The sequence below is a fragment of the Lissotriton helveticus genome, chromosome 7, assembly GCF_964261635.1.
Source record: "Lissotriton helveticus chromosome 7, aLisHel1.1, whole genome shotgun sequence".
Lineage (NCBI taxonomy): Eukaryota > Metazoa > Chordata > Amphibia > Caudata > Salamandridae > Lissotriton > Lissotriton helveticus.
The window spans coordinates 206155169-206443526 of record NC_136068.1 but is presented as its reverse complement, the minus strand read 5'-3'; the positions used below and the strand labels follow the sequence as shown (position 1 = coordinate 206443526).

The 288358-nt window shown below is 43.7% G+C and overlaps 1 protein-coding gene across 1 annotated transcript; it reads right to left on the bottom strand.

Annotated features, from left to right (window-relative positions):
• Positions 1-61192: 61192 nt before the first annotated feature.
• TGM5 (transglutaminase 5) lies at positions 61193-261042 on the bottom strand. Its single transcript, XM_078651955.1, has 13 exons — positions 260887-261042; positions 249832-250011; positions 126485-126727; positions 118150-118268; positions 106650-106778; positions 102731-102908; positions 96232-96367; positions 91401-91504; positions 91062-91301; positions 82061-82459; positions 71783-71943; positions 65409-65542; positions 61193-61790 (listed from the first exon to the last, which is right to left on the bottom strand). Exons 1-13 carry the CDS (start codon positions 260894-260896, stop codon positions 61631-61633), a joined length of 2193 nt encoding a protein of 730 aa, XP_078508081.1. The 5' UTR covers positions 260897-261042; the 3' UTR covers positions 61193-61630.
• Between the last annotated feature and the right edge of the window lie 27316 nt (positions 261043-288358).

Here is a 288358-nt window from a genome sequence, read left to right as displayed (position 1 = left end):
TCCTTTTTCTATGCGTGCTGCATTCCCCAGTACACATAGAAAGAGGAAGATGCCTCTCAGGATTGTATTTGTGCAGAAAGGTGACCCTTCCTGCACGAAACCAATCGTGCATGCAACAGAATCACCCTTGCACCATGGTGCAACGATGCCTGTGTTGGCACTAGGCTGCCAAAAGGGGAAAGGCAGGAATGTGCCCTACTGACTTAAATACGGCGCATGCCTGCCCTTTTCCTGTCATGCAGTGCAGCCCAGCAAGGTGACTTGCTGTGCTGCACTGCATGACAAGTTCAGTGGCGAGTCCTCAGCTAAGGCGGAGCAGTGTCGCCCCACTGCTTTTTGCAGTGTAACACATTACATGTTCTCCATGTAGGCATTACAGCCTACATGGAGAACATGTATTTTTTTTTTTGTAAGGTTTGATATAGCGCTGGATAGACCCAGAGGTATCAGAGCATTTAGCAGGAGCAGTCAAAATGCACAGGAAACAATAATTCAGAGCAAAAATCTACAATCAGCAACAAGCAAATCACTTCATTAAGTCAGGGGAATGTAGCATTCATTTTGAATAATTCACAGGTTATATACATTTAAGTAATAAAATGGAGGTAACGACTCAGAGCACACAAAAGAATATAAACAGGGAGCAACAATTCTAGAGATAGGAGGCACAGAGTAGCAGAGGAGGGGTCAAACACAAATGGACAAAGACAGGGGAGAATGCTAACAAGTAGCTTAACAGCACAGGAGTTAGAGCTGCTAGAATACATGAGAGACCAGGGATAGCGAAGGCCGGGGTACACAAAAAGAAGAGTAAAAAGGGGAGAGCGAAAGGTAAAACTGGTTAGCAGAAAGATAACCAATACATGAGATTAACAGATATCCGTGTCAGAGAGAATTATAGAATCCAATATTTGTTGAATAGGTGACATTTTAGGTCTCTTTTAAAGCTGAGGTAGGAGAGCCGTGGAGCTTCTCATCAATCTGGAGAAGCCAGCTTTTTTTAGTTTGTTTGTTAGGTATGACGGAGATTGAGAGTGAAGAGCTTTGTGAGTGATGACGGCAGTCTTATAAAAGCATCTTTCTTCAATGGGCAGCCAATTTATGAATTTGAGGGCAGGCGTGATGCGGTCATATCATTTGCAGATGGTAATGAGCCTGGCAGCCAAGTTGAGCACAGCTCTCAGGGGGGCCAGGTCGACATTAGGGGTTCCAGTGAGAATAGCATTGCCGTAGTCAACTTTGGAGAGAACCAGTGATTGGACGACCCATTTGAAGTCGTCTTGAGGGATGAAGGGTTTGATTTTCTTGTGGTGTCTGAGAGTGAAAAGTGCTCCTTTGGGCGTGTTATATATATGGTCCTTCAGTGCCAAATTTTTGTCAAGAATGAAACCTAGAGATTTTGTCGAGTTAGATGGGGCTAGCGGACAGTTGAGGACATTGAGGTCACAGATGCAGCCTTGGATGGGGAGATGGTTGCTTTTTTGGAGAGAAAAGAATAATTTCCGTTTTGTTAGTGTTCAGTTTAAGATGGTTGGAGTAAAACCAGGATTGAATCTTGCTTAGAGTGTTGTTTAAATGAAGTACATCAGTCTGTTACTTGATTTTATAGTAGAGTTGGGTGTCATCAGCATAAAGGTGATAGTTGATCCCAGCTTTTTATAAAAATGAGAGTAAGGGGTTCCATTGCGAGGTTGAAGAGAGAGGGGGAGAGAATTGAGCCCTGGGGGCACCCAGGAAGACAGGGGTAGGACTGGAGAGGCAGGAGTTGATTTTTATTTCTTGTGTTCGGTGCTGGAGGTAGTAAGTAAACAATTTAAGGACCATTCCATTAAGGCCAGAGTGAGCTTTAAAAGATTCCAGTAAGGAAGAATGATTTACTGTATCTTATGCTGCTGAGAGGTGAAGGAGGATAAGAAGGCAAGCCTCTCCATTGTCTAGGGAGCGGTGAATGTCATCAACAATGTTCAGCATGACGGTTTCTGTGCTACAGCCTTTCCTGAAACCAGATTGTAAGGAGTCAAGTAAGTTGAATTTGCCTATGTGGTAGTCAAGTTGAAGTAATGCACATTTATCCAAGGTTTTAGCTAGAGGTGGGAGGTTGGAGATGGGACGGAGGTTGTTAGGATCATTAGGGTCAACATTTAGGTTTTTAAGAATGGGAGTGATTTGCCCGAGTTGGAGGGGGGGGGGAGAAGCTTTGTGGCAGGGAAAGTGGGGTTGTGGAACTCACTCTCAATAGGACTGAAGACAGAAAAAACCTCCTGGCATTCCTTAAATCTCTGGAAACCCAGCTGTTTAACAAGTAGTTTTTTTTTTCTTGTCTCCTCCGCGCAGGCTCTCATTTCAGGCCGAACCGCTGCGCATTGACACCTCCGGGTATTAGCGTGTGCTATAAATCCTAATTTCATTTCAGGGAGTCGGGGACACATCCAGTGGCAAAAGAGGTGTAATGATTTTTGTCCAACATGGGGCAATGATGTAGTTAAGGTTTTGAACTAGGTTAGATGGGAGTGAGTCTTTGGTGTGCGAGGTCGGCTTTAATTTCGCAATGATATTAAAGACTTCGAGCTCAGTCATAGGATTGAAATTAGACCAGGAGGTGTTATTTTTTTAATTGTAAGTTGGACAGGATGTCACCAGAAATAGTTTGAGTAGATAGGTGAGTGGGAGTATTAGGAGGGAGGGATGGATGCGGAAAAACGAGGTATGTCTATAGAAATTTGGGGGCTAGGCAGGGCCGAAATTTGTAGGAAGGTTTGATCAATTTTAGCACGATCAAGTTGGGCACGAAATAAAGATGCTTTTTCATTGAAAATGTGCTTCTTATATGTTGATCGTGCAGATCTGAGGAGGGCAAGATGAGAGGGCAAGGGGTGTTGTCTCCATGTTCTTTCTGCTAGTCTTAGTTGTCTTCTTTCATTATTGAGTTCAGGATTGAACCAAGATTTGGATTGAATTGTTCTTTGTTGTTTTAGTTTGAGTGTTGCGACTTGATCCAGGTAATCACAAATGGCCTTATTGAAATGTTCAGTGAGCTCATTAGCATTTTGGGAGAGAGGGAGGAGTTGTAGTTGATCTTGAAATTTAGACTTGAGTTCACTAGGGGGGGACTTGTTTGAGGTTTCTGGTCCACATCTCAGGTTTGTTATTAACTGCTGGGGGGAGTAAGGAGCAGGTTGAGATGTTTAACAGAATGAGATGGTGGTCAGACCAGACATTGGGAATGATGTTGGTAAGGGAGACCAGTTCAGTGCTAGAGTGTGGCCCCTTTGATATGGGTTGGTTTCATGCATAGTTGCTTAAGGTTATTCATCTCAAGAAGGGTAAGGATGCACCTAACAGTGGGATCAACTGCATTATTCCAATGGGTGTTTAAATCTCCTAAAAACAGATTGTTTGAGGCAGAAAGGGAGAAGTGAGTGAGAAGTTTGGATAATTCGTCAGCAAAGAGGAGAGTCTCACCCGAAGGGTGGAAGCTGTTATGCAGTCTAATCGGAGGAGAGCCTTTGACAGTCAGTTCTACGCCAAGATATTCAAATGTCAAGTGATCAGTGTTCTTCAGAAGGGAGAGTTGTAACTCTGTTTTATGGATTATGGCTAGTCCACCCCCTTTTCTGTCGGGTCTGTCCTGTCTAATGATGGAGTAGCCGGGGGAGGGGGGTGATTAAGTGAAGGATGGCCGTCGAGTGGTCATTGAGCCAGGTTTCGGCGAGTAAGGCATTGTCAATAGCCTCACTTACAATGGTTTCTGAAATTTCAGTAGCATGTAATACTGCTGCTCCGCAGTTAACAAGTATGCAAGAATGGGGATTCTGGTTATCCTTGGCAGGTTTGAGGGAGTGGATGGTGGTGAGTTGTGCTGGAGGTCTAGGCGAGAGGAGAGTAGAAGGGACTCGGTTAACACCCACAATTACTGGGATGCTGTAGTATACCCAGGCCTCCAGTCAGCCTCTGAGCGCCGAAACATGGCCCTCAGAACAATCACAGCACTGCTAACGCAGCATTGTGATTGGCTGACTGGAAGCCTGGGAATGCTTCCTGTGACCGAGCGATGAAAGGACAATGGAAGAGAGGCACAGCGAGGAAGCAGCGAAAAGGTATGTTTTCATTTTTTTTTTATAGCCGCGTCCCTGCGTATCCCCTACCTCCCATGACCTACCTCCGCTCCCGCCCCCCTACCTCCGATCCATGCCCGCCACCGCTGGACAAGTTTGGCAAAAGGTCCCTTAGTCTCCCAAATGGTATCAGCTCCCAGGCTGTTTATACAAAAGTGTAGAGTCACTGACAGGGTGGTGACAGAAGAAAAGTAGAGAAGACTGCTGTTCAAGGACTAGACACTTTCTCCTTCCACAGAGTTGCTCACACCAAAGGCAGTAGGCGTGGTATCAGAATATCATTTTCAGAATATCACCTGGCACAGATATTGTATCGTAAATACTGGCTACAAAAATATTGCCAAAAGGGAAGTATTTTTAGCAGACCCACGAGGATACTGCAGCATAAATTAGCACATTTTGCAGCAACAAAAGTCAAAAATTTGTGGCACACAAGTGAGTTTTTCTGTTTAATTTTGCAGCTCTTTTTTTTGTACTGACCCCTTACCATCCCTCCAAAAAGGGTACATAGGCCAGGGAGATCATTCGTTATCGCTACCTTTTGTGGCCTTATTTACAAGAAAGTCCTGCAGCATGGCACAGCAAGCCCTTCAGCTGCGTCGCGCTGCAGCACTTACAAATCATCGGGATGTGTCATATTTACAACAATATGATGCATCCCTGTGCTTTCCCCTACACTGGGGCACAATTGGCTGCCATGCGCCAATGCCTGCACCCTGCACCATGGTGCCACGGAGGCTGCGTGGCAGGGAGATTGTTTTTGTGCAGAAAGGGACACCATCCTGCACAGAAACAATCACAATAGGTGTTTTCCTCTTCCTATGTCTGCTGCAGAATTCAGCACGCACAGAAAGAAGAAACAACTAGGAGAATGTCAACATTTTTCCTTGTTGCGCCTCGCTAGGCCTCCCCTAGGGTGGCGTAGCATTCTGATGCATTTCCAGGTTTACGATTTCTCGTAAATCTGGATATGCAGCTGAATACCTGGGCATTGCATGGGAACACCCACAGCAACAACACTGTCACGCCCCTTTCAGGCAAAGTGTTTTGTGAGAAGGGGCCATATTTATAAGGACACGAAAAGCCATGCAGGGTGGCTTTACGTGTGTTTGTTAATATGTGGCAGCAGGTTGCGCCCCCGGTGCCTCATAAAAAGTGATGTACCAGTGGCACAAGAGACATGTGAACATGGCCCACAATTTCTACATTCTAATTGGATCATCAGTTGTAAGGTGTGAAATGCCAGTATTAATTTATTTTATTGTTTTATAGAGCGCGAACTTGACCCGTAGGGTATCAGAGCACTTTACAGGGTAACATAGCAGTGTACAATAGGCAAGGAATCACAATAGGGTAGCGGACACGTATGAACAGTTTACATATAAGTAACTCCAGATAAGGCCCCAGATTTCTTGAAGAGGTAGGTCGGTATTCCGAAAGGAGGCGCTAGTCCGTATTTGATCAAGGTCTGTGTATTGGTCAAGGTCTGTGTATTGGTAGTAGGCAGCATTTAGGAGAGGAATTTACCCATAAGGAAGGTTTTGGCCTCCTTTTTGACACGTGCCAGAGAAGGTATTCTTCTGATGGCGGGAGAGAGTTCCATATTCTTGGATCCTGAGAAAGCCCGGGTATACGTTTTCTTTTTTCAGAAGCGTGCCGGTTGGAGTAAGAGGTCTCTGGCGGAATGGGAGTATCTGCTTCCGCCGGATACCACAAGTTTCTGTGCAAGGTAAGCAGGAGAGTTTGAGTATAAAGCTTTTTGTGTGATGCAAGCCAGTTTGAGTTGTATTCTGACCTCGAAATTAAGCCAGTTCAAAGCTTTCAGGTGTGGAGAGATATGATCAATTTTTTTTGAGCTTGTAAGAAGCCTGGCAGCGGCATTAAGGCAGGCTTTTAGGGGTGCAAGGGAGATCTTGGGTAAGCCTGAGAGAGTGGAACAGCCATATTCCAGTCTAGAGATTACTAGTGCTTGGACTGCGCTTTTTAGGTCGGTAGTGTCAAGGAAGGGTTTCAGTTTCCAGAGGTAGCTCAGGTAAAATCTGGCTGATTTGGCCATCGAGTTGATGTGGTCTCGCATGTTCAAATTGCAGTCAAGGGTTATTCCCAGAGATTTTGCTGAGTCCAGATGGTCGGTGGGCAATCTAAGGCTGTGATAGCCTTGATCCATATCTTTTTTTTGTCAAATCTGTTTTTATTGTTTTAATTTTACACATAGTCATGACAGGCATTGCATACATAAACAGTTGTGCATCAGGCTGCTCGCCAACGCATAAGAGTGCGGCAACCCAGGAGTCACATGCATTCTAACTTAACTTTAATTGGAACTAGGAGTGCTCACGCAGGAGCCAGCCTTATTTCAGTCCGAAATTCATGATGCCGTCTCTGAGGTTACAATATAGAAGCAGTGTGTTAACCTTGTGACAGCCTGCGCGGTCCTTTACTGACCATGAACCCCGATCACTGAAACAGATGGTTTACTTATAAAACAAAGGAACCATAACATTAGCAGCATCACCACATGTATACATATGTAACTCCTTCTCCCCTTCCCCACATCCCGCCCCTGGGCCCCTTAGGCACACCACAGCCATGACCACATTAGTGTGGTTGCACTCGTACCGGGACTAAAGCAAAAGTAAAGGAAAGTGCTACCGAAATATCACGTCAGAGTAGTGGCATAGGGCGTGTCTCCGCCTGTGTGGTCATTATCCATTCCCTCCAGGTGTCTCCCATGTCTCTTCTTTTCCATTCGCTGAAGCGCACAAAGCATCTTCTCCCAGCGAGCCGCTATAGGCTCCTTCCACAGCCTCAGCGTTTCCTCCCTTCGGATGGCAATCCCCTCTGCCCTAGCCCATGCCTGAAATGACTAACTCCACGCCCTTGTGTGTGGTGGGTTTTGTGCCTTCCATCTCTTTGTGAGGAGGCGTTTTGCAACCACTAGTCCCAGATCCAGGAACCGGGATGCTACCTTGTCCTTAGGGGTCCTCCTGAAGTGGTGTAATATGTACTCAGGCCAACCAAAGGGTATGGTGCGACCTGTGCAATCCTGCAGCAACCCACTAATTGTGCGCCAGTATGTACCCAGCCTAGGGCAACTCCATAGCATATGCAAAAATCCCGCCCCCAGCTACACCTGGGGCACAGCGCATCGTTACGATGAAAGTATCTGTTTATCAGTTTGGGTGTGAGGTAAGCCCTATGGACGATGAAGAGCTGGATTTGGCGGAACCGCATGTTTCTAGGGATACGCATGGGACTTTTTTTTGATAATCAACTTTATTGGTTTTAATGATAACAGATACATTTATTAGCAAATGATCAAGCACCTTAAGAAGAGGAAATACAATCACGGACAGCCGACAAAAAACATTGGATTTACAAATGGAGTGGGTGTGACAGTCCCATATTACTCTGCATACACAAGCTGTAGTCGAACCCTCACACTGGTAACAAATTAAAACCATTTACCCCACACTTTACCAAAGAGTTCGGGGCAACCCCAGGCCTCGAAGAGAGGCTCCTCCTGTGCTCCACACCAATCCACCCCTCTCTTCCATTTCCTCACAGTCGGCGCCTTGGACTGAGACCAGAGTGCAGCTACGTCTCTCTTCGCCACCGCCACTGCCGTCCCCAGGAAAAGCTTATCTGCCGTGGATCCATCAAGGCCGTCATGGGGAACCTCCCACCTTAGGGCCTGCGTAAGTTCGAGTTCCACCCCTCTCCAGAATGGCGCCAGAGCCGGACACTGCCATACCATAGGATAGAAATCTGCTGGAGCATACTCACAGCGCGCGCAGGCCGGGGAGGATCTCATGCGGGCCCGGAAAAGGCGCGCCGAAGTGAGATATGCCGCATGGAGGTAGTAAAGTTGGACCAGGTGTAACTTTAAGGACGTTGTCAAGGTTTTGGGGGCCATAAGGGCGTCTCTCCAATCCGCCTCATCCAGGGGACCCAACCTCCCCTCCCAGCGGGCCTGGATCTGGTCTAGGGATGCGGGCCATTGTTCACCAGTGACCGATATATTCGGGACACCCCAATCCCCAGGTTCCCCATCATCACCTGGGCCTCCAAGGGACTGAATTCCAGGAGAGAGGTGGGTGATGGAATGTGGGTGTGGAGGGCGTGGCTGTGTTGTAGATACTTATTGAATTGGGAGGGAAGGAGAGCATGGCGCTGCTGTAAGTCAGCGAATGATCTAATGTGGTCTCCCACCCACACGTCTCTGAGTAGCGAGATCCCGACGAGCAAAAATCACGTAAGGACGAGACCTCCCGCAACCATGCACCACTCCACAGTGGCATTTGCCTGGTGAGCCTCCGGTCCCATTGCACATGGTGAAGGGCTGTACGCCAGGCCATGAGCACTGTCCTGGTGATGGGGGGTAAAGCCTGCAGCACTGGCCTGCCATATAGAAACGCCTGGATCGGCGTGAAGACCATCACCCTGAGTTCCACCCGGTACGCTGGGTCGGACCAGCCGCCCGCGAACCAATCGTAGATCACAATGAGTTTTGTAGCCAGGTAGTAAAGGTGGAGATTAGTCACCCCCATGCCCCCATCGAAGGGGGGAATATGACAGTGTGCCAGGGACATCCACGGCCTCCCTCCTTCCCATAGAAACTGGGTGAGAATGCAGTCTAATTCCCGGAACCAGCTACCTGGGAGGTGAATGGTGATATTTTGTAAGATGTAGAGCAAGCGGGAGGGCACTTCTGCCCAGGTGGTTAAGGGGAAGGGTTTGCCATTTCTTGAGGTCCGCCTTCATCCTATTGACCAGGGGTGCAACATTCAGGGTCCATTCGAGCTCCGGCAGGAGGGTGACCCACACACCCAGGTACTTGAATGATTGTCTACGGAGGGGGATGTTCGCTTGCCAATCAAAGCGCGCCCGAGAGGGATGCAAAGGGACTAGGGTTGATTTTGTTGGGTTAAATCGAAGGCCAGAGGCCCGTTCAAAAGCGGAAAGTACCTCCAGGCATCAGGGGCCAGAGCGTTCTGGGTCCGCCAGAAAAAGCAGGACGACGTCCGCGTACAGGGCTATTTTGTCAATCTGGGTTTGGTCCCAGGCCCAACCCTGGATGAGAGGGTCTTGGCGGATGAGCGCCGCCAAGGGCTCCATTGCCAGCGCGAATAGGAGCGGCAAGAGCGGGCCCTCCTGGAGGGTGCCCCTCCGGATTGGGAAAGTTTAGGATAGCTCGCCGTTAATGAGGACACGAGCCCTAGGGTTACTATAAAGAACCCTGATCAGGCGGCGGAAGGGAAGGCCGAATCCCATCCATTCCAACACGTCCTCGAGGTAGCTCCAATCCACCGTATCAAAGTCTTTTTCAAAATCAAAGAAAAGCAGCGCCAGATACGAGGTCAGCCGATGGCGGTGGGCCATAGCCAGGTGAAGGAGGCGAATGCAATGTCGGGTACCCCTGGCAGGCATGAACCCGCACTGGTCGCGATGAACAAAGTCTTGCAGGAGTGGGCGGAGGCGCTGGGCTATCGCGGTGGCAAAGAGCTTAACCTCTGTGTTAATCAGTGAGATCGGGCGGTAGTCCACCCAATCTAGAGAGGGCGGCTGTGTCTTTGGGAGAACTACGATAGTGGCGACATCAGTTTCAGGCGGGAAGGATCCCTCTTCCACCACGTGGTTAAATAGCTCCACCAAATGGGGGACCAAATCCTCGCGGAAGGTCGCATAGTACTCCTGAGGGTAGCCATCAAGCCCGGGCAACTTGCCCGGGTGCAACATTGAGATTGCCCCGTGTATCTCCTCTGGGGTAAAGGGGTGATCAAGGTTTTCAGCGACCGTCGGGGGGAGACATGGCAGTTTGGTACTGGTCTCCGCCAGCAAGTCCACCAGGGAAGTGCAAGGAGGACGAGCATCATAAAGGGTCGCATAGTGGCCAGCGAAAGTCTGCGCAGTGGCGGTGGATGTTACATGGTGGGTCCGGTGCCCGTCCGAATCTCGGGGATAATGCAATTAGCTTTGGGATAGGACACTAGATTGTGAAGTAGCTTTCCGTTTTTATCGCCCCATCCATAGATACGTGCCACCGAAGAGCGCCAAAGCATTTTAGCGGATTCCAGCGAGATCCGGCGAATCTCTTCACGGACCATTGCAAGCTGCCTAGATAAGTCGTCGCCATCAGCGGTCAATTGGGCTCTTTCCAACCACGCTGCCTGACCCTCCAGCTGCACGAGCTGGGCGGCCTGCTCTACATGTTTCACGTGAACCAGACCTCTGGCCACACGCCGAATCACAGCCTTACCGGCCTCCCACAGCATCCCCGGTGAGGGGACCGAGCCAATATTAACTGAGAAGTAGTGTCGCAGCTCCTGCCCGAGGGATTCTACCAGTGCAGAGTCCTGCAGGAACCAGGCGTTCAGTCGCCAGGTCACCCATGGGCCACCAGGCGAGGTCCCAATAGGGAGGGAGATGGGGGAGTGATCAGAGATCCCCCTGGGCAATATAGCAGCCCCCGACATCAATTGACAATCCGTTGCGGGCATCAGGAGCAGGTCTATATGGGAGTGGGTGTGGTGAGCTGCCGAGGTGTGGGTGTATTGTTCCTTACGGGGGTTCCATACCCTCCAGACGTCACAAAGGCCCAAGGCCGATGACCAACCAGACAGGTTCCTCACAGAGGCAAGACAGTGAGCCGATGGAGTGCCCGTCGCATCACGAGAAGGCTGCAGGACTGCGTTGAAGTACCCCCCCAACAACGGTCAGGCCCTGTGGAAAGGAGGAGATCACCAATGTGAGGCGACGAAGAGTAGAGGTCATGAATGCGGGGGAATGTAGGTACACAGGAGGTTTAGAGGGTGTCCCTCAATCATCCCCGTCAGGGCCACATAGAGGCCCTGCGTATCAATCTCTGCTCTAGTCTGGGTAAAGGGAAGCCGTTTCCTAAGTAAAATGGCCACCCCTCGGGAACCACGCGCAAACCCAGAATGCCAGACCCTGTCAAACCCATAGCGAGCTAGGTAATTGCATTGTGAGCCCAAGAGGGGGACTTTTAAGTATCCTTTTCCACTCCTTATCCACCAGTGACCACCCCAGGTCCAATTCCCATTTGCGGCGGAGTGGATCTAAGCTGAGAGCCGCATGTGCCCGCAACGGTGCCGTAAACCAGCGGACCAGGTGCCTGCTCCTCCCCATGACGTGCAGATATTGCATGGTTAAATGTTGCCTGGGCTCCATGGTCACATCCCCCCATTTGGCAGTCAGCCTCGCTATCAGGGAGCGGTGCGCTAAAACCCCCCCGGGTGGAAGCCCCTCCTCCGCCACTTGTGTCTCGTATGGTATGAGCTCCCCATCACGGTATAAATCTCAGAGAGTGCGAATATCAGCCTCCCACCATTCCCCAAACATAAGAACCGTGAGCACCCCTCCTCCACTGGGTGAACCCTCCAGAGGTATCGCAGGTGCGGAAGGGATGACATCCTTGGTGAGATATAGGGCCCTCCGATAACATTTGTATGCCACCGCCAAGAGGAGCGGCGTTGGCCGCGCAATGGCAGCGGTAGAGTGAAAGAGTCTGGTTATTCGTTACAGTGAGTACGGTGGCAGTATTGTGGCCGTATCATCCCTACCCCTATCTGCCAGCCAGCGAGCGACCCATTGCAGCTGGGCAGCAAGGTAGTAGTATTCAAAACAAGGAGCAGCCAGGCCTCCCTGATCCGACGGTAGGTATAACTTCGCTAGTGCCAGTCTATGCCGAGTGGTGCCCCAGATAACGTCCTGCAACATCCTAGTGATCATGTTAAAAAAAGGCCGCCGGTATAAATAGGGGCAAATTAACAAAGTAGTACAGGAGAGATTTTTGACTATTTTGACGAGAGCCACCTGCCTGTGGTCGTCAGCGGAAGTGTGCTCCAGAAGCGCACTTGCGATTTTAGCGCCATGATTGCCCTCCCCAGGTTCCCATCGAACAAATCAGTTGGTTGGCGATAGATCTGTATCCCCAGATAGCGGAAGGTACCCTCCTTCCATTGGACCCGTGTACCACCCAGAAAGTGCCCGGGGTCGTTATTTCCCTCCCCAAAAGCGTAAAGACAGGATTTATCCGCATTCACTCGGAGCCCCGAGATGGCGGCGAAGTTCTGCAGCAGTTCGGCCAGTTGTCCAGGTATTTGCCCCATGTTTCTCACATACACTAACAGGTCATCAGCGTAGAGCGACACTTGATGGACCGCGTCCTCCAGCGGTATGCCATCCCCCAGAATCACACGTATAGCAATGGCTAGGGGCTCAATTGCCAGCGTGAACAGTAACAGGGATAGGGGGCATCAGAAACGTAGGGGCCTAGCCGTACTCGGACAGTGGGGTTTTTGTATAATAGGTCGACCATTTGGAGGAACCCCATGTCCAACCCATATTGTAACAGCACCGCCGACAAGTAGCCCCATTCTAAGCAATCAAATGCCTTCTCCAGGTCAAGGATGAGACATCCCGCCCTGGGCCACTCATGTGTGGCTTCGGCTGCCACCCTAAAGTACCTCCGTAGGTTCAGTGACGTGCTCCATGCGGGGACAAACCCATTCTGGTCAGCATGGACCAGGTGGGGGACCACCGGTGTCCACCGTTTCGCCAATACTTTTGTGAGGATTTTGTAATCTACATTAAGCATCGCCAGAGGTCTATATGATCCTAGAGCTTTGGGGTCTCTGTCTGGTTTAGGCAGGGAGACCAGGTATGCCTCCAGCATCAAAGAAGGGAAACGACCCCATCTGCACCGCCGTGCTATACAACGTGTGGAGTAATGGTGTCAGGGACTCACAGTATGCTTTGTAGTACTCAGCAGGTAAGCCGTCCGGTCCTGGCGTCTTCCCAGACGCCATGGATTTGATCGCCTCCCCAATTTCCTCTAAGGAGAGATGCTCATTAAGCGCCTCCTTATGTTCCTCCGAGGCTGTGGGCAGTTGGATAGAGTCCAAGAATCCCTCCAGAAGATGCCTGGGGCCATTTCCTCTGGCTCTGTATAATTGCGTGTAGTGATGGGTTAGGGCTCGGTGGATCTCGCGCTGCGTATTCACCAGCGTCCCCTCCGCTGTGCAAAGTGGTCCTATCGGGGCACGACTCCCCTCCTGTCGCAGCAGTCAAGCCAATAGGTGACCCGCTCTGTCTGCCCTGGCATATGTTCGGGCCTTGTGCGCCACGTAATTATGACATCCAAGACGTTCCAGAAGTTCCGCATGCTGGGCGCGGAGGTCCCCCAGTCGACCGGCCTGTCTGCCCCTCCTTCTCCTTCAAGCTCATATTGTAGTAGCTCGGCTTCTGATTGTGCAAGGAAGGTTGATAGCATTTTATGTATAATCCACGTGGCTCCTAGGCAATGCCCCCTGATAGCCACTTTGTGGGCGTCCCATTCAATTAATGCGTTGCTCGCCGTCCCTTCATTAATGTCGAAATATGCTAGAATAGCCGTTCCCAGGGAAGAGCGAAACTCTGAGTCCTCCAGTGCGCACGGCTGGAGTCGCCACGTAGGTACAGGCGGGTGGTCTGCCTCCCAGCTGATCTAGAAGCATGGGGGGTTGTGATCAGAGTGCGTCCACCCCAAGTATTCTGATTACGAAATAAGCGGGAGCAAAGACTGGGAACCCACCATCCTGTCTAACCGGACATGCAGATCATGGACTGCTGAATAATAGGAGTAGATTCTTTCAGTTGGGTGGAAAATGCGCCACAGGTCTTGTAACGCCCAGTTAAAGAGCCAGTCCCCAAGAGTCTGCGCGTTGGACACCGCTGTTGTTGCGCAAAGAGGTGGGAAAGATCTGTCCAAGTGAATGTCTAGCACCATGTTAAAATCCCCGCCAAGCAGCCAAGGGAGCCCTGCATAGGGTGTCAAGACCTGTGACAGCTGTGTTAGAAAGGACGGCTGGTCTACGCTAGGAGCATATACCGATCCCAGCAACATCACTTGACCATTCAATTTCCCCTGCACAAGAGTGTACCTGCCCTCCCGATCCACCACCACCTCATCACAGATGAAGGGAGTGCCTGCTCGTACCCAGACAAGTGTGCCCCACTGAAAAAGTGGTGCCATATATTTGTCCCCTCTAACGTCCACGAAGTTCTGTCTGGGTCATGTGCGTTTCCTGCAAAAGGCGATACCCACTGGAGCTAGAAGAAGATAGAGTAACGCGTCGATGGTGTGTGCATGCCGCGTATATTCCAGGTCGCAATATTAGTACGCGTCATCGTTAATCTGGTTAGTCAGTTGCAGCTTGAGGTGCAGGGCCGCACCAGGGAGTTGGTGCCATGGTCGGGGGAGAGCGTATCAATGTGCTGCAATGAAAACAACAACATAACAACTGCAAACAATATAACAGATGGGGCGTATCCCCGGAGAGGCATCCATCCAAACCTCAGAAACAACAGCTAAGTGTGAGCTAGTCCAATGTAGTGCCTGGCGGGGTACATGTTATGACGGTGGCTTAGCTGCACTATTCCCCCCCTTGCCTCCGGTGTATACGGGAGGTGCATCAATGTGTGGTGGTCTAAGCTAAGGCGCAGGCCTGGTACGAGCCACGATAAAGTGCCCAAGACCCTAGATGAACGCAGCATCGAGCGGCAGGCTGCCCCCCAGTGTGGCGCATGCGCCTCTCTAGGCCTTAATGACACCCCTAGTGCGCTGTGTAGCTTAACGATATGTGTGGAGAAATAGGTAATTCAAAACAAATCTCTACTTGCGTTAGTTGACCATGTAGAAACTCAAACAGCATCATAATATGACATAATCTGGTCGGCAGTCTGTGGAGTCACCACTGGTAAATTCGAGTCCTCAGAGATTACAGTGGACGGAGATGATGAGTCACTAGTTCCCGGAGCACTTCGTACATAGGCCTCCATGTGGTTGCTGCTATGCCCGGTCCCAAGGGTTGCCACCGCCTCCAGAGCTTCCCGGCGTTCCATCCTGATTTTCTCCGGGCTGGGCGCTACTGGGCCCGGCCTTACAGATTGGCGTGTCCCTCGCCGCCTTCGTCTTCGAGATCTCCTCTCCGTCAGATTGCCGGTATCCGGACCCAGAGGACGTGTCCCTGTCCACAACCCGACTCCTCCAGCCAGTCCCACACTTCCGCTGGGGAGTCAAAGAATCGGGTCCCCTCCTTTGCGACCACTCTCAGCCGAGCCGGAAACAGCAGGGAGTAAGGCAACTCCAGCTCCCTAAATTGACGCTTCACCGCCATGTACTTGCTTCTGCGCCTCTGCAGTTGCGTTATAGTACGGGAAGAGCATGACTTAACTGCTTCCCACGTTCAGATCGCCTGACTTCTGTGTTTCGCAAAGCACTAGATCCCTATCCCGGTAATTAAGGATTTTGAAGAGGAACGGTCGGGGTCTGGCTCCCGGCCTGGGTTTCTGCACCGGCACCCTGTGTGCTCTCTCCACGACAAACTGCTACGATAACGCCCCATGGGGCAAGAGATCTCGCTGCCAGCGCTCTACATACTGCTTCGGGTGTCTGCCTTGCTCCCCCTCTGGAAGCAACACCACGCGAATGTTGTTGCGGCGGGAGCGCCCTTCCGTATCATCTATTCGGTTTTCAAGTGCATGGACCCGGTCAATCAAGTCTTGTAGTGCTACAGTGTGACTCTGGCTAACTGGCCAGAGCTCTTGGATTGCTTGGCCATGTACCGCTACCTTCTCGGCCAGCTTACGATGATCTGCATGAAGGAGGGTGAAATCCGATGTGACCTTGTCAATTCGTGTTTCCAGGGACTCCTTGGTCTGCTCTAAGGTGGTGCCAATCTTTTCCACTGCTGCAAGCACAGAATTCATCTTAGCCGCAAGGGCCGCTGCCTGTGGTTCCATGTCTTCACCGCGACGTGCTTGTGGGGGTCCAGGCTTCCTGCACGTGTCTGTCCTTGCTGCGACTTGTCCCGCAGTCGGCCCATCACGAGTTGTAGTGCCGTTGGCATTCGCAGGTGACCCGCAGTGCGTTGAAGCTCCAACAGCAGCAGGCCACCAAACCAGGGTCCTCGGGGGGACGCCGGGCTCACCCGTCATCCAAAGGGCTTCACGCCACCCGGGTAGCAGAGCATTCAATGAACAATCCTCCCTATGGGCGAAGTTGTGAATTCTGCGGCCAGTTTTGCAGTCGTCAGACTCTGTCCCGGTGGTGGGGAGTAAATCCACCCATGTCGCGCCAGCCACAGGCACCAGGGGTGTCACCCGCGGGCTGCAACGCGTAATCTGCTTCCCCTCCTCGGTGCAGGGATCCCTTCGCTCCTCCTCGCTGGCCCAGGGGCGCCTCACTATTATCCCTATGGCTCTAGTGCACTCTCTGTCGTGACCACTCGTGTTGTCCACAATTGGTGTTCGATGTAATCAGCTCAGGCGCTTCACGTCCCCCCTACTAGCACCAGGGGGTGTCCGGGTGTCTCACTGGAGGTTATTGGGCCACTGGACACTGCCTCCTTAAGTGCCTCTGTTGCGTGTTGCACAGTCCCAGTGAAGCTGCACCTGATAGAGCTCCGACCTTCCCCTCCTTGCCAATGTCACCAGTCTGTATTCTGCAGCGGTCACACTCCTTGCCCCACAATCAGGCCCCACCCGCCTGACAGTACACCGGCCTGCTGGTAATCGGCAGTCCCTGGTCTCCCCTGTTGCTGCGTGGGGGCCCAGCACCCCCCAGGCCCCTACTTCGCAGTGTCTCACCAGTGCCCCAGCACCCGTCTCCTGGGGCGCCCCTGCACCCGGGCCTGCCTCCTGTGCAAGGGGACGCTCCACACAGGCCACTGCACCACATAAAATGGCCTACTCACCACTGCACCAGTACTTGGGCTCGCGGGCCTCTGCAGTGATCACCGTCTGGTCCCGGCTGATCTCCCCCCTCACAGGGCACACCAGGCTCGCCGACCCCCAGCCTCCTTCACAGCTCCTTGGGTTTGTCCATGCGAGATGTCCCAGCGTTTCTGCTCGCACAGTCCGCGGCTCTCTCCTAATTATGTTTGTCAGCGGGGTCGATTAGCAGCTCGGTCATGTAGCTTGCTCCTTACGTGTGCAGGTCAGCCCAGGTGCCGATCAAGGCCGCCGCTCGCACCACCTTCTGTCAGAGGCCGCGCCTCACCTGGGCCTCGCTCTGCACCGTAGCGCACGTAGGCAGCGCCGCTCAGCCTGGGCCTCCAGCCCGCCGTGGGTGTCAGAAGTTCGCCACCCGCATGTTAAAGCCAACAGATGGCCAGACCACCAGTCCAGCGCCAGCAGTCCCACGATATGTGCCGCGCCGAGGAGGCAGCCTCGGGCGGCAGCGGCAGCCGTTACGGCGCGAGCACTTTGCATGCCTTTCCCTCCTCCTGGGCCTTACTGCTCTCCCGGGCCACGGCCCCAATACAGCGCCCAACAGTCAGCAAACCAACGGGCTGCACCGATGCCTCTCCACACCAGTCCTGCGCTATTTGGGCTCTGATGGCAACTTAACAGGGGTAATCTCAGAATAAACGGGGGATATGGGCCGGAGCTCTAGCAAATCGCGGCCGCCATTTTGGCTAGTTAGCCAGGCCCCCCAGCCTTCATCCATATTTGCATCTCGAGATTGGTTTTTGGAGGGGAAATTAGGAGAAATTGTGTTTTCTTGGCGTTAAGCTTAAGTTGATTGGAGGTGAGCCAATGGACGATTGATTTCAGGGCCTCGTTCAGGGAGAGAATATCCTCAAGAGAGGATTCTTTGATGTAGAGCTGAGTGTCGTCAGCATACATATGGTAGGAGATATTCGCTATGCGTAGTACTTCGGCAAGTGGTTCAAGCTACAGGTTGAAGAGGGTAGGGGACAGGGTTGATCCTTGAGGGACTCCAACCTTGACCGGAGAGGGAGCAGATAGGTTGCCGTTGATTAGGAATTGCTGCAATTGGTTTTGGAGGAAGGATCTAAACCATTCTTGAACAGAGCTGTTCAAACCCATCCTCAGTTTGAGGCGTTCGATTAGTTCTTTGTGGTTGACCGTGTCAAAGGCCGAGGCTAGATCTAAGAGGATTAGAAGGCATGTTTTCCCTTGGTCCAGGGCTTAGAGGGCATCGTCAACTATGTGGAGCATGGTCGTTTCAGTGCTGTGCCCAGGTCTGAATCCAGATTGGAAGTCATCGAGAAGGTGGAAGTTGTTGATGTGCTGACTTAGTTGCTGTTGTACACACTTCTCCAACACTTTGGCGACGAGGGGGATGTTGGAGATAGGGCTGAAATTGTCGGTGATGGCTGGATCCAGCGAAGGTTTTTTCAAAATCGGGAGGACTTGTCCGGCTTTCAGAGAGTCAGGAATGGAACCCTGCTGGAGCGAGGCGTTAATTATTGCGGTCCAGCTAGAAATAATGGATGGGGCCACAGCCTCTAGGCAGTTGGAAGGGAGCGGGATGTTGAAATGGTTATTCGGGTTTAGGGACGATAGGATTTTAGATACAGAGACTTTGTCATAGAGGTTGAAGTCAGTCCAAAGTGCTTGATTTTTTGGTGAAGTCTGTGGGGGCATTGCAGGAGGAGGGAGCAGGCCAGGAAGGGATAGAGAGTATGTGGCGGCTCTTAGTTCATTTTCTAAGGCTGCGACTTTGTCCCGCGAAAAAGGAGGATAATTCCACAGATTATATTAAAGCCTTGGGGGTTTCTTTCGAGGTTTTGACCAGTTTATTGGATTGGTGTTTGACCAGATCGAAGAGCTTACGAGGTCTGTTCTTGGCGTTCTCAAGTTCGGATCTGAAAAATTATTTTTTTGAGTTCAGGATGTTCTTGTTGTAGGCATTTCTGGTCTGGCGGAGAAGTTTTAGATGTGCGGCAGAGGGGTCCTGTCTCCAGATTCTTTTCAGATTGCTGGAGGCATCTCCTCTCATTGTTGAGCGGTCTAGTGAACCAGGGGTTCCTGTTTTTGGTTTGGGTTCTTTTTAGCTTTAGTGGGGCTCGGTCATCCATAATGTTTGAGATAGTTGCAGAGTAGTGGTTATTGAGGTAATTGACCGTTGAGCAATGCGAGGGGGAGAGGTCAGACTTGCAGCGAGCCTCCAGTTCATTGTGGTCCAGGTTTCTAGTGTCTCTAATCCAGCGTTTGGGAATCACTGGTTGAGGAGCTCTTATCTTGTGGGTGCCAGTTAGCAGGAATGCAATGGCGTAGTGGTCAGACCAGTCGCACGGGTCTATGGAGATAAGCTTGACTGCTGATTTCTTGGAGATGATCCAGTCAAGGATGGCCCCTTTTGAGTGTGTGGGGAGAGAGCAGGCTTGGGTCGGGGCTTAATCGGACAGGAGGTCTCTGATGACGTTGACATGAAGGTCCTTGGGGTCATTCCAATGCAGGTTGAAATCACCCAGGAAGATATCTTTGGAATTGGAGGAGAACTTAGCAGTAATAAGTTCCATGAGGTAGTCAGTAAAGGAGTCGTTCGTGCCAGGGGGATGATAGATGATGTGTAAGTTGCACAATAGGGTGGAGTTGCTACAAATGGAGAGTGCGAGGTATTCGCAAGAGTCGGTAGAATCAGCCAGACGTTCGGTGACACTGAGGTTAGAACGGTAGATGCAGGCGATGCCCCCTACTTTCTTGCTTTCTTGTCCAGCCTGGCAATGTTATAGCCGGGAGGGACTAAGAGGTCCAGGCACGGAGATGAGGAATCGTTGAGCCATGATTCTGTTAGAATAGCTAAGTCGGAGTTTTTGTTCAGGATGAGTGCAGCAATGTCAACAGCATGCTTAAACGCCTATCGGCAGTTGATTAAAAGGCCAGACAGAGAGAAATCAGCGGCAGTGTCAGGGTGGATAAGTGACCAGGCGCTAGGTTACTCTTGACCACACTTCTGTTCGGCTCTCATGCCTAGCGGGCAAAGGGTGGTTGGGGCAGGGTTGTATTCGCTGAGGATGGCAAGGATTTCCTCTTCAATAAGGTCTAGCAGACATGGGGTGGGCTTGCGAGGGTGAAGGTGTCTCAAGGTTAGTGGTAGAGGGTGCTTAGGGAACTCTGTGGTGTGGGGGGGGGTGGAGTTCCACTGGGTTTTGATGTGCATAGTCAATACATGCACCATGCTGAACACAGACCATTCTTCACCAAGGTTCTAACTACAGGACTGGTACACCCCCACTGCCAAGGAGCAAGTCTGCTCATACTTGGGCACAGAAAGAGAGTTAGATTGCAAATATGATGTTCTTGGCATTATCTATTTTGCTACTTCCTGCCTTTTCTCGATACATAATCCCCTCCTCATGCTGTGAGAAGTGGACCATTCTCATTGTTGCCTGCATAAACGTAATTATACCTAGTTTGTTTTGTTACCTTGTGGCGACAAACATTAGCAAAAGCATTTCACGGAGAAAACCTATCAAGGGCTCATCCCAGAGAGCTTGCCGCAGTGTGCAGGCCATATGTTGGAATCCTAGCAACATCACCATAATCTTCCAGTCTTCCCAGGTTGTTAAATACCTACTAGTCAGTTGGTTACTCATAAGTGGAGAAGAAGAAAAAGCGAGTTCCAATACATAGATTTGGGTGGTGGAAGGAAATTTGGGGCTTATTTACAAGTCCTTTGCACCACTGGTGCGCCACTTTTTCGGGCACACCAGCAGCACAGTGTGCTGGTCCATATTTACAAGGCCACGTAAAGCCACCCTGCTTGGCCTTTCATGGCCTTGTAAATATGGCCCCTTTCACGCATCACTTTGTATGAAAGGGGCGTGCCATGGGTGTTGCTGAGGGTGTTCCCACTCAACACCCATGGATTCTGCCGTATTCCCAGTTTACATTTCGTAAACCTGGGAATGCATCAGAATTCTAGCGCAATGAGGAGAAATACTTTTATTTGCTCTCTCTTTTTCTTCTTTCTATGCCTGCTGCATTCCACAGCACACATAGAAAGAGAAAAAACCTCTTGTGGTTGTTTTTGTGCAGGAAGGTGTCCCCTTCCTCACAAAAACAACAATCCCTGCAGCGCAGGCACCCTTACACCATGGTGAAAGGGGGTCTGCATTGGGGCATGGTAGCCAATTGTGCACCAGCGCTGGGGAAAGCACAGGGATGCATCAAATTGTTGTAAATATGATGCATCCCTGTGCTTTTAAAATGATGCAGCTTGACGCAGCAAAATGGCTTGTGGCGCCGTGCTGCACAATTTTATTGTAAATAAGGCCCTGGATCTATTGGCTGTTTAAGTTCTGCATTGCAAAGCTTTGCCATTCTTAGCAAGCTCAATATGTCACTGACACCGAGGGACATATTTACAAGCCCCTATCGCCACCACAACGTCACTTTCAGGGACATTGTGATGGCGACAGGGGCCTCGCCTTATTTAACGTGGCTTAACCCTGCCTTGTAAATAAGGTATCCTTTCACGCTGTGTTTAGCGTGAAAGGCAAGGGCAATGGGTGTTGCGCTGGGCATCCCACCATAACACCCATTGATTTTGACACTGTACCCTATTTACAAGGGCAGCGTAAATAGGAGGAAGCGCCAAAATTAAGACCAGGGAAAACCTGGTTTTAAACAGGCAAAACAAGGAGAATTGTTTTATTTCTCCTCGTTTTTGCTGTTTCCATGTATGCTGTGTTGTGCAGCACACATAGAAACAGCAAATTGCCTATGATTGTTTATGTGCATGAAGGTGGACCTTCCTGCACATAAACAATCTTCCCCTAAACGCAGACACCCTTGCACTATGCGTTGGCGCTAGGCAGATGAACCCAGCGCCAGTGCTAGGGGAAACGCATGGGTGCGCTGCTTTCTTGTGAATACGGCGCATCCCTGCATTTTCAGAATGGAGAAGCGAAGCGTTAGCAATGCTTGTTTAACGTCAAGCTTCTCCATTCTGCTGTAAAGATGCCCCAGAGTGGCTGCATATGCGAAGTTTAAGGGATGATCAGAGATATCAGCAAAGGTTTTGGAGTGTCGTCACTTTTAAACTTGAGGACGTCACTGTTAAAGCCGACATTCTAGGGCTCACAATATGAACAGCCTGGCGTGGGTTAAAACTGAATACAGAATATAGTTGTTACCAGGGGCGAAACGTAGGCCCTCCCTGCACCCCCTGTGACGCAGGGCGCGAGTAACTCTGCGTGACATGTTTACACTTTCCTGGAGAACAGAGACGACAGTCCGTGCGTCAGACCGGCCGGCACGTCACGGTGGGCGTGTGCACCAGACAACACCCAGTCATAAATCACCCACACCGCGGCTGAATTCCGGCCGCGGTCAACGGGTTAAAGAAGAGGCAACACTCAGACAAGACTTGTTGTGTCACAGCGCTTCGAAATATCAGAAAGGCAGTGTAATAATGTGCTAGATAAAAATAAACTCCTGCTGCAAGATTTACTTTTTCAAGCCACTTTTGTCCACTAGATGGCACTTTAAACTCTTTTACGTGAAGAGACGGGATGTACGGAAGATTTCAATGGCATGTCCAAGAAAGCTCTTAATTTCGGGTGGGAGGGACTTTCCTGCACATAAACAAAAGGGACTATTTTGATTTTTTTTTTTTTGCAAATCACAAGATTGCAAAATTCTTAACGGTCTGGTTAGAAAATTACGCTCAACTGGGTGATATTTTTAAAACGATATTTAAGAAAGGGCCAGATTCATCGTAGCATTGTGTTGTCCTTGCCCACGCAAGGGGGCGACGCAACATTAAAGTTAGATTTTTCAAGCTACGCAAGGCCACCTTGCCTGACCCTGCGTGGCTTGATACATCTGGTGTAACACAACGAAATCGAAGCCTTGCTTTACTCTGCCCCAGGGAGGCATTCCATGGGTGGGGATTGGGTGCTCCCATGCTTGCACCCATGGATTTTGGCGCATTCTCAGATTTACCATTAGTGGTAGACCTGAGAATGTGTCAAAATGCTATGTGTCCGCAGAGGAGGTGTAACGAAGCGAAATATCTTTATTACTCCTCGCTTTTCCTCTTTCTTCATATGCTGCAGTCTGCAGCACACATAGGTTTTAGTGAAGGAAGGTGTCCATTCCTGCACAAAATCAATCCTGCCTGCAATGCAGGCACACTTGCACCATGCCGCAAGGGTGCCTGCATTGGCAAAAGGTATCCAAAAGTGCCCCAGTGCAACAAAAGGACAGGCAAGCACCATATAATGTTAAATACGGCACATTCCTGCGCTTTCACGCAGTGCAACATAGCAATGTGGCTTGCTGCATTGCACTGTATAAAAGCTTGATAAATATGGCCTACAATATTTATGTAACACCGTATTTCGGTACCTGATATTATGTCATACATTCAATCAGTCAGAATGACATCCATAGTGGATTCTGTAGCTATCACAATAGCAGAAAGCAAGCTAGATTTATCAAGGGCTTGCCTCACTCTTGCGTCATGCAAGGTGACACAAGTGCAATGCAAGCCCAGGGCCGGACTGGGAATGAAACCGGCCCTGGCAAAGTGCTTGGCCGGCCGCCCCGCCCCCACAGGGGGGGTTGTGGGTGCCGCCGGGCTCTTTGCCAGGGCCGGTTTTCAGCCGATTTTGGTACAGGGCCGATTTTGCAGCTATGCTGCAAAAACGGCCCTGTAACAAAATAGGCCCCCAGGGGCCCCGAACCGTCCCCCTACCCGTGCGGCGCACCGGGGGATTACCCGGTGCCCGCTAGGGCTAGTCCGGCCCTGCGCAAGCCCTTAAGTGAGATTTACTTTGCCAAGAAGAGCCACCTTGTGTGGCACTGCGTGGCATAGAAAATCTGGCATAACATAAGGCAGCGCAAGTCTCTGCCTTGCATTACTCTGCCCTGGGAAGGCGTTCCATGGATAGAGCATGGCTGCTCCCACACATCCACCAATGGTTTTTACTAACACTAGTATACCTGGGAATGCGTCAAAATGTTATGCCTTTCCAGCGGAGAAACAACAAGGAGAAAATGTATTTTCTTCTCATTTCTTCCTCTTTCTACATGTGCTGGATTCTACAACACACATAGAAAGAGGAAAAAGCCTCAGAGGCTTGTTTTAGTACGTGAGGGTGCCCCTTCCTGCACAAAAACAATCCCACCTGCAATGCAAGCACACTTGAACCATGGTTCAAGGGTGCCTTTGTTGGCATCCGGCAGCCACTAGTGCACCAATGCAGCGAGAAAGAAAAAGCAGGAATGTGCCATATCTAAGTAGGTGTGGCACATACCTGCCCTCTACATTTGATGCAGCGCAGCAAGTTGTCTGGCTGCGTTGCGTCAAAGGTTCATAAATCTGCCCCCCTGCTCTTACATTCTGACTCTTCATCCTTATATTGAAATTTAGTGTCCTTTTGAGTACCGGTGCACCCCTCACTCTGCATAGGAGCAAGGGATTGCCTAAGAGATCTTGTGGCTTTGGTAGAATGCATAACTTATGCGTGCACCCAGTAACTGTTCCATCAAACACTGAGCCTATGTGGGTCACTTGGGAGTGGCACAACATTCACAGCTCGCAGATGTAGGCTCAGATTCACAAAGTTGTCATGCAATGACGCACAGCAAACAAAAATACTCCACTTACTGAGGAGAGGAGAACAGGGACATATCTACTAAGACATGGCCATGTCCTGCTTTCTCCCTAGTATTGGCGCACACTCAGGCTGAACAGAATAGAATATCAGAGGGTCTAAAGTACCAAGACAGGGAGCGCTATGTATATATCTAGAGAGGACTAACCACGACTACCTTCATCAACATACCAATGATGTAAGGGTCACCCTCACAGGGAGCCTATTCAGTGATCATGTGAGGATTCCCATCAGTCACCACACGGAACCGCCCTTCATCATTTGGGTTCCTGTTGAGACCACTGCTGATGTTATCTATTCTATTTCACATGGAGGGGTCTGGTAACAAGATACCCTCTCATGATCAATTAGATTAACGTGGTCTCTTATCTCAGACGGAGATGATGTTGTAAAAAAGGGATGGGACTGATATCGTAGTGCAAAAATAGTAAAGAAAAACTAAGTGTGTGTGAATTAAAATTGGATGAGGGGGTGCTGAATGTAACTTTATTCTGTCGCTACCCACTCTGCCAATGTTAAAAGAAGTAGACAAGAATAATCCAATGATTCTTGGGTCATTTCATGTATTCTGGGGTCAACATGTTTCTGCAATGTGCGACAATAGTTGTCATTGCTTTCATCAGGACCATCATACAAACATGCTACTACGAATTAGTGCTCTCAATGAAAAAACAGAAAGTGCTCAAAATTATAAATGAATTATGAATAGTTCAAACTCGATACTAGAGTCACCTGAATCCACTAGATGTCTGTATCGGTAGTTTCACCGTTCCAATGAGGATATTGCTAAAAATAATAATAATGAACATGTGAAGTTGTTGTATTATAGTCATCTAGAACAAACATAGCATTCCCGTACTTGTACATTTTGTACTAGGTCAATCTCATATAATCCTAGTGGGAAGCAACAATCTTCCAGGCACACTCATAATGTCATTTGCCATAGTGTACTGATCTCAACTTTTAGAAATGAATTGTTAAATTGACCAAAGGAGATAAACATCTTACCCCAATTGGAGGATGTCTAGACTTCACCCCACCTGGCCATGGCTCAGGATGAAGGGGAAGCACCGCTCTGAAAAAAGGGCAAAAAACAGCATTGCTGAAAAAGCCACTTGATTCTAGTGTTTTGCAGACAGTCACCGAGATACACCTAGAGACGCTGCCCTATGCCCCTTAAACATATCGTGAATAGCCTAGAAGCATGATTAGATTGGACTGTTATGCTTATACAGCTATTACAACATAGGATATTCACCCAGTCAAGGAATATGGCCTGCATCTTATTGGGAGTGTGGTGGGTCACTACCACTTAGCAATACCGGTACCAGAGTTAGTTATCATTCCCTCTGAATTAGCGCTAAAGATATACGCGATTACATTTATGCACAAAGGGAACAGCTTGCAGCGCTTGCAGAGCTAGCGAAGAACAAATCCGCACAATGGCAGTAGACGGCAAATACATTTATATCTCTCTCACCTGACCATCGGTACTTCGCATAGGCGTCTGAGCCGATCGGGGAGGTGTGGGAGTCAGCACTAATTCGTAGTAGCATGTTTGTATGATGGTCCTGATGAAAGCAAGGACAACTATTGTCGCACATTGCAGAAACATGTTGACCCCAGAATACATGAAATGACCCAAGAATCCTTGGATTATTCTTGTCTACTTCTTTTAACATTGGCAGAGTGGGTAGCGACAGAATAAAGTTACATTCAGCACCCCCTCATCCAATTTTAATTCACACACACTTAGTTTTTCTTTACTATTTTTGCACTACGATATCAGTCCCATCCCTTTTTTACAACATCATCTCCGTCTGAGATAAGAGACCACGTTAATCTAATTGATCAAGAGAGGGTATCTTGTTACCAGACCCCTCCATGTGAAATAGAATAGATAACATCAGCAGTGGTCTCAACAGGAACCCAAATGATGAAGGGCGGTTCCGTGTGGTGACTGATGGGAATCCTCACATGATCACTGAATAGGCTCCCTGTGAGGGTGACCCTTACATCATTGGTATGTTGATGAAGGTAGTCGTGGTTAGTCCTCTCTAGATATATACATAGCGCTCCCTGTCTTGGTACTTTAGACCCTCGGATATTCTATTCTGTTTAGTACTGTTGGGGCTGTATCAGAGTGTGGTCTTTAAAATCCCCTTTGACCCTCTCTCAATGTTTGTTGTTGTTGCACACTCAGGCTGCCCAGAACAAAACACACATTTTACACCATAGTGCAACGTGTCTGCATTTTGCATAGCATAGGTTTTTTATTGGGCATAGGTCAGTTTGCAAAACTCCACATTGGTCGTAAAAGTTGCGACCAGTGTTTCATACTTCTGGCTCTAGATACATTTTTGATTTTAAATATTCATAAACTTAAATGTATCAAAGTGCATTTAGATATAAATGAATCATCTGCAGGGAATATAATAGAACCCTTCGATATTGAATAAAGGGAACTCTCCCCTCAATTCACATGGAACTGTTTACCTATTTAAATTCACTTAAATATTACTGGAGTGGATTTCTTTCACCTTAAACCTTCTGTTCTCACAGTGTTAAGCCTGAAATTGATAATAAGGAAATGGAGACCCAGAAATGTTCAGTGGCTGAAACGATAATACTAAGGGTATTTTCTTTGTGTGATGTGACTCAATAAGAATAAGTAAAACGCAAATCTTTATTCATATTTTGTACTGACAAATATAATCTAAGAGGACCTGTCCAAAAATATATATAACAAACTTCTCACAATAGCCCAGACCAAAAATAATTCCAAAGGCACAAGCTTGTCGAGTTCATCACATTTTATAATTTGAAAAAATATTTAAAATTATATATGCATTATTATTATGATAATAAGGACATATATTGTCTACGAAACAGTAAAACAGACAAGTTGCTGAAATTAGGGGCTCATTATGATGGCGGGCGGACATCAGTCTGCCCGCCATTATAATGGTGATGAGACCGCCCTCCAGACATGTGGTGGTCCCACCAGCCCAATTAGGATGTGCCCGCCATACTGGCAGGCGCATCCTGGCCTTTTACCATTGCGGACGGTGCTGCTGCCTGCAGCACTGTCCGCAAAAGCGGCGGATGGACTTTGTGTCTGTGGAGATACCCACCGCCATCCTAATATGGCGGTGTGTATTTCCCATTACGATGGCGTAAAGATCGCCACACGCCATAGTAACGAGCCCCTCAGATCTCAATATTTTTGTACCCAATATTTGGTCCATGGCATTTTGGCAGGCTCAGGTAGGGACAAAAAATAGGCCAAAATAAAAGTTGCCCCATTAGTGAAGCAGATAGTTTAAAAAGTGGTAATCTCAGGGAAATCAATTATAAAAACCAGGCTATAAAACTGGCACACAACTAATACAAATGCAACCCACAGACTGATCTGCCGGACCAGCCCATTGGGCATGGCCTGATTGCCCCATAAGTCAGTCCACCCATGTATTCTGGTACTAAACCATATGGAATACTTACCAACTGTCCCAAACACTCTTGCGGGATTAAATAATTGGTGCCCTGTGCATAAAGTAGTCAAATACCCAGTTTGACTGGCCCTAACTAGCTCCTTACTACCTCGTATAATGTCAAAGTATAATTTTATAATATATGAAAGAAAGTCTGCAAACTCTGTACAAAGTGAAGTCTCTAATTTTCCTATTACAGTGTAATTGTGATATCACTAATTACATGTATAAGAAAATTATGCAGCTATTAACTGTAATAACTTATTACAGATTGATGCCACAACTTCTGCGAGAACCAGCTCTGAAAGGCAAGCCACAGAACAGAATTAGAAATAGTTAGAAATACTGTTTAAGCCAAGAAACGGAGAACTAGCTTTTCAGTTAATCCGATCTCTTTCTCAGAAATGCAGTCAGTAGCAGAAAAGAGATCTTTATGGCAGCATATTTATCTTTTACAACTACAGTTCATTTTACGAAAGCAGAAATCTTTCTCCATGTTACTCCACATAATGACCTCTGGCTTTTGTTTTTAAGTGATGTGTTTGATAATATATCATTTGCTTTTGCAATATTGTTTTATTTTCACACTTCAGACTTCACATATAATCTACATATTGGGAACCATAGAAACAAGAAGCAATACATTATGAATTTAAGCTTTTTAGGTGGACGTTCAAAAGGTATTGCATGTGACCCTGAAGTTCCTTTGGAAGTATTCCTCTATGTAGTCCTGGAACATGTCTGTGACTTGCAATGTCCTTATAATGTATGCTACTACTTTAACCCATATATACAAAATGCATACTTATAGTTATTTAAAAAGAAATCAGAAACCGAATTAGAAACACATTATGATATGCCTATTTTGCGCATGGGACATCACTTCTCACATTGGTTTTAAAATCAAGAAAATGTTTTTTTTTTAAACACATGATAACTTCATGCATAACATCTGAATCAAAGCTAACATTTGACTTACAAATAAATTCAAAGAAAATGAGAAACACTTTGTTTATTTTTTTTACATTGATAAATATAGGTTTTACTGTTCATACTGTAGATTGGTTTATTCCGAGTATTAATACTTTTATTTATGAAACCTTGCTTTTTTGTGTCTGATAAAATTAGGGGAAATGTCTTGATAGCATTAAGTCTCCAGGGAATCATTAAACTATTTCATGTATCGTAAGACCCAAGATATTAGAAAGAACAAATCTGTCAACCATGGTAAATGTGCATTCTGAACTGCCTTTGCAAGATTTGCTGCATATGTGATTTTGTGGGTGTGTGAGTGGGTAAATGTGAGGTTGTATAACAGTGTGAGTGGAAGTGTGAATGGTTCTGTGGTTGATGTCACCAGGTATGTCATTTGAGATGTCATCAGTGATGTCACTGACCGTTTCATGAGTGACGTAATATATGAGGTAATAAGCAGAGCACTGCGGGGGTGTAAACTGTTGAATTTCTATGGTTTTGTACAAGTGAAATTTGAGCCTAACAATAATGTCCCTGTAACCTTTGGCTTTTTTCTGTGAATTTCTTTGGTTATTTTAACTCTATTTCCCAACTTTAACGTCCCTGAATCCTTTGTTTTTTTCAGTGTATTTCTAAGGTTTTTTTAATTGTATATCCTAACTATAACATCCCAGTAACCCTCGTTTTTTTCAGAGAATTTCTATATTTTTTAAAATGTTATTTCCTAACTCTAACCGAAATCTTTGAGAGTAGGGGTGTGAGTGGCTGTATAGGTTGGGGACTGGGTGTGTAAGTGGCTGTATGGGTCTGGGAGTGAGTGGCTGTATGGGTTTGTGATTGGGTGTGTGAGTAGCCGTATGTATTGGTGAGTGGCTGTATGGGTCTGTGAGTGCCTGTGTAGGTCTGTGAGTGGGTGAGTGAGTGTCTTTGTGGGTCTGTGACTGGGTCTGTGAGTAGCACTATGGGCCTGTGAGTGGGTGTGTGGGTGGCTGTGTGGGTCTGTGACTGGGTGTGTGAGTGCCTGTGTATGTCTGTGAGTGGGTGTGTGAGTGGGTCTATGGGGCTATAAGTGGGTGTATGATTGCCTGGGTGGGTCTGTGAGTGGGTGTGTGAGTGCCTGTGTGGGTCTGTGAGTGGACGTGTGTGTCTTTGTATGTCTGAGAGTGGGTGTGTGAGTGGGACTATTAGTCTGTTAGTGAGTGTATGAAAGCCTGTGTGGGTCTGTGAGTGGGTGTGTGAGTGGCTGTGTGGTCCTGTGACTAGGTTTTTTAAAATTGTATTTCCTAACTATAACATCCCTGTAACCTTTGTTTTTTCAGTGAATTTCTACATTTAAAAAAATATTATTTCCTAACTGTAATCCGTAAACTTTGAGCGGGTGTGTGAGACTTTGAGCGGGTGTGTGAGTGGCTGCATATATTGGACTGGGTGTGTGAGTGGCTGTATGGGTCTGTGAGTGAGTGATTGTATGGATTTGTGAGTGGGTGTGTGAGTAGCTGTATGGATTGGTGAGTGGGTGTGTGAGATGGCTGTATGGGTCTCTGTGTGGGTGTGTGAGTGCCTGTGTGGCGTCTGTGAGTGGGTGTGTGAGTGCCTTTGTGGGTCTGTCAGTGGGTGTGTGAGTGAATGTGTGGGTCTGTGACTGGGTGAGTGAGTTCCTGTGTATGTCTTTGAGTAACTGTGTGAAGGGTGATATGGGTCTGTTAGTGGGTGTGTGAATGCCTGTGTGGGTCTGTGAGTGAGGGTATGAGTGCCTGTGTGGGTCTGAGTGGATGTGTGAGTGCCTGTGTGGGTCTGCGACTAGGTTTGTGAGTGGCGCTATGGGTCTGTGAGTGGGTTTGTGAGTGGCTGTGTGGGTCTGCAAGTGGGTGTGTGTGTCTGTGAGTGAGGGTGTGAGTGGCACTATAGATTTTTGGCATTTGCATACTAAGGGTATTTTGAAAGGAGAACAATGGACTCTGCTCTCACCAGGAGATGTCAAGAAAGAAACCACTTGTCACAGTCACTATAGATCACATTGCGCTCCAATAGATCAATGATGCATTCAGCGACATTAAGGATTTCAGATTTCAGTTTTTCAACATGGAATAAGAGAGGAAACACATTTGATTTGCCTTCACCAAGCCCAAGAAGTTAGGATAGTTTGTGCTTTACTTAAGTGAGCCTTCAGCTGGGGCACCTGCTATGTTTATATTTGTAAGTGCTTCCAGTTGAGGTTTAATTTCTGTGAAATGAGCATCAGGGCCAGAAAGGATCCACATTTTTTTCAAAGAAGAGTCCACAGTTTTGCCAAAAATGTCTACCCAACTGGAGTACTTTCTACTTGTTAATTAATAAGTTCCACCTCGTTGGCTAAAAGTCTAGTGCATATTCTACACTACAGCCGTCTAGGTAATGTCTCCAGTGACCTTCCATGCATGTAATTTCATTAATGAAACCGTTACTTGGATGGTCTCATCCACAAATCAGTTAGAACATGAATCCTGGTGAAGAGAAGATGAGGAGAATACACAGAGGTGAATTAACACCAAACAGGGACACTCCCTCATAACTCTATGAAAGTAAGTGCTTCTTTGTTTGGTGGAGATGTCCTCGCATTCCTCTACATTAACAATGTGTAACCAATTGGAGGAGCTACGCGAGCGTCCGAGATGGCCACGTGAGCACAGAGCTCCCCGGACCCTCGCCACTCTTCGCACTTTATCCTGACGAAATCCTGAATTTCTGGACGGCTTATTGCAGAGGAACCTTAGCTGATGCCATAACTCCTTTCAAATTTTGATTTGGACTTTGGGAACCGAAACTACGTCGTTTTGAACTTTTGAGGCCCACCCGGCGGTAAGCCGGGGTCTTGGTGGATTGTAACGCCGGGACGGAGTTGAACAACATCGGCGGAGGGGTTTTCCCCCAGAAGCCCTTTCAGTTTCGCTTTCGATTTCTGGCATTGTCGAACTGCGGGGCAGTTCCCATCGGTGTCCAGCCGGCACAATTGAAGTGTGCCTCTGGCCCCCTATGCAGTCGGGTCGGGCTGCGACTCTGCCTCGGCCGCGCAAGCCTGTTTTTGTGGACTGTTTTTGCCTTGCCCGCTAGCGGCCATTTTCACCAGGTCTCGCGGGTCCCTCCGGGGCGCATCTTCCAGCATGGCTGCCAGGATCGAAGCCGAGAAACGGAAGACTAAGACGCCCCTCCGAGGGGGCCCGGTCCAAACCAACGTTATGGACCGGTACACCTTATCTAAAGGTTCTCCTGGTGGCGCTAGCCACCCCCCGGGGGACCCCAAGGACGATTCCATCGCCTCTACGGATCTGTCTCTTCAAGACATCATGGGCGCCATTGCTAGTATGAAGGAGACCATCGGTCAACAGTATGAGGCGCTTGCCAGTAAAATCGACACGGTGGCGATCGATGTCACCCTGATCAGAGCCGACTTGGCTAAAACCAACGAGAAGGTGAAATCGTTGGACCTGAAGACTTCTAGCCTCACGGCTGATGTGTCTGAGCTTCAGACCGAGACTGGCACTCTGAAATCGACTAATGATCTCCTGTCTCAAAGGTTGGAGGATTTCAAAAACAGGGCAAGGCGCAATAACATTCGTGTCATAGGTGTTCCAGAGGATTCCAGGGATCTCCCGACGGATCTCCTGGTTGAGGATCTTGTCCTGAACCATCTTGCCCCTTCTGGATTGAGCAAGTTCTTTGCAGTGGAGCGTGCCCACCGAGTTCCGGGTGGTAAGCCCAAACTGGGCGCCCCTCCGAGGCCTATCATCGCAAAACTTTTTCACTTTATTTATTTATTTATCTTTTATTTATCTAAACTTATATTGCGCACAGCTACCCTCAATGGGTTTCCCGGCGCCAGGGACAGGCAAGAGAAGGAAAGCAAGCAAAAAGCCCAAACAGAACAGACAGTGCAGAAGGATCAATTAAACAAAAGAGTCTTCAATTTTTTCCGAAATGAGAGGAGATCAGTCTCGGCTTTCAGAGCCGGCGGAAGAGCAATCCACATCTTTGGACCAAGATAAGAAAACGAGCGGCAACCCATTTTGGCCAATTTAATTCTAGGGACCAAGAGATTGCCACTGGTAGAAGATCTTAAGGTACTACCAGGCTCATAAACTTGGACCAGGTTCTGCAGATATTTAGGAGCAGAACCCTGCCGAATTTTAAAAAGAAGACATAATGTTTTAAATTGTACGCGGTTCGGGACCTTAAGCCAGTGAAGGTCACGCAAAGCCTTAGCTGCGGAAGATCTCCGGGGTACATTGCACAATAAGCGAGCTGACGAATTTTGCACCACCTGGAGTTTGTTTATTGTGGCCTTATCGGCCCCAAGATAAAGCACATTCCCATAGTCGATGCGGGAGATCACAAGAGCCTGGACGACAGTTCTCCGAGTAGAGCAAGGTAACATCCATAAGATCTTCTGCAACCATCTTAAGGTGGAAAAACAGATTGCAGCGACCTTTGTTACCTGCTGTCTCGTTGAGAGCTTATCGTCAATAAGGAAACCGAGGTTGCGGGCTACGGGGGCTGGATTCGGCAGAGGACCCATATTACAGGGCCAGTGTCGAGGGCCCCACAGATGTTTATTCTTGCCCAAAATGACAACCTCGGTCTTATCACCGTTGAGCTTGAGCAGATGGTCGTGCATCCAGGCAGCAACGCGTGATAGGCCAGACTTCAAGGCAGAGACCTCGTGGCCCTCACTGCTAGAGAGAGAGAACACAATCTGCGTGTCGTCAGCATACGAATAGATTGTTAGGCCGGCGTCCTCCACGATGGTGGCAAGGGGTCTGATATAGCTATTAAACAGCAGAGGGCTGAGAATCGACCCCTGGGGGACGCCGTATGCTGATGGATAGACAGCAGATTCAGCTTCTGTCGAAAACACCTGAAAGGTGCGTCCGCCTAAGAAGGAGGCAATCCAGGCCAGCGCAGATCCAGCAACACCAAGGGAGCGGAGAGAGTCAAGAAGGATGGAATGAGACACGGTATCGAACGCTGCACTCAAATCCAAAAGGATGAGTGCAAAGGTCTCCCCGCGATCGACACCGTGCCGAAGCCTCTCCGTCACCCCGAGGAGTGCGGATTCAGTGGAATAATGTGCGCGAAACTCGGATTGGGACGGATGGAGATATCCCACATTTTTGACAAACGAATTAAGCTGGGTGTTCACATGTCGTTCTAAAATTTTAGAACATGCAGGCAGCAGGGATATGGGCCTAAAATTGCCTACGTTCGTATTGTCCGCGCCGGTCTTTTTCAACAAGGGAACGACCATGGCATGCTTCCACTCCTTGGCCATCGTAGACTTTACAAGAGATGTATTCAAAAGTCTCATTAGGACTCTCCGTGGCTCGAGGTCCAACAGTTTTAGAATTTTCATAGGGACAGGGTCCCGAGGGGAGCCTGACCTAATACTGTTCAGGCACGATAGAAAGGTAGTGTCATCAAACAAAGACCAGTCGTTGATGATCGTTGAAGGGAGGGGCAGACTACCAGAAGTAGCCGCCAGTGAGAACTCAGCAGATGGCTGGGAGGTAGACAAAATGTCATGAATACGCTCCACCTTAGAAATAAAGAAATCAGCAATGGCATCGCACTGTGGTTTGTCCAGGGCCGGAGGAGAAGGTACCGTATCTGCTCCTGTTAGCTTCTTTACCATTGTAAAAAGAGTTCGCGGACAATTCTGAGCCTGAGTGATCGCAGATGCCGTAAAAGTAGCCTTGGCCAATTTACAGTTAGCATGGTAGCTCTTTAGTGCTTCTTTATAAGTTACCTTACTGAGGGTTGAATAGGAGCGCCTCCATTTTCTTTCCATTGCCTTGCACTTGGCTCGTTGTGATTTTAACTCCTCAGAGAACCAAGGTGCGGGGGGATGAAGGGATCTGTGGTTTTTAGATATAGGAGGGAGAAGTGTAGTTACAGCGTCCCTTAGCCACTGGGAAACTGCGGCATTGGATTCTAATCCAGATTTTTCCAGGATCGGGATAGATTCAGAAAGATGTTGATTAAATGCCGCCATATTAAGCTTGTCCCACCGATAAGAAGGCTTGCTTTTACCAGCACAAGGCTTAGCATTAGATGGATAAAGAGGTAACATGAAATGTACCGCAAAATGGTCAGTCCATTCTAGTGGGCGGGCCCTATGGGAGCAATCATAAGGTAAATTGGAAATGATTGGGTCTAACAGGTGACCTGCTGAATGGGTAGCCCCAGAGTTTCGAAGTAAGAGGTTAAAAACTTCGAGATCTGACAGTAACGACTGACTGGGGGTACCTTCAGCATCCTCAAGATGGATGTTGAGGTCACCAAGAATGGTGAAATTAGCCGATTTAAGTAATACAGGAGATATAATATCGGCCAGAGACCATATCCAGGGGCCAGCATTGCCCGGGGGGTGATATATTAAAAGACCAGTAAGCGTTAGTTCAGAGACCGTGATGCTATCGTGCAGGCATCGAGGGTGGGCGGCCCGGTGAAATTCGAGAATTCTACTGTCAACTTTTACCCGGACTTTACTCAGCTCGTCCAGAGGCAAGGGGTGAGTTTTCAGGGGGTAAAGCGACGTCTTCGAGACCTGGGCCTGAAATATGCACTGCTTTTCCCTACTAGGCTTCGTGTGGAGTATGAGGAACGGACACTTTTGTTTGATCGACCGGAACCTGTGAGTGACTGGCTGGATTCTCTGCCTGCCCGGAGCGATCTCACTGAGCACCCTGGTGGTGCCGAGGGTGGTGAGCCTCGCTAAAACTGATGACTCGGCTCCTATTTCCCGATACTTGACATTGGTCAGCTGGATTCTGGGCTTTTTCTATGTATGTTTCTCATTGCTGTTCTCCTTAGGGTGGCGGGGGGATGGGCCTCTTTCCTCCTCTGGGGTCTTTTTGTAGATTGGGACTGTTAGGGCGACAGGCACACTGCATGTTGGGGTGGCTATTTAGTCTATTGCACGGGTGCAGGGAGGGGGGAGTTGTAACGGGTGTTGGTTGGGGGGTGGGAAGGGGTGATCGTGAGTTTTTTTTTTCTCAAGGCGACGTATTGGTTTTTTTCAAGCTTCGAATGTTTTGCTCTTTGTGGGGTGACTCATGCATTATCTGTTGGGATGGGGGGTAGTGGGTTGAGGTTAATGTCTTGGAATGTCAATGGATTGGGAGACCGCATAAAACGGGGTGTGGTGCTGCAATATCTGCGCCGCTGGTCGCCTGACGTGGTACTTTTGCAAGAGACGCATTTGGTGGGAAATATGTGTCATGCTATGAATAGGTGGGGTTATCGACTGGTTGCTCACTCTGGGTTTACCACTGGTTCTAGAGGGGTGGGTATTTTGGTTCGGTCTTCTCTCCCTTTCGAGATTGATGATGTAATCCTCGACGGTAGAGGGCGCTACGCCGCCCTCACCGGTAGGTGGGAGGGTAAGTCCCTTACTTTGCTCACTGTGTACGTTCCACCGGGTCCCCAGACTTCTACCTTCTCTAATATTGGTCGTCTGTTACTGGAGCTCCCTGAAGGTATCCTCCTCATGGGTAGGGACTTTAATGCGGTACTGTCTGGCACTTTGGATCGTCACCCCCCCAGGGATATTTCTAATTCTCAGTCATGGCTACGTGGGCTCCTGGACACTTTTGGTCTGGTGGACTACTGGAGATTGATGCATCCGACACAGAGTCAGTACACCTTTCACTCTGGGGCTCACGGGAGTCTTTCCAGACTTGATTACATTCTCATGCCAGCTGTCCAATCCTGTTCTGTCAGGGAAATTAGACACTTGGCTCGGGGCATTTCCGATCACTCTCCATTGTGGTTCTGTATGGATACTGGGGCGAATGTTGAGGGACGGGTTGCCCCTATTAACCCTTGGCACTTGCATAATCCCAAAACCTGTCACAGTTTGGTAAAGTCCCTAGACCACTATTTCCTGGAGAATGAGGGGACTGTTTCTTCCTCTGTTTCACTATGGGAAGCCTTCAAGACTGTTATCCGTGGACAGGCCCTATCCCTAATTGCGGAAGCCAAGAAAGTTAGGAATCAGGCGGTGGTGCGTCTGGAGGATGAGATATTGGGGTTGGAGGCTGACCTAGAATCCGATGTCACCCTGGATAAACTCCACGCCCTTGCTCTGAAGCAGCTAGATTATAAATCTCTTGTTACTGATGCTGCCAAGTCGATGTCTAGGGAGCAGCAGGGTAAACTGTATGATGTCGGGGATAAGGCAGGTAAACTGATTGCATGGCTTGACAAGAGGGAGAGAGCGAGTCGAGTGGTTCCTGTGATTCAGACTTTAGATGGTGTGAAAGTGACTGACCCGAATGAGATAGTGGAGTGTTTTGCGGATTATTTTCGTGGTGTGTACTCCCCGGTGTCTGACAGGGATGAAGAAGATTCCCATTTGTTGTTGCGCGACATCGCGTTGCCTTGCCTTTCTGAGGAAGATCGGAAGTGCATGGATGCCCCGCTGTCCGTGGATGAGATTGCGATAGCGATTCGTTCTCTCCGTTCGGGCAACGCTATGGGCCTGAACGGCTTGCCTATAGAGCTGTGCAAACTGCGACCTGATAGAGTTGCTCCGTATCTCCGTGATATGTTTTTGGAGTCCCGTGACCTGGGCACTCTCCCTTGTGACCAGCGTCTGGCAACGATCGTGGTCATTCCTAAGGAGGGTAAACCTCGGGACCTTTGCGCTTCATACAGGCCCATCTCCCTGTTGAACGCGGAGCCTAAGGTTCTTGCTAAGGTCCTCACTAATCGTTTGCGCTCTGTTATCTGTGACCTGATTCATCCGGATCAATCTGGTTTTATACCGCATCGTAACACTGCCCTCAATCTGAGGCGGCTGCATGGTGTTCTCGCGAGAGCAGGGTCTCTTTCAGAGCCGGCCATCTTGGCCTCCTTGGACGCCACGATGGCCTTTGATACGATTGAATGGCCTTATCTTTGGGCTGCACTTGCGAAATTCGGTTTTGGTTCGGAATTTGTCGGGTGGGTGCAGCTCTTATACAAGGAACCGTTGGCGCAGGTTGTGGTCAACGGTCGTGTGTCCGCGCCCTTTGTTCTTGGGAGGGGTACCAGACAGGGGTGCCCGCTGTCCCCCCTTCTTTTTGCTCTGGCATTAGAACCGCTCGCGGCCTGGCTCCGGTGGGAGCCGTCGATGAAGGGCATCCGGTGGGCCCCCGATTTTGAAGACCGAGTTTCGTTGTATGCAGAGGATATTCTTCTGTATCTCACCTCTCCTCGTAAGTCTCTCAACGTCTTGTTTGACGTCCTTTCTTCGTTCGGTAAGAATTCCGGATTGATAATAAATTGGTCGAAATCCTGTGTATACGCCATCTCGGGTGGCCTTCCCTCGTTGCCCAGTAGATTTCCCATTCAAATTTCTCGTTCCGGTTTCAGGTACTTAGGAATTTTTGTATCACTGGATCCGGCTGCCCGCTTAGAACATAATCTCCTTCCTCCTCTCCGTCGGTTGAGACTAGACGTGGCCCGGTGGCGTAAACTGCCGTTGTCGCCACTCGGCCGCGCCGCACTTTTTCAAATGGTGTCTCTGCCTCGATTTCTGTATGCACTCCAGAATTCGTTCGACGTCATTCCAGCGAGCTATTTTCGGGAGGTGGAGGGCTTACAGAGACGGCTCGTCTGGGACGGCCGCGTACGAATTGCTCTCGTAAAGCTGACGCTCACCTGGTATGATGGGGCATCGCGCTCCCGGATATCAGGCGGTATTATTGGGCCTCCCAGCTGTCCGCCATCAATCACGCATTGTATGCCCCCAGTCCGAATCTGGCATCAATTGCCGGGTGGTGACTACCATAGGGCACTTTATTCCCGGGCAGCGGGGAGTGATTTGACTGGACCAACTAGGATTGCGGTGCGTGTGTGGAAGGATACGAATGCGGCCATGGGATGGTCCGATCGATTGACACGAGCTACCCCTTTGTATGCGTCCGATAGATTGGGGGGCCTCTGGACATCGAAAGGTTTTGAGAAGTGGGACATGATAGGTATAAGCAGAGTGGGTGACCTCTGGGTGAAGGGCGTGGTTAAGTCCTTTGCGGTCCTTCAGAACGAGTATGAGTTGAGTGATAGAGAGTTTTTCCGGTATGCGCAGATCCGCCATGCCCTGATGTCGGTCTTCGCCGCCGGCACTGATGTCCCCGAGTCCTCCCCGCTTGAAGACCGTATACTCCATGGTCACCTGCCCGATAGTACGATATCGCTAATATATAAGAAACTGATCAACGTTTGGGCTGATCTTCTTGTGCGTCTCAGGGTGGCCTGGACTGGGGACGGGCTGAAGTTGGATGACGAGGACTGGCAGTCGGCAGTGTCTTCCCCAAAGGAGGTCGCCATTCCCGCCCGCCTCCGTCTTGTCCAACTTAAAATTCTCCATCGGGTGTATGTTACTGGTCCTCGATTGGTTGCCATGGGCTTTTCCCCGGATGGGTTGTGTAAACGCGGGTGTGGTTTGAGTGCCACTTTCCTTCATATCATTTGGGAGTGCTGGGATGTGGCTGCGTTTTGGATCCGTGTGCATGCAGTGATGGAGTGTGTTACAGGGGTCGCTCTGCTACCTGAGGCTCGGAGATGTCTGTTGAATGTGTGGGAGCCTAATGATTACAGCGTTGCCCAGACCCGGTGGGCGGCCCTCGGGAACATGATTGCGAAGAGAGACATCGCACAGCGGTGGGGTTCCCGACGGGCCCCCACCGTGTCAGTGTGGAAGGAGTGTATGGACTGGTGTATGTTTAGGGAAAAGACCGTGTATCTGGCTAGGGGCAAGCCTAAGGCGTGGAATAGAATCTGGAGTCAATGGAATGCTTATCGAGGGAACATTTGCACACCCCCACTGGATGACACTTTGGATATTTCTCCGTCCCCCTGATCCGGCATTCCTGGATGAATCCACTCACCTCCTGATTTTATAACTTCCCCACTGTCCCTACCCCCGATGATTTCCGTCAATTTCCTGGTCATTTATCCTAATGGTGGGTTCCCCCCATTGGAGCAGGTTTCGTTTAGAATGGTTTCCGCCTTGAGTTTTGTTCGTTTGTTTTTTTTTTTGTTTTTTTTTTCTAAAAATACAAAATCATGATATCCTTATTTCATCCTGTGTTGCAGTGCCTTTAATCCTGTATGTAGCCAGGCCTCTGGGTCATCGACCGATGCCTTCTGATGTTTTAACATGCTCACTACACTCTAGCGGCCGGCCCCTGTGGTTGTAGGCCCATACTTGTAACCATATTTGCATTGCACAATAAAGTTTAAAAAAAACAACAAAAAAACCAATGTGGAACCAAACTCAGCGGGAAACAAGCTTGGGCCATTTGGTTAGCTGTCCAATAACGTGGGAAAACCTTAGCATACTGCTAAAAAAAACAGGGCAGGCTCAATGGTTAGCTCCCAACACTTCCCATGATTTTGCACTTGATTTTGGGCATTTGCATGTTCAGGGTAATTACAAGGGAGACATATATCTCTTTTTAACTTTTTTTATAAAAGGGGATGGGGCGAGCATTCCCCCTCCCCTGGTCAATTTTGGCCCTGCGGACCCAATCCCCGGGGCTGGGCAAAATTTCAATGTGGGAGGAGGGCCACTCGGGGCTATAGTCTAAACAAACGTGGGTGACCGGACTTTTTTTTTTGCAGTGGATTTGTGACCTCATTGTGATTTCACTGCAATTTTTTTAAAATGTTTTTTTGCCCTGGCAGGATTCCAGGGGGACCCCGGTACCAGAGCTCATAGTATTGCTACCCTGTCCATTTTGCTTTTTAAAAAAACTTTTTGGGGGACTCAGCTGAAGCTGAGTCCCAAGATGGCTGCCAAGTGTTCCTGATTGAAGTGTTGGGAGCTAATCAGATTTTAGCACAGGGACTGCCAAATCCTCTGAGGATCCACTCCATATATATATACAAATTTGGTTTTCTTTACAAATCACAGAAATTATTGAATGGATTAGCACCAATTCACTGAAAGGTCACTTTCAAGACTGAGAGCTACCTTTCTGCCAAATTTGATGTAATTCCACCCAGCAGTTCAGGGTGTAGTCATGTTTAAAATCTGTATGGGAATTAACATGCAAAACACACTTTTTTTACCCCCCTTTTTTCAGCCCCCACTTAACGGATCACCAGAAACTATCCATGGACAACAGGACCCAACTTGACACTTTTTGGAGAAATTTTGGTGAAGATTCGTCAAACGGCACCAAAGATATAGGCAAGTCAAAAAATGCTTTTCCTATGGAAACTAGGTCCTAACTATAACTACTTACTGACGATATATTTATTCACTGAAAAAAGCAAAACTTAAAGTGACGTTATAGTGAAGAACTGTAATAATATGTTACTTTACATTTTTTTAACACCTTGGAAATTCACTGAAAAAAACAAAGGTTAAAGGGATGTTATAGTTATAGTTAGGTGAAAATGCCAGTTAAAACATACTGGTTTAAAAACCATTGAAATTCACCAGTTATAGTTATCTCAAGTAACTATACCATGAGCCCTGAAGTAACTTTAACTTGCGCCCCTTTAAATGTAAATTAACATATTACAGTTCATAAATTTAATGTCAATTTAGGCTTTATTTTTTTGTGAATTCCTGTGTTTAACGTACTTAAGGTATCAATCGCTTTCCCCAAATGCCCAACCCCCCTACTTGCAGGCACACAGCTTCCCCTGCGCATGACCCTACCCCACAGACAGACTATGTGATGTTATTTTAAGTAATTGTGTTATTTTAAGTAAGGCAGGCCTACTGACTTTGTCACAGAGCCCGAACATCAAATTATAAAAAGTCGGCCTATTTGCTTGATCAAGGGCTCAGCATATCAACATATATAAAGTAAACCTATTTTTTTGTCAAAAAATTGCCAGTATTTCTCATCAAATGCTCCTTTCATTAATTCACAAATTGTAATGTTAAAAGTGCTTGTCAATTTTTTTTATTGAAGTCTTATTATTAAAAAAAAAATCAACATGTCTGAGTTAAAAAAAAATATTTTTCAGGCCACAAAATGCTACCACAAAAACTACCACAATATGGTCTGAACTCCTGTTGGTGAGCATAGAGCTCCAGCTTGGAGAACTTAAAAAAAATATAGCAAGCTCTCCTGGCGTCATGGATTTAATGACCCAGTAGATGTACTGTTTTTTAATGTTGCTGGTGTGCCCCTGCAAATTCCAGGTGCACCACCAGGATCCAAAAAGACATAATAACAAGCCCATGCACAGCATCGGATCACTGACATAATATAGAATGCCAAAATATCGACCTACCAAAATATCGAGGTAAAAATATAGAATACCAAAATATCGACCTCCTATCCCCAAAAAAGTAAGTACAAAAATATCGTATCAAAAATATCGATGTAAAAAAAATAGTTAGTCAAAATATAGAATTTTTTAAAATGCTTTATATTAATTAAAAAATAATGAAATAATAAATATAATTAACTTAAACATACTTAAAATACTTAAATAACCTTAAAATTAATAAAAAAATGATGTAAGTAAAAAAAAACATACAAATTGATTTTTTAATACACATATATCTATAAACGTAATATTAATAAAAAATTTACTATATTTTTAACGTAGGATAGCTGAAAGGGTAAAATTTACTATTATCACTCCAGTGAGTGCAACAGTAGGGAAAGCGTTGGATAGCGTAGGGGTAAAAATTACTATTCCCACTCCAGAGAGTGCAACAGTAGGGAAAGCGTGGGATAGCGTTGGGGTAAAAATTACTATTCCCACGCCAGAGAGTGCAACAGTAGGGAAAGCGTTGGATAGCGTAGGGGAAAAAAATTACTATTCCCACTCCAGAGATTGCAACAGTAGGGAAAGCGTTGGATAGCGTAGGGGTAAAAATTACTATTCCCACTCCAGAGAGTGCACCAGTAGGGAAAGCGTTGGATAGCGTAGGGGTAAAAATTACTATTCCCACTCCAGAGAGTGCAACAGTAGGGAAAGCGTTGGATAGCGTAGGGGTAGAAATTACTATTCCCACTCCAGAGAGTGCAACAGTAGGGAAAGCGTTGGATAGCGTAGGGTTAAAATTACTATTCCAACTCCAGAGAGTGCAAAAATAGGGAAAGCCCTGGATAGCGTAGGGGTCAAAATTACTATTCCCACTCCAGAGAGTGCACTAGTAGGGAAAGCGTTGGATAGCGTAGGGGTAAAAATTACTATACCAACTCCAGAGAGTGCAACAGTAGGGAAAGCGTTGGACAGCGTAGGGGTAGAAATTACTATTCCCACTCCAGAGAGTGCAACAGTAGGGAAAGCGTTGGATAGCGTAGGGTTAAAAATTACTATTCCGACTCCAGAGAGTGCAACAGTAGGGAAAGTGTTGGATAGCGTAGGGTTAAAATTACTATTCCAACTCCAGAGAGTGCACTAGTAGGGAAAGCGTTGGATAGCGTAGGGGTAAAAATTACTATTCCCACTCCAGAGAGTGCAACAGTAGGGAAAGCGTTGGACAGCGTAGGGGTAAAAATTACTATTCCCACTCCAGAGAGTGCAACAGTAGGGAAAGCGTTGGATAGCGTGGGGTTAAAAATTACTATTCCCACTCCAGAGAGTGCAACATTAGGGAAAGCGTTGGATAGCGTAGGGTTAAAATTACTATTCCAACTCCAGAGAGTGCACTAGTAGGGAAAGCGTTAGATAGCGTAGGGGTAAAAATTACTATTCCCACTCCAGAGAGTGCAACAGTAGGGAAAGCGTTGGACAGCGTAGGGGTAAAAATTACTACTCCCACTCCAGAGAGTGCAACAGTAGGGAAAGCGTTGGATAGCGTGGGGTTAAAAATTACTATTCCCACTCCAGAGAGTGCACCAGTAGGGAAAGCGTTGGATAGCGTAGGGGTAAAAATTACTATTCCCACTCCAGAGAGTGCAACAGTAGGGAAAGCGTTGGATAGCGTAGGGGTAGAAATTACTATTCCCACTCCAGAGAGTGCAACAGTAGGGAAAGCGTTGGATAGCGTAGGGTTAAAATTACTATTCCAACTCCAGAGAGTGCAAAAATAGGGAAAGCCCTGGATAGCGTAGGGGTCAAAATTACTATTCCCACTCCAGAGAGTGCACTAGTAGGGAAAGCGTTGGATAGCGTAGGGGTAAAAATTACTATACCAACTCCAGAGAGTGCAACAGTAGGGAAAGCGTTGGACAGCGTAGGGGTAGAAATTACTATTCCCACTCCAGAGAGTGCAACAGTAGGGAAAGCGTTGGATAGCGTAGGGTTAAAAATTACTATTCCGACTCCAGAGAGTGCAACAGTAGGGAAAGTGTTGGATAGCGTAGGGTTAAAATTACTATTCCAACTCCAGAGAGTGCACTAGTAGGGAAAGCGTTGGGTAGCGTAGGGGTAAAAATTACTATTCCCACTCCAGAGAGTGCAACAGTAGGGAAAGCGTTGGACAGCGTAGGGGTAAAAATTACTATTCCCACTCCAGAGAGTGCAACAGTAGGGAAAGCGTTGGATAGCGTGGGGTTAAAAATTACTATTCCCACTCCAGAGAGTGCAACAGTAGGGAAAGCGTTGGACAGCGTAGGGGTAAAAATTACTACTCCCACTCCAGAGAGTGCAACAGTAGGGAAAGCGTTGGATAGCGTGGGGTTAAAAATTACTATTCCCACTCCAGAGAGTGCAACAATAGGGAAAGCGTTGGATAGCGTAGGGGAAAAAATTACTATTCCCACTCCAGAGAGTGCAACCGCAGGGAAAGCGCTGGATAGCGTAGGGGTAAAAATTACTATTCCCACTCCAGAGAGTGCAACAGTAGGGAAAGCGTTGGATAGCGTAGGGGTAAAAATTACTATTCCCACTCCAGAGAGTGCAACAGTAGGGAAAGCATTGGATAGCGTAGGGGTAAAAATTACTATTCCCACTCCAGAGAGTGCAACAGTAGGGAAAGCCTTGGATAGCTTAGGGTTAAAATTACTATTTCAACTCCAGGAAGTGCAACAATAGGGAAAGCGCTGGATAGCGTAGGGGTAAAAATTACTATTCCCACTCCAGAGAGTGCAACAGTAGGGAAAGCGTTGGATAGCATAGGGGTAAAAATTACTATTCCCACTCCAGAGAGTGCAACAGTAGGGAAAGCGTTGGACAGCGTAGGGGTAAAAATTACTATTCCCACTCCAGAGAGTGCAACAGTAGGGAAAGCGTTGGATAGCGTGGGGTTAAAAATTACTATTCCCACTCCAGAGAGTGCAACAGTAGGGAAAGCGTTGGATAGCGTAGGGTTAAAATTACTATTCCAACTCCAGAGAGTGCACTAGTAGGGAAAGCGTTGGATAGCGTAGGGGTAAAAATTACTATTCCCACTCCAGAGAGTGCAACAGTAGGGAAAGCGTTGGACAGCGTAGGGGTAAAAATTACTACTCCCACTCCAGAGAGTGCAACAGTAGGGAAAGCGTTGGATAGCGTGGGGTTAAAAATTACTATTCCCACTCCAGAGAGTGCAACAATAGGGAAAGCGTTGGATAGCGTAGGGGAAAAAATTACTATTCCCACTCCAGAGAGTGCAACCGCAGGGAAAGCGCTGGATAGCGTAGGGGTAAAAATTACTATTCCCACTCCAGAGAGTGCAACAGTAGGGAAAGCGTTGGATAGCGTGGGGTTAAAAATTACTATTCCCACTCCAGAGAGTGCAACAGTAGGGAAAGCGTTGGATAGCGTAGGGTTAAAATTACTATTCCAACTCCAGAGAGTGCAAAAATAGGGAAAGCCCTGGATAGCGTAGGGGTCAAAATTACTATTCCCACTCCAGAGAGTGCACTAGTAGGGAAAGCGTTGGATAGCGTAGGGGTAAAAATTACTATACCAACTCCAGAGAGTGCAACAGTAGGGAAAGCGTTGGACAGCGTAGGGGTAGAAATTACTATTCCCACTCCAGAGAGTGCAACAGTAGGGAAAGCGTTGGATAGCGTAGGGTTAAAAATTACTATTCCGACTCCAGAGAGTGCAACAGTAGGGAAAGTGTTGGATAGCGTAGGGTTAAAATTACTATTCCAACTCCAGAGAGTGCACTAGTAGGGAAAGCGTTGGATAGCGTAGGGGTAAAAATTACTATTCCCACTCCAGAGAGTGCAACAGTAGGGAAAGCGTTGGACAGCGTAGGGGTAAAAATTACTATTCCCACTCCAGAGAGTGCAACAGTAGGGAAAGCGTTGGATAGCGTGGGGTTAAAAATTACTATTCCCACTCCAGAGAGTGCAACATTAGGGAAAGCGTTGGATAGCGTAGGGTTAAAATTACTATTCCAACTCCAGAGAGTGCACTAGTAGGGAAAGCGTTAGATAGCGTAGGGGTAAAAATTACTATTCCCACTCCAGAGAGTGCAACAGTAGGGAAAGCGTTGGACAGCGTAGGGGTAAAAATTACTACTCCCACTCCAGAGAGTGCAACAGTAGGGAAAGCGTTGGATAGCGTGGGGTTAAAAATTACTATTCCCACTCCAGAGAGTGCACCAGTAGGGAAAGCGTTGGATAGCGTAGGGGTAAAAATTACTATTCCCACTCCAGAGAGTGCAACAGTAGGGAAAGCGTTGGATAGCGTAGGGGTAGAAATTACCATTCCCACTCCAGAGAGTGCAACAGTAGGGAAAGCGTTGGATAGCGTAGGGTTAAAATTACTATTCCAACTCCAGAGAGTGCAAAAATAGGGAAAGCCCTGGATAGCGTAGGGGTCAAAATTACTATTCCCACTCCAGAGAGTGCACTAGTAGGGAAAGCGTTGGATAGCGTAGGGGTAAAAATTACTATACCAACTCCAGAGAGTGCAACAGTAGGGAAAGCGTTGGACAGCGTAGGGGTAGAAATTACTATTCCCACTCCAGAGAGTGCAACAGTAGGGAAAGCGTTGGATAGCGTAGGGTTAAAAATTACTATTCCGACTCCAGAGAGTGCAACAGTAGGGAAAGTGTTGGATAGCGTAGGGTTAAAATTACTATTCCAACTCCAGAGAGTGCACTAGTATGGAAAGCGTTGGATAGCGTAGGGGTAAAAATTACTATTCCCACTCCAGAGAGTGCAACAGTAGGGAAAGCGTTGGACAGCGTAGGGGTAAAAATTACTATTCCCACTCCAGAGAGTGCAACAGTAGGGAAAGCGTTGGATAGCGTGGGGTTAAAAATTACTATTCCCACTCCAGAGAGTGCAACAGTAGGGAAAGCGTTGGATAGCGTAGGGTTAAAATTACTATTCCAACTCCAGAGAGTGCACTAGTAGGGAAAGCGTTGGATAGCGTAGGGGTAAAAATTACTATTCCCACTCCAGAGAGTGCAACAGTAGGGAAAGCGTTGGACAGCGTAGGGGTAAAAATTACTACTCCCACTCCAGAGAGTGCAACAGTAGGGAAAGCGTTGGATAGCGTGGGGTTAAAAATTACTATTCCCACTCCAGAGAGTGCAACAATAGGGAAAGCGTTGGATAGCGTAGGGGAAAAAATTACTATTCCCACTCCAGAGAGTGCAACCGCAGGGAAAGTGCTGGATAGCGTAGGGGTAAAAATTACTATTCCCACTCCAGAGAGTGCAACAGTAGGGAAAGCGTTGGATAGCGTAGGGGTAAAAATTACTATTCCCACTCCAGAGAGTGCAACAGTAGGGAAAGCATTGGATAGCGTAGGGGTAAAAATTACTATTCCCACTCCAGAGAGTGCAACAGTAGGGAAAGCGTTGGATAGCTTAGGGTTAAAATTACTATTTCAACTCCAGGGAGTGCAACAATAGGGAAAGCGCTGGATAGCGTAGGGGTAAAAATTACTATTCCCACTCCAGAGAGTGCAACAGTAGGGAAAGCGTTGGATAGCGTGGGGTTAAAAATTACTATTCCCACTCCAGAGAGTGCAACAGTAGGGAAAGCGTTGGATAGCGTAGGGTTAAAATTACTATTCCCCCCTTTTTTCAGCCCCCACTTAACGGATCACCAGAAACTATCCATGGACAACAGGACCCAACTTGACACTTTTTGGAGAAATTTTGGTGAAGATTCGTCAAACGGCACCAAAGATATAGGCAAGTCAAAAAATGCTTTTCCTATGGAAACTAGGTCCTAACTATAACTACTTACTGACGATATATTTATTCACTGAAAAAAGCAAAACTTAAAGTGACGTTATAGTGAAGAACTGTAATAATATGTTACTTTACATTTTTTTAACACCTTGGAAATTCACTGAAAAAAACAAAGGTTAAAGGGATGTTATAGTTATAGTTAGGTGAAAATGCCAGTTAAAACATACTGGTTTAAAAACCATTGAAATTCACCAGTTATAGTTATCTCAAGTAACTATACCATGAGCCCTGAAGTAACTTTAACTTGCGCCCCTTTAAATGTAAATTAACATATTACAGTTCATAAATTTAATGTCAATTTAGGCTTTATTTTTTTGTGAATTCCTGTGTTTAACGTACTTAAGGTATCAATCGCTTTCCCCAAATGCCCAACCCCCCTACTTGCAGGCACACAGCTTCCCCTGCGCATGACCCTACCCCACAGACAGACTATGTGATGTTATTTTAAGTAATTGTGTTATTTTAAGTAAGGCAGGCCTACTGACTTTGTCACAGAGCCCGAACATCAAATTATAAAAAGTCGGCCTATTTGCTTGATCAAGGGCTCAGCATATCAACATATATAAAGTAAACCTATTTTTTTGTCAAAAAATTGCCAGTATTTCTCATCAAATGCTCCTTTCATTAATTCACAAATTGTAATGTTAAAAGTGCTTGTCAATTTTTTTTATTGAAGTCTTATTATTAAAAAAAAAATCAACATGTCTGAGTTAAAAAAAAATATTTTTCAGGCCACAAAATGCTACCACAAAAACTACCACAATATGGTCTGAACTCCTGTTGGTGAGCATAGAGCTCCAGCTTGGAGAACTTAAAAAAAATATAGCAAGCTCTCCTGGCGTCATGGATTTAATGACCCAGTAGATGTACTGTTTTTTAATGTTGCTGGTGTGCCCCTGCAAATTCCAGGTGCACCACCAGGATCCAAAAAGACATAATAACAAGCCCATGCACAGCATCGGATCACTGACATAATATAGAATGCCAAAATATCGACCTACCAAAATATCGAGGTAAAAATATAGAATACCAAAATATCGACCTCCTATCCCCAAAAAAGTAAGTACAAAAATATCGTATCAAAAATATCGATGTAAAAAAAATAGTTAGTCAAAATATAGAATTTTTTAAAATGCTTTATATTAATTAAAAAATAATGAAATAATAAATATAATTAACTTAAACATACTTAAAATACTTAAATAACCTTAAAATTAATAAAAAAATGATGTAAGTAAAAAAAAACATACAAATTGATTTTTTAATACACATATATCTATAAACGTAATATTAATAAAAAATTTACTATATTTTTAACGTAGGATAGCTGAAAGGGTAAAATTTACTATTATCACTCCAGTGAGTGCAACAGTAGGGAAAGCGTTGGATAGCGTAGGGGTAAAAATTACTATTCCCACTCCAGAGAGTGCAACAGTAGGGAAAGCGTGGGATAGCGTTGGGGTAAAAATTACTATTCCCACGCCAGAGAGTGCAACAGTAGGGAAAGCGTTGGATAGCGTAGGGGAAAAAAATTACTATTCCCACTCCAGAGATTGCAACAGTAGGGAAAGCGTTGGATAGCGTAGGGGTAAAAATTACTATTCCCACTCCAGAGAGTGCACCAGTAGGGAAAGCGTTGGATAGCGTAGGGGTAAAAATTACTATTCCCACTCCAGAGAGTGCAACAGTAGGGAAAGCGTTGGATAGCGTAGGGGTAGAAATTACTATTCCCACTCCAGAGAGTGCAACAGTAGGGAAAGCGTTGGATAGCGTAGGGTTAAAATTACTATTCCAACTCCAGAGAGTGCAAAAATAGGGAAAGCCCTGGATAGCGTAGGGGTCAAAATTACTATTCCCACTCCAGAGAGTGCACTAGTAGGGAAAGCGTTGGATAGCGTAGGGGTAAAAATTACTATACCAACTCCAGAGAGTGCAACAGTAGGGAAAGCGTTGGACAGCGTAGGGGTAGAAATTACTATTCCCACTCCAGAGAGTGCAACAGTAGGGAAAGCGTTGGATAGCGTAGGGTTAAAAATTACTATTCCGACTCCAGAGAGTGCAACAGTAGGGAAAGTGTTGGATAGCGTAGGGTTAAAATTACTATTCCAACTCCAGAGAGTGCACTAGTAGGGAAAGCGTTGGATAGCGTAGGGGTAAAAATTACTATTCCCACTCCAGAGAGTGCAACAGTAGGGAAAGCGTTGGACAGCGTAGGGGTAAAAATTACTATTCCCACTCCAGAGAGTGCAACAGTAGGGAAAGCGTTGGATAGCGTGGGGTTAAAAATTACTATTCCCACTCCAGAGAGTGCAACATTAGGGAAAGCGTTGGATAGCGTAGGGTTAAAATTACTATTCCAACTCCAGAGAGTGCACTAGTAGGGAAAGCGTTAGATAGCGTAGGGGTAAAAATTACTATTCCCACTCCAGAGAGTGCAACAGTAGGGAAAGCGTTGGACAGCGTAGGGGTAAAAATTACTACTCCCACTCCAGAGAGTGCAACAGTAGGGAAAGCGTTGGATAGCGTGGGGTTAAAAATTACTATTCCCACTCCAGAGAGTGCACCAGTAGGGAAAGCGTTGGATAGCGTAGGGGTAAAAATTACTATTCCCACTCCAGAGAGTGCAACAGTAGGGAAAGCGTTGGATAGCGTAGGGGTAGAAATTACTATTCCCACTCCAGAGAGTGCAACAGTAGGGAAAGCGTTGGATAGCGTAGGGTTAAAATTACTATTCCAACTCCAGAGAGTGCAAAAATAGGGAAAGCCCTGGATAGCGTAGGGGTCAAAATTACTATTCCCACTCCAGAGAGTGCACTAGTAGGGAAAGCGTTGGATAGCGTAGGGGTAAAAATTACTATACCAACTCCAGAGAGTGCAACAGTAGGGAAAGCGTTGGACAGCGTAGGGGTAGAAATTACTATTCCCACTCCAGAGAGTGCAACAGTAGGGAAAGCGTTGGATAGCGTAGGGTTAAAAATTACTATTCCGACTCCAGAGAGTGCAACAGTAGGGAAAGTGTTGGATAGCGTAGGGTTAAAATTACTATTCCAACTCCAGAGAGTGCACTAGTAGGGAAAGCGTTGGGTAGCGTAGGGGTAAAAATTACTATTCCCACTCCAGAGAGTGCAACAGTAGGGAAAGCGTTGGACAGCGTAGGGGTAAAAATTACTATTCCCACTCCAGAGAGTGCAACAGTAGGGAAAGCGTTGGATAGCGTGGGGTTAAAAATTACTATTCCCACTCCAGAGAGTGCAACAGTAGGGAAAGCGTTGGACAGCGTAGGGGTAAAAATTACTACTCCCACTCCAGAGAGTGCAACAGTAGGGAAAGCGTTGGATAGCGTGGGGTTAAAAATTACTATTCCCACTCCAGAGAGTGCAACAATAGGGAAAGCGTTGGATAGCGTAGGGGAAAAAATTACTATTCCCACTCCAGAGAGTGCAACCGCAGGGAAAGCGCTGGATAGCGTAGGGGTAAAAATTACTATTCCCACTCCAGAGAGTGCAACAGTAGGGAAAGCGTTGGATAGCGTAGGGGTAAAAATTACTATTCCCACTCCAGAGAGTGCAACAGTAGGGAAAGCATTGGATAGCGTAGGGGTAAAAATTACTATTCCCACTCCAGAGAGTGCAACAGTAGGGAAAGCCTTGGATAGCTTAGGGTTAAAATTACTATTTCAACTCCAGGAAGTGCAACAATAGGGAAAGCGCTGGATAGCGTAGGGGTAAAAATTACTATTCCCACTCCAGAGAGTGCAACAGTAGGGAAAGCGTTGGATAGCATAGGGGTAAAAATTACTATTCCCACTCCAGAGAGTGCAACAGTAGGGAAAGCGTTGGACAGCGTAGGGGTAAAAATTACTATTCCCACTCCAGAGAGTGCAACAGTAGGGAAAGCGTTGGATAGCGTGGGGTTAAAAATTACTATTCCCACTCCAGAGAGTGCAACAGTAGGGAAAGCGTTGGATAGCGTAGGGTTAAAATTACTATTCCAACTCCAGAGAGTGCACTAGTAGGGAAAGCGTTGGATAGCGTAGGGGTAAAAATTACTATTCCCACTCCAGAGAGTGCAACAGTAGGGAAAGCGTTGGACAGCGTAGGGGTAAAAATTACTACTCCCACTCCAGAGAGTGCAACAGTAGGGAAAGCGTTGGATAGCGTGGGGTTAAAAATTACTATTCCCACTCCAGAGAGTGCAACAATAGGGAAAGCGTTGGATAGCGTAGGGGAAAAAATTACTATTCCCACTCCAGAGAGTGCAACCGCAGGGAAAGCGCTGGATAGCGTAGGGGTAAAAATTACTATTCCCACTCCAGAGAGTGCAACAGTAGGGAAAGCGTTGGATAGCGTGGGGTTAAAAATTACTATTCCCACTCCAGAGAGTGCAACAGTAGGGAAAGCGTTGGATAGCGTAGGGTTAAAATTACTATTCCAACTCCAGAGAGTGCAAAAATAGGGAAAGCCCTGGATAGCGTAGGGGTCAAAATTACTATTCCCACTCCAGAGAGTGCACTAGTAGGGAAAGCGTTGGATAGCGTAGGGGTAAAAATTACTATACCAACTCCAGAGAGTGCAACAGTAGGGAAAGCGTTGGACAGCGTAGGGGTAGAAATTACTATTCCCACTCCAGAGAGTGCAACAGTAGGGAAAGCGTTGGATAGCGTAGGGTTAAAAATTACTATTCCGACTCCAGAGAGTGCAACAGTAGGGAAAGTGTTGGATAGCGTAGGGTTAAAATTACTATTCCAACTCCAGAGAGTGCACTAGTAGGGAAAGCGTTGGATAGCGTAGGGGTAAAAATTACTATTCCCACTCCAGAGAGTGCAACAGTAGGGAAAGCGTTGGACAGCGTAGGGGTAAAAATTACTATTCCCACTCCAGAGAGTGCAACAGTAGGGAAAGCGTTGGATAGCGTGGGGTTAAAAATTACTATTCCCACTCCAGAGAGTGCAACATTAGGGAAAGCGTTGGATAGCGTAGGGTTAAAATTACTATTCCAACTCCAGAGAGTGCACTAGTAGGGAAAGCGTTAGATAGCGTAGGGGTAAAAATTACTATTCCCACTCCAGAGAGTGCAACAGTAGGGAAAGCGTTGGACAGCGTAGGGGTAAAAATTACTACTCCCACTCCAGAGAGTGCAACAGTAGGGAAAGCGTTGGATAGCGTGGGGTTAAAAATTACTATTCCCACTCCAGAGAGTGCACCAGTAGGGAAAGCGTTGGATAGCGTAGGGGTAAAAATTACTATTCCCACTCCAGAGAGTGCAACAGTAGGGAAAGCGTTGGATAGCGTAGGGGTAGAAATTACCATTCCCACTCCAGAGAGTGCAACAGTAGGGAAAGCGTTGGATAGCGTAGGGTTAAAATTACTATTCCAACTCCAGAGAGTGCAAAAATAGGGAAAGCCCTGGATAGCGTAGGGGTCAAAATTACTATTCCCACTCCAGAGAGTGCACTAGTAGGGAAAGCGTTGGATAGCGTAGGGGTAAAAATTACTATACCAACTCCAGAGAGTGCAACAGTAGGGAAAGCGTTGGACAGCGTAGGGGTAGAAATTACTATTCCCACTCCAGAGAGTGCAACAGTAGGGAAAGCGTTGGATAGCGTAGGGTTAAAAATTACTATTCCGACTCCAGAGAGTGCAACAGTAGGGAAAGTGTTGGATAGCGTAGGGTTAAAATTACTATTCCAACTCCAGAGAGTGCACTAGTATGGAAAGCGTTGGATAGCGTAGGGGTAAAAATTACTATTCCCACTCCAGAGAGTGCAACAGTAGGGAAAGCGTTGGACAGCGTAGGGGTAAAAATTACTATTCCCACTCCAGAGAGTGCAACAGTAGGGAAAGCGTTGGATAGCGTGGGGTTAAAAATTACTATTCCCACTCCAGAGAGTGCAACAGTAGGGAAAGCGTTGGATAGCGTAGGGTTAAAATTACTATTCCAACTCCAGAGAGTGCACTAGTAGGGAAAGCGTTGGATAGCGTAGGGGTAAAAATTACTATTCCCACTCCAGAGAGTGCAACAGTAGGGAAAGCGTTGGACAGCGTAGGGGTAAAAATTACTACTCCCACTCCAGAGAGTGCAACAGTAGGGAAAGCGTTGGATAGCGTGGGGTTAAAAATTACTATTCCCACTCCAGAGAGTGCAACAATAGGGAAAGCGTTGGATAGCGTAGGGGAAAAAATTACTATTCCCACTCCAGAGAGTGCAACCGCAGGGAAAGTGCTGGATAGCGTAGGGGTAAAAATTACTATTCCCACTCCAGAGAGTGCAACAGTAGGGAAAGCGTTGGATAGCGTAGGGGTAAAAATTACTATTCCCACTCCAGAGAGTGCAACAGTAGGGAAAGCATTGGATAGCGTAGGGGTAAAAATTACTATTCCCACTCCAGAGAGTGCAACAGTAGGGAAAGCGTTGGATAGCTTAGGGTTAAAATTACTATTTCAACTCCAGGGAGTGCAACAATAGGGAAAGCGCTGGATAGCGTAGGGGTAAAAATTACTATTCCCACTCCAGAGAGTGCAACAGTAGGGAAAGCGTTGGATAGCGTGGGGTTAAAAATTACTATTCCCACTCCAGAGAGTGCAACAGTAGGGAAAGCGTTGGATAGCGTAGGGTTAAAATTACTATTCCAACTCCAGAGAGTGCACTAGTAGGGAAAGCGTTGGATAGCGTAGGGGTAAAAATTACTATTCCCACTCCAGAGAGTGCAACAGTAGGGAAAGCGTTGGACAGCGTAGGGGTAAAAATTACTACTCCCACTCCAGAGAGTGCAACAGTAGGGAAAGCGTTGGATAGCGTGGGGTTAAAAATTACTATTCCCACTCCAGAGAGTGCAACAATAGGGAAAGCGTTGGATAGCGTAGGGGAAAAAATTACTATTCCCACTCCAGAGAGTGCAACCGCAGGGAAAGCGCTGGATAGCGTAGGGGTAAAAATTACTATTCCCACTCCAGAGAGTGCAACAGTAGGGAAAGCGTTGGATAGCGTGGGGTTAAAAATTACTATTCCCACTCCAGAGAGTGCAACAGTAGGGAAAGCGTTGGATAGCGTAGGGTTAAAATTACTATTCCAACTCCAGAGAGTGCACTAGTAGGGAAAGCGTTGGATAGCGTAGGGGTAAAAATTACTATTCCCACTCCAGAGAGTGCAACAGTAGGGAAAGCGTTGGATAGCGTAGGGGTAAAAATTACTACTCCCACTCCAGAGAGTGCAACAGTAGGGAAAGCGTTGGATAGCGTGGGGTAAAAATTACTATTCCCACTCCAGAGAGTGCAACAATAGGGAAAGCGTTGGATAGCGTAGGGGAAAAAATTACTATTCCCACTCCAGAGAGTGCAACCGCAGGGAAAGCGCTGGATAGCGTAGGGGTAAAAATTACTATTCCCACTCCAGAGAGTGCAACAGTAGGGAAAGCGTTGGATAGCGTAGGGGTAAAAATTACTATTCCCACTCCAGAGAGTGCAACAGTAGGGAAAGCATTGGATAGCGTAGGGGTAAAAATTACTATTCCCACTCCAGAGAGTGCAACAGTAGGGAAAGCGTTGGATAGCTTAGGGTTACAATTACTATTTCAACTCCAGGGAGTGCAACAATATGGAAAGCGCTGGATAGCGTAGGGGTAAAAATTACTATTCCCACTCCAGAGAGTGCAACAGTAGGGAAAGCGTTGGATAGCATAGGGGTAAAAATTACTATTCCCACTCCAGAGAGTGCAACAGTAGGGAAAGCGTTGGACAGCGTAGGGGTACAAATTACTATTCCCACTCCAGAGAGTGCAACAGTAGGGAAAGCGTTGGATAGCGTAGGGGTACAAATTACTATTCCTACTCCAGAGAGTGCAACAGTAGGGAAAGCGTTGGATAGCGTAGGGGTAAAAATTACTATACCAACTCCAGAGAGTGCAACAGTAGGGAAAGCGCTGGATAGCGTAGGGGTACAAATGACTATTCCCACTCCAGAGAGTGCAACAGTAGGGAAAGCGTTGTATAGCCTAAGGGTAAAAATTACTATTCCCACTCCAGTGAGTGCAACAGTAGGGAAAGTAAATACTTCATATATAAATAAAAATAAAATAAATATTAATACCAATTACAAATTCATTAAAATAATTAACACTTTTATATAATATATTAATTAATCAATTAAAAATACAAATAAAAATGAATAAAAATAATTACCTACTAATACAAATTATTTACCATTTAACAATAAATTAATTAATTAAAAATTATTTAAAAATTAGATAGAAAAATAAAAATTAAAAATAGAATTACTTACAATTAAATTACTCCCCACCCTATTCCCCTATAAACCCACAACCCACCACAGAAAATAAATTAATAAAATTAACATAATTATCAGTTAATAAATTATTTAAAATTAATTACCCATTATATTATAATTAATTACCAATTAATAATTAATTACCAATTAATTCAAAATAAATACAAATAAATAAACATATTTAATTATTTATAATTAAATAACTTCCCACCCTATTCCCCTATAAACCCACAACCCGCTATAGAAAATAAATTACTAAAATTAACATAGTTATCAATTAATCTATTAATTAAAATTAATTACCAATTATATTTGAAGTAATTACCAATTAATAATTAATTAACAATTAATTCAAAATAAATACCAATAAATAAATTAACATATTTAATTAATTATAAGTAAATTACTATCCACCCTATTCCCCTATAAACCCACAACCCGCTACAGAATTATATTACGCAAAAATTTAATACCATACAAATAATTAATATAAATAATAAAATAAATATACACTTTTCAAACATATACTAACATAAAAACACTTTAAAAATTGATATTAACTTACTTACCTCAAATCCGATATTTTTGTAGTCTATATTCTGTCCATTCTATATTTTTGTAGTCTATATTCTGTCCATTCTATATTTTTGTTGTCTATATTCTGTCCATTCGATATTATGTCCATTCTATATTTTTGATTCGATATTTATGCTATCCTATTCGATATTTTTGTAGTCTATATTCTGTCCAGTCGATATTGTGTCCATGCTATAATTTTAAATCAATATTAATGCAAATCGATATTAAAAACTCGATATTTTGACTGTATACCACAGCATCATGGGATGCTACATGCCAGAGTAGTAAATAATAGAATGGCTCTTGACGCTCATTTATTATATATTTTTTCTTTTTTGGGTGCCCCAGTGGCTACCCATGTCTTTATTTTTTTTTAGGGGAGGCATTTTTGGAACCCGGGACCCCGCAGCTCTCCAGCATTCTGCACTGGGGCAGAGCAAGAGCCGGAAACAGCAATTTTTTTTTTTAATTTATGCCTTGATGCATTTTTGATGTTCGGAGCTGAGGGCGGAGCCTCAGGGTAGCCCTGTTCCTCCCCTCTGCCTGCAAGGAAGAAGAGGGCAGCATGTTTTTTTTGTTTTAAAGAATATGTAAACTGGGGTGTCCCGATGCCCACCCTAAGCACCCAACATCATTTTGGATCTTGGTGAATGCAGGGGAGCCCAAGGCTCAGCAGCCCACCAGACCCCTGCCAGTACCTGTCCTAGGTGCAGCAGGAGCAAGCATTTCTCACAACCTGTGGGAGCAGCTTTTGTTTTCGCTCCCATGGGGCGAAAGTCATTCTGTTTTCCTCCCCGCAAGGGTTTGGGCAGGGAGACACTTTTGTATTCCTAGGTGGCGGAAGCCTTTCTGCTCCTGCACATTAAAAGCACAGAACACTTTCCTGCCCACACTCTCATGGGGAGGGAAACAACGGTGTCCCAAGATATAGTTTCCCCGGGATATCGTGATTGACCCTGTGTCCCATGGCCCAGCAAAGGCTTGGGGAGGGTGGGCTGCATGCCCCCTTCCTCAATTATGTTTATCGCCCCCAGTGGATGGTGTCCACAGGAGTTCTTAGAAGCTCGAAGAATGGGCCTCATGCCCCCTTCCCCTTAAGTTAATGCAAGCCCCGGGGAATGGGGTCCCTGGGCCCTGGAAATGGCCATGGGAGGGGTGCTGCACCACCCTTCCCCTTACTTTAATGCACGGGTCTGGCCCGGGCCTGAAAATGGCCCAGGGAGTGGGGCCACATGCCCACCTCCCCTCTTAACATGAATTGGCCACAAGGGATAGGTTCCCGGGGACCAAGAAATTGCCCAGGGAGGGCGGATGCATGCCCCCTACCTTTTCTAAAATGTATAGTCCTTTCCCTTGGGCCCCGGCCCACTCGATGTTTTTTTTTTTAAAGCACAGGAACCTGCTGTTTCTTGTATTCACCACAGATCTGCCAAAAATTTGCCGTTGGAACTTTTAAAATTATTTTTGGCCCTAGGGGGGATTCCTCTTGCACCCCCAGCCAGGCCTGGTGGGCAGGATAGACGGAGTCCCTCAGCCCTAAAATGGCTGCCATCACATCTTTGTGTATGTGGTGGCAGGCAATCAGATCTTATCACTAGATCCATCGGCTCCGTGGATGCTCCGTGGCGTGAAATATCTAGACTTTTTTCAGCTTAATTTCTCAAAAACTACTGAACAGATTTACACCAAAAAGCACACTTTCTGTACCAAGATCTTCCTTTGTGCCAAATTTGGTGTAATAATGTTCAGCAGTTTTTGAAGTAGCTCTGGAAAAATTAATGGGCAAAATGAATTTTGGGACCTCCCTTTTTCTCGGCCGACACTTGACAGAGAACCCCAAAACTTTCCAAGAAGGAGCAGAGGTGGATGCGATTTTTTTGGGGGGAAAGTTTGATGAAGATTTGTCAAACGGTGCCATAGTTATTAGCAAACCAACAAATCCTTTTTCAATTAAAATATATTCCTAAATGTAACTACTCAGTGTGGTCTGCATGGGGTAATAGACATATATGTTTTTTAATTACAAGGTTCTAGCTGACAAATACTCCTGTCAGACCTTCCGAAGAGATTATAGCAAGAATTATTACAGTGCAACTCAACTTGCAGACTTAACACAGCACAATAACAATCTACCTTAAAAAGTTTATTGGATTTGACATATTTCTTAATAAGTATCCACTGAAATTAGCGTAAGATTTCCTACAAGGCAACCATGAGGTACACAGTAATAAAATTACAAATATGTACCAAATTACAGTGTCAAAACTATATGAAGTCCACCCTAATGGTGCCTAATAAGGATTATTATATTCTAGATCTTTTATTCCCACTGTTTGTTCAAGGTCATCAACACCAAAACATTGTGAGATTCCATTTAACAAAATACCTGTATATAGGTTTTGACAACAGTGTAAATAACAATCCACAGTTAAGATCCTGTGTTTCTTTTAATACACGCTGTTCACAATAAGTAAGTTAGGTCTACTGTCTTTCTCATATTGTTTCATAATAAACAGATCAACCTATAACATTTGACATAACTTTCCCCAATGAACCAATATCGGCTATTGCCTTCACCACTGGCTCAACACCATAACCAACACAGGCCTACTGAAGTGTATGTATGCTAGCAAACATTATGCATACAGTTACAACATTACAATTATGTACAGAATTACAGTTAGCAAACCAACGTATAACTCCACTCAAAAGAACCTAACAAGAATACCTGTCTATAGCCTGTAACACCGCGTGATAAGAAAACACCCTTTTCTCAATAACTAAACCAAACTTGCTGCTTTTGTCATAATGTTATATGATAAAGTGATCAAACTTATGACTTCAGACATAACTTTTACCAGTGAACCAACCAAGCCTGTATCTCTTATCATTGGCTTGCCACTATAACCCACTCAGGCCTACTGTATTGAGTATAAGCTTTCCACAAGGTAACTATCAGGGACACAGGCAAAAAATTAGAAATGTAAACAAAACTGGCAAAGCAAAATACTAGGTATCCTAAAAGGACCTAACAAGGTTTTTTACAGTACCAATCTTTTATCCTCATGATCAGAGGAGGCAACCAGCATCAAAACACAGGCTACTACAGTAATCTGAAATTCCATGTAAAAAAATACCTATCTGTAGAGTTCAATACAGAGTAATACTGATTCACCCTTAACCCCTTCGCCGTGGGGGTAATTACCCCATGACGCAGGGGGAAGGGAGGGCGCGTTGCTCGTGACGAGCTGGGATCGTCACGACTCCGCCCACTGATTGATTCTCACGCACAGGCGGGGAATCAATTGCGCTGCGCTCATCATAAGCATCGAAGAGGTTAAATGCCTTCTAACTTTTACATATCCTTTTCACAATAAATTATCATAATGTTTCAAAACAAGATTTAGCTTAAATCATTGGTGATTACCTTACCAACCAAACCAACAAAGCGGTTCTAATGGACTTCTGTATTGAGCATAAGGGTTCACACATGGCAACCAGAGAAGAACAAACATTATACTATCTAATTAACTATAACACATTGTTTAGCAGTACCAGCAGTGGCATTAGTGTGTCCAAAGGTCAAATACAACAGTTTTGTTTGATAAACGGCCTGGCTCAAGTAGCTAAATAAACAAATCATTACAGCTGTTTGGAGGGTAAACACTCTTTGTGAGGAAGCACACAGCTTTTGACAAAGCAAAAGCTGTACTCAGACGAACCAACACAGTCCCTCTCTGTAGTACTCATGAAATAACTTTTTGTGGTGAGATAAGGTCTTGCTACCGCTGTGTTATCAAGCCATACCTAAAATGGATACTGGAGTAGTTACATGTACTAAATGGGAAGTAAAGAAAAGATAAATGAAATAGAACATCTGCCATTACTTGCGAAGGAACTTCTCTTTGATGATTTGGAGTCAAGTTACCACTAAAAATTAACTGAATGAGCAGATTTTTGGTCAAGAAGAGATTCTGAATTGTGGTAATATCAGAGCAACCACAGTATTGGTATGATGGCAGATCACTGGGTTTTCACATTCTAGGCGATAAGAAATTAAGATGTTTGTGACAAATATAATATTAGGGTATTGGGTGATCAATGATCTTTGCACATGAATGATGTATTACTTTCTCTGTGAGTCAGCTGCAGTGATTAACTATTGTGTAAGGACCATTCCATCTATTGTTGATTCCTATTTACAGTATTGGAACATGAATAAGATTAATGATATCTATTTAATGACCAGGTCTTTATGTCACATAACACTTATTTAAACAGCAACAGCTAATCTTGAAAGACTTTGTAACAAGCACAACAGATTTAATTTTTTCTTTTGTGTATGAATAATGTCCACTGGCTTTTCACAAACAATTTACAATTGAAATGGGCTAATTAGATTTAGTCAGATACTAAAACTACCTCTGTTAAAATGACAAGTAATGAAAACAGAAACATGATGAACTGACTGCCAGCATGCTACCGTTTTTCTAAATACAAACAATATTTTATTGTTTCATGACATATCAGGTACAACAGACAACTGAATATTGTGATGAGTATGGTTCTTGATTTGAAATAGTTTCCACCTCAAGACAACAAACGCACAAACGTAAAAAAATATAAACGTGTGTTAATAAAATATATCTTCTGGACGTGTGCTTATTGTGAAGCTATTGGGGGCACGTCGATGCTTTTGCTGCCTTTCATAGCTCTAAATTTGTTGCTGGTGATGTTGACCTGAAGCTGTTTTACACCACTCTTATAAGGGATAATTTCAAAGTTGACACTTGATCGCTGTTTTGGGCCCATGGCTCCAATGCTGAAACAAAAAAAGATGGAGAGAGTTAAAAAAAAAAAAGTACTGACATTCAATGTTGAAAGTAGATTGCCAAGATGTAACCATGTTACCTAGAGTACGTAGTGCATATTTTGTGGCATATTTACAAGGAACTTGCACCACCATTGCATAATTTGTTTTGACGCAGTGGCGGCAATGTCATTGCTCCATATTTACAAGATGACGCATCTAGGCAGGTGCGTCACTTATTGATGGCCTGCGTCGTTTTTTATACCATCGAAAACAGCTGTGTTATGTTCATTTTAATATATCCAAGGTAGGCTTTTCCACCTAAAATCCCCTGTATAACTGACACAGTGGTGTTTATGACTTTTGACGTATCCACGTAGCTTGAGATGCATTAAAATTCCTACGCCTCTAAAACTCAGGCATAGGAATGACACATTGGCTGTTTCAGAGGAATATAACCAGCTTAAGTGACTTGAAACAGTGTAATCTGCAATCAAGTCACTTCCCAACAACAGGCAAGTGACACATGATGTAGGTAACACAGTAAATCACTCAATACACACCATTAATGAATTATGTCACACATATGTAGGTATAGTGGGGCACATAAGTGCACTATGCTCACTTGTATGCGCGACATCCAGGACCAATGTAATAGAGTGTAAGGTGAGATTGTCACCTTTTCACACTCTATTACATAGGTCCCCATACAATAGCCAACTTGTGTCAGTCGAACTGATGCATCGCCTCTGTTTTTTGACGCACTGCTGTCGTTGAGTCAATTTTATGACCAACTACAGCAATGTGCCACTTTTGGGCCAGATGCCTTGCGACATCCATGGATACCTCTGAATTTCTGATGGATCCTTGGGACCTTGCGCCATGTGGGTTAAGCTCAGGTTAATTTAGTGAGTTTTGTGGTTCACCCTGACAGGAATTCTGTTTTTTGCTCAAGGAGGATTAACACACAATCTCAGTCAAAAATACAATTTCTCACATTGGGACTGCCTGTAATCTTCACTGTCTTTGCCTCAAAGCCAGTGGTTCTGCATTTATTGTCTTAATATCCAGATTCACAGCTGCATGCTAGCTGCCAACGGGCCTGTAGCTGTGATGTTCCAACCCATGGGCAGGAAGTAAAGAACAGGAGTGATTGTTGGGAAAGCATGTTTTTATAAAGTGCACTATAAATAACAAATGTTAATTCTAGCCACCTTGTTCACTCAATTTTTTAACTGTAGAAAGTTAGGTGTGCATCGCTGGGATTTGAACTTGTGATGTTCAGATTCTGCAGTAGGCAGTGATACTAACCCCAGAACCTTCTTACCAAATGGGCAGGAGCAGTGAATGGAGGCATTGAGGTGATTCAATCACATATAAGATCTTTCATGCACTCTGTCAAGAGATCCCTCCCACTGTAGTTAAGGAAAATATGAGTTGTTATTTAGGCAGCATCAGACGAAGAGGAACACCCTTTAGAAGCAGTAGAAAATATACCCTAAATGAATAGTGAATCTGAATTTTTATTGTGATGGGGATCGAGAGAGGACTTTGAGTAGAAAAAGCAGCATCAGCCACTCCCTTTCAGATTGATGGTTGGACATCGTTTGCAGCTGGCTTTAAGTATTACCTTGAATGTATGGACGTCTAGACGTTCCTGATTCAGCATCGTATGTAGGTGTAAAATAACTACTGGCACCTATAAATTGAGATCTACAGGAGTGATCAAAGTCTCGCTCAACATGCCAGTGAATTGGATAAGTGGCTGAGCAAGAGGTGACGTGACATACGGTCTGAATCACTTTCAGAAGGAGACTAAGGTCATTCTGACTGTAGGAAGAGGGTCTTCTGGCAATGTGCCTCATTTGTGCTTTGGCCACTTGAACAGTGGGCAATTTTCAAGAATTTGTGTGAGCTAGTTTTTTGTGCGGGGGCAGCAGGACACATTTAACGTTCCTATATATTGCATGTCTACACTTCCAGTGCAGTTACATATTCATGGAGAGGAATAAAAGGAAGATTAAGACAAACAGAAAGAGAGAGCGAGAGGAAAGAAAGAGAGAAAGAAAGAAAGAAAGAAAGAAAGAAAGAAAGAAAGAAAGAAAGAAAGAGAATGAAAGAAAAGAGAATGAAAGAAAGGGAATGAAAGAAAGAGAAAGAGAAAGAGAGGAGTGAAAAGAAAAAAGAAAGAAAGAAAGAAAGGAAGAAAATAAATGAACAGCGGAATCTCACATTTGGTGCTGTACATATTGTGGACAATGTGTCATCATTAGAGATGCAGATGAAGCAAGTTCCTCGTCTACCATTTAGAGCATTCTAGGCAAATATTCCACTTCCCTCGATAAAACATAAATGTACAAGGAGGGATATTGTGTTCTTTTGTCTTGTGCTCTCACTCCTAGAAACACTCCTTTCCTCTTACACAAGAGCTACTTCAGGTAGTGTTATTTCTGGCAATATCAGTTCGGTGATTGCACTTCCAGGGCTCAATTGCCAGCCCACGTTACATTTGGGGAATTCAGAGGTTAACTCCTCTGAAAGACAGCTGTTCAGCTCTGGTCTATGGGCTACTGTTCAAACAACAATAAAATCTGTGTCCCGGGTACTCGATCTCATTAAACAACACACTTTTTCTAAGTCTTTCATTCGGAACTGCAGTAGATAAGAGGTCACAGGAGTGCAATGGGTTGGGAGTCTGAATCTACCAATGAAATCCTAAATCTTGCAGCCAGTCAGGTGCTCCTCTGTTGGTCCGTTGTTGCACCAAGGAGACTACCAAGAGCCGCTCTACAATTCCCAGGTAATCCTGAAAGATAATACATCCCCAATATTTCCAGGGGGGGTATTTTACAGGTGCAGTATCACCACACTATTCTTAATATCCGAGGTATTAATTTCTTCTGCTTTTCACCAATCCAAAACACAAAAACTCAAAATGGTGAGGTTTTACCGTTTTAGCTGACAAAAATTTTGTTGAGAAAAACCTGGGGGGTGCAATAATGTCTAACACATAAAAGGTGATGGAAGGAATGCTCGCAATACATCTGACCACTGGCAATCGCTCAGGGTAGCATTCGAACAGATCTTTTTTTTGCCTACCATGCCACCGCAGTTTGAACCTAGCCATATGCAAATCAGTCTTGACCCGGTCCTTCCTCATTCGAAACACAAGCAACCCAAGGCTGGTTTTGTCCTGATTGGGGCTCTTCAGTCCATGTAGCTTGGTTCCAGTGGCACTGTGAGTATGGGACCCACATCTGGGCATAACCTTGCCACTTTGGGTCGGCACAAGAAACACACAAAAGGTGATGGGAGGAATGCATGCAACACGTCCAACCACTGGCAATCACTTGGGGTAGTACCCCACCCATTCCTCTTTTGCCCACCATGCCTACCTCAGTTCGGACCCAGCCATATGCGTATCATTCTTGACCCTGCTCTAATAGGAACAATCCAGCCCGAACTGTCAGGTCAGATCCTCCCTGAATCGGAGCACACTCCTGTTTTAACCTGATTCATTATCCCTACGAGGATTGTAGTGAAGGTCAATTCTCTCACACCTATTTGTGCTGCAGTTACAGCTCATCTTTACAGACGGCAGTACAAAGGCACCATGCATAATGTACTCACCTCATCTGGAGCTGTTTTTGGAGCAGGCCGCTGCCCTCCACCACCAAGAGGCAATCCACAATCGCCTCGTTAAAAGGATTGGCAAAGCTGAGCTGTATTGTTACCGGCTGGTGAAGCATAACTCTTCCAAGAACCTAGGATAAGAAAGAGTAAACTTCACTAATAATGCGAAAAACTCTCAGAACATGCTAAGAAGTATATTCAACTCAATAATTCAATTGCATTATGTTTTTGTCTTACATTATGCTTAAAGCATTTTGCATAACCTATTAGAACATTTTGTAACATTGCTATAACAAATGAATACTGTATGAAAAAATCGGCCTCTGTTAAATTAAACATGGCACATGGGTTTAGTACATGACAGGAGGCTCTATAATGCATTTTCTTTTCCTGCTATTTAAATTAAGAAGTACATTTAAAGCAAACTACATTTTCTACAATCCTGCTCCCCGAGGCGAGAAGTAACAATACAAGAGAACCACAGTCCACTCTATAAATAGAGGCAGTCCATAACCAACTTCCTCTTTTCTTGCAGCTAAAGTTACATGCTTACATAGATATGCTGTGAGGTAGAGCACTTTGGGTGTTTTATTTACTGTAATTATATTATTTATTTTGTAAATGCTGGGTTATATGTGTTTCGTAAACATGTGAGGTACATGCATTACTGTTTGTTTCCAAAGGTCAAGTGCCTTTCCAAGGTCGGCTTCAGCTGAGCCCTACATTTCAATAAAGTTTGTAAGATGGGTGAGTCTGCACTGAGGTCTGGTCAATTGTGGTTTGAATGTTCATACGAGGTTATTTTGCTTAATTTGAAAGTTCAGCATTCGAACAGCTCGTAAATAGTAATAGTCTTGCATGAGCTTTACTGGTAGCTCTTGTTCACGTGAAGGTTTTTTTTGTAGGCCTAGGTGTGAAATTCGGCTCAGCTTGCGGAGTTTGCAGAGTGTTTCCCGCTCCGCACTCTGCGTAGCGCATGGAATTCCAAAAAACTCCACTCCACATAGCAGAACGGAGTTTTTTCCTCACTTGTGCTCGCCTACGTTGAGTTGGCGAGCGCGAAAGAGGAAAATCTTACTCCAGAACAACCCCGGCGAGATTTCTCAATGCGGACGGTCGTGGATGGCCACTACCACTTGTGTTGAGAACCTTTTTGTTCGCGTTGAGGAAGCTGCCACTTGAGTAGAACATCTACCTGAGTGTCAGAAAGGAGAGCAGTGCCCTTTTGCGCTGCGCATGGTGCAGTTTGCAGAGATTTTCCAGTGCGTGACAAACACTGCGCTAAAAATCTGAGCGAACGGCGCAATCCAATGCACTGTACCGCTTGCAGAACTCCGCATAGCGCGGCGGAGTTTTTTCGTCACTTCGCTGAGTTTTGCATAGCGGAACTCCGTGAACTCTGTCCAGGCCTAGTTGTTTGTTTTTATAGCCTGCTGTCTTTCAAGTAAGTTAATGATGATTTCTGGAGTGTCAGTTGGAGTCACTTGTGGCCTAATGTACAAAGTCCTGGATGCTCACTCTGAAGATTGTGAGTTCAAATTCAGAGAATGCAAATTACTTTTTGATCATGTGTCCAAATGTGAAAGAATGCATTTAGAAAGTTTGTTAAAACACAATGTTTTTTGGTACATTGACACGTTTGAAATACAGAGCAAGAAAAGGGAAATTTTGTTCATGAAGTTTTTGTAATCATTCAAAAGTAGTGGTACACGTTTAAACACCTGTGGGTGTGTTATTTTTGCAAAAGGCTCTGGTATGCCCTTACAAGTTCATAACAGAATGTCAATATGAGTAATATTAATAATAATGAGAACCGCATTGTTAATATTAGGGAAACACAGGAAGCTTCATGCCACTCAGTGCAGCAGCCAAAAATGATGCGCTGTGTTGTGTGAGAAGAAGAGAGCAGGCGAGCATCATATTTATAGAAGTATGGCACCATATTTACAAAAGTATGGCACTCTCCTCCCCTCTCCCTAGCACCAGCGAAAAATGTGCTGCTGTGCGCCACGCACACACTTTTGCACCATAGTGAAATTATATTTTAAACATACCCTTTTCTGTCGCTTATGCTGTTTAATTTAGCCGCTTTTCCCCCGTTTTAAACAACTGTTTAGTATTTTAAAATAACTGTCCTCGCTTCCTTACCTGGGTCCTAACTTCACGGAACGCTTTCTTGCACAGCGGTATTACGCCGCAAGCACCGCCATTAGGGCGGGCCGGTCCCCGCGCTTTGATTACTAGGGGCGTCATCTTGGGTGGAGTGGAGTGAGACTCCTCAGCTATTCGCTGAAGCCAGTCACGCGGACTCGCTAGAGCCCTTTATAAAACAATGGAAACGACGCACAGCGTGTACGCGCATCGTGGGCGCCGCAGTAACGCCGGAGTCACGCCAGAGTCCAGCCCGTCTGCGCCCGTCCGCGCCGAGGACGCGCAGGACGCCTGGACTCTGGATTCTGTCGATGCTACATCTTCTCTGCACAGCTATTCCCGCCAGGAAATGCTGCGACTGAAACCCCGTAGATCCGGATGTATGCATTCTTTGGAACCAGACAACCTACTCCTCCCCTTACGTTGTGGCTGCTTCCCTAACTCCAGGCCTTCCAATCCCCTATGCAGGTCTTCTCCCGGGTTCCCTGGCGCCATTGGGCCTATAACTATGATAGCAGAAGGTATTCTGGTCAATGCCCGCTCTCTTGTTAAAAACAAGATCATGTTTAGGGAAATGGTCTTAGATAGAAATCCGACCCTAGTGTTCATTACTGAAACTTGGGCCAAAGATTCCTCTGGCCCTGATCTAATCGAAGCGGTCCCTGAAGGGTACTGCTTGGCTAGATTTGACAGACAGGGTCGAGTGGGAGGTGGTATAGCGATCCTCCATAAAGACCACCTTCAATGTCATACTTCATCTATTTTGGACTTCCCGGACTCTTTCCAAGCCCTTTATTTTTCCATTAGGGAAGCACAGTGTCCCCTCTTCCATGGAATTTTACTATACCGACCACCAGGTCCCCGGACTGATTTTACCTCTAAACTTCTTCAGGCTCTGGAACCACACTTTGGCCAAGAAAACTTTTCCATCCTGGGTGATTTCAATTACCACCTAGAAAAACAGGACACTCCTGATACCTCAGGACTTATTGAGGCTCTGGCTTCCTGTGGGCTTACGCAGCGCGTCAGCGGTGCCACTCACCGGGCAGGCCATACGCTGGATGGAATTTTCTCTAATGACGGTCGTATAACCACTAAGGACCCAGTGCATCTATCCTGGTCCGATCATTTTGCAGTTCCATTCCATCTGGAATATTTCCGGAGAAATGATAGTAAAAAAGGGAACCATGCAATGGTTACGGCTAGAAACCTTAGGGATATTAGCAGCCATTCTTTTGCGCCCTGGACTGCTAGCCTTTCTATTAAAGGCAAGGACAATGTACAGACTGCAGTTGGTCATTTCGAACGAGTTGTAACTGAAGCTATGAATGAGCTAGCTCCTATACAGACCCGACGCCGAGCAAGGAAGAGACCTTCGGCTCCATGGTTTTCCGACTCCCTTAGACTCCTCAGGCAAGAAGTAAGGAGGAAGGAAAGGCTTTGGCACTCTAGCTGGGATTTTAAGAATAAAGAGGCCCACAAACTCCTTGTCAGGAGATATAAGGCCGAGATTGTGCAGGCGAAACAAGATTACTTTGTTTCCCTGACAACCTCGCTGTCCTCTCCGAAGGAGCTTTTTACAATTGTCGACTCGTTAGTCACACTACAATCCCCGGACCCTGTGATTCCTTCGCAGGATTTATGCGATAAGATTGCCTTATTCTTCCACACTAAAATATCTGATATCCATCTGGCTCTTGAGAAGCAAAGAGCTTGTATTAGTGTGCCCACTACCCTGGTCTTACCGAATGTACCCGCTATCGACGCCTCCCCTTTGGACATCTTGGATTCCTTTCCACCTCTAGAATTGCAGGATCTTGAAGTACTGCTTAAAAAGATCAAGTCTGGTTCCCCTTTGGATACTTGCCCTCTGAAAGTCATCAAGCAGTGTGGGGAGGTCCTTCTACCACCATTGCTAGACATTATGAACCTAGCAATAAGAGATGGTGTCTTCCCCTTGGAATGGAAGAAAGCAGTAGTAAAACCTCTGCTAAAGAAGGCCTCCCTGGATCCGGAAGTCCTGAAAAACTTCCGACCAATCTCGCTGCTTCCTGCCCCTGCGAAGATGCTTGAGATACATCTAAATAAGCATCTCGCGGCTTTTGTAGAAAGCTCGGGCTGCCTTGACTCTTCTCGGCATGGATTCAGGAGGGAACACAGCACCGAGTCGGCCCTCACTGTCGTGCTTGATAACATCCGCTCGACGGTGGATAGAGGCCAGACCACCCTCCTGGTCCTGCTAGACCTAACTGCCGCCTTTGACACCCTCTCTCCCTCAGTTCTTTCATCTCGTCTGAGGGATGTGGGGGTGAGGGACGCAGCTTTGGACCTTCTAACCTCCTTCCTTACTGGGAGGGAACAGAGAGTCAAGTTGGGTGAGTTTCTATCTCCATCCCAGTCTTTGCTATGTGGGGTCCCACAGGGGTCGGCTCTCAGTCCGACCTTATTTAACATCTACGTGACCCCACTGGCCAGACTCATAAGAACTTTCGGGATGGAGGTAGTTTCCTATGCTGATGACACTCAAATACTCGTCTCTCTCTCCCATTCAGATGTGCAGACCGCCTCCAAATTTAGATCATGTATGGAGGCGGTTGGTCACTGGATGATACAGAACTCCCTTAAACTGAATGGGGAGAAGACTGAGGTGATGGTGTTTGGCGGGAACGAAAACATCTGGTCTTCTAGCTGGTGGCCTGATTCTCTTGGAGTGTGTCCCTCCCCCACTTTATCTGCAAAGAATCTTGGGGTGATGGTAGACCCTGCCCTGGATATGAGCAGACAGGTGAGTAGGACCATCTCCACCTGTTGGGGCCTTATCCATACCCTGCGAAGGATCAGGAAATATCTTTCTGCGCAGTCCAGAAAACAAATAGCCGTTGCACTCATCAGCTCTCGTCTGGACTACTGCAATGCGCTGTATGCGGGGCTAAATAAGACCCTCATGCAGCGCTTGCAGGTAGTCCAGAATGCCGCGGCCAGATTTGTCTTGGCTGTTCCAAGCCGCTCATCGGCCACTCTGGCCAGAAAAACGTTGCATTGGCTCCCGGTAGAGTACCGAGTACGTTTCAAGGTCTTGTGTATGACATACAGGGCTATTGCCAGAAACTGTGTCTCTGGAGTAGGTTCTATCATCTCCCCCTACATTCCTGGAAGGAATCTGCGTTCCTCCGGGAAACTGCTTTTGTCAGTCCCTCGGGTGCGAAGAGCAAAATGGGGTGGTAGGGCTTTTTCCACTCTAGCTCCGAAATGGTGGAACGATCTTCCCCTGGATCTAAGGTCCTTACCCTCCCTGCAGACTTTCCGCGGTGCCTTAAAAACTCGCCTTTTTCTGAAAGCCTATGTGTAAAGATGATTGATTCAGACTTTCGATATTATTGTTAGGTGCCTTGATACCTGCGGGTTATTGTTCTTGCGCAATATAAATTTTTATCAATCAATCAATCAGTGAAAGGGTGTCTGTGTGAGTCTAAAATTGGTTTTGTGCTGGAAGGATACACTTCCAGCAGAAAATAGTATGCTTTGACTAACTTTAAAACTTTTCCCACTTTGGATGTGTGCTGTACAGTGCAGCTCATATATAAAATGGGAAAAGTTAGGAGAAATTGAAGCATTTCTCCTTTTAATGCCGGGCGTTATTTTTTGGCACAAAACCCTGTCTACTATTGTTAGTCAATAGGGTTTTGCATCAAAAACCATAGGTGGTTGCATGAGGACACCAGTGTACCACCCATGAAATGCCAGCTTGACACTGAGCGCTGCTTTGCATAAATTTCAGTCAACTTTGCAGCGCTGGAAAGTAATTAAAATTAAAATATTGCGCTGGTTTGCATCACTTTTGTGATACAAACATAGTGCAAAATGCTTGTAAATCTCGGCCACTGAGTCGGACTTGCATTACAAAAGTAACACAAACCCAGGACAAAAAGTACGTAAATTTGTTCCCAGGTCTCTGATACCCCTTGTTAATAAGGCCCCAGTTAAGCAGTATCCTCAAACAATTTTTATACCATGTCTGCACCGAATGGTTTAAAGGTAAGTACACACATGGTGATAAAAAGGCATGTTCTGTGAAACAGCAAAACAGCAATCTGGGGGCACCGGTGGTTCAATTTGTTTTTTAACCTGCATCTGTATCCAGTAGTCTATTTGTGAGTTTGAAAAACACGTGTTCACTTGGCCCTTTTGTAAACCCCAACAAGAAAGAAAATGCTTCATACACTGATTATCACATCCGGGAAGGCGAGGGTAATATCTTTCTGCACAAGCAACTTCTCCCAGTTGGTGTTCTGTTCTCCCATAGCTACGAAGTGAATTGAGTTGCTTTCGTCCAGGAAGTTTCCATATACTGAATAGGGAATCTTAAACAGCACACCCTTTTCTGGAAAAGAAACATATGTATTTAGTGCAAGCATTTACGTTGTCGATTAGATCGTTATTTTTTTTTCATTTTCATGTGATGCATTTCTAATTCTACTATGTGTTGTTATCACACAGCCATCTTTATTCATGAAAAAAGAACCCCGCCCCTCAACATCTGTAACAGCAGTGATGTAAAGTCAGGGGCAGGAGTTCGATGGGCACTCTGCTCCCCAATTGTGTCCAACATATATGAAATACAGCATATAGTAAGCCAATAGTTCTGGCTTTTTATTTTGGTAAGCGCTTGGTAATAGTTTGGTGTTGTTGCGTGTTCCCCTATAGCTGTGTACATAGAAAATCACATAATTAAGCAACACCTTTGGCTCACAACAATATGGAAGCTGGGAGTAAGGCACTTTTTATGGACATACTGCATAAGCAGAGTTAAGCTGATTAATGAACGGCACTGTCAGGGCTATTCACAGAGGTAACTTAGACTTGTGTGTAAGTTACATGTGTAAGTTTACTCTTACACTTTTGAGTGACTTTAGACCATTTTTGCATGTAAAGTTACTCAAAAGAGTAGACTAACATGTATCCATCACCTGAAACGGGGTAGAGATAAATATATACAAGTGCAAGTTACTACTGCCAAAAAGGACCAGTAGTAAGTCCAGTACCACACACGGGCAACCACTGCAACACCCTCTCATTGAAAATACTGTAGGAAGGGACTTAACCCGTTCTGTGCTCCCGTCGGCCGAGCACTCCCTCGATCCCTGGTGCTGCGAACGGCCGTCGCAGCCCCGTCCACTCTTTAGAATGCCCCCACCGCGGCGAAATTGCCGCTGCGGTTACGGCGTTAAAATAGAACTCCAAAGAATTTTTTTTTATTACATTACTTTATTTAGACTTTTTAAATGTATATAAAAAATATTTACTGTTAATAAAATAATTTTAAAATAATTACAAATAAATATTTTTATGATAATAGTTTAGTAACATTTTGTAATTTAAAAATAAATGTAACCTTAGATTTCTAAAATTAAATAAAGTATTTAAATTAATTCTATACATAACATTTTGCAACGTTTGATACATAATAATAAATATAAACATTTTACTTAAGGTGTGATTTTTCTTTTTTATTAAACCTTTAGAATGTTTTAATTTAATATATTTATATAAAGTATTTAATTCAAAATCAAGATGATGGCTGGATCACTTTCTTTATCATGCTCTATTTTGAAATACATATATAAAACTAATTTACACTATTATTTAACACATAGATATTGCTACTAATTTGTTTAAAACTTAATAAACTGTTTTTACTTTTTCCAATCCTTTAGCATAGAGAGATCTCTGCTCCAATGGCTTAACTTTTTTAATGTATTTAATTTTATTGCTTTTTTAGCATATGAATCACAAAGAAAATACAATTATAGCACATCACAATACATATGTCTGTACTTCCGCCATAGCTAGTACCAATCCCTGATGGCTTTACTTACTTTTTATGTAAAAATATTTTTCTGAAGTCTAATATAAAAGCAAAATTACAACCTAACGTAACAAATATTTTTCTATTATGTATTATAAATTAGTACATTAATTTTTTAATTCAAAAGCGTCATTAAAATTGTTTAAAATAAAATAACAAATATGCTTTATGTGTTTTCTAACATCAACTTACATGTATTTACATTTTTAATGAGTTTAAATAATTTAATATAATTTAATGTAACATTATTTCCTATTGGGTTTTGATTTTAAGTCTATACCACTATTATTTTCTATTGGAGAGTTGCAGTACCAGTGGTTGGTGATGTGTGGTGCTTACTCCAGCTCAGAGCTGGAGTATATTTACTACTCTTTTGGTTCAAAGAACATACTCAGGGCCTCAGTACATACTACATGTTAGCATTTAAAGTCTAACAAAAAGACAACTTGATATTTCAACAAAAAAGGAATACAAATGACACAGTATAATCATCCAGAAAATGTACTGGCCTTGATGGACAACATATCCAATCAATGGCAAACCGTTACAAAACAAATAAAAACCAGTAGCTGAAGGGTGCTGCCCAAAGACCACCCTATATTTGCACAGCTTGTTATTGCACATTTGAAACGATAATATAAGTTATTCCAGGCATCTATAGCTGTCTTATCATAGACATAAAATAACTTATTTTTTTCTAATGAAAGATTTTGCAAAAATTACTGGGGCTGTGGTTGCATGATATATACAATAGGTGGCCGTAAAGGTTTTTTTTGAAGTGCAAAATGTTTGCTAGTATCAATTTCTCCTCATCATTGCTCACAGAGAGTGTGCTTGTATAGCATTAGAGCAAGTCACGATTAGGTGAGCCACCTGCCCCAGAGAAGGTGGTGACAAAGAAAGGTATGGGCCACAGTAGGGCCTCCCTGAATGCTGCTTGCTGTCTTGTAGAGCATGGGCTTTTGGGATCCATGTCATGGTAATGCAGCTTCACCCAGTCATTCTTGATGACTGTGGAATACTTATAGGAATCCTTCGAGGTTTAAGTAAGCTCTTCAGGATTGATGGGGCAATACAGGCATGAACAGCAAGAACTTGATAGTTGGCAAGATACCTGGTGCAACAATGTACCTGCTGCAGAGGAGCATTATACCTAACATGATAAAGAGTTTCCTATACGTGGTGGATTCTCTCTTTTCTCTTGTCAAATCAGGGGTCTAAAAGTTCTATGATCCACTTGTCACTTCTTATCTTTTCAATGTATTCAATTGCTCTCTTCCTATCAGCATTTTTCTAGTAGACATGAAAAGGACTCTTATGGGGGTTCTTTTGTAGAAGCCCTCGCGGGACCCATCTGATCGTCTTAATTTCATTCCCACCTTGTTTTTGTCAAGCATCTTCACACCTTGAAACTGTTGTTACTGAGCAGTGTGGACAATAAATTGATTAATCAGTGCTCTGATGAACTACAAATGGGGTTTCACCATTACCAGTTCACAGCTTCATATGTAGCCCTCATGATGTGTCGTGGAGACTACTAAGGAAAGAGGGGTGAAAGGAGGTCTAAATGATCAGAACCACACATTTAAAAGTAATATATGGTTTTCTGTAGTTGGGCAAAGAGTGTTTAAATTGAGTTGAGTGCTATATAATCTTGGTTGGATGTGCAAACGGGGGCACACACAATGTTTTCTGTTGTGATGCTGGGTTGAGAATGTTTATTTATTTATTTATTCTATAATGTGGATGGCTACCATGAAAGGCATCCCTGGATTACACAAAAAAGTGAGGGGTGGAAGGTTTGACAAAGCTACTGGTATTATTACTAGGGACGCATTCCATGCAATGAGTGCAAACAGAGAGCAGCTAAGGAGCTAGTAGCAGATATGAGAACTAGTACCAAAGATTTCTTTAGGGAAAGGTGATGAGCCAGTTGTGGTATTCACAACTGATTCATAAACATGTCAGAGAATGTGCTCATGTAAGAAGCAATGCAGGAGGTTCATGTTTTAAATGTAAGCTGGAACTCAGGGGTAATCGGAACAGCAGGTTTTCCTGTGGGCAGACAAAGCGGATGAGGTGCTTGTGAAGAATAAAGCCAATCTTTTGTAGGGAGGTAATTTTAATGGTTTAGTATTAATTTTAATTATAACTCATTTTATATTATTATTTAAAAGTTAGGTTTTATTATGTAAACCCACACACAAACCTGTGTTGGATTTTAATCCCAATCCCTAGCACCTGTATACCCTCATGGGTGAATAGCCGCGCTTTATAACTCATTTTATATTATATATATGTATAGGCATATACATATAAAAACATAAAATGGAACAAGCTAAAAAAAAGCTTTACATGTAATACTTATTTGTACTTACTTGCGAAGTAATGTCCCTGGTGATGTACTGACACCTGTAATCACTGTAGCAAAACTTCCTGATGTAGTGCCTGCAATGTAATTACCCCTGATGTGCTGCCTAGGATTTTATGGCGGTAGCCCTTCAAAAGAGCTGTTTAGGTCTCGCGCCTAGCGTTGCAATGCGCAGCACTGCTCACGTAGTGTGAGACCTCTTGTAAGTGGGTTTTGAAAGCTGACCACATGGTCGTACGTGTTTTACTCTCGCCGCTGCTATTGGGTTTCGCGTGTTTTTTTAAAAAAAAGGCTTGCAATTGGTCAAAGGCGGACACATATCCCGCCTTTGCTCCGCCCATTCCCACCGGTGTCTAGCATGCGCACCAGCGCGGCACAGACGACAGTCTCCCTCGCCCCCGGCCGCTCCTCTGTGGTGCAAGCGCACCACTGGTTTCGATTCCCACGTCAGCTCCTCTGTGGTGCACGCACACCACAGGTTTCGATTCCTGTGCAGCAAGTTCACAGAATCGAGGTATTCGTTGCTTCGGGAGCTCGTGCACAGGGTGTGGCGTAACCTGGTATTTCCGCTACTTCGTGTACTTTTGTGATAGCACGCGCTGATGAGACAGGCTTAGTTCACCCTGGTGTCTGTTGAATTCCTATGGGGCTGTGGTGTCTCTGGGTGTGTCTTTCCTTGAGAGTGTTTCCGTTTTTACAGTGAATATCTCCAAACACCAAAGGCTACATAAACCCCTAAGGTATTGCATTGCACAGACACCAGGGACTGCAGAAACACCAGGCCAGCCACAGATAGGGAAGCCCTCTGGGGCTAATTACAGACTTCAGAAGGCAGGCAGAAACGACCCAGGACTAATTACAGATAGCTGAGTACAGAAATATGTTCATCCAGCGCTCTCGTGAGGTCTGCTTGCCCATGTTCTGTCGCAGTCTTGAGGATTCCTTCAGTCCCGGCTCTTCTGTTCTTTTGCTATGTTGTGTTGTATTCTCTGATGCAGGAGTGCCCAACATAGGGTCTGATTTATGCCAGATTTTCAGGATATCCACTGGCTATGTAAACATGTATTTACGACTACACCATACCAGGTAGGAGAATCCACTGACACATGATGCAAAACTGAATATTATCTGTATATGCCGGCATGAATCTTATCTTATCTTATCTTATCTTAATGGGGTTTTTTATAGCGCTCTGTCACTGTAAGTTTCCTGGCGCTGATTGGGTGCTGAGAGATGTGAAGGAGGGGAGCTAGCTAGACTGTGTGAAAAGACTGGTTTTCAGGAGTTTTCTGAATTCCAGAAGGGAGTTGGATGATTTAAGCGGAAGGGACAGTGGGTTCCAAAGTTTTGGGGCCAAGTGGGCAAATCTACAGCCACCAAATTTTTTAAGCCTAATTGAGGGTGCAGCTAAGAGATGGCGATGAGGGGACCGAAGGTTGCGTAGCGGGCGATAGGGGGTGACTAGGGATTTAAGGAAGGCGGGAGAAGTTCCGAACACAGCTTTGAATGTGAGGCAGCCGATCTTAAACGCAGCCCTCTGTTCGATAGGCAGCCAATGGAGTTTGCGGAGTAGTGGTTTCGCCGACTGCCACTTCGGGATTTTATAGGCCAGTCTGGCCGCCTGGTTCTGCACAATTTGAAGCCTATGGAGAAGATGTTTGGGTAGGCCATGGTACAGAGAGTTGGAAAAATCCAGGCGGGAGAGCACCAGGGCAATCAAGACTTGAATCAGGGCCTCAGGTGTAAGGTGATGGGAGACTTTCCTGATTTTTCTTAGCTGAAGCATACAAGATGACACTACAGCACCAACCTGAGGCTTGAGGGAGAGCTCTGTGTCTATGATGACCCCGAGACTCTTTGCTGACTTCGCCGGGACAGGCGGGGAGCCAAGCTCCACCGGCCAGAACTGTGGGCCCCAATAAGTGGGGCTGTCACCCGGGAGAATTAGCTCTGTTTTCCCCGGGTTCAGCTTGAGCTGGTTGAGGTTCATCCATTGCTTGATGTGTAACATGACTGCTTGACAGTCATGGGCTGCATTAGGAGAGTTGAGGGGGAAGATAATTTGCAGATCGTCTGCATAGTTGAAGACGGTAATGTCCCACCTCTTCAAAGAGTGGATGAGCGGTTGGAGATAAAGATTGAAGAGCAGGGGGGACAGGGAGGAGCCCTGGGGCACTCCGTAGGTGGATAATTCCTTAGCGGCCATGAAGGGGCCTAGACGTACCGCCTGGGTTCTGCCTGTCAGAAAAGAATTGATCCAGGCCATAGCCAGGCTGCGGATGCCAGCTTGTTCGACACGGTGGAGAAGGATGTTATGGTCAACCGTGTCGAACGCCGCCGACAGGTCAATAGGACGAGCGCCTGAGGAGACCCTCTATCGGCATTGCCCCATAGAGAATCCATAACTGCCAGGATCACGGCCTCGGTAGAGTGTGCAGGTCTGAAGCCGGCTTGGTTCGGTTCGAGGTAGTTGGTACGCTCGATAAACTGAGAGAGGCAGCTGGTAACGTGTGCCTCCAGGAGTTTGGATAGGTAGGGCAGGAGAGAAATAGGCCGGTAGTTGGCAAGGTCCTCCGGATCGGCTCCGGGCTTTTTCAGTAGGGGTACTAAAACGGAGCCTTTAAAGGAATTGGGTACTATGCCCATCTCAAGGGAGATGTTTAACAGAGGCAGAATGAATATCACAGGGCCTTCTAGTCCCACATTGCCTACTGGATGGTATTTCTGCACTGGTTTGAAAGATTTACTCTGTTTACAAATGCCACCTGGAAATGTTGTGAACAACAGATCAGTCTTTGTGAAATCAGGTGTATTTATTTTTGTGCAGTTTCATTCAGTGTTCTACTGAGCAGAGGTTGTTGAAGTCATCCATGGTACTAAGACTCAGGTTGACTGTGAACCCTTTCACCAGCAAGTTAGCCGCAGTTAAGGTCTCTGCCTCATTTGAATATTTTCAGATTGCCTGACTATGATTAAATCTTAAACCTGACATTGTTTATATTCAAGCAAAGTCCAGTTAAAGAAATTAAATAAAATATGTAACATAGCTGCTACTTAACCCCTTCACGTATAGCGTTTAAGTGCACACAGCATGTTATAGATATATTCTTCCTATTTACTATCAATTATTTTATTTTTTCTATGTATCGCCTATATTGCTTACAGGTTATTTGAATACTTCAAGAAACATGGGAGGTGAGAGGGGCGGCTGTAGGCTTTAGGTGCTAAGGATCCTGGTCTGGATTGACACATGTTCTCTGATATAAAAGTTGTCTCTCATTGTGTATGTAGGACATAGACGGTCTGAGGAGATTTTACTCCTTTCTGAAATTTCAGGTATTCTTTTTCAAGTCTGAGAATGGACTGAATTCTAGGGTTTGTGGAGCCCTGTGTATAGAAGGATATGTGTGTGAACTGCTTCTGTCTAGCCAGATAGATATCTATCAGATTAAGGGAGGCCAGCTTTAGGCTTTTGACAGGCTGATGATTTTAGAAGACCTTTGAGCTATCGCCCTTCCATGTAGAGATTTCTGAAAGACACAATATTTACACATCTGTGCTTTACTAATGTTATGTTTTATTGTTTTGTGTAATATGTTATGCATCAGCCTTGCCCAGTGCCTCTACTGAGATGGTCTGTACTTTACGAAACCATTCATAAATAAACATTTCTAGGTAGATCATGCATGATGGGTCTCCAGTGTTAATGCCTTTAGACCACATCTCCTCACCCTTGATACCTGGTGGCGGTTCAGTATATATGTGGTGCAGGCACATACTAGTTTATTATGCTGTGTGCTTTTTACATTGGCTGCGCACGGGGAAGGGTGGGGGCACTGGGTCACGTCGGTGGTGGAAAAATAACAGTAAATAAACAAGCATTTGCAATACTATAGGTATCGCGTTACTGAATGTTTGAGCTATTGGTGTTGCATTATTATTAGCAATGCCAATAGTTCAAACTTTAATAATGCGAGACCTATTGCATTGCAAATGCTTGTTTTCACGTGCTAATTGCCTCCCGGTGTCCCCTGTTTAATCCTATTTCATAGAGGGGCTGTCTTCCCTTACCGTGTGCTTCTTCTGAGCAGATTCCATTATAATACGCTTTGAATGAATAAAAGGGCATTTGAACTGCACAGTGTTACTCCAGAGATTGTCCTGGCGCACTGCACTACGGTAATCTCTGCACCGGGGCCTTTACAAGTCAAATGCTGCCAATAGCTTTGCTACTCAGAGTGGTGACCAAATAACTCCACCCCTTGATGTAAGGTCGATGGTACTCCTTCGTGAGATCTGAAATGAATGGATGGCCGACCTGGTATTAACAGCGCTTCATGTGGGGTCTACGATTCCATAGGTGTGGTACAATGCGCAAATCACCATGTGGGGTAGATGACCTATAGCTAATGGTAGGCCAGTGTTCAACTGGGTAGTTTGAAAGAAGTGATCCCTGGGGCACAGCAAATACAAGTGAGCAACCAACAGTGGCAGAACTTGAAAATAAAGGGTAACTGAAGTAAATCCAGTGTCCGGCTGAGGTATGACAGATGGTAATTCGTTCACCAGGCAGCAAGACACATCTAAGAAAAAGTTACAACATCAGCCCACCCTACTTGGTCCTGGCTTTCTTGCACACCCAGATATGGCCACCAAGTGCCAACACCTGCAGCACACGGATCCCTAGCGCTATGCACATTCCACATCATTCCCATCTACGTGCTTCAACATCACCTGGGAGCCAAAGTAAAACATCCCCTCATCACTGAAACATAAGGAGCACAAGACGAGATATAGCTCTCTCCAGCACAACAAAAAACAGTAGGAACATTTTACTGTATGTGCACAAACCCAGGCAAGCAGGTTACATCTGAAGAGCATTGCAATCTGCATGGATTCTTGGTAGTCAGCGACAAAAACTAAAGAACACGTTGAGTCAGAATTAATGATTAAATTATTGTGACAAACCGCCGACAGTGTCAACTTCAATAGGTTCTTAAACAAGCATTTGCAATGCAATAGGTCTTGCATTTAAAAGATTTTGAGCCACTGGCCTTGTAAATGACAAAGCCTTTTATTTATGTGTTGTTTTAAAACAGATAAATAAAAGTCATTGTCATTTATACTGCCAATAGCTTAAACTCTCGCAAATGTGAGACCTACTGCTTTGCAACTGCGATCGTGCTATACATTTTTTTTAAAGCATTAGGAGAGAGTGTGTCCTGCCTGCAAAGCTATTTGAGAAAATAGTGCTCGGAGGCTGTAATTAACCCCTCCCATGCTGGTAACGGAACCACTCCGTCACCAGCCACGGACGCGCTGTGCTGATGACGGAGCGGTTCCGTCACGGCCTGCTCGGCACGCCTGCGTGGCGCGGATTTCGCGCCTGTGATGGACGTTCTATTGAGCGGGCGGGGCCGTGACGGAACTGCTCCGTCATCAGCGCAGCGCACCCGAGGCTTGTGACGGAGCGGTTCCGTCACGAGCATGGGAGCGCCGCGCGACCCCCCAACCCCCTAGCACTGCGGCGGAATTGCCGCCGCAGCGAAGGGGTTAAAGCCTACTAGTAACAACACACATAACAGGGGGTGTCGCCATGGGAGGTTACAAAATGAGACAAGGCGATACTAAGGAGATACTACTTAGCCTATTGCCCAATGAACAGCCACAGTTTACGGTGGCCAATGGCACAAGGCAATAAAAATATGGGCGGAGCTTCATGTCCCTACCTGAATACAGCATACCTTGCAGAGCTGCGCATGCGCTGCACAGGCTTGACCAAAAAATTGTGTGAAGGGTAAAAACAAACAGTTCCAAAATACACACTCCAAAAACATAATCAACAGAAAAATGCACTTGTAAGTAAATCAAGTCAACAAGGCTAAATCATTAATGTATTAGTTCATTTATTTAGCAAGCAACACTCTACAGCAGGGTGCTTTAGTTTCCTGTCAGAAATCGAATTCAAGTGTTTGCCAGTTACATATTGTCACCGCCAGCATATAGAATTTTGACTATTTCATTTACCTCAAAAGGGGAATATTTAATCTATTTTGTTAGCATCCTGGATCTGACTTCTGATGTCTAATGGTGTATTTTTGCTTTCATTTTACAGGTATATATCCAGAAAAAGTATGGCATGCTCTGTTCAGTGTCTAAATAATTGCATGACGCAAGTGGAAATGGATAGTAACTGGTCAGCTGAAATTTTTACCAGGTTTGGAAAGTGCAGCCAATAATATTAATACTACTTTCACTTACCTTCTTTCAGCCCCAATGCTACATAAAGGGAATCTGTCCAGAACTGTTTCAGTGGTTTCCCAGCATGCCCCACGGACTGCGCGCTTACATTCAGTTTCAGGTTCTTTGCATGACCTGCCAAGTTTGCTGTAACCAGAAGGAGTTGGATTGTTTGCCCTACATAGGGGAATTCTGCCAACTTAAACTTCATAATCAACATGGCCTCTTTGAGGGACCTGTTGAGGCGTTCATCCTCCTGATCACCGTTTTCTAGAGAGTCCATGTGAGATACAGGTGACCCGTTGCTTTGAGAAGAATGGAGGGCTGCAGGCTTCGAGAGAGCGCGAGAAGGCGACCTCATTTCAAGGGGCTTTAACATCTTCCTGGCCTTCATGAACACGTTCCTTTCTTGCTGGGAACCTGAAACAAACAGAATAGAACTTCACTTGTTTTGTTTGTGTTTCACACATACAACAAATATGGTCCAACAATGAAAAAGGTCTGTATATAGCCACAAAAGTGCCTGTATGGATAGTGGCGTGGTGCCAGACATTCTACAGATTTGTGCGGGCGCTCATGGAACACTTGTCCTTCTAAAGCAACACAAAGCACCACAAACAGTAGCAATAGATACATTTTCATGTGCAAAATCTATTTCGCCCTGATGGTTGACCCTTCGCAACTCACCCAAACCCCTTGCCGCCCTCCCTCTGCTAATAAATGCAAGGCGGCATGTCTGGGGAGGGTCAGTTAAAAACGTAAGATTTTGGTGCAAAGTGTATTTGGCAAATAATATACTGGCCCAATCCTAATACCAAAGAAAAGCAGGTGCATGCAAAGGGTTAAGTGATATATCTCTATCTCATGATATACCCACATGAACCATGTGTGCTTTATAATAAAGCACAAATCGTATATATGTCTGACCTCTGTGTTGGTGTCTACACCTAGCAATTTGTACCAGTGGCGCCGTGAACCCCCTCTTTAGCAGTTTAAGAGGAGGTAGCCACTGAAGGCCATGACCTTTTTTTGTAATCTGGGATTCTGCTAAAGGTCTCTGCTTGTCTGTTCACTCTTCTGTCTGCACTCTGCAGAGAACGGCTGCAAAGTAAGCCTTGTTCAATGAAGGAGACAGAAATGAGGAAAACATCCAAAGAGGGCAGACAGCAACACATGGAGCTGTGGGGAAGAGAAAGGAAAGAAAGAAAAGAATGTGAGGAAAGACAATGGAAAAGAAGGGCAGCAGAATAAAGGGTCAAAGTTGAAAGGATAGAAAATATGAAAAAGGAAAAGTGGAAGGGATGTAGGGTGAAAAGAACAAAGGAAGGGTGCAAGGCTGGATGGTAGGAAGGCTTAAAGAATGGATATATTTAAGAGTGGAAGGATCAGTTGAAAGGTGGAAGAAAGAGGGTACTGATAGGTGGATGCAAGGATTAACAGAAAGGTGAAAGAATGGATTATCAACGTGCGAACACAATGATCAATGGATGTATGATTGCATGAATGGGTGGATGCAAAGGTCAAAGGATAGTAAAGGTGAAAGGATGAATGTATGGAACAGTGGAAACATGGATGATCGACTTGTGAACTAAATGATAAATGGATGTATGATTGCATGAATGGATGGATGGAAAGGCAGTGCAGAGTCTCCACTGCTCCACAACACGAGGCTCTGCTGACACAGATCAGCCAGTCAGACAACCTGCCGGGGGATTGCACTGCACTACCTCAGGGTACAAACCCATGTGCCCACTACTATATCACTGTCTGTGGACACCCCTAACTGCCGATGGACCACTTAAATAAAGGTTGAGCCTCGATTGTACCCCTTACCGTGTCAAAATCATTGAAAGCGAGTGGGATAGCTCTACCTCCTCCAGAAAACAGTACACTTACTAGAAGGAGTGAATTCAATACATGATAAGGTGTATCAAATACGTCAACATCAACGTTCTTCGGATTTCAGTATTGCGGGACCCACAACAGCAATAATAGTAGTACTGAGTGCGCACTCCAGAAAGAGTGTGAAACTGAGTTCTATAATGAAAAAACTCATAAGGGCAATATGTCCAAACACCAGTCATATAATCCTTTAACGGCAAACCATTGCTGAATGGACAGGAAACTCACTGTTCCTCCTGTTCCTCTTACTTCCACTTTCAACGACCGTAAATAGTGCTTCATGATTGGCCTCCAACAAAGTAACAATAATTACTATCTACAAGACAACCGCAAATGGATACAGTGTCTCAATAGAGACCTTGATTGCCCGTGCTGGATACAAGGAAGCACGGGAAGACGACCCTGCAAGGATAATCACTGATGTCTTGGAACACTAGACCCTGTCCCTTCTTATTCGGGTGCCATGTTTAGACTACTCTCATATTGGTAACCTATCCTGAGAGAGAGAGAGAGAGAGACCATGGACTGCGTGAACTGCTAGTCCAAACAGCATTATATGTAAAGAGCATGCTAAAAGGAAACCATATAAGATACTAAAGGTCACCCAAGTGTACAGAACACCTGTGTTTCAAGAGTTAAAGTACTCTTACATTCATGGTCAGTACTGTGTCAGACATTATATCTACTAAAGGGTATCAAAATGTCCAATGCTGCTGATCTCACAACTATACAATACACATCAATCGCAAAAGTCACTCCTACAGTATATAAAAAACAACACTGTGTTCACCACATATCTTCCAACTGATACAGGTCGTATACAGTCCTCCGTACAAGAATAAATATTCAAGGTGTCAGAGGGCATTACACATTCGATACCGACAGACATCCGTAAGATCCTTTGTAGTATTCTGTAATATGTCCATCCATTAGTACTGTCTGATATCGAGAGGCCTCACAATGCTTCATCCGTGTGCATTTTTTTGAATTACTTCAGCAACCTCTTATCTAATGTAATCCTCTGCACCTCCTTTTTCATGTAACATTTTACAAGGGATGCACCTTTAGCCATGAACTTTATTCTCTTTCTCTGTTAGCATATATGCCGTTAAACCATCTGAGTTGTCTAGTCCACAAATGACAGCTTGTAAGGACACATGATAACATAAATAAAATTTGTGTATTGCAATTAGATAAAAGATCTCAATGTGAGATGTTTCATGTTGTTTGCTTATTCTTTGGTATTCACAGTAAATATATATACTTGGCAGTAGCCATGTTTGCAATGCCCCAAGAACTCTGGTGCCCCTAACAAGCCCTCATTGTTGTACATGGGCTAATGTCTTTATGAACAGTCCGTAGTGTTTTTGGTGCATGTGAGTGCAAATAATGATGTGTGTAGTATAATCTTTAATAGTTCTTCCTCACTGAAGCAATCTCCCTTATGGTAACAACTTCTACGTAGCCACAAAAACTGACCATATAGTAGACTGTCTCTAAATGCATGTGAATGTTATGTTATATAATTTTATAACGCGCACAGCTACTTCGAAGCTCCGAGGCTGTTGTGTTATGCAGTAATGAGTTGATATTAGTAGTATTAGTAGATCTACCCGTTAGGTGGGTTGTGTCATGTCTGAAAATACCCAAACGTTTACTACTACCAACTGGGATGCCCAATAGTATTTACATACATTCAGGATTGCTAGCTCTCCTTCATAAACTTCTCTCCGCACTTTGTAGAGCCTCAACTTCTTTGAAGAAGTTGTATGGGATTTTATATGGGGTGTTCTGCAGTACATATAGTAGTCTTGACAGGGTCATCAATTTAAAGAGCACAACTCCACCCATCAAAGAGAGCGGGATCACTCGCCAGTGGGCCACGTCTTTGCTGAGATGGTCCATGAGTGGGTAGAGGTTTTAAAGGAAATCCTCCTCATTTCTCATTATATAAATGCCTAGGTATTTGAGCCCACTGTGTATTATTGGAGCCATACATTGGCTTATAAATTTGGGGTTGGCCCCATGCAGGGGCTAGATCAGGGACTTATGCCAGTTAATTTGGTAGCCATAACATCCTTTGAAAATATAAAAAAGTAAGCAGTATCCTGTTTACCGTAGTGTAGGGCCATAGGACATAGAGCAAAATGTCATCAGCATATAGAGAAATTTGTTTCCCCCATCCCCTGCCATAGTTAATGCCTCTTATCAGGGGGTCCAGTAGAACCCATTCTTTCAAGGGTTCCAATGCGAGCGCGAAGAGCATCAGGGACAGTGGTCTCCCCTGCCTGGTACCCCCATGCAGTTTAAATAGACACTACAAGACGTTGTTCCCCTGTACACAGGCTAGTGGGCCGTGATATTGAAGCTAGATCCACTGACAGAATTTGGGGCCAAAACCCAACTTTGTCAAAGCAGCAAAGAAGTAGCTCAACTCGATGCTGTCGAATAGCCATTTGTGCATCGAGAGAAAGCATCACTGCATGCTCAGCCCGAATGGCCGTGGTCGATTGGAGCACTCCATATAAGCGCCTAAAATTGATCTAGGTCCCCCTGTGGGACATAAAGCAGGATTGATCCGGATGGACAACTGATGTGATGAATGGTCTCAGTCTATTAGCCAAGGCCTCTATGCTCGACTCCCTCCTGGGCTTCATTACACATATGCTGCCTATACCCTGCTATTATATCTGCAGTACACTTGAACAGTTCTATAGGTAGACAGTTAGGTCCCTTGCTTTGCCCGACTGCAAATCCCGAATCACCTGCTCAATCTCATCTGTTGTCAAATTTTGCTCTAACTCCGTTCTGTCTTACCTGGAGAGAGTAGGAAGGAGGAGGTCCCCCAGAATCTCCTCACAGTCAGTGCCCGACCTGCCGGTTTTGGAGGTTTAAATGGTCTTGTAATACCTAGTGAATGCCTCCGCTATTTTAACCCCCATAGAATGAAGCCTAGACTCAGCGTCTCTTATCCCTAGGACCCAATTCTGTTCCCTGCCTCTTTTGCTTGCTTTGTAGCCTATGTCATATAGTTGACACTGCTTGGCACTGGCATATGAGTGCGCCCTGTTCTCGGTAATGTCTTTAAGTTTTTGTTATTTTAGACTGAGTTTAGGCTGTAGCTGCTGGGTAGTTGCACCACCCTCCAACACCTGGGTCGCGAGCACCAAAATCTCTCTTTCTAAAGTGTCACATTGTAGCTCCGTTCCTTCTTTTTCTTCCTGATCATCGCCTGGGTATGCCCTGGAGAACAGTCCTAGATGCTTCCAAAAATACACATGCCGACCAGACTGTGCCCTCATTCTCCTGAAAGTATTGCTCTGCCCCCTTTCACTCATTTTGTCTCGGAAGGATGCTTCTTTAAGGTACCAGGGATTAATACTAGGAGGCAGTGTGGTGTTCCTGGCATGGCCATCTAGAACTATGTCGAAGGGAGAATGGTCAGAGATGCCCCAAGCCCTGTGAGTGGCACAGTGAAATTGGTTAGCAAATGGTCTCTGTGTGTGAGACATAATCCAGCTTGGACTGACTACTGTGGAATGCAGAAAAATAGGCGAATTGTCATGTCTGGATTTTGTTTGTGCTCAGGTACACCTCATTTCACATTTTAGGTCCCAAGAATCATGACACGCCCCCCAGACGAGTAGCAGATGGACATTCCTTCTAACAGGAGTGTTTTTAACTATGCAGCAGACAAAAGCCTTAAAGCAACTCGTGTGCACCACCAGGAGTCAGTGTATGGCTGTCTGGGCACTAGGTTTATTAATTAGGCAACATTCCAGACAGCATCATTCTCTTTAGTTTAGATAAATAATGTTATGGCAAACTAATATATAGACAGTGTGATAAAAGAAGGAATGGAAAATCTGTCCCAATATGTGAAGTGTAAAAAGACACCCACGGAAGAAACTAAGATAATCTTGACTGTGAAGGGAAGTTCCTCATTAAATACATTAACTTGAATACAGACCCCCAGTTCTGATGGCTGAATAGACCCAATTAACATAGACAGACACACTGAGAGGGAGTGAGACTGAGAGAGACATAGAAAAGAAAGAGAAACACTCAGAGAGACAGAGATATACTGAGAGACAGAGTGGAAGAAAGAGAAAAACTGAGCAAGAGCGAGTGAAAGAGACAGACATACTGAGAGAGAAAGTGAAGGAGACATAATGAGTGAGAGATACTGAGACGGACCAAAGATTAGAAATACAGAAAGAGACAAAATGAGCGAGAGAAAGAAATAGACATACTGAGAGAGAAAGTGAAGGAGACATAATGAGTGAGAGATACCGAGACAGATCAAAAGATTAGAAATAAAGAAAGAGACAAAAAGAGCAAGAGAAAGAAATACACATACTGAGAGCGAGAGAAAGCTATTGCGAGAGAAATACTAAGGAACATTCTGAGAAAAAGAAATAGTGAGACATACTGACAGAGGGTAAGAAAGAGAAAGAGAGTGAGGGAGGCATAGAGGTATAGAGATATATATATTCCAAGAGAGTGAGAGGAGAAAGAGAGAAAGTTTCAGAGATAAAGAGGGAGATAGATACATATTGAGAGGGGGAGGGTGACAGAGCGAGAGATATATACTGAGAGACAGAGAAAGAGAGAAATACACGGAGAGACAGAGAAAGAAAGAGAGAGAGACACATAGAGAAATCAAGACGGAGAGTGAGAGAGAGAGCATGATGTGTCTGTAACAGGAACATTATCTTGACTGTGTAGGGGTGGGTGAAATGTTCCGTTCTGCTGGTAGAATTGGTTGAATTTTGCCGAGTATCTGGAAATTTCCACCAAACACCGCATGGCAGAATGTTTTCTTGCACACGCAAAAGTAAGTTGGCAAGCGCGTGCGAGATTTGGCATCCCCTACCTGATTTTCAGTCACTAGGAGGACATCTGGCGAAATGATTCCAAAGCAGACGGTCACGACTATTCGCGGTCAGAAGGCTACCGCTATGTTATAAACAGAGGCAAAGGGCAGTTGAACAATAATGAAGTACTGAATCTTGTTCTTCAGTTTCAGAATTATCAGCTTCACTTCAAGAACACAGAGAGCTGGTTATAAAGAGATATGCTTAAGCCATACTTTATGTCCTGTTAGGTGCGCATCTTTATTGACAGACTATTAAAGGTATCTTATTTGTCTTTAGATATCCAATGTGACCTGCAGACATCAAGGCCCAATAGATTGATGATTGAGGGTGGTGATATGCATTGTATCTGTTTTCTCTCTAATCCCATCCCTGTTTTACCCTTTTCATTATTAGCCTACCTATTCTTGCTGTGGGAAGTAGATGGTGAATAGGGGGGGAGAGGTAGAATAGAGCATCTCTCTTTTTAATGCTTTCTGGCAACTGTGAGACTGGACTTGACACTTCGGGCAAAACGTGCAAGAGATGTTCTAGTTACAAACACTGTGACTCACAAATCATAAGGGGATGCAGCGGCACAAGGACTTTTCAGAATGTACTAAAATCCTTTTAAGAGCCTGAAAAGTTTTACCAACTCATTATAGGGCTGTTGTGACACATTCCAAATTGGAAGTAGAAGGTGCACTCTCTATTTATTTATGATTTCGAAAAGGTTTGAAATTGGAATAGCAGTTGTAAACTACTGACCTTTTAGCATCTCATGAGTTGGGGTGGTAACTGATTGACAAAGGAAAACCTGTCCCCTTGGGAATTATTTTGATGGGCACAAGAAATAAAGCATTGGTCCAGAGGACCACTGCCTGCTCCCTCCAATGTCTTCCCAAATGGGAAACATTTATAAAAATAAAATTAGGCACCACCTGTCTCTTTAAAAGATGTGTGGCTTTAAAAATATATTTTCTGCGGGGGAAAACATAGACAGACACTAAGGACTGCTGTCTCTTGCAAGCCTTAATCCCTGTATTTGGAACTATATAAAGGAGGCTAAATGTGACTAGCCTAATTAATATTGGTTAGGCAGGTCCCTTTACAACCATCTGAGAATAGCCCATTTTTGAATCAGCATAGTAGGACATAAGTCCCAGTCACAAATTGCACTCCTATTTCCAAACTGGTCAATGAGCAAATTTAATATCGCTGGTTTGCGAATGCCCCTTGGTGTTTTCATCTGGATTTTCAGTTGATAACTCACTGGAAATCTCCCTGATTTAATATTGGACATATATGAGGCAAAAGAGCCAAACATAGGCAAATACACACCAATATATCTACTAGAACCTTTCAGAATAATTTATCTTAACAATAAATCTGGCACAATATTGCATTTAAAATACTTTCATCAGCTAATGTTACATCATATCAGACAGGCTCTTTATGCAGCACAATAAACAGCAGGTTACCCAAGAGTAAGGAAACTCTATGCTAAGTCATTTGCGCACACATCCATGCACATATAGTGCTCTACAAAAGTCATTATAGGATCTGCCACATCTGAGCCGCCACTAGCTATTATGAACCATTAGTAAACAATACATGGACAGATTTCATTCTGTTTGTCAAAATAATGTCAACAGACCACCTTTACTCTGGACAGCAGGAAACCAGGAACCATAAAGGGCACACAGAATCTGAAAGGGCTGACCACGTGTATGGCAGAAATGCACCATACGAATTTGGTAAAGTAAGGTGGCGTAACTTAACTTAACATATATAATATAGCAAGCCTTAACATAGCATAACGTTATCAATAAGTCTTAGGGGACATACTCAGCCTTTGACATAATCCACAGATAATAGACTAACCTGGCTTATTCTAGAGCAATGTCCAAACCATGGCACCAAAATAATTCAAGCATGCAATTGTCACACAACAATAATAGTGAAGAAATTGACTTATGGTACAACATATCTTTAGTCTGAAACCACAATAGTAAAAAAAGGTTTCCAATTCAGGTCTGCTGCATCAGTCTTCCCATCTTCTGCTAGGTGGTTGAAAGCATTTTTGGGTAAAAGAGGGATAAGAATGGAGGAAAGCCCTATGTTCCTGCAATGTGTAGCTGAAAGCCACCTCTAAGTGCTTTTGTCAGGGAGGACATCTTCCTTCTTTAAAAGCAACAATCAATTTAACATCTTGACTCACTCCTCATAGAACTAGTTAAACTTCTATTACCCTTCTAACATACCTTCTTGGTACTTGTAGTTCTCAGTGATGTCTTCACTATGATCGCTGCCAACGCTCTTGGTGCTAAAGTGGTGACCAATCAAGCGGGAATCATGAAAGTGTTTCTCCTTTTTTGCTCCCTGGACTCTCCAAGAAATACAATCTGCATTCACCATAGCAAATACAAAAGGCGAGTCGTAAGGCATGTTGAGCTCTCCTTCTTTGATAGCTTTTACAGAAGTTGGCCCACAACAGTATATTCCTAGAGCAAAAGTAGAAGGAAATAAAATATCTGTACACTCATCTTTATTTTGAACAAAGTGTGTAAGAGAAACGTATTTTCTATTGCCGCAGGTTTTACCTTTGCTCATCTCCTGAGGGGTTGGATCCAAAACTTGCCACCCACCATATCCAGGTGGGAGGTCCTTTCGAGCCATCCAGGATTCGGTCCACACATGAAAATTCCTAAAAGGAGCAGCACTAGAATTAAGAGGTACCCCTGTAGAGGTTATATGTTACAGTAAAAAAAAACACACCAAAAATAGGTTTTCCAATGATATACCATGTAGGCACATATTGCACGTCACATAAACCAGAAACTTTCCCCTTCCTTTAAGTGGCTTTTAATGTGATTTAGAACCCTGCATAGAAAACTAAAAGTGGCTCAGACCATCCAAATGCTTAGGATCCTGACCTAGCTAATGTTATTTGTCTCCATTCTAAGTTCAGTAACAAGAGAACATAAAGCATACATTGACAATGGGCATTTTTTGCTTTTTTCGTCTGGGATGGGTGGCATTAGGGCAGCCAGTGTTAAAAGCCTTATTGTCAACATTCTTTCAGGTATGAACAGCTGTTAGTTGCCTTTCTCCTGAAAATATGCGTTCGCCCCCAGCTCGGCCTGCAACTTATAGCAGTGACACTTGGTGCAGAAGTTGTAAACCAACGCTTGAATGTTGGAGGCTCCAGTGAAGATAATGGACTGCAGAGGGCCAATAATGGCAAATACAGATCTGCTTCAACATTCCTAAGCTAGTCTTTCTGTTTCTCCTTTTATAATTTAGAAAATGTTACCCCCCAGTGGGTCGAATAGCCCCCCTTCTGCCTTTGGGTATATAGGTTTTTGAGGTCTCTGATCTTCATTATGGGCCCAGGCCTGCGGGTCAGGCTTGTAACTTACTTTTAGGCTTTTAACAACTGTTATAACCCTCAGAAGCGTTCTATAATGATATATTGGCCATGTGGAAACTAATACTTCAATATTGTGTAGTGCAGAATGGGTTAAAACAAAAGTTGAGACAATAGTAGATTTTACTCTTGCTACAATTGTCAGAGAGAATGACTTTTTATTCACAGTGGCAGCTGAATAGTCAGATCTCAAGTTGGCATTCTTCACGTCACCAGTAAGTTTTCTCACTAAGGGCCATATGTATCATCAACCTGATTTGCGATTCTGAAATAGCGTTTTTTTTTTTTTAGAAATCGCTATTTCAGAATCGCAAATAGGGATGTATGTACAAATTCGCAATTTTTGTGTGAATTCTTAGTATTCCTTAATTGCGATTTGCAAATTGCGAATCGCAATTAAGGAATACTTTCCCATTCATTTCTATGGGCCAGGAGGCCCATAGGAATGAATGGGAAGTTATTCTCAATTTGCGATTCGCTATTTGAGAATCGCAATTTGAGAATAATTTCAAGGGTGCTGGGGTGTCCAGAGCACACCCTGTTGCACCCCTGAAATAAGCATGGGTGCACATGTGGTGCACATACATGCCGTAAGGGCATGTATGTGCGTCACATGGCACTTTGAAAAACGCAAAAATGTGCATTTTTCAAGGAAATCGTGGTGGTAATTTGCGATTCCATAAGGATTCCATTGCATTTAAGGAATCGCAAAATTTGCGATTTCTTAAATGAAATTGCAAAATAAGGAATCGCACATTTTGCGATTCCTTGTTTTGCACCAGATTTCCCTTAATACATACCATTTGGCAAATTTGCATTCGCCAACCCGGCGTTTGCGAATTTGCTTGATACATATGGCCCTTACTCCTTTGTAAGGTCGTGTTAGCAAGCCTGGTGCATGCTCTCCCGAGGATGATATTTCCGAAGAGTGTAACAGCCTCAAAACTGTTTGCCACTACTCACAAGACTATGAGTTTTGGGGTGGTCTTTACATTTTAACTGCCATCCCACTGGAATTTTCACTTCTAGCCCATGCCTCTAAAATTACGACAAACCGCCATATTGTTGGATAGTCTGCATTCATAAAATCAATCATCTTGGCGAAGAAAATGGCCAATAATACTGATTGTTAAAATCGGGAAAATTTCCTCCACAGATCACTGTTTAGTGTGTGTTAGGAAAGTCTTGTTTGCAACTTAGGTATCAAAACTGAAGCATCTTAATTTCATGCACCGCACCTCCCCTTTGTTACGTATTTAGCACTAAGGAGCTCATTACGATGTCGGGCGGAAAGCCTCCACCTTACACTGTCTCGGATTCCGGACCGACCGACTTGTGGTCAGCGGTTCCGACCGCCAGATTACGATAGGACTGAACACTGTTCGGTTGGGTTCCTATCATATGGGAGCTTGTGTTATGCCTGAGAACCAGCCGTAACACAGGCTCCTATGGGGAAAGTGGTGTGTGTGGAAAACCCTTCACTCTGTCACAGGCACTCCATGGTTCCTGCCACACAGTGCAGGGTTTTACAGGGGTGTAACGTAGGTCCCTCCTCAGCCAACAACCATAGGCAGCGGGGGCCAGGGGGCTCTGCCAGGGGCATCCAAAGTCACTTTTCGACAGCCGTTCCGTGTCAGACAGGCCGACGCGGAAAGGCTGTTGGAAAGCGACCTGATAATCCCAACAGCCGAAACGCAGTCCATAGGGGGTTATGGTGTGGTTCTGACCAACAGAAATACTCCTTGAGTCGGTCGGAACCAATTCGGAATGACCGGCTGGTTTAGGTTCTGACCGCAAACATCATAATCGGACGGCCGGAATGTAAACCGAATGAGTCGGTCAGAAGGGCTCCAACGCGGTTGCGAATATTTCAACTGTCGGAAGGATGCTTTCTGCCCAACATCATAATGAGCCCCTATATATATTAATCAACAGTTGTTCTTGGCATATCAGAGTGGCGTCGACTTGAGTCTTTTAAGTACTGAAGTCTATATTTTATGCAGTAAATTTAGTGCGAGTAAAACTTAAAATGATTATGTTGGGGCATTCAATCAGCATCTCATCTGAAGTCACTGATTTAAAAATGTTTGCTATTTCAACAGCTCGGCCCGGTCTATCCTGATACTGACTAGTAAAGGTTGTGCCCCTCCCAACAGCTTGGTGGCAGGAATTTGTTACCTTATGAGGCTTAGAACTGTCTATTGTATATAGGGGTTCTCGGAGGTTAGTCTAATGAGAATGTGGATCCTATAAAAGAATGCAGGTCCACGTTCATATCTGGTTCCAATCCGGAAAAAGGCTTGACATTTACATATGTTGTCTCTTCATTAAGGATATTGATTAATGTTAGATCATGTATTTTTTTTATGACACACTGCACTTTAATGAGTTGTATTTCCTAGACTTTACTCTTGTTATGCTACAAAACTTTCTGATTCTTTCCTCTTTCAAGTCATGCTCACAAACTTCAATTAATTTATGTTACTCTTCAAAATAAGCTGTACGTGTTTGCTGTCCATATGAAGCACCCAAGTTTAAAAATAAACACTTTTTTAGCAATAAATTTAGCAAAATTAATTAATTGCTCAATGCTTTCCTTTTCTCTTTTTACTTCTGTGCAAGTTTTTCTACACTGGCACAGTATCCACCACAACCATGTTGCTATGTCACAGGGATGCCTTATGCCACAGGGATGCCATCTGATTTTTGCTGCAATACACGAAGCCTGTCAAGGCCCAAAACATGCACACAGTGATTTTTACTTTCTATCGGAACAGCAATAGAGACTAGAAGCCTGCTATGGTCATTGTAAAATATATATTACAAAATAAATGTCTCTGCAAAACTGATTTGCTTACACAAATATCCTTGTGCTTAGTGTCACTAGAAAAATCAAAAAATACATATTAGAGCATTCCAAAAAAGAACGTGTAAATTACATTTTAAACATTGGTCATTAATATAAAGACTCAGAAGCATTCACTATGTATCCTGAAACATAGAGGCAATATAAAATGATTAACTTCTGCTTTACATATGTTGTTTTATGGGTGCTGAACTTGTCCTACGATTGAACACACTTTCATCAGCTTTTTGAATCTGAGCGGCATATGTACAAGCCCCTATTGCCACCACAGCGTCACTTTTACTGATTTTGTGGTGGCTTAACGCTGCCTTGCACATAAGGCCCCCTTTCACACTATGCTTAGTGTGACATGGGTGGGCAGTGGGTTTTGCGGTGGGCGTTCCACCGCAACACCCATTCATTTTTACTCTGACCCCTATGTACAAGGGTGGCATACATAGAAAGCAGTGCCAAAATTAAGACCAGGTAAATCCTGGCCTTAAGTTGATGAAACGAGGAGAAATGCATTATTTCTCCTCGTTTTTGCTTTTTCCATGTGTGCTGCCTTGTGCAAAATATTAATACAGCCCGTTGCGAGTCGTTATTCTGAATGAGCTGCCCTAAAACCGCCTCTTCCGAATATTGATGCTTTATGTACTTGAAAACCTACATATGTCACCAAATCAAAGTTTGGATTTTGTACATAACAAAAGGAAATTTAGCTATGGCAAAGGCTCCTTTTTTGTGAATCAGAGCCTTTGCGATCACAAAATCCATTTGTACATCTGTCCCAGAGCGCTTTAAATGTCGACTTTCCTATCTCAGTTCATATCACTTTTTTGGAAGTGTGATTTACTTTGAACATCAAGACAGTGCAGAGAGTGTTTATGATTGAAGCTGATTTGCTCTGTGGACAGGTTTACAGACTGGGCAGCATGACACTGTTTTGGGATAATATTTTTGGGTCACACTGTCAAGCTTGGCAGTGTTTCTGTATCATAATAATGTACAATTTCTGTCATTTCTGACGAACATATTACCAACACATCATTACCAATGCTTTAACAGTATATTTGGAAGGAAGAAAGACTAGTAGACAGAGGGCTGATCAGACACAGAAGCAACACTTTGAGATTATTACTTTGACAATAACACTCACCATACGCTATCACTTTCATTTGCGAGTTTCTTGCCGGTGTGATCGTAGTATTCCTCTATCAACAGGTTCGAGTCACAATCATGAGCCGAATCGAAACCGGTAATCACTCGACTGGGGATTCCCAAGCATCTCATTACTAAAGCAAAAAGGAAAAAAGAAATTCTTCACACTTCATGTAAAATTAATATAAGGTATTCTGTATGCTGCTCTTTTTCTGTATTCCTCCAATATCAAAGGGTAGATTTAATAAAGGTTTGCATAAGTGGTCGTGGGGACAATGCAAATTTGTTACAACGAATGTAGGCCCGCGCAAACCTTAGTAAATTGACCCACAAGTGTATCAATGAAATTCCTGGAGCTTGATGTTTTTCATTACCACAGACCTTAATAACCATTAAAAGTGCTTTCAATGGAGGTCACCTATAGGTAGCATGAGTGCTCAACACAGCTTTTCCGGCCTCAATATTTCTGCTACCATATTTATCTCTAAGGTCTAATTTCCAACAGCCAGAACGTGCCATGATCACCCTCTTTAAAGGAAACCACAAAACAACTACCTCTTCTTGCAGGGGATTATTACTTTATTGATGCTTGTCTATATGTCGTAATCCTAATACTATGTGCCCACGAAATGATAGAGATGAGAAATGAGCCCGTCCTCCTTAAAGGCAGTGTCCAGTATGTTTGGGAGGTACAAGCACCAATGACTACCAGAAGTACTGGTTTGACACTTGAGCTACCATCAACAAGATCTGATGATTCAATTTTGATTGCACTGTTTACATCACAATGACATGCCCAGTATTTATATTTTCTGCATATGGTGAGACTTAGGGCCTGATTTAGAGTTTGACGAATGAGAATTTACTTTGCCAGGGTGACGGAGTAAGGTACTAAGCCGAAATTGAAGGAGAAACGGTCGGCCAAATTTTTAGATATCGCTAGCTCAGCGGACATCTCTTGGACTGGCAGAAACTGCAACCACGGCGGTGCCTGGTAATGCATTGAAAGTTTGACAGATGGCTCCCTTAACATGATGGAGCCGTACGGCAATCTTTTAATATTTTTATTTTCAAAAAAGAAAATTCCAAAATTAGGATTTTCTTCATGAAAAGGAAAACAAATATATCACTCCCTCGCCATGGGAATGTTCTTTTCTGGTGTGGGGGTCCTTTTAAACTTTTCACTGCCCCCTACCACAGGGTTTACCTGGTGGTGATGGACAGTGACAACTGCCCATTTGTCGGCCCACTCTAAATAGGGTGGGAGGACAAATGGCCAAACCACGAGGACCCTTAATCTGTTGGGCCGTCAGCTAAAAGAAGTAGCGGGCTAATCAAATCAAATCATCAGCATATGCAAAATTAGTGTAACTTATGAAATACAGCTAACACGAAGGAATACCCACGGATGAAGCCAAGGCAATGAATGGTGGCTGACTGAAGGAAACAAAAGGTAATTGAAATATCAAAAAATGTGCTCATCATTAACTGAACCACTACAAAGTAGGAATACATTTGCAAAAGCAAGGCAAGTCAGGCGATCTAGCTGAGGAGGAGAAACACATGGAGGACGAGGGAGAGGAGGAGGTTGAGAAGCATCACGGAGATACGATTCTGCATAAACCATGCCGTAAAAAAACATTTGAACCCCTGTTAAAGTGCAATATTTTAAAAATTCATTTATCAACTTTTTTCTATGCTGTATTTTAAATTAAGATACATCTTCTCTTTCCTGAACTACCTTTAAATAACTGCACATTTCCCCCACTCTTACAGCAGCATTAGTTAAAGGAAAGGGTGTACTCTATTCCTCACTTCATTCAAAAGATGTATTATGAAATTGAGGACAACCAATGCAGTGGATGGACAACCTACTTGGTCATGCCCCCTTGATGTTTATGAAATTAAAGTCTTACGTCTGTTGCATATGCCCATCTACTGATAATTCAGCAGGTTTGAATATTCTTTGAAATGTTCTTACCTGTATAAAACAATTAACACCCAACAAACAAGAAACCCAATATGGATCCTGTGTTTTATATCAGGAATGTTTGATCTAGTCTAATACCAATCAAATAATCCTTGCATATACCTCAAAACAGATTAAATGATAACCAAAGGCAATAATAGCATTTTTTCTTGTACTTGTAAATGTAAGTTGGATTACATGCACCACCTCTTCTACAAAGTTTGCACTGTGAATGTCTATATCACTTGAATGAGTAATCTGGCTATCATATGGGTCTCCAAATAGTACCTCGGGAGCTTCTGGTAGCTCACCAACACCCTTCAAGTAGCTCTCAAAAGTGAAGCTCAGCCTACTACACCATTCAGGCAGTGTATGCACATTAGAGAATACAGCACTGCTGATCACAAGTCCTGGAGAGTGGCAGGTAGCCAGCCAAACCAATGACAGGGCCCCATGCTAAGAGACATACACACACTGTGTTGGAAAAGGGGCAAGCAACAAGACCATATGTATCCACTGTAAATCCAGTAAAGTCACAAGGGATTTGGAAATGTTGTAGCTTCCACTCTGCCAGTCACACTGTGTGTAGAATGGCTCAGCAGTAGCCAGAGATGGAGCCAGAGCAGAGTTACCTTAATGCGATCTAGAAGGAGCGAGAGAAAAAGTGTCCTTAGAAGGGGACCAGTTGGGGACCAAGTGATGAGTATAGCAGGGGCTGGATCCAGAGTTGAGATCCTCTTCTGAGGCTGTCTCGCATGCAGCGTGTACAGGCATGTATGTGTACACAATCATGAGTCTGTGTGCATGTGTGTTTGGCATTGTGTACCTCTGATAAACAGGGTTATTGTCGATAAGCTAAGCTTGGTGTTCCGGACCACCAAAAATACATGTTTTTCCCCCATCACACCAGTTCATGTCTACCACAATTGTGTCCAATGTTAGCATAGTAGTGGCCCTCGCAAAATAATTGTCGTTCTTGATATATTTTAGGCATTCTTGGTCTAGTTGTGCATGCTGACAGAAATCACTGACATATTGTAAGCATTACTTACCTAATGCTTGCACCCCTGACATTACTGTGGCCACCTCTGGCATAATAACGGCCATGACTGATGCTTTCTGTCCATTTGAAGCATTTGTACATGTGACAACTTGTTGAAAATGACAAGCTGATGTTTTGCGAGTGTGTAATTACTTAAAATTAAAACTTTGCATTTTGAAGGCAAAAAATTAAGTTTCATGAAAAATTGAGTGTTTGCCCGTATTTGGAAAAGGTATTGGCTGGGAAAAAACCCAAACAATTTTCACATACTGATATGCCTTTCTAAAACTGATGTTTGAATAGTAATTCAGGATGAGTTGGGGGGACTTATTGCTGTGGTTATGTCATTTGTGTAAGAGGGTGCTTGCTGCTTGGGTATCATTTCATTAGTCATGTGGAGGCATTGTAAATTAGTAATGCTTTTCCTGGTATTTTGTCTGGTAACCCGGCCTGAAATATATGGGTGGTTACTATTGCATTGTTAACAAAGGGTGTAAATAGTGTGCAATTACAAAACTTTTTAGTAGCTAGAGGTGATTTTCCTAGAGCAGAAGTAGCCCTAATTATAGAACAGGTTTGAGACCCCTGATCTAGCAGGTACTCTTTGACGCCATTCAGATAATTTACTTTTTATTTTATTTTATTTTACAGAGTTTTCATATAGCGCAAACTTAATCCGAAGGTATTTGGTATCAGAGCGCTTTACATAGCACCAGTTGCGTTACATGAGGACACATTCAGTTTTGTTAGGCACGGGGAGATTAAGTGATTTGCCCAGAATCACAGGATGTTCAGCGTCAATGCCGAGACTCAAACCCGGTTCCTCAGATTTGAGGTCGACCACCCTAGCCGTTAGGGCAACTCCTCTCCCCAGTGGCCTCTGAATGGTCTCACTACAGATGGCATGTGCAGTACTAAGAAGTAGTAGGGATGGAGTTCTTTAACTAACTTGTCAAATTAAACATGGAAAATCAATGAGGATGAGTAACAAAATGTCTGGAAATAATCTGCCTCTTTGTGAAATGCATATTTTCCTCACCAGCCGTACCTGAAAGCAGACCTATCTGCCCTATGCAGAAAGCTGAAGTCCAAAGAGAGCAAGGGTGGGCTTGATTATACAAGCCTAATGTCCTTCCTGAACATTTCTTACAGATGCACAGACATAAAAGCCCAAGCACTGCGTACAACCATAAGTTTTTATCTAACATCAGTCCTTGTTGATGAAACACACAAATAGTGATTGGATTAATTCTGGCAATAAGTCTATCCAATAACAACCGCTCTGGGTAGCATTCCAACCCATCCTTCTGGTATCAACCATACCACCTCAGTTTGAACCCAGCTCATGCAAACCAGTCTTGACTCTGCTCCAACAGGAGCAGCCCAGCTGGAACTGCCCGGGCCAGGTCCTTCCTGAACTGGACCATGAGCAACCCCAGGCCAGTCAGGTGAAGCTTGATTCCAGTGGCAAAGTGAGCATGGGGCATGTCCATGTCCGAGCAGTTGCCAGTAGTTTGACTTTCCTCCCATCACCTTTTGTGAGTTTTATATACTGTCCCAAGTGGCAAGGATATGACCAGACATGAATTGTCTCAGAGCATTGGAAATGACCGTACTGGTGAAATTCCTGGCCATTTTCCCCTTTTCCCTAAGTTCAGGATTTAGGCACAAATTTGCCTATTTTTTTTTCCGTATTAGCACCAATATAATTTTGGGAGGAAAGGATATGGGAGCTTTACTACTCTCAACACGAGATTGTTGTGCCCTACACAAACAATTGTACCCATTAATAAGGGTTCATTGAAAGCTACAATAAATAAAAAGTACTTATTGCATTTGACTGCAAAAGTATGGTTGGTCCTTTGAGTACTGAATGTAAATAAACATAAGACAATCAGTTTACGAGAATATAGACTAAAGATGTTCACATAGCGACCCTCTTTTTCCAGCTCTATCAATTTGCTCCAATGGGTCTAAAACTCTTCCCAGATGGAACCCACGGTTTTGAGACAGCAGGCTGTGAGATGACATGGGGAAGCCCTGCTGAGTCCTTATAGCTGACTTAGAGGGGAGGATCAGAAAGCAAACCACCCCGAACAGGCAGAATATCCATCAAAGCCTCAAATGCACATTCTCAGGTTTCAGGAGAATACCTCTACTCCATGTTTCCTTACGATATATAAAATGCAGTACTGGCTAACCACATAACAAAAACACCTTTGTAGCTGGATACCTCAGAGAAAAGAAACTTTATGGCTCTAGCTACAGGTCCAGCCACTAAAGTCAAGATATTCCAGTTATTGCTACATCATATACATCTTGAAAAAAAAACGAAGCATGTATCATTGTAGGATCCCATTTTCTGAATTTATTGTGGAAGTTGAGATAACAATAAAATCAATTTCAGAGAGTAAATGCTATATCCTAATTCAAAGAATTGGAATTTGGGGAATTTCAGCATTTATGAATGTAGAAAATGTACAAGTATGGTGGATTATCCTTAATCATGTGTTTAGGATTTTTGACCAGTGATAGGGTCTCTAGATTATTCAGGAACAATCTGCGCTTTGGAAATGTGAGAGGCAACAAACAGTGCCTTCCCAAGCTGAGAAAGAAAATATAACAACCCCATATTTCCTACGGGTTCTCCACAGAGAAAAAAATATTTTGACTGAGAATTATTTTTGAATTGTATGTGCAAGCACACATTTTAGTATCATTTACTCATGCAGAATTGTGCACCAGGGCAAAATAGAGTATGAGCAATTTTTTCCAAATTTGGTTTAAGTTTAATATTTACCTTGCTGGCTAGAATGTTGAGTGGCTAAACTTGGTACACAGACCAGTAGGCTCAGAGGAATAGGACCAGAACAATTCTTTAAGGTGGATGATCTGGTGAAAGTGAAGATTTCCAGCATGTGCTGAAAAGGGTGGGTTCTTGAATCTAGAAGAGCGGTAGAGGTGAAGAAGAATGTGATGGTTTACGAAGAAGATGATATTTTGAGTGTGGTTTGGTCACCAAGGTTAGACGAGTACAGACAGAATTAAAAAAAGGGAAGGGATAAGAAAAACTTATTAATGACAGGGGGCTTAGAAATGGAGTGAGTTTTCATTATGTTTAATATAGTTGTCTTTTAGTTTTAGTTTCTTTTTGGAGTATGTACATAGGCTTGGTTACATTTGTCTGTGGTTGCTATTCAGTGGGGTTACTTTGGAATGTGGAGTATGAACTGTTGTAAGTTGCTCCTTGTCTGGTTAATGAAGAGACTTGAATGGCTTTGGTCATGTCAAATATATAGACCTACTTGTTTCTGCATTCTCCTCTTTTGGTGACTAGTGCTTCTGAAAATCTAAAAACATCACAGGTTTTCAATTCTCCTCCTGAGAAATCTCCCCTAAGTGTAGAGATTTCAAATTATTTAAACTTGAGATTTCTTAATAAGGTCTTTGGGTGAAGAAACAATTGCTTGATTTCCACACTGTTACCTGTGCACATGACAGCTGCAAAAACCCAGCACTGCCCGTATTTCACGGGCTGGTGGCCGCTTTCTTGCCATTTTCGCAGGATGGCAACGCTTCCATTCCATGTCGATGGACTGACCCCACTGGAAAAATCTCCGTTCCATTTCCCTTCCAGCACCCCATCATCATCATTGCTGTTGATCTACAAAATAAATGCTATGTTACTTTTAAACATTATTGAAGGCACTTATGCAGGGCATGAAAACGTGCCAGGCTGAATAACAAAACAAAGGGCAATTTCAAATGTATGTATTTTCTTTTTTAATGATTGACTCTTAGTGGGTCGCATCTTGCCCTACCTCATGAATATTAATGAGTTAGGTCACAGTTTGCAACTTATTAGGAATGATAGCCATCACAGAGATGGTGGCCTGCTGGGGTCAGCAGACCACCATGTATGTGATTGCTTTTAAATAATCTTTTTTTTTATAACTGCAACTCATTTTCATTAAAAGAAAATGGGATGTATTCCAAGAAAGATAGTGAAAATTTGACTTTTTATTTATTAAAAGTAGGCAGTAGGCAGTGGTACTTGGGGCACTGCCTGCTCTTTAAAATATTTAGTTTCACATTCTCAAAGGGGAAGGGGTCCCATTGGTACCGTGGATGGGGTGCTTGCAGAGAGCAGGCAGTGCCACTGGGTCCCTGGGGCTCCCTCCATGGTTTCGAACCAAAATTTAAATCTGTTGTTGTCCCAGGTTGGACAGGGACACCCACAATAATAAAAAAAGGAGAATAATAAATGTGTGGCCTGAGCCACTCATTTGATATTCACTGCTCCTAGCAAGGAGTGCCCCATAATGCCCTAAGACTTTATGAAAGTACATATGTTGTGCTTGTTAGTGGTGCCCCAATGGGAGGCAGGGGCACCACCAAAATATGCTTGGGGTCACAGGGAGCGCAGAAGTACCAGAGCAGCATCAGACAAAAACAGTAAGTCTCCTGAGTCATTAAATCCATAACCCCAAAAGAGCTTACCATATTTTTAAAAAGCACTCCGAGCTGTAGCTGTATGCTCTTCAGCTAGAGTGCAGAGACCTCTTGTGGTTGTTTTTATGACAAAACAACAAGGTAGCTGAGCACAAGGAATCAACAACACCCATTAGGTGTGTTTAGAAAGCCCTCACTCACCGACCTGGTCGGTGACATGCTTCATCATCGGGCCCCACTGGGTGTGACCGAATGTCACGCCAGTGTGCTACAACGCCAGATTTACTGCGGAGCGGGTAATGTGAAGAAGTGAAGGCTAAGTGATAGATTTACGTGAATAGTGTGAAGTGGTGACTTAAAAATGGCTTGGGTGTATCAAAAATTCATTTAATGGTTGATCACCAGGGGCATAGTAAAATATGTGTTGGAAAACACGGTCAACTAAATTGAATGGCCTGTTTTCAATAACATTATGTGAGCGGTCAACATGTTTCAGCCAATGGTGGTGTAATTAACCTGGCATTCGTCAGGACCTAGAGTGACTAAACCCCGGCGGTGTGAGCGCGCTAAGGCCCACCCTACCAAGGGACGTGAAAGTAAAAAGATCTGTCGAAGTGCAATGGGAAGGTGGCTTCACCGATAAAAAACGTGAGGCTCACCCTTCTAGTCTCCAAATGTGAGACTCAAAAATTAGATGCACTTGCAAGGAGAGAGAATTGTGAACCTGACCAGCCCTCACGATCGCGTCTCGACGAGGGCTGGTCAGGTTCACAAACGGGTGCCTGGCGTCGTGGGCGATGTGCCAAATGCGCCGTCACCCCCCTCTCGCAGTCTATGGAGTGCAATTCTCTCTCCTTGCAAGTGCATCTAATTTTTGAGTCTCACATTTGGAGACTAGAAGGGTGAGCCTCACGTTTTTTATCGGTGAAGCCACCTTCCCATTGCACTTCGACAGATCTTTTTACTTTCACGTCCCTTGGTAGGGTGGGCCTTAGCGCGCTCACACCGCCGGGGTTTAGTCACTCTAGGTCCTGACGAATGCCAGGTTAATTACACCACCATTGGCTGAAACATGTTGACTGCTCACATAATGTTATTGGAAACAGGCCATTCAATTCAGTTGACCGTGTTTTCCAACACATATTTTACTATGCCCTTGGTGATCAACCATTAAATGAATTTTTGATACACCCAAGCCATTTTTAAGTCACCACTTCACACTATTCACGTAAATCTATCACTCAGCCTTCACTTCTTCACATTACCCGCTCCGCAGTAAATCTGGCGTTGTAGCACACTGGGGTGACATTCGGTCACACCCAGTGGGGCCCGATGATGAAGCATGTCACCGACCAGGTTGGTGAGTGAGGGCTTTCTAAACACACCTAATGGGTGTTGTTGATTCCTTGTGCTCAGCTACCTTGTTGTTTTGTTTTATCAAGTAGCACTCTTTTGTTGTTATTTTTCAAGTCATAGTGGGGAGTAAGAGTGCCCCGTCTACCCTACCTCTCTTTTTGTTGACTCGTTGTTTTTATGACTGCATATCGCATGCTGGACTCCCTGCATCCCCCAGGGACATAAAAAAAGGCTTGGTCTGTCCCTCCCTATTCTAGGGGGCACCACCATGGTCACAAAAATATAAACAAAAAAACCCTTGCAGGGCATTACAGGGTGCTCCATCAAGGAGCAGTGAATAAGAAATTAGCGGCTCCTGTCACTCATTTCTTACTCATTGTGTTGTCATTTTGGGGTCAATAAAAAAACCTCGAGACTCAAGGTGTGTCGGAGCCATCTTTTGGCACAGGGAGGAGTTGATATATACATATATATATACATTTCAGGTTGGCTTGAGTTGGTCTTTCACTAATTCAAAGCTGTAATATTGTGCCTGGAGTGATAAATGGCTTTTGTAATTTTACAGCTCGGCAAGGACAGCACTGTACTAGTCCTATGCTTAAAGACTTTGCTGTATAAATTGCGAAAGACTTTGTCATTTTCTATCTCGGCATGGATAGCACTGTGCTAATCCTATGCTTAAAAACTTTGATAGAAAAACAGACATTTGAGGTGAGCAGATCTAGAGTGTCGCTGGTGTTGAAAGTGCTCTAACAGGGGCTGCTTTCCACCTAAACTTGAGAACTATCCAGAGTTCTCTCCTTCTTTTTTGCATAATTTATGCGTCACTCTATGCCTGAAAGGGTTTTGTTTTGACTTAATACTGGGTGCTCCCTTGTGTCTGGACAAAGCTATACCTCTCTGAAGAGCTCTAATTAGAGCGAAACACTGTGTCAGGGGTTGCTTTTACTCATTTCAGGTTGGCTTGAGTTGATATTTCACTAATTCAAAGCTGTAATATTGTGCCTAGAGTGATAAATGGCTTTTGTAATTTTACAGCTCGGCAAGGACAGCACTGTACTAGTCCTATGCTTAAAGACTTTGCTGTATAAATTGCGAAAGACTTTGTCATTTTCTATCTCGGCGTGGATAGCACTGTGCTAATCCTATGCTTAAAAACTTTGATAGAAAAACAGACATTTGAGGTGAGCAGATCTAGAGTGTCGCTGGTGTTGAGAGTGCTCTAACAGGGGCTGCTTTCCACCTAAACTTGAGAACTACCCAGAGTTCTCTCCTTCTTTTTTGCATATATATATATATATATATATATATATATATATGTGTATATATATATATATAGATTTATATATATATATATATATATACACACACACACTCATATGTATATATATATATATATATATACATTCACTGAAAAAGACAAAGATTACAGGGACGTTATAGTTAGGCTCAGATTTCACTCGTACAAAACCATTGAAATTCAGCAGCTATAGTTACATGAGCTAACTACAGCATACGCCCCAGCAATGCACTACTTATGACCTCACATATTACATCACTCATGACATGGTCAGTGATGACACCACTAATGTCTCACCATAGCGCAGATAACTCTGCTCACATACACAGGGTCATTTCGGCGGGACAGGTCTGTGAAGGCATCTTGAATGTAGTTTAGATTCTTGTCCAATAGCTTCAGGCATATAAGAACAATGTCTTCTTCAAACTGCAGAAAAACAAATATTTTTGAGATTATGAAGATTAAATGAACTTTCGTTATAGTAAATACACTGTAGAGCATTGGCATTGTGCTAAAACTGAACAATTCTTCATTGCGGAAAACTAGCATCTTTGTGTAATAGCAACATTTTTTATTTACATTTTTTTCTCTGGAGGGAAAACATTTTTTTCTGGTGGAGGTCCTGAAAATGGATTTTCTCCAGACCTTGACATTCATTTTGGGAACATTTTGTGTGAAATGGGAAGTGGAGAGTTTGTGAATGATACAAATGTACTAAGGAGTGCAGAAGCTTTCAAAGTTAACCTCACCTTGAAACCCCCACTTCCCACTTAGATAATATTACACAGGAGTTATGGCATGTTTAACTGCAAAATCACGTTTGTTAAATCCGTGCTGTCTTAAATTCAGCCCAAGACATGCAAACAATGTCCAGAAGAAACAGCACTGAAATTACAAAATATTTCAATGATTGGTGTGGAATTACTCAATATCTTTTAATCATTAGTCATCCCCCACTCGAAATTATCAATAGCCTCAGAATCAGTGATTTGGTGGTGCGGTAGTTGCAGCTCGAATACTAGGCCACTTGTAAATTGTTTTTCCCCAACCTTTCAGAAGGAAGAAAAAACTGCATGAACATATACATTTCTCAGTTATGCTTTCAACTTGCTGTCATTTCAGAAAAAGAGGCAGCAAGCCAGCAAGGCCACATGAGACACAGGGCCCGCTTTAGAACTGGGGATGCCCAGTGTAACAATGTTTGTTGGCACCCCTCAATGACCACCTCCACCACGGATTCCCATACCACCACCGTTTAACATTGCCACTCATACCAGTGTATCGTGGCGGAGCACATTACATCACACACAAGTTATAAGAGACAGTCAACCATACGTGTGTAAATCAGTGTATAGGGAATGTTACATGAGACAGAGGTCTACAAGTTCACGTGTCATCCACACTTGTAGGCAGTATAGTTTAATAGTGCTTGGTCTGGAGAAGCATAATCTCAGAATTTAAAACACAACACCATAGTTGGGGTTGTCTTTAATAATAAGAATTGATTTCTACCTAAATTAACACTTTTTGCAAAACAATCTAATCTACAATTTGCAGTTTGCATGCAGTTCTTTGATGACTGTTATTAGCCCACTGTTCTATATTAGGATTTGAACTTATAAATTGCAAGTAACAAAAGGTTCTCTTTGACAAAACCAGTAACCCACTGACCTATTTACATTATGTGCACTTTGTGATCAGCATGGTACACTTTCTTTGCAGCAGGCATATTAACCCTGTGCGTTACCTTAAAACTCCACTCTCTCTCCAATAAGAACATTAATTACTGGAGTCATCTTGACATTCTTATTGTTGTCTGAATATTGCTGGAGGCCAGGAATGTGGCAGCAAGTTCTTTTAAAACCATAATATACTTGCAAACACGGTACCCCACCAGAAGTCAGCACCCCAGTGGCGTAACAAAGCCCCCGTGGGGGACCCCAAGCTCCAGGGGGTCCCCTCAGAACAGAACTCTGGCCAGAGAGCTCCCGAATTAGTCCGGAGGGGGGCCCTCACCGTACCTTGCGAGGGGGCCCCTCCTCAATTTTCTCTACACTAGTGCAGCACCCAGTGCTGTGGCACCCGCAGCACAGCACTAGAGCAAGCCCTGATAAGACATTTTCTCAGTTCAGAAAGGTACATCTGGTTTTACTCATTTTTACAATAACTGTGAGTGTGGCGGGGCAGGTTGGGGGGGGGGTGTGAGGTTTCGACAGACGACCAAGAGGGGAAATTAAATAAAGAATTAATGTTACCTCATTGTCATCTGTTGATATCCCCCCCCAAACCGGCACTACCTGGCCCACAGCTCTTACCTGCACGGGCCGCGGCTGGGTATGTTCCAGTAGCCTTATACCCTTCTGCCTCATGCTATACCAGTTGTTAAAGGCCCTACCCAATCTTCATAGGCATTGCATGAGGCTTGGGCTAATAACTGAATTTGACACCCATTAAAAACCATTGTAGCCCTTTGCAGCAGGCTGTGATGCTATCATAAATTGATAGCGGACGTTTATTAACCATGTATACAGAACTCTACCAAACAATGCATGCCATTGACAAACTCTTGGTTGCAGAACGAATCTAAGCCATGGACTTTGGACAATTAGACATCCTCTGCAGTTCATCATAAGTGGAATGAACCTTATAGCTAGATAAGACTTCTGGACTTCACTGAATAGTATTCAAAATGTCACACAGCCCTGTTAACTGTATTCAGTTTATAATGAGTTTATCAATGGGTTTTTAAAAACAGAAAATAGTATCGATATCACTAATTCCAATACTGAGAAAACAGATAATGCAACCTTTAAACACATTTCATTAATTATATCCTAGTTTTGAGTCAGGCATTAAAGTCCAATCCCCGTTTAAATCAGAATTATGAGATGTGTTGTCGGTCTTTATCTTGCTATATTGAGTATGAGTGATGGGGATATTCCTACCTACTCTGAGTAATATATTGATAAAATAAAAAGTGGCCCCTCGCTCAAGCGTTCTTAGATGAATTTGAGGAATGCCACAAGAAACATGTATGCACCACACTTCACGCAATTATTTAAAATATGACACAATTCCCTTAGGTTTACAAGTACGAAATGCACCTGTGATTTTCACCAAAGATTCTAAATCTGTAAAAGGTTTCAGCGATGTTGCCACAACATGTTCATGCCACTGGTTAGTATTAAGTATTAATAGAGCCAGAGAACAGAGTAAAAAAGAGCTTGAGATTATCTCAGTACTGGAAATGAATATTCTTGAGAGTGATACAATAGTAGACATCAAATCTGCTGTAGAAAAAGTGAACAAAGCTATTTCTGAGTTTAACATGATTGGTCAAAATAGGAAGGTCAATAAAATGCAGAAGGACATTAATAACTTCAGCAGAGAAAAAGCCCACCCATATCTCCTACACGGGTTTTACATTCAACCAAAACAAACAATACTGAGATAACCCCCAGACCACGGGGGAGATATAAGAAACAAAAATGTATTACTTTCTTTATAGCCTTTGGTAGGTCAGCTGAAGATGCCCACCCTGGGTAAGGTCCCAGTAGTGGCCAACAACATGACATGTCCCAGGGCACAACCCAGCATTTTTAGGCAAACCAAACCAAAGGAGGGGCAGTGTTCGTGGTCGGGCAACAGTGGAATTTTCAACCAGGGGAGAGATAGACGAGGCGAAAATCCTACCTATGGGGATCCCAACAATTACTACAGACACCTCATCTGAATTCATCCCTCTCTTCCATCTATTTGACCATGTTTTGTCCTCAGTGTAGATCTCTCTACTTAATAAAGGGCTGACTTTTGTACCTATGGACAAAATTGACTTTTTCAACATTCAATTGGAACTATTCCATTACTTTCGTAAAATAAAACTAAAATCCTTTTGCACAGAGAAAAGTTTCAGTGAATGTTTCACTCCTACTAAACTCAGACCCCCTTCCATGTTCAACCCTCCAAGCAACAAACTGCCAGTTGACCTTTTGGCATTTGAAATGATGGTTCTTAAGAACGTCACCTATTTAAAAAACAGACATGACCACATACCTTATAACACTGACCTTACACAAAGACAAGCATTGATGACATTGAAGAACAACAAAACCATAGGGATAAAACCTGGCGGCAAGGGTGGAGGAATTGTTATTCAAAATTTGTCCTTTTACAAAGAGGAAGTAATGCATCAATTATTCAATCCTACCCATTACAGACCCCTAAAGGGCAACCCTCTGCTAGAGATTGAAAAAAATAATCAATTAAATTACGACAAGAGGAAAGGAACAAGGAATTCTAAGCATACAGGAGTTTGAATTTCTCAACTTCAAGTCACCTAGGACACTGATATCATAAGGATTCCCATTGTCCACCTATTGTCTTCGGCTGTGGCTCACTTCATGAGCCTCTGGGGAAATATATAGATTTTTTTATCAAATATTTTGTGGAGTCTACTAGAAGTTATGTACGGGACAGAGGCGATATAGTTAGTACGATTGAAGACGAACAGTTTGCTTAAGAAATTCAGTTATTAGTGTGTTTAGATATTGAATATTTATTCACTAATAAACCACCGCTAGATGGTATCACAGTCATCAAAGATGTCCTTAATAGTTGCCATGGCCAGATTACTGTACCTACTGATTTTATAATCGAACTCCTCAACCTAGCACCCAAAAAATAACAATCTTGAATTTGATGGCCAGGATTTTTTGCAGGCCAAATGGACATTCTATTTCATTTGCCCTCAACGTTGCCATTCTGTATATTGATGATTTTGAGGAGAAATACAATATTAACACCAATACTTTCTATGGCAACATTAGTCTATGGATACAATACATAGAAAGTGACTAACATGTTCACTAATATTAATCCGGAAGGGTAATGGGTGGTTCTGTTCTTTTTCACCTTCTACATTTAGGGTGATATTATAGTTAACTGCATGCACAAAACATATCTAGGTCACACTGGTGCTGGTGACAACATAGATTTGTGGTAGAAGGGTGTTTTTATGGGGGGATTCAAGCACATGGACATGTATGGTACCTTGCTCTATTTTCTTGCTTTTTTTCTCCATGTCTCCCCTTCTTTGAGTTATATGTAATGTTGTAGGAAATGTAATAGTGCTAGTAAAAGGATTGCTGACATTGGAATGGCTACAGCATATTGTGTCTCACTGATTATATCCGTCAATATGGCGGTTTCTAGAGCAGTTTTGTAGATCACAATAGATTTTGCCAATGTGTTTGCATTTACCAATGGTTAGAATTATGTAAATTAAGGGTTGGTATTCTGGATTGGTCCTTTTCTTCTAGGTATTATTATACCTAAACTTTGCTACCTTAATTATTTTATATATATATATTTGTTTTTATATCAGAGTAATGCAGTTTGTTAAAAATGCTGGCATTATTTGCTGAAGTTTAAGATGGTAGCCATGTAAGGTACTGGTGCTTGGGATCTGCTTGGTATACAGTCCCCTTTCTATTATTATGTTTGCAAACACAGAGAGCGTGATGGTGCCCGTGTATATATAGGTACTCGGGCCATGTTTTGTCAGGTAGCTCTATTTATACCCTCATGTGTTTAAATATCGAGGGCAAGATGGCACCCGTGTAGTATGCTGATTCTTGTGGCCCCACAGATGTTTTGGCTTGCAAATAGGCAGTTTAACATGTGGCAAGATGGTGTACATGTATGGACAGTTACTCGGGCATGCATGTAGTCCTTTTTCCACTCTAATGTGTATAAATATCTAGGGCAAGATGGTGCCCATGCAGTACGTCAACTCTCTTTTTTTTTTTGTTAGGTGGTATTCCACTTTTATTTTCTTTTTAATCTTTAGTTCAACAGTTCACAGTATGTCAACTCTCATGGCCCTCCAGATGTCTTTGCTCATAAACAGGTAGTTGGAACCTGTGGGAAGTTTTGTTTGTAAGGATTGTGATTTTTTATGTTTTTGGTTGGGTTTATTGATATCGTAGTAATACAAGGGAGCGGAGCTCATGTGTTTTTTTATTCTATGTTATCTCATTTTCGCAGATAACTTTACTGGTTATATCACAACCATTTTGCATTTTTTATTTATGATGCATGGGTAAGAATCCGTTTTATTCCCATAGATTAATATGGCAATGGATTTATTTGAGTGAAAATAGGTTTATATCTGATTTGGGTAATTTTGTAAGACAAAACTGGTTTGGGAACTTAATGGCATAAGAGGGGGCACACTTAGGGTTATCTGATGATGTTGTTATTTAACTATACTTGTTGTATATTGAGGAGTTGCCTAAACCTATGTGAATTTGCTTCTAGATAATTTCGAGAATTTTGATGATTTAAAGGATATATTGTATTTCCGTCATAGAGGTGATCGCACGTTGTTTGTAAATATTTTGAGTGTACATATTTAACCTCCAAAAGTTGAAATGCATGTGCCCTGGATGGACTTATGAGCACTCGTGACTAATAAGAGTTTTCTTTTTCCTTTTGGGTGTGGTTAGCTGTTTGTTATATCAACAACGATATGAATGTTGTAAAGCTTTAGGATACTTAATTCTCATCTTTCTCTTCTGGATGTTTAACACTGGAAGGAAAATATTATGGCAGCATAATATCAAAATGAGATAGGTTTTCTTCTCAAATTATCTATCATGTTCTTTGACATGGTGTGGTGCTTGTTTTGAAACAAGGTGTGCTTTTGAGCATTTTAAAGATTGGTGATATGGCACAGGGGACTTTCCATTTCTGTAGCACTCATGTTAAAATATGTTTATGCTTATTGGATATGAAAGGTGTAACTTATTTTTATATATTGTGTGATTTTCTAGCCCTGAGGAAAACTTTCAACCAGAGTGGTGGAATAAGAAATAAATGTCAACTGTGATGAGGATTTGGATTCATTGATTTCTGGTTCTCGAGGGTTCATGATAGTCTAGGTTTGATTGTTTGAATTGGCTAAATGTATCATCCACTCACTTGAAATTCATCTCTCATTCCAGCAACTGCTCAATTGACTTTTTGGATCTTATATTTGTGGTATATGAGGGCAGACTTTTTACAAGCCTATATCACAAATCAACTGCTCGCAATACACTGTTACCGTACTCTGGCCACAAACCAAATGTCCTAACAGAAGGCTTCTCTTTTGGCCAATTCCTTTGCATTTACCACAATTGTAAATTTAAAAAGGTCTACTTTCATGAGGCCCATCTTTTGGCCAAAAAACTTGAGAATGGGGGCTATCCTTCCAGGCTCCTAAAGCGTTTTATCAAACGAGAATGCTATTGCCCCAGAGAATTTCTACTACCCCCCCCCCCCCCAGAGAGGAAAAGTATGGGAAGATTAGTGTGTGTCACTACCTTATGTATGCAAAGTAATTCCATCACAGTAATTGTTAGAAAACACTAGCCCTTAATTCAATCTACTGGCATTTCAAACAAACCACCACCCTTTTCCTTTAGGAAAGACAAAAATGTTTGGTCCACACAGATTGTCCAAGAAAACCTGTTGATATACCTTGCTTTATGGGGACAGAATACGATTGTGGAACCCTTTAAGAGTGCAAAAGTGTCATATATGAATCGTCATACAATATAAGTCATTTATCCCCTGGGACATTACCCGCACTTTGATGGAGTACGTAAGAACTGCAACATCCACATTGTCTATGCTTTTAGTGCCCCTGCGATCAAACCTACGTGGAACAAACTAAACAGAAAATAAAAGCATGACTTTCACAACACACAAGCAGGATACTATGTAAGGTGATATCAGCGCCACTTGTGGCACATTTTGTGAAGAAAAACCACACAAAATACGACATCGGGTGGCAGGTCATCAAACTGATAATGATCTGAATATAGATGTTATCTGAAGCAAATCAAACATTTACCCCCAGTCAAGAGATCTAGGTTAAATCCATCATTCTTTTACTTACCATGCCACCCCAGTTTAGACCCAGCCATATGCAAATCAGTCTTGATCGCAAGGCTAGCTTGAATCCAGTGGCACAGTGAGCCTGGGACCTACGTCTGGGCATGCCACTGGATTCTAGCTAGCCTGGCTGATGAAGAGTGATGCCACAAAACCGGTCCCAGGATGCTTGTTTGCGTTCCAGGTAGGACCTGGCTTGGCAGTTCGGGCTGGACTTTTCCCATGAGGCACAGGGTCAAGACTGATTTGCATATGGCTGGGTCTAAAATGGGGTGGCATGGTAAGTAAAAGAATTTGCTCTGCATTCCGTTCATCATCTGTGTATCTTGTGTATTTTTATACAGTACTGCTACTAGTTTCAGATGCTGTTTGGGCGGCCACTGTTGAATATTAATATTACTTCTAGTTTTGAGTGGGTTGTGAAAGTACAATACCTGTGTTCGCAGAAGAATCTGAATTATGGAATGTGTGGTAATGAGTTAAGTTCAGAAAGTCAAACTCAACAAAATTTCCTAGGGGAAAAATACACAGTAAATTCCGAGACATGAGTAATTTAGTATGGAACGTCCCAAGTTAGCCTGTAATTCCTCATCTTTAGGAGAAAAACTTGGAATATGAGTTATTTACTGCACTTGTAAAAACCCACTCAGGGGTATCAGTATTTAACTGGTATGCTAAACACCTCACCTTATTCCAGTCCATGCATAATCAGGACCTTATTGAGGATTGAACAGCTTAAACATCATCATTTAGTCTGGACAGCTGAACAGTAGCACCCCAAATATTGTACACATCTCACAGGCTGATTGTATTAAAGGGGCGCCATTTTACTGGAGCTGCTAATAAAGGCAACATATGACCTAGGCAAAAGCAATAATGGCAAAAGACATAGGTGAATCATTTTGTATAGAATACTGAAGAAGATTCACGTTTTGGGTAAATTTATCAGGATCATTAACTACTATAAGAAAGAACTAAGGCTACAATTCTGACCTGCAAACTCATACCAGTCTGTTTTAGGTTGGAAAGTGGAACTCGTCAGCAATGCCTCTCAACGTTGAGGTTAAATATCCTGGCTGTTGAGGTCCTAGCAATTGTATATATGAAGGACAAACTCCCCACCCTTATGCACCGCAATCGTAATTGTACACTAGTATATACTCGCTGCATATTTCCCAGGAGCGCCATTACCCTACACAATCCACCGACCAAGAAGTCCCACTGAAGGACAAACTCATAGGAGATATTGGGTATCACGATCACCCAATATTCCCTGACATAAACTCTGGCTATCTTACCCCTCTTATCCTATTCTGATTCTTTCCTTTTGTGGACCTTTAACAGTTTGGATGTCTACAACGGAGCCTTAAGTTAGGATATTAGCTAAACACTCAAGAGAAACAATATTACACCTCTATCATGAGGTCAAGGGCAGAATTTGGGAATTTGATTGTCAGGGAATGGGACTGCAGCCTCATCTAAACCAGTTAAAATAGTGCAACATATTAACAAAAACATTGAGGAAATTTAAGGAGGATTGACATTGATCAGGGATTTTCTTCTTGTGAGAGAAGTTAAATATTCTTCTAAAACTGAATATTTTGCCACTATTCTTATTTAAATGCACTGTGTTCACATATCTTTCAATGAAAGGACGAGTTCCTCGAATTGCCAAATAATAAGTCTAAATCCTCCTAGGAATCCTTAAAGAATGTTATGTCTGAGGGACGTTTTGATTTCTCAGATTTCCTCATATATAAATTGGTATTCTGTCCGCGTTGCTTACCAATATTGCCCTTTATTCGTGTTTTTTTTTTTAAAGTAGAATACACGCCTTAATGTTATGAAAGATTGGTTTTTCTAGAACTCAAGATCAACTCTGGTGGTATGCCCTCATGATATTGCACGATTTATATCACATGAGAAAAATATTGCAAACACTGCATCACACATGGGCAGGTCTCAATAGCCATATGTGGAGTAAAATATCGAGAATATATACATACCCTGCAATATGGTGGTAATGGTTGATGTACTAATCATGTTGATATAGTGAATGCAGTATTATTGTAGGCTGATATTGTCAAACCCAATATGCTGACAAACAAACACTGTTATCCTGTAGACAGTCTTTTTGTCAGACCAAGCTCTCGAAACATACAGAAGGAAAATGAATATCTGGCATAAGAACAATTTTGCCAGTTAAATTCGTTTTTGCTTCTCACTCTTGCATGCTTCTTGACATTCTATTGAGACGTGTTGCCCACATGGAGAATCTATTTTAGGCACTAAGCAGCTGCATCTCAATTTGTTACACTTTGTTTCAAAATGTTTTTGCAAGGCAAATTAGTTTAGGATCCTGCCTCTGTACTTGCGTGGTCTTTGGTGTTCTTGTCAAAGTATTTGACTACATAGAGAGAACAATTTGGGGCTTACATATAAATAACACTAGTTGTGTCCCTGTGGACTTCTTTCTATACATTCTCACACACCATTAAAACATGGTGCCCTGTCCTATGTAGCACTAAACTCTGGGACTGAGGTGCAAAAAACAGATGCTGCGTTTCAAATATAGATCCACTATTGTTACACAATTATTCTTCATTAACTTCTTATTTGGCTTCAGACCAACATTGTCCTTGTTGCTTGTCATAGTTCAACAAAAACACATTGTTGGGTTAATTTATTTTAATTCTCATGACAATGCACCATGATCACAGTTGTAGTTCTCATCAGTTCATTACCTTTCAATTTGTGGAGTCCCAGAAACCCAGATGTTGCAGGAACCTACCTCATGAAATAGACACATGTAGTTGAGAATACATATATTGACTGTATCATCCTTTTGTTTTATATTTTAAAAGAAAGCTTAGGGGTCATCCACTGGACAACTGAATACTAAAACAGTGTGGAGTAAGTCTAGAAGATCTCTAATGGAGACACACGTTAATGAATAACTAAGGAGTTACAGAAGATTCCAATAATATTAGAAATTCAGTTGTAACAGGATTCACCTTTTATCAGTACAAGGGGCATTTCGACCAATTTCATGTAATTATTATTAAGTGGCTGAGTGCTTGAAACGCATTGGGGTACATGTTTGACGTTTCCTGCAATCACACTTTCGTTCATACTGTTATGTGCAACTCACAGCAGTAAAGTACTGTATGTGTTTCGCTTTCCATTTTAATTAATTTACTAAAACAACTGATTATTATTTGTATTTTTAGGTATTGACTATTATTAATAGAGATGAGCCATACACTTTTACCTCTCCTGAAATATTTCCAGAATATGCTTGAGTTGGATACATGTCTGTGGAAGTATGGCTGATCTCAGTTCAGGTACATGATAATAATTAAAATTCTTTTCTAACATTACAGCTTGTATTCTACTTTTTTTTAAAGAATACAATTATTTCTGAAATGTGGTTTTCTCAAGGCCACTATATGAGGTTCATTTGCATCTGGTGTTCAATACCCACCAGCAGAATTGTTTGCCAACTGTAGTTTTAAGCAGAGACAAAAATCGCAAGGTGTGTTTATAAAGATCACAATTAATGCATTATGAATTCTTACAAGTGCTGAGTCACCTTGGCAGAATTATAGCATTTAAACCCATGAGGAGCATTATGAATTTACCAAAGGCACAATAATCAATGGAGATATAGCAACAATTTCATAATCTGTGGTTAAAATCTCACTAACAATAGAGAAAAGCGTTCACAGCAGCATTACAGAGGCACACGGACAAAGAGAGAGAGACACACACACACAGAGACAAAGAGATAGAGAATGAGTGACTCACAGGAGTCACACACAATCTGTTTTAAGGCCCTCATTGCCTCTTTGTACTTTACCTGGCCAAAATTCCATGGACATGGAGAAATCCAGTCTTTATTGCCCTGGTAGATAAAGCCATAGTCATTGAGAACATACTCCTGCCGCTGGGCCTCATTCTCCAGATAGACTTCATCGTCTGGGAAATAACAACATGTGAGGCAAAAAGATACATAAATGAAGAAGAATGTTATGGAGCCTTTGTGTTAGTACCAGACCTTAACATATAAACCAAATAAAGATTTGTCCTTGTCTCTATCACTTACTTTTCCTTTTCTATGTGAGAAGCCTACAAAATGATAGTCTTTAAGTTATTAAGCAAATAGTGTTCCCCTAAGAATCATTCGAACTGTGGCCTATTAGATGATCCAAACACCATCATACCAGTGATCAATGTTCTGTTTTCACAATAGGCAAACGTATACAAACTCCAGAAAATGTAGGTGCGTCAAGTAACGGCGCTGTAAAAGTGAAAATAAGTGAGCCAAATATATATTACATTGACCAAATTTAGAATATATAGAGCAGAAAGGGCTCCTGCTCTTAGGACGAAAAGACTTTTAAGAACCCAACGATATACACATTTAGGTTTATGCAGTTCAACACTCAATGATATTGGTGGAACCCAAAAAGTTGATATTTCGACCCCTTAAAGTCATTCATGTGGTGTCTTCATCAGGATAGTAAAGGATGGTAACAACCTGAACAGTGTTAATCTGGTATGTTTCTATTGATTTTCCATATAACCTGGACACATAAATCTGATGACGCCTAAATATGAAGCATAACAGGCTCCCTGAGAATATGGCTGCTTAACATTCCAGGCAGCGGGCCTGCAGGTAGTAACATACTACTAGTTTAGTGTCATTTCAACCGAAGGAGTTGCGGGCTTACTTGCAATTTTCATACCCCTTTCAAGGAATAAAGTGCTTAATGCTTAAGTAAATGCAGTTCTTTTTTGCAAAATGTATTTTCAGCGATCTTCATTTTTAGGTTTCGCCTGCTAATGCGCTTGCGCATTACTGGCGAGATATATAGGGGCTTATCCAGAGATTAACCAAAGTGGCGATTTCATGCAGTGCACGTGGACACAAGCACGCGCATTTCCCCACATGAAAAGCCATCAGCCTCCCTCCCACAGGCTTCCCCAGCGTGCGCAGTGCGCGCTTGCCTCACTTCTCCTCCCCCCTAATTGCTTTTTTTCACGTCCGCCAGGCCGTGAGCTACATCAAAGGGTTCGGCTCCCCGCCTCCTGCTTCATGGACGCTTCTCAGGCCACCAGCCTGATTCACCGACAACTATTGATGCCCACCGTTCCTGTCCTCCATAGAAAGCGTTTTATTTTTTTTCGGAGATGTTCTTGTATTATATTGCCAATACTTTTTTTTAACTTGTTACTTTCACCATGGTATAGACTCTGCTACCACTGGACAGCACAATGCGGGCCTCCTCTCGCCGTGCTTTAATTAAACAGCAAACAGGCGACCAGCCTCGCAACATCTCTGTGTACGGTGATAGAAGTCACAAGCACATTGTCATGTGACCACTCTCTCACGTTCCCTCATTCTCCAGCTGCCTCAGTCTGCCCCGTCTTCCTCATCCTCCCTATGCTCTGGTAATTGTTTTAATCTCATGTTTCCTCAGCGGACAATAATCTTTAGATTATTAGGATGTCATACTATCACACTTCATTTCTAACACTTGTTTTTTAAACTTTTTTAGATTTTTCGCCTTCATGAATTAAATTACTTTTTAGGATCCCCGCTGAAAAACAGTATGTAATTAAAGGTCAAGGTTCATTGTGAGGCCGTAAAATACTCACAGACGCATTCTATATTTTTATATACTGCGTGCAAGTTTGTCACACTTTTTATATTATTCTATGTTGTTATAAAATATTTGTAACTCGTATTTCAAAATGTGTGACCCTACATCAAGGAATGGCCAGTCTATAAGCAATCCCCCATTTCCTCACCACATACACTTACCAGACTTCTCTGGGAAGCTCACATTGCGCGGCTCATTGCAAGCACTAGCTGCTTTTAAACTACCTGTTCCTGGTTGAGGTGCATGGAGCATCAGAGGGGCTGGGGGCTTTGTGGGATGGAAGCTGTTGCTAAGCAGCTATACATATGCTAATGTGACCACTTTTCCGGGTCTGTATGTGCTTTGGCTGGAGAGAGCAGTGTCATGCATGCTAAGACAGGTAAGGCTTTGTTTTGTATACTTGCGTCCTGCTCTGACTTGACCTCTCAGTTCGTCTTCATCAAGCAACAAATAAGTAGCAATTCACGGAAACCCAAGTATCTTAAAATGCAAATTCTTTAAAACGTTAAGCACAATGCAGGAGCACACCAGTAAAGTGTAAAACCAGGATTGGTGGTGACTCCTAAACCCCACAGCCCAGCTCTTCCTGGCCGACTGAGTGCCAGGTGCCCCTGAAATTACTCCAAACCTAATTATTCCCTGGAGACTGCACCTCCTGTACCATGTGTTCATTGAGCCCTCAGGGAGTGTTTTGAGAAGTTTCCTTCGCACTTGCTTGCTAGGCCGGTCTGGAGGCTGCCCTGGTTTGAGAGTGGTGTGCCCAGTCTCGGTGCACCTGCTTAGGGCAGCTATGCTCATGCCCACCTTGCTACTGGGCGGAGATGCGGTCTGCCTACCAGCAGCAGTGTGAGCGGTTCTGTTGGGAACACCGACGATCAACTGAGTGTGAGTGGTTGGCGAACTGCAGTCACTTGGTGTTCCTATGCCCGACTCTGCTGAGATCTACCCCCTGATGCTGCTTCTGTTTTTTAATGAAGCTCGTAAAACCTACCGCTCCCAGACACCCTGGGGGAGCTTCAGGTGCCAAGACAGCTATGGCGAGCATGCAGTCTCCAACTTAAGCTGAAGACATAGAGAGCCCGGTCACTTGCACGCTCGTGGAGTCCCTGTTTACCTCTTTACATGAAGACCTGCAGGAGGTCAAGAAAATCTCTCCTTGAACTTATGCGAGTTCCACAGACTAGGAAGAAGTACGGGAAAGGGTCATTGCCTTGGAAGATGGAGTCACTAGAAAGGACGAGGAAGTCAAGGGTCTACAGCAGAAGGTGCTCTGTCTCCCGGAACAACAAATTGACCTCCAGGCTCACTTCGAAGACATTGAAAACAGGTCTAGAAGAAACAATATTCAAGGTGTTCCAACTGATACAGAACATGCCGATCTAGAGGAATATGTGCAAGCTCTGTTTCATTTCATCTTAGCAACCCCGGCTGAAGTGACAATTAAGCTGTTTGATGCCATTGAGTTGGACTGCCGAGAACGGTGAAGACCCCACAGGCGGACATCTTAGTATGTGTTCACGATTTTCAAACTAAAGAATCCATCATGAGCAAGGCCCGATATGCATATCCACTTCAGTTTAGGGGTCACTCACCTCAACTGTATCAAGACTTGGAGACGATCAAACTACAGAAACGGCACACCTTCCGCACAGTCACGGCTCACCTGAGGGACAATGGTATCTCCTACTCTTGGGGACATTTGTTTCGGCTTATCTTTCACCTTGAAGATAGGATCCACCAATTCAGATCCCTCTCTGAAGCTTGCAGATTTCTTGGTTTAGAACACCCCTTCCAAGATGCTCATCCTTCTGGCATGTGAGATCGGTTGATGTCTCGCCGTCATCTCCAAACTTGATACAAATCTGCCCCTGATGGCTTGTACCCTGACCCTAAGACCATAGCATGAGAAAAGGAGCTTGGACTGGGGAATCCTGAACCCCAGGAGATAAGACGTCACTATTGGTTGGGATTTGGAGTAATGGGGACGTGCCGTGAGGCCCTAACGATGTCTTGATTGTGGATATGGTGATGGATCCATCTCTCCACTAATGTTCCCATGTTTGATGGACATGTTACAAATGTTTGCAGACTGCTTTTCCTTATTTGTTTGGGGTTTTTGGGGGGTTTTCTTATTCCTTCTCACTGTGCGACCCATTCTAGGGTAATTTGCACATCTGATATTGGCTACCTGTACTGGATGTCACCCTTTTATTGTGTGCCTCACATGCCCTGGGGGGAGCCTCTTCAGAGCCTCACTTCCCACCTTAGGCTGCCTGGGGCTTTAGATTTTCAGCCTCAATGTCCGGGGCTTTAATAATCCAACCAAGAGATCAGCTATCATCTCTATCCTTGAACAGTCAGGCGGTGATATTTGTCTTTGGCAAGAGACTCACCTTGTTGCTAAAGCTGTTCACAGAATGCAGTCCAGTCGGTTTACATGTCAACATTGGTAATCAGGTCCTTCTAAAAAGGGTGGGCTATCCATTCTCTTTTCAAAACTCTTTACAGGGGAAATCCTGACTACTGTGGCAGAGGTTAGGGGATGCCTCCTTGAACTCCTTCTTAAGATAGGCTCTTTCCACTTCACCATAGCAATTTTTTATGCCCCGACTGAGAAACAGGAGAGCTTCCTCACACACTCAATGGCCTCAGTTCTTCAGACCCGTGGCGTCTATAGTGGTTGGGGTGACATGAATCTCATCATGAACTCTGACCTGAACCGCCCCGGCCAAATCTCACGATTCGGGCGAAGATGAAAGATTATTTATCTACTAACGACACTAGAGAAACTATTCTGACTTCAGTTTGTGAAGCCCTAAAACTGGTGGTTCGGGGAGAATTTATAGCTCTCTCTGCGGCTGAGAATCGGCGACATCGGGATAAACGTTGATGCCTCGAGAAAATGGTTTCTGAACTAGAAGCCATCCATAAAAGGACCAGGGCTCCTAGAATCTGGAGGGAGCAGGAGAGGCCTAGGCTTCAGCTTAAGTGGTTAGACCTGGACAGAGGGGAATTCGCTATGCTATGCCTCAAGCATATATTTTACCTTGGCAGCAACTGCTGCGGTCACGTGCTGGCCCACCGTGTTTGCAGTAAAATACACAATGGCTCGGTAAAACACATTTGCTCCGTGCCCCATTTGGAGACCAGCAGCAATGAGGGAATTGCTTTGGCTTTCCAGGCCTGCTATGCTTTTCTTTATTTGTCTACAGATGGTCCTGTTGGTGACCCCAGGGGGTAGCTTCACAATATTGCTCTTGCCTCCCTACCTTCTGAGGAGTCTTGCACTCTTTACCAGCTTATCCATGTGGGCAAAGTGGTATCTGTCATAGAGCGCCTACAAGCACTAAAATCCCCCACATCTGACGTTTTCATCCCCCCGTTCTATAAGACTTTTTTCAAAGACACAGTTCCCTTACTTAATCGACTTTTTAATTCTTTCTTCTAAATGGGCCCTTGGGCGGTCATTCCCAAGCCGGGCAAAGATCCAGCCCTCTGTGGGTTCATAGACCCATTTCTCTCTTAAATGTGGACGCAAAGTTTTTTGCTAGCATCTTGGGGCACCGCCTTAATCTCTTAAAGCCGGGTCTCATAGACCCAGATCAATCAGGTTTAATACCTTCTCGCCAATGTGGAGACAACACCAAGTATTTACTCCATCTTATGGATAAAATCCACCTGCCGCGCAGAGAAAGGCTTCTCTCTATTAATGGTAAAAAGGTGTTTGACTTATGTCTTTGATACGCTAAGGGTTTTTGGCATTGACAAGAGACTTAGGAGATGGATCCGGAGCATGTACAGTGCTCTCTGGGCATTGGCCAGGGTTAATGAAGCTCAGTCCCGCCCATACTTCATTCACCAGGGTATGTGTCAGGGGTGCCCTCTCTCATTGCTTTTATTTGCTTGTATATGAAGCCCCTGGCACAGCGGCACCATGAAAATTCATCCGTCAAAGGTATTCCTTTCGGGGCTGACCACTATGTCGATGACATCATTTTGACAATTATAGAGCCCTCGATCTCTCTTCTGGTCTGCCGGTTACTGAGTTTCGGGCATTTGGTACGATCTCTGGGTTCAGGGCTAACACGCAGATCTTGAATCTTTTGGTTACACCTGCAAGCAAGACTGCCTTGTGTTCTCAGTTCCCTTTTGAATGGGCTACAGACACTATTCCATACCTAAGCATTTCTGTAGCCCGCACCATACCTCAGACTCTAGCTATCAACTATGCGTTTCTTGTTACCCAAACTCATAAAGATCTGGCGTCCTGGAATCACAGCCTTCTTTCCAGGATGGGGAGTGTTGCACATGTTAAGATGACTATTCTCCCCCGCATTCTGTATATCTTCCAGACTATACCCTGACCCCTCCGCCTCATATTATCTGTTCCCTTTAACTTTATATCAACTGTATATCAATAAATATATATATGGGAAGAAGCCCCATCTCCAAAAATACCTTATTCACTGCTCAAAGCAGTAGAGGGGACTTGCTGTACCCCAGCTGCTTTGTTATTACCAAGCTGCCCAGCTACGGTTTTTGGTAGAGTGGAATCGACAATTCTTTGAAAAGCATTGGGCCTTTTTTGTTCAAGTGGTGATGGGCATGCAGATATGGAAAGCAATTCCCGCAAGCCCAGAGCCTGTGGCCTTTATTCAGCGCTGGTAACAAATGTGGTTTTCAAGAAAAAGCGACACAGTTAAGTCAGGCCTGACCATCTTCCCCTCGCCAATGACTGCTCTTATCGCCAACCCTGAATTTGCATCCGCTATGTGTCAGGGTTGGTTTCGCTGATGGATTGACGGGCCTTCAAACCAGAGAGATGCTTGTTTGACAAAGACAAGCTTATCCCCTTTTGACCTGACCTAACTATCTGTAAAATGTGAGGTCATGAGCAGTGCATTTTGGGAGAGCAAGTTCTAGTTAGCTAAGCTAACTGTAACTGCTGAATTTCTCTGGTTTTGAACAAGTGAAATGTCAGTCTAACTATTACATCCCAGTAACCTTTGTTTTTTTTCAGTCAATTTCTAAGGGTTTATAAATTCTATTTCCTAACGGTAACGTCCTGGTAACCTTTGTTTTTTTCAGTGAATTTCTAAGGTTTTTTAAATGCTTATTCATAACTACAACGTCCCTGTAACGTTTGTTATTTTCAGTGAATTTCTGTGGTTTTTGGAGTAGTAGTCACGTTTGCTGAGTGGTGGAGAAAGGGGGTGGGGCCTCCGACCAGCTCTCAGGAATTCCGCAGTGTAGGACGTACAGGAGGTACCAGGAGGGCTTCTTGGCCACCAAGGTCCCTCAGGAGTAAAGTAGACTTCATCCCTCAACCAGTAGTGCGCTAGGAGCCATGCTTACAGAGTGATGGAGAAAGGGGGCGTGGCCTTCGAACACCTCTTAGCAACCCTGCTGCGTGGGACTTACTGGAGGTAACAGGAGGGGTAGTTGCCCCCCCCAAGGACGCCAAGTCATAGCAAACTGCAATGTCCCGGGGGTGGGCGCCCTGGGATATTACTGGACCCGGCCCTGGGGGGTGGCGGTCGCCAGGGCCATGGAGGTGGTGGTCCCCCAGGCCGGGGGTCTGCAACTGACCCCCTTAATCAATGAATTTGTGCCATTGGGCCTCCCCTACATTGAATTTTAAATAAAGTATGTGCGCCAGGGAGGTGGCAGTCCCCGGGGCAGTGGGGGAGGACCTATGGCCCCTCGCACATAACAATTATTTTAAAGTGTGCCTCGGGGGTTGGCGGTCCCGGTGGTGAATTTCGTGGCAAACTTAAAAAAACTTATAATGCTTTTTTGCCGTGGTGGGGTCCCAGGGGGGCCATGTCTTATGGGTCAGGGTAGTCCTACCCTGTCCCCCTTTTTTTATTTTCACTTTTATTGGGGGGGAATGGTCAAGCCGTGTCCCAAGATGGCCGGCAACAATTCTTGGTTGAACTGTTGGCAGCTAATCAGAGCTGTGTATTTCCCTGCATGAGCTCGTTTTTTTTGCAAAGGCTTCACGACTAGAGATATCACTATAAGTTTTCAATTTAAATTTCTCAGCAACTACTGAACGGATTTGCACCAAATAAACAAAAGGTACTTCCTTGAACCAACATGTACCTCCCTGCCAAATTTGATGCAAGTCCATACAGCGGTTCGGGCTGCAGGTGTGGCTAAAGGTTTCTATGGGAATTACCATTACATATGCACCCTTATTTCGCACCCCACTGCACGGATCACCCCCAAACTTTGCATTACACACAGAATTTACCTTGATACTTGTTTTGGAAAAAATTCATGAAGATTTGTAAAAGTTAAAGGCAAGTAAAAAATTATTTCCTAAGGAAACTAAATCCTAACTATAACTACCTAATGGCGATTATTATAAATATATATGAAGAAGATTGTACAATGTCATGAAAACTAAGCATTCTCTCCCAGTTAATAATTATATCTTCCCAACGCTACTATACGACAAATATACTTTTATGTTCTTTGGTAGTATTATTTGGATTACATAAATTCATATTAGGTTATACGTACCTTGAGACCAGGGGTTAAAGAGAAGGTAGAACTTGCCCAGTTGATAGAGAATATTTCTGTTTCCAGTAGACACTTGGATTTTCAGGATATATTGGCCAATGATTGCATTACCGGGAGCTGAAAGAGAGATAGCCAGACCGGTGGAATTCTTGCCTACACAGACAGCACTCCATGTGTTCCTGCTTCCCAATGTTGCTAGCGGAACCACAGCTTTTGTTCGCGAGGTCACTTCTGGCCATGGACCTTTGTATGAAAACAAGAAAAAAAAATTGTGAAACATTAGGAAAAAACATATTTGATAACCAAGCAATGTGGATTATTATCCAATCACATTTAATACTTTTTATAGGCAGCTGGGTGGCTTAGGATCTAGGTCACATGATTTTTATAGAAACAGAATTAAGTTGAGGAATGACAGTTTCCAACGCTTCGCAATACAAATGATTAAAGTATGAGGAAATTAAATTAAAAAATGCAAACCAAAAGCAACACATACAATGTCATAGAAAAAAACAACACAAATTGAGTAGAAACTGTAGGAAAATGTCTCTTTTTGCATGATCATTTTTTCTTTACACTGATGCTGCTAGTTTTTCGACTCTGTGGACTGAGACTCTGCTAACCAGGCCCCTGTGCTTGTGCTCTGACACCTAAAACATATTGAAATGAAGGGTGTGGTCTAACAGAGCACGGAGTAAGACCTGTCTTGTCTTGGCTCCGGAATCCCGCTGGCCTTCAAGCACCTTCTGAGAACCAGGACCGCTCCCTCACTGTTTCAAAGTTAGCCATGAGGCTTGCACCCACCTGCATGCGGAGGGGAATAGTGAACCATATAACTGCGATCCTGGCATAGGCAAAGTGAACATCTGCAAGCAACCTCATATTAGCTGCGAGACCCACAATATTGTGGCAGTTATGCCACGATTGGCTGGGCTGGCGATGACGCAAGATGGGTCACGTGGACTCTGCCCGCCTTGGAGAATGGTGTCCTGAATTGCTGCAGCAGGACTACATTGGGTGCCCAGACCCACGCCTGGTGTGGCTGTACTGATGGTGAGTCATGACCGCTGATTCCGGTTTGGTCCCCATGGGGCCACCATATTGGTGATATTGTGGTGTGCCTCTATGTACTGGTCTATAAGAAGCTGGAGCACCTTGATCTGTCTCCTCCCTCCTGGTACAACAAACGGTCTTGCGATGGGGCCACTTGCAGACGTACAGGACAAATAAGGCCGAGCTGTCTCTCCTCACCCTAAAGCAATGGTTCTATGAAGGGGTGACAAGGTCGGTGTGCTACGCGCCAGCAAATTTGCAACTTAATCAGGTTCAAGCCCACATAGCCAAGATCAGAATCCAGAACTCGACATGGACTACTACAGAATAAGCGAAACAGCAGGTGTTCCATAGCTACTATGAGGCTCTATACTCTGGGAAAGACACTCCCCGACCAATCATACACTCTTACCTCAGTGCCTGTAAATGGGACACTTTAGGGCAACATCACACTGAACCTTCGAAGCCCCATCACCCTTGCTGAGCTGCAGCTGGCCCTGAGGGAGATCCCTACCCACAAAATACCTGGCCAGGATAGGCTCCCGGTCTCCTTCTACAGAGCATTTCTACCCTTCCTTCAAGACCACCTGTTGAAATTATTCAACTGACTCACATCGGATACGGGTTGAAGCTCACAATGGAAGCAGAAAAGATTGCCCTTATACCCAAACCCAGTAAAGATGCCACCCTGTGCGCCTCCTATCACCTGATCACTCTCTTGAACATGGACACTAAGAACTTTACCAAACTTTTGCAGAATCAGCGAGACTAGTAGCTACCTGGTCTCATTGACCCAGATCAAGTGGAGTTTTTCCGTAACCGGCAAGGAACAGATAAAATCAGTTGCATTGCGCATTTGATGGAGAAGTCCCACCACCACAGCATCCCCTCCTGCCTTCTCCCGTTCAACGCGGAGAAGGCATTTGGCAAGGCTGGCTGGTCCTTCCTGAGGGTGGTCCTCAAGAAGATTGGCCTTGTTTCAGACATATCATCAGACTCATATCATGGCCTCCGACATCTCCCCTACAGCTATGATCTGGGTCAATGGTCAGCAAAGGAAACCAATCCGCCTGGCAAGAGACATTTGGCAGGGGTGACCGCGCTCACCTATGGTGTTTGTTTTGACGGTGGATCCCCTGGCCATCATCATATGACAGACAGAGTCCATTATGGACAATCATGTTTGGCGGGCACGCTCTCTTCGCAGATGACCTCTTCCTTACCGTCACTCAAGCAGCCACTTCCAACCCCGCGGTGGCACTAGCCCTCACAGCCTTTGACCATATCTCTGGCTTTAAGGTAAACATGTCCAATCATATGCCCTGAATCTCATGATACCCACATCAGACCTCCCCGACATACTCTCTCTAGCACCGTTCCAATAGGCCCTGTGAACCATTTGCTACCTCCTCCTAAATCTTACTCCAACCCTGGCTTCCTGAACGCAAACTAACTGGCTGGGGCTCTGCAAGTCCATCCTTGACGATTTCCGCCGGTGGAGACCACTGCATGTGTCATGGCTGGGTCAACTCAATGCAGTCAAAATGACCCTTCTCCCAAAGCTACTCTACTTATTCCAGTCCTTGCCCAATCCCATACAGAGGATGACATACTGCGCCTTCAGTGAGACATTCACATTTTCATTTGGGAAAGCAAACACCCCAGGTTTTCCAAAACTGTGTTGATGCTTCCCAGGGACTGAGGGGGTCTGGCTTGCCCTAACCTTCTTAAATATTATTGTGAGGCGCATCTCCACTACATTTTGGAATGGATAGCACGGTAAAGTGAGTAACATTGGTTCCACATGGATCGGACCATGACATGGCGTTCCCTGTTTGATCTTGTCTGGCTCCCAAAGAACACTAGACTGCAAAGTGCCTACATTGCCATCCCCACCAAGACTTTCATGGAGATATGGGACAAGGTAGCGCCCAAAAGGGGACTGAACACATTCCCCTCTCCAAACACCCTACTTACCTGTAACTTGGACTTTACTCCTGCCCTCGAGGCACACTGATTCCCCAGCTGGGGAGAGGGCGAATGCTGTACCTTGCCCAACTTGTTTGAGGGCGAGACAATCAAGACATTTGAACAATGCAAAGCAAAGTAGAGTTGCATGTCCCCGAAATGGCTGGTTACAGTATTGTCAAATTACATCACTGGGTGCTTCACCCATTTACCATCCAGGAAGCGGCGTGGCTATACACTCCCTTTCAGGCACTGGTCAGAGCTTATGATGGTACTAGGGGATTGATATCGCGCACCTATCAGGGGCTTTAGCACTCAGAGCAGGTTAGGACTCACCCATACCAAACACAATGGCATGACAACACTGGTGAGGGTATCTCCCAGAAGCAATGGGAAACACTCTGGAGGGACAATCCTAAATCTTAAAGAAGCATACCTTGCTGGACCGGTTGTTGCCGTGGTCTTTTCTTTGCTCCTGGACCCTTCCTTCCTTGCCAGCGCAGCTCCTCGCCGTGTGGTGCGAGGCGCTTTGTACAGAGAGGGGCGTCGTTTCCTGTATCTGGATTTTCTGCACTGGGGAGAAAGAACAGGCAGGCTCAGGGCTGCGAGCGGACCCGCAGGGACTCTAACTTCCAGGAGTCCCTGCGCGCGGTCAACCCTCTACACCTGGGTCGCTCTCCCTGACCGCCACGCCCCCTGCCCCACCTTCTCCTTTTTATTAGCGCACCGTGATCCCGCAGCGCGGGAGCGCGCGGGAGTTCGCCGGGAGAAGCCCGGGACAAGGGCGGGACCGTCTGTGGCCGTCCGGGGCCGAAGGAGGCCGGGCCGGGCCACCCCTCTTGCCAGCGCTATTCACCATTTATTTCAGTAAGTGACATAGACTCTCCTGCATTATTTTGTAACCAATATGGCAATGACTACAAATACAAGCCCTGCAAACAGCCACTTGATGACTCTTTCAACGGAGCCTGGTCCACTGGCCATTGGTCCCTTAGACAAATTCTTTTTTAATCGCTCATTGACAATAGACAAAGAACTAACTTTGGCTGAGAAGCGCGCAGAGCGTAGGTTATCCATTGAAATACTTAAGAACTCCACGGACAAGTTTCCAAACATAGCCTACCCCACTCTGGTAACCCCCTTATCATCAGTGAACCTCCCAGTCACATACGAACACTCTGTGGTTCAGGGCGATAAAACAAATAAGAGTGTCGTGGCAGATTCAAATAATCCTTGTGGTATTAAATTCCACTCATTATCGCACCTTGATATAGGTCCCCAGGTTACATTGGCCAATCCCAAAATCGGGCTCAAAAGGAAACGACCAGCTTCGGTAAAAAAATGCAAAAAAGTGGTCAGACTCCCACAAAAACTCAGGAAGTTACATAAACTTGTGAACATTGATAAGGCAGCTAATGAACAAGCTCAAAGTACAGGAAGTGTAATACCAACTATTCTTGTATCTCAGAACAGCCAAGACATAGTGAACAATTCTTGTACTGTTTCCAATGTACCAAGTAAAGAAAATGTTGTATTATTTGCAAATGTGCTTCCCGAACTGGAAAAAATGTTTAGACTGCTACTTACCCCGATCGAAGATAGAATTGCTAAACTCGCAGATAGGTTAAACCACTTCGAGCAGACAACATTAGACAATTTCTATTCTACAAAAACCCTGATTAAAGCAAATAGGGCGGAAGCAAACACAAACCCCCAGGTCATAAATAACCCTTATGTGCAGGACAAGGGTAGAAATCCCCGAAATGGCTCTCCTTTACCTCCCAAACAAAATAAACCTCCAGCTAAAGCCACTACAAAAACTTCAGATAGGGCTGAGAGAGTGACTGCTGGTTTTGAACCATCGCAGTCGACTTTAACACATCCTGCACAGCCCATACTAGCCCAGATACAAAATTCACCGGCCGTTGCAAATGTTGAGGTTACTTTGTGCCAACAAGTGGGTAAAGCACCAACATCTGTAAACATAACCAATAATACACGCATACCTCCAAACATCCCGGGGGGAGGAAATGGGGCTAATGTATGCCAGCCGGCCGGTAAATCCTTGGCATCGTCCCAAGCAAATAATAAACTACAGGTGCAAAAGCCTGCCCTTCAACTTGTTCCTCAAGTTCCCAAATCTATCCCACCGCCCTTGCCAAAGCCACCTCATAGAAAACCCCCAATTAATCTTACTCCTGACTCCTTCCCCTATGTGGCAGTTCTTATCAATGTACCATCTTTACCCCCAGGACAGAGAGAAAATTTCCAGATGCTTAAAAACAAGACCATGCACTGGTTAAAGGAAAACCGTCCTCTGCCGGGTGATATAGATGGGCTGATAATAGGGGCAAGGAGAATTGACTGGATGGGTTACACACCAAAAACCCTGGGGGGGACTGTATAGTGGTTAATTTCCAAGATCCTAGGGTGGTGGGATGGATAACACGACAGGGATGGGGAACAAATAAGGGTGGTATTGGTATTGTGGACCTTACCTTTTTTTACCCCCGACCCTCAAGTGTAACTACAAGTCTACTCAATAAGCCCTTAATCCCCCCTATTGTACCATGGCCAGTCATTTCTTTACCACCTCCCCCTGCTGGTCATAATCACACCTCACATACATACCATAATCCCTATATAGGATGGCAGGATTCGGGCAGGGGGTATTGACATACTGGCATTGATAGCATAGGTGGAATTATAAAAGAAGCAGAAGGGCTCCGTGATGTTTGTGGCAATATCATTGTTACAAACTTATTGGTGAACAACATTGAGGCGGGGTGTGTGGCTAAAGAAGGTGGATTAAGACTGGGAACACTAAACACAAATGTCTTACACCCTGCAATAGATGTTTTAACTGTGGACCCAACAGATGATTTAGAAAGGCTGACTAGTCCAATGGAGAGCCCAAAATCAGCCCATGTATTTCCACTTGTCAAAGCTGGGGATGGGACAAATGTAGATACTGGTACCCTCTTATCATGGAATGTCGCCGGGTTGGCTAGCAAGCTGGATTCCCAACCTTGGGTGGATTTTATAAGTGGTTTTGACATTTGTTGTTTCCAAGAAACCTGGGCTTGTGATCCACTCTTTTGCCTAGGTTATTTGAATTATTGTATACCAGCCTCAAAAGGGGGAAGAGGGCGGCCCAAGGGTGGCCTAACTGTTTGGGTTAGACAGGATTTGCACATTAAGATAAAAATCCTAGACGTAGGGAACATTGATTTACAAGCACTAAGAATCTCTGTTGCTAAGGGCCAACCAATAGATTTGTACAATGTTTATGTGAGAGGAGACAAAGTAACAAGTCTATCTACCATCGAGTTGTTGTCTGATGCCATGGAGGCCAATTCCCAGGAAAATGTAAAGATAATTGTTGGGGATCTAAACAGGACTTTTGAACCCTTGGACTGTACAAATGACCTTATGGAGAGTGAAGAGGATAATCTCTGGGGAGTACCATCTCTAAACCTAAAACCTGTGAAGCGATGGACAAAAGAGATTTTATTGCTAAATGGAATTTGTTTGGAACATGGCCTAAGAGCTCTTAATGGCAGGACACCTGGTGACAAGGAGGGCAGCTATACTTTTGACAATGGTATTAATAGGAGCCGAATTGACTATATACTGTGTGGTCTCCAGCTGTGGAATGGGGTTGTCGACATGGCTGTTAGGCCCCGGGTTGAAAGTGACCACAACCCCCTATGTGTGTCCCATAGGTGGTGGAATACCGGTTTAGGAAACCCTATTGAGACACATGATGAAACCCCTCTTTTAAGTAACGATGAGCGAAGGTTAAAATGGTCCAAGGTATTAGCAAATGAGGCCACCATGACATACATTACCAATGAGGTTGATCGTGCAATTTCCGCGATTGAAGCAGCAGTCCCAGTGGTTCCAGGGGACAACGGTATCACTGAAATCCACAATAAGTTATTCTCCCTTCTGAGACCATGTTTTTTTAATAAGAAAACAAAAGGGAAGAAAACTAAGGAAGTGGGCAGGTGGTTTGATAACCACTGTAGAACAGCACGTCTTGACCTGGGGCATGCCATTAGAAACAGGGACCGTGCTGCAGTGACAAAGAATAGGAAATTGTACAAATTAGCAATCTATCGTGCCAAAAAGAAATGGGACGAAGACCATTGGGCCCAACTGAAAGAAGCCTCTGATAATAAAGACTCCATGTTATTCTGGAAAATTATCAAGTGGGGTAGTGGTGCGGGCCCAGCAAAACCTGACAACAATGTACCAGTGGAAGCCTGGGTCGATTACTTCGGGCCACAGTACGCGGAAAGCAATAAACCCGTGGCAGCTGACAATATAATACCGGTTTATGCAACCGAAGATCTATTCTCCCTTAGAGAAGCAGAAATTGCCATCTGTTCCGCGAAATGTGGGAGGGCGCCAGGTCCAGATGGTATCCCCCCTGATATTTTCAAACATGATGTGACTAAATGGGCGAGATACACCCTCCTTGTAGCAAATGCCCTAGCAAAGGGGGCAGTGGTCCCAGACATTTGGAAGGGTGCAACCATTATCCCCATTCACAAGAAGGGCGATCGCTCATTGCCTGCTAATTACAGGCCTATAAGTTTAATAGCCACCATGCAGAAAATTGTTGGGAGAATGGTAACAAACCAGCTAATGGACTGGGTAGAAGATAATAGCGCCCTCTCCCCATACCAAGCGGGATTTAGGCGAGCAACCAGTACCATTGACCAGGTCTTCCGCCTCACCATATTGCGGTGGAAGACCGTCGAACTGGGAAGGGGCAGCCTGTACGTCGCGTTCGTCGACCTGCGGGCGGCGTTCGATCTAGTCCCCCGGTACAAGCTATGGTCGGTTCTCCAAAAACTGGGGATCCCTGCAGATCTGCTAACATTAATCATGCGACTGCATGAATCCAACTTTGCTAGAGTCCAGTGGGGAGGAAGTAGGGAGATAACATCGGACTTCCCTGTGGAAAGGGGTGTTAGGCAAGGCTGTTCCATGGCCCCTCTACTTTTCTCGCTATTCATTAACGGGATAGTCGAGAGAATGTTGAAGGCTAGTGTAGATGCCCCGTCGTTAGCGGACACCAGGGTTCCGATCCTGATGTTCGCCGACGATACTCTTATTTTGTCTAAGACCCCCATGGGGCTGCAACGTGCATTAAGCATTTTTGATGCTTTTTGCTTGGAGCACGGGCTAGAGGTAAATGTAGGAAAAACCAAACTAATGGCCTTTTCTGCAGGACGCAGGAGCTATCCTAAGATAACCCTAAATAACAGCAGGCTTGATATAGTTAATGAATTCACGTACTTGGGAGTGCAGATCGCGGGGGGGACTGGCTGGACGCATCATGTGAATAAAGTAGTCCTAAAGCACCAGCAGCTTTCAGGTGCCCTAAGGGGGGAACACCGTAAATCAAAAACAAAACCTATAAAACCCGCAATGACAGTGTACGATGCGAAGGTTTTGGGTGCCACTTTATATGGCGCGGAACTATGGGCTTGGAATAGTCTGGTGGCTCTTCAGACTTCCGAGAACAAGTTCATGCGAGGGATTACTGGACTCCCACAGAGCACCCCCCTAATCCCATTGTTCTTGGAGCTAGGTAGACGTACGATTGTCGACAGAGCACGATTGCGACCAGTTCTTTACTGGAGACGCCTCTGGACGACTCCAGAAATAAGACAGTACGCAGAGGGCTTTCTGTGGATAATTAGGGAAGATATCTTCCATAAGATAAAATGGTTAAAACATCTGAAGACCATGCTGGTAAATCTAGGGTTTTCGAATCTTTGGAACAACCCCGTGGGAGAAATCTTCCCTAGTAAAGAAGCCCTCAAAGAGCAATATTGGGATTGGGTGGGTGGCAAGATGCTGAACGACACCAGGGCAGATTCTATGTCTGGTCGTTTCCTGGAGACTAAAATTTTTCCTGTCCTAGAAAATTACTGGGCCAATATCACGGTACCTATGGACAGGAAACTTGTCTTTCAGTTAAGGTCAGGATCTATCCCCCTTAAGAAATTGACATCTGGCTGGCACAGACCCACTAACAACCTATGTCCTGCTTGTGAAAATGCCGAGGAGAGCATAGGCCATTTTCTCTTCGCATGTCAAGCCTATGCAAATCCGAGGAGAAAATGGCTCTCGTCGGTATGTAAAAACCTGGGGACACGAGATAGTACAGTGGCCTTAAGAATTTTATGTACAACAACCCAGGAATCGATAGTCATGGGGGTAGCCAAATACATGGGTTGGGCTTGGGCGATAAGACGACGGTCTTTGGGGGGTAGCAGGTAACCAGGGATTCCCTTTTTAATAAACTTTTATGTAATTGGTATACTTCGATTTATGTGTAATGTAGTATGAGCTGCACTGTGTTTATTGAATTTTTAATTCTGTGACTATGTATTTGTGTAACTGTTTTTGATTTTATGTGCTTTTATGAGAATTGTCTCGAATAAAGCTTATACAACAACAAACAACAACAGCATACCACATCACAGGATAGCATACAAACTGATCATCCTGTGATATTACATGCCAACCCACCTTGGCACAATTTACCCTGCCACCTCTGACCTCTGTTGGTGATGCTGTTCCAGGGACTTCTTTAACATATGGTGCTCATGCTCCCTCATAACAACTTATTGAAAGGAAGTCCTCTGCCATATTAAATGCACTATAGACTTTTCTCTCCCAGCTTCCTATAACACAGCTCTCCTAAGCATATGCCCTGTAGAGTTGTAGGCAATGACTCACAGTGATTGGTGCCTCATAGGCCATATGTTAGACGTCCCCAAGCAGCTCAGAGCACTTCAGTGGAAGGAGCCCTTCGACACCCCCCCAAATGGCCCAGTGGGTCATATAGGCTATCCCACAAGATTGCGCACACTGACACTAAATTTGCCCGCACTTGGCAAACACTACTTGATTTATTTCACTCACTTGAAACACTCCAGCTTTACACCTCCCACGCTCAGAGCACTCCAACACTTTACTTAGATCATTTTTCAAAGTGAAGTCGGCCCAATAGCAGTGACTCTCTCAACCACTTGCCCCCTACTTGTCCTTCCCTCATTCCCCTCCTCTGACCCCGACTCCAAACTATCCTCCTTCACACAGCCTTAGGATACCCTTGCACTTGGGTGGTCCTGTGCTTTACTTCTCCGACCTTTTCTGTTTTACTGTTTACCTGTAGCTTTCATTCCATTTTCTAGAGGACACATAAATAGTCACTGCGCCTAATGTGGCCCCTCGCTAACATTTGTTGTGCCTGGGTGGCGGTGGCTGCTCAATGCTTACAGTGTCATATAGGCTCTTACTGCTGTAAAACTGCAATAATGGTGACAAGGAAAAGGCATTTTTTAAGTTTCCAGCATCTTGTGTTGTACCAATATCGAAATTGGCTGTACTCTTAAGTGGTATACTTAACTTATCCATAGGTCCCTAGTATACAGCAAAAATCCCCACTCAAATAGGCCTCAAACAGGGATGTGTATTGGCCCCGACCCTTTTCAACATCTTCACTGCGGACCTCGACAAGTGCATTTCGGAGATACAAAGTGACCCACCAAAGTTAGCTAATCGTAAAATAAGGAGCATGCAGTATGCAGACGATATCGTACTTTGTAGCCAGACCCCTCTGGGTCTTCAACGTTCCATCACAAGGTTGCACGAATACATCAGTGTGCACGGGTTACTATTTAATTACAAAAAAACGAACATCGTCTGTTTTGCATCCCGGGCAGGACTGCAACCATTTAAGTGGCATATCGCTGGCAACCTTATAGAGCAAAGCCTCTCCTACAAGTACCTGGGAGTAGTGGTCGACTCAAGGTGGTCACTAAAAGATCACTTAGTACACAGAAAAGCTCAGTCCAACAAACTACGGTTTGCTCTAAGCTTATTAAAAACACAATTGAAATGCCCATCTAATTCACACCTGCTGAAGATAATCGCGGCAAAGTTTCTACCATCCCTAATGTACGGTTCCGATTTATTCAGCGGCAAAGATGCAAACTTCCTGAATTTACAACAGTCAGAGCTGTTTAAATACATCTTTCAGATTCCGATCTTTCACCCACATGCATCATTGTAGGAATTTGCGATTCCTAAATTGCGAAAATTAAGGAATCGCAATTTAGGAATCGCAAATTCCTATGCATCAAGAAATCTCAAAAGTTTTTGCGATTTCTTAATTTTATGTATTTGCGATTCCTTAATTGCGAATCGCAATTAAGGAATGGCATTACATTGATTCCTATGGGCCTAGAGGCCCATAGGAATCAATGGGAAGGCATTCTCATTATGCAAATTCGCAATTAAGGAATCGCAAAATGAGAATGCAATTTCAAGGGTGCAGGGGGGGTCCAAAGGACCCCCCTGCACCCTTGAAATGTAACTTAAGTACATTTTACTCACACACATGTCCCAAGGGCATGTGTTGTGTAAAATATAAGTTTCAAAAATGCACTTTTGTGCATTTTTGAAACTTTTCGCAAATTACCACGAAGGTATACTTCATGGTAATTTTCCCCTTCCAAATTGCGAATTCGCAAATTAAAAATAATTATGCATAGCATTTAAGAAATTGTAAAATTTGCAATTTCTTAATTGCTATTGCAATTTAAGAAATCGCAAAAAATTGCGATTTCTTAAGTTGCGAAAAATGAAAAAAAAATGATGCATCCAAAAAAGGTTTTTGCATTCGCAAACGGCCGAATTTTGCGATTCGCACCGTTTGCGAATGCAAAAAGGCTTGATGCATGTGGGCATTTGTTTCACAAGCGCAAGTACGACAGGAATTCGGGTTATTAAATCAGCACCCAGTTAGACAAGCGGCCATATTAAAAATGTGCTGGAAACTAAGAGCTGCACAAGAGGACACGTTGATGAGTCTCTGTTGGATCAAAACAAATAAGCAATCAAAATTAAAAAACGCATGGAAAACAGTACTCGAAGAAGCATTGGCAAAGCTCAACATGCAAGAGGCATGGAACCCCAACTACACTTTCGCGGCCTTCAAAAAAGCAGCCAACGGCGCGGCAAAACACCATTCCTGGATTGCAGATAAAGCCGCACTAGCAAAGAAAAAACACGGCTGGATGGTACTGGCCACATACGAGAGATGTGCCCCACAACCATACCTAGTCAACCACATAACACCATCCGTCCAACAAATGCTTCTACGAATACGGCTGGGAACTTACATTTCAAAAGATCAGATCCCCGCATGGAAGCAAACATGGCCGTCATCTCTTTGCAGACTCTGCGGCCAAACAGAAGAAACTTTGATCCATATATTGTGTATTTGCCCATCCCTGTCCAACCTGAGACGCTAATATCTATTACACATATTTCGTTCACTTCAAATTAGAACATGTCGGCCTGCTGTCATGTTAGCATTGAATAGTCAACAGCTGCAGACAGCTTGCAGAGCCACTAGATTCCTTCAGAAGGCGAGCCTCCTAATATTGAAAACTGAAAAAATGGCGACTAACGGCATAATACCAAAGGCCTGAAGCGCACCAAAAGTTTCAGAATACTGACAATGTAAAGTAGTCTTTTTAAAGAAAAAGGACATCACCGAATGTGGATGTATTTTAACTAATGATAGTTTGAACATTTTTCTTTTCCTTTTTTGTAACAAAATTGTAAAGGTTTTAATTAACCATACACAATAAAAAATTTACTTTACTATGGAACAAAGTGTCCCCTGGGCCTGTAAGTTAAATGTCACTAGTGAATTGCAGCAAACATTTTGCCACCCACTACACTGACAGTCTAAACAGGACTGCAGCCCTACCATTGCAGCCTGGCTATGGCAGTTATGAAAAATGCCATTTAATGTGTCAAAATAATTCCTTGTGACAAGTCAAAACCTTCCTTTAAAATATTAATGCCAACCCATATGTAGGCCTTATAAGACCTAAGGTACATAGTATTTTAGGGTATCACATGTAAAAATCTAATGTTCACATGTCCTTACAATGATTAGTCTCCAAAAGCTAATTTCACTATAGCAAGCCTGGCTGTTAAATAGCAAAGCCCTGGAATACATTATTACAATGAATAATACTAATTTCAGACAGGAAACAGTTATAAATATAATTCATGGACTCATTTGAATAGCTATATCAAATCCAATTCAAATTTGTCATTACTATTAAGGAAAAGGCATATGGAGGCCTATTTGCATAAGCTCCAACTGTCACCTGGTAACTGAATAACTTCCTTGTTGAGGTATGAAAACTACTTCCAGAACATAACAACGGCCTTGGGTGCAAGGAGGGGTTGTTGTTGTTTTCATAGGATGACAATTTGGGCTGTGCCCAAGGACATGATTAACTTCAAAGAGACACCTTTGTCCCAGGCAAATGTCAACTGACCCCTAGACAGGGACCTTTTTTGGTACTCCAGCCAAAACTGACACCTGGGCAGGACCCCTCTTTGTTACTCCAATCGGGCAGACAGCATTCCCAGTGGGAGAGGAATTGCCCCCAGAATTACTTCAATGTGGCCACAGAGTTGTGGTTGCTCATTTCCCTGACCACACCTCTGGGGTGGGCACACAGGCTTTGCACAAGGGGAGAAGGATATCAACATCTTGGATTTGGACAGAAAGGGACACTGTGGGATGGTTTGCAGTAGAGCACACAAGAACAGTTTCAAAAATGGGTAGGGTTACCCCTAGGAACTTTTGCCAAACAGGTTAGGGTAGGGTCAGGAGCCACTCTCCCCACAAGCTAATGCCAGGCTTAAATGTCACACCCACCTTTTTAAAAAAACGACTGTACCTTTGCAAGAAAGAAGAAGGACTGCATCTGCTGCTGAGACCTGTGAGGAGACCTCCAAGTGTGGGACTGCTTTGACTTGAACCCAGGACAAAGAAGTGGCCTCCAAGGGTTAGTCGACTGACTTCTTATTAAACTACAGGGATACCACATGCTGCTAGAATCATTTTTCCTGAAAGGCTTAGCTGGCCAGTTCCAACTAGACCTATCCTGGACCCTGATGCTAACTTCTGGTGTAGTGAGCCGTGACCCCCAGTGCTGTCCACTGTACTGCTCCTAAAATCCAGAAAAATCCGAGACTTAGGAAAATTGTGGCTCGGAAGACCTCCAGAGGAAGGGATTGACCTGCCAAGCCAATCCGATGAAAATGCATTTCCACTGGGCCAAAAAATAGTTTTGCTTCAGTGCAAAGCTTTTGTAGAGCAGTAAATACGATTTAGCAGAACATTATGGAGAGGGTATGTGGCCTCGTGGATTCCTGTTTGGCTACAGTTTGAAACCTTGCCCTGCTGGAGGAATTCACACTCCAGAATAGTGACTAACATAAAATTAAAAAAATGAAACTGGGCAAAGTCATGAAAAGTATCCGGCTGGCGAGGGACGCAAATTTTTAATTTCTTTCGACCACAGCTTTCCTGCCAACTGTTTCACTGGGACCTCATCCAACAACTATCCAGTCATGTAAAGCCCTTCTTGGCCACAGCCTGCTGCCTTGTTCCAAGGACTTTGACTTCCCTTTCAGAGACTTGGAGCCTGATCTTGGGAGACAGGTAACTCCGTCACAACGTGACGGCTATCATGTCCCCCGAAATATAAATCCCATTATATCCTACAGGATTTATATTTTGGCGAACGGGATATACATCACTGTTGTAACGGAGTAACCAATCCCCCAAGATCTAAATCAGGCCGAAAGTCAGAATGTAATACTTCTGACTGGCTCGAACCTGGTTTCTGTGACCGACCTGCGCTCCATCGCGATTGGCCTTCAAGCACATCTAGGTTCTAGTCAAGCGCCGCCAGATGACAGTGGTTGGCACTTGACACATTTTGGTGCTATTTTTATCTAAAACATTTTAAAATTCATGTCTCTGGTTCCCTTATTGGTTTTTTGTCTTGTTGGGGTCATTTTGGTAATTAAGTTATCCACTAACGGAGTGTGTGTTTTTACTGTGTTGGAGTTCCAATTTTTAACTGTTTTGGTCATTCTAAATGCTCTACACATTGTATTAAGTTAAGCCTCTCTGCTCTGTGCCAACACTTCCAGGGGTAGAGCTCAGGTTTAATTTAGGGAAACCTTTAATGAACCTAACAAGAATTATTACTCTTGGTAGATTACCATCGGCCCAACTAGTAATTCACTTTCTCACACGAATGGCATGAGACTAAATAGGGTAAACATATTTAGGATCTGAAATATCAGCATTTGATCATTTGTATGAATTCCCGATGTAAAGTTCATATTAAACCCTAGTTCTATTGTCATGATGCAGAATGCAAACAAAATGATATAGGTTAAGGAACTTACATTTTAGACAAGTCACTAAGGGCCAGATGTAGGTCACCAAATACCGGTCATCGGCCGTTACCGACCGGTATTTGGTGATTGAGATGTAGGGGGCCTATATTTTATAGAATCGGTAAATTTACCGATTCGGTAATTCTATATGTAGGTGGCACTGGAAACAGTGCCACAGGCCCCTAAGAATTTGTTAATTACCATGTAATACTATTGCATGGTAAATAACGAATTCATGTGTACATGCACATCTGTGCATATACACCACCTGCCATGTGGCACACATACATGCCTGAAGGGCATGTATGTGTGTCACAGGGCACACAAGCTTGAATCATGGGTGCAACAGGTTGTCAAAGTGACACCCTGTCCCCCTTGCAAATCGGTAATTTTACCGAATCGGTATTTACCGATTCGGTAATTGACATTGATTCCTATGGGCCTCAAGGCCCAAAGGAATCAATGGCAATTACCAAATCGGTAAATACCGATTCGGTAATTACCGAATCATACAGATTCGGTAAAAATTACTGAATTTTTTCCTACATCTGATTTACCGAATCTAGAATACCGAATCGGTAAAATTCGTTATTATAGAGTCGGTAAATCAGATTTACCTACATCGGGCCCTAAGAGTAATAACTGAGTAATTACCAACCCCGACTGTCTTCCTCACCATAGTCCTAACTTAGTAAGTGTACACTAAAGCTGAATTGGAGAAGAACAAAATTAACTGGAGAATATAATCAAGTTTACCAAATGACTTTATTTGTCCAAAAAACAGAAGAAATGATGTGAACTCTCACAAAATTAGCAATTGGACTGCAGGATGAACCCCTGCCACAAAAGCTGCAGGATTAATGTCACCGATTTTCAATTTATAATTGGTGATAAATATATGATGGTCTGTTCAAGTGGCAGCTGCATATACACCTTTTAAAAACAGCCACTTAAAAATGTCCCACGAGACGGACACCCTCCTTGTGAGCCATCGTGGTACATTAGCAGGAAGAGATACATTGGATTTCTGATATGCTACACAAATCAGTGACTTAATTCAACTAATTAGAACCAGTAGGGTGTTGACTTTTATCGCCCATACCATACATGACAAACAAGGAGTGACTCATTCTGGTAGAAGCCATTCTTTGCAGATAAATTGTAAATGCCCTGGCAAGATGAAGAGAATGCAACAAAATTTCCTAAGGAGAAGTAGGAGCAGGAAAGAAAGCATGGAGAATCAAATCCTGAGACGTGTAAACCTCAAATCACTTTTAGAATAAAGTCCATATCTGGTTGAAAGACAACCTTATCAGAAAACTAACATTAATAAGGTTCACAATACAAAAGGGCCCCAATCTCACCCAACCTTCTGCCTGAGGTAATGGCAACAAGGAAAAATAACTTTAGCGTCAGGTACTTTAAAGAAGCTGAAGCAAAATGCTCAAAAGGAGAACTCCTTAAGCAGGACTGCACTAAGGGAAGGGGCAATGAATAGAAAGGAGCATGGATTATAGGTCTCCTCAAAAGAAAACTCTTCATAAGACAGGATGCTAAGTGGTCAAGCTGATCTGCAGCCCAATGGCTTTTCAAGGAAGAGAGAGACAAACCTAAAAAAAAACATCTTTCAGAAATTCAAGGATTCCCCCCCCCCCCCCCCCGCCCCCCGCGCCCCAACTGGAAGATGTACTGACTCCCCTGGCTGCACATCATTACCCCATTATCTTTCATAAACTCAGAGCACTAACCTTTCTAGAGTTTTGAAATGTAAGGGTGATATCAGAAGGGGAATTTAGAGAAATTAATCATTGCCTCTTAGTCTCCAGACCGCTAGAGAGAGAGGCAGCAGAGAGAAGTTTCTCTGGAAGAGAAGTGAACCTAAGATGGGATGAAAAAATTGAGAATATCGAGGGAGGCTTAACGGCCAGTTGGAGTAACTAAGGGTACCAGGGTTGGCACTTCCATGACGTAACTACTAGGAGAAACTCTGTGTGCTCCCTCTTAATCTTGGAAACAATTCTGCTGATAAAAGGAAAGGTAGGAAATTCATGACCCCTTGGCCATCTTAAACTCATTGCATCCACTCCCCAGGCCACCTGGGAACATGGAAGGAGAAAGGAAAAATGAGGCATGAGAGCATCCCGGGGAAATGCAAAAAAATCCATCCATGGAACTCCCAACCCCATGATGATCTCCTGAAACACTGTTGGGCTTAAAGACAGGGAAAGCGAGGAGACAGGGAAAGCGAGGAGGGGAATGAGCGGTTTAACTGATCTGTGTGCCCATTCTCACTAACTGGAAGATAGCTCACTGCCAGGGAGAGAATGTTCTAATACGCCTGCACTCCTATCTTTCATGGGTCCTATTAACTGGCAGGATGGTACCTTAAAGTATATTATTGTATTGTGTGATATGTTTTCGAGGTGGTTTGAATTGAGTATTCAAGAGAAAGTTGATACCAAAGCTGTGATCAAATTCTTGGACAACATGTTTTTACGAGAAGGATTTCCAGATTCTATTCTTACTGTTAATGGGGTGCAATTTAAATCCAGTGAGATAAATCAGTATCTTAAAGTTTCAGGTATCAAACAGAAATTCACTGCTCTTTATCATCCTAGTGGAAATGGTGTTGTGGACAGAATCAATAAAATCAGTACTTCGTTGGAGAATGAACAAAAACATCGTTTGGGCATATAGAATTACTTGTCATGGAACTGTAGGCAGAAGTCTATTTTCTATAATGAGAGGGAGAGTGCCTTTTTCAAAGGTCAGTCCAGGATGGATGTAAAGAAGTAAAATGGTACACTGTGATTTGGAAAGTGTGAAACATAACATTAAGAAGTCATAGATCAAGATCAAAAGATATTTTGATTCTAAACACAGTTGTGTTAACATTTCAAGGACATTTTCTAAAGGTGAAAGTAGGGTCAGTGAACTCAGGAAAATTGCTCAAGTAAATAATAACACAGTTGTGTTAGATATTGGTGAAGTTTGGCACGTGAGTCGCCTTGCTTTAGTTGGTGGGAATGATAATGAAAGATTGGAGATTAACAGCACATCCAACGATGAATATTGGTGGGTAGATGTAAGAGATAAAAATCCAGATATACCGGATGTAAGCAATTTGGCAGCACAGGGTGATGCAGGTTTCAATGAGCGATATGAACCTTCAGCTAATGCTGGTATTGTTATGGAACCCGGCAAGTCAGTTTTGCCAGATGGTTCTGAACAAACTCAAAATGAGCAGTTTTTGAGTACTTCTCAATGTCATCCAGAAGTAAGAATGAACCGTGGCAGGATCATAAAGAAACTGAGTCATTTGAATGATTTTGTTTGTGATTGAACAGTTTTCTTTCTCTTTTGCTTTCCACCTTTTGTTCTCCTTGTTCAGAAATGGAAGTTTTAAATCTCACATGCTAAAGCTTATGCTGCAGCTTACACTAAGCTTGTTCGTTCTGCTTAACTTTTAATGCCCAAGTTAAAATAAAGTAATGGGGATAGAATAGAGATAAGTGGTATACAGTGCATTCATTTATTTTTTGTATTCTAATATGTTTCTTTTTGAATTTGCTACAAGCTCGTACTTTGGGCCTCAATACTGTCACATTCTCCATCTTGAATGATGCCGTGCACGCGCACTCTGATTCCGAAATTGCTGAAGCATTGGCATTGAATCACCGCCAAGAATCATCTTACCCACAATGTCTATGAGAAAATGCCCATCTGACCTCAGGAGGAACTGAAGCTATATAAATTGTATTAAATTTGTTGAACAGTATTGTTGGGCGGAATAAAGTCATGGGAAAGTAAATTGTGGGTGGGGATTCAATCAATATGAATCAAATTGAAATTACCTCATCTTGGTATGGTGTGATGACCTCTCCTCGTCTTTCCAACCAATCACTGAAGGGGAACATATAGATTTGCAACATTTAGGGGTGGTACATTGCCCTCGAAATGGTATAACTAAGGTAGGTTTAGATAGAGAAATTGTCCGACTTGTCCGAATAGCTGACCTGTCACTGACCCAACGCACTCAATAGGCGATCGAGAGCAGAGATGCTGGCAGAGCACTCTTTCAGAGGATCGAGGGGTTGGTCGAAATTATCGATTACCCAGTCGGGGTACCAAATTTGCTAGAGAGGGGTGTGACGCTGGCGTTGCACTTAGCGGAGGTCACCTGTCCTGATCTGCACCTGTCTTGACCCGTGGGCACCTGATTAGTCGGGTGCCTGTCCATATTTTGCCCCAGCCCGTGGCCAGCATTGGTCATTGCACCATTCTAGGTAAATATAATCCGTGTGGTATGTCCTTGTGCTATTTCTTTTTTTCACCCTTCCCAGGTACCGATGTTTAAAGGTGTTACTGTGATTTCTTACAAACTTTATGTCCTACTGGTTATATACTTGCCTATAAAATTAATGGTCACAAGATTGTGGCCCTTTTCATTTGAGTCAGAAAATCTATCATCGATAAAGGTTTTAAACCCTTCGCTGCGGCCGCGATTTTTCCGCTGTGCGTTAAACAAAAGAACAGGGCGGGGCCGTGACGAACCCCAGCCCTCATCAGCACACGCCCACAGCAAGGCGTGACGGCTGGGGTTCGTCACCAGCATGGGAGGGGTTAAAACTTTCCCTGAGTCTGTGGTTATTATAAGAAAGTAAATGTGTTTAATATTGCCTGTTTATTCTAACTCCCCCTGATTCACAGGACTCATAGTAAGGTGACGAGGATTGGGAAGTCATGCTTTACAGGTATAAGTCCTAATAGGATTTCTGGGCACTGATAGGGTGACTTAATTAGTTAGACAGGACTGCTAGTTCAGAGTGTGAATGTTATATGGGCCCAGGTGAGTATGGTAAAACTGAGCTAGTAGGTCCCTGCACGCTCTATCAGCATACTTTTCTTGGTAGCAGTAGTATGGTTAGGGATTAGTTAAAAATAGGTAGTTAGTTGTGTATTGACTATTTGATTATTGGTTGATTATTGATTTTATGTACTAACTAATATCCGCTTGTGTTGTTAAATGTCGCCTGGAATACCCCACGATAAAGAAAGCAGTTGGTAAATAGAAGCCACACTGCAGTGAGGTTACTTGCCTTGAGGAATAGGTGCGTAAAGTTAGGTAAAACTTGAAGCACTAGTTAGAGTTTATTTTACCTAGAATAAATGTGTGAGTGATTGGTGGAAAAGAGTTCGTGGGTGATACTTTGGTCTTATATCACCTAGAAAGGGTAATTCTGAAGGAGTAGCAGGTTCTTTTTGCTTAAGTGAAGAGTAAACGGAAGGTTGTTTTACTCGCAGTGTATGTAGAGTAGGTGGAAAAAGGTTTACTCATTGTGAACAAAACTAACTTTTCTTTTAAATGTAGTCAATCAGGCACAGCAGTGAATGTTTTCATGTTGTTAATTAATGAAATGTATAATTGAATTTTGAAAGAAATTGAATTGTCGTATTACTTTGCAAAGGAGGGAGTCAGTTGCGGGTGCTGCACTGATGGCATAGAGAGCCGCGCTCGGATTGGTAGAAAAAGTGGGTGTGTAACTGTGAGAAAATTGTAAAGGAGGGGAGAGTGCAGAGAGAGTGAGATTCACGTTACAGAAAAACCACGCAAACATTGGTTAACGCTGTTTGTAAGTCTAAACCTCATTGGTCATTAAAAGTTAGAGACGCGCTGGTATTGGAGAAATATTTCTGCAAAATAAACAAACTAAATTGATTGAATTAATTGACATTTCATACAAATTTAAATAGCGGTATATGTGGCATTTAGATCCAGCATTTATAGGAAACCGTCCTGATAGAAAATATTTAGGATTTGCAAGAGAACGACAAATTAGAGAAAAATGTCGCTTGTCAAAAGAATTATTTAAAAAAAGACAAAGTTATTAAAACTAGAGAAGGGATTATTATTCCACCACCTAATACGCTCGAATCATACATGATGGTAGCAAGGAGCTATCACTCATGTGTCTGGTTGGAAAACTGGATAGAGTACACTAAGGAAGATGGTATATTGGCATTTCCAGAACATGGTACCTTTAATGGTAGAATTTTGTACAACTTGAGAAATCGTATGAATAAATTAGATCCCAGACCAAGATTAACACAATATGAAGCTCTGGAAGAGTAGGAGACAGAGGCTTTTGAACGAGACAGGTCCCGAAGTGACAGGAATTGGAGTACGTTTTATCCCAAATTTCCAAAAGAGACAAGAGATAAGCAAATGAAAAAGTGGAGACAGACCATGCTAGTGGAAGGATTATATCCTGTTTTTACAACAGAAGAACCATCAGGAAGTAAAAGTACAGGAAAAACGAGAAATTTAATGACTAGTGGTGATTTGGATGATGATTATTTAGATGACTTGTTAATGAAAAATCCACCACCTTACCAAGAAGAAACTCAGAGAGTTACTCCTAGTGCTCCATTTTTACAACCACCTTTAGTTCTGCAGGTTATACACGAAACCTCATTAGAAAAGGTACTTCAATAGAGAGAAAAAGAAGCTTTAAATAAACAACGTAGTGAATTAATTCAGAAAATGTCCCAATTAAATACAAGTCCTGTAGCACTGACAATACCTGTAACAATAGGTCCCCTAGTTCCTTTGTATGGAGATAAGCAAGCTAATTCTAAAACTCCTGTTCTGATTACACCCATAGTTCAGCCAAGAAAAGAACCCCTAATAGTTGATGATCAAGCAAGTGAATGTGAGTCGGTAATTTCCGTAATGGATTTACCTATACGAGAACCAGTGAATCGATCAGGAAAATTACACTCCCATGTTCAAAAGAGGTACAGATTGAAACATCCTCAGGAACGAGACATGCAACTGTAGTAAGTCCTGAGAATTAGACAGATGGACCCGAAACATAGAAAAGCCTAAATCACAGTCGAAGGTATAGGACATATTCAAATTGAGGGTGGAATTAGAAGAAATGGTAGTGGGAAATGTGGGATTGGACAGACTGAACTCATTTGATGAAGACAAATTATTGTTTATATGCAGAAGTATTACTCGCAATACAAAAATATATCATGAAAAGTTCATGAATTTGGCTTTGCAAATGGGAATTGACGTTGGCAAATCAAAGATATTGCAGAAACCGTATAGAGCTGAATTTTCTGACAAAGATTTGGAAAACATGAATGTGTCAGGTCGTAAATTGCAGATAAAGGAATTGTTGTCGTTGTTGCAGAAATGGGGAGATTTAGACAAATGGAAAGTTAGATGGACAAAGAAAAAGGAAGAGGCACAGGCAAATAAAATGTCTTCAGAGTATTTACTAAAAGAAGCAGAAAAAGTCGAAAGGTTGTGTCCAATGAGAGAAGTGCCAGGAGGAGGTTATGTACATGTCCCATGGTCCCGACAGGATATTTTTTATCATTTACTAATGATTTCCCAAAGCATAGAGAAAAACTTGTAGAATGCTACCGACAAGTAGAGAGGTTTGTGAAAGTGTTAAAAGTGCTATTAAAAGATTTAGATGGGTTATTTGACATTTTTGTTCCAGCTGATTTATGGTCCGAGTGTAAAATCACAGTAGATTGGCCTAATGATGAATACCCCAGAGATCCAAAGACAGGAGCCCCTTCCGGGGAAGTGATGAAGGACTACAATCAGGTGATAACTTACTTAAAGGGAAAAATTACCCCAAAAGAGGCAGCTTGGACTAAAATAGACAGAAGCACCCAAAATAAATATGAATCTGTACATGCATATTATGAATGCCTCTTGCAGGAATTTAAACAGTACAGTGGGTTAGAAAACATTGATAATAAGGACATGACACATTTTATTTATCGGTTTGTGTGTGGACTAAGACCTGAAATCTCCCAAACGATTAAAGAGCATAAACTATGTTGGCAAGTGAAGCCTGTCTATGAAATTCTCAAGTATGCAAAAAACTGTGAGGATGAATTGATAATAAACTAAATAAATTAGAAGAAAAGGTAATGTAGGCTCAAGTTAAAATGGCCGAACAACAGGAACTTCAATTGAGTCAGCAAGCAAATAATCAGAAAAAAGGAGAAGGCCAAGGTGAAGGAAGTGGGGGCAAACCCAGAGGGAAAATGAGTAAAGAAGAGGCAAAGAAAAAGTTTCCTTGTCATGGGTGCGGAAAATTAGGGCATTGGAGAAACAAGTGTAAATTGGTACAGAATAATAATGTCCAAACTCAAATTTTAAATCCACATACGCAGAATGAGGTGTCAATAAGACAGCCGCAACAGGAAATAAAGAATCAATTGCCTCAAGCCCCTATGCCAGATTTTGTGAGTCAACCAAAATACAGTGTGGACACCGGATTTCGGGAGGGAAGTGGTAAGAAAAATACGGTAACACCACAGTTTCTTTTGCAGGACACATTTTTTTAATTTGAGGAAGATTGACGGTGCCTGAGAGGGGGGAAGAGGATTGCATACTTGGCGCATCCTTACCGGTAGATCAGTCAGGTCCTTACATTGAAGGGAAAGTGGAGGGAAATTATGTTACCTTTTTATTGGACACTGGTGCTACCCATTCTACTGTGAGAACAGCAGACATCCCAAACCTACCCCTCTCTGGAGAAGCGATCCAAGTAGTGGGTGTTTCTAATAAACAAATTAGGACCCCTGTCAAAGAACCCATGGGAGTTTGTATTGGCAACTTCCGAGAAATGCATACATTTGTAGTGTGCAATTCTAGCCCTGTAAACTTACTGGGAAGGGATCTACTGTGCAAAATGAACTAGACAATCTTTTGTACACCAAATGGTGTTGAAATTCAGACTCCAGATGAAGACGGAGTGTATAAAATGAGGCTAGCCAGACAAGAAGCAGAAGTTAAAAAGATGTCTCTAGAAGATTTACCAGGAGAACTAAAGACTTTTGCAAATCCTGATGTGTGGGATTTTACTGGGAAAAAGGTAGGCTTAATGCCAGATATCAATCCCATAAAAGTGACAGTGAAAGAAGGTGCAGTTTACCCAAATATTCAACAGTACAAAATGAGTCCCGAGATAAAAGCAGGAGGGTGTTTGGTTGAACAAGGTATTCTGGAAGAAATACTGAGCAGTCCTTTTAATTCACCTATAATTGGCATAAAGAAACCAAACGGAAAGTACAGGGTGGTCCAAGACCTCCGAAAAGTTAATAAAATTGTCGTCCCATGTTGCCCAGTAGTACCAAATCCAGCTGTGATTCTGTATCAAATACCATGGGGAGCAGGATGGCTCACTGTAATTGATTTATGCCATGCTTTCTTTTCCATCCCGCTGCATCCAGATAGCAATTTTTTGTGTTCGTTCAAATTTGAAGAGCATGTTTACGTTTGGAATCGTGTTCCTCAGGGGTACCCGGAAAGTCCATCCATTTTTAATCAGATTTTGAAAGAGTGCCTTGAATCACTGGTGCTGGCTGGAAAATCTGTCCTGGTGCAGTATATCGATGACCTATTGTTGGCATTGAGAACAAGAAATGACTGTGTGATCGATTCTATTGCATTGCTGAACCATTTAGCAAAAGGTGGACATAAAGTATCCCCAGAGAAATTGCAATACTGTACAACCTCAGTAAAGTATCTGGGACACCAGATAGAAAGAGGGGTCAGGAGAGTGACATCTGAAAGAATCAAAATAATTTAAAACATGAAAGTACCCCAAACTCAGAAAGAAATCAGAATGTTTCTCGGAGTTGTAGGTTACTGCAGGCAGTGGATTGTGGAATTTGCAGTGCTTGCAAAGCCATTGATTCAAATGACAAAGAAACGAACAAAAGATCCAGTTGAGTGGGATGATGAAAGCATGACTGCCTTTCTAAAATTGCGTAACAGTCTGTGTGAAGCTCCAGTATTAGGGATGCCTGACTATTCAAAAGAGTTTGCACTATTTTGTGACACGAGAGACAATTGTGCTCTTTCAGTCTTAACCCAGACCCATGGGTTAAGGCGATGACCTGTGGCATATTTTTCTGCAACATTGGACCCAGTGGCATCTGCACTACCAGGTTGTCTAAAAGCAGTAGCTACATCATGCATGAGTCTTGAGCAAAGTGAATCCATTGTCATGGGACCTCCTGTAACAGTGTATGTTCCACATTCAGTCGTGATTCTGTTAACCGGAACCCGTACTCAGCACCTTACACCTAGTCGGATGACTAAGTATGAAAGAATTATCCTTGGTTCAGAAAATATGACAATAGTGAGATGCACTATTCTAAATCAAGCAACCTTATTGCCCAACTCCCACTTTGAGGAACTGAGAAAGGAAGTCGAACATGGCTGTATCGACTTAACTGAATTCAGTACTAAACCTCTCGCAGATATACAGGGAGAACCTTTAAAAGACCCAGAACATGAGTTATTTGTAGAGGGCTCGTGTTTGTCCAATGAGGAAGGAGGACTAAGCGCTGCCTTTGCTGTATGCACTCTATTAAATATAGTCGAAGCATCCTATTTACCAGGAGTCAAGTCTGCACAAGTAGCCAAATTGATTGCTTTAATAAAAGCGTGCAAAATTGGGAAAAATTGGAGAGTAACCATTTACACTGATAGCCGGTATGGTTACGGGGTTGTGCATGACTTCGGCCAGTTATGGATGCAAAGGGAGTTCATGACTTCTTCAGGAACTCCTATCAAAAATGGACAATATGTAAAAGAATTACTTGAAGGGATTAAGTTACCAAAAGAATTGGCCGTGGTCAAGTGTGCTGCTCACCAATCTGGAACTGACAGAATGACAGCAGGTAATCAATATGTTGACCAAGTGGCTCAACATATGTGTACAAGGTGAAGCAGAGCCCAAAGAAAAGGAAGATTGGCAGAAAATAGGGTGTCAAATGAGACCTGAAGATGGCATAATAGTCTACCTAGATGGGAGACCAGTGTTACCTGACTGTATGCTTGCACCAATGGCTAGAATGTACCATGGGGACACACACATAGGGAGAGATGCTATGGTGAGGTTGTTTAGAAGAGACTGGTTCAATGCAAAGTTCAGGAACATAGCAGAGAGTCTTTGCCAGATATGCCTATCATGTCAACAATTAAACCCTGGTAAGAAACCTGCAGTGTACCCTGGGAAAATTGGGAAAGCAGAAGGCCCTTTTATTAGATTACAAATTGATTTCATTCAGTAACCTGCTTGTCGAGGACTAAAATATGTTTTGGTCATTGTCTACCTATTTTCTAAATGGGTGGAAGCATACCCGACCCGCAAGAAGGATAGCATAACTGTAGCCAAACTTTTCTTAAGGGAACTCATCCCTAGGTTCGGTTTTCCAGTAACGATTGAGTCAGACCGAGGAAGGCATTTTAATAATGAAATTATCAGTATAATCTGTAAAGCATTCAAAATTGAGCAAAAACTACATTGTGCACATCGCCCAGAGGCTTCTGGAGTGGTAGAACAATTGAATGGCACGATTAAAGCAAGATTGGGAAAGATGTGTGAATCTACCCAATTGGAATGGCCTGATGCTTTACCTCTTGTCCTGATGGGACTCAGAAGCATTCCAGACAAGAAAACAGGCTTGAGTCCCCATGAGATACTCATGGGAAGGGCTATATTGATGATTTAGTGTTGGAGTACTGCAAAGAGTTGGCTGACCCAGTGCGTTCTATCTTTCACCAGGTTGGGGAAGACACAGAAGCCAGACATTCAACTCCAGCACATGATTTGAACCCTGGAGATTGGGTAGTGATAAAGAATCACACTCGGGAATCTTGCCTAGCACCTAGGTGGGGAAAGCCAGAACAAGTGATATTCGTCACCACCACAGCTGTAAAGTGTAAGGGAATCCCCAACTGGATCCACGCAAGCCACACTAAATGGATACCAGAAGCTGACGAAGTTGAGGCTGAAGGTTGTGCAGCTGAAGGGTCTCAAGAAGTTGATCCTGAAGTAGTTGACAAAGAGCAACCGAGCACCAGTCAGGATGAATGGATCCCAGTGGTTGACATACCTGAAATCAGAGTGAGAACAAGAAGCCAAACATATTTAGATAGTCAGACTGATAGTGAGGACGAGATAGGTATAGAAGAACGTACTCAGATTACAGAAATCCAAACTAATGGTAATCATGAGGAGGACCAGATAAGGAAAGAGCAATATACTCAGACTAACGAAACACCTACCAGACCTCCATTGTCTGAGGAGGGACAGGGAGGTACTAGTCAAAATGCACAGGCGGAAGACAATCAAGAATCTGCAAGACCTGTGCAGGACTAGAGAGGATTAGTCAAAGAGATTCAGGACGAAGAAAAAATTCCAGGCCCAACACAATCATATCCTGAATCAGGTCAGATTAGGATAGAAGGATCAATACAAGCGGAAGGGTCAACTGTATTAAGCCCTGGAGTAGGTGAGTTAGAGAGGAAATCTGAAGTTGACGAAAATCAAATTGTGCCACAACTTTAAGAAAACAAAAGAACATTTGAAGAATCAGAAAGCACAGTGCCAGCTAAAAGACTCAGAAAAGGTGACAAATGGCCTGGTTTTGTTAAAAGACTGAAATATTGGCTAGTCACAATATATGAAGAACTTGAACAGGTGGATAAAGTAACTAGTCCAACTGAACCATCCACCAGCAATCAAAGAAGGAGAAGTCAAGGCCTGAAAAAGCTGAACAATAAATTCAAAGGCCCTGAATGGACATACGTCTTCATTGAAGATTTCGAGAATCTGGAAATCAGTGATGAAAGTGATGAAGAATTAATTGCTGATCAAGATATTAAAGAAGTGAGGCCACTTGAGTTAAATCACAGATGTATTCTGTGAAAATTCTCAAAGAGGGGTTAAGCCTCCTTAATCAAAAAATGGCTGATAAAAGAGTTACTGGAAACTCAAAAATAAGTTGTATAAAGACATGCTGTAGGATATGCATATGTAGTGTATTGACAGTACTTGTAGTATGGCTAGGACTGAGAATAGCAAGTCAAGTCAAGTCAAAAAGCTTTATTTCGGCTATTACAGCCATAAAAGCACATATAAAATAACATTCTCCATAAAACATAATTCATAAAATAACATGTTGATTAAAAACTAAAAAAAATACAATTGTCATTAGAACCCCTAAGTAGTTGGAAGATATCAACATGTAGAGGGTCACACACCCTGAAATCAATAGTCACGGGTAGGGCAGCAAGCAGGGGCAAATACTATAGCAGGGGCATCATATTCAACGATAAAACCAATATAATCAATTAAAAGAGGACTTTAAAAATATAAATTAAACAAAAAATATTAAAAAGAAATTCACAGCCTAAATTTTTACAGGTTTAAGATCACAGTGATAATCTTAAGGAAACGGAATTGGCTAAATTCTCTAATCAATCTTTGAATAGAGGCCTACTTTTTGCACCACATAGCAAATAAAAAAAGCAATACCGTACTTTATGGCTGCTAAGCAAAATTACACTAGTATACATGGAAAGATAGCGCATCACAAACAAGATAGAGTAGACTTAGAAGCACCAGATGAGATAGAATTGCATCACGTTAGAAATAGAAATGAAACTGAAATGAATGTATTTGCTAGTCTATTAGTACATTATGTAGAGACTATGCAGATTAATGATTGTTATGTCTGTATGAAATTACCTACTTCTGTAGCTGAAGGTGTTACCCCTGACCTATGGCATCCTGTAGCATATTAACTAGTCTGTTTTATAAAACTGGAAGGTTGCAGTATTATTATTCTCAGATATTCCTATACGTAGAAAAATGAATCCTGTCCTTAATGCAAAAGATGCCCAATTCTTTGGTGAATTTTTCCTAACAATGAAAGAAATATATATAGCTAATGCACACAAAAACAATCTAACATGTAATTTACACAAAGAGGAAAATATATTTTTAAATTTAGTAGAGAAAATGAGGCAGGATTTCCATAGAAAAGCCACTGAAACAAAAACCCAGATACCCAAATGGGCTGAAAAGGAGGAATTTATGGCAACCGGCAAACCTCATGCTGCTATGTCTTTGGACTTTGAAAAGAAGGGGAAAATCTGTCTCCATAGAAAGAAAACTGAGTATACCAATGTATTCATTGGTTCCAGTGAATGTGAACACAATTTCCTCATAATTGGGGGTTGGGGAATAAAAGGGGGAACTGATCCAGTATTTCCTGGATTCTATGACATTTGTGGGAACAAAGCTTACTTTAGGCTGCCTGATAATTGGTATGGGAGATGCTATTTCGGAATAGTATTCCCAAAAGTATACCATGTAAAAAGAATCACTGGAAGCAATGAACAGGAAAATGAACACACCTTATAAAAGAGCTAGTTTTGCAGAAATTGTAGGTGATATATTTAGTGCATTGATACCTTCAGTAGGAGTAGTTCTGAATACACAAAGAATTTGCAAATTGTCTACAGTGGTGGATCACTTATCGACTGACACTGCTGGAGGATTCTTTTTGATCAATACCGAATTGGTTGCGATCAGATCAATGGTTTTAAAAAATCGACTTGCTCTTGATATATTATTAGCAAAAGAGGGCGGGGTCTGAAGAATGTTGAAAGCGCAACATTGTTGCACTTACATACCTGATAAAAGTGTTGAAATCGGAAGGTATGTAAGGAACATTACTCATTTGGAAGAATAACTGAAACCACTGGAAGTTGATAGTGCATAGAAGAGACTTACTGATGGTCTCTCCTCTATTGGTACTTGGATATCTAATGTAGGTAGCAGTATTGTAGGTAAAGTACTGATGCCAATAATGGGAATATCACTAATAATATTTGTGATAATGATTTGGTGCAAATGCAGCAGAAAAAGAAAAAGGTACACTGTGAGTGAGAAAATGAAGAAAAGAAAATTTGATGAAATTCAAATGGAAGAACTAAAGGGGGACATATATAAGAGAATGAAAGTTTACCAAAGTAAAATGAGAAGAAAACTCCCTAAGTAATTGAAGAAATTGAACTGGGAGAATGTTGAAGTTGGCATCTAGTTCCTTAATTTGTGAAGATATAAAATATCATCAAATAGGGGAATGATGGAGCAAGGTCTCACATATGCAGCGACTTGCTTGGATTCAGCCCTCTCAAAATAACCTGTAATATATTAATCAACATGTTTTGTCAACTAATAACTGCATTACACGACATTTCTAGTATCTAGGGGAAGCTTACCTATGTGCTTTTACTAATACTAACTCGAGTGAACTAATATGGCCGCAGAAAAAGCGGGAATTGTATTGTGCATGCGTCTGCCACACTCAGGTGGTTTGACGTATCTCTGCTGTGGAGGGAATTTCTCGCTTCTGCGCACTAGTGCCAGAAATGGCCGCTTTAAATCTCACATGCTAACGCTTATGCTGCAGCTTGTACTAAGCTTGTCCGTTCTGCTTAACTATTAATGCCAAAGTTAAAATAAAGTAATGGGTATAGAATAGAGATGAGTGGTATACAGTGCATTCATTTATTTTTTATATTCTAATATGTTTCTTTTTGACTTTGCTACTAGCTGGTACTTTGGGCCTCAATACTGCCACATCCTCCATCTTGAACGATTCCGCGCATGTGCACTCTGACCCCGAAATTACTGAAGCATTGGCCTTGAATCACCACCAAGAATCATCTTACCCACGATTGTTGGGCGGAATAAAGTCATGGGAAAGTAAATTGTGGGTAGGGATTCAATCAATATGAATCAAATTGAAATTACCTCATCTTGGTATGGTGCGATGACCTCTCCTCGACTTTCCAACCAATCACTGAAGGGGAACATATAGATTTGCAACATTTAGGGGTGGTACATTGCCCTCGAAATGGTATAACTAAGGTAGGTTTAGATAGAGAACTTGTCCGACTTGTCTGAATAGCTGACCTGTCACTGAACCAACGCACTCAATAGGAGATCGAGAGCAGAGGTGCTGGCAGAGCACTCTGTCGGAAGAATCGAGGGGTTGGTGGAAATTATCGATTACCTAGTCGGGGTACCAAATTTTCTAGAGAGGGATGTAATGTTGGCGTTGCACTTAGCGGAGGTCACCTGTCCTGATCTGCACCTTGTCTTGTCCTGTGAGCGCCTAATTAGTCAGGTGCCTGGTCCATATTTTGCCCCAGCCCCTGGCCAGGATTGGTCATTGCACCATTCTAGGTAAATATAATCTGTGTGGTATATCCTTGTGCTATTTCCTTTTCTCACTGTTCCCAGGTACCGATGTTTAAAGGTGTTACTGTGTTTTCTTACAAACTTTATGTCCTACTGGTTATATACTTGCTTATAAAATGTATGGTCACGAGATTGTGCCCCTTTTCATTTGACTCAGAAAATCTATCATAGATAAAGGTTTTAAAACTTTCCCTGAGTCTGTGGTTATTATAAGAAAGTAAATGTGTTTAATATTGCTTGTTTATTCTAACTCCCTCTGATTCACAGGACTTATAGTAAGGTGACGAGGATTGGTAAGTCATGCTGTACAGGTATAAGTGCTAATCGGACCTCTGGGCACTGATTGGGTGACTAAATTAGTAATTAATTAGGCAAGACTACTAGATCAGAGAGTGAATGTTATATGGGCCCAGGTGAGTATGGTAAAACTGAGCTAGTAGGTCCCTGTGCACTCTATCACGGTGAGAGGGCCAGGGGAGGAAGGTCGTTTTGTGCATGGGTCCGCATGACAACTCTTCTGTACCGGTAATTCACAGAGTGGCTATCAATAATGTGAGTTTTCTACCTCATGGTTTCATGAAACTTCATAGAAAGGAGAGGAGAGGCCTAACTGCTAGGGCAGTCTTCCTCGAATCTGGGGAACAGGGTTAGAGTCTCGGCAATGACGCTGAACATCCTGTGATTCTGGGCAAATCCCTTTTCTCCCCGTACCTAAAAAAAAAAATTAACGTGTCCTCATGTAACGCAACTGGTGCTATGTAAAGTGCTCTTATACCGATTTGGGTAAAGTTTGCTCAATATAAAACTCCGTAATAAAAGCTATTGCTTTGCACTTGTTGCCTCTGATGTCACTTGGGAACCACCGATAAAAAACAACCCCGTCATTGAAATCCACCATCAATATTTCTTCATTTATGCATGTGTTTGAGCATATATAGCCCTTTTAAACACACATGGGAATTAGCATATGTTCATCAAGGTCATTCACCTTTGACCCATCATTTCTCATTTGTTATTATCAACCATATTTACATTAGAGCCCATAGGACTTTCTGGCCCACCCAGAATTTAACTGTGCTGGTCTCAGATGCGAGTCTCACTCATGCCCACTCTTCCCATAATAGTTAATTGCTTACTTTGAGGGGCTTTAATATTATTTCAGTGTGTGATGGATAGTGGGGTCATGTCTATAAAGATAGTCCAATCAATGGTTTGAAAGGTAACTTCTTTATTGGTGAACAAGCAGGTACATCTCACATCTTCCTCATCTCTCCTCCAACTGACCAACTCTCCCTACAATTCTGGAACCCTACCAAAGAGCATCATCCAGTTGCTATGGAGCTAGATGCATGCACTGCAGCCAGGATACCACATCTTCTCTCTTTACAAATAACAAGAAATAAGAAACATAGAATACAAAATAATGGTACATAAATTACTAAGAGCTATTAAAAGAATAATGTAAGGTAAGAAGAACAACAACAACCCCACTTCCTCTTGACACCAAAATTTCCTATAAATTACATAGCATAACTCTTGAATTTCGTTGGAAACCTCGCTGATCTGCCAGAGCGTGTGGCCTTAAATTCACCACACCTGGCTTGTTTCAAAGGTACAGATGCACTGGCATGTGAGTCATTAATGCTAGAATGGGGTGCTTTCTCACAATTAATGACTTCATCCCACATCCAATCCATTGATGGTGTTTTCATTACCTTATTACTTGCGATAGAAAAGTTGCCTTTACACTTTGCAATTCTGTTGTGATGCCAAATTTTATTATCACTTAGTTTAGCGGATTTGGAGTATATATATTGTAGTAAATCCATGGAGAGTATATTAATGAAGATTTTGAGTCAAAAATCATAATTCCATCCTTATAAGGATAATTTTTTCCAAGAAACTGGATCTGCATGGGTCCTCCAAAATCTCTGCTTGTAATATATATTCTCACCATCCAACGTCGCAAAAATGTAAAGATATTACAATCAATGGTTTGAAAGGTAACTTCTTTATTGGTGAACAAGCAGGTACATCTCACATCTTCCTCATCTCTCCTCCAATTGACCAACTCTTCCTACAATTCTGGAACCCTACCACAGAGCATCATCCAGTTGCCATGGAGCTAGATACATGCACTGCAGCCAGGATACCACAATATCCTGGTGGGTGCAGCTTTCTTTAATGACACTACTGTTGTAATGGTTCATAAAGGAATAAAGTCCAGACAACTCCAAGATGAAGTAAGCAGGTATTTAATGGAGCGTCCACCTTCTTGAAGATCAACAGTGTAACTGACAAATGACTGATCTTCAAGACATAACATGACATGACATATTCAAAGACATAAAAGTGAAAGAAGGAACATTACAAAGGAAAGATTCTACCTAGAATGAACATAGAGAATTCTCCTTGGAATTCTTGTTATTTAAAGGAAGGAATCCCCAGCAAGAATTCCTTCCTTTAAATAACAAGAATGGAGTACATTTTGTGGAAGAATGTGGAGTACACAAATAAGACCAAACTAAATTCGCTACATGACTTTTAACATCAATATGACTTTTAAAAGCCAATTGTATTCCTTCCACCAAAATTTTGTTAAATCTTTATGTCTCGGTGTCCCCCCTCCTCCTAAAGACCAGATAAAGAGCCTAGGAATCTGGCTTGATAGAGCGTTGGATTTCTCAGTCCAAGCTACCAAAACTGCCTCCATATATGTGGGGCTAATGAAAATGCTCCGTAAAGTGCTCCCCCTACTTCCATTCCAGGCGAGAAGGGTCATGGTACAGGCCCTGATACTCTCTCGCCTGGACTATGGAAATGTTCCATATCTAGGAGCCCCGGCAGCAGTGACTAAAAGACTTCAAGTCACCCAAAATTGTGCAGCGCGATTATTGTTTAACATTCCCCGCTGGCAATCAGCGAGGAATGCCTTAAAAGAGCTCCATTGGCTCCCAGTGGCGGCTAGAACACAGTTTAAGGCCATGTGCATTTTGCACAAATCTTTTCATCGAACTGGCCCGGCAGTTCTGTACCCCCTAGTGTTACCCTACTCACCATCTAGAGTCCTTCGCTCGGCTTCATTACATTTGGCAACTATGTCAAAAATCAAGAAAGCCCGCTGGGGTGGCCGATCTTTCACTCATACAGCTGCAAAATTATGGAACTCCATGCCTCTAACCCTCAGACAAAATAACATCCGAATGTCATTTAGGAGAGATCTAAAAACCTATCTGTTCTCAAAAGCGTACTAATTCACCCAGCAGCCTGACACAGTAATCAGTCTAAAGCGCTGCGAGGCCTCCGGGTGGTTATGCGCTATATAAGTGGAATTTTTCATTTCATTTCATTACAAGACCATTCATGTTCGGAGAATATAAAGCAGTTTTGATATGCTTAATGTTAGACTTTTTAATAAAAGTATTGAACAAATAAGAAGTGAACTGTGTTCCATTGTCAGAAACAATAGTTGAAGGTAAACCTTCTCTTTTGAAAATATCCTTTAAAAAACAAATTACAGCAACAGAATCAACTTGTGTCAACCATTTATATTCGACCCACTTAGAAAAGTAGTCAATAGCAACAATAATATACACCTTGCAAGACTCAATACCTTCATAAGGACCCAGAATATATATAGCTTTCTTACTCCGGGGGGCGTGGCTTGCGCGCCGCGTTGATATTGCGGGTTGCGCTTGAGCTCCGCGACGAACAAGGTCCGTCGGAGCTTTTTAGGCGGATTTCAGGAGCCCCATCTTCCAAGAGAGACTTCTCTGCCTTCATGAACACGTCGTGTGCAGTTTCCGGACTTTCTTTGTCTTAGACAGCTGGTGGAGCGATGTTTTTTCCCAGTTGTTAGCGCTGCTCAGTATTTCTTATGAGCGCCCGCCATCCTGCATTCCTGTCACGAAGATCGGAATTTCTCATCAGGTGACGGCGCGCTTGTCATAAACTTGCCAGGAATACGTCTGAACAGTTACTGGTTGGTTTTTCATGACTCTTTTCATTGTTTTTACAATGTTTCTCACCTGCTCAATGCTTTTTTACCTTTCAGCTGCTGCATTGTGACAGCGCTTTATTTTAGTACGCAGTGGCATATCTTTGAGGTGCTATGTTCTCTCTTTTTTTCCTCACATGAGTCTGCCAATATATTTTGCTCTGCCCTGTTGGTTGTGGAGGCGCTTTGCTATTTTATTTTTTTTGGCTGATTATTTATTCGCTTGTCGTGGGTTCCCTCCCACTCTCCTTAATCTTTTGCTGCTCTTGAGTGCCTGCAGTGCTTGTTGCTTTGTCGCTTCTGGGACGTTAACTATATGGCTGAGAATATGGGCTTGTCCTCAAATACAAAAGATGCTAAAGCCTCTTTAAAGAGACTAAAACAACCATCTCCCACGCCTGAATCTTCTCAGAAGGACACTGCTTCCACGCTAGAGACTATTCTGACACGCTTGAATGATGTTCACGACATTGCTCAGTCTACCAAAACGAACACGGATATGCTGCAAGTCGAGGTGTCTGTCATCAGAAATGATTTCAAGGCTCTCTCCCTTCGTGTCACCGCCAAAGAGACACGTATTAGTGGTGCAGAAGATGTTATGCAGAAACAATCTAGATCTCTGGGCCAACTTGAGCGTTCCATGGCGGCATTGCGGAGAGACCTCACTGAGCAAGAGGATCGCAATCGCAGATCCAATCTACGCATTTTTGGCCTTCCTGAGGAAGTTGAGAAGGAGGCTCTCTCTATGATTGATTTTTTATATAATTGGATTCCTGCTACTTTGCAAATTTCTTTCCAAAGGGATTTTGAGATAGAACGGGCACATCGTGTCCCCACCTTCCGCTCTAAATCTGTCACACAACCAAGGGCTATAATTTTTAAGCCACTGCGTCATCAGCATACGGAGCAAATTTTGGCGCACATGAGGAAGGTTAAGAATGTTTCCTGGAATGGCCATCGTATTTCCATTTCCCAAGACTTTGCCAGAGACACGGTGATAAGAAGGAAAGGTTTTCTAAACCTACAAAAGCGTTTATCTGAGATGAATATCCCCTTTTCCTTCTCTGGTCCTTCAAAATTTCGAATTACCTTCAAAGGCCGTTCCAGAATCTTTGATGAGCCTGCTGACCTGGCCTCCTTTTTGGACAATCAGATGGAGCTACAGATGGATCTTCAAATGGAGGCGTCGTTTAATCCCAGTGCTTCCGGAACTTGAGATGGATATCCATGCCTGTAATGTGTTTGGTCTCTCTCAGATCTAATAAGTTTATCTTTTTTAGGTCTGGGTGGTGGCATGATGGTCCACCGTTCTTACTGTTTCTCTGTTTTTTGGTATTTTCTGTTTGACATTGCCATTTAATTGTGCGATATGTTCCCTTCCTTCTCTCTGCTCCTCTTCCCTTTCTTATGTTTCATTCGCCACCACGTTTGAGATATTCTCTCAGTATTCTCTCTGCTCTTCTGTGGGTTGCTTGTCTTTCTATGTTGCTTCCATTTTGTAGGTTAGTCCGGTGCCTGTCTTTTTTTTTTTTTTTCTTGCTGCAGACGGAACTGCAACCGGAGGCTTCGTTTAATCCTGGCGCCTTTGCACCTGAGATGGGTTCACATACATGTAATGTGTTTGCTCTTTTTAAGCTCTATTAAGTTTGTCTCTTTGTTCGGCGTGGTGGTATTAGCGTGCACGATTATTGTTTCTTTATTTTTGTTACTTAGTTTCTGTACGGAGCTGTCCCTTTACTACGGCGGTGTGTTTCTTCTTCTTTTTCTTCGTTTTTCTTTCTGTTCCCCTGTCCCCTTTATGTTGTAGGCTGCCAATATGTTTGGTGTAACTTCTTTATGCCTTTTCGATTCTTTTGTAGTACTGCCTGTTTTTTCTAGGTTGCCTTTAAATCTGACTGTCCTGTTAGTGCTTACCTGTTCTTCTTTCTTTTTGATTGCCGTTGGTCTGCCTCAGCTTTTCTTTTTCTTTCCTATCTTATTTATACCTCGGTTCATACCTTCTATGTAGTGTACGTGATATGTTTTTGTCTTCATTTTCTTATTTGACCCTTCTTTCCCTTCAATCCATCTAATTTGACTTTGATTGTTATACGTTTATGTCTCTCCTGCTGTTCTATATTTCGACTCTTACCTCATTTGTTTCATATCGGTACTGTCTTATAGATTGATTTCGTAATTGCTTCATTGATACCTATTATTTACAGTTATGTATCTAGAGTTAAGCTTCTACCACTTGTTTAATTCACTTATTTATTTCATGCTTGGTAGTTGATTAATTGCTTATTTCTCTCATTACTGTATCACCCTACTAGATCTAATTATTATGTCAATAGTGCAGTTTATAGTTCCCTAGTTTTTTACTGTATTTTAAGATATATTTGGCATGCTCCTGCATGAGTTTCTAACTTAAACACAACCAGTTCTATATATTTTCCGTCAATCAATTGATTAATTGCGTTTCTCTCGCTTTTTACATATGGCTTATATAATATAACTCCTTCTATTTATTCTTCCCTGATAGTTATATTGTTTCTTCTGGATGTGCTTTATTTACTCTTAACATGTCTCTATGCCTGTACATTACATTGATGCACGCATGTTGCACGCATGTTCTTCTCATAGATTTTCATGTCGACTTATTTTATAATACTCTACTTAACTTTCTTTCTTAGTTCAGTTGTCTCTCTTTCCTATTTAATTATAATTAGTCCTGCTTTGTATTGGGGTTGTAGATTGTTATTTTTGATTCTATTTGCTCCTTATGACAGCTCCCTTGCTTGTCTTCCCACGTTCCCCCTAGTATGAATTTGGTCTTTTTCAGACCCCCTCTGCTGGTTCTTCTCTTTCTTCTTTCTTCTTCTCCCTTTTCTCTTTTTTCCTCTCGGATTTCCCCAATGGATTTTCCTTTTTGGACATTATTGTTTGATGTTTGGATGCTTGTCTTCATGTTGGTTGCTTTCTGTCTATTATCTATAGCTTATGTTATTGTTTTCTATACTAGTCTATGCCGGGTTTGAATGTGTTGTCCCTTAATGTTAAGGGCTTAAATCATCCTGTGAAACGTTCCAAGATCTTAGATTATTGCAAATCTCTCTCTTCAGATTTAGTCCTATTTCAGGAAACAAAAGTCTCTACCAAAGAGGCATTATTCTTGAAGAAGGAATGGGTTTCAGATGTTGCTTGCTCCGATGCTTGTGGCAAAAGAAATGGGGTTGTTACTTTAGTTTCCAAGAATTCAGGGTTGTCCATAGTTTCTTCTGATCACGATACTGAAGGTCGATGGCTATTAACTAAATTGTCTGATGGTTCTTCTGATCTTTATGTTATGAACATCTACGCCCCTAACAAGGATGATCCGTCCTTTTGGAAATCAATTGCCAAAAAATTAAATGATACGCCTCATTCTGGTAATCTTGTTGTTGGTGGGGATTTTAATTTGTTGATGGATCCCATTCTTGACAGGAATTCAGCTTTTCAATTTCGTCCTCCAAAATCCCATAAGCAAATGCTTAATATGTGTTCCCTTTCTCATCTGCAAGACATATGGCGTCTTCATAACCCTACTGGTAGTGATTTTTCCTTCTTTTCTTCACCTCACTCTACCTTTTCTCGTATTGATTACTTATTGGTTCATTCTTCCCTTGTTCCTTCTTCCTCCTCTCCGATTATTCATCCTATTCTGATTTCTGATCATGCCGCGGTTACTTTTACTCTGTTGTCCTTTGCTCCCAAATCAAAATCGAGCTCCTGGAGATTAAACACAGAACTTTTATATGACACTGCTCAGGTTGATGAGTTTTCTAGTGCGATTGACACTTTTTTTCTGGAGAATGAAGGATCTGTCTCCTCCCCGATTGTCCTCTGGGACTCGTTTAAATGTACTTTCCGCGGCCAGGCTATTAAATGTATGTCAAAAAGGAATGCTGATATTAAAAAAGAACTTGCGGATCTGGCTAATGACATTAAGAATCTGGAATCTTCCTTTCGCCATTCTAAAGATAAATCTTGCCTGCAGTCAATCAAGCACCTCAAATATAAATACAACACTATAGTTACCAAGAGAGCCCATATTGGGGTTCAAGCTCAGAAATCCAAAAGACTATTGTTAAAAAATCGAGCTTGGAACGTTCTTGCAGCTACGTTGAAATTCCAGGATTCCTCCTTTAAGTCTTCCCAAATTTCTTCTATTACTGATCATCTTGGTTTTAAAAAATTTCAGAAGGGGGAAATTCTTGAAGTTTTTCGTGATTTTTATAATAACCTGTATTCCCCTTCTAATCAGGCCTCTTTTGAACAGTGTCAAGAGTTCTTAAAATCTGTACCAGTCAAATCGGTTTCTGTTGAAGATAATACTTTTTTAGGTGGCCCTATTACTCCTGGCGAAATTACCGCCGCAATTAAGGCTACTCGTTCAGGGAAAGCTCCAGGGCCTGATGGTTACCCTATTCTATTTTATAAAACCTTTCTTCCTGTGATTGTTCCCAAGCTTCAATCTGTTTTTGATGCTTTTATTCAGAATGGATCTGTTTCTGGTACTGCGGCGGATGCTACCATTGTAGTAATCCCCAAAGAGGGAAAGGATCATTCAGATCCCAAAATTTTTCGCCCAATTTCCCTTCTGAACATGGAAGCTAAGATCTTTGCTAAAATTTTAGCCAAAAGATTAGAATCCTTCATTCCTACACTGGTACATTCCTCTCAAACGGGTTTTGTAAAAGGACGTCTTGCGCGTGACAATATTCGTACGTTTTGTCACATTCTTGGAGCTGCTAAACGTTCTCATCTCCCAGCTGCGGCCTTGGCGCTTGATGCTGAAAAGGCCTTTGATAAGGTTTCTTGGCCATTTCTGCGAGCTGTCTTATATGCACATAATTTTGGTGACTCCTTTATTAACATGGTCATGTCCTTATACGCTCAGCCCAGAGCTAACATACGAGTTAATGGTGCTACGTCATCCTTTTTTAATCTTCGCCAGGGTACCAGACAGGGTTGTCCCTTATCTCCTCTCTTATTCTTGTTATCCATTGACCCTCTCCTTAGATTGATTGAGCTAAATCCGGACATTAAAGGGTTTTCTTTTGGTCCTCATCGCATTAAAACTGCGGCGTACGCGGATGATGTCCTTATTTTGTCAGATGATATCGCCTTGGCTATACCTGCTATCTCGGAAACGATTGCCCTTTTTTCGAAGGTTTCAGGGTACACCTTAAATAAGGATAAGACGGAGTTGTTTCCCTTGAATGCCTATTGTTTCTCGTCACATATGGGTTCTGCTGGTTTCAAATGGCAGTCTACACACTTAAAGTATTTGGGTATTTATTTTTGTTCTACTTTATATGATACAATTTCTTATAATGAAGCCCAGACTATTCTTAAAGTTCGCCGCCTTTTGGACACTTGGTCTCCGAAACACATTTCATGGTGGGGTCGTCTTCAGACTCTCAAAATGATGATTACACCTATTATTAACTTCGTATCCTCTATGCTTCCGGTAAAACTTTCAGATTCTTTTTTTCATGAAATTGATGTTTTGACGTCTAAATTTTTATGGAATGATAAACGAGCGAGAATTGCTTATAAATTTTTGCGGAAGCCTTATGATATGGGAGGGTGTAATTTGCCTGACTGGGAAAAATACCAAACTGCCTTTTTGGCTTCCCAAGGTGCTCTTTGGTTTTCTTATCCCTTTAGTCATGTTCCTTCCTGGCTGTTAATAGAGCAGGAATTGGCTTCTCCATTACCGACTGCATCTTTTTGCACTGCGTCTACCCTGTCTATCCCATTCTCCCGCTCTATTATACTAGACACTCTGACTGCGGTTCGAAAGGTAGACAAGATGGTGGCGCTTCCACTTCATAAATCTAGATGGTCGTCTATTTGGCGAAACTCTAAAATTAAAATTAATATTGATCCTTCCCTGATTTCCTACTGGGCTGCTAAGGGGATATCGTTGGTTAAACATCTTTATGGTCCTAATGATGAGCCTTTACCCTTTTCCTCTTTAGCTCAACAATTCTCCTTAACTGATTTAGATTTTTATACTTTTCTCAAAATTAAAGTGGCACTCGCTAAAGTACGTCTTCATCCTAATTCTTCTACGATAACTCTTTTTCAAATTTGGACTAAATCTGGTCATGTAGCCTAAAAAATTTACAAATTTCTATCTACGACTTCACCTTCCTCTCATACGGTTGCTCAGCAAAAATGGTTACGTCATTTTGAGCATGGTGTTATCGATCATATTTCTTCGGATACCTGGCAGATGATTGGTAAACTTTCTCTTCGTAATAAAATCGCCCCATCATTAATGCAATCTAAATTTTTCTCTATCAATCTTCTTCATTGGACGCCTGTTCGCTTACACTCGCTCAATCTCAAAGAAGATAATTTATGCTGGAGTTGTGGCTTATCGCCAGGTGATTTCTCACATATGTTTTTTGATTGCTCTCTTCTCCAACCCTTTTGGGACCTCATTCATAAACATATTATGCTCATTTTTGATATTCAATTCCAACTTTCTCTCCCATTAATTCTATTAGGTCCTTTCGCTGCTCCAACTCCTCTCCCCTTGGAACCCATGGAATTACAGTTATTAGATCTATTGACCGTTGCTGTGAAAGTAATTCTTATGGATTGGAAATCCTTCTCCTCTGTTTCGTATCATACTTGGTGGGCCTGGGTTTCCTTCTTACGAAGTGATCATACCTCGGTCGATCATGCTCATCTCTCTCCGTCGATTGCTAGTGGGGTTTGGACCGCTCTAGACAATTACATGGATTTGTTATCAAAGGGGTTGGTTGACCAATATCCCTTTCGTGTGTCTGGTTGAATGGCGTCTTGTATTTCGGGTTTATTCATTGGAAATCCTTCTTTCCTATCTCCCCTCTTTCTTCTCTGTATCCTCTTTTTTTCCATCTGCTCCCTCTTATCCTCTTTTTTCTTCCTTCTTTTTCTTCTTCTCTCTTCTCCTTATTCTACCAGCTGATAGTGATACTTTTGAGTTTAGATTATGCCTAAGCTAACTGCTTGACCTTCATTAATGCATGTTTCTATTTCTAGCCGACTACAATTATTTATGGATGCATTTCATATGAATCATTTTTGGATTTCATCCTCTGATTGTCTTTTATTTGATCTCAACTGTATCACTTTATTTATATTCTGTATCTTCATTTGCTTGTTTATAACAATAAAATCTTTTGAAATAAAAAAAAATAAATAGCTTTCTTACTCCAAGGAACATCAGGTATCTCAATATTTTCACACTTAGAGTGCATAGGTTTTAAGACTTTATCAGAATTCGCACATAAAGAACATTTCTTAACAAACTGAACAATGTGATCATCCATATAGGGCCACCAAAAAATTTCTCTTACTTTTTTAATTGTGCTAGATTGACCTAAATGGCCTAAATGAGCAATAGAAATGATTTTCTGTCTAATAGACATAGGAGGTACATAGCAATCACCTTTTAAAATAAGACTACCATTACAAATAAGTTCATCCTTAACTTTCCAAAACACAGCAAGTAATTTAGAAAGATTTTTCTCAACAGGCCAACCATCCACAATATACTTAGAAACAAAATTGAGATCTTCATCCAATTTCATGGCTTTAGACCACTCTTCCTTAGTAATTAAATCTGCCATAGACAAAACAACATCCTCAACCGATGCTACGACACACTAATCGAGACTTTCAGAATTATTAACAAAACTAAGCTCTGGCAACAACCTTGAAAAACAATCAGCTCTCAAATTTTGCGAACCAGAAATGTAGATCATTTCAAAATTATACCCATACAGTTTAGCCAAAATATGCACCAATCTAGAAGAAGCTTTTCCAACACCATTGTTAGATAACAAAGAAATCAAAGGCTTACGATCAGTCTTTATTTTTTTTTATTTTTTTGAAAGACCTTTATTACATGTTTACTCACGTTACACAGCTTCTGGCCTACAACCTCTGGGGGCGGCCGCCATCAGTACTCTCGTGCGTTTTACGTTAATCAGTACACAGCCCATGGGCCGCCAACCCGGAGGTGCGGTGGCATAACACTGTCACAATTGCAGGTGGTTCATTATCGCAATGCAGAATCATATAGGTCTAATTTTATATTTAATAACAATAAACAAGAAGAACATGAAGTTACCACATTCGGTCTGTATTCCATCCAAAACGGGTATGACCCCCCTATTCCGGTCTTAAATAGCATGTGTCCGTTTCATTTGCGCAGTCCAAGTCCCTGTAGTACGCCGTTTATTCCCTCTTCTATGGTAGGGAAATCCCAGCTATAGCCAGTGCTAACGATTAAGCCCCTCCGCTACCCCCCTCCCCACTGCCATATCTAGGCTTGTGTTGGGTCCTTACTTTGCCCTCCCCCATCTCCCTCACTAGTCATCCTCGTCTTCTTCGTCTGATGTCAGTGTGTCTTCCTCCTCTAGTGGTTCACATATGTCCCCCCTGAATGTGTTCCATGGGGTCCATATCTTGTTCCATTTGCGCGGGCATGCTCTAACTGTGTAGACTGTCCTTTCTACTATCATGACCCTGTCCATGTTTGTGCACCATAGTGTTAGTGTCGGGGTAGTTGCCGCTCCCCATTTCTGTGCTATGTCACGTTTGGCGATTATCATACCTATCACGGACCATTGTTGTCCGTGTCTGGTGAGGTCATTGGGCTCCCATACGTTGAGCAAGCATTTCCGTGGTTCGGGAATTAGAGACACCCCTAGTGTTTGCGATATAGTACGCATGACATGCCTTCAGAACTCCTGGATGCGAGGGCAGTCCCATATAGTGTGGAACAATGTCCCCTCTTCTCCGCACCCGCGCAGACAATACGGGTGCTGTATCCTCTGTATTGTGTGGAGCATCGTTCTTGTATAGTACACCCTATGTAAGATTTTAAGTTGGACGAGGCGGAACTTCGCCGATATGCCCACTTCTTTGGGTGATGCCAGCGCCTCGTTCCATTCAGATTCGTCTAACTCCCCTACATCCTCCACCCATTTAGCTTTTAGTTTTATCGTTGGGTCTGTTAAATTATTCATTAGTTTGCGATACCTGAGGGATGTCGCCCTTTCCTGCATAAAGTCTGTGAGTAGGCGGTCTTCCATGGGTGACGCCTCCGGGACTTTCGTACCATTAGGAATGGCTGACAGTAGAGCGTGGCGCACTTGTATATATCTAAACATTTCCGTGGGTCTCAGCTCATACTGTTGCCGCAGCCGATCGAAGGGGATCACTGTATCTTTGTCCCACAGGTCTCCCACTGTGGACAGACCTATATTGTCCCACAACGTGAATCCCTTACTACGCCTCAGGTTACCCAGGGCCTTAGTGTCCCACAGCGGGGTAAGTCCTGAGATTTTCCCTTTCCATCCCAATTTTGCTTGAGCCGTATGCCATAATGACACAGTAAGCTTTGTGGGACCCACGAGTGTGTGTACTTTACTTCGGTCATATAGTGGAGTCAGGATATTGTTGGTGCCTAATTGTTCTCTGTCCGCCCTGTAAGCAGGGTCTTCCTGAGGTACATGTAGCCACTGGTTAATGGATTTCAATTGGGCGGCCCAGTAGTAAAGTTGCAGATTCGGTAAAGCAATCCCTCCATCATACCATCCCCTGTGCAGTTTGGCCTGCGCTATCCTCGCCGGGCGGTTGTTCCACATGAGGCCGGCTATCAATGCTGACACCCTCCCAAAGTATCTCGCCTCGACCGGGTATGGTGTATTTTCTAGGACATACAAAAATCGGGGCAGGGACATCATCTTATAGAGTGCTGCCCTGCCCAACATCGTCAGAGGCAGCGCCGCCCAGAATTTAACGTCTTGTTTCAGGCGTTCAAATGGCGGTATTAAATTCTTTTGAAAGAATTCTGTTGGATTTTTCGTGACATGCACACCCAGGTATCGGAAGGAGGATCCCGCCATTTTAAGAGGGCAGGTTTCGCTCAATATGGGGGTTGGGCCCTGCAGCACATATAGTTCTGACTTATTCCAGTTTAAAGTATACCCCGATACCTTTCCCTGCTCGTCGCATAGAGTCAATAGCGCCGGTATACTCCGTTCCGGATCCGTCAGGTACACCAGCATGTCATCTGCGTATAGCGACAGGCGGTCTTCCCATCCCGCTGACCAGGCAATTCCCTTCAGCAGTGGGGTGGAGCGTATCTGGGTCGCTAATGGTTCCAGCGCGATCGCAAAAAGCAATGGCGACAGGGGGCAGCCTTGACGGGTTCCTCGCCCTAGCTGGAATGTTCGAGAGATATGGCCATTTGCTACCACCTGTGCTACAGGTTCAGTGTACAGCATGCGGATCCAGGCCACAAATTTCGGGCCGATACCCATATGTTCTAGGACTTCGAACAGGTACTGCCACTCCACCATATCGAATGCCATTTTAGTGTCAAGTGCCAATATTACTGCCTGTTCCGACAGGGTGTCTGCTCTGGCAAGTACGTTATGTACCCTTCGTAAGTTGAGGGCGGTATTCCTATGCGGCATAAAGCCTGATTGATCTGGGTGTATAAGGTGTGGTAGGAAGGCCATTAGTCGGGTGGCGAGGAGTTTAGCTAAGATTTTAATCTCAGCATTGAGAAGGGACATAGGGCGGTATGACGCACATTCTTCCGGCGCCTTCCCAGGTTTAGGGATTGCAACGATGGTCGCCATCCTTTGGTCCAACGGAGGTTTGGCATTCTCCAGGCTATCCGTATACATAGCCAACAGGGGACCACTAAGGCGTTCTGACGCTGCCTGGTACCATTCTATCGGAATACCATTAGGTCCGGACGCCTTACCCGGCTTAATATCGTGAATTGCCCTTTGGATTTCCTCCACTGTGATATCCGCCTCTAGGTCTGCCACCGCTTCCGGTGTAAGTGTCTGAAGGGGGACGTTCTCCAGCGCTACCCGCGCCGATTCTGCTGATACTACAGTATCCGGTGTGTACACCCCCTCAAAATAATCAGCTAGTGTCTCTACTATCTCTTCAGGGCTCATGTGTACCGTCCCTTGTCTGTCGCGAATGCGCTGGATCCCCCTAGTACTACCTCCCCTCTTGTCTAGCCAGGCCAACATTTTCCCTGCCTTGTCCTCTATGTCATAAATTCTGTGGGCCGTGTCTGTTATCTGGGACACTGTCTGCTGCTTCACATGTTCCCTAAGTAGTAGTTGTTGTATGATCAGGGCCCGGGACGTAGCCGGTGTAGGGCTCGCCTCATGTGCCACATTTGCTGTGTGTAGTGCTAGCTCCAACTCGGACAATTCCCGACGTCGCTCCCTCTTATGCCCCGTTATAGAGGTTATAGCCTGACCTCTTAACACCGTCTTGTATGCTTCCCATAGGGTGGCTGATGACTGGACTGACTCAGCGTTTTCCACAAAAGAGTGTGATGTCGTTGTTTTAAGTGTTTTGCGTATCTTGGGCACTTTAAGATACGATGCATGTATTGGATATATTCGTCTACGGGTTTTTTCCTGCGTGGATAATGTAAGTGTGACCGGGGAGTGATCTGAAATCCCTCTGGGGTGAATATCAACAGCATCTACCTGTTGTAGTCCATCACCCAGCGCCAAGAAGTAATCAATTTGTGACAGGCTATTGTGCACCGTAGAGTGGTAGGTGTATTGCCTTGCGGCAGGGTGTGTGTAGCGCCACATGTCTATCAGACCCATTGCAGTCATAAATCTCTGAATCTGTGAGGGGCCCCCCGCTTGGGGCACCACCCGGAATCTGTCTTTAAGGGGGTCTATCGCTGCGTTGAAATCCCCTCCGATTATAATGTCTCCCTCGGGTAGGTCCAACAAAAATTCTCCTAACGCTGGAAGTGTGACCGAGTGTAGTGCCGGGGGGACATATACTGATACTACATTCAGGAGTTTCCCCTCCCACTGTCCTTGGAGTGCTGCGAAACAACCCTGCGTGTCTACCTTAGTGCTTAGTGTGATAAATTGTGCTGACTTCTTTAGCATTATGCTGGTGCCCCTTGATCCCGTGGTAAACTCAGAATGTACCGCCATTTTGTAACCCTTTCTGTCAAGTGCCTTTGTCGCACTCCCTGTGAGGTGTGTCTCCTGGAGGAGCACCAATGCCGGTCCCTGCCTTTTTACCGCATTCAACACCAACCCCCTCTTTATCTTGTCTCCTAGCCCTCTCACATTCCATGACATGAGTCAGAGAGGCACCACTCGAGAACGCTGCAACCCCTCTTCAGCTTCCTGTCTGTGAGTGTCTTGCATTATTTGTCCTATGTCTTCGGTAATGTTGCTCGGATCCCATTTTCGGGGTGTGTCTGCCCAATGCCCGTCCCGGACTATCCATGTACTCTGTTACATAGTTTGACCTTTCTCGTGGAACTTCAATAACTTTGAAACAACCCTTCCCCAAATCCCCCCTCCCTGCCTCCCTGCTTAACGGGCATCCAACCGCCCGCCTGCCCAACTTAGCAGAGTGCATAGCCCATCCCTTTAACAGTTTACTTGCGCGCTGGGGTGGAGTATCCTCCGGAGCAGGCGACATCCCTGCCCTCCTCCGAGTCCCCCAGGTCAGTGTCCAGGCTTGTCCATCCAACAGAGATTGTTCATCGGACAATGATCGATTTACACCGTGGAATCAGCATTCGACCCCTCCGTCAGCTCCCCGGCTTTCCAGCGTTGGCGACCTAGTTCCCCCCCCTCCCCCAGATGATTGCGATCTCCCTCGGCCAATGTCTCGGTGGCTCCGGTCTTGTCTATTTATGCGGTGGGGTTGTCCTGTGGGTCTCCAGCCTTCTAACCAGTCCTGTGCCATCTCTGGTGTGTCAAAAAACCAGACCTTGTCCTCTGCCACCACTCGAAGACGCGCTGGGAATAGCATGGAATAGGGCACTTCCTTCGCCCTCAAAGCCTTCTTAATGTCCAGGAAAGTTCTCCTCCGGCGCGCCACCTCAGCAGTGTAGTCCGGAAAGAAAGCGACCGTTGAGTTCTGAATACGGACGGCAGGAGACACCCTCGCCGCCTGCAGGATGGCATCCCGGTCTCGGAAATTGAAAAGTCTCGCTAGGATTGGTCTCGGGGGAGCCCCCGGTTTTGGTTTTCCACTGGACACCCTATGGGCCCTTTCCACCGAGAAGAAAGTCGAGAGGCCTTTGGGTTGTAGATGCGTTTTATTCAGTTCCTCCACATAGAGGTCCATTGCCCCTTTACCTTTAGATTCCGGAATGCCTAGTATTCGATCGTTGTTCCTCCTCGAGCGTCCTTCCTGGTCATCCACCTTGTCTCTGAGGGATTTGTTTTCGGCCACCATCTTCTCCATCGCCGCTTGTAGTTCTGATACATCTTCCACCAGAGATTTTGTCACCACCTCCACTTGTTTCACTCTCTCGTTCATTTTTTGGAGGTCCGCTCTAATCAAGGTGACCTCTGTAGCCGTAGATCCCACCGTGGTTTGTACCTGTGCCAGGGCATGCATTACATCGTCCAACGTCGTCTTTTTCGTCCCATCACCTTCTTGCGTTTTCCCCGTGGAATTACGAGAGTCCGTCTGGGGAGTAGCGTTCTTGTCATAGGCGAATTTGTCTAGTCTGGCCTGAGTAGAGTTCTGTTTGGGGCCTCTGCCCGCCATACTTGTTCCTGTGTCTTCCTCACTTCTGCGCTGTGTATTTGCCGCACCCTCAGGTTCCTTCTGCCAGTTGCGGTTCCCCTGCCTCAACCGCAGCCTCCGGGGCTCTCGATGGCTGTCACTCGCCAGTGCGTGATGTGAGATGAACCTTCTTTACAGGGTGCGCATCAAGCCCTCAACGTGTCTCTCGTCTCTGGCAGAACGCGTGTCCGGCAGCTTTACTTTCCCCACTATGTCGTCTATTGTCTCGTAGGTGGGGTGGGGGGGGCGTGCGTGAGATGCCCCTCCGCTACGTCCCAGTGAGACAGTGTCCCACTTCTACCAAATTCTGTAGACTGGACTCAACATCCGCTCCTTCCCTGGCCCTCTCCGCAACGTGATCCGCTGCCGGTCACTAGGTTGAATTTCTCGCCAATAGTCTCCGGTCCCTACGCGGGTATTATTACTATGTAGCGTGTCTCTACGGTCTCTTATTTGTAGGGTGGTCAGACCAACAATGTTCCTGGGGTTTAATGGAGGAGTGGACTGAATTATTGGCCGGATGTGGTGTGGGCGGTATGTGTCTTAGCTAGTCGGCCTTGTTTCAAAGCGGGCCCTCGCCACCCAATCTTGCCAGCCAGTGGGTCTCTGATCGTGCCGCTGCCTGCCGCACTGACGCAGGCTCCGATGTATCGGGCCAGCGGGGTTCTAGTGCCGTCGCACTCTGCCGCCGGGTCTCTTTCTGTCGCGCTCGCGGGTCGCGCCCCATGTCCACCATTCACCTGGGTCTTGCGGGCGCCGCTGCCGTCGTTTGTCCGCCTACCGGCCTCCGGTGCAGTGCTGTTCCTTCCTTTGTGTCTGGCGAGGCTTCCGATAGCTCTGCCGCACCCTCCGTCACCAGTGGCACCTTTAGTTTCGGTTTCCGGGGCCGTTTCCGTGTGCCGGGGTCCCACCGCCTCCTCACTTCCGCCCGGATCTCTGCTGTATGCCAGTCCGCTGCTTTCTGCCTCTCTCAGGCCTCACCTCGCCGGGTGCCGTCGCTTCGGTATCAGGTGTCTGCCGGCTTCCAAATTTTCTCTGTGGGGTACCGCCCGGTCCTCCACCCGGTCAGCCCCGTCGGAGTGTTATTGTGAGCGGATTAGTGTGTCGGATCTATGGGGGATATCGCCTCAGCTCCTTCGCTAAGCTGCCGCCATGTTCGGCTGCTAGCCACGCCCCCGATCAGTCTTTATTTTGAAAGACTTTCCCCACAGATACGTCTTAAAATGTTCAACAGCCCATGAGCAACCTAAAGCCTCTCTTTCAATAGTGGAATACTTAGATTCAGATGACGTCAAAGGTCTTGACGCAAAAGCAATTGTCAACTCTTTATCACCCTTAACTTGGCTCAAAACAGCACCTAAACCAGTAGCACTTGCATCCACCGTTATCACATTTGATGCAAAAGGTGAAAATGGAGAAAGATGTTTACATTCAATTATTGCAGATTTCACAATGGACACAGCTTGAGAATGTTCATTAGTCCACAAAAACGTGCAACCCTTTTTTAAGAGCGACCTTAAAGGCAACACAATATCTGAAAAATTTTGCACAAATCTAGAATAGTATTCGCACAGTCCTAAAAAAGACTTGAGTTGATCCTTGTCTTTAGGCTCACACATATTCTTGATAGCTGAAAGTAAATCATTCTTTGGATGAATACCCTGAAAATTAATCATATGTCCCAAATATTCTACTTCAGATGCAAAAAATGTGCACTTATCCAACCTTGTTGTCATGCCTCTTTCATTTAATATAGATACAACTTCGTCTAGAGTTACTTGATGTTTTTCAACAGATTCAGAAAACACCAAAATGTCATCCTGAAATGCAATAACATTCTTGGTATTTTTAAATAACGAATTCATTAACTTTTGAAAAACAGAAGCAGCTGATGAGAGGCCAAAAGGCATTCTGATATATCTAAATGTACCATCAGGGGTAATAAACGTTGTAATATCCCTAGAATCTTCTGTCAACTCGACCTGATGGTAGGCAGATCTTAGGTCACTAGTACTAAAAACTTTTGCCCCATCTAACTCTGCCAACAAATCTTGTATTTTAGGTAACGGATGACACTCCACCACAATTTGTTTGTTAACAGACCTCAGGTCAGTGCACATTCTCAACTCGCCATTTTTTTTTTTAACTAAAACAATCGGAGAAACTTATTCCGAGGCATTAACAGGTTCAATAACACCTTCTTTACATAATGTATTAATCATTTCAGTTAACTCCCCTCTTACTGATAATGGGACATTTCTCAGTTTATGTTTTGAAGGAACAGCATTTTTCTTCAACACAATTTTATGTGAAAAACCCATAACCTTTCCAAGTTCCTTCTTAAACACATTACTATGTCTATCAATAATGTTTGAAATAGGACTCTCATCACCTTCCTTTACAACACAATTCACAAACAAATCTTCAATAAAACACACTTGTTCTTTTGCATTGGGGCGTAAAGCAATATTAAACCTTCCTTGATGTTTCCAACCAAAAACTTGCAAGCCATCAACAGCAACATACACTTTTCCATAAATAGTTTTATGCTTAAAATTAATATCTGAAACAAAATACCCCAAAATTTTTATTTCCTTACCAGCAAAACCAAAAACACGAATATCATTTGGCTTCAGAGATTTGTTATCCCAAGATTTATAGGAGAACGAATCTGAAATAATAGTATAAGGAGACCCAGAGTCTGCCATAACTTCAATGTTCCTGCCTTCTACAGTAATGGTACACTTAGTCTTAGGCGGAATATATGGTTCAGAATCGACATCCATTTCATTAGTCATAACTTGACCTAATCTATGAACCTCAGTTATTGCAAGAATTTTATTCTTATCAGGATACCCAACAAGAAGTTCTTCTTGAACTTCCACATCCGATAGTGAAGCTACACGCTTGTTTGATAAACAATAATTACCAAAATGACCTATTTTCTTACACTTAAAACATTCTTTTCCTCTAGCTGGACACTGTTTGAATTGAAAAGGATGAGATCTTGAACCACAACGATTGCAAAATAATTTGTTAGAAGATTTAACATTACCTTGAATAAAAGTTCCTCTTACATTGTTTCTGTATTTATCAACAACTTGAGGCTTTGGGTCTTTAACATTATCATAGTTGATCTTTATTTCGACTGTTCCAGCCATAAAAGATACATATAAAACATATAGCATGTCATACAACACATATATTACATAATACAATTTAAAATATGTCCTTATATATATTTTTTTTTTTTAAAGACAAATGAGCTAAAACCATCTTCCGTACAAAATAAGTATACATGTATACAAAAAGAATGAGTTTTGTCACCATATACATTTTGATAACGAGGGGCGAAGTCATACACAATTTGGTTGGCAAAGTAAGTACATGGTTTAACTTTTCATAATAATTGACCAACCTTCCTTCTAGCAAAATAAACTGAGAGGAGAAATCTACTAATACTAAATACAACAATTTGTAGGTTATTGGTCTTTGCAATCCTATAAGCCTGGGAACATGTTCTTATTCCTAGGGTGTTACACAGGGGTTTGATCCACTTTTTTCTTGCTTTATCGTACGCTTGGCAAGAAAAGAGGATGTGGCTCTCGTCTTCCATATAAGAGCCTGAACACATTACACACTTACCCTGTGTAGGGTCAATACCATCACCATTTCTCTTAGACCAGCGTTCGACATTACAGCTTGTCATAAGATTCCCATACCTAAACTTCAAGAATAGAGACTTTGCAAGCGGAGGCTCGATCTCGTCCAAAAAAGCCTCAAAAAGGGGCTCTTCCTTGAAGTTTAAAAAATTTTTGGTAAGGGAACCAATGCTATTACCATTTACTAAGCGAATGGAGATAAAGGACCAAAATGCTTGTTTCACCATAGGTTTTGCGTTAGACGGTAACCCTTCCGGACATTCCCAGAACTGTGGTAAGCCCAAGATGAGAAACCATTTTTTAATGTGCTTGAGCCATACAATGGAGTGCATAGAGTCAAGACCCAGTATCTCCTGGAGTCCTTTCCTATAGTCAATCAATTCAGGGGTAGACCATAGTCTTACCCAAAACATTAGTGGTCTTAAAATGGTATGATTATCAGTTCTTCTAAAATTCAGATCCATTTGGAGTGGTATCAAAGGTGTACTTATGGGGACCCTTACGATTGATCTCATGAATCTATTATCCAATCCATAGAAGCTGTCCTTTGACCATGGCCCCCATATCTCAGCCCCATAAAGGGCAGCAGACTGAGTTTTGAATTTGAATAGCTCAAGTGCAGGTGTAACACTTTTGCTTGAGCAAGCATTTAATTTACTGATAATTGGTCTAACATTATGGGCATAGGACATCTTACTTTTCTCAATTTGATCTTTCCAGGTTAGGTTTGAGTCTAACACTACCCCCAGATAGGAAAAATTATCCACTGTTTCTAGGACCTGGCCGTCCAAACTTAAGGTCCCTCTATCGGGCTTGGGGGGATTTAGAGCCATACATTTGGTTTTCTTAACATTTATCTCTAAGCCCTTTTTCATACAGTATGTGCTAAAGGAGTTCAGGAGGGCCTGGAGACCCTTCTTAGTTTGCGATATCAGGATGGTATCATCCGCGAAAAGTAACGCAGGCACCATCTCCCCATTGAGTTTTGGTGAATCGCTAGCACATCTGTTCAGATAGTCAGGGATGTCATTAACAAAAAGCGAAAATAAGGTGGGAGCCAGAACGCATCCTTGGCGTACACCGCGCTCTATGGGGATATCGCGTGTCAGTTCCCCGTTCGGTCCCCACCTAATATTAGCGTGATTCCCATCATGTAGGTGGACTATTTGGGCCAGGAGGCATCCAGGAAGACCGGCTTCACTAAGTGCCCTCAAGAGCAGGTTACGAGGAACAAGGTCAAACGCCGCCCTCAAATCCACGAAGGCGACGTACAGGCGACCCTTCCTAATGTGCACATACTTCCAGTATATGCAACAGAGTCTAAAAACCTGGTCTATTGTACTGATCTTGCCCCTGAAACCGGCTTGGAATTTAGTAAGTATGGCTTTTTCCTCAAGCCAATCATTAATCCGAAACAGTAGGTGTTTGGAGTAGAGTTTTTGCAGGATGTCCATCAGACTAATCGGTCTATAGTTCGACGGAACAAACCTGCTGCCCTTTTTGAATATTAGGACAACCTCCGCAGCACGCCAACTATCAGGGAATTGACATTTGCTAGACAGGGCATTAAATAAATGATTTATGTATGGGGCCCAAACTTCGACCTCATGTTTGTACAGGTCACCCGGTATTTTGTCGGGACCAGGGGCTTTGCTACTTTTCAAATCAGCAATTGCCCTTTCTGTCTCGTCAATTGCGAAATTCATACACTCGATTGGTGGAGGGGACCAGGGAGTGACATCAGACCCGTTATCATATTGTTTGTAAAGAGATGTAAAGTGGTTTACCCAAGTCAACTCATCTAAAAAGACATCCTTTAACATTAACAGCAGCTATCCCAGAAGAGACTTTCTCAACATTAATGGTGTTGAAAGATAAAATAGAACGTTCTACACTTTTTGCAATCCTTATTGTTTCATCTAATGAGGGATTTCATTGTCTTAACAACTGCTCTTGAATTTTTTTATTAGAACAACGAATAATTAATTGATCTCTAATGTATTTATCAATTTGGTCCCCAAAATCGCAATCAGCAGCTAAAATCCTAAGACACTCAACATAAGTATCTACAGGTTCATTGACTAATTGATGTCTAGTATAAAATTATATCTTTCCATTACTATATGAGGTTGTTCAGTAAACCTTTTTTTTAACCTATCAATAGCTTCATTAAAACAATCATAGTCTCCGCTATCCAGTCCTGCAGGAGTGGGAGAAACTGGTAAATGTATAAATACATCTTCTGCATGACCCCCTAAAGTATTCAATAAAATAGCCAACTTCCTAGAAGAAGAAAAACTAGCACCATCAATTGCCAATAAATAATGATCAAATAACCTATACCATTTTTCCCATTTCATGCTGGGCTGATTAGGACCTGAATAAAAAGGAGGAGGTGGTGTGCCACAAACTGTACTCATATTGAACTTTTAAAATAAAAATAGTTAACCAAATGAAAAATATTAAAACATTCCCTCTGAAACAATAATAACCATAATCTTACTAGTTTTCTTCAGTATTCGTTTCTTATAACTTTAACCCTTTAGGTGCTGCCGTCGGCCAACGGTCGTCACGGGCACTACCTCCCCAGTGCTGCGTGCGACCGCTGGACGTCCAGTTCAGCACTGGATAATGGACAGCGCAGCACTGGGGAGGTATGTTTACAAGCTCCCAAGGTGTTAAGCATAAAGGATATTTCGTTGTAAACAAATAAAACCCTTGAGAGAAAACAATCGTAATAAAGATCGTGTGGTTGCTAGGTAACTAAAATGCAAACAAAAATGGCCGCCTAAACGTGATGACGACAACACGCTGTATACCGACAGTCATCCAATAGAAGGTGTGCGCGTCACCGTGACGCGCTGGTAACGCTGTGAGAAGAAGAATACTGACGTGATGATGACACGCTGGTAATGCTGCGAGAAGAATACTGAAGGAAATCGAATCCTTACAGAGATACAATTAGAGAATTAAGGTACGTCTTGTTATGCTTCAAAAAAATGCGCGGAGGCAACTGACACCCTGCTCGCCTCCGACTGCGCTCGTTTTGAAGAAAAACACAATCTTCGATTAGAAAAAAACCCACAACCTTGACAGTCCTTTGAGTTATCCAAAGATCATGGGTTTAAACATTTCCATTACACTTCTAGAGTCACATAAAACTTGTCAAAAAGTCGAACTTGCTGGAAAAACGACTAAAAATACCAGAAGTTTTTAAAACAGTTTTGGAATTGAAGGAAAACAAACGATCTTAAATCTTCTCCTGGTTGCAGAATATAATTTCGATTTTCTGTTTAAATGCCAATACTTAAAGCATAACTTTTATAAAAGTAAGGCAAATAGTTTCTCTTTTTAGTGCATAAAATATATACAAAAAGATGCAGAGTTGCTTGTCAATATGCAGATTTCAATTCCATGAAATATTTTTGACTGCAAAATGAAGTTTAAGATTTTTCTTTTAGTAATTAAAAATCTTACTTGTACATCAGCAACTTTTCCAGCATTTTATATCCAATAAGAGTAAATCCATATGAATGCACTGCAGGGAATTTTTTTTATCAAAGATGTCCATAGAATAATTCAAATAGTAGAAAATCAAAATTATATCAAAAATTTCCCCAAATATGATCAGTAGACGCTCCAGACACGTTGAAATAAATCTCAAATGTCGCCAATATTTTGTAATGGTTCATAAAGGAATAAAGTCCAGACAACTCAAGGATGAACTAAGCAGGTATTTAATGGAGCATCCACCTTCTTGAAGATCTGACTGATCTTCAAGACATAACATGACATGACATATTCAAAGACATACAAGTGAAAGAAGGAACATTACAAAGGAAAGATTCTACCTAGAATGAAAATAGAGAATTCCAAGGAGAATTCTCAGCCAACACATAATACTACAACTACTGACTTGTACACTGACAGGGTTTATCTGATAGCTTCAGCCTTATGTTTTCTTCCATCTTTGCGGAGTTCACTGATCACAAGGGATCTCACCCAAATCCCCTATCTTTGAGATTGATGCCATTGTTCGGACAAGTTTAGCTGAAAGTTCCAAATTAATACTCATGGCCATAACTCCTGTTTCAAAACTAGGTGAGTAGGATTATAATCCTACATCATTTCTCAGAGAGGCATAACATTTTGTAATCCCAGCCTGTGAGAGTCTGTTTCCTTTTAACCCCTCCAAACCCCCCCAACCCCTCCAAGCAGCGACAGCTCCTCCATTGAGTCGCCCCCCTCCTGCCAGCACAGATGAAAAACTTGTCAAATTAAATGATAATAACACAGGTTTATTATCATTTTATTTTACTTCATAGGGCCTACTCTAGGGGGCAAGGCCATCGTGATGACGGAATAGAGGGAGTGGTGGGCACCGCTGCTCAGTGCACATGTGGGTTTGGCCAGCTGTTTTAGGACGGCCAAACCAGCATGCGTGCTGAGATGTCTCCAACCTGATCTCCGTAGCTCGGTGGGAGACAGCAGGCACAGGCTCCCACTCCATGTGAGAGAGCAAATCCAGGGCGCTCAGGTTAATCCCGGCGCTTCTCTCATACTGCTATCACCATTAGGCTGGATTGGCCGTAAGGGTGTCTGGGAGCCTCAACCTGTGCTGCAGAGGAGCAGGTGAGTGGCGATGTGGTGGGCGGCAGGTGAGTTTTTTTTCTGTGTGCTGTCATTGTCTATCCCCCTCCCCACCCCCACTTTTCCCTGACACCAGCCGCACCTGCCTTCAAGACCCTGTCGGAGTTGAGAGCAGTACTTACCAGAGCAAACAATTTAGTGGAGCTGTAGGCCTCTTCATAAATCTTCACTGACTCCGTGTATCACTTAAGAAACACAGTTTCCATGAGGAAAATAGAAACCTCTTCCTTTCTCAAAGTTTCTGGGGTAATTTAAATGCATCTCTTGACTGGATGAGACAAACCAAACTATCCAACACCAGTCCAAGGGGTACCAAAGAGTCTTCTTGAGCTCGTTTGGCCACCATCCACTCATCACTCACTCGTCCTACCTGCAGTCTATCACCTATCAGCAGAATGGAGTCATGTCGAACCAGTGGCACATATTTAGATCCCGTGAATCCATCCAGAGACATAAGAATCTGAAATCCAACTCTGACCGCCAGTGAATCACTATTTTGAGCGGTGGTTATCCTGGGGCAGGCATGACTCCGGGAACCTGGGCCGTTCCCAGATTTAGCCTGAGAGATTCCAAGTAGTGCATAAAAGCTAGCACTACCAAAGACTCAAGCTGTGTTGACTCCTGTATGTGACTCTGTGATCATGGGATATCATATCAACCTCCTTCCTGTATTTCATCTCACCAGCAAAACCTACCTCCCTCCTGGAGAAGATCAAACTAGTCTGAAAATTCCATTTGTGATGTCACAGAAGCTGCACTGTGAGGCTTGATCACATGACCAAACTCACCCTACAAGCAACCAATCCCATCATACCAAGGGGAAAAATAACAAGAAAAGAGGGCCTCAGCCCTGCTGCAAGGGAAATAAATACAGGATGAACATCCCCCTGGTGCTAGATAGCAAACCTGATACTCTAGATGAGGACCTTTACGCTGCCTCTGGTAGCTTTTCGCATGGGTTACACCTTTAAGTTACAACCAATCTTAACAAGGCCACACAGTCAACACTGAAGTTGACGGTGAATATACTGGTTCCCAATTCCACAATTTAATGAGGAACTTGCTTAGTTTAATACAGCCTCTTCAAAGGTTGGAAAGACGAAATATAAAAACTAAGTTCAATCTTTTTGTACATATAATAAAATCCCATTTAAAGTGATCAGTCGAGCTCTGATTTTGGCAGAAAACAGTAGTATTGTGGTCGATTACTATGTCATGGTTTGGAATTGCTTGATTCATTGGAATTAAGAATCAGAATAATTCCATAGTTCTTTGTATTTATTTCCTTGTATTGGAATGTTAGTATCATTTTCTACTTGTCACTTTGCGTGATTCCTGAATGCTGCTGGGTTGTCTTAATAAAGAAGATACCTACAGTTCCTTTGCTTCTTGGATCGTTACTTCAAAAACACCTACTAGTCTGCAAGACTATGAAGGGCCTGTACACAAAGGTACATTTGGTCATCAGCCTATGTTTATGACAACTGTACCTTATTTTGCCTGCTAGGAATTCACACGGTGTGTTCTTGCAAATCTAAGCCCATTAAGGGTGTAGAGATCATTGCCAGAAGTGTGGTGTTCTCTGCACCCATAAATCCCATTCAAGGGGTGTGAAATCTGCCTTCCTGTGTATGGTTTGCCTTGGAAGTTTATGAATGTCCACAAACATGGCAGCTTGTCAGCATTCAGAAACTCCTCTCCTTCCGCTTTCCACATTGGAAATGGTTGAAGATTTTTCTTTAAGTATGGGCTGGTGTAACTCCTCTTCTGGGGTGGGAAGGGGATTGATCATCCACAGATTTGCTCGGGGTATAGGCGAAGGGGCGTTGCCTTGGTGAAAAATATTTTCCTTGTGGAGGGAAAAAAAGAAAAATAAATATGCGTTTGCAATTGAGAGCTCTGGACAGTAGGAATTTATCCTGTTGGGAATATCACATGATTTTTCCAGGAAAACGCAAGCAACCTACCACTGTTCACAGATTTCCAGGCACTGTCCTCAGAATCCTTATGACTGTCAGAAAGTTGACAGGCGTTCCTCTTATGACTGTCAAAATGAAGGCACTCGGAGGAAATTGTTGTTTAGCTACAATTAATAATATTTCAACAAGTCAGGTCTCAAGACAGACTTTGCATGCAACCAAATGTACAATAATTCGGTATAAAGGCAGGTTCTCCTTCTAAATTGACTCCTAACCTTTAGCTATTCTCTGGCATTAGGATAAAGGTCTGTGCTTCATTTTATCATATTTCTTTTGAAGAGACTATTAGAACTGAAGTTTATCTGCTGTGCGTCTTTAATTTCATTATTCTCCAACAATAAAGGTCACTCAGGGATGCCTGGACCCTCTTTTGCATTTGGTCATTAACTGCAAGATTTTTTGTTCATGTATTTTCTGAAAACATTTCACAGTTAATATAGTATCTAGAAAACGCAGAAATGAAAATACAACTTTCATGATAATGATATTGTACGTTCCTTAAAATACCAAGGGCCAGATGTAGGTCACCAAATACCGGTCGGTAACGGCCGACTTAGGCCGTTACCGACCGGTATTTGGTGATTGAGATGTAGGGGGCCTACATTTTACAGAATCGGTAAATTTACCGATTCAGTAAATTTACCGATTCTGTAAAATACTGATTCTGTAAATTTACCGAATCTGCAAATCTAAATGTAGGTGGCACTGGAAACAGTGCCACAGGCCCCTAAGAATTCGTTATTTACCATGACATACTATGTCATGGTAAATAACGAATTCCTGTGTACATGCACATCTGTGCATGTACACCTGTGCCATGTGGCACACATACATGCCCTGAGGGCATGTATGTGTGCCACATGGCACCCAATCCAGAATCAGGGGTGCAACAGGGTGTCAAAGTGACAACCTGTCCCCCTTGTAAATTCGGTAATTTTACCGAATCGGTATTTACCGATTCGGTAATTGACATTGGTTCCTATGGGCCTCCATCGGAATCAATGGCAATTACCGAATCGGTAAATACTGATTTGTTAATTATCGAATGTTACAGATTCGGTATCAAAAAAGGTAAAATACCTACATAGCATTTACCGATTTGTAAATAACGAATCGGTAAAATTCGGTATTTACGAACCGGTAAATTCCATTTACCTACATCGGGCCCTTAATCGGTAAATTACCGAATTAGCAATGTAGGGAGCACTCAAATGAGTGCTTTCCCCTTTTTGGGATTCGTTATTTACCACCAACTACAAGTTGGTGATAAATAACGAAAAAAAAAAAGCAATATCATGCAAATTGCTTCAGTGCCATGTTGCAGACATACATGCCCTTAGGGCATGTATGTCTGCAACATGTGCCCCCATACACAATTGAGGGGTGCAACAGGGTGTCAAAGTGACACCCTGCCACCCTTCAATGTATTCCCGCTTTTACCGAATCGGTATTTACCGATTTGGTAATTTACATTCATTCCTATGGGCCTCCAGGCCCGTAGGAAGTCAACGCACAATTAGACATCAGTATAGTCCTACTACCAATAGGACTGTCTGCTGCACCGTTAGGACACAGGCACTCGTACTATTCAATAAACAGAACAGCCGGACATCAGCCCACAGAGGCTAGACAGGTTAAATGCTCGTGGGGGGTTAGCCACATAATAGGGAGATCGTTTTGCTATGAATATACAGACCTAGTGCAACAGTGTTTCAACCAAGCATTGTAAAAAATGGGATAATCGAAATGTTTCACTATATATTTGTTTTGATAATTTTGAGTGCCATTATTAACTCAATTGTGTTATTATTATTTTACACATTTTACGTTTATTCTGTTTTCTTATGTGTTGAAACTGCATTATCATTCAAGTTAAGCCGGATAACACTTCTAGGTCTATGGCTGACTTTTCGGTCGCCCAGGCAACCATGGGAGAATCCTTCTGTATATATGTAGAAGCATACAAACAGTGCTCGGAATGCATTGACCAAGGCGGTTTTGCCGCCGAAACACGTCTGACATTGTAACTGAGGAATAAAAGCTACCAGTGTCATCAAGTATCAAGGAGTCGGTGCCTGTTTTGCACACGCTGTCAGGATGGAAAAAAAAAATATATATATATATATTATTTTTTTTGACAAAGCCCTAGTGGTGAAACGCGTTTGCCGAGGGGGCAGGGGGTCTGCCAATAAAATTCTTTTCTGGACAAGAGACTTTTGGGTGCCGTCTATCTTTCGTTTCAAACAAAGCGAATTGTGGCGAATATATATATATATATATATATATATATATATATATATATATATATATATATATATATATATATATATATATATATATATATATATATATATATATATATATATATATATATATATATATATATATATATATATATTCACTGAAAAAACCATAGGTTATAGACCATATATAGTTAGGAATTAGCATTTAAAAAACCTTATTTTACTCACACAAAACCATTGAAATTCCATATATAGTTAGTAGTACTAACTATATATCGCGCACCCGCAATCCACTGCTGATCATGTCACATATTACATCATTCATGACATGGTCAGTGACATCACTGATGACATCTCAAATGACATCACTGATGACATCACTGATGACATCTCAAATGACATCACTGATGACATCACTGATGACATCTCAAATGACATCACTGATGACATCACTGATGACATCACTGATGACATCTCAAATGACATCACTGATGACATCTCATTTGACATTACTGATCACATCACTGATGACATCATTCATGTGATAATACGATGAACCTCTTCAGACTCTAATATAACCTTAGATACACTCAGTGTAAACAGACACTCACAGACTGTCACTCATCCATGGAGTTACTTACACACCTAGTCAGTCATGCAAAGAATCAATCACACCTCAATTTCCTCAACTATACAGTTATACACACCTTACTTATTCAAACATATACTAACACATATTTACTCTCTTTTACAATCCCTGATACAAGTTCACAATGATCCATACAGCCACTCACACATTCACTGACTCTTATGCACAGTTATTTATATATGCCAATTCTCACATGTACTGTGTTTTACATATGTACTTACTTTGACATGTAGCACTGAGATATCCATTCACTCACCAATGCACTCATGCACACAGTCAACCACCCATACAGCTGTTTCCACATGAACTTTTGAACCCATACATCTAGTGAATCAACTGCTCACACATCTATGCACAGAGTCATACACCTCCCAGCCACCCACACACACACTCAGTCTCCCATACAAATACTTGAGCAACCAATCAATAACCCATATACTTACTCATATAGCTACTGATCAACACATGCAGCAGTTTACAGAACAACAAACATAATGATGCACAAATTAAGACAGTTCGTCACTAACCCATGCACTCAGTGAGACACATTTAACCACTCACTCATACAGTCAGGCATGCACCTACTAAATCCTTCATCCAGACACTTCTACATCCACTCATTCTTCAATATGTAAGACATATTTTAACTTTACAGAAATACACAGTCACTGGATGTTGTCATCAGTGATGTCATTTGAGATGTCATCAGTGATGTCATCAGTGATGTCATTTGAGATGTCATCAGTGATGTCATCAGTGATGTCATTTGAGATGTCATCAGTGATGTCATCAGTGATGTCACTGACCATGTCATGAATGATGTAATATGTGACATGATCAGCAGTGGATTGCGGGTGCGCAATATATAGTTAGTACTACTAACTATATATGGAATTTCAATGGTTTTGTGTGAGTAAAATAAGGTTTTTTAAATGCTAATTCCTAACTATATATGGTCTATAACCTATGGTTTTTTCAGTGAATTTTCAAGGTTTTGTAAATGCTAATTCCTAACTATATATGGTCTATAACCTATGGTTTTTTCAGTGAATTTCAATGGTTTTTTAATAGCAAATATCATAAGCTGTCGATTGTCAAGTACGTGGTAAGAAAAAACATTTTCGTGTTTATGCACACTGATCTGCTTTCAATGCTGCCCCCCCCCTCATTTCTATTAGGAGTACTCTCTCTTTCCAGATAGTGAAGGTTAGTTAACGCAGGCCTTTGCCCCCGTTGTAATCCGTCGTGCCTGCTTCTCTCTCCATTTGATTGATTGTTATCCAAGCATTTGCAAACAAGCACAGAATCGCCATACTCTGTTTAGTCTTTGCAGATAGTGAAGGATAGGTAAATGCAGACTTTTGTCCCCATTGTAATCCGTCATACCTATTTTTCTCCCCATTGATTGATTGATTGAATCGAGCATTGAATTGTTCGAAGTTGGTTCTCTTAAGGATCTTCTCTGCCTGCAAACGGGGAAGAATAGGAATATTCTCTCTCCCTTTGCAGATAGTGAAGAGTAGGTAACGCAAACCTTTAACACATCGTGCTTATTTCGTTCCTCATTGATTGATTGTTTGCCCGAACATTGACCGTTTGGGAATTGGTTCTTTTTGGAGGTATTCCCTGTTTGCAAATAAACGTAGGAAAATCTTTGCAAGTAGTGAAAGGGTAGGTAATGCGGACCTTTGTCCCCCGTTGTAATCTGTCATGCCTATCTACTCCCCACTGATTGATGCACCTGTTTCACCCGGACCATTTACTAGAGGTAGGTCATCTGGCCCGACCAGAGAGCACCCCTAGTGAAAAGGACATATGCAATAATAACGAAGTGATCACTGTATCCTGTTAACAGAAACTTTAGCATGAAACAACCTGGAAAGAAAGGAATAGGAAAACGAAAATCAGTAGGCCACTGATGAACTTTTTATTAAATAACAAACAAAGAAACGATAACAATACGTAATGATAAAACCTATTATTGTCCTAGAAACAAGAAACGTTAGAAGTAAGCCCGTAATAAGAAACCTGAAAACAGTAAGAGAAACCAAGTGTGACATTGCAACGGCCACAAGGCAACGAGGCTTCATCGCCCCTCACTGCCCCAAAACGTGTCTGTCCCACCGCCTGCCACGGCCAAATAACGGCAAACTGGGAAAGATACAAGTCAGCAGACATCCGCCCCATTCTGGAAACTTCCAAAGTGCAACAGGTTTCCGGCTACGCCCAGCCGGAAGCAACACATATAAGGCGGGTCCTGCTGCCAACCGTCGGCAGAAGATCATCACGTAGGGTGTAGCCGGAGGAAAGGCCGAGGCCAATGGCACCCGTCCAGGGGGATTGCTACGACCACCCTGGAGAGTTGCAAGGGGGGGAATGTCTGTGTCCTCGACCCTCCCCTCTCTCTCCCAGTCCGGCCACCATCAACCAGAGGCCGAGGCCGACGGGATCCGGCCGCGGTGGCGGTAATCCTGGAGAATTGCAGGTTAGACCCTCTCTCTCCCAGTCTGGGCCAGCATCCATGGAGGGCCTGGGAGTGGAGAGGCCACTGCACGAAAGGCCCAGGAGAGGCACCACACGCCAAGGCCTGCCCCACCGGATGAGCCAAGGAACCCGTTCATGGGGCCAGAGCAAAGGGCGTCTGGCCGCCATCCACCGGAGGTCCGGCCCACAGACGGACGGGACATTTCTTCTTTCTTTTATAATGGCTGCGACAACACTGGAGGGGGATGTCTTGCACATGCCTCCGACCCCCCCCCCCTCGTCCTCATCGCCTGGTCCGGCCATAACAAATGTCAAGCGAGACGCCGTGGGGTGCACTGGGTGGGAGAGACGGTGCGAACAGGCCTCTCCCGCCTCCCCAGGTGGAGGCTTCCCAGCTGCACCCTCAGCGCTCCAGGCGCCCGGAAAAGGGTTCTTCCACTGTGGCGATGCTGCAACGTCTCGCCCGGCAGGGTGGAGCCCGTCCGCTCATTTGACCCCGCGATCGCCGGTAGCTACCGAACTCTCAAAATGGCGGTCGACCTGGCAAGAGCGGGCCCAGCATAAAGAATTGGCCCGGTCACTGGTTGACTCCACCACCGTAGTCCTCCACGACCTTGAAGATTCTAGAGGAGCCGCGGGAGTCCCCGACCCCCGCAGACACCCCCGATGGGGAATGACTGCCATGATCGCCCGTGGAGTGACGAAACTGTAGCCGCGGGACGTCGGCGCTCCCATGCTGGCGCCAGCCTCAGTTTGAATGACTAGAATCCTGCAGACCTCAGTTCCGGTAAAAGCACAGTGTGACCCGGTAGGAAAAATTGTTGCACCCCCTCCCCTTTTTGACTGATGGTTCAAACCACCGATCCTTTCCTTTGCCCTTTTAACGGAACTTTGGACTGCCTCCCCGCCCCCCCGCGGCGCCCCACGCCGTTATTTGGTGGGCGGCAACTTACTGGACATCACCTTGGTGCCATCCAGATTTCAGCGCGTTCTGCTGCCTTGGAACTATTCGCACAACAGACCGCTACTGACGACCCACTCCCCGGGACGCCCCACGCCGGATACCCAAATCAGTGCGGCACCCAGGCAACATCTTCTGAATTTTCATAATTTGAAAGAACTAGTAACATGTCCTCATCAGGAATTTCCTCTTCAATCATCTCATCAGGAATCTCCTCATGAAAAGTCTGCAATGACGATTCTTGTAACTCTATGGTCTCCAAACATTCGATAAATTCGCCATCAAGAGATTGATCAAAAAAATCATTCAAGTCATCTCCTCCTTGTGAGAATATTTCATTATTGGTGCTGTCAATTTCAATAAATGTAGTGGATAATTCAAAAGAAATTACCACGGTCTCTTCATTGTTTAAATGTTTTTACTGTTTTTGTTTTGTTGTATATATTTATAAGTTATTAAAGTTTTATATTCCTACTACTTTGTTGGAGTGCTATATATTTTTAATGTGACACATAATTGTAAAAACTTTGATGTACAAAGAGTCATCGCTGGAATCTTCTGCTTCAGGCTCGGTCCCCTCCCCAATCACAATACAGGATGGTTTTCAGATAGTAGGAACGCGTGTGGTGTGACGGATCTCATCGGGTGTGGGCCTTGATCTACTATAACTCCTTTGAAGAGGGGTGATTCTTTACAGCTGGGGCCATAAACTACATCTGCAGGGCTAGCTGATAGCCTGGGACCGGCCTGGACAATCGGACACAGAGGAAGAGGAGTGTCAGAGGGTGCGGTAGTGAATAGGGCGAAAGGGAGGTGTCGGGCGGGCACAGGGTGTGATTCTCAGGGAAGAGCAGCGCAGATGGGGGGAGGTTTATTGCCCATGCATAAGACAGAGAGCGGGGGTGACCAGTGCCTGGGGAAGATGCTTGCGAGGGTGGGGAGCCATGCTACGGATCGACAACGTGCAGAGAGTGGGTCTGGTCAAGGCATCTAAAATGGCTGCCGTGCACGACAAAAGTGTGGCATTTGAAAAAAGGCAAGATGGCGCAGACAATGTTTTTCAACACTTCCTCATTTCCTTCGAATCGAACGTTAACAGACGTTGGGGCATATTACCAAAGTTAAGCGATATTTATCCCTAACGATGCTTAGCAACGAATTTTTTACCGCTAAGCATCGTCAGAAATTATCGCAGATAAACCTTGCTATTATCAAGGTTTATCGCAAATGCCATAAAAAACGGCCGCAATGCATTAATATCGCTGAAAAGTCAGCGATATTCATGCATTACCGAGCTAATGCTCTTAGCCATGTTATCCACCTCCCATTGGATGACATGGCTAAGAACTGCTCAGGACAGGTGTTACTTTTTGGAGATATTCGCGCTTAGCGCGAATATCTCCAAAAGTTGGTAATAGGAGATAGCGATGTTAGCGACTGTTTCCAGTCGCTAACATCTTGGCATGCCCACTTTGCATGTCATTAGTGATAAATATCACTGACATGCAAAGTGGAGCCCAAGATGGTCGCTATCTCCTACTAGCGGTCGCTAACTGGTGTTAGCGACAGCTACGTAATACGGAGATAATTTTATCTCCGCTTTCTTGGCTTTTAAAGCCAAAAAAGCGGAGATAAACCCCCTTGATAATATGCCCCGTTATCTCTCCCACACTACCGGTCCCCCTGGGCTTAAACGCCGAGATGGTAGGGACTGCATCCCGTGGAGATAGGCCGACACGTCACTCAGCAGAAAAACAAGTCTATAAACATACAATAAGTTAAAAGTCAATCATTCTTCTTTCCTTGTAGTACGCTCCCCAGTCCACTTCCCGTTACGCTAACCGGGCGCACCCCACCAAAAAAACGATTTTTTTTTTGCCCCTCCAAAAAGAACCAATTTTTGCACTCTATACTATAAGTCTTTTTTTATACTACAATCACTTCGCTACAACCTCATAAATTAAAAATAAAAATGAATAATGTCTCAAACAATTTTTGATTTCTAAATATACATTTATTCTTCTGAATTTTCATAATTTGAAAGAACTAGTAACATGTCCTCATCAGGAATTTCCTCTTCAATCATCTCATCAGAAATCTCCTCATGAAAAGTCTGCAATGATGATTCTTGTAACTCTATGGTCTCCAAACATTCGATAAATTCGCCGTCAAGAGATTGATCAAAAAAATCATTCAAGTCATCTCCTCCTTGTGAGAATATTTCATTATTGGTGCTGTCAATTTCAATAAATGTAGTGGATAATTCAAAAGAAATTGCCACGGTCTCTTCATTGTGATCCATTTTATTTTGAAATTTCTTGCTGTAAATTGCAGAAAAAAATAATCACTTTCATTTATCGTTTTTAGTAATACATAATATAAAACTAACTTTATCAAGTATTTAGTATAACAGAAGGACTGAAAATGAATAACAGAAAACATTTTTCAAATTATCTTAAAGTGTACAACATAGTTCCCCTTACAAATTAACAACTCACCTTTTTGAAAGTAGGAGAAGTGTTAGTACTGTGTAAATCAAACACCAGAAATTGAGCACCAAAAATTCCTCACAAATGTACCTCAGACAGTAGTATCACAAAATGGCTGTGGTTTCCTCTCATTTTTGATATATACATAACCAATTAACTTTCATCACACACAAATACAAAACCAAAGTAACATTTTAATTGGTTCTAAATTTCAACACTTTCAAATGTGTTTTCCCCATGCAATTTTCCATAGGACATTTAGATACGTCTACAGCCTGAATGGCTGAACGGAATTACACCAAACTTGGCAAAATGGTACATCAAACCTAAGAGGTCAGTGAGGATCTACTATGCCCCCTTATGGTCATTTGCCCCGTCGCTTTGGCCTCCTCTTGTCTCTCGATCCTACCGAGAGACAAGATGGCGGCCGCTACGGACTGTTTGGAATGTTTACAGACGCCGGAGAACCAATCAGCTTCGCAAAGCTACGTAACGCGAAAAGTACGCGAAGCGGAGCGCTGTTACAGATATATATCTTTTTTTGAACGTTAATTTCTCAAAATCCACTGGAGCACATATATTGAGACCTAGCAAAGGCACATCGGGCTACCAGTCCCTACAATTTTGCCAAGTTTCGTGCAAATCCATTCAGCCGTTCGATTATTATTTTAATTTTTTTTGCCCCGCGGGGCCCTTTTAAAACCTCCACATCAAACCTAGGGGGTCAGGGAGGATCTACTATGCCCCCTTATGGTCATTTGCCCCTTCGCTTTGGCCTCCTCTTGTCTCTCGATCCTACCGAGAGACAAGATGGCGGCCGCTACGGACTGTTTGGAATGTTTACAGACGCCGGAGAACCAATCAGCTTCGCTTCACAAAGCTCCGTAACGCGAAAAGTACGCGAACTGGAGCGCTGCCTGGTCCGCTGTTACAGATATATATCTTTTTTTGAACGTTAATTTCTCAAAATCCACTGGAGCACATATATTGAGACCTAGCAAAGGCACATCGGGATACCAGTCCCTACAATTTTGCCAAGTTTCGTGCAAATCCATTCAGCCGTTCGGGCTAAAAGTGAGGCCAACCGCCCTATGGAAAACTCAATGTTAAAAACACGTTTTGGGACCCCCCTTTTTTCTCGGCCCCTCCTTGACGAAACCCCCCCAAATTTTCAGGGGCTGCTCAGAAACAAAATGTTCCATTTTTCTGAAAATTTCAGCCAATTCCGTCCACAAACGCCAAAGTTATTAGACATAGAATTTTCAAAAATCCCATAGAGAAAAAATCCTAACTATATATACCTACTGGCGACCGCCAGTAGGTAATATATATATATATATATATATATATATATATATATATATATATATATATATATATATATATATATATATATATATATATATATATATATATATATATATATATATATATATATATGTATATATATATATATATGTATATATATATATATATATATATGTATATATATATATATGTACATATATATATATATATATATATTCACTGAAAAAACCATAGGTTATAGACCATATATAGGGGGTCATTAGGATGGCGGACGGACTTGCGTCCGTCCGCCACCCCTGAGTTTGAGGGACCGTCCGCATGGGCAGCGGCGGTCCCTCCATAGCAATTAGGATGTGACCGCCACCCTGGCGGTCACATCTGGTATGTTTTACATTGCGGCGGATGCTGCTTGAAGCAGCATCTGAAGCAATGCAAAAAACGAAAGGTGTGCATTTGCATGCACAAAGCAGCAGGCACCGCGCGGTGCCTGTCGCTTCGTGCACGCAAGGGCAGGGGGGTACCATAGGTACCCCCCATGTGCACCCCCCACGCAACCTTCACCCAGGGGGCCCGCAACGGGCCCCCAAAGTGACTGTCCGTATGCTTTTCCACGGCGGAAAAGCCGCCGCGGAAAAGCATGACTCACCCTGCATCCTAATATGGCTGGCGGTGTCTGATAGACACCGCCAGCCATGTTATTGCTTTTCCGCCGTGGTCGCCTTCCGACCACGGCGGAAAAGCGGCGGACGGATTGGGAGACCCACCAGCCATCCTGATTTGGCGGTGGGTCTTTCAGGCCCCCTCGGCGGATTTCCCGCACACTCCGGGCCGGCGGTGGCTTCCGCCGGCCCGGAGTATGCGGGAAATCCGCCATCCTAATGACCCCCATTGTTAGGAATTAGCATTTACAAAACCTTATTTTACTCACACAAAACCATTGAAATTCGCATATATAGTTAGTTGCACTAACTATATATCGCGCACCCGCAATCCACTGCTGATCAAATCACATATTACATCATTCATGACATGGTCAGTGACATCACTGATGACATCACTGATGACATCTCAAATGACATCACTGATGACATCACTGATGACAACATCCAGTGACTGTATGTTTCTGTAAAGTTAAAATATGTCTTACATATTGAAGAATGAGTGGATGTATAAGTGTCTGGATGAAGGATTTAGTAGGTGCATGACTGACTGTATGAGTGAGTGATTAAATGTGTCTCACTGAGTGCATGGGTTAGTGACTAAACTGTCTTAATTTGTGCATCATTATGTCTGTTGTTCTGTAAACTGCTGCATGTGTTGATCAGTAGCTATATGAGTAACTATATGGGTTATTGATTGGTTGCCCAAGTATTTGTATGGGAGACTGAGTGTGTGTGTGGGTGGCTGGGAGGTGTATGACTCTGTGCATAGATGTGTGAGCAGTTGATTCACTAGATGTATGGGTTCAAAAGTGCATGTGGAAACAGCTGTATGGGCGGTTGACTGTGTGCATGAGTGTATTGGTGAGTGAATGGATATCTCAGTGCTACATGTCAAAGTAAGTACATATGTAAAACACAGTACATGTGAGAGTTGACATATATAAATAACTGTGCATAAGAGCCAGTGAATGTGTGAGTGGCTGTATGGATCATTGTGAACTTGTATCAGGGATTGTATAAGAGAGTAAATATGTGTTAGTATATGTTTGAATAAGTAAGGTGTGTATAACTGTATAGTTGAGGAAATGGAGGTGTGATTGATTCTTTGCATGACTGACTAGGTGTGTGAGTAACTCCATGGATGAGTGACAGTCTGTGAGTGTCTGTTTACACTGAGTGTATCTAAGGTTATATTAGAGTCTGAAGAGGTTCATCGTATTATCACATGAATGATGTCATCAGTGATGTGATCAGTAATGTCAAATGAGATGTCATCAGTGATGTCATCAGTGATGTCATTTGAGATGTCATCAGTGATGTCATCAGTGATGTCATTTGAGATGTCATCAGTGATGTCATCAGTGATGTCATCAGTGATGTCATTTGAGATGTCATCAGTGATGTCATCAGTGATGTCATCAGTGATGTCATTTGAGATGTCATCAGTGATGTCATCAGTGATGTCATTTGAGATGTCATCAGTGATGTCATCAGTGATGTCACTGACCATGTCATGAATGATGTAATATGTGACACGATCAGCAGTGGATTACGGGTGCGCGATATATAGTTAGTGCAACTAACTATATATGCGAATTTCAATGGTTTTGTGTGAGTAAAATAAGGTTTTGTAAATGCTAATTCCTAACTATATATGGTCTATAACCTATGTTTTTTTCAGTGAATTTTCAAGGTTTTGTAAATGCTAATTCCTAACTATATATGGTCTATAACCTATGGTTTTTTCAGTGATATATATATATATATATATATATATATATATAACATTTCTATGGCAAAATGAAACCCCTCATTTTGTTCCTTTTCAAATTAAATGTATTAATTGTTACCACTTTATTCCAATCAAGATGACTTTAGGTGTGCCATACTTTTGTCATAAGTAAGACTGTTAGCGTTCTAGTTGTTCTTTAGAACACTCTGGGACATTCTGTCATTGGACTATAGTTGGGCTACATCTGGCTGATATTTGGGCTACATTTGGGCTCTTTTGTCTCTGGTGGCCATCTTGGGAGACTGCATATCAGAATTTTTTTAATGAAATATAAGAGGATTTGAGAAGTCACTCAAAATGTGCCCTAATTTTTCTTTCTTCAGCACTAATCATAATTTCTATGGCAAAATGAACCCCCTCATTTTGTTCCTTTGCAAATTAAATGTTTTAAGTGTTAACACTTTATTCCAATCAAGATGACTTCAGGTGTGCCATACTTTTGTCATAAGTAAGACTGTTAGCGCTCTAGTTGTTCTTTAGAACACTCTGGGACATTCTGTCACTGGGCTATAGTTGGGCTACATCTGGCTGATATTTGGGCTACATTTTTTTTTTTGTCTCTGGTGGCCATCTTTGGGCTACATTGGGCTACATTGGGCTACATTTGGGCTCTAACATATATATAGCCCAATGTAGCCCAATATATATTTTTCAAAGTTAATTTTCGTAAAAACCACTGGAGCATATATCTTGAGACATAGCAAAGGCACATCGGGCTACCAGTCCCTACAATTTTGCCAAATTTTGTGGAAATCCATTCAGCCGTTCGAGCTAAAAGTGAGTCCAACCGCCCTATGGAAAACTCAATGTTAAAAACACGTTTTGTGACCATCAACGCCAAAGTTATTCAACATAGAATTTTCAGAAATTTCTATTCAAAAAAATCCTAACTATATATACCGGTAATATATATATATATATATATATATATATACATATATATCCGTTTCAACCTTCACTTATGTTGCCGAACTCCTTCAAGGCAGGTGTACTGGTGTGTGGGTGCACTCATGTAAACATAAAAAAAAACACAGAAGACCAGGCACTCACGGGTCAATACTGCCATTTATTTATCACAATAAGCAGACGTGTTTTGGTGACTTCGCCTTTATCAATGTTTGCAACAAAGAAGACACATCACAATCACAGTTCCTTTTAAAATCATGAAAATGCAGTCCCATTGAAGAACATGATACAGGCAGGGAGGAGGGGCCGGCCGTTGAAGATGAATGCTTATTCCACCGGCTGCCATGTTAGCATGTTTACTGTTGTTATATATTAAAGCGGCTAGATTGCGACAACTCGTAGATGTTTCCTTGACACTAATTGAGCCATCTAGTTGAAATTCCGCTATAAACAACTAGTCACAGACACATTCATTGTAGTTCTGTGACGTTTCTAATATTCCCCTCTTGGGTCCTCATTATTTCGCCCTGTAAGGGAGCAGTTCTTCCTTATCAAACAGGTGTTAAAACATCCTACACACCCCATCAAGTGCTGAAGTGTCTACTCATGCAAAGTAATTACAACATGGTAGTTGCCCCTCGCAAGCCGCAGATAGCACCATTGTGTAGTTGATTAACCCATGGACCCAGGAAGTCTGTCCAGTGACAGATTAAATAATCCTTGACCTTTGATCAACTTCACACCGTCCTAATCACTGCAAATTGAGATGGTTCAAGCAAATTTCTACAAATCCGTTTCCAACTCCATCTAAGTCGCTGAACTCCTTTAGGGCGTGAGGAAAGGGGGGCCGCTCGGCCCCCACGCACACATGGCTGGGCCCGGCCCCCCTTCGCCCGCCCTGATTGGTCCGGGGTCCCGCCATTGACCCGGAGGCGGTTTTACGCTTCCGGGTGAAGGGGGCGGGACCCGTAGCAAAGGGGGGTTTAAGAGCCTTGGGAGCGCGGGAGGCATCCTCTTTGTGTCCCGCGCTTCCCAGGCTCGCTCCTCGCCCCGCTGTGGGGCTTTTTTTTCTTTTCTTATCTTTCAGGTTTTTAACTTTCAGCGAAGCAGGGGCGGTTGGAGTTCACGACGAACTGAAGGAGCAGGAGCGCACGATCGGCGATTGCATCTGAGGGTCCGATGCCACCGGAGCGGTGTTCTGTGGACGGGCGCAAGGGAGCTATGGGCACAGGGAGCGAGCGTTCCTCATTAATCCAGGGTTGGCAAAGACTGTCGGGCGCAAGGTACGTTTCGGCCCAACGGAGCGTGTGCGATCTTTGAATCAACATTAGGGTAAAGAAATTTTAACGGAGCAAAGCAGGGTCTGCTTCGGCAGCAGTCGAATGGGAGACCATTCGGGGCTTTTGGTGGGGCCAGACTCTGTTTATATTGTGTGGGAAAGCTTGATCATTTTATGAAGCAGGGCAGCTTTAAATAAGGTGTGATTCTGGGCTAATTCACTTAATCTCACTGTGCCTAACGAAATGAATGTGTCCTCATGTAACATAACTGGTGCTATGTAAAGCGCTCTGATAGCTGATTCAGTACAAGCTTACGGTTTACAGGATAGCTCGTTTTTGCACTTGCACGCTGTTTAGCACGGCCCAGCTGCAGCTATTGATAGTGATCAGTAGGAAGGTAATTGTGGTGTTGAATTCAGGCTGTGTGGATTTTGACAATTGGAGACTAAGTATTTGGGAGCTTTGCACAGTTTGAGGTGTAAGGACACAGATGGCTTCTATTTTAGGTAAAGCAAAAAGTGCCAGACTGCACAGTGCGCCTGTGGTAATGGAGATAATGCGACAATTGAGAACATTTTTTGCCCAAATCCAAGTTTCTGCTATTTTGCAGCGTGTACGTTATGACGTGTTTATCCCCATTTATATAATAGAACACACATTAGCAGAGCCAATAGGGCTGGCTTTAATGTACCAACAAATGTAAACAGAGGCACTCAATAAAGCAGGTTGCGTTGTATGCACAACTGTTGTTTATCACTAAAGCCTAGCCTAATCTCTGTGCCAATGATGGGGGGGGGGAAGAAGCAAAAACATTGCTTTCAGTGTAGAAACAGACGTGAATGTGCCAAACAGCAGAGTTGAATTCGTTTTCGATTTAGAATAATCCCATGTGCATTCTGATGGACGTCCTTCTTGGAAAGTGGAATGGTACATCACCAAGCTGGTAGTGGCATGAAATGACGGAGTAAACCTCCTGAGTAGAGCCGAGCCAAAGCAGACTCTATGCTGGTTGTAAGAATAGCTAAAAATATGCCCCCATACAGCTGCGATATCAAGGGAAAGAAGGGAAGTTGACCTTACCTAGCTAGCCATTACTATAAGATTTAGAACGGTCGTGCACTAAAATTTGGTGTATGCTGTCATTCACTGGCAAACTTCTTCAGAGCACTGAAGCACAGGGTCAAGTAACCTTGAACAACCTTATCTGCAGTATGATCTCCAGCTCCAGCACCGGCAGTCGAAACGGGTCTCTGTTTTTGTGTCATGGCATGGGTGCTCTGTTTTTTCCAGACTGCAGGGATAGCAGGCACTTCGAGGTGCGGGTGCACACACTGCTCACTTTTCATTAGGGGAGAAGTTATGGCATGACGTCATGCCAGGTGAGCGTTGAAGGGGAAGGGAAATCCTTTAAAGAGAGTCATTTTTCTCTATGGTGTCACCAGGGCTGTAAGTGGAAGCTTTTTCAATATTATATACAATCCATAGTTGCTGCTTATCTATCCTATGAAACTAACAAACATTGGAAAAACCTTGTAGGTATGGTTACTTGTTGTAGTATCATATATATGGATGCAATGACAGAAACAGCAAAACAATTAGGGCAGCACACTATGCTAAGCACAGATGTTTGGCTTACTTAATCTTAAACCACGCCCTAATCACATTGGCCACGCCCCTTTGAGAGACACACTCCCAGTTTTTTCATCTGCATTTTATGTGCAATGCTTGGCGCACTCCACGCTGTTTGTAGGACGTTAGGTTGATTAGGTGAACAGACAGGGGTTTTTTTTTTTTTGTAAAACATATGTTTATTCAAAAAAAAAATTTTTGTTTTTGTGTTTGAGAAAGAAAGGTATGAAAACAAGGAAGGAAGAAATAGGTGGGAAAGAAACATAGAAGGAGGAACAATCCGCCAAATTACCCCACACAGGGGGTGCAGAAAGCATCGCTGTGGAACCAAGGGAACATAAAGATAGAAGGAGATCACAGTGTGGACTGTCTCGGGCAGTGCCCTTGTCCATCAGTCAATATCAGGCAAAGCAGCACCCAGTTCGTAGCATCCCTTCCATGGTGTAGAATCCGGAGTTCCCAAGGGAGAATACAGATGCCTATGAAAGCTGTGTCCCCTTGGACCACACGCAATGTGCGTTGCATTCAAAAGTGGAGAACAAAACCCCCCCCCAACAACCCCAAAGTCCCCAACCCCCCCCCCCCCCCTTCCCCCAGTGGTGGCGACCAACAGTCAAGCATCACTTCAACATTCGCAACGGCGGTCAGACCTGGAAAAGGTGTAGCGCTCGAATTGTTGAGGGGCAAACAGCAGAAGGCAGGCCCCTGGACAGGAACCTGACCAGCGGTCCCCACTTGAACATGAAGTTTTTAAAATTTCCCCAAAAAATATCAGACATTCTCTCCATACTCAGGAGTCGCCACAACCTTGCATGCCACAGCGAGATGGCCGGAGCCGACGGGCTTTTCCAAGCGGCCGCCAGGGTCACTTTAGCCGCTCCCAAGCACAGCCATATAATGCGTTGATCAGCTCTGGTCTGGTGCTCCAACAGCGGGTCTCTAAGCCCCAGCAGGACATACTCTATGGAGTTTGGAATCGGGTATCCCACCACGTCCTTGATGTGAGACAGGATCTCAGCCCAGTAGGGTTGGATGGAGGGGCAGTCCCACCAGATATGGCGGAAGTCGCCCAGCATACCGCAGCCCCTCCAGCACTTGTCTGAGGTGGACGGGAAGATCCGATGTAGCTTAGACGGGTAGAGGTACCAATCATACAGAATTTTTAAGTGTGCCTCTCTGAGATCAACTGAGTGGTTATGTGTTGCTACGTCCCTCCAGAGGGCCCTCCATTCTGCATCAGTGATGTTCCTACCTAATGTGGTTTCCCAGTGGTCCATGTAACGGGGACGGGGAGATATCGCGGTGTCCAGCAACAACCCATAGAGAAAGGAGATCGTCCCCTTCATAGTAGATGTGCGGAGGATAAAAGCCTCAAATTTAGTCAGTGGCCTAGTAGCAGCGTCGACCACTCCCGCCGAGGTCGCCCAGTGCAAGAGCTGGAGATGACGATAGTGTTCAGTGGGGGGGACATCGTAGTCCCGCATACAATTCTGGAAGGTGAGAGGTGACACACCATGAAACAGATGGGTAAGGGCTCTACAACCACCCCTTCTCCAGATGTCAAAGGGACCGTCGGTCGAGGCCGGGGGGAAGGCCGGATTAAAATGAATCGGAGTAAACGGAGATGGGAAGGTGGTCCACCGGTCATCGCTACTAATCGTGTCCCAGATTTTTAGAACCGTGCTGGTGGGAGTACTAACATACGCATTCTTGGGGCGGTCAGCCTTGGGCTTCCAGGCCAAATCCCAGATAGACCGTCCGGCCACACTTCGATCCATGTGGAGCCAGTGCTTCTCCGAGAGCTGCTGGGACCATTCCACCAACACCCGTAGTTGCGCAGCTTTATAATACAGGTGCATGTCAGGGAGACCCACCCCCCCATCCACACGCGGACGGCGCAAAACTGCATAGGAAAGCCGAGCCCGGCCGTTCTGCCACACAAATTTCAACATCATGGTCTTGAGCTGGCGAAAGTAGGCCAAGTCCACCGGTATGGGCAGCGCCTGAAAGAGGTAAAGGAGTTTGGGGAGGAGGACCATCTTAAGCGCGTGAATCCTGCCCAACCATGATATGAACTTCGGCTTCCATCTCTCCAGTTCCGCGCGGATCGCCGTCATCATCGGCGGAAAATTGGCCTGGAATAACGCACCCAGGGTAGAAGTCAATCTTACTCCCAGATACAGCAAGGAGGAGGTCGACCACGACAGTGGAGTAATCGCTCGGACCTGTTGCACACCCTCGGGAGGCAGAGTGAGGTTCAAAACATATGATTTGGAGAGGTTAACCTTGAAGCCCGCCGCCTCTTCGAAGGCAGAGAGCAGCGTGTGGACATGCGGCAGTGACAGCGCGGGTTCTCTGATCGAGAGTAACACATCATCTGCGAAGAGCGTGATCTTATGTTCTTCGCCAGAGAAGGGGATGCCCAGGATGCGTTCGTCCCTCCGGACCGCAAGCGCCAGCGGTTCAATACTGAGAGCGAAGAAGAGTGGGGAGAGAGGACAGCCCTGCCGCGTTCCACGCGAGTGGCGGAAGCACCCGGATCTATGGCCATTAACTATCACCCTAGAGGTGGGGTTGCTATAATTAGCCTCAACCATTCTAATGAAGAGGGGAGAAAACCCAAAGGCCACCAGCGTGCGGTGGAGGAAGCCCCAATCGACACGGTCGAAGGCCTTCTCCGCGTCAAGCCCCACTAAAACTGCCGGCACATGAAATCTATTAGCCTTTTCAATCAGGTGGAGGACACGCCTCAGGTTGTCATGCGTTTGCCTGCCCTTTATGAAACCGGACTGGTCCGGATGTATAAGAACCGGCATTAAGTCCTGCAGTCTACGAGCTAAAATAGACGAGTACAGTTTGGCATCCAAATTGAGGAGCGCTATCGGGCGAAAGGACGCGCATTCTGAGTGGTCTTTCCCTGGTTTAGGGATGACAGTAATCAGGGCCTCGGCCATAGTCTCCGAGGTCCGGCCCTCGGATGCCATGGCGTTGAAGAGGGAGACCAGGTAATCACAGAGGTCCGACGCAAACGTCTTGTAAAACAAGGCAGTGTAGCCGTCAGGACCGGGGGCCTTGTGGAGTTTCAAAGCCCCGATGGCGTCCAACACCTCTTCCCTAGTGATAGAGGAGGACAGCGAGTCATTCCATTCCCTGGACACCTGAGGAATCGGGAGACCCTCCAGGAATGCAGACTGCGCAGCCGGGGCAAGGGTGTCGCTGGAATAGAGATCCGCATAAAAACGGCCGAAAAGAGCTGCCTTATCCGCGTCCTTGTGCTGTATAGTACCCGCGTGATCTCGTATGCCCCCAATATAGTCTTTCTCACGTTTATCACGAAGTTGCCGGGCCAGGTGGCGCCCCACCTTGTTCCCCTGAGAGTAGGATATGCGTCGGAGCCGGAGGAGGGTAAACTCAGCACGATTGTTATAATGGGCCCTTAATTTCCCCCTCACCGCCGTCAGCGGCCGCAGGGTAATCCTAGAGGGGTTAGACTTGTGTGCCTGTTCAAGGTTCGCTAACTCCGCCTCCAGATCCTCCCTCTCCTTCCTCCGCAATTTATTGAGGTTAGCATTAAGAGCGAGGCAAGTGCCCCGAATCGTGGCCTTACAGGCATCCCAAGTGACATACACCGAGGTGTCGGAAGGAGGGTTAAGGGCCAGAAACTCCCCCATCGCTCTCCGCAGTTCTTTACAGGACGTCTCATCACGCACCAGCGCTGCCGGGAAGTACCATTTCCTCCATCCGTCCCCCCCCACCCGCCAATGCAGCCCCAGAACCACCAGGCTATGGTCCGAGACAGACAGAGGGAAGATACTGGACATGCGGACATCCCCCCTAAGGGCCTGGCTGATAAAGATATGATCTAAACGGGAGTAAGAGCGATGGACATTTGAAAAGAATGTGTAGTCTATGGTATGGGGGTGTAAGAACCGCCAGCTGTCCACTAATCCCAGATCACCTATTTGTCTTTGTGTTTCATCAGAGAAGATCCCAGAGCCCGCCCTATGTGACCCTGAACAGTCTATGTGTCCGTCCCACACCATGTTAAAGTCTCCCAGGAGGAACAGGTGCCCCTCGACAAAGTCACCCACCTTGACCAACAAGCCCTGCAAAAAAACCATTCTGTCCAGCGTTAGGGGCATAAACAACCACAAACGTGCAGAGTCGATCATACAGCGACCCCTTCACCATCAACCAACGCCCCTCCTTATCAGCGCTCACTCCCAGGGGCTGAAAATGAAGGGACGCCTTGAACATGAGGGCCACCCCCCTATGCTTGGTGGATGCAGATGCTCTGTATATGAGGGGGAACTGTTTGTGTCGGAGTCTAAGTTCATCCCTCTTAGCTAAATGGGTTTCCTGGAGGGCTACCACATCGAGATGATGGTCTGACAGGTACTTCCAAAGCTTCTGGCGTTTCTGTGGAGAATTAAGACCCTTCACATTCCATGTACCCACACTAACAGACATACTGACATATTAGAGTCTCGCCCTGTATGACTCCCAGTGCGATCCGGTCACTCCCCCGATCACGACCACTAGTACATCCGACCATCCCCGGACCAGGCCACGCCCCAAACAACCAACTCCACTCAGACCTCACCCCCCTTCCTCCCCACCGCACCACAGCATCAAAGCTCCCAACGCTAGGCACACAAGGAGTGTTGTAAAACATGACAAATTGAAAGCAGTTGTGCGTAGGAAGCAGTCGCAAGGGCCAGGACGCCACCCTCCCAGGGGAATCACCACCCAGCCACCCTCCCAGATCCACATTCGAGCAGCGCACAGCAAGTATAGAGTACGCAACCAGCCCCAGCACAGCGAAGGGGCCGGAATGGAGGCACCTGTGAAAGAAGCCAAGGTCTATCTCGCCTAGGAAAAAAAGCACACCACATACACCGCAAACAGACGCCACCACTGTCCCACCCACCCCCCCCCCGCAAACAAGAGAACAACAGAAGAAAAGAAAACAGGACACTGAACCTGACGAAGTCACACAGCAGTTCCAGTGGGTCATAGTCCAAGAGACCCCATCCGGACTGGGAGTGGGGTAGGGGTACCATTCTGGTGACCCCAGGGCCTCGTACCGGGGTGTCTTCTCCAGAAAAGTACACACGAACCCCGGCACCTTAGGGCAGTGCCCCTCCGGCACCAAACCAAACCAGCTGAAGCTCAGGCAGCCCCAGAGCTTTGTTGCGACGACGGAAGCGTAGCGGAGGCCACAGAGGCTACTGCGTTCCCTCGTTCCTGCTGGCTAGCCGTGCGATCGGGCCTCCTGTGACTCTCCGGGCCCACCCTGTGCCAGGACGAGGAACGGCGCCTCCTCCGCGGCGAAGGACTCCGACGCTCGGAAGTCGGGGTCTCCTCCTCAATCCCCAAGAGTTCTTTCGCTTCCCGAAGAGAGCGAACCTGTGCCAACCTATTCTGCCAACGGAAGATGATCCTAAAAGGGTGGCCCCAGGAGTAGGAGATGTTGTGCTCCCGAAGATAGGCAGTGATGGGACGGAACTCGCGCCTCTTCTGGAGAGTCGATGCAGCTAGATCCTGGTAAAGCTGGGGACGATGATCTCGAAACTGCAAAGAAGGGATGTCCCGAGCCTTTCTCAGGATTCTTTCCTTGATCTGGAAGTCGTGGACACACACGAGGATATCCGGAGGGGGACCTCCGTTCCGCCTGGGCAGGCCCACCCTATGAACACGATCCATTCGTACCTCCCGCAGGTCGTCCTCATTCAGGATCTGGAGGAAGAGGGCCTGTACATACTCTCGGAGATCACCCGCTTCACCATCCCATGGCACCGCCCTAATGCGAATGTTGTTCCGACGGGAACGGTTCTCAAGGTCCTCGGCATGGGCCTGCAGATCAATATTTTGTTCCATGAGGCGGAGCACGTCCTGCTGCAGCAAGTGAACATCATTAGCCATAGTAAGATCATGATCCTCCAGCGTGGCCACTCTGTCCCCAATACTGTCGACATCCCTCCGCACCTCGCGGAGATCCGACGTGAGCTGGGAGCGGAGCTCCGATATATCGTCCTTGATGGAGGCAAAGAGCTCCTTCATAAAGGCCTTAGTTGCTGGGGCCTCATCATCAGATCTTCCCGACGACGAACTCTGGCCCGGGGAGGCCGGGCCTTGGGAGCCCTTAGCAGTCCCCTCTTTCCCAGGTTTCCCCTTGCGAGCATTAGCGGCCATCACTGCCCCAGTTCCTCGCCTCCAGGAGGCCCCTCAGTGGATGGGAGTTAAGGGTAGGCCAGGGAGACCCACAGGCCCACCAGTCGCTTTCCCACGCGCCAAAATGTAGGAAGGCTCGTTATGGCCGCTCTTCAGACCAGTGCCCCAGAGGGGACCTCAGGGGGGGGGGGATGCGTGGCAGCGCCAAGGGAGCCGGTCGTCCAGCGCCACGCAGATCAATCAGCGTCAACCCCCCAGGCCACCTTGTTCCGGTCCCAGCCCTGGTCACCTTTTACGAAACGCTCACCGGATCAGTGCTGCTTCCAGGGCCCGGTCGCCAGGCAGATGCATCTTCCTTCCAAGCGACCCCGTCGCAATGCTGCGGTGGCTGGGCAAGGGGCCGAACAGCAAGTCTCTGCAGGAGCTTCGGTTACAAGCGCACCCTCCTCCTATCTGCCCCCACCAGAGCACGTGGTCCCCCGATGCCCAGGTAGGCTGAGTCTAGCACCGCCGCTTATGCGCAGCTCCTCCGTATCTGGGGGGCAAGTCCGCCCCCGCTGGGGCAGTGGAGCGGCTTCCGGTCAAAGTCCGGGCCACTCGTGCAGCGCCGCCCGCCTCCGGACCAGGCCGCGATCCCCGGCCTCAATTGCTCCCCCGGCCGCACCTCCACTCACGCTGATGCGGCCTCAGGCCCCGCCTCCTCCCGGGGCTCCGGGTCCGGAGCTCGGCGGCGGCCGACAATGGCGAGGGCGGTCAATGGGGTCCTCCGGGCAGCTCGGGCACACACCTCCCTCGTCGGTCGCTGAGCCGCTCCGCGATGCTTCCCGCTACAGACGAGCCCCCAGCTCGGAGCGCCGTGCACTCCCCAGACACCGGGCAGTGCGGCCGGCGCCGGCTCGTGTCCCTCGGTCCAGGGGAGCCCGGGGGTCGTCTCAGCGCCGGACCCCACTCCGGGGGAGCCCAGGAGCAATTTGCCGGCACAGGGGGCTCCGGAGCTGCAGCTGCAACAAGGCTATGCTAGGCCGGGCGCCGGAGGGGACACACAACACGTCCTACTCCTTCGCCATCTTGGCCACGCCCCTCCAGACAGGGGTTTTTAAGGAATAACGCTACCCCCCTTCTCCGCGCAGGGCCCCAGTGTCCAGAGCAAAGAGGGAGCTGTGCCTTAGAGAGCTGTGCCCATGGAGAGAGCTGGGTCCTGCCCGGTAAAACTGTGACGCACTGACCAGTGAACATAAACCGTACCATTGGTATTTTAAAGGGTAGCGCTGTGGTGTCTGTCTTTGCACATGACTGTTTGTGTAGTTAGAGTGATATCTTGGCTCGATTTGTCAGTTCGAATGGTCTTGTGTAAGCAAGTGAACCATGGGGCTTGATGCAAGCAATAAGAACGAGCCTCTCTTACCCATAGTTAGTAGTGGTCTTAATTGGGCGTTCTGTGCGTCCTTCACAACCTTGGGGCCTGGCGCCACTGCATTTGATGCACTATGGATAACTACATAATTTACACTAAAGATCATCCATATTATAGTAGCATTGCTAACCTTCAATAGCCGTCCTGATGCACTCTACAAGTATAATGTGGGTAATGGGTCACAAACTGGCACAGTAAAAACATTATCAATTTTGGGTGTTTCAGACAAGAACAGCCCTACTGCAAAGCATTGTTAACAGCTGCAAATATCCCTCAGACTTCTGATGATGGACTATCTACCATAATAAGGTCACCAGTTTAGCTACTGGGATTCACATTTTACCTGCACTGATCTATCGATAAAGTTTTGATGCACAGGGACTGTGGAGAGACTGGGGGTTGCAGATACGGAGACTCTGATTTCTTTCCTAAGGGTAATCGTACATAAGTGCCAAAGCAGTGTTCTTATAGGGGGTAAAGGGGTTTAGTGGGGTCTCTAAAAGGGACAGAGCCAAAGAAGCATAGCTTTGATTCCCTTACAAGAGGGTTGGACTATTTAAATTACGGTCTGGCTTTAGAAATAAAAACTATAACCCTGCGCTTCACGAAGCATGCCTCTTTGTATGTTTTCTGGGACTACATCCAGACATTTAACACAACTGACCGGCACCTAAAACAAGTCTATTCCTTTGTCAATGCTTACAAGCAGTATCACTCGAATAGTAACAACAATGGCTGGAAATGTTTCAGTGAGGACAGATGAGACTTGAGCATTATTACTGCGGTCTGAAGAAGGGGTAGTGGTCTTTCCAGTCACCTCTGTTATCCCCTTCTGCCACCCTGAATGTGCGCGGTCTCGGAAGCTAAGCAGGGTTGGGCCGGGTTCGTACCTGGATGGGAGACCGCCTAGGAATACCGGGCGCTGTAGGTGCCCCCCCCCCTTGCATTCAAAAAACAACGCAACGATTCACTTTTGTTAAGTTATGGTGCAAAAATGAAAGAACGAAAGCAGCTCCATGCACTCTATAATTTTGCACTTCGGATAGGAAATGCCCAAAATGTACTCCTGCGCTTAATATTCGTTTCTTAAACATAGGGAGCACCCTTTCGCCCATAATGGACTGAAGGAGGCATATCACACTATGCAAATAGTGCTAAATGCAATAGAACGGAAACACGAGCAGCTGCTCTTGCCCACTAAAGGTGCTCTTGCTGGAAGATTTATTTCCCCCTAAGTAATATTAATTACGCGTACCTGAGTAATAGTGTTATCAATGGCAAGTGACTATCAGTGAATGAGATTAATTCAAGACCAGCTCAGTTCACAAACATAAGTTGCCCACTCGGTTCTCCTTTTCGTTTGCATCATTTGCATGATGGGTAGGTGTGTTGTGACAAACGAGTACACATAAACATATGTCACAGTATGATTTGTTTTAAATATCACACAGTCTTAAGTTGTAGTGGGAAACAGGACTTGCCTTGCTGTCTGCATCACATCTGGCGGGCGCACAGGTGGGCGCCTTTGTAACAGACAGACTGTATTCGGTAATATCACGCAGTATTGATGCGTTTGTATGGCATCACGCAGTACCGGTACACCCTTGTTCATGGGCAAGATGGCATGGTATGCCTAGGGTTGTCATGCAGGCCTATGTCAGATGGGTGTGGACAGTATCTAGGCACCCTAAGCGGGGAGTGGGTGTGTGTAAAGGGGAGGTACAGTCTCACGAAGTAAGCGCTGACTTCCTAAGTTGGTTATCTAAATACGAAAGGCAATAATCATTCATCTTTGTTTTCACGATGTATGACTGGAGACACGCCTGCTGCCTGACGTGCTCCTCACCGCTAGGACTCAAGTCTATTATTCTCTAAGGGGCATACTATTGGGCACCATATATGTAATTCTAACTCGGATACTCCGCATGTGACACAGACTGATGCAAGGCTAAATACTTGTAGTGGCGAGTTGATTGGAATGTGTCTGGTGCCAATCTTCGCTAAGGTTTAACATGTGACAGGGATGTAATACGGACATGTGTACTGCAGCTTTTGTCAGGAGGCCAGAAACACTAATCGTGTATGTTGTCTTTTCATTTTATGCATGGCCGGGTTCATGGCGGATATCTGGGAAGTGCTACACACCGCAACAACTGCAACAGGTGGACAGCCAAAGAGACACGTACGTCAGGTACAGGAATGGCAAGCAACGGTTTCAAGGGTGATGGGCGATCGATGAAGAACTCCGGGGTGCCAACACAGAGATAATTGTTTATGGTGTGTTAACCCCAGCTTTGGCTGGCCGTGGTAATGTAAGGAGAGGTTGCTGCGCAAAAAATGGCAGTACGTTTCTTAGCAGGAAGCTGTGCGGCTACAGCAGCGGCACAGGTGCTCGCTGAGCACCGTGGTCATCATAGTATATCCATAGGTTATCAATTGGTAGGGTCAACGCTTGTAAATGTGGCAGTGCACAGGGGGGGGTGCCTGGCCAAAGCCTGTAGTAAGAGGCCTATGATGGTGCCTATGGCAGCAAAAAACCAGGTAACAGCATTAGTAAGGCCTATTACTAATTGCAGATCATAGCACAGGGCTGCATATAGGGCTTCATATGCGGGGAGTCGAGCTTCTTGAAAGACGGTGTCCGTTTGTGCGGCTACAGCAGGAAGACAAAAGGAGAGGGTAGACGGAGGGCGGACTGCGGGGGTCTCAATGTTTCCTTCCATGGCAGAGGGGGGGTTCCGTCTCAATCAGCTTAGGTGCTACATGTCAGATTTACTCGGAAGCCACACGTCAACGCCCTTAGTGGTCATCCCGCACCTGGGGGGGAATGATTTAGTCGACTTGGGCAGAAGGGTCCTGTCGGAAGAAAGCATTTCGGCAGCAGGGTGGCTGGCGAAACTGTTACTAGATTGCACTATAGTGTGGTCACAGCTGATACCGAGGCTTCAATGGAGGGGGGGTGAATCGGTCAGGGCGTTGAATCACTCATTAAAGAGAGTCAACAATAAAATGGACAAGCTTTTTCGAACTCCTCACCTACAGAGATACCTCATGGGTGCATTTGGGGGGAACAGTTCTACTTGCGGGATGGGGTCCACTTGACAGAGTCAGGGCACGCCCTATTGATAGGGAACATACTACCATGGGTAGGAGGTTTTGCTAGGAGAGTATGACCTTTCAGTGTAGGCGGTTGGGGGGGGCCAGATAGTCGGTCAACTATGCTGGCCTGTGGCGGTAGTCGCGGTGAGCAGCAATTTAAAGTCCTTAGGGGGGGTGGCCCCATTCACGAAAGGGGTCGCCCAGGGGGAGGGGCCATTGGTCTCTCCCAGAACTTCAGGGGCAGGATATCCGCTTGCTTGGGTGCGGGGGAGGGAGTCACGCTTTCCTCAGGCTGGTAGCCACCTCGCACATACACTATGACGTCATCAAATGGCGCGAGTGTAAGGGCCCTCCTGTTATGGTTAAATGGAGTTCACGGAGCGTACGAGGGCAACCATGAGAGGGACGTACTCTCCCGGTAACCGGGCCCTTGTTGCGCATGCGCATCTTGGACGTGAGAGCGTAGCTGGGTAAAAGGATCTGACACCCGTAAACGACCTTGCCGTAGGACCAGAAATTATTAAAATGCAAAATTGATATGTAGGATGTTAGATTCGGTTAGGAAACACGCTGTATTAGTCATGTGTTAAGATTAGCCCATCATACCTGTCTAACTCGCTGTAAATCTAATGTCTGAATTTTGCATTTAATGATTATGTAAATAATGTGATTTTATTTAATATTTGATTTGTTTTTATATTTTAATAAATACGGCCGGGGGGTCGTGTGACCCCCTGCCTTCCAAAGAATTTTGTTTTTTTTATTGATAAGTTTTGTTTATTATTGGCATGATATGGCGGGGGGTGGCCGGCAGTCCCAGACCATGTGCACCGGTGTGAGGGTGCACTCACATAAACATTCAAAGAACTCCTCCACATAGAAGACCGGGCACACATGGGGTAAATACTGCCTTTTGTTAGTTGCAGACGCGTTTCGGCGACTTCGCCTTCATCAATGCATCTAACAACGAAGGCACAGCACAATCACAGTTCCTTTTAAAATCATGAAACTGTGCTCCCATGGGAGAACGCGATACAGGCAGGGAGGAAGGGCCGGCCGGCGAAGATGAATGTTTATTTCTCTGTATGCCATATTAGGATGTTTATTGTTGTTATATATTTAAGCATCTAGACTGCAACAACTCGTAGATGTTTCCTTGATACTAAATGAGACATCTAGTCAAAATTCCGCCTAAAATAACTAGCCACAGTCACATTCATTGTAGTTTTATGACATGCCTACATAATCACCTTCTTGGTAACATAACAAGACGAGTCAAATAAAGTGATCACTAGGCGAGATAAAGGTTCTGCCACAGTTTTGGTCAGACTGATGTCTTAAGTGGTCGGAGAGCTGGATGAGCTTTCATTTACTGACTTCGACAGTGTTAAATGGTTACTTGTCATAGGATCTTCAAAGGTACGTGCTTCTTTTGTATGGCAATGCAGCAGTAGCGTTTACTGACATATCTAAAGTAAGCAACAGAACATAACACAAAAACATGCACAAAGCAACGTAACAACACAATTCAAAGATAACAACGATCATCACAACTAACAGAATACAACACAACAGCATCACGTTTCAAAAATGCAGCACAAAAACACAGCATTCTAAACAACATAATGCATCCGCAGTGTAACAACATTTTCACACAAGAAATATGCACAAATATTCCTGCCTTCAGAAATCTGCTCTCATAATACAGCAGTAAGAAGGGTTTGCACTACGCACTGGGTTAGCCAACAAATGAACAGGGTGAGCGGAGTCAGAACTGAGCCGAGCCAAGGATCCAAGAGCTCGTGCACAAGCCGAGTTCTGAAAATGGTTGCCATGTATATCATACATAAATATCATGTAAAATATGATAAAGTCAATACAAAATTAAACAAGCATTGGCAAAGCCAATATGTCTCACCTATACGATAGCTATTGGCTTTGTTAGTGTTTATTTAGCCACATTGTAGAGGAGCACCTGCAGTACACCATAGCTGAAACTACACAAAAAAGCGCTATGACGTGACAAAACTGAACATGTGATAGCACCTTTTATTTTTTTTACTTTCAGCCTTGCTGTACAGCAGTTGTACATCGTGACTAAAACACATTAACAAAGACAACAGCTCTTGCACACAGTGACGGCTCCTCCGCTAAGGCGGGGGAGCATGGCCTAACTGGCTTTCAGCAATGGAAGGAAAAATAAAATGATAATAACTGAAAGTTATTGTCAATGTATTTTTTCCTGTTGCAGGTGCGGCAGCTTTCCCAGGTGTGGAAGGGAGGGGCGGGCTGCTCTGCTGACAGAGCAGGGGAGGGGAGGAGTGGTTTGCAATCCTCAAAGTGTGCATGAATGTTTGGCCGGCCCTCTGCCTCAGCAGCCCACCTCCTTAAAAATGATAACAGCGCTTCGGAGTCTCATCAGAGATATATGTAAATACCTATAAAATTCAAGGGCTGGCCTGTCTGCATTCCTCTTTTACAGTGTCTTATTCTGGACCAAAACCAATCAATACACATTAAGAACTGGAGCTTCGGGATTACTAAAATTGCCACATAAATACCATTTATACTAGAAAACCACTGTATCTAAGCGCTGTAAATTGCAGATGTTACATTAATACAATTTATGGCATTCAATTGAATTGCCTCAATCAGGTTGCAGCTCAGAACAGTTTGCCAGAAAGCATCTGTTGGCAGTGAACATCCAACTGATTGCGCCAACATTCATGTTTATACAGATGGCAGTGTGAGAAAGTGCAGATATTTACTTATCTTACCAGTTAGTCATTAATATGATGTAATGAACATTTAGTTAATGTTGGCGACTCAACATTAGACCATCAACATGATGCAGAATGAAAGCCTGAATACTGTAAAAGAGTTCTACCCTTTTCTTGTAGCTATTCTTGAAGATCTGATGTTCTTGTTAATGTTGCTGGAGTTGCGCAATATTCGTCGCATGACGCAGAGCATTTGGAACGTGTGCAGGCTCAGCCAGAGCCTCACAAATCATACAAAATTGTTAGGTCAGCTAAGAACATTATATTTTCACATACAAAGCATAGCAGCCACACTGGCACTCAATACCCGACTGGCACAGAGGGTTTACTTGTGTCATACACACAAAGTAGCAGCAAAGCCAATTTAGGGGGAAAAACGGTGGGATGGGATGCAGAGGAGGCGGGACTGGGTGAACAGATGGCAAAAGCAGCTTACGAGGGATAGAGCACCGCAAGTGTGGGGTAGAGTGATGTGGGGCGCATAGGTGTAAAACAGCTAAGGCCTTATTTGCTAGCCTCTTGCGCTGCCGGTGCGTCACATTTAATATGGGAAAAAGTGGCGAACCTGCAGCACAAGGGGCTTGTAAATAAGCCCCTTAATATTCTAACACACTTGCTTCCTCTGGCATATTTATCAAGGGTTTGCATCATGTTTGCACCACGCAAAAAGTAGCATGTGCGACGCAAACCCTAAAATGTGATTTAGCAAGCCCTGCAAGGCTACTTTGCTTTGCCCTAAGTGGCTTGATAAATCAGGAGCAAGGCAACGCAGCACAAATCATTGCATTACTCTGCCCTAGGGAGGTGTTCATGGAGACTACATGGGTGTTCCCATGCAACTGACATGGATTTTGATGCATTACCATATTTACCATTACTGGTAGGCTGAGGAATATGCCAAAATGCTATGACTTCCCAGGGGAGGCATTATGAGGTGAATCCTCGTTACTTTCGCCCCGTTACTTCCTCTTTCTATGTGTTCTGCAATAGAAAGATAAATATTTCTCAAGGTATTATTTCTGTGCAGGAAGGTGCCCCTTCCTGCACAAAAACAATCCTGCATGCAACACAGGCACCCTTGCACCATGGTGCAAGGGTGCCTGCGTTGGCACTAGCCATAATTTATCTGTACTTGGAAAAAAGCTCCATTGAACAGAGAAGCACAAGAAGTAGAGCACAGTGAAAGTCACGTGCCGTCCAATGAGTGGCAAGGAAATAAGAACTTTGATAAAGCCAATCAATGGTAAGTAATGGGCGGGCTAAAAGCCCCCTTTTAGAGTTTTCTAGGTCAAAGCCTACTAGACAGCAGCGCTGTCTGGTTTGCTAATGACATCTTGAGGACATTCGGAATTCTTCCCTGGGAATGCATTCTGCCCATTGCTTGTAATTGCCTTTGGGGTTTGTAACTCACACTTGCTTACTTTCTAATTGCTAGCCATATTTGTTTTATGCTGTTCAGCTTGAGTTTGTTCTTTTCGTTGCCCAAGCCTATTTACTGTATTCTTCCACCAGTAGTGGATTTCTGTAAATAGGCCTTTAAATCTTGTTCTTATCTTATAACATTTGCTGTGTATTCAAAGTCAGGGGTCAAATGTCAGGCTCTGTCTTCCAGGGAGCATGGTGTTTACTTTTCTTTCTCTGACTTCAAAGTGAGAGGATTCATGTGACAATCATGTTGGCTACTGGCGGAGTGCTTGAAGAAGGCTGTATGATGTTATTTTATTTCTAGCATATAACATCATTTACATTTCTGTAAATGAACTGTGCAGATATTTTCAAATATGTCAGAATGAGAGAAGCACAAGGAAAGTACATGTTTTGGTAATTCTGAATTGTGGTGGAAACAAATATTTCTATATTATCAAAATAAATCAATAACTAAGTAATAACATTTTCAACACTGTCATTTGGGCGCTGTATACTTTTAGCAGTACAAATGTATGACTGGGCAAATGTAATGGTTGTTTCAATTGAAGATGTGTTGTCTGTAATGCTACCACACCATGCTTATCCCACTTTGTGCCACTCCACTCTACTTTTTTCCCACTCCACACTGCGCCACTCCACTCTACTCTGCACCACTCTACTCTACGCCACTTCAATCTATACCTCTCTACTCTACATCACTCTACTCTATGCCAGTGAGCTCTACCCCACACTATTCTACTATGCACTACTCCACTCTTTGGCACTACACTCTACACTACTCCATTCTGCACCACTGCACTCTATGCCACTCTGGTCGGCAACACTGCACTCTATGCTACTGCAATCTACTCCAATGGACTCTACTCTGTCCCATTCCACTCTGTGCCCTTGCACTTTATGCCAAATTACTCTATTTTGCACTCTACTCTACATCACTGTACTCTACAATGCACCACTCCACTCTACTCTGAAACAATCTACTCTATACCACTGTTCTTTGTGCCACTGCACTCCGCGCCACTCCACTCTGCATCACTGCACTCTATGCCACTTTACTCAAACCTAATGAATTCTATGTAACTGCACTCTACACCAATCTACTCTGCACCCCTCCACTCTACACCACAATATTCTACTCTGCAACACTTTACATCACTGCAATCTACGCCATTGTGAGCTATGTCACTGAGCTCTACAACAATCTATTCTACCATGCACCACTGTACTCTATGCCACTCTACTCTGCAATACTCCACACTACTGCACTCTATGCCAATGCACTGTAGGTCACTTTACTATACACCACTGCACTGTAGGACAGTCTACTCTGCAACACTGCACTCTCTGCCACTTAGGTCTATGCCACTGCACTCTACCCTGCACCACTCTATGCTACTCTACTCTAAACCACTGTACTCTACGCCAATGCACTGAACACCATTTTACTCAAGACCAATGCACTCCACGCCAGCTACTCAGCACCACTGCACTCTATGCCACTATATTTTACTCTTCAACACTCTATGCCACTGCACCCTGCATCACTGCACATTACGCCACTAAATGCTACATCACTCTATTCTACGTTACACCACTGTTCTCTACGCCACTGCTCTCTGCATCACTCTACTCAGCACCACTCTAAACTGCGCAATTCTACTCTGCACCACTCTACTTTATGCCACTCTACTCTGCAAGTCTGCACTCTCCGCCACTGATATCAATGCTAATCTACCCTGCACCACTGCACTCTAAGCCACTGCACGCTACACCACTGAACGCTACAGCACTCTATACCATTGCACTCTATGTCACTGCACTCTACACCACTCTATTCTACTCTGCATCACTCTACTCTATTCCACTGCACTCTGCACCACTCTACTTTGCACCACTCTACTCTATACCACTGCACTCTACGACACTCTACTCTGTAAGACTGCACTCTCTGCCACTCTACACTTCACCACTGCACTCTACATCACTGCATGCTATGCCACTCAATACCATTGTGCTCTACATCACTGTACTCTATGCCACCCTATTCTACTCTACACCACTGTACTCTATGCCACTGCTCTTTGCACCACTCTACTCTGCACCATTCGACTCTGCATCACTGCACTCTTTGCACAGCCATGTATACCGCTGCACTCTACACCACTGCACTCAATGCCACTACCCTCTGCAATACTCCATGCCACTCTAATCTATTCTGCACTATTGCTCTCTACACCACTCTACTCTATGCTACTGCACTTTACACTCTACCCTGAACCACTCCACTCTATGCCACTTCACTCTACTCTGAAACAATCTACTTTATGCCACTGCAATCTGCTCTGCACCACTGTACTCTACGCCACTGCACTCTTGGTCACTCTACTCTAGGTCACTGCACTCTATGCCAATGCACTTTACACCACTTTACTCGAAGCCAAAGCACTCTATATCAATCTACTTTGCACCACTGTATTTTATGCTACTTCACTCTAGGTCACTCTACTCCACCGCACTCTATGATACTCCACACTATGATGCTCTGCTCCATTAAACTCTATGACACTCTACTCCACTCTATACCACTCCACTCTACAACACTACTCTATTCTAGAACGCGTAACTCCCTATAAGCTACTTCGAGCCACTATACTTCACTCTATTTTACGATATACTACTCCTCTTTACTCTGCTTAATGCCACTCCACTCCACTCTATGCCAGTCAACTCTCCTACACTACTTCACACTATGCCACTCAACTGTATGACAATCTACTCCGGTCTACACAACTCTACAAAACTCTACTCCACTCTACACTACACCCTCTACATCACTCCACTTTGCTCTACATCTCTTCACGACATGCTATGCTACTCCACTCTAGGACACTCTCCTCCATTCAATGCCACTCAACTCTACTCCACTCTACACCCTTGTACTCTAGGACACTCTTCTCTCTCCATGACACTCCACAACACTCCAGGACACTCCTTTTCACTCCACTCAACTCTACTCTACACCACTCAATGCCACTTCAAACCATTCCACTTTATGACAAACCACTCCATTCCACTCCACTCTCCTTTACCCCACTAACTTTTAGCTGAACAACAGCCACACTGGTGTACAACATGGCTAAAGCATAAGACCTAATGGCTTTGTCAATGTTTGTTTTTAAGAAATAAAAAATAGATTGTCTCAAGTGATAGGGCATGCGCTGCCTACAGGCTTGACCTACATGTGTTCATTTCTTTAACTTGTGGAAGGTTTGACATTAATATGGCACATTACTACACTGGGAAGAACGTATTGAAAGTGTTTGTTTTTTAACATGAACTTAGAACCGTTCCTGCCCCTGGCCACCCTACAGTGACGTAGCTAGGGGGAACGGGAGGGGGATGGGGGGGGTCCGCCCTATGCGGCATGAGTTTTTTGGAGCGGCGCCGTCTTGGGGAAAGCAACAGCCTCCCCCCGCTCCCTCCTCAATGCGTAGCAAACGGAGAACATACTCGCCAGCACCCCTCCCCGCTCTTCACTGCATATGCCGCGGCAAATGCAGAGAATGCCACGCCACTGCCACTCTGGCGATTGCGCTGCCATTTGTGAGCTAGGAGGCAAGAGAGTTGTCATGTGAACCCTGCTTGTGGCACTGATTCTTGTAGACAGAACAACATGATAGTCAAACACAATGCCTGATTCACAAAAGTAAACTTACACTTTGGTGAAAGTTTGCTATTTTTGGGGGTATTCATCCAACTACAAGTTTAATTTTACTAATAGTACTTTTAAGACTTCAGAGTCTCCAGATTCATGGAAGAGACTCCAATCTGCACATAAAAAGATAGGCCGGTCATGTCTTTTGTTGTGTTCTTAATCCTGACTGTGGAGTCTCCGCAGTCATAAAATTACTATTAGTACAATTAAATTCACAGTCTGTGAATACCCCAAAAAATAGTCAACTAAAACAAAAGTGTAGGATCATTAAAACAAAATGTTTGCCTAAAATCACACAATTTGGTTAGACAAGGAAGCCGTAATTAATCCAGATTTTCTGGTTTCACTTTGTACAAATCAGCTACTAAATAGGTATCTATTTTGTCTCTCCTTTTTACCTCTAATGTTAATGCTTTACTTGTACATCTTTGTTGTTGAGGATAAAGTGAGAGTGGCAGTCAGAAACCCATGACAGGCTCGGCTTGTTATGGGCTCGAGGTTTCAACCGGACCTCGAGCTGAGCCAGTGGCAGGCTTCAGGCTTGGCTCGAGCTCTTCTGCAGCTCCCTCACCTCTACTACGCACTGCTTTTACACACCATGAAATAGCACCAGTTAAAATAGTGTTTTGGTTCGGCCCACAACGTTCATCTGAAAACAAGTTACAAACCATCTTTGAAACCTTCTGTTGATGGGGTCTGAGGGATGAGTTGCTGCTACGCGAAAAAGGTGAATCCACACCTCTGGTGATTCACATATGCCCCCTGGATGACCTCACCCATAAAGTGACGTAGCCACGTCGTAGGAAAAGGCTGCGTGCAGCCACTTCCATCCCTCGGTTACTGTCTTATTTATTTATTCATTCCTTTCAGTGTAAGGAATGCTTCTAAAACCTGATCCTGACAGCTTAAATACTAATGAATGTATTAATGAGTGAAACAAAACAATACCCCGCATTTACATCCTAATATTTACCATTTACCCTTTTTTGTTAGACTACCCAAAAACTGCAATCATTATTTTTTTAAATGTATGTAAGGCGAAAATCATATTCTTAAAAGGGCATGTTTTTCTTGGAGATGCTCTCGGTTTCTCTGAGGTCGGAAACAATTACCTTTTGTACTAGAAGTGGTTGGCAGTAGCAAGTGTCTGACTCAGGCTGGCACTGGGATGGGTGAGGGTGTTAGTCCTCGCAGCCTAATTACACCTGAAATGTCTGTGAAAGTGTGCTGCGCCCACTCTATTGTTTTGAAGAGCTACTGTATTCCGATTTCGAAATCTAAAAGGGAGTAACTTACCAACGTCAGTCACTTCTGCCATGCACTTAGCCAGTTTACGCCCGACTTTTCTCTTTAATTTCCTCATTGCGAGTTTTGCAGGAGAACTGACGTAGTAACACTGATTCCATGGGGTACGGTGCTTAAGGGGTGCGGTATAAACGAGCAATTATTAGTTTTCCCAGAATGTGGAATAGCTGATGGCATACATTTGAGTACTGGTTACAGCATGTTTTCCTATCATGTCGAGGACTTTCACCCTGATATTTTCCGAATGCGCTTCACAGAAAAAAGTATGTCCAGAGAAAACATCGAAGGTGTGAGTTTTCTGCATTAGAGAAACAAGATTACGGGGTTGCTTGTAATGAGGGTCAGATGTAGGAATAATGATTTGCGGGTTGCAAATAGGTTGCAAACTGGTTTGCAAATGGAAAAAGGGTCATACGCTATGTACGAAAGCCATTGGCAAAACAAAAACTGGGATGCGGCCAATTAGCGACGCGCACATTTTATCGAAAAGAAATAGCGAGTAAGTATTAGGGAATTGTTAATACCGACCCGCAAACGGTATGTATAAGTGAATCGGAAATAGCGAATAGTCGCTATCTTGCCCATTTGCACATGCAACTTACCACCAATTCAAACCAGCTGGTAAATGGGTGCAAACTATAAAAGCTGGCCCAGAATGCATCATGCCTGTCCATAATGGCCGCCCTCTACCTGATAGCAAGGAGGGTGCGCATACTGGCTGCTCAGCAGAGGAGGAGGCAGAGAGAAGAAAGGATTTTTGCGAGCCAGGCTGACCCTTTTCCAGCAAACAGAAGACATTTATGACCAATACAGGCCAAATAGAACTGCAATTCTGGATATCATAGACCTTTTAAAGCCACATTTAGAAATACAATTCCATCCCCACCCATCAATCAATCAATCAAATCAAATTTATAAAGCGTATGGCTGCACTAGCTAGTGCGTCCCCGCGCTGCGACAAGAGCCCGATTCAGGCAGAGGATAAGACACAGAATTGTCAAACAGTAGTGTTACCAGGGTTCGAGTCGGGGTACCAAGCAGGTGGACAGCGTCCCCAGATTATTTTACCCGGTGGACGCCGTCCCCCCTGCCAAACAGCTGGACTTCACTCTTTGACCTCTCTGTCATTAACTGCGAGGGGCGAATGCTAATTTGCGCACCGTCTCCTGAGGATCTCGGCGCCGGTGCGTCACTGGGTTTGTTAATTTCGAGAGGACACCATTATCTTTGCGGAGGGGAGGAAATGAGCGCGATGGTGCAAGCCACCTTTCGTGATGTCACTTCCTGTCGTGACGTCACTTCCGGTGACAGCATCCCCCCCACTTCTTTTTTTAGGACTTGTGCCCTGAGTGTTACCATATGGGAAAAGCCACATCTTGAGCTTTTTACGAAAGATGGTCTCCGATGATTCCAGCCGGAGCCCAATCTGGAGCTTATTCCAATGAGAGGCCGCTAAAAAGCTGAAAGAGCGCCCGCCCAACCTGGCTCTTCTGATGATCGGGATGCTGACCTGACCCGTCCCACTAGATCTTAAACCCCGAGTGGGAACATACAGGGCGAGAATATCATGCAGATAGGAGGGGCCCCTCTTCTGCAGAATGCGATGGCTAAAACACCTAGCTTTAAACAGGATGCGATCCCTCACCGGAGTGCGCAGGACCCCCACACAGTTTCCTGTCACTCGCCTCGTATGAGTTTCAAAGGACTGTTTGGCGTCCAGCCACATCCCCAGGTTCTTTACCTGGTCCTTAGGTGATGGAGTTGGGCCCAAGGTTTGACCCATGTTCAAGGTGTTGTGCTTGGAACACCCATTAGCCAGTGGAAGTTACCAGGATGTGATAGCTGTTGTATGAGGGGTGTCACAAAGTGCGTTTACGCGTTTCTTTAGGAGGTTCCTCGATGCCATGCTTATCTACATCTACTGCCACATATACCTGCCCAGGAATGCACAGGAAATACAAAGTACTGAACTGCAAGTTTACAGGATTGGCAATTTACCCCATGTCATAGGGTGTATAGATGGGACTTCTGGTTATATGTCTACCACTCCATATTGATTATCTAATTAGGAACCACAAAAATACCCAGTCCCTTAACATTCAAGTGGCATGCAATGCCCATACCATAATCACTGATAGAGAGTCACAATATCCCGGTAGCACCCATGACTCCTTCATGTTTAGGCACAGCGAAATTTGCAGTCGACTGAAAAGGGGGGTGATTGATAACGGATATTTATTAGGTACTGAAAATAAATGTCAAAGCATATTTGTAATTGCTCAATCCACACAAAATGTTTGTTGCCTCACACTAATGTATATTTTTCAGGTAACAGGACATATGCCCTATGCCCCTGAATACTCACACCCTACCATTTTCCCACCACCTAGAAGGAGAGAAGTTATAACACTGCACATCGTTGCACCAGGACTGTCATTAAACAGACATGTGGGATCCTGACATGACGGTTTTGCTGCCTGCACAAGAGTGGTGGCGCCTTATAATATGCAGCAGAAATTGCCTGTAAGATGTTATCAACTTGTGCCATACTACACAACATTGCCTGAGGGAGAGGCCTACACATTGGGGTCCATATGTACAATAAAGTGGCGGAGTGAGGCGTTAGACGTCATGGCTTAACGCCTCACTCTGCAACTTCTGAAATGCAGGGCTGCACCATATTCACAACGATATGGTGCAGCCTTGCGTTTCCCCCTGCCATGGTGCTACACTTGGTAGTGTTGCGCCAACGCAGGCACCCTTGCACCATAGTGCAAGGGAGCCTGCATGCAGGGGAGGATTGTTTATGTTATGCACAGGAAGGGGGACCTTCCTGTACAGAAACAATCCATGGCATTTTGCTTTTTCCATGTGTGCGGCACAAGGCATTTGAAATAATGCATTTCTCCTCAATTGTTTTGCCAACTTAAGACCTGGTTTTACCTGGTCTTAATTTTGGCATTGCCTCATATGTACGCTGTCCTTGTACAAAGGGGGTAGCGTCAAATCAATGGGTGTTGCGGTGGAACGCCCACTGCAACACCCACTGCCCACCCATTTCACGCTAACCAATCGTCCTGATCTGGTTCAGCCCTCATCCGAACCTGTTCCTGCTCACCCTCCATGACATTTAACTCTGAGAACTTTCCCTTGACAGCTGAGACCTAGCCATTTTGACTAACGCCTGGTGGAGCTACCTCGCGAGCTAAAGGGGAGATGGGCTAAGGATTCCCTCCTTGACCATCACCTACACAGCCGGTCTTTGGGCAAACTCTCCTGCGTCTCTCCTGACCTTTTCTCCCTTCTCCCCTTTCACCCTACCCCCTACCCTCCTCTGTATTCTTCTCCTCTCTCCAGCTATTGACCTTCGCCATCACCAGTCCTTGCTCACAGTTCCCACCCTGTTTATCCACTGGACTTTTTCTGTGAACTTTACCTCGTCAGTTGAGACCTAGCTATTTGACTGATGCCCGATGGAGCTACCTGGTTTAGCTATAGGGGAGACGGGCTGTGAATTCCCTCCTCGGACGTCACCTACCCAGTCGGTCTTTGGACAGACTTCCTTTCGTCGCTCCTGCCGTCTTTTCCCTCATCCTCCCCTTCACACTTCACCCCCTCGGCTCTATTTGTCTTACCTTTCTCTCCTCTCTCAATATGTTGCTTATTTTTGATGTAATGTGTAATTGTTTCATTTTCTGTAACATTGTAAAGTGCTCTGATACCTACGGGTCTAGCCAGCGCTGTTAAAAACTCATAAATAAATAATAAACCATACCGTGAATGGGGGCCTTATTTACAAGGCAGCGTTACGCCACGTTAAGTGACTTAACGTTGCCTTGTGAATAAGGCTAAGCCCTTATCGCCAACACAAAGTCAATAAAAGTGACATTGTGGTGGCGATAGAGGCTTGTACATATGCCCCTGGGTGTTAGAATCCATTTCTGAGGATGAAGAACCCGGGGCAGCAGTTCAGCATCCAACAGAGGAGAGCAGAGCAGTGGATTTGAGAAGGCGCAGGGACCACATTGCCCCAAATTACTTTGCAAGGTAAGTCATGGGTAGTTCAACAAATTGAAATAAAATGGTTGCTCAGTTGTTTGATTTAGCAAAGTAAAGATACCTTTAATGTCAGGTGTCACAAATGTTTCAAAATAATCTGTATTACACATTAACGTATGTAACATGAGGACAACATGTAAGTTGGTTACATCGCCAACCTAAATCACATAACACATATTTAGTCATTCCCTGATCGGTACCCCTCAATTTTTCTGTGACCACTTGCAGAATGGGACATGCCACCATGTTGGGGTGCAGGAGAACAGTTACTACTGCGTCGCAGATCTCATGAATCTGTGGCAGAAATGCTGCTGAGACTTGGCAGTTCCTCCCTATCAGGTTGCCCTTCAACCACCTCACTTGCAATTTGCTCTCTTTGTATGGCTTCCACTGCAGTGGTAATCTTGCCAATGCCCCTCAACACATCCCCACTGAAGTGGCTCATTTCAACCTGTAGTGTCAGGGTGCACTTTGATAAGACTGAGGTGGCATGTAGAAGTGTTTACCAATAGAGCTTGTTAAGGCACCCATACGCACAGCACTGCTCCTCTCTCTGCGACTCTGATTGCTAGTGTCCTCTGCCACATGTGTGCATAGCTTCTCTAAGACACTAGTTAGGTTGTCCATTTTAGTGGTCACTGTAATGAAACCCATTGATATTACATGCTGAATGTTATGCAATTTTCTGTTAAGTAATTTTGTTTGTTTGTGCTACAGGTGCTGTATCTGCAGCATGGACACCTCAAGCCCACCAAATGGAGTTTGCTGTTTTTGCAGGTGCCTGGGGCATATATGGCTGGCGTACATGAGGAATATCATGGTGCCTACGAGCATGCACTGCAGTACGCTGGTGTCGGATCCTGACAACTTGTGGCTGCGGCTGGACTGGAGTGGGCAGCTGGATGGCATCCTCATCTTCAAATGATGGTGGGTGTGGAGAGAAAGACACATCGCTGGAGTGGGTATGAGGTGGTGTGGCAGACTCTCCACCAGTACTGCTTCTTCCTCCACCTTTTGGGCATGTTCTCCTCCCTCGTCAATTGAGTGTGCCATTTCTTCAAAAAAACAAAAGGGGGAGATAGAGGGAAAAGGAGAGGACTTGTTCTCCAAACTATTTTCAAATAACCAAAAGAAGTCATTCCTAGGAGAATAGCAACAAATGTCAACCTCATCGTGGGGAGGAAAAGGTTTTCCTTTTAAGTAACCCTCCCCCACCAGGGTTACCCCTTAGTGGCATGCTTCATCATAGGGTTCATCCCTAACCTGCTACGGAAAGGGGCGTGCTGCGACCAATGGATATGTGGGAGTACTAATATTATGTTATTCCTATACACCTACACTGGTTGTAATGATATTGGAGTGGAGTTTCTTGTGTAAAAAGGGGATTAAATAGTGCAAGTTATGGCAGAGAAGGAGCAGCAGCTCAGCACATCTAAATCACAGCTTTGGCCCCAGGAACTGCAGCCTGACATTCTGTAACACTACAAATGGAACATCTAGGCGACATAAGTCAAGTTCCAGAATTATGCACACATGACACATTTCCCTCTTACCTTACATTTAAGAATAAGGATCTCAATCAAAACCACAACCAAACCTAGAATTATAAAAAAATATATAAAATGTAATGAACTGTACAACACAGGATCAAGATAGATAAAATTATGAGCACCGTTAAAATAATTAATTTTCACAACAGTAATCCTTTAACTATGCAATCGGTCTTCTGTTACGCCTCAGTACTTCAAATTTTCCACATGGCACATTATCCAACAGTGAAGTACTTGACAATGGAAATTATTCCCTGTCTTGTAAAGATACAGATTCCACTTCTTCCACACTTAAATTTGTAATACTAACCTCAGTTGAACCCACATTACTTTCCTGTGAGAATTCAGAAGTGGATACAAAGGTATCATCATAGACATCATAATTGTTTACACATCACAGCTATTTTCCAAAGATGTATACTACCCTTAGTATCATGAGTACTGCACAGATCAAAAACATCCAAATAATCATACTGAGAATAAGGTAACTGAGCTATTCATGAAGATGACGCGCCTGCAGTGGAACTTAATATAACCCTTCTTAAATGCCACACTTTCCAAACTTCCAAACTTCAATTACTTCCATGGGTTCATGAAATTGACTCTCCCCTTTGGGAACTCTACCAGGTTTCCTGACACGAACCCATTGACCAACTGTAATAGTACTACTTTTGGTATTATGCTTCTTGTCATACTGTAGTTTATTCTTGGGCTGCACAAGTAGCTAATCTACTTCATCCACAGATCAATGCTGCACTTTACCTTCAAATAACAAACCAGGATTGTGTTCCTCCTCGGACTTCTATGCCTTATTAGCATGAAAGGAGAAAATATGTCAGCTTCATTCTTAGAAACATTATAACCCCATACCATTTTCACCAATTGAACTTCCCAATTGTGATTTGCACACATAGCTAACTGGATGGTGCTTTTAATAACTTTGCTAAAACATTCAACCATACTGTTCCAACTGGGATTGTACATTGAAGTAGGTCTATGATACCCAGTCTAGTAAAATAGTCTTTGACCTCGTGGGACACAAATTGTACCACATTATCACTTAACAGCATTGCAGGTATACCTTCACAAGAGAACAAATTGTCCAGAAATAGTAAAACAGAATCCTTATCTGCTTTATCCAAAATCTTCATAAGAGGCCAACAGAAAAATAAGTCTATTAAGGCCAATACATACTTCTGAGTATCCCTATTGGACCTATAATGTCTATGGCCACATTGGAGATGTAGGCATTTGAAATGTTCCCATAGGAGGTCTAAAAGTTTTTAAACAACTCAAACAAGCAAGCAAAACCCTCTCAACCTCCAAATCCATGCCAGGCCACCAAAATGACATTTTCACAGTTTGATTGGTTCATATGATGCCAAAATGACTTTTGTAGCACAATTCAATTATGCATTTATGTAAGGCGCTTGGTAGTAACACTTTTTCTCCTTCCAGAATAATTATACATCAATCCGGGTCTCACTTCCAAAAACGGCTTCAAAGCAGCAGGCAAAATATATTTACTGGGCCACCCATTCTTTAAAAAACTGGAGATTTGAGACAACACATCATCTTTCCTATATTATTGTGTCCAAACATCCTTGGCACTAGCAGGGATTCTGCTCTCATGAACATAAGCAATTTGAAATTCATTCCATACCTCATCCTCACAATCTCCATTGGTTTTGGCATTTTAAAAAGAAAGTCTGTAATCACATTTTTTTCCAGGTACATATACAATTTTATGGTTTTACCTCTGTAATGCTAAGGATAGTCCAGCAACTGCGTCAGAAGCATTAACCGTATCTTCTGTAGTAAGAATTACCCTTTATTGCTAGCATCTGTAGTTATGATACTGGAGACATTGGGATCAAATCCACTTTAGTTAGCTACATTAAAAATGGATTTCTGAAGACAACGAAAAACAAAATCACATTGTCACCCACTCAAACGTACAGTTGTTCTTCAAAAGCTGTCTGATATGGAAAGTCAGCAAACTTAGCTATAAGCAAAACTCAGCTAGTCTTATAAATGATCTAACCTCTTCCTTACAACTGGGGGCTGGCACATTCTGAACAGCGTCTACCAACAATGTTTTTAGTCTAATTCCATCTACACTGATTATGTGACCTAATTAAGTGGCACTTTCACCAAAAAGCATTTCGGGAATTCAACAATGAGAGCCACATGTACGACACGTTTTAGCGGTCGAAAACCGATATTTGGGCTATTTGGGACTGTTAAAGAGCCGTTTTGCATGTACTAATCCTACTTTGTGAGCTCGTAACCTTTTACCGACTCACAAAATAGGGTTCGCGAGTTGGTATTAAGAAGGGGTGTGTCAAGTACATCCCTTCCTAATAGCAAGTCGCCGGGTATGTAAGAATGTTTTGCGACCGAAATGTGGTCGCAAAACATTCACAGCTTACCACCTACTTCAAGTAGGTGGTAAGCCAGTTGGAAACAGGAAGGGGTTCCTAGGGGACCCCGTCCCCTTTGTAAACTTCAGCGAAAATGTTTTTTAAGAACATGCAGTGGTCTCAGGGACCACTGCCTACTCTTAAAAAGTGAAACTGAAACGTAAAATCTTTCTTTTTGAAAAGCATCTTGTTTTTGGGCTGCATTTCAAAAAACATAAAACGTTGCTTTACTTAAAATCAAACAGACGCATTGTAGTCTGCTGTCCCCAGCAGACCACCATCCATGTGTTTTTTGTGATTCCAAATGGTCTGCAAATTGCAACCTACCTCATGAACATTGATGAGGTAAGGTCGATTGAGACCCCATTAGGAATCGCTAAATGTGTCTGAGACACATTTGTGCATCGCATTTTGCGAGTTCTTAATTGTGAGTCGCAAAATTCACAAATAGGGACTCGCAAAATGATTCAGTCCTACATGTGGCCCTAAACCCCTTAGATTACAATATTCCCAAACCATCTCCTAATGTCATTATGCTCAGATTTCGTTCTACTTAAAATTAGAATGTTATCCTGAAAGAATTTAACACCATCCATCCTGCCATACAGTTGGGACATCAAAGGTTGAAATACCACAGAAACCAACCCAAAAGGCATATGTTTAAATTGGAAACAAACACCAGGAGATATATTAGTTGATAAACATCTGGACTCATCTGTTAAAGGAATCAGATGATAAACCTAAGACAAATCAAGCATGGAAAACCAACAAACTCCCTTTAGTGAAGACAACATTTCATTTATCTTGCAAATTGAAACTGATCAACAAGGATGTTGTAGTTAGGATGGCGTAAATCCAGGCAAACCTTAACTTGCCATTGCTATGTTGTGCAACTACTATGGGAGAAACCATTCAGAAGCCTTCACAGGATTAATTATGTCCACTGCCACCCATTTCTCCAATTCTTTGGTCACATCCTGTCTCGATATTATCAGAATATTCCTTACTTGATGCACCCTAGGAGAAGCATTTGCCTTTAAAGATATTTTGTGTTCAAAGCCAAGTAATCTGGCAATTGTATTCTTAAACACCTTAGGAAATTGCTTGAACACTGAGCCTCCTACTTAAGTACCATCATCTTCTATTAAGACCTGATCTTTACTATTCAGATCCAAAATAATGTGTACATTTCATTGGTCTCACCGTCCTAACACAGTTGGACCTTTCTTAGCAACATATCATTTACCATATTCAAATTTAAAACATCTGAAACCGAGCATATCAATCCTTTCACCTTCGTACCTATTTGTGGAGAATAATGTACCTCCCACTCTATTCACACATTTGTCTTTCCAAATCTCCTCATTAATTATAGTGTATAGGTAGCCTGAGTCTGCATGTATTTTTAACAGAATTCCCCCAATTGTCATTCAACACTCAGGTTTGTTCTCTCTAACAAGCAGACGACCATCCTTAATATTCAAAACCAGATTTCAGAATATTGTCATTCATCCCATCTTCACTTCAGATGATTCTTTATCATCTTGTTCAGTTGCATTGTTATTGTTAATATTATTGGGCCTAATATTTTTCTTGCATACTTTAGCATAGTGACCCATGATACAACACCCACTGCATTTAACCTTACTTACAGGGCAAGTTTTAGCAAATTCCAAGTGTTCTTAACTACCACACTGGTAACCTCTTGGATGCTCATTTAAATGTGGTTTTCCATAAGAGTGCCATGTATCCACTCTATTTTTAAAGTTACACATAGACACATTCTCTGTCACTTTTCCTTCAGACTTCAAAGCATTATCGCACCTGCTAAAGGGTTCTGCTTTTCTTACTACAGCCATAAAATCATGAATAGAAGAATCACCATTCGCCCATAAATGCTCCTGAATGGCAGGATTACCTGCATGCATCACAACTTGGTCACAAATCACGTCATGCTATAACGTACCAAACTGACATCCTAATGCTAATTTCCTTAAATCAATAGCATACTCATCTACAGATTCACCTTTGTTTTCTCTGAAAAACTTGTATAGTGTAATTCTTATGCAAACATTGGGAGAAAAACATTATCTATACGAAAGTCAAATCAGGATCTCCATGTGATCCAGCACCTGCAAACATGCTGAGTAAGGTAAAGGAAACTATCCTTCCAGTGCTCCTGGAAATTCTTAATCTGTCCTTAACTACCGCGACAGTGCCTGTGAGATGGAAACACGCTATGGTAAAAGCACTTATAAATACGGCTCTATCCAACTATCTGGAATCACATGAGATCTTACACATCTCACAGACAGGCTTCCGACCTAACCATGGGATGGAAACTGCACTCCTAACAGTAATGGAGGAATCCAGGAAAGTGCTGGATCTAGGGGGGACAGTGGCAATTATTTTGCTGGACTTAACAGCCGCTTTTGATACGGTAAATCATGGCATCTTATTGGACAGACTTAAAGAAGTAGGAGTAGTAGGAAATGCTCTCTCATGGCTTAAATCTTTCCTGACAGATAGAACTTTCCAAGGGGTCGAAGGCAGGCACACTTCAAGAAAGATCCCACCCACATGTGGGGTCCCGCAGGGCTTGTCGTTAAGCCCCACCCTTTTTAATGTGTACCTCAGACCACTGGCCAAGCTAGTCCTTCCTATGGAGCTCAGATAGTCACATACGCTGATGACACCCAACTGGTGGTAGCCCTCAATCATCCAGAGAGGAGCTCTATTGACCTGGAAACCTGCCTAGAACAGGTGGCCACCTGGATGGACCAGTCCTTCCTCAGGCTTCATGGGGATAGGACTGAGCTAATGATCCTCGGGAAAAAAATAGAGGCACATTCAAATATAAGTTGGCCAAATTGCCTGGGCCCTCCCCCTACTCCCAAAGATAGGATCACAAGCTTAGGAATCTGGCTCGACAGCTCTCTTAAAATCAACCACCAAGCAGTACAAGTTGCAGCCACCTGCTTTTGTATCCTAAGGCAACTATGAAAGATACTACCATTACTCCCAGAAACCGCACGAAGAACTATGGTACAATCCCTGATACTCCCCCGGCTGGACTATTGTAACTCATTATACCTAGGAACTCCTAACACCACGATAAGAAAGTTAAAAGTAGTGCAGAACTCCGCGGCCAGACTACTACACAAAGTTCCCGAAAACAATCGGCGAAACGAGCATTAAAAGCACTACACTGGCTGCCCATAGCAGAACGCATAAGGTTTAAATCCCTTAGTATTGCGCACAATACGATCTGAGGCACAGGCCCAAAAATCAATCACTCTCTTCTAATGTTCCACCGACCTAGGCGTAATCTAAGATCTACCAATCTCTTTCAAGCCAGGGTACCAAAAACAAGGAGGGTACGATCAGGTGGATGCATGTTCTCCTACAATGCCTCCATTTTATGGAATTCTCACCCACCTCAGCTCAGATCTACACCACATCACCTTACATTCAGGAAACATCTAAAAACGTGGCTATTCCAGTACTTGCAGTAAACTCCCTATACTTTCCGTTGTTGCTTAGCACTGGGATGCCTAAGGGTAGCCATGCCCTTAACAAGAATTAATTATTAATAATAATAATAATAATAATAATAACCTATATATTTGATAGCTTCAGTCAACACATCCACATTCACTCCACCGAACAATGTCGTCTGCAATTGTGTGCAATTCTTTTGCCCATTTGGACCCAATAAATGGGAAAGAATCCTTTTTGTCTGCTCAGGTGACATATCATTCAGAGCGCCCACTGTGCCTGTAAAATAAAAAAAAATACTCCTTCCACTTACTCCATCTCAAGGAAGGTTCTGATTCAGCTGGCCAGAAAGACTGAGGGGCACTGAGTGCGAAGGTAGGTTGGTTCATTGTGAGGTTAATAGTGGAGTTGTCCAGTTTTGAAACTTCACCAGTGGTAACATGACGAGTTCACTGTCCACTCTTTATCACAATACAAATATTTTGGAATTAAAATAGTGCAGAAACTTCCAGTTGCAGTAGCACAGCATACAATTAAAGGCACTGAATTTAGAAAAAAAATGTTTACTTGTGAATCAACACATGTGACTACAGCTCCAAAGTTCATAAATGTTCCTTAAAAAAGAAATGTGCACACCGTGCCAACTTTCAACGCCTTACAAGATAAACGGTTTTGAATGCCAAGTTCTCCTGAATGCTGGTTTATACCCACCCTTAAAATGGTCATCACGCCGGGGTCACTTTGTGTAACCTTATACGATTGTGCTTTCATTCTCACAAGAGTCTTAGCGCTACCAGATGTCAAAGGTAAATCCTTGTTACGTCATTGATATCATGCCAAAGAAACTTCTTGTGTCCCGATAAACGGGTCAGAGATGCCAACAGGAGTATGGACCCCAAGAGAACGCTGACTGTTGCCAAGCTCCAGCTTTAACACTGTGAAAAAACGGCAAGGGTAACTGTCAATGCGCCAGGTGGTAATAATAAAAATAATTCACCTGCACAGGTGAATAAAAGAGAGTTTGGTGAAGTTTACCACCCTGTATCCGTAATTTTATTGAGAAACAGCCTCAGCACACCCAACGCGCTTCTCCAACATGCTCCTGTTCCTTCTAGCTTAAAATCAATTTACAATACTTCTTAATAAGCTCCAGCTCGTCACCGATTTGTCATGTATAAATGACATACAGCTTGCTATGTAATAAATAGTATTTATTATGGTAAAGAAGGTGCAGCAGCTCAGCACATCTAAATCTCAGCTCTGGCCCCTGCAACTGCTGCCTGACATTCCATAACTTAACAAAAGGAACCTCTAGGCGACACAAGCCAAGTTCCAGAACCAAACACACACTAGGTTTAATGGCCTTGCAAATATGAAAGACCACAATGGAAGTGATGGTTATCTTTAATGAATTGGCATCCTGTTAGTTACAAAAAGGCCCTTAATATGGGTACAGACAATATACATCTACTTTGAGGGTATGAATGCCACTTCTTCAAAATACCAGAGGTAGTTATAGTAGCAAGAATGACCCTTTTATAGCCCAGCATCACAGATTAGACTGTTTATCCCATTGGTTGCCATGCAGTAGCTCCTTTTTGCTGTTAAGGGGCTAGTGAAAATGCAAAGGGAGTTTACTAGAGAGAGTAAACATAGCTGTTAGCACCCCTTTTACTATCCGTTCCTGTTGCTACCCTCATGACCACTGAGACAAGGGGTAGCAGGAGCAATGCCAGAGGTACCAAAAATGCAAGCCAAGGATAGTGGTTGCTCCCCCTGGCTACCCTTACTTGAATCCCATGTTTGAGGGTACATTGTAAAGGCATAGATATGCCGGTTGAATTTCATCATTGTTCTAGGGCATGGTGGAATATCTGTCGGGGATTTCCACATCGAAGTGACTCCTTTCTTGGCAGAGCCAAAGCATTTGAGAGCTCATTCAAAGTATTATGGAAGTTCTTATTCTTCTCTTAACATTCATTTAGAGCTGAATCTATATTACTAACTGCCTGGAAACACTACACTTAAATAATTCATTTCCTTGTGCATATTTTGCTAGGCTTGAGGATGGCAATGTCAATTGTGTCCAAGAGCAACATTTGATTAACTGACATTCTCCCCCCGGCATCCTCTCTAGTGTTGGCAGCGTGTCGCACACAATAGGCTGTACACTGGTCCCTCGGACACTGCTGGTGGATCATTCATCCCGAGATCCATGAGTACTCCTACTACTCTGCAGTACACAATCTGCACATTCTGAATGAAATAATGTGTTAGCAGCTCACCTTACAGCCTGTGGTGCTAGATGTTGAATACATGTGAAGAACATTCTCAGAACATAACCCAATGAACACATTGGCTGTAGTGTGCAGCACCCCCAGTCTACACATGGTGACTGCATCCTACGTTGTCGTTGGCCCATGCGTTTTGCTCATTACTGAGGGATTCTATCTCCAAATATTTCGCTCACAACTGGGACACAGCTACTGCTAGGTTGTTGAAGTGGGAAACACTGCAAGCGGTACTGATTGGCGGGTGTTTGTTGCTTTTGTAATAGCTAGGGCCAATATCCACAAGGCTTTGATGTAAACAGAGGCACCACTAGTTCAGCAGGAAAATGCGATCCAGTTGCAGCCTGAGATGTTACCTACGCTGACAGATACTCAAACACACCACACCCATCTAATTGAGCAACTGCGTAGCTTTTACTTTGAAACATGACATGCTAAAATGCACGCAGTAGGGGATAAGTCAGGGCAACTCCTGTCCTTCCTCCTCTGTTGCATTACAACAACCCAGCAGATGACAATAGTCAGGCTACCATTCATGAATCCTTCACAGTGTATTGTTATGGCCTATACATTCCCCCTTACTCTGAATGCAAGGAAGATGTTTCCTAATTCCTTGCTGGACTGAATCTACCTGTACTTGATCTGGGAGCACGTGCAGTGATCAACAACCCGTTGGCTGGTACCAGAGATACACAGAGTGATTATGCACACTGCCACGTTGACAAATCAAGGGTTGGACGGCCTCCTGTCCAGGCTCAACAAGTACCTATACGCTTGTATTTGCCCACAGGTGACTGAAGCTCTCACCAGCCACCTTGATTGATTGGAGTCAACCACAATCCATGCAGATGTCTTTTTCTGGATCATTGGTAAAAGCCAACAGTGACCTGGCCAAACTGACATCCTGCAATCCATTGTCCATGCTTGCAATGGATTTGTATGCTTAATACAGTACAGGCGCCTCACCTGCTAGTACACATAGTGCATCTAGTGCATGGTGTTCAAAAGGTTTCTATTCCTGATAGAGCCACAACACTTAACATTCATAGCCAAAATAGGGTGCTGTAGCTGGTCCAGGGAAGTCCCTATGTAGCCTGCATAGTGCTGGAATTGGTGAAGGCATTCAATACCGTTGATTGGGTATACAAGTTTACCACTCTGTCAAAACTGGACATTGCATGGCAGCTGCCAACAACACATATGTCTTTTTCATACCAAGCCAACTGCTCAAGTCACGTTTTCTAATAGACATGTCACCCTCTTTTAGATTGGGCAGAGGAACTTGTCAGGGCTGTCCCCTTTCCCCACTGCTCTTTGCCGTGACAATGTAGCCACTAGTCCAGCAAATTTGTCAGGGGTGGTAAGCATGGTGAGTTCCACTAGGCGATGAGGTAGATGTAGTATCCATTGATGCAGATGACATGCTGCGCTATATCCAGTCTCTCTGCAGAGACATTTCAGAGTTTCTGTGAGACTATCAGATTTGAAGAGGGTGTCGAGTTTGTGTGTTAACTGGGCCAAGTGTTGTGTTTTTCCACTCTGTGTGGCTTATCCTCCACAAGAGGTGAAGGCAGGTGAGCAGAGGGTTATGCGTGAGCTTTGTGTGTTTTGGGACTTAGTGATCTGTAACTGTCATGATGTAAACTATCTCATTGTATAAATATGAACAGGGCCATATCCTCCTTACGTACACAGATGGGTTTTTGTAGCACTTTCCCAATTACAGGCCAATGATGTATTTTACTGTTCAAGATGGTAATGCTCCCCTGCATCTTTTAATTTTCCCATCACCTAGCAGTGGCTGTGCCTCATGCCACCTCCCGGATGTTGGACACCATGCTGCGAGAGCTGACCTGCAATAGTGGCAGGATAAGTGTGGCTCTGCGGAGGCTGCATCTGCCTGTGTGAAGGCTGTCCAGGGTGTGTATTGTTTATGGGATATTATGTGTCAGCACCTCTGCAATAGCTGGTGTGCTGTTTGGCTGGGAGGTAGTTGTACGAAGTGGGCATGTTCCCAACATGCAGGGCAGAGGAGCTGGCGGGCTCAATGGTGCTCCCTGGAGTGCAGCTCCCCTGTAGAGTTTATAATCTGGTGAAAGTGGCTTATTTGAGCTGAAAGGGCCTGAGACTACTGAGGGACATGATCTAGTACTCTCCATCTATTATTCTGCACTTCCTAGCACTGCTCCATAGAAGCATTGTTGGAAAGGACAGACGGCATGGACAGACACTGGATTGATCTCAGTGAGGGGCCTATTCAGGGTCCAGGAGCACATTACCTTTGGCTAGTTGCAGGTAACCCTGGGCGGCCAACTAAGCTATGCTCGCGTAGTTTGTGCTGGTCACGCTACGCAAATTGCCCGTAGCACAGTGCAGAAACGCGTAGCGTAGTTGGCATTTTTTGCTCGCTCGCGGTCCTCAACGTCAAGTTGGCGACCGCGAGCGAGCGAAATGACATCCCGGCGAGACTTTTTCCTCGTTCGTTATCAGCAACATCAAGTTGGCGATTGCGAGCGTGGAAAATAAACTTCCTGGTGAGATTCTCAACACGGGGAAGTCAGGTATCTCATTGCGAGTGGTCGCGTATGCTTGCTCCCGCTCGCGATGAGAAACTACCAGTCGAGTAAAAATCTACTTGAGCGGCAGAAAAAGACAGCTCTCACTGTGCAAGATGCCGTTTTCAATGATTTGACAGTGCGGACAAGCATCCGGCACTGTGCAATCATCCCGAACAGCGCTCTAAGCATTTTGCGTAGCGCTACGCATATCTCACGTAGTGTGAAGTGCACTTTGTGTAGCTACGCGTAGCGCTACTACGCTAACTATGCCCAGGGTTAGTTGCAGGAAGAACCTGACATTCCAGGGCGCCATTTCTTGGCACCTTGCACACTGATAGCTGAGATGGGACACCTGTGGAGCGTGACAGACATTGAATCAGCGCATCCCCCCCAACCCACACCCTGCACATCATGGGTAGAAGTCAGAGACTGGTGATCTTATTTGTTGATGTGTTTTGAATACATAAAGAATTCCCCACTGTCACCCGCTCGCTGGCTATGAGACACTGATATATTACGAACCCTCATGATCGAGGACTGGGAATACATTAGGCACTACCGATGTACAGTATCTCGTGATGCCAAACTCCAGTCCATTTAATTTAACATCTGGCAGAGGGCATGTCTCACCTCAGCTGTCCAAACCCGAAAGTTTTTGTCCTGCCCTATTTTGTTTTTGATACATATGTTCTGGGCATGGCTGTATGCTGAAAACCTGTGGTCCTGATTTGCAGATGTACTTGGCCCAGTGAGGGGTTGGTTACACCTTCTTCCATTGGAGGGGATGCAGATAGGGATATTCATGTAGATGAGGTTTTTAAAGTTATCCAATGAGAGGATGGATTTGTAAATGCTCATGACACGCAAGGACATTTGCATGCATTGTTAGGCCACTGCAGTCCCGACACGGCAACACTTGGGCGCATCGACTCACTAATGGTGTAGGGCTGAGGCTACTGCTCAGCGCAGGGAGTGACCGTGTGCCTCCACAGGATTGCAATAGCTGAGCTGGGGGACAACTTTTCACAGGACTTACAGGATGTACAGGGAGAACCACTGGATGGGTTAAGGACTTTGAAGGAGCAGGGTTACAGACACGTGATCATGGACCTATCAGAGGCCGTCTGGACATGGCTAGATGAGGCAGCTGCTCTGTCATGTGAGGCAGGCTGGCTGCCTGACATTTTCTCCTTTGTTCACATGTAGGGGTTTCTTTTAGAATTCACATATGCTACAATGTAAACTATTGACAATGGCGCTTGTACTAGAGGCCACGGTCTCACCCCCCAGGTGTAGACTGTGAGGTATGTGGGATGTTGAGCTTCTAAATGCCCATGATCCCTCTGTGCTCATCTGTCTTGTTATGGTTATTGTGTTTTTGAAGTTGTTCAATTTTGTACCATATGCTCCTGTTGTGGTATGCTTGACTCAATGATGCATTGTTACTTGGTAGAGCAGCCATATATTTTGACTTCATTTTCATGTGGGGTTTATACATGTTGTTGGCCAATTTCAAGATATACAGACTAGATAAAGTGCTTCTTGCCATGGTGTTTGAAAAATATCAAGGTAATTATGGTAAATGATGTCACTTCCTGCAATGTGACTTCCTATGACATGACATCTTGTAGTATTTATATGCGTTTCAGATATTCAGGTCCTGCCCAGGGAAGTGATGAATCTAGGTGCAGCCCTGATGCCAGTGCATATGTTTCTGTGGACATACTTTTGTGAGCACATTGATGTCCTGTTGCCCTGTAATGTTTCTTTGTGTGCTGTGGTGTACTCATCCATTCATTTAGGTATACATACATATATGTAGCTATGGGCATTCCTGTTCAAACATAAAAGCGATGACCGCGTCGATTCGGAATGTAATATTCATTGTAGATGTATAGTAGAGGGATGACATGCATGCTGGACTCCATAGCTGCACAGCAGAGGTCACAGGAAGTGTGATGTGACGAGATTCGGAGTTGAGATAATCCCCTTCCGCCTGCTCTGACGCGGTGGTTGGCTCGACAGATTTGGCGAGTTGGAAATGTGCATCATAATGGGGCAGGTGGTTCTGAGTTAGGAAATTGCTCCGAATGGCTACATTTGACATTTCAGAGAGCTTGGCATCGGAGTTTCAAGTCGGATTCTGAGAAACCGAGTCGGTCGGTAAACAATGGGTTTTGGCCATCATAATGCAACAGTCGGAGGCCCTTCCGACCGACATCGTATTTTAGCCCCTTAATAGTTAATAAAGATAATTTTTTCTACCAAATTAATATATCTCAGAACACCCTCTATAAATTCATTCAACCACTGTAAATAATTTAAGTAAGGTTTGATTTAATATCGATTTGCAGTAATGGAGTACCGACACCTAATAAAATTCCAGTCCCAATGTTCAAAGCAAACCCGTCATTTGGGGCCCAGACCCTGCTCCCACAAAAACTACACTGCCTCGAACACAATACCTAGTAGCTGGAAAGGCTCACTCCTGGTTCCCATTTATAAAAGAAACTACCTATTATTAGCACAGCTGGATACCAGGGGAAAATGCTATGCAACAATCCTAAATGATGAACTGAAACAATGGACCGCAGCACAAAAAGGTGTCTCCATATCCAAACCAGCTTCCAAAAAGGAAGCTGCATTGAGAACAACCTATTAACATCGTCATTATTGATCAATGATTCAATGACACTGACGGGGCGTTTACTAAATGCAGCTTTTATTGCCTTCGCCAATGCTTTCGAGAACATAGAGAGAGAAATGTTATGGGAAAAACTAAATATCTTGGCTGACCACCCATCTCTGTTTACAGCAAGTATAGGCCTCTACACTGACACCTGGGTTAAGATGAGACTAACAGTGCAATGGATTTTGTCAAAGAAAATTGATACTAACAAAGGACTAAAGCAAGAATGCATTTTAGCTCCCTTCTCTTTATTCTATATTTACAGATAAAGTGCTAGGAACTTCAACTAGATTGCCTCAAAAATTAGGACAAAATGTTAACAATATGCTGACAATATGCTAATATGCCATAGATTGTTAACATTTTTGTTTACATTTTGTCCTGCTAATTAAAAACATTAATATTTAAAACAGTTATATTTAAACATTAATAATTAAAACAGTAATATTGGACCAAACCTCCTTTGACCTTCTTTGTGCTCTGAATGTATTGAACAATTATTGAAACAAAAATCTAGAGATAAATAAAGATAAAACCAAGATTGTTATATTTGTCCAAAAGATCCATAAAAATGGCTGTTGGCAAATTAGATGGAATTAACATTGAAAAAGCTAGAAACAAAAAATATCTAGGAGTCAGGCAAGACAAATGTGTGGGCACCATACCACAACTTGCAGCCCTAAAAAACAAAGCACTGTCATTTCATACTCATTTGCTTGTCTACTTATTATCTTACCATGCCCAAAAATTGGTGTCCTCCTTAAAACAGTGAACTGAAAAGGAATGAAAACCCTCAATTATGGGAAGATAACATTCCTTTGCTAATTAACAAAATGGCTCGAGATGACCCATGGAATAGCTACAGGCTGTTTTTCCATTTGCCCCACAGCACCTTGCAAGTGCAGTTACTACAGGAGATAAGGCTACCAAAACAAACACAAATGCCTCTTGCCAAATATGTAACTTGCTTCTCGAAACTGAGGCGTGCCAGCCCAACTCTTTAGAAGAGTTGGTGTGGTGAGCTGTACCACAAGAAAACATGAAAAAACACTGTGGAACACCTACAGCGCATCAGCATAAAATTACTTACACCCCACAGGTATTGAAAATGATCCTACAATCAAAACAACAATCTAATCTGGTAAAAAAAATACAAGCCAAATTACAGTCTACAGATGGAGATAGGTCTGATTTTTGGGACGAGAGTCCATGATTGGATGGTATCAGATCCTATGACAAACTGCAACATAAAAATATCTGGACTGCCACAGTCTCTGATACAGAAAAGAGAGCTAATAAGAATAAGATTGTGCCAATTCCCAATACAGATTACAATTGTGAGCTATCTAGTGAACATTATCACATATGCTGATTATGTAAAGTGGCCACACATTCTTTCTCACACATTCTATGTACCTATTAATTCCACTCAGAAAACAGTTTTTAAGATCAGTTTAAGGCTAGTTCATTTCAATCTAAAAGTGCACAAATGCCCAAATGTAGCGGAGGAGTGCCTAAAAGGTTAAGATCCACAATTCACAAGCCACTTCTTGAAATGTATATCTTTTATAGCTGGATACCTGTCCACAATATGATCAACTCTAGATGCAGGCCATATGGCCATAACCAAGTAAACATAGGGTTGTAATATCCCCTGCAGGCCATGAAAAAGAAACCCAGATCCATAGAAGGTTAGTAAGTACATGGTGTGTTTTAATAAACAATGAAATCTATCTTTACTTATGTAATTCTAAATTAACTTAAAGTCATGCAGCTACTCTCCTTGATATTGTAGAGCCATCAATAATTAAGAGGCTGTTTATTTTTTATAATTAATGATGCTGCTATTTAGCCTTGAATTTCAGAGGCCACAAATATTGTAAACATTTTAGATGGTCATACAATAAAACTAACTTTATTTACTTAATTGATATCAAACAAGCTGAAAATTCTTTCATTCTAACTCCTGTTCAACAAACATTGGGGATAGTGCATATATTAAGTGGGCAATGTTAGAGTGCCTATTTAAAAAACAATCTTGCAATCAATGGGGAAAGCACATTTATTTGGGGGCTGGGTTCCAGATATACTATTCTAATTCAATATATACAAATGCTGAGGAAAGTCCATACATTTGGTTGGTCAGATTTAATTGCAAATTCTTTGAAGAGCGGGCAGATTTAATTTTCTAAATCCAGCCACACAAAATTTAGGAAAAGTCCAGACAATTGGAGGAGTGGCAGGGAGCTCAAACTTACAATTCTAAAGACAGTTCCAACAACATTAGACAAAGTGCATTAACTGAGGAGTAAGGAATAAGAAGTAGTATTCTAAATCCAAGTGTCAAGGGCATATAATTGGTGGTTGGTGTCAGATTTATTACTTTTACTCCAGTTCACCTAACACTGGGGAAAGCAAATATATTTTGGGGGTGGGATGAGTTTTACTAGTCTAGTTTCAGTCCTACTAGCATTAGGAAAAATGCATATATCTTGGGGGAAGGGGTGGGTGAAATCAGAATTACTATCCTGGCTTCAGCACAACAAACATTGGAGAAAGTACATATAATTAGTAAGATCAAGATTTATATTTGAAATCCAAGCATAACAATAAATTTATATTTACAAAATATAAACATATCTAAAATAATCCTATGAACAAACACGTTTTAAACATTTTAAATATTATTCACTATAAAATGAAATTAAATAAATTTAGAAATATGCTTAAAAGTAGTATTCCAGCATTTTTAATCTTCTAAAAACAATTTTTTAATGCATATATAATATTTTTGGGAAACTTAGCATATAAATATAAAAATATACCATATACAATGAAATAATTCAGAACCCAACCCAATCAAATTCCACGTTATTTAGATTAATTATTATTCCAGATAATATTTCGGACCAGTTCTCCCATATTAAAAACAAAACAAAAAATTCACTAACTCCCAATATCTTTTATTTTGGGTTTAAAATGATTCTAAATTAAATAACGAGAATTTAAATCATAACATATTGAAAAATAACACTGTATTTAAAAATAACATATCTCAAAAACAGTACACCCCATCCCACCAATAACCACCACACCCATAACAAGTTAAAAAAAAAATATGCCACAGTACAAAAAGAATAAAAAATATATACAAAGTAAACAATAATAATCATAAATATAAACAATGAATACATCTTTAATGCTTAAATATTTTTTAAATAAGAGAGCCCACCATATTGCACAATAAACCCCACAATCCAAAATCATTACATATCTAAAACAATTATAAATGATATTAAAACTGAATATTTCAATGCATATTTGATTGTTACTTTATAACAAAAGTAAACACAACATAAAACACATTAAACAATAAATAACATTTTATTTTAATATATATATATATATATTTTTTAAAGAACAAAATACTGACCCTCGATATTTAAAATGTGAACTCCAGATGTTTCACCTAAATGTTATGGTTGAACAATATTCTGGAGTCGATATTTAGAAGACATACCTTTTTGGCTTGTTTCAGAGGAAGCATACAGGTAGCAGTATAACATCACACCATGGCACTGTTAAGCACAAACTAAGGGTTGATTTAGATGTTGGGTAAGAGGGAACTTCCTCGCAATGGCGATGGAGTTCCCTCCCTGCCACCACAGTGGTCTGCCCACCCGAATTAAATGCAGGTGGACTGTAGTTTTGGCTACGGTGGTGACTACTTCGTCACTGCGGTAACCAAACTTCATTGACGGCCTGATGCTTTTTAATACAATACGTCATAGATTTATGTTGAACACCTCTGTGAAAGGGTTGTTGGAAGAACACACATAAAATAAATGTTTCATGTGTGGCTTCCATTGAGAGATTTTAAACAGTTACTGGAATTAAAAACTGGCTGTGTACTGCTTTGATGAATTTCATTTTCCCTGCTCTCGGGTCAGAGCAATAAAACACTGACATTTGAAGGAGGAGCTTCAGGGATGGTGTTTCCTCACCTTTCTCATGACTAGAGGGAGCAGGCATAATAATTATTTATTTGAGGTTTTACAGTGTGGACTATGTCATCAAGACATAGTCCACACTGTAATCCAAAATGTAATTATATAGGAGAGAGTACATTGTGTTCAATAATTATATGTTCAGGTTATAATATATAGCAGCGTATCATAAGATAAGTATCAGAGTGGAATAACATTTTGTAAATAAATCTAAATTCACAGAATGTGTTTCGGGTGTTGGGATGGGTTTTTACAACCAATATTTACCGACATTTTAATGTCTTATCTATGTACTGGTGCCAAGGTGCTGAGGATGGTTCCAACATGGCTGGCAGAGGAGGCAGGAAATCCATCTGTTGTGAGCACTAGAGGGATTTCCTGTTATTGTATTCAGCCTCGAGAGCTGAGGAAGAGTTTCCCCTGAAACCGAGGCAGAAAGCCCACTAGACCACCAGTGTATTTGGAGGGGGAGAAGCCCCCCCTGACAAAGGGCTAATGCTACCCCCATCCCAAACATACCCTGGCACAGATTGGAGGTTCTTACCTCCAGTTTGCCCCCGGGGTGGTGGGGGGGGGGAAGCCCACTTGACAACAGGTATTGTTTTTTTAAATTTTTTTAAGGAAATGGGTGGGGCAGTCCACCCAACCATTGGGCCTAGGCGACACCCCCCAAATTACCCCCAGCAGTCTTTCTGCCACCGTTGGAGACAGATAGGGGATGTTTTCCTCCAAGAAGCAGAACGTCCACTAGACCACCAGGGAGTGTATTTGGTGGGGAGATCGTACCCTGGTAAAGGGGTAATGCTCAACCCATCCCCCAGGCACAAAATTCTTTCTGCCCCCTGGGGATAGATTGGAGGTTGTTCACTCAAATCTGCCCCAAGGAGGACACAAAGCCCACTACACACCACAGAATTCTTTTGTGGAAAAAAGGTTGGGGGTGGCCTGCCCACACATTGGGCCAAGCCCCACTCCTCGAATGACCTGCAAGAGTTTATCTGCCCCTCTCAGGAGGTGGATAAGCAGTCTTTAACTCCAATCTGCCCTGCTGGAGGATCAGAAAGCCCACTAGCCATGAGGGAGTTTTTTTGATTGTTACAAGGTGTGGGGTGGAATACATTGGGTCTAGCCTCCTCCTCCTCCAATATGACCCAAACAGTCTTTCTGTCCCCCATGGGGGAACAGATAAGAGGCCTTATTGCAAGTCTTCCCAATGGTGGGACATAAACCCCACTATACTCCAGAGAGGTTTTTATGAGCCATGTTAAAAAAGGGGTTTCAAGGTGTTAAAAAAAAAATCTGCCCTAGGGAGTCAGAAAAACAGTTTTGTCTATTCTGGACTGGGAGTAAGGTTTGATATATGAGTGAGCTGCCCCACTGCTTTTCTTATTTTGGGGAACATGCTTCCCTGGTGTCAAGTGGACTCTCCGTCCACCAGGGGCTGATTTGGGGTAAACACTTTAAATTCGCCCTTTTTTGCCCCGTGGGCATCACGCTGTGCTCCAACCCCAGAGTTGGTGCATTAGTCTTTCTGCCCCGCTGTGGTAGGTTGAGGGTGTTTACCCAAAATCTTCCTCTTGGGGAAAGGAAGGCCATTACAAACCAGGGTACAAATATTCCCAAAAATAAAAAATGGAGATGGGGTGGTTCATCCAGGCATCCAACTGTGCTTCCACTCCAGAACAGGTGCATCAGTCTGTTTGCCCCTTGGGGGTGGATTGATCTGGCATCAAGCCAATACTACAACTACTACCCCAGAATGGGCAATAAAGCTTTTCTGCTCCCCTGAGTACCAAAGCATCTCCATCTTTATGGCAAAAAGAACATTTTTCATTTTGATTTTCTTTTTTACACATATAGGTATCAGAGTTGAGCCTAGCCAAAATATCTTCCTACTTCTATGCTGAATGCCTGCACTTTTCGGGCTCGGCTCTGCTGCCACCTGGGGAGACCTAACCAAAAACAGGCATTTCTGAAAACTAAACACCTTGGGCAGTCCAAGATGGTGTGCTTTGTGTGGATCCCATTACATTTTCTCACACAGAGAGCCCTGCAAACTTGTACCAAAATGTTACATTTTCCTTGCATTTCTGTGAAGTAAACATCCAGAAACCTCGGGGACCCACAACATTTTTACCACCCTGCCTTTCATTACTTGCCCTGATAAAATGTTATCCCACTTGTGTTTGGACCTGGACTCAGCGGCCACATAGGGAATCCTACCAAATCCAGCCCTTTCTGAAAGCCTCACACACTGGGGTTGTCTAGGCTGGTGTGCCTTGTGTAGATCCCACAATTTTGTGAAAATCTCATACTTTGACAAAAATCAAATATTGTACTTGTATTTCTGTTATGTAAGCTTCCAGAAACCTCAGGGATCCACAATTCCTACCACCCAGCTTCCCCCTCTTATCCCAATATAAATGCGACCCTACTTGTGTGGCTAGGCCTAGTGCATTCAACAGACACAAATCAAAACAGGGCCAATGAGAGTCGCTCTGTGAGACTCCAATTGACCTTGGTTTGATGCGCACTTGTCACATCAACTAGGCCAAACCAAACAAGAGAGGTAGCACTTTTATCGGGACAAATGGAAGAACACTAGGTGGTAGGAAATTTGTGTATTCCTGCTGACTTCGTAAGTTTACATCACAGAAGTGCAAGGAAAAAATTTGCAATTTAGGCACCGTTTGAGGTTTGCAGGGCATTGTTGGTATGGAAACTTTGTGGGATACATGAAATGCACACCACCCTAGACTCCCCTGGGTGTCTAGTTTTCAGGAATGTCTGGATTTGGTAGGTTTCCATGGACGGCCGTTTAAAAAGACGCTACTACTTGCACTGCTGAATCAGATAATTTTTGTGACAGGAAATGTTGATGTCTCCATATTGTATTTAGGGGCGTTTTCTGTTTTGGGCACTAAGCCTACTCACACAAGTGCGATACCATTTTTATCGGGAGACTTGGGGAAATGATAGGTGGTAAGAAATGTGTGGCTTCTGGCAGATTTCAGAGCTTTCCATCACAAGCTGATCTCTCTGTCCCACATGGGGCCTGGGCCCAGACTATAAAAGGGTGTGAGAGGCCCTAACACAAATCTCGATTGCCTCAGGCCTATACCATAAATTCATTAGAGTCAGCTGACTTAAGGACTCCCGCCGCCATAGTGAGCATGTGTGTAATAGCATGATTGCCGGGCAATCCTCGGGAGAGCCTGTGCGACACACATAGGTCACAGTCAGGCAGGATGACAAATATTTTTTAAAGTATTAAAAAAAAATCAAACCAGTATAATTAAGCGAGTGGCCCCGGGGTGCTGTGCGCAGCCCTCTACAACTGCGAGTTCAGATAGTTAACACTTACTTGCACGAGTTAATAGACCAATGTAAAACTAGCATTCAAATGATACATGTGAGAAATATTTGTGCCCTTAAATTTGACAGTGAGGTGAGATTCAAAATTCGAGTCCGAGACTTAAGCTCACACAATCACAGGGCTGCGGATGGCATGGGCGGCAACCTGAGGGATAGCCCCGGGCGCCACAAGCTCTAGCTACGCCGCTGCATTTTACACAGAGTACTTTCATACATTTTACACATAGGTACATTTTTCGCATAAATACATTTCTCCCAGGGACTAATTTTGTGATATTATTGGGATTAAAGGTCATAAACTAGAATTATGTTGGTACAGTTTGGGGTGCGGGTGTAATCAGCACGCATTATCTCTTGTATCTTAAATCTGTACCTCTACACAGCTGATACATATGGTACATAGGCAATTATTTTTCTTCTACGGTATGCAAAAGCGAAATTTCAATCCAAATCCATGGAATGTTGTCAATTTGCTTTCACCTACCACAGCAGGAAAAAAATGCAGTTATCTGACCATGAACCACAAACTATTTGATTCATGAGTAGTTTGTGCAATTGGTGTAGATTTCAAAGGGAAAGCGAGGTACTGGCAGAAACAAGAATCAGATGATCTGCCAGTTCATGAGTCCTTGACCTAATGTTTACCTTGGGAAACCACATAAACTGCACAAATTACTCGAAAATCCCCGAATCTGCCTGTTTTGCCTTCAGAGACAATTTAGTTTTTTTTCCTCTAGAATTTTGTTCCACTTGTGAGTTGTAATAATGTGTGTGAAGTTTTCCCATTTCAGAATTATTTTAAATTATTTCACCCACCCCTATAAAAAACATAAAACTGTTTATGGATAGTTACCGACCAATAACAGTGAGTTTTCCATCTTGGTGTTCCAAGTGGCATCATAGACAACTCGAGCTTCACTCCCATTGTCTGGGATGTCACGTGAAGCTCCCTGTTGATAGCTACTCATTTATAAATGTGTTTTAAGATTTTCACATATGGAACATTTTTGTATTCTTTTAAATCCTTACTGAATGCAAGTTCAATGTGATGCAAGAGTCTGGCTATCCAGTATGGTGTAGCCTAACCACACCTCCTCCTCGAGTAATGTGGAGTCTCAAAACCTCACTTGATGCAAACCCATTGTGATGAAGGGCAGCTGGCTGTTAGCATGGTGTAGTCTAACCACACCTCTTTCCCTGAGCAGGGTTACATCCAGTTATACCTGTCTCCACGATGACGTTGAGCTGGTCCACTCCTGGCTGGAAGCCCCTGCTTTTGAAGTGCAGGTTGATGGTGAAGGCCTGCCCTCGCCTCACGATCAGTCGCTTGCCACTTATGTCATCTGTGTGGTGCTGTTCTTTGTTCTTCTTGTACAGAAGGTCTAGGAATGCCACTTCCAGCACTTCAGAGAAGGAGAAAAGACAGGTGCAAAGTTCATAAAAAGGCCAAAATGTAGCTTTGCAACTCATTTGAAAACATTTTTGTGATATTCTGTATCTTTTTCATTACATGGACATTTATGGAATTGCAATATGTCATGGTTAGAATATTAGAATGTTATATGAGTCATTCACTGTGTCATCCACTGAGCTCATGGTGTTCTAGTGAAGCTTTCGAGATAAACTTAGGAGTTACTGTTTATGCTTGGATGCTGTTGGATGAGATCCTTATTGGAGAATAAACTGAAGAATATTCATCATTAATGTGTCCTGAATTTGTCATCAAGAACACTTCAATACTGCTCTTTCACATCAACCGCGGATAAAACCAAGACTGCATGAATAGTTTTAGGCACACCCTTGTATCTGTCCGGGCTTTCTATGATTCATACTCTTACCTTAATGCTTAATTATAGCATAGAACCAAGGCTGGGGAAGAGACACATATAATTAGTGTCTTTGTGTTGGGTAATCAAACACTTAGTTCACCTAATTACTGTCTAGACCTAATGCCAGTTGATCTCACTGATTTGCTGTTCCATGTGTTTAATACTCTGAAACGTATCACTTACTTCATCAATCATACCTATTTTTTAATAATTCTAGTTTTATAGTTTTTAGTGTTTGAAAAAGAGCATGCTAAGTATGCTGTCATTGGACAGGAAGAAGCAGTTTTAGCTTCATTTCCTTATGGAACAGATTATCCACAGGAAAAGTGAATGTTTTTTTTCCATTGTTCTGTGTGACGTCGACTTACACAACTTTTATTTTAGCAATTGACATCGGTGGTTTCACATAAAAAGGAGATATGATACCACTCAGCTCTTAGCTCCTGCTTGACTGTCTCTCTCTCTTTGGTGCCCATGCAAAGACCTGGAATGACAATATTTAACTCCAGTGAGGCCTACCTGCCACGCCTGTCAAATTCCCAAATAAACCTTCACCTTCGCTACACAGGCCTTAATTACAACTTGAATGGTACAAGGGTAATTGTCAAATCACTTGCGATTTTACCATTAGCATGCGGTAAATCAACCCCAGTAGAATATATGATGATACAACGAATTCCGTTGCAACGCATACCTTTACCACGCATGCGTTACAACGGAATTCGTTTACCACGCATAAACATTTCCTCGACTATTAGCGTGGTGACGTCATACGTCGTTAAGAGAAAACGGCATTTTTTTCCCGATTTCTCTTAACGACTATGATGCCGACGTGACTTATGGTGAGTTGTTTTATTTGGGGGGGAGACCCCCCCAAGCCCCCCCTTTATTTATTTTTTCCTTTACCACATATGCCTTTACTACAAACATCGTAGTAAAAGCATGCGTGGTAAAGGCATTAGTGGTAACCACGCATGCGTTGTACTGCATGCGTGGTTAAAGATTACGTGGAAACGGCTTCGTTGTAAAGGCCGTTTCCCACCCCAGTACAGTACAGTGAATGAGCAGGTGATACATGTATGTTGGAACCTCTGGATGAGATGGGGTGAGGGGACTCTTGGAGGGAAGAGGGAGGAAGGGAGCAAAGTATGCTTCTTTCTGTCACAGAATAACAATGGAGAATGAGGCTTGGCCGCTGCTGCATGCCATTTTTTTGGCCGGAAACATTGCGTCTGGTTCTCCTACAACCCGAAAAAACAGGTGTGGAAAAAACTACCAACCCAGTTTCAGGCACAGCAAACTTCCATGTAGTAATTTCACTCCACCTGACTCCGAATCAGGACCTCTGTGCTCCAACGAAGCACTTTGCCAGTCCCCAACAAAAATGAAGTAATAAAAAGCCTCTCTGTGGCCTTGTACTCAGAGGTTCCACATAAACAGGATCCGAGCAGGAGAATGAGTTCTAACGCCCACAGGATCAAATTAGCATTTTACCCTTCCCAGGTCGAAAAATTAATACCATTAATTTAGTACCATTAACATCAATTAATACTATTAAGTACTGATACCTTTTATTCACACTGCATATGCAAAAAAACTGTGCCACTAACAGCTATATAAAAAAGTTGTTATTATTACTATTATGACAATAATTTAAAAAAAATTGATTAAATGGCCCAGCGCTTTGGGGTCTACAGAAAAAGAGAATGTCTGGTTGGAGGTTGTTGATTCACAGTTGTCAGTGACCCCTTGAATCTGGATGAATGCCCAGGTTAGAGTTTTGTGTTTTATGGAGAGCTTTCTGATACACTTAGTTGAGCACGTGGTTTATCAACTCATTAGGGTCTTCTGTTAGAATGACGCATGAATGGGAAACTGACTGTAGGAAAGCGGAATATTATGTGATATGGCTGGGTGGCTGTACTATGTAATATTATCTTAGTACCCTAAAGATGGTCCTTGGATTCACATGAATAAATCCGTAGCTTAGTCCTGGTAGAGTATCAAAGAGGAGTCAGGCTTTACTAGAGGAACATGTGTTAAACATTTCATAGTACTAACATGGACAATAAGTAATTGACACAACTCAAGAGAAATCCTTAACCGCTACCGCGCTAGAGGGTTTTCCCGCTGTGCGCTGAAATTTAAAAATCGCGCGGTTTGTGACATAGCCAGCTCGTCATCCGCGTAGCGCAGGTAACGCCCATGACGAGCTGGCTTTGTCATCCACATCGAAGGGGTTAATTTAGACACCAAAACAAACAGAATAGCATACATATAACAGGAGTTATAGATTATTTAAGCAATAATAAATCAGTGCGGAAAAATATATAGTCAAAATAACATTGAGGTCAACAGCAAAATGTATAAGTGACAATCGGTCACCTGCATGTCGAATTACTTGGAATCCTTATAGAGTTACGGTGATGCGAGCCCCAGGACCAGGCCACAGCATTCTGATCAATTTTACCTAGCCCGTGGAGTCCGGGTGCAGAGGTATTCTAGCTGTCCTTGGTGCTGAATGGGAGTTGTGGGTGGTGCTGTTTTTATCGCTTACATGATGGTGCAAGAAACAAAAAACAAAAACTCAACACGTACACAGCTACTGACGATGGATGATCGTTGCAGGGTGTTCTCAGTAGATCCAGAGTTGTGTGAAGGTCGGTTACAGAACTGGTGACCAAGAAGCCTTGGCTGCGGTAAGCACAATGAAAAGCTTCTGGAACTTTACTAGGTCGAGGGGAGTAATGTAGCAGCCTGAAACTTCGGGGCAGGTGAGGCACAACTTCCACAATGCACTTGACCACTTGGATTTGGGTGATCCATCGGAGGACCCAATGGCCAGCGATTCTTTGGATCCAGTGAGTGTTTTCACCTGTTGTTTGCAAGTGACTAATGCCACTAGTCCAGGGTAGACTGAGGGTGCTTCTGGCTTCCACAAGGGTCCATCTCTTCGGAGGTATTGAGTTTCAGCTAAGGACGAGGGTCGTTAACTTAGTTCCAAATCTGTTGCATCAGGGGCAAAGTATCCCTCTTTCGCTTTGTGCTGGTGGGCAAAGTCCTGTTGTCCACGACACAGGTCTCCTCTTGGTTCTTCTTTGAAGTAAGTTGTTCAAATCTGAGGTTCTGGTGTCAGGGAGGTACCTTACATCCTATATTTAGGAGGGTTTGGGGGTGTGTGAGTTAGCAGCTAATGAGCAGCTAGTTACTGCAGCTAATCCACACCTGTAGTGACCACATCCAGAGGTGTAGGTCACCTTTTCTACCTAGAGCACACTGAAGCTGGGGTAACCAGGTGGGTAACCTCTAAGGTGGCACCTTATTGCATGGCAGACTTCCCTGGACACCAGATTTATGTTAGGGGACAGAAGGCACATTGTTTGACACCAGAATTGACATATTTAGGTGGTATCATAATGGAGCTAGCAACCAGGAGCTGCCCAGGTGCAAGTCCCATGTTATACTATGAACCACCTATCATTGATAGTGTACTTTAATGGTAAAGATACTATAGAGACATATAAGCTTGCACTTAAATGTCTACACTCTTATTACACTGCACCCTGCCTCCTGGGTACAGGAGGCCTTATCTAGGGGTGGTTGGTATATCATAAAAGCAGTGCATTTGAGTGTCCCACACATGGTGAAAGCAGAGTTGAGTTAGAGCAGTTTGCACTGGTCCTTGAGTCTGCAATGACAGGCCTACTGCCAGTCATTTGCTTTGGTTACCCAGGGTGGAACAAAACTGTGCTGCAACTCTGGGCACGCCTTTTCCACCTATGCCTGGGGTACCCCTTGTACCATATACTAGGAGCTTATAAGGGGGTAAAGTCTCTGTCAATTGGGATTGCCAATTCACACATAACAGTTTTAGGTAAAGAGCACTGGCACTGGAGACTCATACTCTTACTCTTCAGAGCACTGTCAGAGGGGAAAACCAGCATCTAGCAGTCCAGATGGGGGCCAAAAGTGGAGGGACATCTTTTCTTACACAGACCACCTCTCATTGTTTCCAATGTTGGAGTCTCAGACTACTTGGAGACAATCTGACTGTGGGCAACCCACCAAGAACCGCTGGCTTAACAGGGTCAGAAAGCATACAATATTTACGTTTATATTTTTCATGGCTGACTGCCATTTGAGACATAGAGGCCGCGGGCAGAATAAAATCAAGAAGCACTCCAGGAACTGGGGGATAAGGGCAAACAAGCTCAGACTCAAATACCGCAGCTATCAACAGCGCAACTTTCAAGGTAAAATCTTGAGGTCTTTATGTTGCATTTGGGGCCTTTCTTGTTGTGGGTGATAGGCCCAGCCACACAAGAGGGGTACCATTATTATCAAGAGAAATGTGGGAATGCTCGGTTGTAGAAATGCTATGGCTTTCGACAGATTTGGGTACTTTTCCTTACAGAAATGTTAATAAAATATGTAATTTTAGCCAACGTTTGTAATTTCCAGATGAGCAAAGGTGCAATCAGCATTCTTCCTTGACGTGTGAATCCTGTACTTGCTGTCAAGTTGGTTGTAAGCACGAAGGCACATGTGAAGGAGAGCTACAAACTTTATTACCATCTGTAAGCCACCTCATCTCGGAACAAATCCCCCAACTGACAACCACCCAATAGCTTCTCACAGAGTTCTTGATGATAACACAGCACATGAGGATGTATGCAGACAGACTCATAGGGAAAGGGGGTTAAGGACAAGAGGAGATACTGGGATATTATTTACATTAATATTGCACATATGAATCACAGGATATTACATCTTCTATCCCTTCTAATATTAAAAAAGTCACTTCTGATAATGAGGACACGTGTATTGTTCTATAAAGGAAGTCAATGATTGGTGTCACTTTTTTCGGATTCATTTGCTTCAGGCTATAGTGTGAGATTGTGTGACGTTACCATTGCTAACTGCTGTCCTACATTAACGCGGAAACTGATGTTCTGACCGACTGTAAAGGGTTTCCAAACTTGCTACAACTGTGTTGTTTGGACGGGTATTTAATCCTGAAAATATCACCAACAATAGTTTGCTTTAAACTGGTGACTTTCTCTATTCATAATACTGATCCATTTTACCTTGTTTGTTTTCAACACATGTACACAAAGTATCTTTCAAACCAGGATTGGCAACATCACGCTCCTTCTTACCCCCTTAATTCAACGTGGATGTAATTTTGACATGGAAATTCTACCCTGCATAACTCAAAAGGGGTCTTTGAAGTTATGCTATGTGGTATTGTGCGATGCATCCAGAATTGTGTTCTCAAGCCATTTTTTATGGGCAAATTTCTGTTATTTTTTAAATCTTTTTTTATTGTTTTCATTGTAAGCTTTGGCAAAAAATTCAGGTTGAACACAATCACATTTCACTGTCAAGGTGTGCACTGGTTCACAGTTGTCAGGTGTCCAGTGCATGTGCTCCTACACCTAAAACATGTCAAATTGACTAAATCACAGCTTGACTGCTTTAACTTACCTATATGTACCCAGTTTATGGTACAAAGTGTACCCAGGACCTGTAAGTTAAATGTCACTGTTGGACTGCAGCACACATTGTAACACCACTATAGTAACAATACAAACCATGACTGCAGGTCTAGCACCAGTAACCTGGCTGTGCAGGTTTAAATTGCAAATTCCGCTTGTCAAAATAATCCCTTTGGACAAGCCTAAACCCTCCTTTTAAATATTAATAAGTCCCCCTAAGTATTAAATACCCATAAGGCAGGGTGCACTACATTTAAAAGTGTGACATGTAAAAATGTAATGTTATTCATGTCCTTACAGTGAAAAACCCTAAAAAATTATTTCACAATAGCAGGAATAGCTGTTCCATAGGAAATCATTGGCCGTTAATATATACCTAGAAACACGGTAACAATGAATTATTGGGCTTTTTGAAGTATTAACCACCAAACCAATCCATTGGCAAAGTTAGATTTAGTCTGACTAAAGCCTCTGGAAGCCCATTTCCCCAAGGTTACACTGGTTACCCAGTAGCTGAATATCTCCTTGATTAGGGGTCAATTGATCCCCAAGCTGAGACAAAAGCATTGGGTGAGGGAAGAAGTTAAACTTCCCCTGACAGGATGGCCTGGGGGTTGTGCTGAACCATTTGCATATCATCAAATGATGCCTGCCCGGTCACTGGCAGATATAGCTCACACAAGGGGCCTGCATCCCTTTTGTAAAACTGGTCAGGCTGGCACCAATCGTAGGGGTACAGGAGCTGCCCCTAGAACTGGTTTTTAGTAACCACAGGGGAGGATTTGCCCATTTCCATGGCCACACCTCCAGAGTGGGCACAGAAGCTCTAGTTGTACAAGGAAGGAAAGTTTCTGTCATGTAGGATTTGGGTAGTGACAGGCACTGTTGGATTGTTTGCAGTAGGGCACAAAGGAACTGTTGCAAAAGTGGATAAGGTTACCCCTGAACGTTGTCTCTGTCAGTCGGGGAGGGGCCAGGAATCGCTCCCAACCACACAAGTGTGAAGGGTTCCATTTATGGGGGGTCTTAGTGCATTTGCTGAAGACACTTGATGGACATCTCTCTCAGGTAAAAATGCCTCTGCCCTCTACATCAATTAGCTGGATGTAACAATTAGTCTCCAGCACGTCCAATTTAATACAATGAGTCACTAGGAGACTGTTCCAGAAAGATCTCATTGTAGCCTAGCCTGTTATTTAAAGACTCTCAATACTTCTCATAGGAGACACAATTGCTTGACCGGCTCCAAAATCGCTCAGTCCAGTCCAATGCTGGTTTTTAATGGGGAAAACTGATGAATTAGGATGTATTATTTCAAATAAACAAGAAAGGTTTGTGGCTGATATGTGATCAAAGGACATCTTCATTTCACATACTCCTTTTAAAGGCTGTGCAGTAGCAACTTTACTCTTTCTCACACACATTTGTTTTTATATTTGTAGATGCAGATATGATGGCTTATGATTTCTTTAGTTGGTCAATTTAGAGATTTTTGGAGAAGACATTTTACTCAACACCACCTTCCTTGTACTGATATAGGACAAACACCTGATTCTAAAAGAACGGACAACTGAATGAGGGTAACAAAGGTTTACTCAAAGACCTGAGCACCCACTCACCTATTCACTGTAGATACCTTGCCAAACTTCTTCTCAATGGAATTTCAGGCAATATCTCTCTCCTCCTCCTCCAGCATGACACTAATTGCAATGCAAACTCACTCCCTACCCTTCCTCTTCTCCCCAACTAACCAACAGAACTTGCCTCAATCCCCCACTCAGTCAATTTGTGGCGTGTAGGACTGGCCTACAGGGCACCCTGGCAGTGCCAAAGGGCTGGTCTGAAATGTCAGTGTGTGGGCAGTTTTTTAAATTGTTTGTGGGCTTGTTTTATGATATAGTGTGACTGCTTTTCTGTTGAATTCACTGACATTACAAAACACACAGCCTGCAGCAAACACAAATGCATGGAGTTCCCCATACCTCACAAAACACCTATACAGCATGTCTTTAAAAGCTAAAAATGGCCCCAGTTTGCAAATATGGGCTACATTTATAGCTATCTAGTTTGGTGTCCTGGCCTATTTTATGCCCTAGTCTGACCCTGAAGTGCACCCATCTGATCTCTTTTATTTACAAATCATGAAATCAAAAGAATGTACTCTTACCCTTCATCACCTATCCCCCTCGTTAATTCAATCCCACTGCTCTTAATTTTTTTCTTACCTTTGTGTCAAGTCTGCCAGTATCACCCAAATGCTTAAATCCTCTCTCCTCTTTTTGTTGAATGGTTGTACTAGACTAGTTCGCCTCATGAAATCTTTACAAACAACTTCACTCTAGCTTCCTTAAAATCCAGTAGACTGAGTCTTCTGTTATTAAAGAGAACTAACTTCAACTCATTTTATGTCAATTATTTTTCCATCCTCATCCATGTTGACCCCTCTGCCATATTTGTCAGGGTGAATGATATAATTCTTCCAAAAACAATGTCCAATGAAGATATCACTGCACCGCACTAATTAGTTTTCTTCCACTTTGCTGACTGAACAGTGGGATCACTGGGGCAGGAAGTGTAGGAGCAATAGCTCACCAAACCTTTTTACAGTTAGGATTTTCCAATATGCACATTTTAGATGTCACAGAAAGTAAAGATTCAGGACGAATTCTCATTAGACCTTTGAGACTGTGACATCAGTGGGTGATCTGGAGTCAGAGATTACTTATATCTACTTTACTTTTGCAAACTCTCTCATCTGTGAAAACCACAGAACAACCAGATCTATAAGAAGTGCTTAGGGTTCTACCCGATATGTTTGATTGAACCATGCGTAGCCTATTCACGTGATGCAAAGCTGAAAAAGACTGCACAGTTATATTAGTTCTCACATAGAATCTAATAAAATGCAAATCTGACATTAATGATGACTTTGGATTTTCTGAAACAGACTCCCTATATCTGGCAATATTGGCCCTGAGGCCTGAATATCCAAAATGGTAGCATCATGATGTGGATTTAGCCCTTTAAGATGTATTAGTAAAGTCAATGGAAAAGTGTCTTAGGCTCATTAGGACCATTTTTGACTGCAAGGAATGACCAATTACTTCGGCCTTTTAAATTTGATAGGGAGTGTGGGTGGTGGAGTCCATTGTTTTTCTTAGGCGACTATGCCCGGTGTGCCAAATGGCAAGTTGCAGGGTACAAAGGCTGCCTAGAATTGTAAATGAGGGAGCAATCACATTTTACTGCCCACCTGCGCCAAGAGGGGGGGGTGGGGTGCATTTGGTATTTTAGAATGCACCTTGCGCTCCATCTGTTATACCAATGTGCATCCTCAGCAGGGCACACAACCCAGGGATTCTTTATGCATGTGGTTCATGTGTGATAATCAGGCCTCAAATATGGGAGTGTGTAATTACCAGAATAGACAAACCAGCACATCTTGCTCACTCGTGTGTGAGTTGTATGACACATTTACTAGAGGTAAGATAAAGCTTCAATTCACACAAATAACCTGCGGAGGACAATCTAATAACGGGGCTAACTTAATGTGGAATCAGCACGGAATACATGAATGAATACAAGATTTATAAAGCATGAAACTGCTACCCAACAAGGGTGTCTGGGCACTACTAATGTAAAAAAATTAATATATCCACTTCAATGCACGAGTCAAAAAGGTATTCTTGTTCAAAGAGTACATAATAACTGTTTTTAATAACTCATGCATTATTCTACTTTGTAAAATAGGTACTCTAGCCATTTTCCACATGAACTTTCAGGTACTCTGCCCCAGAATTAAAATGAGGAATTGTTGCAAATTGATGGCGAAAGCAATGGATAGTTCAAAAAATGTAAGATGATTAAGAAATGTCAGTGAGGTATCCAGATATAGGCACATTTGGTCCTAGACATTTTTGGGGTGTGGGGGTGGACAACTGCTCCTTATTGCACCCCGTTATCCATAACTACTAGTCTGTGTGCAGGTAGTTCATATAAGCAGGTAGTGTTTGCTTTCAAAAACACTACACACCTGGAAATAACCTGGTACCCATTGAAATCCTTTGGGAAAACGAAAAGGGGGGACTGTGCCCCTAATCCAGGGACTAGAATATCAAAATTATGTAGTTCACGTATGCCTTCGATTTTACTAATTACAATAAATATAATCCAAAGAAATCGTCATGGTCAGGAAGGTTTGTCAGACAGCAGAAATTATTTGTCAATGGAGGATATTTTTAAAATTCGAATTCCAACAAAAGTGTTAAAGGGCACTTTTTTCATAGCATAGAAACACAAGCCACTTTCTACTCCAATTCTGCTCCAACAACTCCTCTTTTCAGAACGATCCCTGACTCTTGTGTAGGCGCCGACATTCTTCAGGGTTTTACAAGAAACTGGGGAATGATACACAAAAATATACCCCTGGCAAAACTCCTATAGAAAGTCTTTTGCGGGATAAAGTTCCAGCAACTCCAAAAATGGTCAATAAATGAATAGAAGGAGCGTCGGTTTCTTCCAAAAATGGCTTCACTGCAAATGATGAAATTTGTTCAACCAAGAAAAAAAAATGGACTAATACTAATTTCTAGGCTGCTGCGACAGGAGATTTCCGCATATATCCCCTGCACCGTAGGCATTTGGAAGCATGCCAAAGATTTCAAAGCTTGCAGATTAATTTTCACATTTATGATACATGTTAAACTCCTTTGGTTTGTGCGACGCATGGACATTCTTTTAACTTTCTATATTTTGTTTTCCTTTCTGGTAGTGTGTAGAGGTGAAATAAAAAAACACACAAACAAATCTCTATGGTGAATGAGGGTAGGAAAACATGAATGATATAATAGCTGTCATGAGAGCATCACCATAAAACCTTAACACTTTCTTCTAATTTAACTATTCTCTTCTTACTTTATGCTGTTCAAATACTTAATTTCTGAGGACTTACTTTCTGCCATTGTTATTCTGCCGGAAACCCGTCTTTTTCCGAAGATCTGCTGTCGCGAGCTGCTGAAGCACCAATCTGTGCCAGTTCATTTGTCTCAGTGACCTCTTTCCGGAAATAGTAGTGCCACCGAGGGCTTAGGTGGGGCATTTTTACAAATAATAGCTGGTCTGTGCATGTATTCGTCGTGATTTTATTGGCAGTTCTGTTCGTCTGTGACTCCCAGGTGGGAGTGGCAGGGTAGGAGAGGTAAGAGTCAAGAGCTGCAGGAGATTAAAGGCTCTTTTGTCTACAGCAGCACAGAGTATTTGGGCGAGAGTCATTCTGCTAGCTTGTTTACAGGGAAAACAGCACTTGTTGTAATTTACCGAGGAACAACGATTCACAAAAATGCCTGGGGAAGCAGAAGTTATGTTAAGGAATTTGATGCGTTTTCCATACATAAAGAGGTGGGGTAGCCACTGGAAGCGCGAGCAAGGCTCGAGTCAGATGCCTGGCTCAGGTCGAGGTCCTCCCGGAACCTCGAGCCCAAAACGAGCCGAGCTTTCATGTGACTTCTGCTTTCCTGCCTCGCTCTACTCTCGTGCAAAAAGATTTAAAAGCAGAGCATTGCCATTTCAGGTAAAAAGGAGAGACAAGTAAATACCAATTTAATGGCTGATTTGTACGAAGTGAAACCATAAAACATGGGGATTAATCCCGGATTCCCCAATTAACTAAAATGAGTGATCTTAAGGCGAATATTTTATGCCCCATACCCTCTTTTTTTTCATTAATGCATAAGAAAGCATCTTCAAATATGTGAGTTCAAAATACTAGCTGTATACAAATGTATTTTGTTTAATTTAATAGATTATAATGTTTCTTTACCTATAGAAGCTGGGTCACATACAGGGTGCGCATGACAAGTGACTTGCCTCTTTAGTTTAGTCACGGCCGGCATGACTCGCAGGTGGGGGGGGAGGGGGCGCGTGGGAGTTCTTGTAGGGTTTCGCATGGGGAGGTTAATTTAAAAATAAAAAAAACTTACCTTCCCGGGTCCCTGTTCTTCTGCTGTCCTGACTCCTGCAGGAACAGGAAGCAGGCAGCCTCCCTCCCCTTCCTTAAGCCAATCACAATGCTGCAATGGCAGCGTTGTGATTGTGAGGTAATATGAATTTTTATGCTCAATTGTGTCCCCTACTATGTACCCCAACGGCTCCATGTATGTGCTTAAAGTGCATGTAAGTTCCCTCCATAACCCGCTATGAAGACGCAAATACATTTGCGTCCAACATTAACATGTCCTCTTTCTGATCCGCCATGAATGGATCAATAATTCAGTTCCTAAGTGTGCCGGGCCACCGTCTTTACATGGTACACATTCATGTTTTCATGGCTCTGGCGAAGGCCCTGATTTCTGCCATCGAGCCTTTTCCTGACTTCTGCCTCTAAAAACTGCAGCGAGGACCTGCATCTGCATCCCTGAACTTTGACTTACTCCCTGCGCGGCAAGTGGTGCCCGGCTCTGTCTGACTGCCTGCCAAAACTGTATTCAGCCTTCAAGTTATCTGCTCCGCTCCTCGAAAATACATTCCTGTCTAGTAGTTTAGGTAAACATTCCCCCAGCTGCAGAGTAAAGGGCCCGGTTTTTCTGTCTCCATGTACGTAATTCATAGCTCCTGTTGCCATGGTAGGCCCATGACCCTCGCATTACACGTAGACACACATACACGCATTAGCAGTCAGTATAGAATAGCCTCTGCCCGAGAGACCTTTTCTTTTAAGATAATACAGTTCTCCAAACACAAGATACCAGATATGATTTAGGAACAAGTTGATCTGACCCACCAGACTTCTGTCTCTAATCCTAGCGTTAAATGTCAAGTCCCCTTCACCCTCCAGTTCCACGTCAGTCACACGTCATGCTGCTGCGTGCGCATCTCTGCCATATATTTCTGCTGACACTGCAGGATTCTTCTAGGGATCCACCCACTTGCGTCACTTCTATGATTGAAATGCTGAAATATTTCTTCTTCTATGTGACGTTTCTGGCACCCACCTCCGTGTTCACCCTTGTGCACGCCTTCTGATTACATATTGTTACGCACATGTTTCTTATCTTGTTTTCTTTCAGCCGTTACGCCTTCTGAACCCATCACCACTGTAATGATATTATATATACTGTGTGCTGTTAATAAATCATTGTACATGTCCATGATTCCCTTCCTGAACCCTCGTGGTGATGGATCATGCTACCTGGTTCGAACCAATTCCATTTTATGGAATAAAACCCCTCAAAACTCAGACGCCACGGACTCTGTGTCTCTTATTTTGATTGAGCTATTTTAATGAACTTTACCGCATAGAAATTAGATACCAGGTAATTTAATTTACCACAGTGAATGGCACCCCAGATGGGACACTCCCCCACCTTACGCGCCGGCGGTGCGTTGCAGCCCTAGTCCCCTGCCACAGCCGGACGGACACTCATGCGCATCCACAGGATTTCCTGTATCTCCCTCAGGCCAACGGAGGTGACTGAGACTGCAATTGATACCCAGACGAGGCGGTGAGGAGTGCGGAGGATCCCGACCCGAGTCCAGCCGAGAGTGCAAGGTCCGAGGTGTCTTGAGGCCCACCAGTTCCGAAGTACCTACGTCACGAGTCGAGTCGAGTCCAGTCCAGTGTCGAGTTTTCCGAGGCCTTCTGTTCCGTGCTTCCCGGTGAGTACCTTTGCTGGGGACGCATCTAGACGGGTGCATTAGTTTGCCCCGGTCGAGACGGGTTTTGGGTACATAGACCCGGTCTGCACTGTTTAGCAGTGTATCTGTGCTGTTTAGCAGTACATCAAGTAAATGTTACTAGTTAATATATGGTTTTAATGTCGTGGTATGAGTGATTGTTTGATCTGCATTACTGTGTATATTGTATTTATGGTGTTCGAATTCGAGTAAGTATCAAGTATCAAGGTTCAAAAATGCCGCTGTTCAGTAAGTTACGACAGATAGGAACTAGAAAGGGGATTCTAGAAGAAGCAGTGCCTGTTCCACCTAGGGACACACCAGGGCACTTTATGTACCACAAGCATGGCTTAGGTGCCATACTGTACTTAGACTTGTGGGTCGATTATACCAAACACTTAGAAGAGCAATATAGATGGCCTGTTTCAGGAACATGGGATGCCGAGTGCATCATGAGAGTAGAGGAAGCAGTATTGAAAAAAGAAAGCCCGACAGTCACAGAAAGACGCCATAGAATTATGGCGTAAAGAATCACATAGACGCACAGAAAAAGAATTCAGAAAAGCAGAGAAACATAGAGAAGATTCAGAGAAGACTCGAGAAAACGAATTAGTCAAGGAAGGTATACGAGTTCGAACAGAACAAGTAGACCGACAACTGAGTACGCTTAATAAAGGCATGTATCCAGTTCGGGCCGAGGGCCTGCCCAAGGCGACCCCAGAAGTACCAAAGAATCTGCCCCTTCCATTGGTTCCGACTAAATTACGTCACAAGACCGCAGCAGAGATTTTTCTTTCTTCCTATTTGGATGATGCAGCTCCAGCTTATACTCATGCACCTGCCCATGTACCCGTCCCACATGTACCTGCACCCCATAATCAGCAGCCCCCGGGTCCGCAACAGCAGGTCCTCCCACCTAACCCTCCTGTTCCGAATCTTGCACCCCCTATAAATACTCTTAATCCTTTTGGGATGGGCCTAGTTCAGGTCCCAACGCAGCCAGGTTATGGTCACGCCTCCGGCTCAGGAGGCGCATCCGGAGGTTTTCGAACCCCGCCGCAGTTACATCGAGTGACAATGAGAGATTTCGCAATGGCGCGGACACCTAAAGGTGCCGCAGCAGAACAGCTCAGACAACAGCTTACAGATTGTAGATACGACACTGTGCCTGGTACGTCAGGACCCATGTTGTTAGCGTCCTTACGCTTAAGACGAGTTACAGATTATCTGATAATGTTACCAGAAATGCCAGAACATCTAGACAAAATGTATCACTGTATTAGAACAGGAGAAGGACCCGAGAGTGTTGGTGACGCCATGTCACGTCAGAAAATTGAGAACAAAGGTTTAATTATGCGATTTTTGGTTAATTGTTTGATAAGAGAACAAGATCAGGCAGGATTTCCACAAAGTGAGATGGATAAATTGAACAGATGGAGTCAGAACATGGCTGAGGGTAAACATGATAGAGAGAAAAGTATACATGCTATGGTTAGAAAGGTCCGTAAAGAAATCATAGATATACATGCTCGTCGAGAAACTGAGGAGCCACTCGAATCAGACGATCTAGCCTCCTCCCAGGAGGAGGATGAGCCAGAGAAAACAGTAGAAACATCGCAGCATATAAGTCAAGACACGATAGCCTATGTAGGTAAGGGTAGATCCTTTGATAAAACGTTACGCCCAGAAAGCAAGCGACTGTTTCACTCTGCTATGTCAAATCCGAAAACGCCTGAACATCTATTTCAGGCTGCCGATAAAGTACTACAACATCGGATGGGGTACCACGTACTCAATTCTATGGATGAACAAGAATTAGCCAGGTCAGCAGTGCAATGGGCTGACAATTCTAGTATGTATAATGATGACACAGTAGCACAAACCTTTTTGAATCTGTCCCCAGACGAACAGCGACTGGCTGGTATATACATGATACAACACCTTCTTTTATTGTATAAATGCCAACGTTCTGATCCAGGTCCCTTATCTGATGTACTAATAGAACTACTCATGAATAAATGGAGAGGTCTAGGTACCGATCTAATTAAAGTAATTCTAGAACAGCGACACAGATATAGTGCTTTCTTGAACCCACAGTTTGTTTCAGCCCCACCCCCAGAAAGGAAAATGTTTTACTTCGACCGACAGAATCCCTTACGAGAAGTACATCCAGTCCAGAATGCCGATGACACCCTTAGACGTGTTTTCGTGTACACACCGTTATCTAAAATGGAATTATTAGAAATGAAGAAAATAGTGCCTAGTCATGATAAAGATCCAACAGGTTTTCACCGTGAAATAAAAGACATGTTACTTATGGGAGACTATACCTATCCCGACATTATGAAAATATTGAAAGTATTACTGCCTGCCGGTATTTACGAGAAACTCAAAGAAAAAGACTGGGAGGTAGGAGAGCAAAAGATTGATTGGGCTGCATTAGAGAATGAAGAAACGGCTCGAACCCCAGGTCTAGGGCTTGGGGACAAAACTAAAGCATTACCAGGATTGTTAGTACAGGTTCTGCCAAGATTATTGTCTACTAAAAAGGAAGACTGGGGTGCAATCTCAGCCTGCAAACAGAAACCCGATGAAGACACTAGTGATTTTTATTCTAGGTTTGAGAAATGTTTTATTATTAATAGTGGCCTGAAACCGAGTAGCGAGTCATACCCACATCTTTTTGTAATGAAACTAGTTGAGAATTCCTTGCCTCAAGTTAAGAATCGTGTATTAAAAGTCGAGAGCACATGGCAAGCAAACACGCCTTCCCAGATGTTACAAATGTTACAGTACCACCAGAACAGAGTTAGGGAAGAACATGATCATGAACAAAGACGTATGAAAGACACAAAAATGAAAATGTTAGTTGCTCAGTCAGTTCCAGCTGACAGTCAGAAAAACGGCATGACACAGTCCAATAAGTCAGCAGTTCCCGTTAAAGGGACTTGCAACTACTGCAAACAGCCAGGCCATTATATAAATGAATGCACTGTTTTAAAATACAATATAGCAACAGGCAAAACTAAGGAGAGACCGCGTCCTCCTAGACAGGATCAGGTCCACCAACACGCACCCCAGAATGTACAGCCTATGCCTGCTCCACAACAGACAGTACAGACCGTAGCAGTACCCCAGCCACAGCCAATTGCCTCAACACAACATGCAACTCAGCAGATGTACCAGTATGCACAAACTGACTATCCCGAGTATCAGCGATACACATGAAACAGCCTAGAGAGGGAAGTTGGCTTGCCTCTCATTGAGATTCCTGTAGATCAAGAGGGTCCTTATGTACATAGCCAGGTATTAGGGAAAGATAGAAAGTTTTTGATTGATACAGGGGCAAGCAGAACAACGATAAGTCACGACGAGGTTCCAGGGGCACCCCTCTCAGGCTCACAGAATGTTTCCCTTGGTTTTTCAGGAAAACCTATTATTAATGAAGTATCAAAACCAGTTCCTCTAGCAGTTGGTCCGTTATCACAAACTACAGACTTATTGCTTACGAAATCATGTCCAGAAAACTTGTTAGGTATCAAGACACTGAAGGCTCTAGGAGCAGTCATATGTTGTTCTCCGGAAGGAGTTAGATTATTTTTACGTGACTTTAAAGGTCACTATGTGTTGAGAGATATTGATCCCAGGTTACAGAATGTTCCTGCACAGTTATGGGCACAAAGCCCAACTGATGTAGGTTGTATGCACATTACACCATATCGAGTTACACTCAAGCCAGGAGTTGTCTTACCCCGAATTCGCCAATACAAGTTACCACCAGATGCTGTAGTGGCTTTACTGAAAATCATTGACGAGCTCATTGCCCAAGGAGTGGTTGTAGAGACCGACTCCAATATCTGCAATTCCCCTATCATTCCGATTCTTAAACGCACTGATCCAAGCGCACCACCAGTTTATCGATTAGTGATCGATTTGCGCGAATTGAATAAATGCATTGTGCCACAGTATCCTGTGGTCCCAGATATATCGTCTTTATTGACTGCAATTGATTCTGAAGCCACGTTCTTTACTGTAATTGATCTGAAGAACGCCTTCTTTAGTGTCCCCATTGATCCGGACAGCCAATACCTTTTCGGATTCTGTTTAAATGGTCGAAGTTTTAAATTCGCACGCGCACCTCAAGGATTCACAGAAAGCCCCAGCATCTATAGCCAAGCATTGAAAAGACAGCTTGACAGTATCCACATGCCTGACAACACTACCCTACTCCAGTACGTCGATGATCTGTTGATCACCGCTCGAAGTGAACACGAATGTGAACATGCCTCACTGACAGTCTTACATTCTCTGGCTGACAAGGGACACAAGGTGTCCCCTTCGAAGTTGCAATTCTGTGTTCAGCAAGTGGTTTACCTTGGGCACTTGCTGTCCAAATGGGGGAGACAGCTAACACCCGACCGTATCCAGTTAATTGTAAATATGTTACAGCCCAGAACACAAAAGGAGGTGCGAGCCTTTATAGGCCTCACTTCTTATTGCAGACAATGGATCCCTCAGTATGCATTCCTAGCCAAACCACTTATACAGTTGACAACACAGGAGGCAGCGTCATCGACTGTCCTCCCTTGGACTCAGGAACATACACAGGCTTTTGACGAATTAAAGAAAGCTTTATGTCAAGCACCAGTCTTAGCGACACCAAGTTACAGCAAACCTTTTACACTTTTTGTCACAGAACGTGAAGGTACTGCATTATCAGTCCTCACTCAAGACCAAGCAGGGTCACACAAACCGTGTGCCTATTTCTCCAGCACATTAGATCCAGTAGCCCAGGCTTTGCCTGCGTGCCTGAAATCAGTAGCAGCAACAGCTCTAGCAATCAGACAAAGTGATTCTATAGTGTTAGGATACCAATTGACAGTACAAGTTCCACATTCCGTGGAAGTTCTTTTAAACCGTACACAAACTCAACACTTGACTATAGCACGACTAACAGGTTATGAATTGACATTATTTCAGCCACACATAGAAATCAGACGCTGTAACACATTGAATCCAGCTACACTTTTGCCATTAAATATGACAGACCCTTTGGCACATGACTGTGTCGAAGTCATTACCATCATGACGAAACCCAGACAAGACTTGACAGATACCGCATTACCAGATCCAGACCTGACACTTTATGTGGATGGTTCATGTATGAGAACAAGCACAGGAGAGTTAGTGGCTGCGTATGCAGTAACAACAGAAACTGATGTCATAGAAACACATCGTATTGACACCCTGTCAGCCCAAGCGGCAGAGCTCATTGCTCTGACCCAAGCTTGTACTCTAGCTAAGAACAAGAAAGTTAACATATACACAGATTCCCGTTATGCATTCGGAGTTGTACACGACTTCGGAGTCCTCTGGCAAGAACGAGGTTTTTTAACTTCACACGGTGCCAAGATCCAGCACGGTCCCCTCATTCAAGCTCTGTTAGAAGCAATACATTTGCCTACAGCAATAGCCATCATGAAGTGTAAAGCACATATTAAAGTCACTGACAACATTTCCCAGGGCAACGACCTGGCAGACCGAACAGCCAAGCGCACAGCACAGACTCACACACCTGACTTGACAAAGACAATAGTCCCGACGCCAACTCATTGCATGACAGTTAGGGATCCCGCCCTAGATGTAATCGACATACAGACACATGCTACACCAGACGAAATCAGGAAATGGACTGAACTGGGAGGGATCCAGACAGAACAGGGATGGATGACGAAGGGAAAGGCCATATGGTTTCTCCCCGACTCTATGGTTCAGGTCATTATTACCACAGCACATAGTCCTGCACATTTAGGAGAGAAAGCCATGTTAGACAGTATTCAAAGCCTTTGGTTCAATAAACATTTACGAGCAGCAGCAAAGCAGAAAGTGCGTACTTGCATGATCTGTTGTCAGTTCAACCCAGGTAAAGGCATTCCCGTAGAGCAAGGTGGATTTCACCCTCCCGATCACCCTTTTGAAGTCCTCCAGATGGATTATATCCAGATGGAACGTTGTCGAGGATTTAAATATGTCCTCGTAGTTGTCTGTGCACTTTCCCGTTGGACAGAAGCATATCCAGTCCCAGATTACACTGCTCCGACCACTGCCAAGCAGCTGGTACGTGAATTTTTCCCACGGTACGGTTTGCCCCGTGTCGTGTACTCAGATAACGGTCAGCCATTCTCGTCCGAGTTAATGAAACAGGTATCACTCCTGCTCGGCTATCAATGGAAGTTTCACTGTGTCCGACATCCCGAGGCAGCAGGTCTCGTGGAACGTCACAATCAGACTCTGAAAATTCGTCTCGCCAAGATTTGCAAAGAAAAGGGCGTAGACTGGATAGTTGCATTACCCGTTGCCCTCTTCTACATGAGGATGGTAGCGCATTCGAGAACAGGGCTATCCCTGTATGAGGTGGTCTTTGGCAGGCCACCGAATATGTGGGGGACTCCTCTGCCTAGAAAAATCACAGATGTTGACTGTAATATGCTGACAGATTACCTTGCCTCCTTGATGTCTGCACTACAATCATGTCGTTCACAGGTTGCTGCAGCCTTTCCCGACAACACCGATGTAAAGCCACATGGGATTATTCCGGGGAATCATGTCCTCGTCAGGAACTTTGATCGGAGGAGTCCGCTGGAGCCCCGTTGGCAGGAGCCGAAACTTGTCCTGCTAACCACGAGGACTGCAATCAAGGTCGAGGGCCGCAAAGGGTGGCTCCACTCCAGCCACGTCAAGATATTTCATGGACTGCTTCCAGTTACAGACTCTCAGCCCTCCCCCTCTAAGGACTGCCCAGATTTCAGTGACTCTAAACTTCCCCTGATAGAGAAAACTCCGTCCGAGGAGTATAAATCCAAACTGAGGTCTAGCAAGTCAGACAGTTTAATTGTTTAAGTCCTCCCCTAGGTGAATCGGTTAGACCTGATTCTGACATGTTCCCGCTAGACCCCTATAGAGAGAGAGATAGACAGAAACAGCTCAAGAAACGTGAATATTGTGAATCTCTCCGCAGTCACTGCATAGTGACATTATTGATTATGTTTTTTCTGAGTCTTATGATTATTGCTGCAAGTATACTGTTAAACTTGTATTACCCTATTTTCAAGCATACACATTCTTCTTCAAATGTCACTACCGAGCACACTTTCAGTGAATTACCCCCGCATGAATTGTCATACAGACTTGCGCTGCGCAACAATACATTCATTAGTATGTTACAACATTCCCATCAGGCCAGCAATGCTACCAATTGTTGGATATGTGGCCGACTCCCCCCCTATCAGAGATACAAGGGAGTTCTGCCCCTCTTTCCATACCCGTTCACACACAATGGTTCCTGTGGTGCATGGTTTAGTTTAATAAATTCCTTAGATTCTGATTCCGTAGTTTACCAAGGCAATTGGGTATGGGGAAATCTGAACACTGTTCTGCACAAAGTATGTTTCCCTGACAAGGAGGGTCTTCCCAAAAGGACAGGGACCGATCTAGAAAACGAAGTATATGGATTAGGTAATTTTACACTTAACCTCATGATTCTGAATGTCGAGTCCGAAACCAAGTCAGACTTACCCTCTATGTCAGTATTACCTGTTAAAGGTGAATTATGTGTCAGAAAGAATGGTTCAGTACACCTAGGTCATAGCGAATGTACCACTGTAGTCAAATTCAGTGATAAAGGCAAGTCTACGTTCAAAGCTTCCCGTCATTCCTATTTTGTTTGTGGCCATACAGCATACATACGTTTACCCCTAGATTGGGATGGTACTTGTTACATTGCATTCCTTCTGCCACCTGTTTTTCTAGCCCCACCTGACTATCATAGGAACTCCCACCTAGTACATACTAGACACAAGAGAGAACTCCCGATTGTCGATTATACTGAAACTACATGGGAGCAATATACAGATTTCAATAAAGGTTTCTTTCCCTACTTAGGTACTGTCTCGAATAGTAAACTGATACGTAGATTGACCAGAACCCTTGAAGCAGTAGTGAATGAAACTACTTCCGCCCTAGGCAATTTAACAGAGGAACAGTCTGCTATGAGACTTGTTGTCCTTCAAAATCGTCTTGTTCTTGACGTCATCTTGGCCGATAGGGGCGGAGCTTGTAGAGTCATCGGATCGAGTTGCTGTATTTTCATTCCACAAAACGCACCTTCAGTATATAAAGCCATTACCCGTCTTCACCAAATTGCTAGTCAGATACACCAGAATCCAGGCACCTGGACTTGGTCCGATTGGTTCTGGAGCGTGTTATCCACCTGGGGATGGAAAGTCCTATCCTTCCTAGGGATAGCCCTTCTCATAGTATTCAGTTGTTGCCTATGTCTACAATGTGGGCCGACGATATGCGGTTTGTGCGCCACATCATGTATTCCCCATTCAAGTTCAAGTTCAAATTCCCGTCAGAAAAAGGAAGAGCAAATGATGTTAGATGAACACATAGATGGATTAATGAAGATTGATATATCATGAAGGGTCCGTAGGGGACAAGGAGGGAATGAGGTAATATGAATTTTTATGCTCAATTGTGTCCCCTACTATGTACCCCAACGGCTCCATGTATGTGCTTAAAGTGCATGTAAGTTCCCTCCATAACCCGCTATGAAGACGCAAATACATTTGCGTCCAACATTAACATGTCCTCTTTCTGATCCGCCATGAATGGATCAATAATTCAGTTCCTAAGTGTGCCGGGCCACCGTCTTTACATGGTACACATTCATGTTTTCATGGCTCTGGCGAAGGCCCTGATTTCTGCCATCGAGCCTTTTCCTGACTTCTGCCTCTAAAAACTGCAGCGAGGACCTGCATCTGCATCCCTGAACTTTGACTTACTCCCTGCGCGGCAAGTGGTGCCCGGCTCTGTCTGACTGCCTGCCAAAACTGTATTCAGCCTTCAAGTTATCTGCTCCGCTCCTCGAAAATACATTCCTGTCTAGTAGTTTAGGTAAACATTCCCCCAGCTGCAGAGTAAAGGGCCCGGTTTTTCTGTCTCCATGTACGTAATTCATAGCTCCTGTTGCCATGGTAGGCCCATGACCCTCGCATTACACGTAGACACACATACACGCATTAGCAGTCAGTATAGAATAGCCTCTGCCCGAGAGACCTTTTCTTTTAAGATAATACAGTTCTCCAAACACAAGATACCAGATATGATTTAGGAACAAGTTGATCTGACCCACCAGACTTCTGTCTCTAATCCTAGCGTTAAATGTCAAGTCCCCTTCACCCTCCAGTTCCACGTCAGTCACACGTCATGCTGCTGCGTGCGCATCTCTGCCATATATTTCTGCTGACACTGCAGGATTCTTCTAGGGATCCACCCACTTGCGTCACTTCTATGATTGAAATGCTGAAATATTTCTTCTTCTATGTGACGTTTCTGGCACCCACCTCCGTGTTCACCCTTGTGCACGCCTTCTGATTACATATTGTTACGCACATGTTTCTTATCTTGTTTTCTTTCAGCCGTTACGCCTTCTGAACCCATCACCACTGTAATGATATTATATATACTGTGTGCTGTTAATAAATCATTGTACATGTCCATGATTCCCTTCCTGAACCCTCGTGGTGATGGATCATGCTACCTGGTTCGAACCAATTCCATTTTATGGAATAAAACCCCTCAAAACTCAGACGCCACGGACTCTGTGTCTCTTATTTTGATTGAGCTATTTTAATGAACTTTACCGCATAGAAATTAGATACCAGGTAATTTAATTTACCACAATTGGTCGGGACGCCGACCAGCCAGGCGCCTATGGGAGGCCATTTTCTCCATGTAGGCTGCATTGCAAACGCCGTCAGGACCCCTTCAACACTGCGTATCGGCAACACTACTGACTCCATCCAAATCAGAAAGGAGGGACCCACGCACAACTAGAATGCTAGTATGTGCTTCCCCAGTGGCCCCAGGTTTCTTTCCATTAAACAGCCACATGCATTTAAAATTATTAAATGTAAATTAGAAACATTTTTTATTTTTTTTAAATATTTTTATTAAAAACTTTTTCCGCCATTTTCATATAGTACAGCACAGCACAAGAAGAAAAAAATGCAATAACAAGTCAAATGATATACAGTGAACAAACTTCTGTCCAGTGTGAGCTAAACGTTAACACACCTAGTAAAACAAGGAAAAAAGTAAGAAAAAACTGAATAAAGACAAAATAATTTCAGCCTAAGCAGGCTTCTATCTCATATGGGCAAGTCATTATTACACAGCAAGGAAAAACACATATCAAGAGACAAGCTTGACATTATTGCAAACATTCAACCCATCACCAATCCCTCCTTCCATTTCTGAATTGGATCCCAAATTCTCAGCCCTAACTGTCTCCCCCTCCTGCCTTTCCGTGCGTAGATTCCTTTTTCTAAATTATAAGCAGCCAGAAGACTTGCGAGCCACTGTTGCATTGTAGAAAGTGTTTTATCCAGCTAGGCCCTGGCTATAACAAGTCTGAAGACTGCCATAGCAACGAATATAAACTCCCCATGGGAGACGGCCATGTCTGGAATCACCCCCAATAGTATCAGGGTTGGGGTAAGTGTGACTTGAATTCCCATATATCTGTCTAAAAATGACTCTATATCTCTGATAAGCGTAAAGAGTTGCGGACAGGTGGCGAAGATGTGAACTATATCCGCCTACAGTGGGTTTCAGTGTGGACAATTGGTCCCCGAAGTGCCACCCCACTGTGCAATTCTAGCTGGAGTAAAATACAGGGAATATAGCGTTTTGTAATGCTGGGCCTGGAGTGGGGCTGAACAGAGAGCCGAGCAACCAAGATCTAATGATTCCTGAAACCAGCATGTCTCAATGCCCAGTTTCCCAGCCCACTTAGCTCCATATTTTTCTAAGTCATCTGGTTTTCCTGCTGCAAGGCATACGTAGAAACTGCGAATCGTACAATCGCCACATTTTTCTATTTTATCCAAGATTTCATTGTTACCGAAGCCTGCAGCCCCTCCCTGTTTATTATTCAAAAAGCACCTAACCTGTAGGTATTTGAAGAAACTTCTCCTGTCTATACGGAATTCAGTCTCTAAGTCCACGAACTGTACAACCCCCTCCTGGCCCAACAATATCCCCGATCTTTCTGATCCCTTTATTTGTCCACCCAGCTATAACTGAGTCTGCGAAGATCGCCTCTGGAAGGGATCTGTTTTTAAACAAGCGAGCATACCTATTGAATCTACCCAACCCAAATTTTTTCAAGAAGGCAGCCCAAATCTTAACAGCAGCACCGACTGTCTTAAACCTTGTCCTTTTGTAGTAGGAAAAATCAGTGCAATTTAGAAAACAATTCTCTGCCTTTGCCCCCAGAACCACTGCATAGACATCAGTAGAGATGCAGGTAATTTTTTGGTCCAACCCGCCACCCCCGATCAAGCCCTGCAAGTACTGTAGTGCCGCAGCCCAGTAATATAACCTAAAACCCGGGGCCCCCGAGCCACCTCTATCCCTTGGAAGGGTGATGAACCTGTATGCCCTCCTTGTTTTTCTGTGGGCACAAATAAATCTGTTCAAAACTGACTCTAATGCATAAAACCATCTAGCCTCAAAATATAGCGGTATTGCTCTGAAAAAGTAAAGAAACTTAGGCAAAATTACCATTTTAATAACATTGGTACAGCCAACTAAGGATAGGTGAAGATTGTGCATTCTCTCTAAGTCAGATCTTACTTTGGCCATTAAGGGAGCCATATTCTGCTCCACAACCCGTCTAGATCTGCAGAGATCTCGACCCCTAGGTACACTGATGACCTAACTACACGGCTATCGTTGCAAATTTTATGGGGATTTTTCACTATCTGGGTCTTAGCCCTGTTGAGTCTGTATCCTGAGGCCTGGCCAAATTGCTGTGCCTCAAGTTCAACCTCACTACCAGCAAGGGTAGGATTAGGTGTTAAAATTGCCACGTCGTCCGCATAGGCCAATGTCTTAAACTCCTTGCTATTTATGCTTAGTGGGGGGATATTTGGGTTAGCCTCCAATCTACGTAGCAAGGGGTCAATATTTAGTGCAAACAACAGTGGAGAGGAAGGGCATCCCTGCCTAGTCTCTCTGTTGATCTGCACCAAGGCTGAGTATCCTCTGTTGATCCTAATCCTGGCTGTTGGCCCTCTATACAGGGTCTGGATGGCCCTAATATACCCCTCGCCTATGCCCTACCATCTCCTTACTGTCCACAGGTAGTCCCAAGAGGCCCTGTCGAACGCTTTTTCCGCGTCGAAAAATAATGCTGCCATAGGGTCTCCCGGGACTCCCGTGGCGTCGAACAGTGTAACTACTTGTCTGACATGTTGTGTAGTGCTTTTACCAGGTATGAAGCCAGGCTGTGAGGGGCTGACCAAGCTCTCGATTACCCTGCCTAGTCTCTTAGAGAGTATTTTGGAAAAAATCTTAGCGTCAGAGTTCATTAAAGTAATGGGCCTGTAGGACCCTGGTGCTAAAGGAGGTTTGCTTTTCTTAAAAATTACTATAATGTCCGCCCCTCCCCATGAGTTTGGTATAGACTCCCCTTGTTGTGCCTGTAACACGGTGTTTAAAATATCAGGGACCAGTGCCTCTTGGAAGACTTTATAAAATTCAACGGGGATCTGATCCGGGCCCGCCGCCTTTCCTGAGGGGAGACTTTCCAGTGCTGCAACAACCTCTTCCAACCTAATTGGTGAGTCCAGGGCATTCTTCTCTTCCTCGGGGAGGGTCGGGGGTGGGATTTTACTAAGATATCCTGGTATGTCTGCCGCCTTGTCTCCATCGTCTAAGCTGTAAAGAGCTGCGTAAAAATGCCTAAAAACTTCCCTTACTCCCTCAGCTTCAGACACTCTATTACCCTGATCGTCTGAGATCTCTTTTATTTCACCTGCTGAGAGTTTCTGCCTGGTGCGGATTGCTAGTATGTGGCCTACCCTCTCGCTCAGCTCGTAAGAATTCTCTTTCTTGATTAAGTAGTTAACTGCAGCTTTGCTGGCAATGCATTCCACTATTTCTGCTTTGATCGTAATTATTTTAAGAAGTTGTTGTTCCAATGGCTTTTGCTGCTGAATGGCTAAATTCAGCTCTTCCTCTGCTTCAACCAGGTTTTTTATCATTTCCTCCGCTCTAATCTTCTCCCCCTTCTGTTTATGGAGCGTTTTAAATATAAATTAGAAACATTTTAAATATAAAGTGATAAATATATGCTTTTAATATTTGTAGATACAATGCCAGAAGTAGCCATGTACATCACCTTGCAGAATGGCAAAAAACATTATCGCACATAGGATATAGATAAAGCACGGAGAGCACAAGCACCGAAAATGTACATAGAAATGTACTAAATACTATGCTACTGCTTGTGGGAGGGCTTCAACTAGAAATTACACTGTTAGGGAGCATAACCACCACCCAAATAAAATAGAGAGAAAGTTTGTGAATAGTGTGGGGCTGTCTGGTGACTGGCACACATGCTGTTCCAGGGTGGACTTGCACCTTACACCATATGTAAACCAGGAAGGATGTGGGCAGCCAGTTGGGTTATAGTGGTATAGGTGGCATGTGAGGGTGTAAGTGGTGTAGGGTGCTAGCCAGGATAGTAACTAAGGTTTTTTATATAAATAGGATGCAGAGGGGCGCTGGGCTCCATAAGCAAATTATCAGCCAACATTCAGGTACTTTAGAACTTCCCCAAGCTTCTTCAATTAAAAAGCCTAGAGAAACTCTCCTACCTTTTTTTCTGCTCCCTAACTCCTATTGTCATGAATGTCATTTTGCATCTGTTAGTCAGGTCCCATGTGAGCTGCCACAACTCCAACAATTGTGCAGAAGTACTCCACTGGCCAGCAGTAGTTAACGGATCTCTTCAGTTATTCCCTGCCTGATCAGTTGATGATGGGTGGTTTGTTGCTGTGGACTGGAGTGGAACTGGGTGACAGACATGACCTTTAGGGGTTCTGTCGGATGTGAACACAAGAGGTCCAAGGAGTACATAGAATTTATTATTTGATTGATTGATTGATGGATGGATATTATGCAGTCTGTGTAAACTACAATAAGCTTCACAACCATTGAATGTTATAGTATTAGTAATAGCAGTGAGGGCCAGGAGGGTTATGTATAAATGCTCATTTGTGTATAAACAATAGGCTAGACACAGGACAACCATTCTTAACATACCTGAACATAAAAAGTTGTTCCAGTGTTTTCCAACATGAGAAGAGTGTGGACTGTACAGTATACTTGAAAAAGCAATTCCAGCAATCTCAGGGTTATGGCATGCTGTAATTATCTTGGAAAAATTGATGTTTTACTTTTCATCAATCTTCTGACCAGTTAATGCTCTTGAATTCTCAAAATATTGGCCGGTAGTGAGTTCCATAGCCTGGCGGATTGTACTGATAAAACAGTCATGGAGGTGTTTCCTCCATGAAAAGGCTGGCGGTCTTGAAACAAAGCGGGCCCCTTGTTGCCCGTGTTCATGGGGATGCATGCAAGGTGGCACAACATGTGCCCCACTTTGCATGCACCCCAGTTCCTGCATGGCATGGACATTACAGTCAATGCCGTGCAGAAACTGTTTCTGGCGTTCCCATTGCAGGGCCCATTTTCAGTAGCACGGCCATGGGACCGGCCAAAACAGGACACCAGACACAAGAAAAATTATAATCTGGAAGGCGGTGTGCCCACATGTTTGGGGGTGCAAGAGCAGGCCGCCGGCATGGAAGTCCGCTCCTGCAAGGCCAAATTAGTAATTTGGCCCTAAAAGGGTATCATGTACTATTCCCATTCCAACCAATACCAATTTGGGAAAGGAGTTGGCCACTAAAAGGGTAAAATGTACTATTCCCACTTCAACCTATACCAATTTGAAGAAGATTTGGGCACTACAGGGGTGAAGAATACTAATCTCACTCCAATTGAAACCAATTTGGGAGCAGTATTGTACACTAAAGAGATGACATTTACTATTCCCACTCCAAACAAAACTAATTTGGGGATAGTGCGGGCACTAAAAGGGTGGCTTCACTATTTCCCCTCCATCCTGTACCAATCTGGGGGGGTTTTGGACACTCAAGACCTGATTACGTGTCTGGCAGTCCAAGGACCGCCACACTTGAGTGGCGTGGTAGTGGCAGTCCAGCCACCAGCCGCACCGGTGACCCGACCACCCTATTATGAGTTGGGCGGTCAGACCGCCCAGGGACCGCCACCACCGCCATTCCATGGAGGTGGCATGGGGGTCCCAGGCCGCAATATGCTTGGCCGGACCGCCGCAGTCCCGCCAAACATATTACGAGTTTCCTCTCCGCCGCCGGTGACATGGAGGTTCCTCTTCCATGTCAACCCTGGCAGAGAAGAAACACTTGTGCATGCACACAGAGGAGCATAACATGTGCTCCCCTGTGTGCATGCACGACAGTTCCTGCATGGCATGGACTTTTCAGTCCATGCCGTACAGGTACCTTGTGAGACATTCCCATTGTGGTGCCTTTTTCAAAGGCACTGTAGCCTTTGAAAGAGGCAGCACCCTGGGAACGCCATGCCTCCTGCCCGCCAGGCTACAAATAACTTGTAATCTTGTTGAATCTCGGTGAGTCTCAGTGGTGCTGGGGCACGGCTTTGGAGTACCCCCCACCCTTGCAGTGCCAAAACTCGTAATCGGCCCCAAAGGGGCTAATTATGAGTCTGATGGTCCAATGACCTCCAGACTTGTGGGTTGCGGTGGTCTTCCGACCATCCTATTACAACTAGAGCAGTTGAGCCACCCTTGGACTGCTGCAACCACCAAGGATATGAGATCCCTGGTGGTCTTGCAGCAGTCTTGAGGCTGCAATATGCTTGGTAGGACTGCTGCAGTCCGATCAAGCATATTACGAGTTTCCTCCATGCGGTGTTCATGCCTGTTTCACCACCATGAAAACCGTGGCAGGGAGGAAACAAAGGGGGCCCTACATGGTGATCCTGTTGGCTCTGGGCCTTAGGATGCATGCAGGGGAGCACATATTGTGCCCCCTTGTATGCATGCACCCCAGTACCTGCACAGCATGGACTGCAGCAGTCCATGCTGTTCAGGTACTGATTTTGACATTCCCATGGAGGTGCCTATGTCATAGGCACCACCAAGGGAACACCAAAGAACTGTCCCCAGACCAGGGAAAACTCCTAATCTGGCGGGCGGATCATCCACGGGTTTGGCGGTGCAGGAGCGGGGAAGTTCTACTACTGCACCACCAAACCGGAATCAGGCCCTAAATGGTTAACATTTACTATTCCTACTTCAATCTAAACCAATTTGGGGAAGGTGTTGGACACTAAAAGGGTGTAATTTACTATTCCCCCTTCTATCAACACCAATTTGAAGAAGTTGCTGGACTATAAAGGGGTGAAAAATAATATTCCCACTCCAATTTAAACCATTTTGAGGACAGTGTTGGACACTAAAGGGGGATATTGTCTATTCCCACTCCATAAAAAAACAATTTAGAGAAAGTGTTGTGCACTAATACGGTGTTGTTTACTATTCCCACTCCAAGCTATACCAATTTAGAGAAGGTGTTGGGAACCAAAGGAGTGACATTTACTATTCTCACTCAAATCTAACCATATTGGGGAAGGTGTTGGACACTAAAGGGTTGACATTTACCATTCCCACTTCAATCTAAGCCTATTTGAAGAACTTGTTGGACGCTAAAGAGGTGAAATGTACTATTTCCAATGCAATTAAAAACAATTTAAACAAGGTAATATAAAATAAAAATGTGATATACACAATCAATACGCCATTCTCATGCACAATTTTGTAACTAAAAAATTATCTAAAATGTAATCTAAAATGTAATCTAAAATACAATAACCAAAACTACAAACCTATATATTTATATTTAAAAATGAACATATAAAAAATGTTTTCATTCATGTAAATAATTAATATATTTTTTAAATATTTAAACGCATTCCTAAACTTTAAACCAGAAAACATAATAATCCAAAATTAACAATCATACATAAAAAATGTATAGAACCAATTTTTACATTGAAAACGTTAAAATATATAATTTTTATATTAAATTATAATATGAAAATAAAAAATTGAATATTGGTATTATTCACATTTATTTTTACAAAAGATGTCAAAATATTATACAGTATTAAAATAAGCTTTTAGATATTTTTCATGTTTAAAATTGTTTTATTTTAATATGTTTTAATATTTCAAAAACAATGTTAACATTCAATACAATCAATGTATATTTGAATTCATTATAATTTAAAATGTATTAAAATATTAATGTGCCAAAATAATTGTAAAAATGGTAACATGAATTTGCATATCATTAAAATAATCCACATAAAATGCACTTTAAAATATACACTCTCCCAAAAATATAAAAACATTATTTATAAACACTAATACAGCTAAAAGTACACATTTTAGTTTCTCATAACTAATAGATTATCTTACTAAAACACAAATAAAAAAAACATATAGATATAAATACACCACAAAAAAATTACATACTAATTAACACAAAAACGATATTACATACAATATTTTCAGTGGCAGCTGTCTCGGAATGGGGGTGGTGGGTTAAAATAAATACGCTTAGCTTCTCCGCCGCGCCGCAGAATGCCTTTCCTACCGCAGCACGCCTCTCCTCCATCCTCAGTCTGCTGGAAGCACCAGAAGCATCCGAGCGTCCAGACTCTTTCAGCCAATCACACACTGCAGGAGCAGCATTGTGGTTGGTCTAAGCATCCTGTTTATATGCTCAGGCAGTGCCTGGGAGCCTGGGCATGTTCTCCACGGGGCTGTGCAACACAGCCCAATGGAGAACATGCGAATTGTGCATGACGATTTTGCCGGCCCTAGAGTCATGTGCACTTAGAGGAGTGCAAACCGCTCATCCCCTGATCTGGCCTCACAGAGGCCAGCCCTGCCCCGACTCCCGCATAGAAAAATAAAATGATAATAGCGTCCTGTTATTATCGATTTATTTTTATTTTTTGCACTGCTGAAATAGCAGTGTGGCGACGTTTCACCGCCTTAGCGGAGGAGCTGCCACTGAATATTTTCTACATTGGTATTTTTAACAATGATAATAAAAACAACACTTAAAACAATATGTTTACCTTTGAAATTCCTGTTCACAATATTTCTGAAATGCCGATATTCTTGACACAATATTTTTGTATCACAATATTTTTTTTAGATATATGTTCAAACACCCCTTATTCCAGTCCTGATAGATTGGGGAAAAATGCCACAATTTTATAGTAAACTGGATTTATATGGGGTGTTTCCTTTAATCTGTTTGTGTGTGAACCCGATGAATGGAAAACCGCCTTTTGCACTAAATCCAGATTAATCATTACTGCATCAGCCCTTTTGGCTTGGCAACGCCCTGGTGGTGTTCCAGTTTTTTTAATAAAAAGTTCTTAGTGCATTTCTGGACGTCTTTGCTATCGTTTATATAGATAATATCCATATCTACTCCCAAAGTGAACAGGAGCATGTCACTCATGAAAGGGCAATCTTACAACAGTTGTGAGAAAATCAGCGAATTGCCAAACTGGGCAAGTGTTCGGTCTACCTGACTCAAATGGAATTCCTGGGATTCATAATATCTCCCTCTGAAATTCAGATGGACAACAATAAAGTAGAAGGCATCTTAAATTGTCTTTTCCCTACCAACATAAAGGAAGGTCAGAGCCTGCTGGGATTTGCCAACTCGTATCAGTGGTTTATAAGATGGTTCTCTGACACATGATACACTGATCAAATGGTTACTGGGAAAAGGTGCTTCTTTTGACTGGAACCCAGAAACTGATCAAGCCTTTTGTGACCATAAACAAAAATTCACTTCTGGCCTGTGCTTCAGCATCCAGGCCCTGCTCTACCTTACTTTGTTGAAGCAGATGCTTTGCAATATGCACATGGAAGTGTGTTATCGCAAAGAACAGAAACTGCTCTTAACATATACGCTATTGCCTATTTCTCAAAAAAGCTACTTCTGATAAACAAAATTACACCATCGCTGAGTAACAAACTTCAAGAAGTGCAGCCACTATCTTCTGGGGGCACCATACTATATAGTTTGACCACAAAAACCTGCAGTGTTGTCGCTCTGCTAAAGCTCTGACTCATTGTCAAATGAGGTGACTGCTAATTTCTAGCAAGTTTTACTTTATCACTTATCGCCCACAAGCCAAACGAGCTAAGGCAGACACCTTATCTAGAATGATCAAACACTCACATGAAGAATCAGGACATCAGGACACTCAACCATCCTCCCAGGTGTCAAGATTATTGGGAGTTGTAGTGCAGAAGATTCTGGCAAAAGCTACAATCTGCCCCTGAATCCCTTCACCATAGAAAATGGCTAGAAAAAACAATAACATTATTAAGGAGGGCGGATTTTACCATGAAGATCTATTATACTTACCCACTCCTGAAAAAATAAATTATTCTGAATTGGTGTCACTTAGACCCTTTGGCAGGTCACCCAGTAGAGCAAAAGACCAGAAAAAACTGCATGTATTAGTTCTGGCTCCCTGGCATACCATTAGAATGGACTTTATCATGAATTTACCCCCAACTAACAGCTTTACTACAATTTTGGTGGTAGTAGATATTTTGACATAGATGGCCCATTTCATACCCTTAAAAAAAAATCCCTATGGGTATCGTTAGCAGAATATCTTTTGTTAAAAAGTAACATGGTTTCGTGGGATACATTCCATGAAAATTTCAAATCAGGGACCCCAATTAATTTCCATGTGTTGGCAAGGGCTGTGTTCATCTTTGGCCGCCTCTGGGGACATCTAACACACCAATTTTCTAATAATGGCCACCATGAGTGGGCCCCTTTCCAAAGCACTCCTTCTCCCTTTGTTGGGGAGGAATCCAGCATCTATACCCTGGAGTCTCAGAGACCCCTCTGAGAGAGTCCACAGCGACAATGGAGTCTCACACAGTGGAGGCCTGGGTTCTTACCCCATTACTGCTGGGAGCACAGCACCGTACACCGTGACCGGCGCACTTGATGGAACTTATTGGACTATGTCCCCCTAGGTGGAAACTGTAACCCTTCTGTATGTACTGCGGTGCCCGAGCAACCTTTGGCTGATGACCTGTGGAGCTGTCCCACGCAGCTATAGAGGAGTTTGGCTCTGGTTCACCCCTCGGCCGTCACCTACCCAGCAGGACGCCGGACACTATTTTTCCTCGTCTCCCCGTTGTGCCTCCGATACCCTCCCTCTCTTTTTCCCCCATTATTCTCCTCTACCTCCCCTATTCCTTCTCTCTCTCCCCTTGCCTATTTTTCCCTCATGTTTATGCTATGCTTTTGTATTCATTTAATTCCTGCAACTAAGCTCCAGTAACGGTTTTAACTTTGTAACCATGTTCTGAAACAATGTTTCATCCTCATGTAAAGTGCTCTGATACCTCCGGGTCTAGCCAGCGCTTTATAAAACCCAATAAATAAATAAAAAAAATAGATCTCTGTTTGCCATCAGCCTATCATCTGCAGACTAATGGGCAAACAGAGAGAGTTAACCAATCTATGGAACACATTCTCTGACGTCTACTTACTCATAAGAGAATTTGGTGAGCCCAAACCCATAGCTTAGTGAAATTTGCCTATAATAATTGTAGTCACTGTGTCATAGGCAAGGATAGACTGCCCGTACCAAGCATCGGGCGTTTTTACCAGGAGGTGGGAAGTGTGGGCGGCCGGTTTTGTTACTGGAGGCTGGTTTTGAGTGCTGAGCTGTCGGTCCCCAGTAACAAAATCAGCATACCAGCATTATCCACACAGCACGCACTTTTGTTTCCAGCCTCCCTGTGTTTTGAAATATGGTATAGTTTTAAAAGCACTAGCTACAGAGTTCTTGAAATATATCGAGCAACATTAAACCTGTCACAATATCTCTGGTGATTAGTCTTCCTGCTAGAGTGAGCTAGAGTTTTGTCTAGTGGCAGTTTTAACTCATCTAAGCAGCCGCGGCCCGTGGAGGGAGTTCGGTGGGGCAGGGAGGCGGTGCGGGGGAGGGGCAAGGTGGACAGAGGTAAACACCGGAATATGGACAATTGCAGGTAAGTAAACAATTTAAAAAATAAAACGAATTTCGTAGCGCGCACTGCATCACATTTTGCGATGCATGGTGCGCTAAGAAATTCGTTTTATTTTTTAAATTGTTTACTTACCTGCAATTGTCCATATTCCGGTTTTTACCACTGTCCACCTTGCCCCTCCCCCGCACCGCCTCCCTGCCCCACCGAACTCCCTCCACGGGCCACGGCTGCATCTAAGGTAGTGCAGAGGGTTAATATGCCTGCTGCAAAGAATGCGTGCCAATGTATTTCATGTGTATAGCTCTGTGGGTTACTACTTTTGTCACACAGATCCTTTGCTTACTGTACAGTGCATAAGTTACAATAGTAATCCAGCACAGTGAGCTATGAACTGCCATCAAAGAGCTTCATGTAAACTGCATGGTACAGGCTAGAAATTAAAAAAAAATCCTGTCTTTCATTATCCTAATGTTGCTAAAAAGTGTTTGGGTAGAAATACATCCTTAATAGTAAATGTAACGCTAACCACTGTGTTACATTTTGAATCCTGAGTTTGTGCTTCTCCCGTCCAAGCACTCTTAAAAAATGCCTACACTTCGTAGCGCCCTTGGTCTTATGTAAACATTTTCTATATGCTGACGTATACATGTATTATTTATTGTCTCTATGTGTGTTTGATGTAAATTGCTCCGACACGGTATTCTGGTATGATAAGCGCTATAAAACAAATCAAATACATGAGAAAGGGGCTATAGAGAGATGAGGGGCACTGTTGAAGGGTGATAGTGTAGGAACCATTGACGGGCTCTAATAAAGATTGTAGTGTCCTGGTGCACTGTAAGCCAATCATTTACTATGCTTTAAAAGCTAATACAATATATATATTGAAAAAATGTGTTGTAGAATGCACCATTTTAGCAGTATTTCCCCAGGTTTTTTTGGGGACAGACCCCCCCACCCCCAAAACCCTCTTTGTAGCGGTTGGGCTTGCTGGTTGCACTCGCTCACTACGCAACCTACGAGGACTAGTCTGACAACATTTGCCAGGTCTGTTTTGGGTTCCCAGTCCAGCCCTGGTTTCTCCCTTCTTTTATAACTTAGGTTATCGCCAAAATGCCTTCCCTCTGGATTTAAAAAAACTCAGATCAAGTTCCAGCAGTTACAGCTCATTATGAAAAACAACAGAAGATCTGGTTCACTACCAAGAAAGACTTTTAAAAATACAAAGGCAATATGGCGACACAAGCTGATCAACAACGTCAATAAAGGCCCTGCATTTGCAGGAGAGGACTTTGTTTGGTTAGCCATAAAGAATCTACATCTGGAAAGTCCTTGGAAATTCAAGCCATGATAAGTGGGTTTCTTAACCATTTAGAAAATCATAAACTCAGAAACTATGAAACTTCAATTGCCCTACTACTATCAAGTTAACCTGTTATTTCATGTATCACTGCTGAAATCCTATCAATCTGGTAATAATCCTGAACCACCTCCCCCACCTGTCAACGAAAAATAAAATCAGGAATATGAAGTGAATAAAGATTCCTAACTCAAAATGTGGTAGGATAAATTGTTCTGTTTAACAGGAAGGAAAAGCTAGGCCCAAGAAGACAAATCTTGGGAACCTGCATTACACGTACATTCCCTTCTGCTTGTTTGCAGCTCCAATGCAAGGAATCCTGGCAAACGTGGGCCTCTTAGACAGCTTTTGGTGGGAACAACTGTCATGACACAGTCTGCCCCCAATTCTGAGCTCCATCTTCGCCACCGAACTGGTAAGCCCTTAAGGAAATGTTCCTGTTATATTGCCTCAAGATTAGTAGGTCCTTATTCACCGCCTTTTAAGCTAATCACAATAAAAGACCCAGGTATCTCTTAAGGCTTCCTTCTTACCTCTCAGATAGACTTCTTGTTTACAAGCTACAACTGAAACCTCAAGAGATTTCAGGTGTGCCACGAGATTTGTCTTCCATCTTTGGCATGGTCTTATTAGGATACCTTGCTTTGCTTCGAATCTTCCTGAGAAAGAGGATCTCTCCCATCTGTGACTTACCTACCCTAGCCCAGCAGAAGTCACGACTGTGCCCTGTAGCAACATCTTTCCGCTGACTTGCATGAGTCTTCCTATCACTGGCATCACTGACACTGGTCCCTAGATAGAGAAGAACAGAGGGTTACAAACATGAGAGGAAAGCAAAATAGCAACCCCTGCAAAAGAAAAATACTTATAAGAATACAGGTTAGTACACTAATCTTAGGTATGAGAGACTTGATTCTTAGGCAGAGACTTAGGTAGAAGAGATTGATCATAATCTTATACTTAAAGAAACAATATTTTCAGGAGAGAAAACTTTTAGGCTTTCTCCCAAACCACTTGCATAATTGGTAATGGCCTTAGATATTGCTTCTTTCGCTCTCTATGTACTTTGGACACAAATAAAAGAAAGCATTGAAAGAGCAGGTAGTTTATGATCAATCTCGTCTATGCTTTAAATAGAAGAAACCCTAAGAAATTTGAAAGGGGTTAATCATTTTTCGAATTAGGTTTCATGTATAGAAGGTAACCCAGAAAGAAATTACTTAAGAAGGCTCCTTCTGTTGTTGAACTGTAATATCGGACTAAATGTGTCAAGTATAACTGTGTTTATTTGTTATAGGCCACTCTTTCTAATGAGGTAGTCCCCTCATCAAGGAAAGGGAAGAAATTCCAAAAGTATCGGGCATTGTCCGTTCAACTATTTACTGCGAGCCCGAGTCGGCTGCAGGTGAGTCTTCTCTTTCTCACTTTCCAGACCTCCCTTTCCTCCCTTTCCTTTGGAGGAATTTCCAACACTTGTACTTTCCAGTGTATGTTGAGGATTAATCTCAGGGTCATAGGCAGAGACCTGGAATTCTGGGGATAGAGGACCTTGGTTTGATATAATCCTTTGGACCAATAGATATGTTATCAAATTCGACATGCCAGTGTATCTGGTATTAATATATTATGTTTTGCTTTTAGGTGTTATTACTAATTGGTATAAATATCTTGATGTCATAAGCACTGCTTTTGGAGTGCGTGTTATGGTTTACATGGGTGTTGTATGAGTTATCGACTGAGAAGCTGACCACAAAGTCCTATGGGAGTTAAAATGGTAAATGTCAAGGGCCCCAGGCCCTTGATGAACCCGCACAAAATGTGGCATGCCAAACCCAAATCAGATGAACTTTTTTTTGGAAAGTTTAATACAGATTTATTGAAGAGTACCAAAGTGATTATTAAAACAAAATATGTCTTTTTAAGGGAAACTCTGACCTAGTCATAATACAGAGGCGCTGCAGTCCACTTGAATTCAAAGCGATTCACATAGAGAATTTTTATGAATAATTATTATTTAAAAGTTCCGAAATGTGTGTGCGTGATAGTGTTGGAGGTAACGGGTACTTGGATATTGTTCAAACACTAAACCTGATTGTTTCCCTTTACAGTGGTTGGTCCTGTTTGGAATTGCAGCATGGTGAAGGGCTGAGTTCATGAAAGGTGATTCCACTCTTCAGTTGAACTTAACAGAAAAGAACACACTTCTAACTCACTGAAACTGCCGGGTCCTGCTGTACCTGCTCTCTCAACTTTACATGTTGTGTTCTGCCTTTTTCATTGTGACTTCCTGGCCAGGCCTAAGACATTGCCTGA

Bases quoted from the DNA above. Each gene is read 5' to 3' on its own strand.
- TGM5 (XM_078651955.1), bottom strand. The intron at 126,728-249,831 runs GTATAACTGGAT...TTTCATACAAAG, and splicing joins CAACGTCATCGTGGAGACAG to GTCCATGGCCAGAAGTGACC. The intron at 82,460-91,061 runs GTATGTTAGAAG...TGTTTGTTTCAG, and splicing joins GAACTACAAGTACCAAGAAG to GTTCCCAGCAAGAAAGGAAC.